Genomic DNA, 288,358 nt, shown 5'->3' with positions numbered 1-288,358 from the left:
TCGGAATCTCTAACTACTGTCACAGGATCGGTTCAAAACATAGACTGTAAGAAGAGTCAGTCTTCTTGTACTTAAGTCGGCATTGTGCCTTTTGTATTTAATTCCGATGCAATTTCTGTGTTTCATCATCAATAAGAAGGTCCAGGGGATACAGCAAACCTGAAGTGAGAATTCGGAATCGATAACTAGTGTCACAGGAATGGCTCAAAGCAAAGTCAGTAAGAAGAGTCAGTCTTCTTGTACTTAAGTCGGCATTGTGCATTTTGTATTTAATTCCGATGCAATTTCTGTGTTTTATCGTCATAAGAAGGTCAGAATGATACAGTAAACCTGAAGTGAAGCACGGAATCTATAACTAGTGTCACAGGAATGGTTCAAAACATAGTCAGTAAGAAGAGTCAGACTTCTTGTACTTAAGTCGGCATTGTGCATTTCGTATTCCATTCCGATGCAATTTCGGTGTTTCATCGGCAATAAGAAGGTCCAAGGGATACAGTAAACCTGAAATGAAGTTACAGAATCTATAACTAGTGTCACAGGAATGGTTCAAAACATAGACAGTAAAAAGAGTCAGTCTTCTTGTACTTAAGTCCGCATTGTGCCTTTTCTATTTAATTCCGATGCAATTTCCTTGTTTCATCGTCAATAAGAAGGTCAGAGGGATACAGTAAACCTGAAGTGAGGAATCGGAATCTATAACTAGTGTCACAGGAATGGTTCAAACAAAGTCAGTAAGAAGAGTCAGTCTTCTTGTACGTAAGTCGGCATTGTGCCTTTTTATATTTACTTGCGATGCAATTTCTGTGTTTCATCGTCAATAAGAAGGTCATAGGGATACAGTAAACCTGATGTGAAGCATCGGAATCTATAAGTAGTGTCACAGGAATGGTTCAAATCATAGACAGTAGGAAGAGTCAGTCTTCTTGAACTTAAGTCGGCATTGTGCCTTTCGTATTTAATTCCGATGCAATATCTGTGTTTCATCGTCAATAAGAAGGTCAGAGGGATACAGTAAACCTGAAGTGAAGCATCAGAATCTATAACTAGTGTCCCAGGAATGGTAAAAATCATAGACAGTAGGAAGAGTCTGTCTACATGTACTTAAGTCGGCATTGTGCCTTTTGTATTTAATTCCGATGCAATTTTTGTGTTTTATCGTCAATAAGAAGGTCCAAGGGATACAGTAAACCTGAAGTGAAGAATCGGAATCTATAACTAGTGTCACAGGATTGGTTCAAAACATAGTCCGTAAGAAGAGTCAGTCTTCTTGTACTTAAGTCGGCATTGTGCCTTTTCTATTTAATTCCGATGCAATTTCTGTGTTTCATCGTCAATAAGAAGGTCAGAGGGATACAGTAAACTTGAAGTGAAGCATGGGATTCTATAACTAGTGTCACAGGAATGGTTGAAAACATTGACAGTAAGAAGAGTCAGTCTACTTGTGCTTAAGTCGGCATTGTGCCTTTTCTCTTTAATTCCGATGCAATTTCTGTGTTTCATCGTCAATAAGAAGGTCCAAGGGATACAGTAAACCTGAAGTGAGGCATCGGAATCTATAACTAGTGTCACAGGATGTTTTCAAACATAGTCAGTAAGAAGAGTCAGTCTTCTTGTACTTAAGTCGGCATTGTGCCTTTTCTATTTAATTCCGAGGCCATTTATGTGTTTCATCGTCAATAAGAAGGTCCAAGGGATGCAGAACACCGTAAGTGATGCATCGGAATCTACAACTAGTGTCACAGGAATGGTTGAAAACATAGACCGTAAGAAGAGTCAGTCTTTTTGTACTTAAGTCGGCATTGTGCCTTTTCTATTTAATTCCGATGCAATTTCTGTGTTTCATCGTCAATAAGAACGTCAGATGGATACTGTAAACCTGAAGTGAAGCATCGGAATCTATAAGTGGTGTCACAGGAATGGTTCAAAACAGAGTCAGTAAGAAGGGTCAGTCTTCTTGTACTTAAGTCGGCATTGTGCCTTTCGTATTTATTACCGATGCAATTTTGGTGTTTCATCGTCAATAAGAAGGTCCAAGGGATACAGTAAACCTGAAGTGAAGCATCGAAATCTCAAACTAGTGTCACAGGATCGGTTCAAAATATAGACAGTAAGAAGAGTCAGTCCTCTTGTACTTAAGTCGGCATTGTGCCTTTTGTATTTAATTCCGATGCAATTTCTGTGTTTCATCATCAATAAGGAGGTCCAAGGGATACAGTAAACCTGAAGTGAGAATTCGGAATCGATAACTAGTGTCACAGGAATGGTTCAAAGCATAGTCAGTAAGAAGACTCAGTCTTCCTGTACTTAAGTTGGCATTGTGCCTTTTGTATTTATTTCCGATGCAATTTCTGTGTTTTATCGTCAATATGAAGTCAAAGGGATACAGTAAACCTGAAGTGAAGCACGGAATCAATAACTAGTGTCACAGGGATGGTTCAAAACATAGACAGTAGGAAGAGTCATTCTTCTTGTACTTAAGTCGGCATTGTGCCTTTTGTATTTCATTCCGAAGCAATTTATGTGTTTCATCGTCAATAAAAAGGTCCAAGGGATGCAGTACACCTGAAGTGAAGCATCGGAATCTATAACTAGTGTCACAGGAATGGTTCAATCATAGACAGTAAGAAGAGTCAGTCTTCTTGTACTTAACTCGGCATTGTGCCTTTTCTATTTAATTCCGATGCAATTTCTGTGTTTCATCGTCAATAAGAAGGTCAGAGGGATACACTAAACCTGAGGTGAAGCATCGGAATCTATAACTAGTGTCACAGGAATGGTTCAAAACATAGACAGTAGGAAGAGTCAGTCTTCTTGTACTTTAGTCGGCATTGTGCCTTTTGTATTTAATTCCGATGCAATTTCTGTGTTTCATCGTCAAAAAGAAGGTCCAAGGGATACAGTAAACCTGAAGTGAGGCATCGGAATCTATAACTAGTGTCACAGGATGCGTTCAAAACATAGTCAGTAAGAAGAGTCAGTCTTCTTGTACTTACGTCGGCATTGTGCCTTTTCTATTTAATTCCGAAGCAATTTATTTGTTTCATCGTCAATAAGAAGGTCCAAGGGATGCAGTACACCTGAAGTGCAGCATCGGAATGTATAACTAGTGTCACAGGAATGGTTCAAAACATAGACCGTAAGAAGAGTCAGTCTTCTTGTACGTAAGTCTGCATCGTGCCTTTTCTATTTAATTCCGATGCAATTTCTGTCTTTCATCGTCAATAAGAAGGTCAGAGGGATACTGTAAACCTGAAGTGAAGCATCGGAATCTATAAGTGGTGTCTCAGGAATGGTTCAAAACATAGTCAGTAAGAAGGGTCAGTCTTCTTGTACTTAAGTCGGTATTGTGCGTTTCGTATTTAATTCCGATGCAATTTCGGTGTTTCATCATCAATAAGAAGGTCCAACGGATATAGTACACCTGAAGTAAAGCATCGGAATCTATAACTAGTGTCACAGGAATGAATCAAATCATAGACAGTAAGAAGAGTCCGGCTTCTTGTACTTAAGTCAGCATTGTGCCTTTTCTCTTTAATTCTGATGCAATGTATGTGTTTCATCGTCAATAAGAAGGTCCAAGGGATGCAGTACACCTAAAGTGAAGCATCGGAATCTATAACTAGTGTCACAGGAATAGTTCAATACATAGACAGTAAGAAGAGTCAGTCTTCTTGTACTTAAGTCGGCATTGTGCCTTTTCTATTTAATTCCGATGCAAATTCTGTGTTTCATCGTCAATAAAAAGGTCAGAGGGATACACTAAACCTGAAGTGAAGCATCGGAATCTATAACTAGTGTCACAGGAATGGTTCAAAACATAGACAGTTGGAAGAGTTAGTCTTCTTGTACTTAAGTCGGCATTGTGCCTTTTGTATTTAATTCCGATGCAATTTTTGTGTTTTCATCGTCAATAAGAAAGTCCAAGGGATACAGTAAACCTGAAGTGAGGCATCGGAATCTCTAACTAGTGTCACAGGATGGGTTCAAACATAGTCAGTAAGAAGAGTCAGTCTTCTTGTACTTAAGTCGGCATTGTGCCTTTTCTATTTAATTCCGAAGCAATTTATGTGTTTCATCGTCAATAAGAAGGTCCAAGGGATGCAGTACACCTGAAGAGAAGCATCGGAATCTATAACTAGTTTCACAGGAATGGTTCAAAACATAGTCCGTAAGAAGAGTCAGTCTTCTTGTACTTAAGTCGGCATTGTGCCTTTTCTATTTAATTCCGATGCAATTTCTGTGTTTCATTGTCAATAAGAAGGTCAGAGGGATACTGTAAACCTGAAGTGAAGCATCAGAATCTATAAGTGGTGTCACAGGATTGGTTCAAAACATAGTCAGTAAGAAGGGTCAGTCTTCTTGTACTTAAGTCGGCATTGTGCCTTTCGTATTTAATTCCGATGCAATTTCGGTGTTTCATCGTCAATAAGAAGGTCCAAGGGATACAGAAAACCTGAAGTGAAGCATCGGAATCTCTAACTAGTGTCACAGGATCGGTTCAAAAACATTGACAGTAAGAAGAGTCAGTCTTCTTGTACTTAAGTCGGCATTGTGCCTTTTGTATTTAATTCCGCTGCATTTTCTGTGTTTCATCATCAATAAGAAAGTCTAAGGGATACAGTAAACCTGAAGTGAGTATTCGGAATCGATAACTAGTGTCACAGGAATGGTTCAAAGCATAGTCAGTAAGAAGAGTCAGTCTTCTTGTACTTGAGTCGGCATTGTGCCTTTTGTATTTAATTCCGATGCAATTTCTGTGTTTTATCGTCAATATGAAGGTCAGTGGGATACAGTAAACCTGAAGTGAAGCACGGAATCTATAACTAGTGTCACAAGTGTGGTTCAAAACATAGACAGTAGGAAGAGTCATTCTTCTTGTACTGAAGTCGGCATTGTGCCTTTTGTATTTAATTCCGAGGCCATTTATGTGTTTCATCGTCAATAAGAAGGTCCAAGGGATGCAGATCACCGTAAGTGAAGTATCGGAATCTATAACTAGTGTCTCAGGAATGGTTCAAAACATAGACCGTAAGAAGAGTCAGTCTTTTTGTACTTAAGTCGGCATTGCGCCTTTTCTATTTAATTCCGATGCAATTTCTGTGTTTCATCGTCAATAAGAAGGTCAGAGGGATACTGTAAACCTGAAGTGAAGCATCGGAATCTATAAGTGGTGTCACAGGAATGGTTCAAAACATAGTCAGTAAGAAGGGTCAGTCTTCTTGTACTTAAGTCGGCATTGTGCCTTTCGTATTTAATACCGATGCAATTTCGGTGTTTCATCGTCAATAAGAAGGTCCAAGGGATACAGTAAACCTGAAGTGAAGCATCGAAATCTCTAACTAGTGTCACAGGATCGGTTCAAAATATAGACAGTAAGAAGAGTCAGTCTTCTTGCACTTAAGTCGGCATTGTGCCTTTTGTATTTAATTCCGATGCAATTTCTGTGTTTCATCATCAATAAGAAGGTCCAAGGGATACAGTAAACCTGAAGTGAGAATTCGGAATCGATAACTAGTGTCACAGGAATGGTTCAAAGCATAGTCAGTAAGAAGACTCAGTCTTCTTGTACTTAAGTCGGCATTGTGCCTTTTGTATTTATTTCCGATGCAATTTCTGTGTTTTATCGTCAATATGAAGGTCAAAGGGATACAGTATACCTGAAGTGAAGCACGGAATCAATAACTAGTGTCACAGGGATGGTTCAAAACATAGACAGTAGGAAGAGTCATTCTTCTTGTACTTAAGTCGGCATTGTGCCTTTTGTATTTAATTCCGAAGCAATTTATGTGTTTCATCGTCAATAAAAAGGTCCAAGGGATGCAGTACACCTGAAGTGAAGCATCGGAATCTATAACTAGTGTCACAGGAATGGTTCAAACATAGACAGTAAGAAGAGTCAGTCTTCTTGTACTTAAGTCGGTATTGTGCCTTTTCTATTTAATTCCGATGCAATTTCTGTGCTTCATCGTCAATAATAAGGTCAGAGGGATACACTAAACCTGAGGTGAAGCAACGGAATCTATAACTAGTGTCACAGGAATGGTTCAAAACATAGACAGTAGGAAGAGTCAGTCTTCTTGTACTTTAGTCGGCATTGTGCCTTTTGTATTTAATTCCGATGCAATTTCTGTGTTTCATCGTCAATAAGAAGGTCCAAGGGATACAGTAAACCTGAAGTGAGGCATCGGAATCTATAACTAGTGTCACAGGATGCGTTCAAAACATAGCCAGTAAGAAGAGTCAGTCTTCTTGTACTTACGTCGGCATTGTGCCTTTTCTATTTAATTCCGAAGCAATTTATTTGTTTCATCGTCAATAAGAAGGTCCAAGGGATACAGTAAACCTGAAGTGAGGCATCGGAATCTCTAACTTGTGTCACAGGATGGGTTCAAACATAGTCAGTAAGAAGAGTCAGTCTTCTTGTACTTAAGTCGGCATTGTGCCTTTTCTATTTAATTCCGAAGCAATTTATGTGTTTCATCGTCAATAAGAAGGTCCAAGGGATGCAGTACACCTGAAGAGAAGCATCGGAATCTATAACTAGTTTCACAGGAATGGTTCAAAACATAGTCCCTAAGAAGAGTCAGTCTTCTTGTACTTAAGTCGGCATTGTGCCTTTTCTATTTAATTCCGATGCAATTTCTGTGTTTCATTGTCAATCAGAAGGTCAGAGGGATACTGTAAACCTGAAGTGAAGCATCAGAATCTATAAGTGGTGTCACAGGATTGGTTCAAAACATAGTCAGTAAGAAGGGTCAGTCTTCTTGTACTTAAGTCGGCATTGTGCCTTTCGTATTTAATTCCGATGCAATTTCGGTGTTTCATCGTCAATAAGAAGGTCCAAAGGATACAGAAAACCTGAAGTGAAGCATCGGAATCTCTAACTAGTGTCACAGGATCGGTTCAAAACATTGACAGTAAGAAGAGTCAGTCTTCTTGTACTTAAGTCGGCATTGTGCCTTTTGTATTTAATTCCGCTGCATTTTCTGTGTTTCATCATCAATAAGAAAGTCTAAGGGATACAGTAAACCTGAAGTGAGTATTCGGAATCGATAACTAGTGTCACAGGAATGGTTCAAAGCATAGTCAGTAAGAAGAGTCAGTCTTCTTGTACTTAAGTCGGCATTGTGCCTTTTGTATTTATTTCCGATGCAATTTCTGTGTTTTATCGTCAATATGAAGGTCAAAGGGATACAGTATACCTAAAGTGAAGCACGGAATCAATAACTAGTGTCACAGGGATGGTTCAAAACATAGACAGTAGCAAGAGTCATTCTTCTTGTACTTAAGTCGGCATTGTGCCTTTTGTATTTAATTCCGAAGCAATTTATGTGTTTCATCGTCAATAAAAAGGTCCAAGGGATGCAGTACACCTGAAGTGAAGCATCGGAATCTATAACTAGTGTCACAGGAATGGTTCAAACATAGACAGTAAGAAGAGTCAGTCTTCTTGTACTTAAGTTGGTATTGTGCCTTTTCTATTTAATTCCGATGCAATTTCTGTGCTTCATCGTCAATAATAAGGTCAGAGGGATACACTAAACCTGAGGTGAAGCATCGGAATCTATAACTAGTGTCACAGGAATGGTTCAAAACATAGACAGTAGGAAGAGTCAGTCTTCTTGTACTTTAGTCGGCATTGTGCCTTTTGTATTTAATTCCGATGCAATTTCTGTGTTTCATCGTCAATAAGAAGGTCCAAGGGATACAGTAAACCTGAAGTGAGGCATCGGAATCTATAACTAGTGTCACAGGATGCGTTCAAAACATAGCCAGTAAGAAGAGTCAGTCTTCTTGTACTTACGTCGGCATTGTGCCTTTTCTATTTAATTCCGAAGCAATTTATTTGTTTCATCGTCAATAAGAAGGTCCAAGGGATGCAGTACACCTGAAGTGCATAAATCGGAATATATAACTAGTGTCACATGAATGGTTCAACGCATAGACAGTTTAGAAGAGTCAGTTTTCTTGTACTTAAGTCAGCATTGTGCCTTTTCTCTTTATATCTGATGCAATGTATGTGTTTCATCGTCAATAAGAAGGTCCAAGGGATGCAGTACACCTAAAGTGAAGCATCGGAATCTATAACTAGTGTCACAGGAATAGTTCAAAACATAGACAGTAAGAAGAGTCAGTCTTCTTGTACTTAAGTCGGCATTGTGCCTTTTCTATTTAATTCCGATGCAAATTCTGTGTTTCATCGTCAATAAAAAGGTCACAGGGATACACTAAACCTGAAGTGAAGCATCGGAATCTATAACTAGTGTCACAGGAATGGTTCAAAACATAGACAGTTGGAAGAGTTAGTCTTCTTGTACTTAAGTCGGCATTGTGCCTTTTGTATTTAATTCCGATGCAATTTTTGTGTTTTCATCGTCAATAAGAAGGTCCAAGGGATACAGTAAACCTGAAGTGAGGCATCGGAATCTCTAACTTGTGTCACAGGATGGGTTCAAACATAGTCAGTAAGAAGAGTCAGTCTTCTTGTACTTAAGTCGGCATTGTGCCTTTTCTATTTAATTCCGAAGCAATTTATGTGTTTCATCGTCAATAAGAAGGTCCAAGGAATGCAGTACACCTGAAGAGAAGCATCGGAATCTATAACTAGTTTCACAGGAATGGTTCAAAACATAGTCCCTAAGAAGAGTCAGTCTTCTTGTACTTAAGTCGGCATTGTGCCTTTTCTATTTAACTCCGATGCAATTTCTGTGTTTCATTGTCAATAAGAAGGTCAGAGGGATACTGTAAACCTGAAGTGAAGCATCAGAATCTATAAGTGGTGTCACAGGATTGGTTCAAAACATAGTCAGTAAGAAGGGTCAGTCTTCTTGTACTTAAGTCGGCATTGTGCCTTTCGTATTTAATTCCGATGCAATTTCGGTGTTTCATCGTCAATAAGAAGGTCCAAGGGATACAGAAAACCTGAAGTGAAGCATCGGAATCTCTAACTAGTGTCACAGGATCGGTTCAAAACATTGACAGTAAGAAGAGTCAGTCTTCTTGTACTTAAGTCGGCATTGTGCCTTTTGTATTTAATTCCGCTGCATTTTCTGTGTTTCATCATCAATAAGAAAGTCTAAGGGATACAGTAAACCTGAAGTGAGTATTCGGAATCGATAACTAGTGTCACAGGAATGGTTCAAAGCATAGTCAGTAAGAAGAGTCAGTCTTCTTGTACTTAAGTCGGCATTGTGCCTTTTGTATTTAATTCCGATGCAATTTCTGTGTTTTATCGTCAATATGAAGCTCAGTGGGATACAGTAAACCTGAAGTGAAGCACGGAATCTATAACTAGTGTCACAGGGATGGTTCAAAACATAGACAGTAGGAAGAGTCATTCTTCTTGTACTGAAGTCGGCATTGTGCCTTTTGTATTTAATTCCGATGCAATATCTGTGTTTCATCGTCAATAAGAAGGTCCAAGGGATACAGCAAACCTGAAGTGAGGCATCAGAATCTATAACTAGTGTCACAGGAATGGTTCAAAACAGAGACAGTTAGAAGAGTCAGTCTCCTTGTACTTATGTCGGCATTGTGCCTTTGCTATTTAATTCCGACGCAATTTCTGTGTTTCATCGTCAATAAGAAGGTCAGAGGGATACAGTAAACCTGAAGTGAAGCATCCGAATCAATAAGTGGTGGCACAGGAATGGTTCAAAACATAGTCAGCAAGAAGACTCAGTCTTCTTGTACTTAAGTCGGCATTGTGCATTTCGTATTCAATTCCGATGCAATTTCGGTGTTCCATCGTCAATAAGAAGGTCCAAGGGATACAGTAAACCTGAAATGAAGTATCGGAATCTATAACTAGTGTCACAGGAATGGTTCAAAACATAGACAGTAAGAAGAGTCAGTCTTCTTGTACTTATGTCGGCATTGTGCCTTTTCTATTTAATTCCGATGCAATTTCTGTGTTTCATCATCAATAAGAAGGTCAGAGGGATACAGAAAACCTGAAGTGAAGCATCGGAATCAATAACTAGTGTCACAGGAATGGTTCAAATCATAGACAGTAAGAAGAGACAGGCTTCTTGTACTTAAGTCAGCATTGTGCCTTTTCTCTTTAATGCCGCTGCAATTTATGTGTTTCATCGTCAATAACAAGGTCCAAGGGATGCAGTACACCTGAAGTGAAGCATCGGAATCTATAACTAGTGTCACAGGAATGGTTCAAAACATAGACAGTAAGAAGAGTCAGTCTTCTTGTACTTAAGTCGGCATTGTGCATTTTCTATTTAATTCTGACGCAATTTCTGTGTTTCATCGTCAATAAGAACATCAGAGGGATACAGTAAACCTGAAGTGAAGCATCGGAATCTATAACTAGTGTCACATGAATGGCTCAAAGCATAGTCAGTAAGAAGAATCAGTCTTCTTGTACTTAAGTCAGCATCGTGCCTTTTCTATTTAATTCCGAAACAATTTATGTGTTTCATCGTCAATAAGAAGGTCCAACGGATGCAGTACACCTGAAGTGAAGCATCGCAATCTATAACTAGTGTCACAGGAATGGTTCAAAACATAGACAGTAAGAAGAGTCAGTCTTCTTGTACTTAAGTCGGCATATGGCTTTTCTATTTAATTCCGATGCAATTTCTGTGTTTCATCGTCAATAAGAAGGTCAGAGGGATAGTGCAAACATGAAATGAAGCATCGGAATCTATAAGTGGTGTCACAGGAATGGTTCAAATCATAGTCAGTAAGAAGGGTCAGTCTTCTTGTACTTAAGTCGGCATTGTGCCTTTCGTATTTAATTCCGATGCAATTTCGGTGTTTCATCGTCAATAAGAAGGTCCAAGGGATACAGTAAACCTTAAGTGAAGCATGGGAATCTCTAACTAGTGTCACAGGATCGGTTCAAAGCAATGACAGTAAGAAGAGTCAGTCTTCTTGTACTTATGTCGGCATTGTGCCTTTTGTATTTAATTCCGATGCAATTTCTGTATTTCATCGTCAATAAGAAGGTCCAAGGGATACAGTAAATCTGAAGTGAGAATTCGGAATAGATAACTAGTGTCACAGGAATGGTTCAAATCATAGTCAGTAAGAAGGGTCAGTCTTCTTGTACTTAAGTCGGCATTGTGCCTTTCGTATTTAATTCCGATGCAATTTCGGTGTTTCATCGTCAATAAGAAGGTCCAAGGGATACAGTAAACCTTAAGTGAAGCATGGGAATCTCTAACTAGTGTCACAGGATCGGTTCAAAACAATGACAGTAAGAAGAGTCAGTCTTCTTGTACTTAAGTCGGCATTGTGCTTTTGTATTTAATTCCGATGACATTTCTGTGTTTCATCGTCTATAAGAAGGTCAGAGGGAAACAGTCAACCTGAAGTGAAGCATCAGAATCTGTAACTAGTGTCACAGGAGTGGTTCAAAACATAGACAGTAAGAAGAGTCAGTCTACTTGTACTTAAATCGGCATTGTGCGTTTTGTATTTAATTCCGATGCAATTTCTGTGTTTCATCGTCAATAGGAAGGTCCAAGGGATACAGTACACCTGAAGTGAAGCATCGGAATCTATACCTAGTGTCACAGGAATGGTTCAAATCATAGACAGTAAAAAGGGTCTGGCTTCTTGTACTCAAGTCAGCATTGCGCCTTTTCTCTTTAATGCCGATGCAATTTATGTGTTTCATCGTCAATAAGAAGGACCAAGGGATGCAGTACACCTGAAGTGAAGCATCGGAATCTATAACTAGTGTCACAGGAATGGTTCAAAACATAGACAGTAAGAAGAGTCAGTCTTCTTGTACTTAAGTCGGCATTGTGAATTTTCTATGTAATTCCGATGCAATTTCTGTGTTTCATCGTCAATAAGAAGGTCAGAGGGATACAGTAAACCTGAAGTGAAGCATCGCAATCTATAACTAGTGTCACATGAATGGTTCAACGCATAGACAGTTTAGAAGAGTCAGTTTTCTTGTACTTAAGTCGGCATTGTGCCTTTTGTATTTAATTCCGATGCAATATCTGTGTTTCATCGTCAATAAGAAAGTCAGAGGGATACAGTAAACCTGAAGTGTATCATCGGAATCTATAACTAGTGTCACAGGTTAGATTCAAAACATAGATAGTAAGAAGAATCAGTCTTCTTGTACTTAAGTCGGCATTGTGCGTTTTGTATTTAATTCCGATGCAATTTCTGTGTTATATCGTCAATATGAAGATCAGAGGGATACAGTAAAACTGAAGTGAAGCACGGAATCTATATCTAGTGACACAGGGATGGTTCAAAACATAGACAGTAGGAAGAGTCATTCTTCTTGTACTTAATTCGGCATTGTGCATTTTGTAGTTAATTCCGATGCAATTTTTGGGTTTCATCATCAATAAGAAGGTCCAAGGGATACAGTAAACCTGAAGTGAGGCATCGGAATCTATAACTAGTGTCACAGGAATGGTTCTAAACAGAGACAGTTAGAAGAGTCAGTCTTCTTGTATTTAAGTCGGCATTGTGCTTTTCTATTTAATTCCGATGCAATTTCTGTGTTTCATCGTCAATAAGAAGGTCAGAGGGATACAGTAAACCTGAAGTGAGGCATGGTAATCTATAACTAGTGTCACAGGAATGGTTCTAAACAGAGACAGTTAGAAGGGTCAGTCTTCTGGTACTTAAGTCGGCATTGTGCCTTTCGTATTTAATTCCGATGCAATTTCGGTGTTTTATCGTCAATAAGGAGGTCCAAGGGATACAGTAAACCTGAAGTGAAGCATCGGAATCTCTAACTAGTGTCACAGGATCGGTTCAAAACAATGACAGTAAGAAGAGTCAGTCTTCTTGTACTTATGTCGGCATTGTGCCTTTTGTAGTTAATTCCGATGCAATTTTTGGGTTTCATCATCAATAAGAAGGTCCAAGGGATACAGTAAACCTGCAGTGAGGCATCGGAATCTATAACTAGTGTCACAGGTATGGTTCTAATCAGAGACAGTTAGAAGAGTCAGTCTTCTTGTACTTAAGTCGGCATTGTGACCTTTTCCATTTAATTCCGATAAATTTCTGTGTTTCATCATCAATAACAAGGTCAGAGGGATACAGTAAACCTGAAGTGAAGCATCGGAATCTATAACTAGTGACACAGGAAAGGTTCAAATCGTAGACAGTAAGAAGAGTCAGTCTTCTTGTACTTAAGTCGGCATTGTGCCTTTTGTATTTAATTTCGATGAAATTTCTGTGTTTCATCGTCAATAAGAAGGTCAGAGGGATACAGTAAACCTGAAGTGAAGCATCAGAATCTATAACTAGTGTCACAGGAATGGTTCAAAACATAGACTATAAGAAGAGTCAGTCTACCTGTACTTAAGTCGGCATTGTGCTTTTTGTATTTAATTCCGATGCAATTTCTGTGTTTCATCGTCAATAAGACGGTCCAAGGGATACAGTACACCTGAAGTGAAGCATCGGAATCTATAACTAGTGTCACAGGAATGGTTCAAATCATAGACAGTAAGAAGAGTCAGGCTTCTTGTACTTAAGTCAGCATTGTGCCTTTTCTCTTTTAATGCCGATGCAATTTATGTGTTTCATCGTCAATAATAAGGTCCAAGGGATGCAGTACACCTGAAGTGAAGCATCGGAATCTGTAACTAGTGTCACAGGAATGCTTCAAAACATAGACAGTAAGATTAGTCACTCTTCTTGTACTTCAGTTGGCATTGTGCATTTTCTATTCAATTCCGATGCAATTTCTGTGTTTCATCGTCAATAAGAAAGTCAGAGGGATACAGTAAACCTGAAGTGAAGCATCGGAATCTATAACTAGTGTCACAGGAATGGTTCAAAACATAGACAGTTGGAAGAGTCAGTCTTCTTGTACATAAGTCGGCATTGTGCCTTTTGTATTTAATTCTGACGCAATTTCTGTGTTTCATCGTCAATTAGAAGGTTTAAGGGATACAGTAAACCTGAAGTGAGGCTTCGGAATCTATAACTAGTGTCACAGGAACGGTTCATAGCATAGTCAGTAAGAGGAGTCAGTCTTCTTGTACTTAAGTCGGCATTGTGCCTTTTCTATTTAATTACGAAGCAATTTATGTGTTTCATCGTCAATAAGGAGGTCCTAGGGATGCAGTACACCTGAAGTGAAGCATCGGAATCTATAACTAGTGTCACATGAATTTTTCAAAACATACACAGTAATAAGAGTCAGACTTCTTGTACTTAAGTCGGCATTGTGCCTTTTCTATTTAATTCCGATGCAATATCTGTGTTTCATCGTTAATAAGAAGGTCAGAGGGATACAGTAAACCTGAAGTGAATCATCGGAATCTATAACTAGTGTCACAGGAATGGTTCAAAACATAGATAGAAAGAAGAATCAGTATTCATGTACTTAAGTCGGCATTGTGCTTTTCTATTTAATTCCGATGCAATTTCTGTGTTTCATCGTCAATAAGAAGGTCAGAGGGATACACTAAACCTGAAGTGAAGCATCGGAATCTACAACTAGTGTCACAGGAATGGTTCATAACATAGACAGTAGGAAGAGTCAGACTTCTTGTACTGAAGTCGGCATTGTGCCTTTTGTATTTAATTCCGATGCAATATCTGTGTTTCATCGACAATAAGAATGTCCAAGGGATACAGTAAACATATAGTGAAGCATCTGAATCAAAAACATGTGTCACAGGAAATGTTCAAAACATAGTCTTTAAGAAGAGTCAGTCTTCTTGTACTTATGTTGGCATTGTGCCTTTTCTATTTAATTCCGATGCAATTTCTGTGTTTCGTCGTCAATAGGAAGGCACAAGTAATACAGTAAACCTGAAGTGAGAATTCGGAAACGATAACTAGTGTCACAGGAATTGTTCAAAGCATAGTCAGTAAGAAGAGTCAGTCTTCTTGTACTTAAGTCGGCATTGTGCCTTTTGTATTTAATTCCGATGCAATTTCTGTGTTATATCGTCAATATGAAGGTCAGAGGGATACAGTAAACCTGAAGTGAAGCACGGAATCTCTATCCAGTGTCACAGGGATGGTTCAAAACATAGACAGTAGGAAGAGTCATTCTTCTTGTACTTAAGTCGGCATTGTGCCTTTCGTATTTTTCCGATGCAATTTCTGTGTTTCATCGTCAATAAGAAGGTCCAAGGGATACAGTAAACCTGAAGTGAGGCATGGGAATCTATAAATAGTGTCACAGGAATGGTTCTAAACAGAGACAGTTAGAAGAGTGAGTCTTCTTGTATTTAAGTCGGCATTGTGCTTTTCTATTTAATTCCGATGCAATTACTGTGTTTCATCGTCAATAAGAAGGTCAGAGGGATACTGTAAACCTGAAGTGAAGCATCGGAATCTATAAGTGGTGTCACAGGAATGGTTCAAAGCATAGTCAGTAAGAAGGGTCAGTCTTCTGGTACTTAAGTCGGCATTGTGCCTTTCGTATTTAATTCCGATGCAATTTCGGTGTTTTATCGTCAATAAGGAGGTCCAAGGGATACAGTAAACCTGAAGTGAAGCATCGGAATCTCTAACTAGTGTCACAGGATCGGTTCAAAACAATGACAGTAAGAAGAGTCAGTCTTCTTGTACTTATGTCGGCATTGTGCCTTTTGTAGTTAATTCCGATGCAATTTTTGGGTTTCATCATCAATAAGAAGGTCCAAGGGATACAGTAAACCTGAAGTGAGAATTCGGAATCCATAACTATTGTCACAGGAATGGTTCAAAGCATAGTCAGTAAGAAGAGTCAGTCTTCTTGTACTTAAGTCGGCATTGTGCCTTTTGTATTTAATTCCGATGCAATTTCTGTGTTATATCGTCAATATGAAGGTCAGAGGGATACAGTAAACCTGAAGTGAAGCATCAGAATCTATAACTAGTGTCACAGGAATGGTTCAAAACATAGACTATAAGAAGAGTCAACCTACTTGTACTTAAGTCGGCATTGTGCCTTTTGTATTTAATTCCGATGCAATTTCTGTGTTTCATCGTCAACAAGACGGTCCAAGGGATACAGTACACCTGAAGTGAAGCATCGGAATCTATAACTAGTGTCACAGGAATGGTTCAAATCATAGACAGTAAGAAGAGTCAGGCTTCTTGTACTCAAGTCAGCATTGTGCCTTTTCTCTTTTAATGCCGATGCAATTTATGTGTTTCATCGTCAATAATAAGGTCCAAGGGATGCTGTACACTGAAGTGAAGCATCGGAATCTGTAACTAGTGTCAATGGAATGTTTCAAAGCATAGTCAGTAAGAAGAGTCAGTCTTCTTGTACTTAAGTCGGCATTGTGCCTTTTGTATTTAATTCCGATACAATTTCTGTGTTCCATCGTCAATAAGAAGGTCCAAGGGATACAGTAAACCTGAAGTGCGGCATCGGAATCTATAACTAGTGTCACAGGTATGGTTCTAATCAGAGACAGTTAGAAGAGTCAGTCTTCTTGTACTTAAGTCGGCATTGTGCCTTTTCCATTTAATTCCGATGCAATTTCTGTGTTTCATCATCAATAACAAGGTCAGAGGGATACAGTAAACCTGAAGTGAAGCATCGGAATCTATAACTAGTGACACAGGAAAGTTTCAAATCGTAGACAGTAAGAAGGGTCAGTCTTCTTGTACTTAAGTCGGCATTGTGCCTTTTGTATTTAATTTCGATGAAATTTCTGTGTTTCATCGTCAATAAGAAGGTCAGAGGGATACAATAAACCTGAAGTGAAGCATCAGAATCTATAACTAGTGTCACAGGAATGGTTCAAAACATAGACTATAAGAAGAGTCAGTCTACTTGTACTTAAGTCGGCATTGTGCCTTTTGTATTTAATTCCGATGCAATTTCTGTGTTTCATCGTCAATAAGACGGTCCAAGGGATACAGTACACCTGAAGTGAAGCATCGGAATCCCTAACTAGTGTCACAGGAATGGTTCAAATCATAGACAGTAAGAAGAGTCATGCTTCTTGTACTCAAGTCAGCATTGTGCCTTTTCTCTTTTAATGCCGATGCAATTTATGTGTTTCATCGTCAATAATAAGGTCCAAGGGATGCAGTACACCTGAAGTGAAGCATCGGAATCTGTAACTAGTGTCACAGGAATGGTTCAAAACATAGACAGTAAGATTAGTCACTCTTCTTGTACTTAAGTTGGCATTGTGCATTTTCTATTCAATTCCGATGCAATTTCTGTGTTTCATCGTCAATAAGAAAGTCAGAGGGATACAGTAAACCTGAAGTGAAGCATCGGATCATATAACTAGTGTCACAGGAATGGTTCAAAACATAGATAGTAAGAAGAATCAGTTTTCATGTACTTAAGTCGGCATTGGGCCTTTTATATTTAATTCGGTTGCAATTTATGTGTTTCATCGTCAATAAGAAGGTCAGAGGGATACACTAAACCTGAAGTGAAGCATCGGAATCTATAACTAGTGTCACAGGAATGGTTCAAAACATAGACAGTTGGAAGAGTCAGTCGTCTTGTACTTAAGTCGGCATTGTGCCTTTTGTATTTAATTCCGATGCAATTTCTGTGTTTCATCGTCAATTAGAAGGTTTAAGGGATACAGTAAACCTGAAGTGAGGCTTCGGAATCTATAACTAGTGTCACAGGAACGGTTCAAAGCATAGTCAGTAAGAGGAGTCAGTCTTCTTGTACTTAAGTCGGCATTGTGCCTTTTCTATTTAATTCCGAAGCAATTTATGTGTATCATCGTCAATAAGGAGGTCCTAGGGATGCAGTACACCTGAAGTGAAGCATCGGAATCTATAACTAGTGTCACAGGAATTTTTCAAAACATAGACAGTAATAAGAGTCAGTCTTCTTGTACTTAAGTCTGGCATTGTGCCTTTTCTATTTAATTCCGATGCAATATCTGTGTTTCATCGTTAATAAGAAGGTCAGAGGGATACAGTAAACCTGAAGTGAATCATCGGAATCTATAACTAGTGTCACAGGAATGGTTCAAAACATAGATAGTAAGAAGAATCAGTATTCATGTACTTAAGTCGGCATTGTGCTTTTCTATTTAATTCCGATGCAATTTCTGTGTTTCATCGTCAATAAGAAGGTCAGAGGGATACACTAAACCTGAAGTGAAGCATCGGAATCTACAACTAGTGTCACAGGAATGGTTCAAAACATAGACAGTAGGAAGAGTCAGACTTCTTGTACTTAAGTCGGCATTGTGCCTTTTGTATTTAATTCCGATGCAATATCTGTGTCTCATCGACAATAAGAAGGTCCAAGGGATACAGTAAACATATAGTGAAGCATCTGAATCAAAAACTTGTCTCACAGGAAATGTTCAAAACATAGTCTTTAAGAAGAGTCAGTCTTCTTGTACTTAAGTTGGCATTGTGCCTTTTCTATTTAATTCCGATGCAATTTCTGTGTTTCGTCGTCAATAGGAAGGCACAAGTAATACAGTAAACCTGAAGTGAGAATTCGGAAACGATAACTAGTGTCACAGGAATTGTTCAAAGCATAGTCAGTAAGAAGAGTCAGTCTTCTTGTACTTAAGTCGGCATTGTGCCTTTTGTATTTAATTCCGATGCAATTTCTGTGTTATATCGTCAATATGAAGGTCAGAGGGATACAGTAAACCTGAAGTGAAGCACGGAATCTCTATCCAGTGTCACAGGGATGGTTCAAAACATATACAGTAGGAAGAGTCATTCTTCTTGTACTTAAGTTGGCATTGTGCCTTTTCCATTTAATTCCGATGCAATTTCTGTGTTTCATCGTCAATAAGAAGGTCAGAGGGATGCAGTAAACCTGAAGTGAAGCATCGGAATCAATAAGTGGTGGCACAGGAATGGTTCAAAACATAGACAGTAAGAAGAGTCAGTCTTCTTGTACTTAAGTCGGCATTGTGCCTTTTCTATTTAATTCCGATGCAATTTCTGTGTTTCATCATCAATAAGAAGGTCAGAGGGATACAGTAAACTTGAAGTGAAGCATCGGAATCTATCACTAGTGTCACAGGAATGGTTCAAATCATAGACAGTAAGAAGAGTCAGTCTTCCTGTACTTAAGTCGGCATTGGGCCTTTTGTATTTAATTCCGACGAAATTTCGGTGTTTCATAGTCAATAAGAAGGTCAGAGGGATACAGTAAACCTGAAGTGAAGCATCAGAATCCATAACTAGTGTCACAGGAATGATTCAAATCATAGACAGTAAGAAGAGTCAGTCTACTTGTACGTAAGTCGGCATTGTGCCTTTTGTATTTAATTCCAATGCAATTTCTGTGTTTCATCGTCAATAAGACGGTCCAAGGGATACAGTACACCTGAACTGAAGCATCGGAATCTATAACTAGTGTCACAGGAATGGTTCAAATCATAGACAGTAAGAAGAGTCAGGCTTCTTATACTCAAGTCAGCATTGTGCCTTTTCTCTTTAATGCCGATGCAATTTATGTGTTTCATCGTCAATAAGAAGGTCAAAGGGATAAAGTAAACCTGAAGTGAAGCATCGGAATCTATAACTAGTGTAACAGGAATTGTTCAAAACATAGATAGTAAGAAGGATCAGTTTACATGTACTTAAGTCGGCATTGGGCCTTTTCTATTTAATTCCGATGCAATTTCTGTGTTTCATCGTCAATAAGAAGGTCAGAGGGATACATTAAACCTGAAGTCATGCATCGGAATCTATAACTAGTGTCACAGGAATGGTTCAAAATCATAGACAGTAGGAAGAGTCAGTCTTCTTGTACTTAAGTCGGCATTGTGCCTTTTGTAATTATTTCCGATGCAATTTCTGTGTTTCATCGTCAATAAGAAGGTCCAAGGGACACAGTAAACCTGAAGTGAGGCTTCGGAATCCAATACTAGTGTCACAGGAACGGTTCAAAGCATAGTCAGTAAGAGGAGTCAGTCTTCTTGTACTTAAGTCGGCATTGTGCCTTTTCTATTTAATTCCGAAGCAATTTATGTGTTTCATCGTCAATAAGGAGGTCCAAGGGATGCAGTACACCTGAAGTGAAGCATCGGAATCTATAACTAGTGTCACAGGAATTTTTCAAAACATAGACAGTAATAAGAGTCAGTCTTCTTGTACTTAAGTCGGCATTGTGCCTTTTCTATTTAATTCCGATGCAATATCTGTGTTTCATCGTCAATAAGAAGGTCAGAGGGATACAGTAAACCTGAAGTGAATCATCGGAATCTATAACTAGTGTCACAGGAATGGTTCAAAACATAGATAGTAAGAAGAATCAGTTTTCATGTACTTAAGTCGGCATTGTGCCTTTTCTATTTAATTCCGATGCAATTTCTGTGTTTCATCGTCAATAAGAAGGTCAGAGGGATACACTAAACCTGAAGTGAAGCATCGGCATCTACAACTAGTGTCACAGGAATGATTCAAAACTTAGACAGTAGGAAGAGTCAGACTTCTTGTACTTAAGTCGGCATTGTGCCTTTTGTATTTAATTCCGATGCAATATCTGTGTTTCATCGACAATAAGAAGCTCCAAGGGATACAGTAAACATATAGTGAAGCATCGAAATCTAAAACTTGTCTCACAGGAAATGTTCAAAACATAGTCTTTAAGAAGAGTCAGTCTTCTTGTACTTAAGTTGGCATTGTGCCTTTTCTATTTAATTCCGATGCAATTTCTGTGTTTCGTCGTCAATAGGAAGGCACAAGTAATACAGTAAACCTGAAGTGAAGCATCGGAATCTAAAACCGGTGTCACAGGATAGATTCAAAACATAGAGAGTAACAAGAGCCAGTCATCTTGTATTTGAGTCGGCATAGTGCCTTTTGTATTTAATTCCGATGCAATTTATGTGTTTCATCGTCAATAAGAGGGTCAGAGGGATACTGTAAACCTGAAGTGAAGCATCGAAATCTATAAGTGGTGTCACAGGAATGGTTCAAAACATAGTCAGTAAGAAGGGTCAGTCTTCTTGTACTTAAGTCGGCATTGTGCCTTTCGTATTTAATTCCGATGCAATTTCGGTGTTTTATCGTCAATAAGGAGGTCCAAGGGATACACTAAACCTGAAGTGAAGCATTGGAATCTACAACTAGTGTCACAGGAATGGTTCAAATCATAGACAGTAGGAAGAGTCAGACTTCTTGTACTTAAGTCGGCATTGTGCCTTTTCTATTTAATTCCGATGCAATATCTGTATTTCATCGACAATAAGAAGGTCCAAGGGATACAGTAAACATACAGTGAAGCATCGAAATCTAAAACTTGTCTCACAGGAAATGATCAAAACATAGTCTTTAAGAAGAGTCAGTCTTCTTGTACTTAAGTTGGCATTGTGCCTTTTCTATTTAATTCCGATGCAATTTCTGTGTTTCGTCGTCAATAGGAAGGCACAAGTAATACAGTAAACCTGAAGTGAAGCATCGGAATCTAAAACCGGTCTCACAGGATAGGTTCAAAAATAGAGAGTAACAAGAGCCAGTCATCTTGTATTTGAGTCGGCATATTGCCGTTTGTATTTGATTCCGATGCAATTTATGTGTTTCATCGTCAATAAGAAGGTCAGAGGGATCCACTAAACCTGAAGTGAAGCATCGGAATCTATAACTAGTGTCACAGGAATGGTTCAAAACATAGACAGTTGGAAGAGTCAGTCACCTTGTACTTAAGTCGGCATTGTGCCTTTTGTATTTAATTCCGACGCAATTTCTGTGTTTCATCGTAAATAAGAAGATTTAAGGGATACAGTAAACCTGAAGTGAAGCTTCGGAATCTATAACTAGTGTCACAGGAACGGTTCAAAGCATAGTCAGTAAGAGGAGTCAGTCTTCTTGTACTTAAGTCGGCATTGTGCCTTTTCTATTTAATTCCGAAGCAATTTATGTGTTTCATTGTCAATAAGGAGGTGCTAGGGATGCAGTACACCTGAAGTGAAGCATCGGAATCTATAACTAGTGTCACAGGAATTTTTCAAAACATAGACAGTAATAAGAGTCAGTCTTCTTGTACTTAAGTCGGCATTGTGCCTTTTCTATTTAATTCCGATGCAATATCTGTGTTTCATCGTTAATAAGAAGGTCAGAGGGATACAGTAAACCTGAAGTGAATCATCGGAATCTATAACTAGTGTCACAGGAATGGTTCAAAACATAGATAGTAAGAAGAATCAGTTTTCATGTACTTAAGTCGGCATTGTGCCTTTTCTATTTAATTCCGATGCAATTTGTGTGTTTCATCGTCAATAAGAATGTCAGAGGGATACACTAAACCTGAAGTGAAGCATCGGAATCTACAACTAGTGTCACAGGAATGGTTCAAAACATAGACAGTAGGAACAATCAGACTTCTTGTACTTAAGTCGGCATTGTGCCTTTTGTATTTAATTCCGATGCAATATCTGTGTTTCATCGACAATAAGAAGGTCCAAGGGATACAGTAAACATATAGTGAAGCATCGGAATCAAAAACTTGTCTCACAGGAAATGTTCAAAACGTAGTCTTTAAGAAGAGTCAGTCTTCTTGTACTTAAGTTGGCATTGTGCCTTTTCTATTTAATTCCGATGCAATTTCTGTGTTTCGTCATCAATAGGAAGGCGCAAGTAATACAGTAAACCTGAAGTAAAGCATCGGAATCTAAAACCGGTCTCACAGGAAAGGTTCAAAACATAGAGAGTAACAAGAGCCAGTCATCTTGTATTTGAGTCGGCATAGTGCCTTTTGTATTTAATTCCGATGCAATTTATGTGTTTCATCGTCAATAAGAAGGTCAGAGGGATACTGTAAACCTGAAGTGAAGCATCGGAATCTATAAGTGGTGTCACAGGAATGGTTCAAAACATAGTCAGTAAGAAGAGTCAGTCTTCTTGTCCTTAAGTCGGCATTGTGCATTTCCTATTCAATTCCGATGCAATTTCTGTGTTGTATTGGCAATATGAAGGTCAGAGGGATACAGTAAACCTGAAGTGAAGCACGGAATCTATATCTAGTGTCACAGGGATGGTTAAAATCATAGACAGTAAGAAGAGTCAGTCTTCTTGTACTTAAGTTGGCATTGTGCTTTTTCTATTCAATTCCGATGCAATTTCTGTGCTTCATCGTCAATAAGAAGGTCAGAGGGATACAGTAAACCTGAAGTGAAGCATCGGAATCTATAACTAGTGTCACAGGAATGGTTCAAATCATAGACAGTAAGAAGAGTCAGCCTTCTTGTACTTAAGTCGGCATTGTGCCTTTTGTATTTAATTCCGATGAAATTTCTGTGTTTCATCGTCAATAAGAAGGTCAGAGGGATACAGTAAACCTGAAGTGAAGCATCAGAATCTAAAACTAGTGTCACAGGAATGGTTCAAAACATAGACAGTAAGAAGAGTCAGTCTACTTGTACTTAAGTCGGCATTGTGCCTTCTGTATTTAATTCCGATGCAATTTCTGTGTTTCATCGTCAATAAGACGGTCCAAGGGATACAGTACACCTGAAGTGAAGCATCGGAATCTATAACTAGTGTCACAGGAATGGTTCAAATCATAGACAGTAAGAAGAGTCAGTCTTCTTGTACTTAAGTTGGCATTGTGCTTTTTCTATTCAATTCCGATGCAATTTCTGTGTTTCATCGTCAATAAGAAGGTCAGAGGGATACAGTAAACCTGAAGTGAAGCAATGGAATCTCTAACTAGTGTCACAGGAATGGTTCAAAACATAGACAGTAGGAAGAGTCAGTCTTCTTGTACTTAAGTCGGCGTTGTGCCTTTTGTATTTAATTCCGATGCTATTTTTTTTTTCATCGTCTATACGAAGGTCCAAGGGATACAGTAAACCTGAAGTGAGGCATCGGAATCTATAACTAGTGTCACAGGAACGGTTCAATGCATAGTCAGTAAGAAGAGTCAGTCTTCTTGTACTTAAGTCGGCATTGTGCCTTTTCTATTTAATTCCGAAGCAATTTATGTGTTTCATCGTCAATAAGAAGGTCCTAGGGATGCAGTACACCTGAAGCGAAGCATCGGAATCTATAACTAGTGTCACAGGAATTTTTCGAAACATAGACAGTAATAAGAGTCAGTCTTCTTGTACTTAAGTCGGCATTGTGCTTTTCTATTTAATTCCGATGCAATTTCTGTGTTTCATCGTCAATAAGAAGGTCAGAGGGATACACTAAACCTAAAGTGAAGCATCGGAATCTACAACTAGTGTCACAGGAATGGTTCAAAGCATAGACAGTAGGAAGAGTCAGACTTCCTGTACTTAAGTCGGCATTGTGCCTTTTGTATTTAATTCCGATGCAATATCTGTGTTTCATCGACAATAAGATGGTCCAAGGGATACAGTAAACATATAGTGAAGCATCGGAATCTAAAACTTGTCCCACAGGAAATGTTCAAAACATAGTCTTTAAGAAGTGTCAGTCTTCTTGTACTTAAGTTGGCATTGTGCCTTTTCTATTTAATTCCGATGCAATTTCTGTGTTTCGTCGTCAATAGGAAGGCACAAGTAATACAGGAAACCTGAAGTGAAGCATCGGAATCTAAAACCGGTCTCACAGGAAAGGTTCAAAACATAGAGAGTAACAAGAGCCAGTCATCTTGTATTTGAGTCGGCATAGTGCCTTTTGTATTTAATTCCGATGCAGTTTATGTGTTTCATCGTCAAAAAGAAGGTTAGAGGGATACAGTAAACCTGAAGTGAAGCATCGGAATCAATAACTAGTGTCACAGGAATGTTTCAAATCATAGAGAGTAGGAAGAGTCTGTCTTCTTGTACTTAAGTCTGCATTGTGCCTTTTGTGTTTAATTCCGATGCATTTTCTGTGTTTCATCATCAATAAGAAGGTCAGAGGGATACAGTAAACCTGAAGTGAAGCATCGGAATCTATAACTAGTGTCACAGGAATGGTTCAAATCATAGTCAGTAAGAAGAGTCAGCCTTCTTGTACTTAATTCGGCATTGTGCCTTTTTATTTAATTCCGATGCAATTTCTGTGTTTCATCGTCCATAAGAAGGTCCAAGGGATACAGTAAACCTGAAGTAAAGCATCGGAATCTATATCTAGTGTCACAGAAATGGTTCAAAACATAGTCAGTAAGAAGAGTCAGTCTTCTCGTACTTGAGTCGGCATTGTGCATTTTCTATTTAATTCCGATGCAATTTCTGTGTTTCATCGTCAATAAGAAAGTCCAAGGGATACATTAAACCTGAAGTGAAGCATCGGAATGTATAACTAGTGTCACAGGTATGGTTCAGATCATAGACAGTAGGAAGAGTCAGTCTCCTTGTACTTGACTCGGCATTGTACCTTTTGTATTTATTTCCGATTCAATTTCTTTGTTTCATCGTCAATAAGGAGGTCAGAGGGATACAGAAAACCTGAAGTGAAGCATCGGAATCTATTACTAGTGTCACAGGAATTGTTCAAAGCATAGACATCAGGAAAAGTCATTCTTCTTGTACTAAAGTCGGCATTGTGCCTTTTCTATTTAATTCCGATGCAAATTCTGTGTTTCATCGTCAATAAGAAGATCAGAGGGATACAGTATACCTGAAGTGAAGCATCGGAATCTATAACTAGTGTCACAGGAATGGTTCAAAACATAGACAGTAAGGAGAGACAGTCTTCTTGTACTTAAGTCGGCATTGTGCCTTTCCTATTTAATTCCGATGCAATTTCTGTGTTTCATCGTCAATAAGAAAGTCCGAGGGATACAGTAAACCTGAAGTGAAGCATCGGAATCTATAACTAGTGTCACAGGAATGGTTCAAAACATAGACAATAGGAAGGGTCAGTCTTCTTGAACTTAAGTCGGCATTGTGCCTTATCTATTTAATTCCGATGCGATTTCTGTGTTTCGTCGTCAATAAGAAGGTCCAAGCGATACAGTAAACCTGAAGTGAAGCATCGGAATCTATAGCTAGTGTCACAGGAATGTTTCAAACATAGACAGCAAGAAGAGTCACTCCTCTTGTACTTAAGTCGTCATTGTGCTTTTTGTATCTAATTCCGATGCAATATCTGTGTTTCATCGTCAATACGAAGGTCAGAGGGATACAGTAAACCTGAAGTGAAGCAGCGGAATCTATAACTAGTGTAACAGGAATGGTTCAAAACATAGACAGTAGGAAGAGTCAGTCTTCTTGTACTTAAGTCGGCATTGTACCTTATCTATTTAATTCCGATGCAATTTCTATGTTTCGTCGTCAATAAGAAAGTCCAAGGGAGACAGTAAACCTGAAGTGAAGCATCGGAATCTATAACTAGTGTCACAGGAATGGTTCAAAACATAAACTGTAAGATGAGTCAGTCTTCTTGTACGTAAGTCGGCATTGTGCCTTTTGTATTTATTTCCGATGCAATTTCTGTGTTTCATCGTCAATTAGAAGGTCCAAGGGATACAGTAAACCTGAAGTGAAGCATCGGAATCTATAACTAGTGTCACAGGAATGGTTCAAAACATAGACAGTAATAAGAGTCAGTCTTCTTGTACTTAAGTCGGCATTGTGCCTTTTGTATTTAATTCCGATGCAATTTCTGTGTTTCATCGTCAATAAGAAGGTTAGGGGGATACAGTAAACCTGAAGTGATGCATCGGAATCCATAACTAGTGTCACAGGAATGGTTCAAATCATAGAGAGTAGGAAGAGTCAGTCTTCTTGTACTTAAGTCTGCATTGTGCCTTTTGTGTTTAATTCCGATGCAGTTTCTATGTTTCATCGTCAATAAGAAGGTCAGAGGGATACAGTAAACCTAAAGTGAAGCATCGGAATCTATAACTAGTGTCACAGGAATGGTTCAAAACATAGTCAGTAAGAATAGTCCGTCCTCTTGTACTTAATTCGGCATTGCGCCTTTTTATTTAATTCCCATGCAATTACTGTGTTTCATCGTCCATAAGAAGGTCCAAGGGATACAGTAAACCTGAAGTGAAGCATCGGAATCTATATCTAGTGTCACAGAAATGGTTCAAAACATAGTCAGTAAGAAGAGTCAGTCTTCTTGTACTTAAGCCCGCATTGTGCCTTTTCTATTTAATTCCGATGCAATTTCTGTGTTTCATCGTCAATAAGAAGGTCCAAGAGATACAGTAAACCTGAAGTGAAGCATCAAAATGTATAACTAGTGGCACAGGAATGGTTCAAAAGATAGACAGTAGGAAGTGTCAGTCACCTTGTACTTGAGTCGGCATTGTGCCTTTTGCATTTATTTCCGATGCAATTTCTGTGTCTCATCGTCAATAAGAAGGTCAGAGGGGCACAGTAAACCTGAAGTAAAGCGTCGGAATTTATAACTAGTGTCACAGGAATGGTTCAAAACATAGATATTAGGAAGAGTGATTCTTCTTGTACTTAAGTCGGCATTGTGCCTTTTCTATTTAATTCCGATGCAATTTCTGTGTTTCATCGTCAATAAGAAGGTCCAAGGAATACAGTACACCTGAAGTGAAGCATCGGAATCTATAACTAGTGTCACAGGAATGGTTCAAAATATAGACACTAAGAAGAGTCTTTCTTCTTGTACTTAAGTCGGCATTGTGCCTTTTGTATTTAATTCCGATGCAATATCTGTGTTTCATCGACAATAAGAAGGTCCAAGGGATATAGTAAACATATAGTGAAGCATCGGAATCAAAAACTTGTCGCACAGGAAATGTTCAAAACATAGTCTTTAAGAAGAGTCAGTCTTCTTGTACTTAAGTTGGCATTGTGCCTTTTCTATTTAATTCCGATGCAATTTCTGTGTTTCGTCGTCAATAGGAAGGCACAAGTAATACAGTAAACCTGAAGTGAAGCATCGGAATCTAAAACCGGTCTCACAGGAAAGGTTCAAAACATAGAGAGTAACAAGAGCCAGTCATCTTGTATTTGAGTCGGCATAGTGCCTTTTGTATTTAATTCCGATGCAATTTATGTGTTTCATCGTCAATAAGAAAGTCAGAGGGATACTGTAAACCTGAAGTGAAGCATCGGAATCTATAAGTGGTGTCACAGGAATGGTTCAAACATAGTCAGTAAGAAGGGTCAGTCTTCTTGTACTTTAGTCTGCATTGTGCCTTTCGTATTTAATGCCGATGCAATTTCGGTGTTTTATCGTCAATAAGGAGGTCCAAGGGATACAGTAAACCTGAAGTGAAGCATCGGAATCTCTAACTAGTGTCACAGGATCGGTACAAAACAATGACAGTAAGAAGAGTCAGCCTTCTTGTACTTATGTCGGCATTGTGCCTTTTGTATTTAATTCCGATGCAATTTCTGTGTTTCATCGTCAATAAGAAGGTCCAAGGGATACAGTAAACCTGAAGTAAAGCACGGAATCTATATCTAGTGTCACAGGGATGGTTCAAAACATAGACAGTAGGAAGAGTAATTCTTCTTGTACTTAAGTCGGCATTGTGCCTTTTGTATTTATCCGATGCAATTTCTGTGTTTCATCGTCAATAAGAAGGTCCAAGGGATACAGTAAACCTGAAGTGAGGTATCGGAATCTATAACTAGTGTCACAGGAATGGTTCTAAACAGAGACAGTTAGAAGAGTCAGTCTTCTTGTACTTAAGTCGCATTGTGCCTTTTCTATTTAATTCCGATGAAATTTCTGTGTTTCATCGTCAATATGAAGGTCAGAGGGATACAGTAAACCTGAAGTAAAGAATCGGAATCAATAAGTGGTGGCACAGGAATGGTTCAAAACATAGTCAGCAAGAAGAGTTAGTCTTCTTGTACTTAAGTCGGCATTGTGCATTTCGTATTCAATTCCGATGCAATTTCGGTGTTTCATCGTCAATAAGAAGGTCCAAGGGATATAGTAAACCTGAAATGAAGTATCGGAATCTATAACTAGTGTCACAGGAATGGTTCATAACATAGACAGTAAGAAGAGTCAGTCTTCTTGTACTTAAGTCGGCATTGTGCCTTTTCTATTTAATTCCGATGCAATTTCTGTGTTTCATCATCAATAAGAAGGTCAGAGGGACACAGTAAACCTGAAGTGAAGCATCGGAATCTATAACTAGTGTCACAGGAATGGTTCAAATCATAGACAGTGAGAAGAGTCAGTCTTCTTGTACTTAAGTCGGCATTGTGCCTTTTGTATTTAATTCCGATGAAATTTCTGTGTTTCATCGTCAATAAGAAGGTCAGAGGGATACAGTAAACCTGAAGTGAAGCATCTGAATCTAAAACTAGTGTCACAGGAATGGTTCAAAACATAGACAGTAAGAAGAGTCAGTCTACTTGTACTTAAGTCGGCGTTGTGCCTTTTCTATTTAATTCCGATGCAATTTCTGTGTTTCATCGTCAATAAGACGGTCCAAGGGATACAGTACACCTGAAGTGAAGCATCGGAATCTATAACGAGTGTCACGGGAATGGTTCAAATCATAGACAGTAAGAAGAGTCAGTCTTCTTGTACTTAAGTTGGCGTTGTGCATTTTCTATTCAATTCCGATGCAATTTCTGTGTTTCATCGTCAATAAGAAGGTCAGAGGGATACAGTAAACCTGAAGTGAAGCATCGGAATCTATAACTAGTGTCACAGGAATGGTTCAAAACATAGACAGTAGGAAGAGTCAGACTTCTTGTACTTAAGTCGGCATTGTGCCTTTTGTATTTAATTCCGATGCAATATCTGTGTTTCATCGACAATAAGATGGTCCAAGGGATACAGTAAACATATAGTGAAGCATCGGAATCTAAAACTTGTCTCACAGGAAATGTTCAAAACATAGTCTTTAAGAATAGTCAGTCTTCTTGTACTTAATTCGGCATTGTGCCTTTTTATTTAATTCCCATGCAATTACTGTGTTTCATCGTCCATAAGAAGGTCCAAGGGATACAGTAAACCTGAAGTGAAGCATCGGAATCTATATGTAGTGTCACAGAAATGGTTCAAAACGTAGTTAGTAAGAAGAGTCAGTCTTCTTGTCCTTAAGTCCGCATTGTGCCTTTTCTATTTAATTCCGATGCAATTTCTGTCTTTCATCGTCAATAAGAAGGTCCAAGGGATACAGTAAACCTGAAGTGAAGCATCGGAATGTATAACTAGTGGCACAGGAATGGTTCAAAAGATAAACAGTAGGAAGAGTCAGTCTCCTTGTACTTGAGTCGGCATTGTGTGTTTTGTATGTATTTCCGATGCATTTTCTGTGTTTCATCGTCAATAAGAAGGTCAGAGGGACACAGTAAACCTGAAGTGAAGCATCGGAATTTATAACTAGTGTCACAGGAATGGTTCAAAACATAGACATTAGGAAGAGTCATTCTTCTTGTACTTAAGTCGGCATTGTGCCTTTTCTATTTAATTCCGATGCAATTTCTGTGTTTCATCGTCAATAAGAAGGTCCAAGGGATACAGTACACCTGAAGTGAAGCATCGGAATCTATAACTAGTGTCACAGGAATGGTTCAAAACATAGACAGTAAGAAGAGTCATTCTTCTTGTACTTAAGTCGGCATTGTGCCTTTTCTATTTAATTCCGGTGCAATTTCTGTGTTTCATCGTCAATTTGAAGGTACGAGGGATACAGTGAACCTGAAGTGAAGCATCGGAATCTATAACTAGTGTCACAGGAATGGTTCAAAACATAGACAGTAAAAAGAGTCAGTCTTCTTGTACTTAAGTCGGCATTGTGCCTTTTCTATTTAATTCCGATGCAATTTCTGTGTTTCATCGTCAATAAGAACGTCAGAGGGATACAGTAAACCTGAAGTGAAGCATCGGAATCTATAACTAGTGTCACAGGAATGGTTCAAAACATAGACAATAGGAAGGGTAAGTCGTCTTGAACTTAAGTCGGCATTGTGCCTTTTATATTTAATTCCGATGCAATTTCTGTATTTCGTCATCAATAATAATGTCCAAGGGTACAGTAATCCTGAAGTGAAGCATCGGAATCTATAACTAGTGTAACAGGAATGGTTCAAAACATAGACAGTAAGATGAGTCAGTCTTCTTGTACATAAGTCGGCATTGTGCCATTTTGTATTTAATTCCGATGCAATTTCTGTGTTTCATCGTCAATAAGAAGGTCCAAGGGATACAGTAAACCTGAAGTGAAGCATCGGAATCTATAACTAGTGTCACAGGAATGGATCAAAACATAGACAGTAATAAGAGTCAGTCTTCTTGTACTTAAGTCGGCATTGTGCCTTTTGTATTTAATTCCGATGCAATTTCTGTGTTTCATCGTCAATAAGAAGGGTAGAGGGATACAGTAAACCTGAAGTGAAGCATCGGAATCTATAACTAGTGTCACAGGAATGGTTCATATCATAGAGAGAAGGAAGAGTCAGTCTTCTTGTACTTAAGTCTGCATTGTGCCTTTTGTACTTAATTCCGATGCAATTTCTGTGTTTCATCGTCAATAAGCATGTCCATGGGATACAGTAAACCTGAAGTGAAGCATCGGAATCTATAACTAGTGTCACAGGAATGGTTCAAAACATAGACAATAGGAAGGGTCAGTCTTCTTGAACTTAAGTCGACATTGTGCCCTTTCTATTTAATTCCGATGCAATATCTGTGTTTCGTCGTCAATAAGAAGGGTCTAAGCGATACAGTAAACCTGAAGTGAAGCATCGTAATCTATATCTCGTGTCACAGGTATGTTTCAAAGCATAGACAGCAAGAAGAGTCAGTCCTCTTGTACTTAAGTCGGCATTGTGCTTTTTGTATTTAATTCCGATGCAATTTCTGTCTTTCATCGTCAATAAGAAAGTCAGAGGGGTACAGTAAATCTGAAGTGAAGCAGCGGAATCTATAACTAGTGTCACAGGAATGGTTCAAAACATAGACAGTAGGAAGAGTCAGACTTCTTGTACTTAAGTAAACATTGTGCCTTTTCTATTTAATTCCGATGCAATTTCTGTGTTTCATCGTCATTAAGAAAGTCCAAGGGATACAGTAAACCTGAAGTGAAGCATCGGAATGTATAAATAGTGTCACAGGGATTTTTCAAATCATAGAGAGTAGGAAGAGTCAGTCTCCTTGTACTTGAGTCGGCATTGTGTCTTTTCTATTTATTTCTGATTCAATTTCTGTGTTTCATCGTCAATAAGAAGGTCAGAGGGATACAGAAAACCCGAAGTGAAGCATCGGAATCTATTACTAGTGTCACAGGAATGGTTCAAACCATAGACATTAGGAAGAGTCATTCTTCTTGTACTAAAGTCGGCATTGTGCCTTTTCTACCCCATTCCGATGCAATTTCTGTGTTTCCTCGTCAATAAGAAAGTCAGGGGGATACAGTAAACCTGAAATGAAGCAACGGTATCTATAACTAGTGTCACAGGAATGGTTCAAAACATAGACAATAGGAAGGGTCCGTCTTCTTGAACTTAAGTCGGCACTGTGCCATTTCTATTTAATTCCGATGCAATTTCTGTGTTTCGTCGTCAATAAGAACGTCCAAGGGATACAGTAAACCTGAAGTGAAGCATCGGAATCTATAACTAGTGTCACAGGAATGTTTCAAAACATAGACTGCAAGAAGAGTCAGTCCTCTTGTACTTAAGTCGGCATTGTGCTTTTTGTATCTAATTCCGATGCAATATCTGTGTTTCATCGTCAATAAGAAGGTCAGAGGGATACAGTAAACCTAAAGTGAAGCATCGGAATCTATAACTAGTGTCACAGGAATGGTTCAAACATAGACAGTAATAAGTGTCAGTCTTCTTGTACCTAAGTCGGCATTGTGCCTTTCCTATTTAATTTCGATGCAATTTCTGTGTTTCATCGTCAATAAGAAAGTCAGAGGGATACAGTAAACCTGAAGTGAAGCATCGGAATCTATAACTAGTGTCACAGGAATGGTTCAAAGCATAGACAATAGGAATGGTCAGTCTTCTTGAACTTAAGTCGGCATTGTGCCTTATCTATTTAATTCCGATGCGATTTCTGTGTTTCGTCGTCAATAAGAAGGTCCAAGCGATACAGTAAACCTGAAGTGAAGCATCGGAATCTATAACTAGTGTCACAGGAATGTTTCAAACATAGACAGCAAGAAGAGTCAGTCCTCTTGTACTTAAGTTGTCATTGTGCTTTTTGTATCTAATTCCGATGCAATATCTGTGTTTCATCGTCAATAAGAAGGTCAGAGGGATACAGTAAACCTAAAGTGAAGCAGCGGAATCTATAACTAGTGTAAAAGGAATGGTTCAAAACATAGACAGTAGGAAGAGTCAGTCTTCTTGTCCTTAAGTCGGCATTGTACCATTTCTATTTAATTCCGATGCAATTTCGGTGTTTCATCGTCAATAAGAAGGTCCAAGGGATATAGTAAACCTGAAATGAAGTATCGGAATCTATAACTAGTGTCACAGGAATGGTTCATAACATAGACAGTAAGAAGAGTCAGTCTTCTTGTACTTAAGTCGGCATTGTGCCTTTTCTATTTAATTCCGATGCAATTTCTGTGTTTCATCATCAATAAGAAGGTCAGAGGGACACAGTAAACCTGAAGTGAAGCATCGGAATCTATAACTAGTGACACAGGAATGGTTCAAATCATAGACAGTAGGAAGAGTCAGACTTCTTGTACTTAAGTCGGCATTGTGCCTTTTGTATTTAATTCCGATGAAATTTCTGTGTTTCATCGTCAATAAGAAGGTCAGAGGGATACAGTAAACCTGAAGTGAAGCATCAGAATCTAAAACTAGTGTCACAGGAATGGTTCAAAACATAGACAGTAAGAAGAGTCAGTCTACTTGTACTTAAGTCGGCGTTGTGCCTTTTCTATTTAATTCCGATGCAATTTCTGTGTTTCATCGTCAATAAGACGGTCTAAGGGATACAGTACACCTGAAGTGAAGCATCGGAATCTATAACGAGTGTCACGGGAATGGTTCAAATCATAGACAGTAAGAAGAGTCAGTCTTCTTGTACTTAAGTTGGCATTGTGCATTTTCTATTCAATTCCGATGCAATTTCTGTGTTTCATCGTCAATAAGAAGGTCAGAGGGATACAGTAAACCTGAAGTGAAGCATCGGAATCTATAACTAGTGTCACAGGAATGGTTCAAATCATAGACAGTAGGAAGAGTCAGACTCCTTGTACTTAAGTCGGCATTGTGACTTTTGTATTTAATTCCGATGCAATATCTGTGTTTCATCGACAATAAGATGGTCCAAGGGATACAGTAAACATATAGTGAAGCATCGGAATCTAAAACTTGTCTCACAGGAAATGTTCAAAACATAGTCTTTAAGAATAGTCAGTCTTCTTGTACTTAATTCGGCATTGTGCCTTTTTATTTAATTCCCATGCAATTACTGTGTTTCATCGTCCATAAGAAGGTCCAAGGGATACAGTAAACCTGAAGTGAAGCATCGGAATCTATATGTAGTGTCACAGAAATGGTTCAAAACGTAGTTAGTAAGAAGAGTCAGTCTTCTTGTCCTTAAGTCCGCATTGTGCCTTTTCTATTTAATTCCGATGCAATTTCTGTCTTTCATCGTCAATAAGAAGGTCCAAGGGATACAGTAAACCTGAAGTGAAGCATCGGAATGTATAACTAGTGGCACAGGAATGGTTCAAAAGATAAACAGTAGGAAGAGTCAGTCTCCTTGTACTTGAGTCGGCATTGTGTGTTTTGTATTTTTTTCCGATGCATTTTCTGTGTTTCATCGTCAATAAGAAGGTCAGAGGGACACAGTAAACCTGAAGTGAAGCATCGGAATTTATAACTAGTGTCACAGGAATGGTTCAAAACATAGACATTAGGAAGAGTCATTCTTCTTGTACTTAAGTCGGCATTGTGCCTTTTCTATTTAATTCCGATGCAATTTCTGTGTTTCATCGTCAATAAGAAGGTCCAAGGGATACAGTACACCTGAAGTGAAGCATCGGAATCTATAACTAGTGTCACAGGAATGGTTCAAAACATAGACAGTAAGAAGAGTCATTCTTCTTGTACTTAAGTCGGCATTGTGCCTTTTCTATTTAATTCCGGTGCAATTTCTGTGTTTCATCGTCAATTTGAAGGTACGAGGGATACGGTGAACCTGAAGTGAAGCATCGGAATCTATAACTAGTGTCACAGGAATGGTTCAAAACATAGACAGTAAAAAGAGTCAGTCTTCTTGTACTTAAGTCTGCATTGTGCCTTTTCTATTTAATTCCGATGCAATTTCTGTGTTTCATCGTCAATAAGAACGTCAGAGGGATACAGTAAACCTGAAGTGAAGCATCGGAATCTATAACTAGTGTCACAGGAATGGTTCAAAACATAGACAATAGGAGGGGTAAGTCTTCTTGAACTTAAGTCGGCATTGTGCCTTTTATATTTAATTCCGATGCAATTTCTGTGTTTCGTCATCAATAATAATGTCCAAGGGTACAGTAATCCTGAAGTGAAGCATCGGAATCTATAATTAGTGTCACAGGAATGTTTCAAAACATAGACAGCAAGAAGAGTCAGTCGTCTTGTACTTAAGTCGGCATTGTGCTTTTTGTATCTAATTCCGATGCAATTTGTGTGTTTCATCGTCAATAAGAAGGTCCAAGGGATACAGTAAAGCTGAAGTGAAGCATCGGAATCTATAACTAGTGTCACAGGAATGGTTCAAAACATAGACAGTAGGAAGGGTAAGTCTTCTTGAACTTAAGTCGTCATTGTGCCTTTTATATTTAATTCCGGTGCAATTTCTGTGTTTCGTCATCAATAATAAGGTCCAAGGGTACAGTAATCCTGAAGTGAAGCATCGGAATCTATAACTAGTGTCACAGGAATGGATCAAAACATAGACAGTAATAAGAGTCAGTCGTCTTGTACTTAAGTCGGCATTGTGCCTTTTGTATTTAATTCCGATGCAATTTCTGTGTTTCATCGTCAATAAGAAGGGTAGAGGGATACAGTAAACCTGAAGTGAAGCATCGGAATCTATAACTAGTGTCACAGGAATGGTTCATATCATAGACAGAAGGAAGAGTCAGTCTTCTTGTACTTAAGTCTGCATTGTGCCTTTTGTACTTAATTCCGATGCAATTTCTGTGTTTCATCGTCAATAAGAATGTCCAAGGGATACAGTAAACCTGAAGTGAAGCATCGGAATCTATAACTAGTGTCACAGGAATGGTTCAAAACATAGACAATAGGAAGGGTCAGTCTTCTTGAACTTAAGTCGACATTGTGCCCTTTCTATTTAATTCCGATGCAATATCTGTGTTTCGTCGTCAATAAGAAGGGTCTAAGCGATACAGTAAACCTGAAGTGAAGCATCGTAATCTATATCTCGTGTCACAGGTATGTTTCAAAGCATAGACAGCAAGAAGAGTCAGTCCTCTTGTACTTAAGTCGGCATTGTGCTTTTTGTATTTAATTCCGATGCAATTTCTGTCTTTCATCGTCAATAAGCAAGTCAGAGGGGTACAGTAAATCTGAAGTGAAGCAGCGGAATCTATAACTAGTGTCACAGGAATGGTTCAAAACATAGACAGTAGGAAGAGTCAGACTTCTTGTACTTAAGTAGGCATTGTGCCTTTTCTATTTAATTCCGATGCAATTTCTGTGTTTCATCGTCAATAAGAAGGTCAGAGGTATACAGTAAACCTGAAGTGAGGCATCGGAATCTATAGCTAGTGTCACAGGAATGGTTCAAAACATAGACAGTAATAAGAGTCAGTGTTCTTGTACTTAAGTCGGCATTGTGCCTTTTGTATTTAATTCCGATGCAATTTCTGTGTTTCATCGTCAATAAGAAGGTTAGAGGGATACAGTAACCCTGAAGTGAAGCATCGGAATCTATAACTAGTGTCACAGGAATGGTTCAAAACATAGTCAGTAAAAAGAGTCAGTCTTCTTGTACTTATTCGGCATTGTGCGTTTTTATTTAATTCCGATGCAATTTCTGTGTTTCATCGTCCATACGATGCTCCAAGGTATACAGTAAACCTGAAGTGAAGCATCGGAATCTATATCTAGTGTCACAGAAATGGTTCAAAACATAGTCAGTAAGAATAGTCAGTCTTCTCGTACTTAAGTCGGCATTGTGCATTTTCTATTTAATTCCGATGCAATTTCTGTGTTTCATCGTCATTAAGAAAGTCCAAGGGATACAGTAAACCTGAAGTGAAGCATCGGAATGTATAAATAGTGTCACAGGGATTTTTCAAATCATAGAGAGTAGGAAGAGTCAGTCTCCTTGTACTTGAGTCGGCATTGTGTCTTTTCTATTTATTTCTGATTCAATTTCTGTGTTTCATCGTCAATAAGAAGGTCAGAGGGATACAGAAAACCCGAAGTGAAGCATCGGAATCTATTACTAGTGTCACAGGAATGGTTCAAACCATAGACATTAGGAAGAGTCATTCTTCTTGTACTACAGTCGGCATTGTGCCTTTTCTACCTCATTCCGATGCAATTTCTGTGTTTCATCGTCAATAAGAAAGTCAGGGGGATACAGTAAACCTGAAATGAAGCAACGGTATCTATAACTAGTGTCACAGGTATGGTTCAAAACATAGACAATAGGAAGGGTCCGTCTTCTTGAACTTAAGTCGGCACTGTGCCATTTCTATTTAATTCCGATGCAATTTCTGTGTTTCGTCGTCAATAAGAACGTCCAAGGGATACAGTAAACCTGAAGTGAAGCATCGGAATCTATAACTAGTGTCACAGGAATGTTTCAAAACATAGACTGCAAGAAGAGTCAGTCCTCTTGTACTTAAGTCGGCATTGTGCTTTTTGTATCTAATTCCGATGCAATATCTGTGTTTCATCGTCAATAAGAAGGTCAGAGGGATACAGTAAACCTAAAGTGAAGCAGCGGAATCTATAACTAGTGTAAAAGGAATGGTTCAAAACATAGACAGTAGGAAGAGTCAGTCTTCTTGTCCTTAAGTCGGCATTGTACCATTTCTATTTAATTCCGATGCAATTTCTGTGATTCGTCGTCAATAAGAAAGACTAAGGGAGACAGTAAACCTGAAGTGAAGCATCGGAATCTAAAACTAGTGTCACAGGAATGGTTCAAAACATAGACTGTAAGATGAGTCAGTCTTCTTGTACATAAGTCGGCATTGTGTCTTTTGTATTTAATTCCGATGCAATTTCTGTGTTTCATCGTCAATAAGAAGGTCCAAGGGATACAGTAAACCTGAAGTGAAGCATCGGAATCTATAACTAGTGTCACAGGAATGGTTCAAAACATAGACAGTAATAAGAGTCAGTCTTCTTGTACTTAAGTCGGCATTGTGCCTTTTGTATTTAATTCCGATGCAATTTCTGTGTTTCATCGTCAATAAGAAGGTTAGGGGGATACAGTAAACCTGAAGTGATGCATCGGAATCTATAACTAGTGTCACAGGAATGGTTCAAATCATAGAGAGTGGGAAGAGTCATTCTTCTTGTACTTAAGTCTGCATTGTGCCTTTTGTGTTTAATTCCGATGCAGTTTCTGTGCTTCATCGTCAATAAGAAGGTCAGAGGGATACAGTAAACCTGAAGTGAAGCATCGGAATGTATAACTAGTGGCACAGGAATGGTTCAAAAGATAGACAGTAGGAAGAGTCAGTCTCCTCGTACTTGAGTCGGCATTGTGCCTTTTGTATTTATTTCCGATGCAATTTCTGTGTTTCGTCATCAACAATAAGGTCCAAGGGTACAGTAAACCTGAAGTGAAGCATCGGAATCTATATCTAGTGTCACAGAAATGTTTCAAAACATAGTCAGTAAGAAGAGTCAGTCTTCTTGTACTTAAGTCCGCATTGTGCCTTTTCTATTTAATTCCGATGCAATTTCTGTGTTTCATCGTCAATAAGAAGGTCCAAGGGATACAGTAAACCTGAAGTGAAGCATCGGAATGTATAACTAGTGGCACAGGAATGGTTCAAAAGATAGACAGTAGGAAGAGTCAGTCTCCTTGTACTTGAGTCGGCATTGTGCCTTTTGTATTTATTTCCGATGCAATTTCTGTGTTTCATCGTCAATAAGAAGGTCAGAGGGACACAGTAAACCTGAAGTGAAGCATCGGAATTCATAACTAGTGTCACAGGAATGGTTCAAAACATAGACATTAGGAAGAGTCATTCTTCTTGTACTTAAGTCGGCATTGTGCCTTTTCTATTTAATTCCGATGCAATTTCTGTGTTTCATCGTCAATAAGAAGGTCCAAGGGATACAGTACACCTGAAGTGAAGCATCGGAATCTATAACTAGTGTCACAGGAATGGTTCAAATCATAGACAGTAAGAAGAGTCATTCTTCTTGTACTTAAGTCGGCATTGTCCCTTTTCTATTTAATTCCGATGCAATTTCTGTGTTTCATCGTCACTATGAAGGTAAGAGGGATACAGTAAACCTGAAGTGAAGCATCGGAATCTATAACTAGTGTCACAGGAATGGTTCAAAACATAGACAGTAAGAGGAGTCAGTCTTCTTGTACTTAAGTCGGCATTGTGCCTTTTCTACTTAATTCCGATGCAATTTCTGTGTTTCATCGTCAATAAGAACGTCAGAGGGATACAGTAAACCTGAAGTGAAGCATCGGAATCTATAACTAGTGTCACAGGAATAGTTCAAATCATAGACAATAGGAAGGGTAAGTCTTCTTGAACTTAAGTCTGCATTGTGCCTTTTGTATTTAATTCCGATGCAATTTCTGTGTTTCGTCATCAATAATAAGATCCAAGGGTACAGCAAACCTGAAGTGAAGCATCGGAATCTATAATTAGTGTCACAGGAATGTTTCAAAACATAGACAGCAAGAAGAGTCAGTCCTCTTGTACTTAAGTCGGCATTGTGCTTTTTGTATCTAATTCCGATGCAATATCTGTGTATCATCGTCAATAAGAAGGGTAGAGGGATACAGTAAACCTGAAGTAAAGCATCGGAATCTATAACTAGTGTCACAGGAATGTTTCAAAGCATAGACAGCAAGAAGAGTCAGTCCTCTTGTACTTAAGTCGGCATTGTGCTTTTGTATTTAATTCCGATGCAATTTCGGTCTTTCATCGTCAATAAGAAAGTCAGAGGAATACAGTAAATCTGAAGTGAAGCAGCGGAATGTATAACTAGTGTCACAGGAATGGTTCAAAACATAGACAGTAGGAAGAGTCAGAGTTCTTGTACTTAAGTAGGCATTGTGCCTTTTCTATTTAATTCCGATGCAATTTCTGTGTTTCTTCGTCAATAAGAAGGTCAGAGGGATACAGTAAACCTGAAGTGAAGCATCGGAATCTATAACTAGTGTCACAGGAATGGTTCAAAACATAGACAGTAATAAGAGTCAGTGTTCTTGTACCTAAGTCGGCATTGTGCCTTTTGTATTTAATTCCGATGCAATTTCTGTGTTTCATCGTCAATAAGAAGGTCCAAGGCATACAGTAAACCTGAAGTGAAGCATCGGAATCTATAACTAGTGTCACAGGAATGGTTCAAATCATAGAGAGTAGAAAGAGTCTGTCTTCTTGTACTTAATTCGGCATTGTGCCTTTTTATTTAATTCCGGTGCAATTTCTGTGTTTCATCGTCCATACGAAGGTCCAAGGGATACAGTAAGACCTGAAGTGAAGCATCGGAATCTATATCTAGTGTCACAGAAATGGCTTAAAACATAGTCAGTAAGAATAGTCAGTCTTCTCATACTTAAGTCGGCATTGTGCATTTTCTATTTAATTCCGATGCCATTTCTGTGTTTCATCGTCAATAAGAGAGTCCCAGGGATACAGTAAACCTGAAGTGAAGCATCGGAATGTATAACTAGTGTCACAGGAATGGTTCAAATCATAGACAATTGGAAGGGTCAGTCTTCTTGAACTTAAGTCGGCACTGTGCCTTTTCTATTTAATTCCGATGCAATTTCAGTGTTTCGTCGTCAAAAAGAAGGTCCAAGGGATACAGTAAACCAGAAGTGAAGCATCGGAATCTATAACTAGTCTCACAGGAATGTTTCAAAACATAGACAGCAAGAAGAGTCAGTCCTCTTGTACTTAAGTCGGCATTGTGCTTTTTGTATCTAATTCCGATGCAATATCTGTGTTTCATCGTCAATAAGAAGGTCAGAGGGATACAGTAAACCTGAAGTGAAGCATCGGAATCAATACCTAGTGTCACAGGAATGGTTCAAAACATAGACAGTAATATGAGTCAGTCTTCTTGTACATAAGTCGGCATTGTGCCTTTTGTATTTAATTCCGATGCAAATTCTGTGTTTCATCGTCAATAAGAAGGTCCAAGGGATACAGTAAAGCTGACGTGAAGCATCGGAATCTATAACTAGTGTCACAGGAATGGTTCAAAACATAGACAGTAATAAGTGTCAGTCTTCTTGTACTTAAGTCGGCATTGTGCCTTTTCCATTTAATTCCGATGCAATTTCTGTGTTTCATTGTCAATAAGATGGTTAGAGGGATACAGTAAACCTCAAGTGAAGCATCGGAATCTATAACTAGTGTCACAGGAATGGTTCAAATCATAGAGAGTAGGAACAGTCAGTCTTCTTGTACTTAAGTCCGCATTGTGCCTTTTGTATATAATTCCGATGCAATTTCTCCGTTTCATCGTCAATAAGAAGGTCCAAGGGATACAGTAAAGCTGAAGTGAAGCATCGTTATCTATATCTAGTGTCACGGAAATGGTTCAAAACATAGTCAGTAAGAAGAGTCAGTCTTTTTGTACAGAAGTCGGCATTCTGCCTTTTCTATTTAATTCCGATGCAATATCTGTGTTTCATCGTCAATAAGAAGGTCCAAGGGATACAGTAAACCTGAAGTGAAGCATCGGAATGTATAACTAGTGTCACTGGAATGGTTCAAAACATAGACAGTAGGAAGAGTCAGTCTTCTTGTACTTGAATCGGCATTGTGCCTTTTGTATTTATTTCCGATGCAATTTCAGAGTTTCATCGTCAATAAGAAGGTCAGAGGGATACAGTAAACCTGAAGTGTAGCATCGGAATGTATAACTAGTGTCACAGGAATGGTTCAAAACATAGACAGTAGGAAGAATCAGTCTACATGTACTTAAGTCGGCATTGTGCCTTTTGTATTTAATTCCGATGCAATTGCTGTATTTCACCGTCATTATGAATGTCAGAGGGATACAGTACCAGAAGTGAAGCATCAGAATCTATAACTAGTGTCACAGGAATGGTTCAAAACATAGACAGTAAGAAGAGTCAGTCTACTTGTACTTAAGTTGGCATTGTGCCTTTTGTATTTAATTCCGATGCAATTTCTGTGTTTCATCGTCAATAAAAGATTCCAAGGGATACAGTACACCTGAAGTAAAGCATCGGAATGAATAACTAGTGTCACAGGAATGGTTCAAATCATAGACAGTAAGAAGAGTCAGTCTTCTTGTACTTAAGTCAGCATTGTGCCTTTTCTATTTAATTCCGATGCAATTTCTGTGTTTTATCGTCAATAAGAAGGTCAGAGGGATACAGTAAACCTGAAGTGAAGCATCGGAATCTATAACCAGTGTCACAGGACTGGTTAAAAAATGGACAGTAAGAGTAGTCAGTCTTCTTGTACTGAAGTCGGCATTGTGCCTTTTGTATTTAATTCCGATGCAATTTCTGTGTTACATCGTCAATAAGGAGGTCCAAGGGATACAGTTAACATTATAGTGAAGCATCGGAATCTAAAACTGGTCTCACATGAAATGTTCACATTATAATCGTCAATGAGGAGGTACAAGGGATACAGGTAACATATAGTGAAGCATCGGAATCTAAAACTGGCCTCACAGGAAATGTTCACAACATAGTCTGTAACAAGAGTCAGTCTTCTTGTACTTATGTCGGCATTGTGCCTTTTTCTAATTAATTCCGATGCAATTTCTGTGTATCATCCTCAATAAGAAGGTCAGACGGATATAGTAAACCAGAAGTGAAGGATCGGAATCTATAACTAGTGTCACAGGAATGGTTCAAAGCATAGACAATACGAAGTGTCAGTCCTCTTGTACTTAAGTCGGCATTGTGCCTCTTGAATTCAATTCCGATGCAATTTCTTTGTTTCGTCGTCAATAAGAAGGTCCAAGGGATACAGTAAATCTGAAGTGAAGCATCGGAATCTATAACTAGTGTCACAGGAATGGTTCAAAGCATAGACAGTAACAAGAGTCAATCTTCTTGTACTTAAGTCGGCATTATGCATTTTGTATTTAATTCCGATGCAATTTCTGTGTTTCATCGTCAATAAGAGAGTCCAAGGGATACAGTAAACCTGAAGTGAAGCATCGGAATGTATAACTAGTGTCACAGGAATGGTTCAAAACATAGACAATTGGAAGGGTCAGTCTTCTTGAACTTATGTCGGCACTGTGCCTTTTCTATTTAATTCCGATGCAATTTCTGTGTTTCGTCGTCAAAAAGAAGGTCCAAGGGATACAGTAAACCAGAAGTGAAGCATCGGAATCTATAACTAGTGTCACAGGAATGTTTCAAAACATAGACAGCAAGAAGAGTCAGTCCTCTTGTACTTAAGTCGGCATTGTGCTTTTTGTATCTAATTCCGATGCAATATCTGTGTTTCATCGTCAATAAGAAGGTCAGAGGTATACAGTAAACCTGAAGTGAAGCATCGGAATCAGTAACTAGTGTCACAGGAATGGTTCAAGACATAGACAGTAGGAAGTGTCAGTCTACTTGTACTTAAGTCGGCATTGTGCCTTTTCTATTTAATTCCGATGCAATTTTTGTGTTTCGTCGTCAATAAGAAAGTCCAAGGGATACAGTAAACCTGAAGTGAAGCATCGGAATCTATAACTAGTGTCACAGGAATGGTTCAAAACATAGACAGTAATAAGTGTCAGTCTTCTTGTACTTAAGTCGGCATTGTGCCTTTTCCATTTAATTCCGTTGCAATTTCTGTGTTTCATTGTCAATAAGATGGTTAGAGGGATACAGTAAACTTCAAGTGAAGCATCGGAATCTATAACTAGTGTCACAGGAATGGTTCATATCATAGAGAGTAGGAACAGTCAGTCTTCTTGTACTTAAGTCCGCATTGTGCCTTTTGTATATAATTCCGATGCAATTTCAGAGTTTCATCGTCAATAAGAAGGTCAGAGGGATACAGTAAACCTGAAGTGTAACATCGGAATGTATAACTAGTGTCACAGGAATGGTTCAAAACATAGACATTAGGAAGAGTCATTCTTCTTGTACTTAAGTCGGCATTGTGCCTTTTCTATTTAATTCCGATGCAATTTCTGTGTTTCATCGTCAATAAGAAGGTCAGAGGGATACAGTAAACCTGAAGTGAATCATCGGAATCTATAACTAGTTTCACAGGAATGGTTCAAAACATAGACAGTAGGAAGAGTCAGTCTACATGTACTTAAGTCGGCATTGTGCCTTTTGTATTTAATTCCGATGCAATTGCTGTATTTCACCGTCATTATGAATGTCAGAGGGATACAGTACCTGAAGTGAAGCATCAGAATCTATAACTAGTGTCACAGGAATGGTTCAAAACATAGACAGTAAGAAGAGTCAGTCTTCTTGTACTTAAGTCGGCATTGTGCCTCTTGTATTTAATTCCGATGCAATTTCTTTGTTTCGTCGTCAATAAGAAGGTCCAAGGGATACAGTAAATCTGAAGTGAAGTATCGGAATCTATAACTAGTGTCACAGGAATGGTTCAAAGCATAGACAGTAAGAAGAGTCAATCTTCTTGTACTTAAGTCGGCATTATGCATTTTGAATTTAATTCCGATGCAATTTCTGTGTTTCATCGTCGATAAGAAGGTCCAAGGGATACAGTACAACTAAAGTGAAGCATCGGAATCTGTAACTAGTGTCACAGGAATGCTTCAAAACATAGACAGTAAGAAGAGTAAGTATTCTTGTACTTATGTCGGCATTGTGCCTTTTGTATTTAATTCCGATGCAATTTCTGTGTTTCATCGTCAATAAGAAGGTCAGAGGGATACAGTAAACCTGAAGTGAAGCATCGGAATCTATAACTAGTGTCACAGGAATGGTTCAAAACATAGACAGTAAGAAGAGTCAGTCTTCTTGTACTTAAGTCGGCATTGTGCCTTTCCAATTTAATTCCGATGCAATTTCTGTGTTTCATCGTCAATAAGAAAGTCAGAGGGATACAGTAAACCTGAAGTGAAGCATCGGAATCTATAACTAGTGTCGCAGGAATGGTTCAAAACATAGACAATAGGAAGGGTCAGTCTTCTTGAACTTAAGTCGGCATTGTGCCTTTTCTATTTATTTCCGATGCAATTTCTGTGTTTCGTCGTCAATAAGAAGGTCCAAGGGATACAGTAAACCTGAAGTGAAGTATCGGAATCTGTAACTAGTGTCACAGGAATGTTTCCAAACATAGACAGCAAGAAGAGTCAGTCCTCTTGTACTTAAGTCGGCATTGTGCTTTTTGTATCTAATTCCGATGCAATATCTGTGTTTCATCGTCAATAAGAAGGTCAGAGGGATACAGTAAACCTGAAGTGAAGCATCGGAATATATAACTAGAGTCACAGGAATGGTTCAAAACACAGACAGTAGGAAGTGTCAGTCTTCTTGTACTTAAGTCGGCATTGTGCATTTTCTATTTAATTCCGATGCAATTTTTGTGTTTCGTCGTCAATAAGGAAGTCCAAGGGATTCAGTAAACCTGAAGTGAAGCATTGGAATATATAACTAGAGTCACAGGAATGGTTCAAAACATAGAGAGTAATAAGAGTCAGTCTTCTTGTACTTAAGTCGGCATTGTGCCTTTTGTTTTTAATTCCGATGCAATTTCTGTGTTTCATCGTCAAAAAGAAGGTTAGTGGGATACAGTACACCTGAAGTGAAGCATCGGAATGAATAACTAGTGTCACAGGAATGGTTCAAATCATAGAGAGTAGGAAGAGTCAGTCTTCTTGTACTTAAGTCCGCATTGTGCCTTTTGTATTTAATTCCGTTGCAATTTCTGTGTTTCATCGTCAATAAGAAGGTCCAAGGGATACAGTAAACCTGAGGTGAAGCATCGTTATCTATATCTAGTGTCACAGAAATGATTCAAAACATAGTCAGTAAGAAGAGTCAGTCTTTTTGTACGTAAGTCGGCATTCTGCCTTTTCTATTTGATTCCGATGCAATATCTGTGTTTCATCGTCAATACGAAGGTCCAAGGGATACAGTAAACCTGAAGTGAAGCATCGGAATGTATAACTAGTGTCACAGGAATAATTCAAAACATAGACATTAGAAAGAGTCATTCGTCTTGTACTTAAATCGTCATTGTGCCTTTTGTATTTAATTCCGATGGAATTTCTGTGTTTCATCGTCAATAAGAAGGTTAGAGGGATACAGTAAACCTGAAGTGAAGCATCGGAATCTATAACTAGTGTCACAGGAATGGTTCAAATCATAGATAGTAGGAAGAGTCTGTCTTCTTGTACTTAAGTCTGCATGTGCCATTTGTGTTTAATTCCGATGCAATTTCTGTGTTTCATCGTCAATAAGAAGGTCAGAGGGATACATTAATCCTGAAGTGAAGCATCGGAATCTATAGCTAGTGTCACAGGAATGGTTCAAATCATAGAGAGTAGGAAGAGTCTGTCTTCTTGTACTTAAGCCTGCATGTGCCTTTTGTGTTTAATTCCGATGCAATTTCTGTGTTTCATCGTCCATACGAAGGTCCAAGGGATACAGTAAACCTGAAGTGAAGCATTGGAATCTATATCTAGTGTCACAGATATGGTTCAAAATATAGTCAATCTTCTCGTACTTAAGTCGGCATTGTGCATTTTCTTTTTAATTCCGAAGCAACTTCTGTGTTTGATCGTCAATAAGAAAGTCCAAGGGATACAGTAAACCTGAAGTGAAGCATCGGAATGTATAACTAGTGTCACAGGAATGGTTCAAATCATAGAGAGTAGGAAGAGTCAGTCTCCTTGTACTTGAGTCGGCATTGTGCCTTTTGTATTTATTTCTGATTCAATTTCTGTGTTTCTTCGTCAATAAGAAGGTCAGAGGGATACAGAAAACCTGAAATGAAGCATCGGAATCTATTGCTAGTGTCACAGGAATGGTTCAAAACATAGACATTAGGAAGAGTCATTCTTCTTGTACTAAATTCGGCATTGTGCCTTTTCTATTTCATTCCGATGCAATTTCTGTGTTTCATCGTCAATAAGAAAGTCAGAGGGATACAGTAAACCTGAAGTGAAGCATCGGTATCTATAACTAGTGTCACAGGAATGGTTCAAATCATAGACAATAGGAAGGGTCAGTCTTCTTGAACTTAAGTCGGCACTGTGCCTTTTCTATTTAATTCCGATGCAATTTTTGTGTTTCGTCGTCAATAAGAAGGTCCAAGGGATACAGTAAACCTGAAGTGAAGCATCGGATTCTATAACTAGAGTCACAGGAATGGTTCAAAACATAGACAGTAATATGAGTCAGTCTTCTTGTACATAAGTCGGCATTGTGCCTTTTGTATTTAATTCCGATGCAAATTCTGTGTTTCATCGTCAATAAGAAGGTCCAAGGGATACAGTAAAGCTGAAGTGAAGCATCGGAATCTATAACTAGTGTCACAGGAATGGTTCAAAATATAGACAGTAATTAGAGTCAGTCTTCTTAAACTTAAGTCGGCATTGTGCCTAATCCATTTAATTCCGATGCCGTTTCTGTGTTTCATCGTCAATAAGATGGTTAGAGGGATACAGTAAACCTCAAGTGAAGCATCGGAATCTATAAGTAGTGTCACAGGAATGGTTCAAATCATAGAGAGTAGGAAGAGTCAGAATTCTTGTACTTAAGTCCGCATTGTGCCTCTTGTATTTAATTCCGATGCAATTTCTGTGTTTCATCGTCAATAAGAAGGTCCAAGGGATACAGTAAACCTGAAGTGAAGCATCGTTATCTATATCTAGTGTCACAGAAATGGTTCAAAACATAGTCAGTAAGAAGAGTCAGTCTTTTTGTACGAAAGTCGGCATTCTGCCTTTTCTATTTAATTCCGATGCAATATCTGTGTTTCATCGTCAATTAGAAGGTCCAAGGGATACAGTAAACCTGAAGTGAAGCATCGGAATGTATAACTAGTGTCACAGGAATGGTTCAAAGCATAGGCAGTAAGAAGAGTAAGTCTTCTTGTACTTAAGTCGGCAATGTGCCTTTTGTATTTCATTCCGATGCAATTATTGTGTTTCATCGTCAATAAGAAGGTCAGAGGGATACAGTAAACCTGAAGTGAAGCATCGGAATCTATAACTAGTGTCACAGGACTGGTTCAAAACATAGACAGTAAGAAGAGTCAGTCTTCTTGTACTTAAGTCGGCATTGTGCCTTTCCAATTTAATTCCGGTGCAATTTCTGTGTTTCATCGTCAATAAGAAAGTCAGAGGGATACAGTAAACCTGAAGTGAAGCATCGGAATCTATAACTAGTGTCGCAGGAATGGTTCAAAACATAGACAATAGGAAGGGTCAGTCTTCTTGAACTTAAGTCGGCATTGTGCCTTTTCTATTTAATTCCGATGCAATTTCTGTGTTTCGTCGTCAATAAGAAGGTCCAAGGGGTACAGTAAACCTGAAGTGAAGCATCGGAATCTATAACTAGTGTCACAGGAATGGTTCAAACATAGACAGTAAGATGAGTCAGTCTTCTTGTACATAAGTCGGCATTGTGCCCTTTGTATTTAATTCCGATGCAAATTCTGTGTTTCATCGTCAATAAGAAGGTCCAAGGGTTACAGTAAACCTGAAGTGAAGCATCGGAATCTATAACTAGTGTCACAGGAATGGTTCAAATCATAGATAGTAGGAAGAGTCTGTCTTCTTGTACTTAAGTCTGCATGTGCCATTTGTGTTTAATTCCGATGCAATTTCTGTGTTTCATCGTCAATAAGAAGGTCAGAGGGATACATTAATCCTGAAGTGAAGCATCGGAATCTATAGCTAGTGTCACAGGAATGGTTCAAATCATAGAGAGTAGGAAGAGTCTGTCTTCTTGTACTTAAGCCTGCATGTGCCTTTTGTGTTTAATTCCGATGCAATATCTGTGTTTCATCGTCCATACGAAGGTCCAAGGGATACAGTAAACCTGAAGTGAAGCATTGGAATCTATATCTAGTGTCACAGATATGGTTCAAAATATAGTCAATCTTCTCGTACTTAAGTCGGCATTGTGCCCTTTGTATTTAATTCCGATGCAAATTCTGTGTTTCATCGTCAATAAGAAGGTCCAAGGGTTACAGTAAAGCTGAAGTGAAGCATCCGAATCTATAACTAGTGTCACACGAATGGTTCAAATCATAGAAAGTAATAAGAGTCAGTCTTCTTGTACTTCAGTCGGCATTGTGCCTTTTCTATTTAATTCCGATGCAATTTCTGTGTTTCTTGGTCAGTAAGAAGGTTAGAGGGATATAGTGAACCTGAAGTGAAGCATCGGAATCTATAACTAGTGTCACAGGAATGGTTCCAAACATAGACAGTAAGAAAAGTCAGTATACTTGTACTTAAGTCGGCATTGTGCCTTTTGTATTTAATTCCGATGCAATTTCTGTGTTTCATCGTCAACAAAAAGGTCCAAGGGATACAGTACACCTGAAGTGAAGCATCGGAATGAATAACTAGTGTCACAGGAATGGTTCAAATCATAGTCAGTAAGAAGAGTCAGTCTTCTTGTACTTAAGTCAGCATTGTGCCTTTTCTATTTAATTCCGATGCAATTTCTGTGTTTTATCGTCAATAAGAAGGTCAGAGGGATACAGTAAACCTGAAGTGAAGCATCGGAATCTATAACTAGTGTCACAGGAATGGTTCAAATCATAGAGAGTAGGAAGTGTCAGTCTTCTTGTACTTAAGTCCGCCTTGTGCCTTTTGTATTTAATTCCGATGCAATTTCTGTGTTTCATCGTCAATAAGAAGGTCCAAGGGATACAGTAAACCTGAGGTGAAGCATCGTTATCTATATCTAGTTTCACAGAAATGGTTCAAAACATAGTCAGTAAGAAGAGTCAGTCTTTTGTACGTAAGTCGGCATTCTGCCTTTTCTATTTGATTCGGATGCAATATCTGTGTTTCATCGTCAATAAGAAGGTCCAAGGGATACAGTAAACCTGAAGTGAAGCATCGGAATGTATAACTAGTGTCACAAGAATGGTTCAAAACATAGACAGTAGGAAGGATCAGTCTTCTTGTACTTGAGTAGGCATTGTGCCTTTTGTATTTATTTCCGATGCAATTTCTGTGTTTCATCGTCAATAAGAAGGTCAGAGGGATACAGTAAACCTGAAGTGAAGCATCGGAATCTATAACTAGTGTCACAGGAATAATTCAAAACATAGACATTGGGAAGAGTCATTCGTCTTGTTCTTAAATCGGCATTGTGCCTTTTGTATTTAATTCCGATGCAATTTCTGAATTTCATCGTCAATAAGAAGGTTAGAGGGATACAGTAAACCTGAAGTGAAGCATCGGAATCTATAACTAGTGTCACAGGAATGGTTCAAATCATAGAGAGTAGGAAGAGTCTGTCTTCTTGTACTTAAGTCTGCATGTGCCTTTTGTGTTTAATTCCGATGCAATTTCTGTGTTTCATCGTCAATAAGAAGGTCAGAGGGATACAGTTAACCTGAAGTGAAGCATCGGAATCTATAACTAGTGTCACAGGAATGGTTCAAAACATAGTCAGTAAGAAGAGTCAGTCTTCTTGTACTTAATTCGGCATTGTGCATTTTTATTTAATTCCGATGTCATTTCTGTGTTTCATCTTCCATACGAAGGTCCAAGGGATACAGTAAACCTGAAGTGAAGCATCGGAATCTATATCTAGTGTCACAGAAATGCTTCAAAACATAGTCAGTAAGAATAGTCAGTCTTCTCGTACTTAAGTCGGCATTGTGCATTTTGTATTTAATTCCGATGCAATTTCTGTGTTTCATCGTCAATAAGAAAGTCCAAGGGATACAGTAAACCTGAAGTGAAGCATCGGAATGTAAAACTAGTGTCACAGGAATGGTTCAAATCATAGAGAGTAGGAAGAGTCAGTCTCCTTGTACTTGAGTCGGCATTGTGCCTTTTCTATTTATTTCTGATTCAATTTCTGTGTTTCATCATCAATAAGAAGGTCAGAGGGATACAGAAAACCTGAAGTGAAGCATCGGAATCTATTACTAGTGTCACAGGAATGGTTCAAAATATAGACATTAGGAAGAGTCATTCTTCTTGTACTAAAGTCGGCATTGTGCCTTTTCTATTTCATTCCGATGCAATTTCTGTGTTTCATCGTCAATAACAAAGTCAGAGGGATACAGTAAACCTGAAGTGAAGCATCGGTAGCTATAACTAGTGTGACAGGAATGGTTCAAAACATAGACAATAGGAAGGGTCAGTCTTCTTGATGTTAAGTCGGCACTGTGCCTTTTCTATTTAATTGCGATGCAATTTCTGTGTTTCGTCGTCAATAAGAAGGTCCAAGGGATACAGTAAACCTGAAGTGAAGCATCGGAATCTATAACTAGTGTCACAGGAATGGTTCAAAACATAGACAGTAAGATGAGTCAGTCTTCTTGTACATAAGTCGGCATTGTGCCTTTTGTATTTAATTCCGATGCAAATTCTGTGTTTCATTGTCAATAAGAAGGTCCAAGGGATACAGTAAAGCTGAAGTGAAGCATCGGAATCTATAACTAGTGTCACAGGAATGGTTCAAAACATAGAGAGTTATAAGAGTCAGTCTTCTTGTACTTAAGTCGGCATTGTGCCTTTTCCATTTAATTCCGATGCAATTTCTGTGTTTCATCGTCAATAAGATGATTAGAGGGATACAGTAAACCTCAAGTGAAGCATCGGAATCTATAACTTGTGTCACAGGAATGGTTCAAATCATAGAGAGTAGGAAGAGTCAGTCTTCTTGTACTTAAGTCCGCATTGTGCCTTTTGTATTTAATTCCGATGCAATTTCTGTGTTTCATCGTCAATAAGAAGGTCCAAGGGATACAGTAAACCTGAAGTGAAGCATCGTTATCTATATCTAGTGTCACAGAAATGGTTCAAAACATAGTCAGTAAGAAGAGTCAGTCTTTTTGTACGTAAGCCGGCATTCTGCCTTTTCTATTTAATTCCGATGGAATATCTGTGTTTCATCGTCAATAAGAAGGTCCAAGGGATACAGTAAAGCTGAAGTGAGGCATCGGAATCTATAACAAGTGTCACACGAATGGTTCAAAACATAGAAAGTAATAAGAGTCAGTCTTCTTGTACTTAAGTCGGCATTGTGCCTTTTCTATTTAATTCCGATGCAATTTCTGTGTTACATCGACAAGAAGGAGGTCCAAGGGATACAGGTAGAATATAGTGAAGCATCGGAATCTAAAACTGGTCTCACAGGAAATGTTCACATTATAATCGTCAATAAGGAGGTCCAAGGGATACAGGTAACATATAGTGAAGCATCGGAATCTAAAACTGGTCTCACAGGAAATGTTCACAACATAGTCTGTAACAAGAGTCAGTCTTCTTGTACTTAAGTCGGCATTGTGCCTTTTTCTATTTAATTCCGATGCAATTTCTGTGTTTCATCGTCAATAAAAAGGTCCAAGGGATACAGTACACCTGAAGTGAAGCATCGGAATGAATAACTAGTGTCACAGGAATGGTTCAAATCATAGTCAGTAAGAAGAGTCAGTCTTCTTGTACTTAAGTCAGCATTGTGCCTTTTCTATTTAATTCCGATGCAATTTCTGTGTTTTATCGTCAATAAGAAGGTCAGAGGGATACAGTAAACCTGAAGTGAAGCATCGGAATCTATAACTAGTGTCACAGGAATGGTTCAAATCATAGAGTGTAGGAAGTGTCAGTCTTCTTGTACTTAAGTCCGCATTGTGCCTTTTGTATTTAATTCCGATGCAATTTCTGTGTTTCATCGTCAATAAGAAGGTCCAAGGGATACAGTAAACCTGAGGTGAAGCATCGTTATCTATATCTAGTGTCACAGAAATGGTTCAAAACATAGTCAGTAAGAAGAGTCAGTCTTTTGTACGTAAGTCGGCATTCTGCCTTTTCTATTTGATTCGGATGCAATTTCTGTGTTTTATCGTCAATAAGAAGGTCGGAGGGATACAGTAAACCTGAAGTGAAGCATCGGAATCTATAACTAGTGTCACAGAAATGGTTCAAAACATAGACAGTAGGAAAAGTCAGACTACATGTACTTAAGTCGGCATTGTGCCTTTTGTATTTAATTGAGATGCAATTGCCGTATTTCACCGTCATTAGGAAGGTCAGAGGGATACAGTAAACCTGAAGTGAAGCATCAGAATCTATAACTAGTGTCACAGGAATGGTTCAAAACATAGACAGTAAGAAGAGTCAGTCTACTTGTACTTAAGTCGGCATTGTGCCTTTTGTATTTAATTCCGATGCAATTTCTGTGTTTCATCGTCAATAAAAAGGTCCAAGGGATACAGTACACCTGAAGTAAAGCATCGGAATGAATAACTAGTGTCACAGGAATGGTTCAAATCATAGACAGTAAGAAGAGTCAGTCATCTTGTACTTAAGTCGGCATTGTGCCTTTTGAATTTAATTCCGATGCAATTTCTGTGTTACATCGACAAGAAGGAGGTCCAAGGGATACAGGTAACATATAGTGAAGCATCGGAATCTAAAACTGGTCTCACAGGAAATGTTCACATTATAATCGTCAATAAGGAGGTCCAAGGGATACAGGTAACATATAGTGAAGCATCGGAATCTAAAACTGGTCTCACAGGAAATGTTCACAACATAGTCTGTAACAAGAGTCAGTCTTCTTGTACTTAAGTCGGCATTGTGCCTTTTTCTATTTAATTCCGATGCAATTTCTGTGTATCATCCTCAATAAGAAGGTCAGACGGATACAGTAAACCAGAAGTGATGGATCGGAATCTATAACTAGTGTCACTGGAATGGTTCAAAGCATAGACAATACGAAGTGTCAGTCCTCTTGTACTTAAGTCGGCATTGTGCCTCTTGTATTTAATTAGGATGCAATTTCTGTGTTTCATCGTCAATAAGTAGGTTAGGGGGATACAGTAAACCTGAGGTGAAGCATCGGAATCTATAACTAGTGTCACAGGAATGGTTCAAATCATAGAGGGTAGGAAGAGTCTGTCTTCTTGTACTTAAGTCCGCATTGTGCCTTTTTTATTTAATTCCGATGCAATTTCTGTGTTTCATCGTCAATAAGAAGGTCCAAGGGATACAGTTAACCTGAGGTGAAGCATCGTTATCTATATCTAGTGTCACAGAAATGGTTCAAAACATAGTCAGTAAGAAGAGTCAGTCTTTTTGTACGTAAGTCAGCATTCTGCCTTTTCTATTTAATTCCGAAGCAATATCTGTGTTTCATCGTCAATAAGAAGGGCCAAGGGATTCAGTAAACCTGAAGTGAAGCATCGGAATGTATAACTAGTGTCACAGGAATGGTTCAAAACATAGACAGTAAAAAGAGTCAGTCTTCAAGTACTTAAGTCGGCATTGTGCCTTTTGTATTTAATTCCGATGCAATTGCTGTATTTCATCGTCATTAGCAAGGTCAGAGGGATACAGTAAACCTGAAGTGAAGCATCAGAATCTATAACTAGCGTCACAGGAATGGTTCAAAACATAGACAGTAAGAAGGGTCAGTCTACTTGTACTTAAGTCGGGATTGTGCCTTTTGTATTTTATTCCGATGCAATTTCTGTGTTTCATCGTCAATAAAAAGGTCCAAGGGATACAGTAAACTTGAAGTGAAGCATCGGAATGAATAACTAGTGTCACAGGAATGGTTCAAATCATAGACAGTAAGAAGAATCAGTCTTCTTGTACTTAAGTCAGCATTGTGCCTTTTCTATTTAATTCCGATGCAATTTCTGTGTTTTATCGTCAATAAGAAGGTCAGAGGGATACAGTAAACCTGAAGTGAAGCATCGGAATCTATAACTAGTGGCACAGGAATGGTTCAAATCATAGAGAGTAGGAAGAGTCAGTCTTTTTGCACTTAATTCTGCATTGTGCCTTTTTATTTAATTCCGATGCAATATCTGTGTTTCATCGTCCTTAAGAAGGTCCAAGGGATACAGTAAAACTGAAGTGACGCATCGGAATTTATATCTAGTGTCATAGAAATGATTCAAATCATAGTCAGTAAGATGAGTCAGTCTTCTCGTACTTAAGTCGGCATTGTGCAATTTCTATTTAATTCCGATGCAATATCTGTGTTTCATCGTCAATAAGAAGGTCCAAGGGATACAGTAAAGCTGAAGTGAAGCATCGGAATGTATAACTAGTGTCTCAGGAATGGTTCAAAACATAGACAGTAGGAAGAGATTCTTCTTGTACTTGAGTAGGCATTGTGCCTTTTGTATTTATTTCCGATGCGATTTCTGTGTTTCATCGTCAATAAGAAGGTCACAGGGATACAGTAAACCTGAAGTGAAGCATCGGAATCTATAACTAGTGTCACAGGAATAATTCAAAACAGAGACATTAGGAAGAGTCATTCTTCTTGTACTTAAGTCGGCATTGTGCCTTTTCTATTTAATTCCGATGCAATTTCTGTGTTTCATCATCAATACGAAGGTCAGAGGGATACAGTAAACCTGAAGTGAATCATCGGAATCTATAACTAGTGTCACAGGAATGTTTCAAAACATAGACAGCAAGAAGAGTCAGTCCTCTTGTACTTAAGTCGGCAATGTGCTTTTTGTATCTAATTCCGATGCAATATCTGTGTTTCATCGTCAACAAGAAGGTCAGAGGGATACAGTAAACCTGAAGTGAAGCAGCGGAATCTATAACTAGTGTCACAGGAATGGTTCATAACATAGACAGTAGGAAAAGTCAGTCTTCTTGTACTTAAGTCGGCATTGTGCCTTCTCTATTTAATTCCGATGCAATTTCTATGTTTCGTCGTCAATAAGAAAGTCCAAGGGATTCAGATAACCTGAAGTGAAGCATCGGAATCTATAACTAGTGTCACAGGAATGGCTCAAAACATAGACAGTAAGATGGTCAGTCTTCTTGTACATAAGTCGGCATTTTGACTTTTGTATTTAATTCCGATGGAATTTCTGTGTTTCATCGTCAATAAGAAGGTCCAAGGGATACAGTAAACCTGAAGTGAAGCATCGGAATCTATAACTAGTGTCACAGGAATGGTTCAAAACATAGACAGTTATAAGAGTCAGTCGTCATGTACTTAAGTCTTCATTGTGCCATTTCTATCTAATTCCGATACAATTTCTGTGTTTCCTCGTCAATAAGAAGGTCCAAGGGATACAGTAAACCTGAAGTGAAGCATCGGAATATATAACTAGTGTCACAGGAATGTATCAAACATAGACAGCAAGAAGAGTCAGTCCTCTTGTACTTAAGTCGGCATTGTGCTTTTTGTATCTAATTCCGATGCAATTTCTGTGATTCATCGTCAATAAGAAGGTCAGAGGGATACAGTAAACCTAAAGTGAAGCATAGGAATCTATAACTAGTGTCACAGGAATGGTTCAAAACATAGACAGTAATAAGAGTCAGTCTTCTTGTACTTAAGTCGGCATTGTGCCTTTTGTATTTAATTCCGATTTAATTTCTGTGTTTCATCGTCAATAAGAAGGTTAGAGGGATACAGTAAACCTGAAGTGAAGCATCGGAATCTATAACTAGTGTCTCAGGAATATTTCAAATCATAGAGAGTAGGAAGAGTCTGTCTTCTTGTACTTAAGTCTGCATTGTGCCTTTTGTGTTTAATTCCGATGCAATTTCTGTGTTTCATCGTCAATAAGAAGGTCAGTGGGATACAGTAAACCTGAAGTGAAGCATCGGAATCTATAACTAGTGTCACAGGAATAGTTCAAAACATAGTCAGTAAGAAGAGTCAGTCTTCTTGTACTTAATTCGGCATTGTGCCTTTTTATTTAATTCCGATGCAATTTCTGTGTTTCATCGTCCGTAAGAAGGTCCAAGGGATACAGTAAACCTGAAGTGACGCATCGGAATCTATATCTAGTGTCACAGAAATGGTTCAAAACATAGTCAGTAAGAAGAGTCAGTCTTCTCGTACTTAAGTCGGCATTGTGCAATTTCTATTTAATTCCGATGCAATTTCTGTGTTTCATCGTCAACAAGAAAGTCCAAGGGATACAGTAAACCTGAAGTGAAGCATCGGAATGTATAACTAGTGTCACAGGAATGGTTCAATACATAGAAAGTAATAAAAGTCAGTCTTCTTGTACTTAAGTTGGCATTGTGCCTTTTGTATTTAATTCCGATGCAATTTCTCTGTCTCATCGTCAATATGAAGGGTAGAGGGATACAGTAAACCTTAAGTGAAGCATCGTTATCTATATCTAGTGTCACAGAAATGGTTCAAATCATAGTCAGTAAGAAGAGTCAGTCTTTTTGTACGTAAGTCGGCATTCTGTCTTTTCTATTTAATTCCGATGCAATATCTGTGTTTCATCGTCAATAAGAAGCCCCAAGGGATACAGTAAACCTGAAGTGAAGCATCGGAATCTATAACTAGTGTCACAGGAATAATTCAAAACATAGACATTAGGAAGAGTCATTCTTCTTGTACTTAAGTCGGCATTGTGCCTTTTCTATTTAATTCCGATGCAATTTCTGTGTTTCATTGTCAATACGAAGGTCAGAGAGATACAGTAAACCTGAAGAGAATCATCGGAATCTATAACTAGTGTCACAGGAATGGTTCAAAACATAGATAGTAGGAACAGTCTGTCTACATGTACTTAAGTCGGCATTGTGCCTTTTGTATTTAATTCCGATGCAATTGCTGTATTTCATCGTCATTAGGAAGGTCAGAGGGATACAGTAAACCTGAAGTGAAGCATCAGAATCTATAACTAGTGTCAGAGGAATGGTTCAAAACATAGACAGTAAGGAGAGTCAGTCTACTTGTACTTAAGTCGGCAATGTGCCTTTTGTATTTAATTCCGAAGCAATTTCTGTGTTTCATCGTCGATAAAGAGGTCCAAGGGATACAGTAAACCTGAAGTGAAGCATCGGAATCTATAACTAGTGTCACAGGAATGGTTCAAAACATAGACAGTAAGATGAGTCAGTCTTCATGTACATAAGTCGGCATTGTGCCTTTTGTATTTAATTCCGATGCAATTTCTGTGTTTCATCGTCAATAAGAAGGTCCAAGGGATACAGTAAAGCTGAAGTGAGGCATCGGAATCTATAACTAGTGTCACAGGAATGGTTCAAAACATAGACAGTAATAAGAGTCAGTGTTCTTGTACTTAAGTCGGCATTGTGCCTTTTGTATTTAATTCCGATGCAATTTCGGTGTTTCATCGTCAATAAGAAGGTTAGAGGGATACAGTAAACCTGAAGTGAAGAATCGGAATCTATAACTAGTGTCACAGGAATGGTTCAAATCATAGAGACTAGGAAGAGTCAGTCTTCTTGTACTTAATTCGGAATTGTGCCTTTTTATTTAATTCCGATGCAATTTCTGTGTTTCATCGTCCATAAGACGGTCCAAGGGATACAGTAAACCTGAAGTGACGCATCGGAATCTATATCTAGTGTCACAGGAATGGTTCAAAACATAGTCAGTAAGAAGAGTCAGTCTTTTTGTACGTAAGTCGGCATTCTGCCTTTTCTATTTACTTCCGATGCAATATCTGTGTTTCATCGTCAATAAGAAGGTCCAAGGGATACAGTAAACCTGAAGTGAAGCATCGGAATGTATAACTAGTGTCACAGGAATGGTTCAAAACATAGACAGTAAGAAGAGTCAGTCTACTTGTACTTAAGTCGGCATTGTGCCTTTTGTATTTAATTCCGATGCAATTTCTGTGTTTCATCGTCAATAAGAAGGTCAAAGGGATACAGTAAACCTGAAGTGAAGCATCGGAATCTATAACTAGTGTCACAGGAATGGTTCAAAACATAGACAGTAAGAAGAGTCAGTCTTCTTGTACTTAAGTCGGCATTGTGCCTTTCCAATTTAATTCCGATGCAATTTCTGTGTTTCATCGTCAACAAGAAAGTCAGAGGGATACAGTACACCTGAAGTAAAGCATCGGAATGAATAACTAGTGTCACAGGAATGGTTCAAATCATAGACAGTAAGAAGAGTCAGTCTTCTTGTACTTAAGTCAGCATTGTGCCTTTTCTATTTAATTCCGATGCAATTTCTATGTGTTATCGTCAATAAGAATGTCAGAGGGATACAGTAAACCTGAAGTGAAGCATCGGAATCTATAACCAGTGTCACAGGACTGGTTAAAAAATGGACAGTAACAATAGTCAGTCTTCTTGTACTGAAGTCGGCATTGTGCCTTTTGTATTTAATTCCGATGCAATTTCTGTGTTACATCGTCAATAAGGAGGTCCAAGGGATACAGGTAACATATAGTGAAGCATCGGAATCTAAAACTGGTCTCACAGGAATTGTTCACATTATAATCGTCAATAAGGAGGTACAAGGGATACAGGTAACATATAGTGAAGCATCGGAATCTAAAACTGGCCTCACAGGAAGTGTTCACAACATAGTCTGTAACAAGAGTCAGTCTTCTTGTACTTATGTCGGCATTGTGCCTTTTTCTATTTAATTCCGATGTAATTTCTGTGTATCATCCTCAATAAGAAGGTCAGACGGATATAGTAAACCAGAAGTGAAGGATCGGAATCTATAACTAGTGTCACAGGAATGGTTCAAAGCATAGACAATACGAAGGGTCAGTCCTCTTGTACTTAAGTCGGCATTGTGCCTCTTGTATTTAATTCCGATGCAATTTCTTTGTTTCGTAGTCAATAAGAAGGTCCAAGGGATACAGTAAATCTGAAGTGAAGCATCGGAATCTATAACTAGTGTCACAGGAATGGTTCAAAGCATAGACAGTAAGAAGAGTCAATCTTCTTGTACTTAAGTCGGCATTATGCATTTTGTATTTAATTCCGATGCAATTTCTGTGTTTCATCGTCGATAAGAAGGTCCAAGGGATACAGTACAACTGAAGTGAAGCATCGGAATCTATAACTAGTGTCACAGGAATGGTTCAAAACATAGACAGTAAGAAGAGTCAGTCTTCTTGTACTTATGTCGGCATTGTGCCTTTTGTATTTAATTCCGATGCAATTTCTGTGTTTCATCGTCAATAAGAAGGTCAGAGGGATACAGTAAACCTGAAGTGAAGCATCGGAATCTATAACTAGTGTCACAGGAATGGTTCAAAACATAGACAGTAAGAAGAGTCAGTCTTCTTGTACTTAAGTCGGCATTGTGCCTTTCCAATTTATTTCCGATGCAATTTCTGTGTTTCATCGTCAATAAGGAAGTCAGAGGGATACAGTAAACCTGAAGTGAAGCATCGGAATCTATAACTAGTTTCGCAGGAATGGTTCAAAACATAGACAATAGGAAGAATCAGTCTTCTTGTACTTGAGTAGGCATTGTGCCTTTTGTATTTAATTCCGATGCAATTTCTGTGTTTCATCGTCAATAAGAAGGTCCAAGGGATACAGTAAACCTGAAGTGAAGCATCGTTATCTATATCTAGAGTCACAGAAATGGTTCAAAACATAGTCAGTAAGAAGAGTCAGTCTTTTTGTACGGAAGTCGGCATTCTGCCTTTTCTATTTAATTCCGATGCAATATCTGTGTTTCATCGTCAATGAGAAGGTCCAAGGGATACAGTAAACCTGAAGTGAAGCATCGGAATGTATAACTAGTGTCACAGGAATGGTTCAAAACATAGACAGTAGGAAGAATCAGTCTTCTTGTACTTGAGTAGGCATTGTGCCTTTTGTATTTATTTCCGATGCAATTTCTGTGTTTCATCGTCAATAAGAAGGTCAGAGGGATACAGTAAAACTGAAGTGAAGCATCGGGATCTATAACTAGTGTCACAGGAATAATTCAAAACATAGACATTAGATGGAGTCATTCGTCTTGTACTTAAATCGGCATTGTGCCTTTTGTATTTAATTCCGATGGAATTTCTGTGTTTCATCGTCAATAAGAAGGTTAGAGGGATACAGTATACCTGAAGTGAAGCATCGGAATCTATAACTAGTGTCACAGGAATGGTTCAAATCATAGAGAGTAGGAAGAGTCTGTCTTCTTGTACTTAAGTCTGCATGTGCCATTTGTGTTTAATTCCGATGCAATTTCTGTGTTTCATCGTCAATAAGAAGGTCAGAGGGATACAGTAATCCTGAAGTGAAGCATCGGAATCTATAACTAGTGTCACAGGAATGGTTCAAATCATAGAGAGTAGGAAGAGTCTGTCTTCTTGTACTTAAGTCTGCATGTGCCTTTTGTGTTTAATTCCGATGCAATTTCTGTGTTTCATCGTCCATACGAAGGTCCAAGGGATACAGTAAACCTGAATTGAAGCATCGGAATCTATATCTAGTGTCACAGATATGGTTCAAAATATAGTCAATCTTCTCGTACTTAAGTCGGCATTGTGCATTTTCTTTTTAATTCCGAAGCAACTTCTGTGTTTGATCGTCAATAAGAAAGTCCAAGGGATACAGTAAACCTGAAGTGAAGCATCGGAATGTATAACTAGTGTCACAGGAATGGTTCAAAACATAGAGAGTAAGATGAGTCAGTCTTCTTGTACTTAAGTCGGCATTGTGCCTTTTGTATTTAATTCCGATGCAAATTCTGTGTTTCATCGTCAATAAGAAGGTCCAAGGGATACAGTAAAGCTGAAGTGAAGCATCGGAATCTATAACTAGTGTCACAGGAATTGTTCAAAATATAGACAGTAATAAGAGTCAGTCTTCTTAAACTTAAGTCGGCATTGTGCCTAATCCATTTAATTCCGATGCCATTTCTGTGTTTCATCGTCAATAAGATGGTTAGAGGGATACAGTAAAGCTCAAGTGAAACATCGGAATCTATAAGTAGTGTCACAGGAATGGTTCAAATCATAGAGAGTAGGAAGACTCAGTATTCTTGTACTTAAGTCCGCATTGTGCCTTTTGTATTTAATTCCGATGCAATTTCTGTGTTTCATCGTCAATAAGAAGGTCCAAGGGATACAGTAAACCTGAAGTGAAGCATCGTTATCTATATCTAGTGTCACAGAAATGGTTCAAAACATAGTCAGTAAGAAGAGTCAGTCTTTTTGTACGGAAGTCGGCATTCTGCCTTTTCTATTTAATTCCGATGCAATATCTGTGTTTCATCGTCAATAAGAAGGTCCAAGGGATACAGTAAACCTGAAGTGAAGCATCGGAATGTATAAGTAGTGTCACAGGAATGGTTTAAAACATAGACAGTAGGAAGAGTCAGTCTTCTTGTACTTGAGTCGGCATTGTGCCTTTTGTATTTATTTCCGATGCAATTTCTGTGTTTCATCGTCAATAAGAAGGTCAGAGGGATAAAGTAAACCTGAAGTGTAGCATCGGAATGTATAACTAGAATCACAGGAATGGTTCAAAACATAGACATTAGGAAGAGTCATTCTTCTTGTACTTAAGTCGGCATTGTGCCTTTTCTACTTAATTCCGATGCAATTTCTGTGTTTCATCGTCAATAAGAAGGTCAGAGGTATACAGTAAACCTGAAGTGAAATATCGGAATGTATAACTAGTGTCATAGGTATGTTTCAAAACATAGGCAGTAAGAAGAGTAAGTCTTCTTGTACTTAAGTCGGCATTGTGCCTTTTGTATTTAATTCCGATGCAATTTCTGTGTTTCATCGTCAATAAGAAGGTCAGAGGGATACAGTAAACCTGAAGTGAAGCATCGGAATCTATAACTAGTGTCACAGGAATGGTTCAAAACATAGACAGTAAGAAGAGTCAGTCTTCTTGTACTTAAGTCGGCATTGTGCCTTTCCAATTTAATTCCGATGCAATTTCTGTGTTTCATCGTCAATACGAAAGTCAGAGGGATACAGTAAACCTGAAGTGAAGCATCGGAATCTATAACTAGTGTCGCAGGAATGGTTCAAAACATAGACAATAGGAAGGGTCAGTCTTCTTGAACTTAAGTCGGCATTGTGCCTTTTCTATTTAATTCCGATGCAATTTCTGTGTTTCGTCGTCAATAAGAAGGTCCAAGGGATACAGTAAACCTGAAGTGAAGCATCGGAATCTATAACTAGTGTCACAGGAATGGTTCAAACATAGACAGTAAGATGAGTCAGTCTTCTTGTACATAAGTCGGCATTGTGCCCTTTGTATTTAATTCCGATGCAAATTCTGTGTTTCATCGTCAATAAGAAGGTCCAAGGGATACAGTAAAGCTGAAGTGAAGCATCCGAATCTATAACTAGTGTCATACGAATGGTTCAAAACATAGAAAGTAATAAGAGTCAGTCTTCTTGTACTTCAGTCGGCATTGTGCCTTTTCTATTTAATTCCGATGCAATTTCTGTGTTTCATGGTCAGTAAGAAGGTTAGAGGGATATAGTGAACCTGAAGTGAAGCATCGGAATCTATAACTAGTGTCACAGGAATGGTTCAAAACATAGACAGTAAGAAAAGTCAGTATACTTGTACTTAAGTCAGCATTGTGCCTTTTGTATTTGATTCCGATGCAATTTCTGTGTTTCATCTTCAATAAAAAGGTCCAAGGGATACAGTACACCTGAAGTGAAGCATCGGAATGAATAACTAGTGTCACAGGAATGGTTCAAATCATAGTCAGTAAGAAGAGTCAGTCTTCTTGTACTTAAGTCAGCATTGTGCCTTTTCTATTTAATTCCGATGCAATTTCTGTGTTTTATCGTCAATAAGAAGGTCAGAGGGATACAGTAAACCTGAAGTGAAGCATCGGAATCTATAACTAGTGTCACAGGAATGGTTCAAATCATAGAGAGTAGGAAGAGTCATTCGTCTTGTACTTAAATCGGCATTGTGCCTTTTGTATTTAATTCCGATGCAATTTCTGAATTTCATCGTCAATAAGAAGGTTAGAGGGATACAGTAAACCTGAAGTGAGGCATCGGATTCTATAACTAGTGTCACAGGAATGGTTCAAAACATAGTCAGTAAGAAGAGTCAGTCATCTTGTACTTAATTCGGCATTGTGCATTTTTATTTAATTCCGATGCCATTTCTGTGTTTCATCTTCCATACGAAGGTCAGAGGGATACAGTAAATCTGAAGTGAAGCATCGGAATCTATAACTAGTGTCACAGGAATGGTTCAAAACATAGTCAGTAAGAAGAGTCAGTCTTCTTGTACTTAATTCGGCATTGTGCATTTTTATTTAATTCCGATGCCATTTCTGTTTTCATCTTCCATACGAAGGTCAGAGGGATACAGTAAACCTGAAGTGAAGCATCGGAATCTATAACTAGTGTCACAGGAATGGTTCAAAACATAGTCAGTAAGAAGAGTCAGTCTTCTCGTACTTAAGTCGGCATTGTGCATTTTCTATTTAATTCCGATGCAATTTCTGTGTTTCATCGTCAATAAGAAAGTCCAAGGGATACAGTACACCTGAAGTGAAGCATCGGAATGAATAACTAGTGTCACAGGAATGGTTCAAATCATAGTCAGTAAGAAGAGTCAGTCTCCTTGTCCTTGAGTCGGCATTGTGCCTTTTCTATTTATTTCTGATTCAATTTCTGTGTTTCATCGTCAAAAAGAAGGTCAGAGGGATTCAGAAAACCTGAAGTGAAGCATCGGAATCTATTACTAGTGTCACAGGAATGGTTCAAAACATAGATATTAGGAAGAGTCATTCTTCTTGTACTAAAGTCGGCATTGTGCCTTTTCTATTTCATTCCGATGCAATTTCTGTGTTTCATCGTCAATAAGAAAGTCCAAGGGATACAGTACACCTGAAGTGAAGCATCGGAATGAATAACTAGTGTCACAGAAATGGTTCAAAACATAGTCAGTAAGAAGAGTCAGTCTTTTGTACGTAAGTCGGCATTCTGCCTTTTCTATTTGATTCGGATGCAATTTCTGTGTTTTATCGTCAATAAGAAGGTCAGAGGGATACAGTAAACCTGAAGTGAAGCATCGAAATCTATAACTAGTGTCACAGGAATGGTTCAAATCATAGACAGTAAGAAGAGTCAGTCATCTTGTACTTAAGTCGGCATTGTGCCTTTTGAATTTAATTCCGATGCAATTTCTGTGTTACATCGTCAAGAAGGAGGTCCAAGGGATACAGGTAACATATAGTGAAGCATCGGAATCTAAAACTGGTCTCACAGGAAATGTTCACATTATAATCGTCAATAAGGAGGTCCAAGGGATACAGGTAACATATAGTGACGCATCGGAATCGAAAACTGGTCTCACAGGAAATGTTCACAACATAGTCTGTAACAAGAGTCAGTCTTCTTGTACTTAAGTCGGCATTGTGCCTTTTTCTATTTAATTCCGATGCACTTTCTGTGTATCATCCTCAATAAGAAGGTCAGACGGATACAGTAAACCAGAAGTGAAGGATCGGAATCTATAACTAGTGTCACTGGAATGGTTCAAAGCATATACAATACGAAGGGTCCGTCCTCTTGTACTTAAGTCGGCATTGTGCCTCTTGTATTTAATTCCGATGCAATTTCTGTGTTTCATCGTCAATAAGAAGGTTAGAGGGATACAGTAAACCTGAAGTGAAGCATCGAAATCTATAACTAGTGTCACAGGAATGGTTCAAATCATAGAGGGTAGGAAGAGTCTGTCTTCTTGTACTTAAGTCCGCATTGTGCCTTTTGTATTTAATTCCGATGCAATTTCTGTGTTTCATCGTCAATAAGAAGGTCCAAGGGATACAGTTAACCTGAGGTGAAGCATCGTTATCTATATCTAGTGTCACAGAAATGGTTCAAAACATAGTCAGTAAGAAGAGTCAGTCTTTTTGTACGTAAGTCAGCATTCTGCCTTTTCTATTTAATTCCGAAGCAATATATGTGTTTCATCGTCAATAAGAAGGTCCAAGGGATACAGTAAACCTGAAGTGAAGCATCGGAATGTATAACTAGTGTCACAGGAATGGTTCAAATCATAGAGAGTAGGAAGAGTCAGTCTTCTTGTACTTAATTCGGCATTGTGCCTTTTTATTTAATTCCGATGCAATATCTGTGTTTCATCGTCCATAAGAAGGTCCAAGGGATACAGTAAACCTGAAGTGACGCATCGGAATCTATATCTAGTGTCATAGAAATGGTTCAAATCTTAGTCAGTAAGAAGAGTCAGTCTTCTCGTACATAAGTCGGCATTGTGCAATTTCTATTTAATTCCGATGCAATTCCTGTGTTTCATCGTCAATAAGAAAGTCCAAGGGATACAGTGAACCTGAACTGAAGCATCGGAATCTATAACTAGTGTCACAGGAATGTTTCAAAACATAGACAGCAAGAAGAGTCAGTCCTCTTGTACTTAAGTCGGCAATGTGCTTTTTGTATCTAATTCCGATGCAATATCTGTGTTGCATCGTCAATAAGAAGGTCAGAGGGATACAGTAAACCTGAAGTGAAGCAGCGGAATCTATAACTAGTGTCACAGGAATGGTTCAAAACATAGACAGTAGGAAGAGTCAGTCTTCTTGTACTTAAGTCGGCATTGTGCCTTCTCTATTTAATTCCGATGCAATTTCTATGTTTCGTCGTCAATAAGAAAGTCCAAGGGATACAGTAAACCTGAAGTGAAGCATCGGAATCTATAACTAGTGTCACAGGAATGGTTCAAAACATAGACAGTAAGATGAGTCAGTATTCTGGTACATAAGTCGGCATTGTGCCTTTTCTATTTAATTCCTATGCAATTTCTGTGTTTCATCGTCAATAAGAAGGTCCAAGGGATACAGTAAAGCTGAAGTGAAGCATCGGAATCTATTACTAGTGTCACAGGAATGGTTCAAAACATAGACAGTAATAAGAGTCAGTCTTCTTGTACTTAAGTCGGCATTGTGCCTTTTGTATTTAATTCCGATGCAATTTCGGTGTTTCATCGTCAATAAGAAGGTTAGAGGGATACAGTAAACCTGAAGTGATGCATCGGAATCTATAACTAGTGTCACAGGAATGGTTCAAATCATAGAGAGTAGGAAGAGTCAGTCTTCTTGTACTTAAGTATGCATTGTGCCTTTTGTATTTAATTCCGATGCAATTTCTGTGTTACATCAACAATAAGAAGGTCCAAGGGATACAGTAAACCTGAAGTGAAGCATCGGAATCTATAACTAGTGTCACAGGAGTGGTTCAAAACATAGACAATAGGAAGGGTCAGTCTTCTTGAACTTAAGTCGGCATTGTGCTTTTTCTATTTAATTCCGATGCAATTTCTGTGGTCGTCGTCAATAAGAAGGTCCAAGGGATACAGTAAACCTGAAGTGAAGCATCGGAATCTATAACTAGTGTCACAGGAATGTTTCCAAACATCGACAGCTAGAAGAGTCAGTCCTCTTGTACTTAAGTACGCATTGTGCTTTTTGTATCTAATTCCGATGCAATATTTGTGTTTCATCGTCAATACGAAGGTCAGAGGCATACAGTAAACCTGAAGTGAAGCATCGGAATCTATAACTAGTGTCAAAGGAATGGTTCAAAACATACACAGTAGGAAGAGTCAGTCTTCTTGTACTTAAGTCGGCATTGTGCCTTTTCTATTTAAGTCCGATGCAATTTCTGTGTGTCGTCGTCAATAAGAAAGTCCAAGGGATTCAGATAACCTGAAGTGAAGCATCGGAATCTATAACTAGTGTCACAGGAATGGCTCAAAACATAGACAGTAAGATGAGTCAGTCTTCTTGTACATAAGTCGGCATTGTGACTTTTGTATTTAATTCCGATGGAATTTCTGGGTTTCATCGTCAATAAGAAGGTCCAAGGGATACAGTAAACCTGAAGTGAAGCATCGGAATCTATAACTAGTGTCACAGGAATGGTTCAAAACATAGACAGTAATAAGAGTCAGTCTTCATGTACTTAAGTCTTCATTGTGCCTTTTCTATTTAATTCCGATACAATTTCTGTGTTTCCTCGTCAATAAGAAGGTCCAAGGGATACAGTAAACCTGAAGTGAAGCATCGGAATCTATAACTAGTGTCACAGGAATGTATCAAAACATAGACAGCAAGAAGAGTCAGTCCTCTTGTACTTAAGTCGGCATTGTGCTTTTTGTATCTAATTCCGATGCAATTACTGTGATTCATCGTCAATAAGAAGGTCAGAGGGATACAGTAAACCTAAAGTGAAGCATAGGAAACTATAACTAGTGTCACAGGAATGGTTCAAAACATAGACAGTAATAAGAGTCAGTCTTCTTGTACTTAAGTCGGCATTGTGCCTTTTGTATTTAATTCCGATGCAATTTCTGTGTTTCATCGTCAATAAGAAGGTTAGAGGGATACAGTAAACCTGAAGTGAAGCATCGGAATCTATAACTAGTGTCTCAGGAATAGTTCAAATCATAGAGAGTAGGAAGAGTCTGTCTTCTTGTACGTAAGTCTGCATTGTGCCTTTTGTGTTTAATTCCGATGCAATTTCTGTGTTTCATCGTCAATAACAAGGTCAGTGGGATACAGTAAACCTGAAGTGAAGTATCGGAATCTATAACTAGTGTCACAGGAATGGTTCAAAACATAGTCAGTAAGAAGAGTCAGTCTTCTTGTACTTAATTCGGCATTGTGCCTTTTTATTTAATTCCGATGCAATTTCTGTGTTTCATCGTCCATAAGAAGGTCCAAGGGATACAGTAAACCTGAAGTGACGCATCGGAATCTATATCTAGTGTCACAGAAATGGTTCAAAACATAGTCAGTAAGAAGAGTCAGCCTTCTCGTACTTAAGTCGGCATTGTGCAATTTCTATTTAATTCCGATGCAATTTCTGTGTTTCATCGACAACAAGAAAGTCCAAGGGATACAGTAAACCTGAAGTGAAGCATCGGAATGTATAACTAGTGTCACAGTAATGGTTCAATACATAGAAAGTAATAAAAGTCAGTCTTCTTGTACTTAAGTCGGCATTGTGTCTTTTGTATTTAATTCCGATGAAATTTCTCTGTCTCATCGTCAATAAGAAGGGTAGAGGGATACAGTAAACCTTAAGTGAAGCATCGTTATCTATATCTAGTGTCACAGAAATGGTTCAAAACATAGTCAGTAAGAAGAGTCAGTCTTTTTGTACGTAAGTCGGCATTCTGTCTTTTTTATTTAATTCCGATGCAATATCTGTGTTTCATCGTCAATAAGAAGCCCCAAGGGATACAGTAAACCTGAAGTGAAGCATCGGAATCTATAACTAGTGTCACAGGAATAATTCAAAACATAGACATTAGGAAGAGTCATTCTTCTTGTACTTAAGTCGGCATTGTGAATTTTCTATTTAATTCCGATGCAATTTCTGTGTTTCATTGTCAATACGAAGGTCAGAGGGATACAGTAAACCTGAAGTGAATCATCGGAATCTATAACTAGTGTCACAGGAATGGTTCAAAACATAGACAGTAGGAACAGTCAGTCTACATGTACTTAAGTCGGCATTGTGCCTTTTGTATTTAATTCCGATTTAATTGCTGTATTTCATCGTCATTAGGAAGGTCAGAGGGATACAGTAAACCTGAAGTGAAGAATCAGAATCTATAACTAGTGTCAGAGGAATGGTTCAAAACATAGACAGTAAGAAGAGTCAGTCTACTTGTACTTAAGTCGGCAATGTGCCTTTTGTATTTAATTCCGAAGCAATTTCTGTGTTTCATCGTTAATAAAAAGGTCCAAGGGGTACAGTAAACCTGAAGTGATGCATCGGAATCTATAACTAGTGTCACAGGAATGGTTCAAATCATAGAGAGTAGGAAGAGTCAGTCTTCTTGTACTTAAGTATGCATTGGGCCTTTTGTATTTAATTCCGATGCAATTTCTGTGTTTCATCAACAACAAGAAGGTCCAAGGGATACAGTAAACCTGAAGTGAAGCATCGGAATCTATAACTAGTGTCACAGGAGTGGTTCAAAACATAGACAATAGGAAGGGTCAGTCTTCTTGAACTTAAGTCGGCATTGTGCTTTTTCTACTTAATTCCGATGCAATTTCTGTGGTCGTCGTCAATAAGAAGGTCCTAGGGATACAGTAAACCTGAAGTGAAGCATCGGAATCTATAACTAGTGTCACAGGAATGTTTCCAAACATCGACAGCTAGAGGAGTCAGTCCTCTTGTACTTAAGTCGGCATTGTGCTTTTTGTATCTAATTCAGATGCAATATTTGTAATTCATCGTCAATACGAAGGTCAGAGGGATACAGTAAACCTGAAGTGATGCATCGGAATCTATAACTAGTGTCACAGGAATGGTTCAAAACATAGACAGTAGGAAGGGTCAGTCTTCTTGTACTTAAGTCGGCATTGTGCCTTTTCTATTTAAGTCCGATGCAATTTCTGTGTTTCGTCGTCAATAAGAAAGTCCAAGGGATTCAGATAACCTGAAGTGAAGCATCGGAATCTATAACTAGTGTCACAGGAATGGCTCAAAACATAGACAGTAAGATGAGTCAGTCTTCTTGTACATAAGTCGGCATTGTGACTTTTGTATTTAATTCCGATGGAATTTCTGTGTTTCATCGTCAATAAGAAGGTCCAAGGGATACAGTAAACCTGAAGTGAAGCATCGGAATCTATAACTAGTGTCACAGGAATGGTTCAAAACATAGACAGTAATAAGAGTCAGTCTTCATTTACTTAAGACTTCATTGTGCCTTTTCTATTTAATTCCGATACAATTTCTGTGTTTCCTCGTCAATAAGAAGGTCCAAGGGATACAGTAAACCTGAAGTGAAGCATCGGAATCTATAACTAGTGTCACAGGAATGTATCAAAACATAGACAGCAAGAAGAGTCAGTCCTCTTGTACTTAAGTCGGCATTGTGCTTTTTGTATCTAATTCCGATGCAATTTCTGTGATTCATCGTCAATAAGAAGGTCAGAGGGATACAGTAAACCTAAAGTGAAGCATAGGAATCTATAACTAGTGTCACAGGAATGGTTCAAAACATAGACAGTAATAAGAGTCAGTCTTCTTGTACTTAAGTCGGCATTGTGCCTTTTGTATTTAATTCTGATGCAATTTCTGTGTTTCATCGTCAATAAGAAGGTTAGAGGGATACAGTAAACCTGAAGTGAAGCATCGGAATCTATAACTAGTGTCTCAGGAATAGTTCAAATCATAGAGAGTAGGAAGAGTCTGTCTTCTTGTACTTAAGTCTGCATTGTGCCTTTTGTGTTTAATTCCGATGCAATTTCTGTGTTTCATCGTCAATACGAAGGTCAGTGGGATACAGTAAACCTGAAGTGAAGCATCGGAATCTATAACTAGTGTCACAGGAATGGTTCAAAACATAGTCAGTAAGAAGAGTCAGTCTTCTTGCACTTAATTCGGCATTGTGCCTTTTTATTTAATTCCGATGCAATTTCTGTGTTTCATCGTCCATAAGAAGGTCCAAGAGATACAGTAAACCTGAAGTGACGCATCGGAATCTATATCTAGTGTCAGAGAAATGGTTCAAAACATAGTCAGTAAGAAGAGTCAGCCTTCTCGTACTTAAGTCGGCATTGTGCAATTTCTATTTAATTCCGATGCAATTTCTGTGTTTCATCGTCAACAAGAAAGTCCAAGGGATACAGTAAACCTGAAGTGAAGCATCGGAATGTATAACTAGTGTCACAGGAATGGTTCAATACATAGAAAGTAATAAAAGTCAGTCTTCTTGTACTTAAGTCGGCATTGTGCCTTTTGTGTTTAATTCCGATGCAATTTCTGTGTTTCATCGTCAATACGAAGGTCAGTGGGATACAGTAAACCTGAAGTGAAGCATCGGAATCTATAACTAGTGTCACAGGAATGGTTCAAAACATAGTCAGTAAGAAGAGTCAGTCTTCTTGCACTTAATTCGGCATTGTGCCTTTTTATTTAATTCCGATGCAATTTCTGTGTTTCATCGTCCATAAGAAGGTCCAAGAGATACAGTAAACCTGAAGTGACGCATCGGAATCTATATCTAGTGTCAGAGAAATGGTTCAAAACATAGTCAGTAAGAAGAGTCAGCCTTCTCGTACTTAAGTCGGCATTGTGCAATTTCTATTTAATTCCGATGCAATTTCTGTGTTTCATCGTCAACAAGAAAGTCCAAGGGATACAGTAAACCTGAAGTGAAGCATCGGAATGTATAACTAGTGTCACAGGAATGGTTCAATACATAGAAAGTAATAAAAGTCAGTCTTCTTGTACTTAAGTCGGCATTGTGTCTTTTGTATTTAATTCCGATGCAATTTCTCTGTCTCATCGTCAATAAGAAGGGTAGAGGGATACAGTAAACCTTAAGTGAAGCATCGTTATCTATATCTAGTGTCACAGGAATGGTTCAAAACATAGACAGTAATAAGAGTCAGTCTTCTTGTACTTAAGTCGGCATTGTGCCTTTTGTATTTAATTCTGATGCAATTTCTGTGTTTCATCGTCAATAAGAAGGTTAGAGGGATACAGTAAACCTGAAGTGAAGCATCGGAATCTATAACTAGTGTCTCAGGAATAGTTCAAATCATAGAGAGTAGGAAGAGTCTGTCTTCTTGTACTTAAGTCTGCATTGTGCCTTTTGTGTTTAATTCCGATGCAATTTCTGTGTTTCATCGTCAATACGAAGGTCAGTGGGATACAGTAAACCTGAAGTGAAGCATCGGAATCTATAACTAGTGTCACAGGAATGGTTCAAAACATAGTCAGTAAGAAGAGTCAGTCTTCTTGCACTTAATTCGGCATTGTGCCTTTTTATTTAATTCCGATGCAATTTCTGTGTTTCATCGTCCATAAGAAGGTCCAAGAGATACAGTAAACCTGAAGTGACGCATCGGAATCTATATCTAGTGTCAGAGAAATGGTTCAAAACATAGTCAGTAAGAAGAGTCAGCCTTCTCGTACTTAAGTCGGCATTGTGCAATTTCTATTTAATTCCGATGCAATTTCTGTGTTTCATCGTCAACAAGAAAGTCCAAGGGATACAGTAAACCTGAAGTGAAGCATCGGAATGTATAACTAGTGTCACAGGAATGGTTCAATACATAGAAAGTAATAAAAGTCAGTCTTCTTGTACTTAAGTCGGCATTGTGTCTTTTGTATTTAATTCCGATGCAATTTCTCTGTCTCATCGTCAATAAGAAGGGTAGAGGGATACAGTAAACCTTAAGTGAAGCATCGTTATCTATATCTAGTGTCACAGAAATGGTTCAAAACATAGTCAGTAAGAAGAGTCAGTCTTTTTGTACGTAAGTCGGCATTCTGTCTTTTCTATTTAATTCCGATGCAATATCTGTGTTCCATCGTCAATAAGAAGCCCCAAGGGATACAGTAAACCTGAAGTGAAGCATCGAAATGTATAACTAGTGTCACAGGAATGGTTCAAAACATAGACAGTAGGAAGAGTCAGTCTTCTTGTACTTGAGTAGGCATTGTGCCTTTTGTATTTATTTCCGATGCAATTTCTGTATTTCATCGTCAATAAGAAGGTCACAGGGATACAGTAAACCTGATGTGAAGCATCGGAATCTATAACTAGTGTCACAGGAATAATTCAAACATAGACATTAGGAAGAGTCATTCTTCTTGTACTTAAGTCGGCATTGTGAATTTTCTATTTAATTCCGATGCAATTTCTGTGTTTCATTGTCAATACGAAGGTCAGAGGGATACAGTAAACCTGATGTGAATCATCGGAATCTATAACTAGTGTCATAGGAATGGTTCAAAACATAGACAGTAGGAACAGTCAGCCTACATGTACTTAAGTCGGCATTGTGCCTTTTGTATTTAATTCCGATGCAATTGCTGTATTTCATCGTCATTAGGAAGGTCAGAGGGATACAGTAAACCTGAAGTGAAGCATCAGAATCTATAACTAGTGTCAGAGGAATGGTTCAAAACATAGACAGTAAGAAGAGTCAGTCTACTTGTACTTAAGTTGGCAATGTGCCTTTTGTATTTCATTCCGAAGCAATTTCTGTGTTTCATCGTTAATAAAAAGGTCCAAGGGGTACAGTAAACCTGAAGTGAAGCATCGGAATCTATAACTAGTGTCACAGGAATGGTTCAAAACATAGACCGTAAGATGAGTCAGTCTTCATGTACATAAGTCGGCATTGTGCCTTTTGTATTTAATTCCGATGCAATTTCTGTGTTTCATCGTCAATAAGAAGGTCCAAGGGATACAGTAAACCTGAAGTGAGGCATCGGAATCTATAACTAGTGTCACAGGAATGGTTCAAAACATAGACAGTAATAAGAGTCAGTCTTCTTGTACTTAAGTCGGCATTGTGCCTTTTGTATTTTATTCCGATGCAATTTCTGTGTTTCATCGTCAATAAGAAGGTTACAGGGATACAGTAAACCTGAAGTGAAGCATCGGAATCTATAACTAGTGCCACAGGAATGGTTCAAATCATAGAGAGTAGGAAGAATCAGTCTTCTTGGACTTAAGTCTGCATTGTGCCTTTTGTATTTAATTCCGATGCAATTTCTGTGTTTCATCGTCAATAAGAAGGACCAGGGGATACAGTAAACCTGAAGTGAAGCATCGGAATCTATAAGTAGTGTCATAGAAATGGTTCAAAACATAGACAATAGGAAGGGTCAGTCTTCCTGAACTTAAGTCGGCATTGTGCCTTTTCTATTTAATTCCGATGCAATTTCTGTGTTTCGTCGTCAATGAGAAGGTCAGAGGGATACAGTAAACCTGAAGTGAAGCATCGGAATCTATAACTAGTGTCACAGGAATGTTTCAAGACATAGACATTAGGAAGAGTCATTCTTCTTGTACTTAAGTCGGCATTGTGCCTTTTCTATTTAATTCCGATGCAATTTCTGTGTTTCATCGTCAATAAGAAGGTCAGAGGGATACATTAAACCTGAAGTGAATCATCGGAATCTATAACTAGTGTCACAGGAATGGTTCAAAACAAAGACAGTTGGAAGAGTCAATCTACATGTACTTAAGTCGGCATTGTGCCTTTTGTGTTTAATTCCGATGCAATTGCTGTATTTCATCGTCATTAGGAAGGTCAGAGGGTTACAGTAAACCTGAAGTGAAGCATCAGTATCTATAACTAGTGTAACAGGAATGGTTCAAAACATAGACAGTAGGAAGAGTCAGTCTACTTGTACTTAAGTCGGCATTGTGCCTTTTGTATTTAATTCCGATACAATTTCTGTGTTTAATCGTCAATAAAAAGGTTTAAGGGATACAGTACATCTGAAGTGAAGCATCGGAATGAATAACTAGTGTCAGAGGAATGGTTCAAAACATAGACAGTAAGAACAGTCAGTCTTCTTGTACTTAAGTCGGCATTGTGCCTTTTGTATATAATTCCGATGCAATTTCTTTGTTTCATCGTCGATAAGAAGGTCCAAGGGATACAGTAAACCTGAAGTGAAGCACCGGAATCTATAACTAGTGTCACAGGAATAGTTCAAACATAGACAGTAAGAAGAGTCAGTCTACTTGTACTTAAGTCGGCATTGTGCCTTTTGAATTTAATTACGATGAAATTTGTCTGTTTCATCGTCAATAAGAAGGTCCAAGGGATACAGTAAATCGGAAGTGAAGCATCGGAATCTATAACTAGTGTCACAGGAATGGTTCAAAGCATAGACTGTAAGAAGAGTAAGTCTTCTTGTACTTAAGTCGGCATTGTGCCTTTTGTGTTTAATTCCGATGCAATTTCTGTGTTTCATCGTCAATAAGAAGGTCAGAGGGATACAGTAAACCTGAAGTGAAGCATCGGAATCTATAACTAGTGTCACAGGAATGGTTCAAAACTTAGACCGTAAGAAGAGTCAGTCTTCTTGTACTTAAGTCGGCATTGTGCCTTTCCTATTTAATTCCAATGCAATTTCTGTGTTTCATCGTCAATAAGAAAGTCAGAGGGATACAGTAAACCTGAAGTGAAGCATCGGAATCTATAACTAGTGTCACAGAAATGGTTCGAAACATAGACAATAGGAAGATCAGTCTTCTTGAACTTAAGTCGGCATTGTGCCTTTTCTATTTGATTCCGATGCAATTTCTGTGTTTCGTCATCAATAAGAAGGTCAGAGGGCTACAGTAAACCTGAAGTGAAGTAGCGGAATCTATAACTAGTGTCACAGGAATGGTTCAAAACATAGACAGTAGGATGAGTCAGTCTTCTTGTACTTAAGTCGGCATTGTGCCTTTTGTATTTAATTTCGATGGAATTTTTGTGTTGCATAGTCAATAGGAAGGTTAGAGGGACACAGTAAACCTGAAGTGAAGAATCGGAACCTATAACTAGTGTCACAGGAATGGTTCAAATCATAGAGAGTAGGAAGAGTCAGTCCTCTTGTACTTAAGTCTGCATTGTGCCTTTTGTATTTAATTCCGATGCAATTTCTGTCTTCATCGTTAGTAAGAAGGTCCAAGGGATACAGTAAACCTGAAGTGAAGCATCGGAATCTATAACTAGTGTCACAGGAATGGTTCAAAGCATAGTCAGAAAGAAGAGTCAGTCTTCTTGTACATAATTCGGCATTGTGCCTTTTTATTTAATTCCGATGCAATTTCTGTGTTTCATCGTCCATACGAAGGTCCATGGGATTCAGTAAACCTGAAGTGAAGCATCGTAATCTATATCTAGTGTCACAGAAATGGTTCAAAACATAGTAAGTAAGAAGAGTCAGTCTTCTTGTACGTAAGTCGCCATTCTGCCTTTTCTATTTAATTACGATGCAATTTCTGTGTTTCCTCGTCAATTAGAAGGTCCAAGGGATACAGTAAACCTGAAGTGAAGCATCGGAATCTATAACTAGTGTCACAGGAATGTTTCAAAACATAGACAGCAAGAAGAGTCAGTCCTCTTGTACTCATGTCGGCATTGTGCTTTTTGTATCTAATTCCGATGCATTTTCTGAGTTTCATTGTCAATAAGAAGGTCAGAGGGATACAGTAAACCTGAAGTGAAGCAGCGGAATCTATAACTAGTGTCACGGGAATGGTTCAAAACATAGACAGTAGTAAGAGTCAGACTTCTTGTACTTCAGTCGGCATTGTGCCTTTTCTATTTAATTCCAATGCAATTTCTCTGTTTCATCGTCAATAAGAAGGTCAGAGGGATACAGTAAACCTGAAGTGAAGCATAGGAATCTATAACTAGTGTCACAGGAATGGTTCAAACATAGACAGTAATATGAGTCAGTCTTCTTGTACTTAAGTCGGCATTGTGCCTTTTGTATTTAATTCCGATGCAATTTCTGTGTTTCATCGTCAATAAGAAGGTTAGAGGGATACAGTAAACCTCAAGTGAAGCATCGGAATCTATAACTAGTGTCGCAGGAATGGTTCAAATCATAGAGAGTAGGAAGAGTCTGTCTTCTTGTACTTAAGTATGCATTGTGCCTTTTGTGTTTAATACCGATGCAATTTCTGTGTTTCATCGTCAACAAGAAGGTCAGAGAGATACAGTAAACCTGAAGTGAAGCATCGGAATCTATAACTAGTGTCACAGGAATGGTTCAAAACATAGTCAGTAAGTAGAGTCAGTCTTCTTGTACTTAATTCGGCATTGTGCCTTTTTATTTAATTCCGAAGCAATTTCAGTGTTTCATCGTCCATAAGAAGGTCCAAGGGATACAGTGAACCTGAAGTGAAGCATCGGAATGTATAACTAGTGTCACAGGAATGGTTCAAATCATAGAGAGAAAGAAGAGTCAGTCTTCTTGTACTTAAGTCGACATTGTGCCTTTCCTATTTAATTCCGATGCAATTTCTGTGTCTCATCATCAATAAGAAGGTCAGAGGGATACAGAAAACCTGAAGTGAAGCATCGGAATCTATTACAAGTGTCACAAGAATGGTTCAAAACATACACATTAGGAAGAGTCATACTGCTTGTACTAAAGTCGGCATTGTGCATTTTCTATTCAATTCCGATGCAATTTCTGTGTTTCATCGTCAATAAGAAGGTCAGAGGGATACAGTATACCTGAAGTGAAGCAGCGGAATCTATAACTAGTGTCGCAGGAATGGTTCAAACATAGACAGTAGGAAGATTCAGTCTTCTTGTACTTGAGACGGCATTGTGCCTTTTCTATTTAATTCCGATGCAATTTCTGTGTTTCGTCGTCAATAAGAAAGTCCAAGGGATACAGTAGACCTGATGTGAAGCATCGGAATCTATAACTAGTGTCACGTGAGTGGTTCAAAACATAGACTGTAAGATGAGTCAGTCTTCTTGTACATAAGTCGGCATTGTGCCTTTTGTATTTAATTCCGATGCAATTTCTGTGTTTCCTCGTCAATAAGAAGGTCCAAGGGATACAGTAAACCTGAAGTGAAGTATCGGAATCTATAACTAGTGTCACAGAAATGGTTCAAAGCATTGTCAGTAAGAAGAGTCAGTGTTCTTGTACTTAAGTCGGCATTGTGCCTTTTGTATTTAATTCCGATGCAATTTCTTTGTTTCGTCGTCAATAAGAAGGTCCAAGGGATACAATAAACCTGAAGTGAAGCATCGGAATCTATAACTAGTGTCACAGAAATGGTTCATAACATAGACAGTAGGAAGAGTCAGTCATCTTCTACTTGAGTCGGCATTGTGCCTTTTGTACTGAATTCCGACGCAATTTCTGTGTTTCATCGGCAATAAGAAGGTTAGAGGGATACAGTAAACCGGACGTGAAGCATCGGAATCTAAAACTACTGTCACAGGAATGGTTCAAAACATAGTCAGTAAGAAGAGTCAGTCTTCTTGAACCTAAGTCGGCATTGGGTCTTTTCTATTTACTTCCGATGCAATTTCTGTGTTTCGTCGTCAATAGGAAGGTCCAAGGGATACAGTAAACTTGAACTGAAGCATCGGAATCTATACCTAGTGTCAGAGGAATGGTTCAGATCATAGACAGTAAGATGAGTCAGTCTTCTTGTACATAAGTCGGCATTGTGCGTTTTGTATTTAATTCCGATGCAATATCAGTGTTTCATCGTCAATGCGAAGGTCAAGGGATACAGTAAACCTGACGTGAAGCATCGGAATCCATAACTAGTGTCACAGGAATGGTTCAAATCATAGACAGTAATAAGAGTCAGTCTTCTTGTACTTATGTCGGCAATGAGCCTTTTGTATTTAATTCCGATGCAATTTCTGTGTTTCATCGTCAATAAGAAGGTCAGAGGGATACAGTAAACCTGAAGTGAAGCATCGGAATCTATAACTAGTGTCACAGGAATGGTTCAAAACATAGTCAGTAAGAAGAGTCAGTCTTCTTGTACCTAAGTCGGCATTGGGCCTTTTCTATTTAATTCCGATGCAATTTCTGTGTTTCATCGTCAATAAGAAGGTCAGAGGGATACGGTAAACCTGAAGTGAAGCATCGGAATGTATAACTACTGTCACAGGAATGGTTCAAAACATAGACAGTAGGAAGAGTCAGTCTTCTTGTATTTGAGTCAGCATTGTGCATTTTGTATTTATTTCCGATGCAATTTCTGTGTTTCATCGTCAATAAGAAGGTCAGAGGGATACAGTAAACCTAAGGTGAAGCATCGGAATCTATAACTAGTTTCACAGGAATGGTTCAAATCATTGACAGTAGGAAGAGTCATTCGTTTTGTACTTAAGTCGGCATTGTGCCTTTTATATTTAATTCCGATGCAATTTCTGTGTTTCATCGTCAATAAGAATTTCAGAGGGATACAGTAAACCTGAAGTGAAGCATCGGAATCTATAACTAGTGTCACAGGAATGGTTATAAAATAGACAGTAAGAAGAGTCAGTCTTCTTGTATTTAAGTCGGCATTGTGCCTTTTGTATTTTATTCCGATGCAATTTCTGTGTTTCATCTTCAATAGGAAGGTCAGAGAGATACAGTAATCCTGAAGTGAAGCATCGGAATCTATAACTAGTGTCACAGGAATGGTTCAAAACATAGACAGTAAGAAGAGTCAGTCTTCTTGTACTTAAGTCGGCATTGTGCCTTTTGTATTTAATTCCGATGCAATTTCTTTGTTTCGTTGTCAATAAGAAGATCCAAGGGATACAGTAAACATGAAGTGAAGCATCGGAATCTATAACTAGTGTCACAGAAATGGTTCAAAGCATTGTCAGTAAGAAGAGTCAGTGTTCTTGTACTTAAGTCGGCATTGTGCCTTTTGTATTTAATTCCGATGCAATTTCTTTGTTTCGTCGTCAATAAGAAGGTCCAAGGGATACAATAAACCTGAAGTGAAGCATCGGAATCTATAGCTAGTGTCACAGAAATGGTTCATAACATAGACAGTAGGAAGAGTCAGTCATCTTCTACTTGAGTCGGCATTGTGCCTTTTGTACTGAATTCCGACGCAATTTCTGTGTTTCATCGGCAATAAGAAGGTTAGAGGGATACAGTAAACCGGACGTGAAGCATCGGAATCTAAAACTACTGTCACAGGAATGGTTCAAAACATAGTCAGTAAGAAGAGTCAGTCTTCTTGAACCTAAGTCGGCATTGGGTCTTTTCTATTTACTTCCGATGCAATTTCTGTGTTTCGTCGTCAATAGGAAGGTCCAAGGGATACAGTAAACTTGAACTTAAGCATCGGAATCTATACCTAGTGTCAGAGGAATGGTTCAGATCATAGACAGTAAGATGAGTCAGTCTTCTTGTACATAAGTCGGCATTGTGCGTTTTGTATTTAATTCCGATGCAATATCAGTGTTTCATCGTCAATACGAAGGTCAAGGGATACAGTAAACCTGACGTGAAGCATCGGAATCCATAACTAGTGTCACAGGAATGGTTCAAATCATAGACAGTAATAAGAGTCAGTCTTCTTGTACTTATGTCGGCAATGAGCCTTTTGTATTTAATTCCGATGCAATTTCTGTGTTTCATCGTCAATAAGAAGGTCAGAGGGATACAGTAAACCTGAAGTGAAGCATCGGAATCTATAACTAGTGTCACAGGAATGGTTCAAAACATAGTCAGTAAGAAGAGTCAGTCTTCTTGTACCTAAGTCGGCATTGGGCCTTTTCTATTTAATTCCGATGCAATTTCTGTGTTTCATCGTCAATAAGAACGTCAGAGGGATACGGTAAACCTGAAGTGAAGCATCGGAATGTATAACTAGTGTCACAGGAATGGTTCAAAACATAGACAGTAGGAAGAGTCAGTCTTCTTGTATTTGAGTCAGCATTGTGCATTTTGTATTTATTTCCGATGCAATTTCTGTGTTTCATCGTCAATAAGAAGGTCAGAGGGATACAGTAAACCTAAGGTGAAGCATCGGAATCTATAACTAGTTTCACAGGAATGGTTCAAATCATAGACAGTAGGAAGAGTCATTCGTTTTGTACTTAAGTCGGCATTGTGCCTTTTATATTTAATTCCGATGCAATTTCTGTGTTTCATCGTCAATAAGAAGGTCAGAGGGATACAGTAAACCTGAAGTGAAGCATCGGAATCTATAACAAGTGTCACAGGAATGGTTATAAAATAGACAGTAAGAAGAGTCAGTCTTCTTGTATTTAAGTCGGCATTGTGCCTTTTGTATTTTATTCCGTTGCAATTCCTTTGTTTCGTCGTCAATAAGAAGGTCCAAGGGATGCAGTAAACCTGAAGTGAAGCATCGGAATCTATAACTAGTGTCAGAGGAATGGTTTAAAACATAGAGAGTAAGATGAGTCAGTCTTCTTGTACATAAGTCGGCATTGTGCCTTTTGTATTTAATTCCGATGCAATTTTTGTGTTTCATCGTCAATAAGAAGGTCCAAGGGATACAGTAAACCTGACGTGAAGCATCGGAATCTATATCTATTGTCACAGGAATGGTTCGAAACATAGACAGTAATTAGAGTGAGTCCTCTTGTACTTAAGTCGGCATTGTGCCTTTTCTCTTCAATTCCGATTTAATTTCTGTGTTTCATCGTCAATAAGAAGGTCAAAGGGGTACAGTAATCCTGAAGTGAAGCATCGGAATCTATAACTAGTGTCAGAGGAATGGTTCAAAACATAGACAATAAGATGAGTCAGTCTTCTTGTACTTGAGTCGGCATTGTGCTTTTGTATCTAATACCGATGCAATTTCTGTGTTTCATGATCAATTAGAAGGTCAGAGGGATACAGTAAACTTGAAGTGAAGCATCGGAATCTATAACTGGTGTCACAGGAATGGTTCAAAACATAGACAGTAGGAAGAGTCAGTCTTCTTGTACTTAAGTCGGCATTGTGCCTTCGCTATTGAGTTCCGATGCAATTTTATGTGTTTCGTCGTCAATACGAAGGTCCAAGGGATACAACAGACCTGAAGTGAAGAATCGGAATCAATAACTAGTGTCAGAGGAATCGTTCAGAACATGGACAGTAAGATGAGTCAGTCTTCTTGTACATAAGTCGGCATTGTGCGTATTGCATTTAATTCCGATGCAATTTCTGTGTTTCATCGTCAATAAGAAGGTCCAAGGGATACAGTAAACCTGAAGTGAAACATCGGAATCCATAACTAGTGTCACAGTAATGGTTCAAGACATAGTCAGTAAGAAGAGTCAGTCTTCTTGTACTTCAGTCGGCATTGTGCCTTTTCTATTTAGTTCCGATGCAATTTCTGTGTTTCATCGTCAATAAGAAGGTCAGAGGGATACGGTAAACCTGAAGTGAAGCATCGGAATGTATAACTAGTGTCACAGGAACGTTCAAAACATAGACAGTAGTAGGAGTCAGTCTTCTTCTACTTGAGTCTGCATTGTGCATTTTGTATTAATTTATGATGCAATTTCTGTGTTTCATCGTCAATACGAAGGTCAGAGGGATACAGTAACCCTGAAGTGAACATTGGAAACTATAACTAGTGTCACAGGAATGGTTCGAAACGTAGACAGTAGGAAGAGTCAGTCTTCTTGTACTTAAGTTGGCATTGTGCTTTTTGTATTTATTTCCGATGCAATTTCTGTGTTTCATCGTCAATAAGAAGGTCAGAGGGACACAGTAAACCTGAATTGAAGCATCGGAATGTATAACTAGTGTCACAGGAATGATTCAAACATAGACAGTAGGAAGAGTCAGTCTTCTTGTACTTAAGTCGGCATTGTGGCTTTTCTAATTAATTCCGATGCAATTTCTGTGTTTCATCGTCAATAAGAAGGTCAGATGGATACAGTAAACCTGGAGTGAAGAATCGGAATATATAACTAGTGTCACAGGAATGGTTCAATCATAGAGAGTAGGAAGAGTCTGTCTTCTTGGACTTAAGTCGGCATTGTGCCTTTTGTATTTAATTCCGATGCAATTTCTGTGTTTCATCGTCAATAAGAAGGTCCTAGGGATACAGTAAACCTGAAGTGAGGCATCGGAATCTATAACTAGTGTCACAGGAATGGTTCAAAACATAGTCAGTAAGAAGAGTCAGTCTTCTTGCACTTAAGTCGGCATTGTGCCTTTACTATTTAATTCCGATGCAATTTCTGTATTTCATCGTCAATAAGAAGGTCCAAGGGATGCAATACACCTGAAGTGAAGCATCGGAATCTGTAACTAGAGTCACAGAAATGGTTCAAAACATAGACAGTAAGATGAGTCAGTCTTCTTGTACTTAAGTCGGCATTGTGCCTTTTCTATTTAACTCCGATGCAATTTCTGTGTTTCATCGTCAATAAGAAGGTCAGAGGGATACAGTAAACCTGAAGTGAAGCATCGGAATCTATAAGTGGTGTCACAGGAATGGTTCCAACAAAGTCAGTAAGAAGAGTCAGTCTTCTTGTACTTAAGTCGGCATTGTGCCTTTCGTATTTAATTCCAATGCAATTTCGGTGTTTCATCGTCAATAAGAAGGTCCAAGGGATACAGTACCCCTGAAGTGAAGCATCGGAGTCTATAACTAGTGTCACAGTAATGGTTTAAATCATAGACAGTAAGAAGAGTCAGTCTTCTTGTACTTAAGTCGGCATTGTGTCTTTTCTATTTAATTCCGATGCAATTTCTGTGTTTCATCGTCAATAAGAAGGTCAGAGGGATACAGTAAACCTGAAGTGAAGCATCGGAATCTATAAGTGGTGTCACAGGAATGGTTCCAACAAAGTCAGTAAGAAGAGTCAGTCTTCCTGTACTTAAGTCGTCATTGTGCCTTTCCTATTTAATTCCGATGCAATTTCGGTGTGTCATCGTCAATAGAAACGTCCAAGGGATACAGTAAACCTGAAGTGAAGCATCGGAATCTATATCTAGTGTCACAGGAATGGTACAAAGCATAGTCAGTAAGAAGAGTCAGTCTTCTTGTACTTAAGTCGGCATTGTGCCTTTTCTATTTAATTCCGATGCAATTTCTGTGTTTCGTCGTCAATAAGAAGGTCCAAGGGATACAAAAAACCTGAAGTGAAGCATAGGAATCTATAAATAGTGTCACAGGAATGTTTCAAAACATAGACAGAAAGAAGAGTAGGTCCTCTTGTACTTAAGTCGGCATTGTGCTTTTTGTATCTTATTCCAATGCAATTTGTGAGTTTCATCGTCAATAAGATGGTCAGAGGGATACAGTAAACCTGAAGTGAAGCATCGAAATCTATAACTAGTGTCACAGGAATGGTTCAAAACATAGACAGTAGGAAGAGTCAGTCTTCTTGTACTTAAGTCGGCATTGTGCCTTTTCTATTTAATTCCGATGCAATTTCGGTGTTTCATCGTCAATAGAAAGGTCCAAGGGATACAGTAAACCTGAAGTGAAGCATCGGAATCTATAACTAGTGTCACAGGAATGGTTCAAAACATAGTGAGTAAGGAGAGTCAGTCTTCTTGTACCTAAGTCGGCATTGTGCCTTTTCTATTTAAATCCGACTAATTTCTGTGTTTCATCGTCAATAAGAAGGTCAGAGGGATACGGTAAACCTGAAGTGAAGCATCGGAATGTATAACTAGTGTCACAGGAATGGTTCAAAACATAGACAGTAGGAAGAGTCAGTCTTCTTGTATTTGAGTCAGCATTGGGCCTTTTGTATTTTTTTCCGATGCAATATCTGTGTTTCTACGTCAATAAGATGGGCAGAGGGATACAGTAAACCTAAGGTGAAGCATCGGAATCTATAACTAGTGTCACATGAATGGTTCAAATCATAGACAGTAGGAAGAGTCATTCGTTTTGTACTTAAGACGGCATTGTGCCTTTAATATTTAATTCCGATTCAATTTCTGTGCTTCATCGTCAATAAGAAGGTCAGAGGGATACAGTAAACCTGAAGTGAAGCATCGGAATCTATAACTAGTGTCACAGGAATGGATAAAATTTGACAGTAAGAAGAGACAGTCTTCTTGTATTTAAGTCGGCATTGTGCCTTTTGTATTTAATTCCGATGCAATTTCTGTGTTTCATCGTCAATAAGAAGGTCAGAGGGATTCAGTAAACCTGAAGTGAAGCATCGGAATCTATAACTAGTGTCACAGGAATGGTTCAAACATAGTAAGTAAGAAGAGTCAGTCTTCTTGATCTTAATTCGGCATTGTGCCTTTTTATTTAATTACGATGCAATTTCTGTGTTTCATCGTCAATAAGAAGGTCCAAGGCATACAGTAAACCTGAAGTGAAGCGTCGGAATCTATAACTAGTGTCACAGGAATAGTTCAAAACATAGACAGTAATAAGAGTCAGTCTTCTTGTACTTAAGTCAGCAATGTGATTTTTGTATTTAATACCGAGGCAATTTCTGTGTTTCATCGTCAATAAGAAGGTCAGAGGGATACAGTAAACCTGAAGTGAAGCATCGGAATTTATAACTAGTGTCACAGGAATGGTTCAAAACATAGACAGTAGGAAGAGTCAGTCTTCTTATAGTTAAATCGGCATTGTGCCTTTTCGATTTAATTCCGATGCAATTTCTGTGTTTCGTCAACAATAAGAAGGTCCAAGAGATACAGTAAACCTGAAGTGAAGCATCGGAATCAATAACTAGTGTCACAGGAATGGTTCAAAATTAGACAGTAAGATGAGTCAGTCTTCTTGTACATAATTCGGCATTGTGCCTTTTGTATTTAATTCCGATGCAATTTCTGTGTTTCATCGTCAATAAGAAGGTCCAAGGGATACAGTAAACCTGAAGTGAAGCGTCGGAATCTATAACTAGTGTCACAGGAATGGTTCAAAACATAGACAGCAATAAGAGTCAGTCTTCTTGTACTTAAGTCGGCATTGTGCTTTTTGTATTTAATTCCGATGCAATTTCTGTGATTCATCGTCAATAAGAAGGTCAGAGGGATACAGTAAACCTGAAGTGAAGCATCGGAATCTATAACTAGTGTCACAGGAATGGTTCAAAACATAGACAGTAGGAAGAGTCAGTCTTCTTGTACTTAAGTCGGCATTGTGCCTTTTGTATTTAATTCCGATGCAATTTCTGTGTTTCATCGTCAATAAGAAGGTCAGAGGGATTCAGTAAACCTGATGTGAAGCATCGGAATCCATAACTCGTGTCACAGGAATGGATCAAAACATAGTCAGTAAGAAGAGTCGGTCTTCTTGTACTTAAGTCGGCATTGTGACTTTTCTATTTAGTTCCGATGCAATTTCTGTGTTTCATCGTCAATAAGAAGATCAGAGGGATACGGTAAACCTGAAGTGAAGCATCGGAATGTATAACTAGTGTCACAGGAATCGTTCAAAACATAGACAGTAGGAGGAGTCAGTCTTCTTCTACTTGAGTCGGCATTGTGCATTTTGTATTAATTTCCGATGCAATTTCTGTGTTTCATCGTCAACACGAAGGTCAGATTGATACAGTAAACCTGAAGTGAAGCATTGGAAACTATAAGTAGTGTCACAGGAATGGTTCAAATCATAGTCATTAAGAAGAGTCAGTCTTCTTGCACTTAAGTCGTCTTTGTGCCTTTACTATTTAATTCCGTTGCAATTTCTGTATTTCATCGTCAATAAGAAGGTCCAAGGGATGCAGTACACCTGAAGTGAAGCATCGGAATCTATGACTAGTGTCACAGAAATGGTTCAAAACATAGACAGTAAGATGAGTCAGTCTTCTTGTACTTAAGTCGGCATTGTGCCTTTTCTATTTAACTCCGATGCAATTTCGGTGTTTCATCGTCAATACGAAGGTCAGAGGGATACAGTAAACCTGAAGTGAAGCATCGGAATCTATAAGTGGTGTCACAGGAATGGTTCAAACAAAGTCAGTAAGAAGAGCCAGTCTTCTTGTACTTAAGTCGCCATTGTGCCTTTCGTATTGAATTACGATGCAATTTCGGTGTTTCATCGTCAGTAAGAAGTTCCAAGGGATACAGTACCCCTGAAGTGAAGCATCGGAGTCTATAACTAGTGTCACAGGAATGGTTCAAATCATAGACAGTAAGAAGAGTCAGTCTTCTTGTACTTAAGTCTGCATTGGGCCTCTTGTATTTAATTCCGATGCAATTTCTGTGTTTCATCGTCAATAAGAAGGTCAGAGGGACACAGTAAACCGAAGTGAAGCATCGGAATGTATAACTAGTGTCACAGGAATGATTCAAACATAGACAGTAGGAGGAATCAGTCCTCTTGTACTTAAGTCGGCATTGTGGCTTTTCTATTTAATTCCGATGCAATTCCTGTGTTTCGTCGTTAATAAGAAGGTCCAAGAGATACAGTAAACCTGAAGTGAAGCATCGGAGTCAATAACTAGTGTCACAGGAATGGTTCAATCATAGACAGTAGGAAGAGTCAGTCTTCTTGGACTTAAGTCGGCATTGTGCCTTTTCTATTTAATTCCGATGCAATTTCTGTGTTTCGTCGTCAATAAGAAGGTCCAAGTGATACAGTAAACATGAAGTGAAGCATCGGAATCAATAACTAGTGTCACAGGAATGGTTCAAAACATAGTCAGTAAGAAGAGTCAGTCTTCTTGCACTTAAGTCGGCATTGTGCCTTTACTATTTAATTCCGATGCAATTTCTGTGTTTCATCGTCAATAAGAATGTCAGACGGATACAGTAAACCTGAAGTGAAGCATCGGAATCTATAAGTGGTGTCACAGGAATGGTTCAAACAAAGTCAGTAAGAAGAGTCAGTCTTCTTGTACTTAAGTCGTCATTGTGCCTTTCCTATTTAATTCCGATGCAATTTCGGTGTTTCATCGTCAATAGAAAGGTCCATGTGATACAGTAAACCTGAAGTGAAGCATCGGAATCTATATCTAGTGTCACAGGAATGGTTCAAAACATAGTCAGTAAGAAGGGTCAGTCTTCTTGTACTTAAGTCGGCATTGTGCCTTTTCTATTTAATTCCGATGCAATTTCTGTGTTTCGTCGTCAATAAGAAGGTCCAAGTGATACAGTAAACATGAAGTGAAGCATCGGAATCAATAACTAGTGTCACAGGAATGGTTCAAAACATAGTCAGTAAGAAGAGTCAGTCTTCTTGCACTTCAGTCGGCATTGTGCCTTTACTATTTAATTCCGATGCAATTTCTGTATTTCATCGTCAATAAGAATGTCCAAGGGATGCAGTACACCTGAAGTGAGGCATCGGAATCTATAACTAGTGTCACAGGAATGGTTCAAAACATAGACAGTAAGAGGAGTCAGTCTTCTTGTACTTAAGTCGGCATTGTGCCTTTTCTATTTAATTCCGATGCAATTTATGTGTTTCATCGTCAATTAGAAGGTCAGAGGGATACAGTAAACCTGATGTGAAGCATCGGAATCAATAAGTGGTGTCACAGGAATGGTTCAAACAAAGTCAGTAAGAGGAGTCAGTCTTCTTGTACTTAAGTCGTCATTGTGCCCTTCCTATTTAATTCCGATGCAATTTCGGTGTTTCATCGTCAATAGAAAAGTCCAAGGGATACAGTGAACCTGAAGTGAAGCATCGGAATCTATAACTAGTGTCACAGGAATGGTACATACAAAGTCAGTAAGAAGAGTCAGTCTTCTTGTACTTAAGTCAGCATTGTGCCTTTTCTATTTAATTCCGATGCAACTTCTGTGTTTCGTCGTCAATAAGAAGGTCCAAGGGATACAGTAAACCTGAAGTGAAGCATGGGAATCTATAACTAGTGTCACAGGAATGTTTCAAAACATAGACAGTAAGAAGTGTCAGTCCTCTTGTACCTTAGTCGCCATTGTGCATTTTGTATCTAATTCCGATACAATTTCTGAGTTTCATCGTCAATAAGATGGTCAGAGGGATACAGTAAACCTGAAGTGAAGCATCGGAATCTATAACTAGTGTCACAGGAATGGTTCAAACATAGCCAGTAGGAAGAATCAGTCTTCTTGTACATAATTCGGCATTGTGCCTCTTGTATTTAATTCCGATGCAATTTCTGTGTTTCATCGTCAATAAGAACGTCCAAGGGATACAGTAAACCTGAAGTGAAGCGTCGGAATGTATAACTAGTGTCACAGGCATGGTTCAAAACATAGACAGTAATAAGAGTCAGTCTTCTTGTACTTAAGTCGGCATTGTGCCTTTTGTATTTAATTCCAATGCAATTTCTGTGTTTCATCGTCAATAAGAAGGTCAGAGGGATACAGTAAACCTGAAGTGAACCATCGGAATCCATAACTAGTGTCACAGGAATGGTTCAAAACATAGAGAGTAGGAAGAGTCAGTCTTCTTGTACTTAAGTGAACCATGTGCCATTTGTATTTAATTCCGATGCAATTTCTGTGTTTCATCGTCAATAAGAAGGTCAGAGGGATTCAGTAAACCTGAAGTGAAGCATCGGAATCCATAACTAGTGTCACAGGAATGGTTCAAAACATAGTCAGTAAGAAGAGTCAGTCTTCTAGTACTTAAGTCGGCATTGAGCCTTTTCTATTTAGTTCCGATGCAATTTCTGTGTTTCATCGTCAATAAGAAGGTCAGAGGGATTCAGTAAACCTGAAGTGAAGCATCGGAATCCATAACTAGTGTCACAGGAATGGTTCAAAACATAGTCAGTAAGAAGAGTCGGTCTTCTAGTACTTAAGTCGGCATTGAGCCTTTTCTATTTAGTTCCGATGCAATTTCTGTGTTTCATCGTCAATAAGAAGGTCAGAGGGGTACGGTAAACCTGAAGTGAAGCATGGGAATGTATAACTAGTGTCACAGGAATCATTCAAAACATAGACAGTAGGAAGAGTCAGTCTTCTTCTACTTGAGTCCGCATTGTGCATTTTGTATTAATTTCCGATGTAATTTCTGTGTTTCATTGTCAATACGAATGTCAGAGGGATACAGTAAACCTGAAGTGAAGCATTGGAAACTATAACTAGCGTCACAGGAATGGTTCAAAACGTAGACAGTAGGAAGAGTCAGTCTTCTTGTACTTAAGTTGGCATTGTGCTTTTTGTATTTATTTCCGATGCAATTTCTGTGTTTCATCGTCAATATGAAGGAAAGAGGGACACAGTAAACCTGAAGTGAAGCATCGGAATGTATAACTAGTGTCACAGGAATGATTCAAACATAGACCGTAGGTAGAGTCAGTCCTCTTGTACTTAAGTCGGCATTGTGGCTTTTCTATTTAATTCCTATGCAATTTCTGTGTTTCATCGTCAATAAGAAGGTCAGATGGATACAGTAAACCTGAAGTGAAGCATCGGAATCTATAACTGGTGTCACCGGGATGGTTCAAAACGTAGACAGTAGGAAGAGTCAGTCTTCTTGTACTTAAGTTAGCATTGTGCCTTTTGTATTTATTTCCGATGCAATTTCTGTGTCTCATCGTCAATATGAAGGAAAGAGGGACACAGTAAACCTGAAGTGAAGCATCGGAATCTAGAACTAGTGTCACCGGGATGGTTCAATCATAGACAGTAGGAAGAGTCAGTCTTCTAGGACTTAAGTCGGCATTGTGCCTATGTATTTAATTCCGATGCAATTTCTGTGTTTCATCGTCAATAAGAAGGTCCAAAGGATACAGTAAACTTGAAGTGAGGCATCGGAATCTATAACTAGTGTCACAGGAATGGTTCAAACAAAGTCAGTAAGAAGAGCCAGTCTTCTTGTACTTAAGTCGCCATTGTGCCTTTCGTATTTAATTCCGATGCAATTTTGGTGATTCATCGTCAGTAAGAAGGTCCAAGGGATACTGTACCCCTGAAGTGAAGCATCGGAGTCTATAACTAGTGTCACAGGAATGGTTCAAATCATAGACAGTAAGTAGAGTCAGTCTACTTGTACTTAAGTCTGCATTGTGCCGTTTGTATTTAATTCCGATGCATTTTCTGTGTTTCATCGTCAATAAGAAGGTCAGAAAGACACAGTAAACCAGAAGTGAAGCATCGGAATGTATAACTTGTGTCACAGGAATGATTCAAACATAGAGAGTAGGAGGAGTCAGTCCTCTTGTACTTAAGTCGGCATTGTGGCTTTTCTATTTAATTCCGATGCAATTTCTGTGTTTCATCGTCAATAAGATCGTCAGATGGATACAGTAAACCCGAAGTGAAGCATCGGAATCTATAACTATTGTCACAGGAATGGTCAATCATAGGCAGTAGGAAGAGTCAGTCTTCTTTGACTTAAGTCGGCATTGTGCCTTTTGTATTTAATTCCGATGCAATTTCTGTGTTTCATCGTCAATAAGAATGTCTAAGGGATGCAGTACACCTGAAGTGAAGCATCGGAATCTATAACTAGTGTCACAGGAATGGTTCAAAACATAGACAGTAAGAAGAGTCAGTCTTCTTGTTCTTAAGTCGGCATTGTGCCTTTTCTATTTAATTCCGATGCAGTTTCTGTGTTTCATCGTCAATTAGAAGGTCAGAGGGATACAGTAAACTTGAAGTGAAGCATCGGAATCTATAAGTGGTGTCACAGGAATGGTTCATACAAAGTCAGTAAGAAGAGTCAGTCTTCTTGTACTTAAGTCGTCATTGTGCCTTTCCTAATTAATTCCGATGCAATTTGGATGTTTCATCGTCAGTAGAAAGGTCCAAGGGATACAGTAAACCTGAAGTGAGGCATCGGAATCTATAACTATTGTCACAGGAATGGTCAATCATAGACAGTAGGAAGAGTCAGTCTTCTTGGACTTAAGTCGGCATTGTGCCTTTTGTATTTAATTCCGATGCAATTTCTGTGTTTCATCGTCAATAAGAATGTCTAAGGGATGCAGTACACCTGAAGTGAAGCATCGGAATCTATAACTAGTGTCACAGGAATGGTTCAAAACATAGACAGTAAGAAGAGTCAGTCTTCTTGTACTTAAGTCGGCATTGTGCCTTTTCTATTTAATTCCGATGCAGTTTCTGTGTTTCATCGTCAATAAGATCGTCAGATGGATACAGTAAACCCGAAGTGAAGCATCGGAATCTATAACTATTGTCACAGGAATGGTCAATCATAGACAGTAGGAAGAGTCAGTCTTCTTGGACTTAAGTCGGCATTGTGCCTTTTGTATTTAATTCCGATGCAATTTCTGTGTTTCATCGTCAATAAGAATGTCTAAGGGATGCAGTACACCTGAAGTGAAGCATCGGAATCTATAACTAGTGTCACAGGAATGGTTCAAAACATAGACAGTAAGAAGAGTCAGTCTTCTTGTACTTAAGTCGGCATTGTGCCTTTTCTATTTAATTCCGATGCAGTTTCTGTGTTTCATCGTCAATAAGATCGTCAGATGGATACAGTAAACCCGAAGTGAAGCATCGGAATCTATAACTATTGTCACAGGAATGTTCAATCATAGACAGTAGGAAGAGTCAGTCTTCTTGGACTTAAGTCGGCATTGTGGCTTTTCTATTTAATTCCGATGCAATTTCTGTGTTTCGTCGTCAATAAGATCGTCAGATGGATACAGTAAACCCGAAGTGAAGCATCGGAATCTATAACTATTGTCACAGGAATGGTCAATCATAGACAGTAGGAAGAGTCAGTCTTCTTGGACTTAAGTCGGCATTGTGCCTTTTGTATTTAATTCCGATGCAATTTCTGTGTTTCATCGTCAATAAGAATGTCCAAGTGATACAGTAAACCTGAAGTGAAGCATCGGAATCTATTACTAGTGTCACAGGAATGTTTCAAAACGTAGACAGTAAGAAGAGTCAGTCCTCTTGCACTTAAGTCGGCATTATGCTTTTTGTATCTAATCCCGATGCAATTTCTGAGTTTCACCGTCAATAAGATGGTCCAAGTGATACAGTAAACCTGAAGTGAAGCGTCGGAATCTATAACTAGTGTCACAGGAATGGTACAAAATATAGACAGTAATAAGAGTCAGTCTTCTTGTACTTAAGTCGGCATTGTGCCTTTTGTATTTAATTCCGATGCAATTTCTGTGTTTCATCGTCAATAAGAAGGTCAGAGGGATACAGTAAACCTGAAGTGAGGCATCGGAATCTATAACTATTGTCACAGGAATGGTTCAAAACATAGAGAGTAGGAAGAGTCAGTCTTCTTGTACTTATGTCGGCATTGTGCCTTTTGTATTTAATTCCGTTGCAATTTCTGTGTTTCATCGTCAATAAGAAGGTCAGAGGGATTCAGTAAACCTGAAGTGAAGCATCGGAATATATAACTAGTGGCACAGGAATGGTTCAAAACATAGTCAGTAAGAAGAGTCAGTCTTCTTGCACTTAATTGGGCATTGTGCCTTTTTATTAAATTACGATGCAATTTCTGTGTTTCATCGTCAATAAGAAGGTCCAAGGGATACAGTAAACCTGAAGTGAAGCATCGGAATCTATAACTAGTGTCACAGGAATGGTTCAAAACATAGACAGTAGGAAGAGTCAGTCTTCTTGTACTTAAGTCGGCATTGTGCCTTTTGTATTTAATTCCGATGCAATTTCTGTGTTTCATCGTCTATAAGAAGGTCTGAGGGAATCCGTAAACCTGAAGTGAAGCATCGGAATCTATAACTAGTGTCAGAGGAATGGTTCAAAACATAGTCAGTAAGAAGAGTCAGTCTTCTTGCACTTAATTCGGCATTGTGCCTTTTTATGTAATTACGATGCAATTTCTGTGTTTCATCGTCAATACGAAGGTCCAAGGGATACAGTAAACCTGAAGTGAAGCATCGGAATCTATAACTAGTGTCACAGGAATGGTTCAAAACATAGTCAGTAAGAAGAGTCAATCTTCTAGTACTTAAGTCGGCATTGAGCCTTTTCTATTTAGTTCCGATGCAATTTCTGTGTTTCATCGTCAATAACAAGGTCAGAGGGGTACGGTAAACCTGAAGTGAAGCATCGGAATGTATAACTAGTGTCACAGGAATCGTTCAAAACATAGACAGTAGGAGGAGTCAGTCTTCTGCTACTTGAGTCGGCATTGTGCATTTTGTATTAATTTCCGATGCAATTTCTGTGTTTCATTGTCAATACGAAGGTCAGAGGGATACAGTAAACCTGAAGTGAAGCATTGGAATCTATAACTAGTGTCACAGGAATGGTTCAAAACGTAGACAGTAGGAAGAGTCAGTCTTCTTGTACTTAAGTTGGCATTGTGCCTTTTGTATTTATTTCCGATGCAATTTCTGTGTTTCATCGTCAATATGAAGGAAAGAGGGGCACAGTAAACCTGAAGTGAAGCATCGGAATGTATAACTAGTGTCACAGGAATGATTCAAACATAGACCGTAGGAAGAGTCAGTCCTGTTGTACTTAAGTCGGCATTGTGGCTTTTCTATTTAATTCCTATGCAATTTCTGTGTTTCATCGTCAATAAGAAGGTCAGATGGATACAGTAAACCTGAAGTGAAGCATCGGAATCTATAACTAGTGTCAGCGGGATGGTTCAAAACGTAGACAGTAGGAAGAGTCAGTCTTCTTGTACTTAAGTTGGCATTGTGCCTTTTGTATTTATTTCCGATGCATTTTCTGTGTTTCATCGTCAATATGAAGGAAAGAGGGACACAGTAAACCTGAAGTGAAGCATCGGAATCTATAACTAGTGTCACCGGGATGGTTCAATCACAGACAGTACTAAGAGTCAGTCTTCTTGGACTTAAGTCGGCATTGTGCCTATGTATTTAATTCCGATGCAATTTCTGTGTTTCATCGTCAATAAGAAGGTCCAAAGGATACAGTAACCTTGAATTGAGGCATCGGAATCTATTACTAGTGTCACAGGAATGGTTCAAACAAAGTCAGTAAGAAGAGCCACTCTTCTTGTACTTAAGTCGCCATTGTGCCTTTCGTATTTAATTCCGATGCAATTTCGGGTTTCATCGTCAGTAAGAAGGTCCAAGGGATACAGTACCCCTGAAGTGAAGCATCGGAGTCTATAACTAGTGTCACAGGAATGGTTCAAAACATAGACAGTAATAAGAGTCAGCCTTCTAGTACTTAAGTCGGCATTGTGCCTTTTGTATTTAATCCCGATGCAATTTCTGTTTTTCACCGTCAATAAGAAGGTCAGAGGGATACAGTAAACCTGAAGTGAAGCATCGGTATCTATAACTAGTGTCACAGGAATGGTTCAAAAAATAGAGAGTAGGAAGAGTCAGTCTTCTTGTACTTAAGTCGGCATTGTGCCTTTTGTATTTAATTCCGATGCAATTTCTGTGTTTCATCGTCTATAAGAAGGTCAGAGGGATTCCGTAAACCTGAAGTGAAGCATCGGAATTCATAACTAGTGTCACAGGAATGGTTCAATCATAGACAGTAGGAAGAGTCAGTCTTCTTGGACTTAAGTCGGCATGGTGCCTTTTCTATTTAATTCCGATGCAATTTCTGTGTTTCATCGTCAATAAGAATGTCCAAGGGATGCAGTACACCTCAAGTGAAGCATCGGAATCTATAACTTCTGTCACAGGAATGGTTCATAACATAGACAGTAAGAAGAGTCAGTCTTCTTGTACTTAAGTCTGCATTGTGCCTTTTCTATTTAATTCCGATGCAATTTCTATGCTTCATCGTCAATTACAAGGTCAGAGGGATACAGTAAACCTGAAGTGAAGCATCGGAATCTATAAGTGGTGTCAAAGGAATGGTTCAAACAAAGTCAGTAAGAAGAGTCAGTCTTCTTGTACTTAAGTCGTCATTGTGCCTTTCCTAATTAATTCCGATGCAATTTGCATGTTTCATCGTCAGTAGAAAGGTCCAAGGAATACAGTAAATCTGAAGTGAAGCATCGGATTCTATATCTAGTGTCACAGGAATGGTTCAAAACATAGTCAGTAAGAAGAGTCAGTCTTCTTGTACTTAAGTCGGCAATGTGCCTTTTCTATTTAATTCCGATGCAATTTCTGTGTTCGTCGTCAATAAGAAGGTCCAAGTGATACAGTAAACCTGAAGTGAAGCATCGGAATCTATAACTAGTGTCACAGGAATGTTTCAAAACGTAGACAGTAAGAAGAGTCAGTCCTCTTGTACTTAAGTCGGCATTGTGCTTTTGTATCTAATCCCGATGCAATTACTGAGATTCATCGTCAATAAGATGGTCCAAGGGATACAGTAAACCTGAAGTGAAGCGTCGGAATCTATAACTAGTGTCACAGGAATGGTTCAAAACATAGACAGTAATAAGAGTCAGTCTTCTAGTACTTAAGTCGGCATTGTGCCTTTTGTATTTAATTCCGATGCAATTTCTGTGTTTCACCGTCAATAAGAAGGTCAGAGGGATACAGTAAACCTGAAGTGAAGCATCGGTATCTATAACTAGTGTCACAGGAATGGTTCAAAACATAGAGAGGAGGAAGAGTCAGTCTTCTTGTACTGAAGTCGGCATTGTGCCTTTTGTATATAATTCCGATGCAATTTCTGTGTTTCATCGTCTATAAGAAGGTCAGAGGGATTCCGTAAACCTGAAGTGAAGCATCGGAATCTATAACTAGTGTCACAGGAATGGTTCAAAACATAGTCAGTAACAAGAGTCAGTCTTCTTGCACTTAATTCGGCAATGTGTCTTTTTATTTAATTACGATGCAATTTCTGTGTTTCATCGTCAATAAGAAGGTCCAAGGGATTCAGTAAACCTGAAATGAAGCATCGGAATCTATAACTAGTGTCAAAGAAATGGTTCAGAACATAGTCACTAAGAAGAGTCAGTCTTCTAGTACTTAAGTCGGCATTGTGCCTTTTGTATTTACTTCCGATGCAATTTCTGTGTTTCATCGTCAATAAGAAGGTCCAAGGGATACAGTAAACCTGAAGTGAAGCATCGGAATCAATAACTAGTGTCACAGGAATGGTTCAAAACATAGACACTTAGAAGAGTCAGTCCTCTTGTACTTAAGTCGCCATTGTGCTTTTTGTATGTAATTCCGATGCAATTTCTGAGTTTCATCGTCAATAAGATGGTCAGAGGGATACAGTAAACCTGAAGTGAAGCATCGGAATCTATAACTAGTGTCACAGGAATGGTTCAAAACATTGTCAGTAAGAAGAGTCAGTTTTCTTGCACATAAGTCGGCATTGTGGCTTTTCTATTTAATTCCGATGCAATTTCTGTGTTTCATCGTCAATAAGACCGTCAGATGGATACAGTAAACCTGAAGTGAAGCATCGGAATCTATAACTAGTGTCACTGGAATGGTTCAATCATAGACAGTAGGAAGAGTCAGTCTTCTTGTTCTTAAGTCTGCATTGTGCCTTTTGTATATATTTCCGATGCAATTTCTGTGTTTCATGATCAATAAGAAGGTCAGAGGGATACAGTAAACCTGAGGTGAGGCATCGGAATCTATAACTAGTGTCACAGGAATGGTTCAAAACATAGACAGCAGGAAGAGTAATTCTTCTTGTACTTAAGTCGGCATTGTGCCTTTTGTATTTCATTTCGATGAAATATCTGTGTTTCATCGTCAATAAGGAGGTCCAAGGGGTACAGTAAACCTGAAGTGAGGCATCGGAATCTATAACTAGTGTCACAGAAATGGTTCAGAACATAGTCAGTAAGAAGAGTCAGTCTTCTTGTACTTACGTCGGCATTGTGCCTTTTCTATTTAATTCCGATGCAATTTCTGTGTTCCATCGTCAATAAGAAGGTCCAAGGGATGCAGTACACCTGAAGTGAAGCATCGGAATCTATAACTAGTGTCACAGGAATGGTTCAAAACATAGACAGTAAGAGGAGTCAGTCTTCTTGTACTTAAGTCGGCATTGTGCCTTTTCTATTTAATTCCGATGCAATTTCTGTGTATCATCGTCAATAAGAAGGTCAGAGGGATACAGTAAACCTGAGCTGAAGCATCGGATCTATAAGCGGTGTCACAGGAATGGTTCAAACGAAGTCAGTAAGAAGAGTCAGTCTTCTTGTACTTATGTCGGCATTGTGCCATTCCTATTTAATTCCGATGCAATTTCGGTGTTTCATCGTCAATAGAAATGTCCAAGGGATACAGTAAACCTGAAGTGAAGCATCGGAATCTATATCTAGTGTCACAGGAATGGTACATAACATAGGCAGTAAGAAGAGTCAGTCTTCTTGTACTTAAGTCGGCATTGTGCATTTTCTATTTAATTCCGATGCTATTTCTGTGTTTCGTCGTCAATAAGAAGGTCCAAGGGATACAGTAAACCTGAAGTGAAGCATCGGAATCTATAACTAGTGTCACAGGAATGGTTCAAAACATAGAGAGTAGGAAGAGTCAGTCTTCTTGTACTTAAGTCGTCATTGCGCCTTTTGTATTTAATTCCGATGCAATTTCTGTGTTTCATCGTCTATAAGAAGGTCAGAGGGATTCAGTAAACCTGAAGTGAAGCATCGGAATCTATAACTAGTGTCACAGGAATGGTTCAAAACATAGTCAGTAAGAAGAGTCAGTCTTCTTGCACTTAATTCGGCATTGTGCCTTTTTATTTAATTGCGATGCAATTTCTGTGTTTCATCGTCAATAAGAAGGTCCAAGGGATACAGTAAACCTGATGTGAAGCATCGGAATCTATAACTAGTGTCACGGAAATGGTTCAGAACATAGTCAGTAAGAAGAGTCAGTCTTCTAGTACTTAAGTCGGCATTGTGCCTTTTGTATTTAATTCCGATGCAATTTCTGTGTTTCATCGTCAATCATAAGGTCAGAGGGATACACTAAACCTGAAGTGAAGCATCGTTATGTATAACTAGTGTTACAGGAATTGCTCAAAACATAGACAGTAGGAAGAGTCAGTCCTCTTGTACTTAAGTCAGCATTGTGATTTTTGTATTTATTTCCGATGCAATTTCTGTGTTTCATCACCAATAAGAAGGTCAGAGGGATAGATTAAACCTGAAGTGAAGTATCGGAACCTATAACTAGTGTCACAGGAATGGTTCAAAACATAGACAGCAGGAAGAGTCATTCTTCTTGTACTTAAGACGGCATTGTGCCATTTGTATTTAGTTCCGATGCAATTTCTGTGTTTCATCGTCAATAAGAAGGTCCAAGGGATACATTAAACCTGAAGTGAGGCATCGGAATCTATAACTAGTGTCACAGGAATGGTTCAAAACATAGTCAGTAAGAAGAGTCAGTCTTCTTGGACTTAAGTCGGCATTGTGCCTTTTCTATTTAATTCCGATGCAAGTTGTGTGTTTCATCGTCAATAAGAAGGTCCAAGGGATGCAGTACACCTGAAGTGAAGCATCGGATTCTATAACTAGTGTCACAGGAATGGTTCAAAACATAGACAGTAAGAAGAGTCAGTCTTCTTGTACTTAAGTCGGCACTGTGCCTTTTCTATTTAATTCCGATGCAATTTCTGTGTTTCATCGTCCATAAGAAGGTCAGAGGGATACAGTAAACCTGAGCTGAAGCATCGAATCTATAAGCGGTGTTACAGGAATGGTTCAAACGAAGTCAGTAAGAAGAGTCAGTGTTCTTGTACTTATGTCGGCATTGTGCCTTTCCTACTTAATTCCGATGCAATTTCGGTGTTTCATCGTCAATAGAAAGGTCCAAGGGATACAGTAAACCTGAAGTGAAGCATCGGAATCTATATCTGGTGTCACAGGAATAATACAAAACATAGTCAGTAAGAAGAGTCAGTCTTCTTGTACTTAAGTCGGCTTTGTGCGTTTTCTATTTAATTCCGATGCAATTTCTGTGTTTCATCGTCAATAAGAAGGTCCAAGGGATGCAGTACACCTGAAGTGAAGCATCGGAAACTATAACTAGTGTCACAGGAATGGTTCAAAACATAGACAGTAAGAAGAGTCAGTCTTCTTGTACTTAAGTCGGCATTGTGCCTTTTCTATTTAATTCCGAAGCAATTACTGTGTTTCATCATCAATAAGAAAGTCAGAGGGATAATGTAACCTGAACTGAAGCATCGAATCTATAAGTGGTGTCACAGGAATTGTTCAAACGAAGTCAGTAAGAAGAGTCAGTCTTCTTGTACTTAAGTCGGCATTGTGCCTTTCGTATTTAATTGCGATGCAACTTCTGTGTTTCATCGTCAATAAGAAGGTCCAAGGGATACAGTAAACCTGAAGTGAAGCATCGGAATCTTTAACTAGTGTCACCGGGATGGTTCAATCATAGACAGTAGGAAGAGTCAGTCTTCTTGGACTTAAGTCGGCATTGTGCCTATGTATTTAATTCCGATGCAATTTCTGTGTTTCATCGTCAATAAGAAGGTCGAAAGGATACAGTAAACTTGAAGTGAGGCATCGGAATCAATTACTAGTGTCACAGGAATGGTTCAAACAAAGTCAGTAAGAAGAGCCAGTCTTCTTGTACTTAAGTCGCCATTGTGCCTTTCGTATTTAATTCCGATGCTATTTCGGTGTTTCATCGTCAGTAAGAAGGTCCAAGGGATACAGTACCCCTGAAGTGAAGCATCGGAGTCTATAACTAGTGTCACAGGAATGGTTCAAATCATAGACAGTAAGAAGAGTCAGTCTTCTTGTACTTAAGTCTGCATTGTGCCTTTTGTATTTAATTCCGATGCTATTTCTGTGTTTCATCGTCAATAAGATCGTCAGATGGATACAGTAAACCTGAAGTGAAGCATCGGAATCTATAACTAGTGTCACAGGAATGGTTCAATCATAGACAGTAGGAAGAGTCAGTCTTCTTGGACTTAAGTTGGCATTGTGCATTTCGTATTTAATTCCGATGCTATTTCGGTGTTTCATCGTCAGTAAGAAAGTCCAAGGGATACAGTACCCCTGAAGTGAAGCATCGGAGTCTATAACTAGTGTCACAGGAATGGTTCAAACCATAGACAGTAAGAAGAGTCAGTCTTCTTGTACTTAAGTCTGCATTGTGCCTTTTGTATTTAATTCCGATGCAATTTCTGTGTTTCATCGTCAATAAGAAGGTCAGAGGGACACAGTAAACCAGAAGTGAAGCATCGGAATCTATAACTAGTGTCACAGGAATGGTTCTATCATAGACAGAAGGAAGAGTCAGTCTTCTTGGACTTAAGTCGGCATTGTGCCTTTTGTATTTAATTCCGATGCAATTTCTGTATTTCATCGTCAATAAGAAGGTCCAAGGGATGCAGTACACCTGAAGTGAAGCATCGGAATCTCTAACTAGTGTCACAGGAATGGTTCAAAACATAGACAGTAAGATGAGTCCGTCTTCTTGTACTTAAGTCGGCATTGTGCCTTTTCTATTTAACTCCGATGCAATTTCGGTGTTTCATCGTCAGTAAGAAGGTCCAAGGGATACAGTACCCCTGAAGTGAAGCATCGGAGTCTATAACTAGTGTCACAGGAATGGTTCAAATCATAGACAGTAAGAAGAGTCAGTCTTCTTTTACTTAAGTCTGCATTGTGCCTTTTGTATTTAATTCCGATGCAATTTCTGTGTTTCATCGTCAATAAGAAGGTCAGAGGGACACAGTAAACCAGAAGTGAAGCATCGGAATGTATAACTTGTGTCACAGGAATGATTCAAACATAGACAGTAGGAGGAGTCAGTCCTCTTGTACTTAAGTCGGCATTGTGGCTTTTCTATTTAATTCCGATGCAATTTCTGTGTTTCATCGTCAATAAGATCGTCAGATGGATACAGTAAACCTGAAGTGAAGCATCGGAATCTATAACTAGTGTCACAGGAATGGTTCAATCATAGACAGTAGGAAGAGTCAGTCTTCTTGGACTTAAGTCGGCATTGTGCCTTTCGTATTTAATTCCGATGCTATTTCGGTGTTTCATCGTCAGTAAGAAGGTCCAAGGGATACAGTACCCCTGAAGTGAAGCATCGGAGTCTATAACTAGTGTCACAGGAATGGTTCAAATCATAAACAGTAAGAAGAGTCAGTCTTCTTGTACTTAAGTCTGCATTGTGCCTTTTGTATTTAATTCCGATGCAATTTCTGTGTTTCATCGTCAATAAGAAGGTCAGAGGGACACAGTAAACCAGAAGTGAAGCATCGGAAACTATAACTAGTGTCACAGGAATGGTTCAATCATAGACAGTAGGAAGAGTCTGTCTTCTTGGACTTAAGTCGGCATTGTGCCTTTTGTATTTAATTCCGAGGCAATTTCTGTATTTCATCGTCAATAAGAAGGTCCAAGGGATGCAGTACACCTGAAGTGAAGCATCGGAATCTATAACTAGTGTCACAGGAATGGTTCAAAACATAGACAGTAAGATGAGTCAGTCTTCTTGTACTTAAGTCGGCACTGTGCCTTTTCCATTTAACTCCGATGCAATTTCGGTGTTTCATCGTCAATACGAAGGTCAGAGGGATACACTAAACCTGAAGTGAAGCATCGGAATGTATAACTTGTGTCACAGGAATGATTCAAACATAGACAGTAGGAGGAGTCAGTCTTCTTGGACTTAAGTCGGCATTGTGGCTTTTCTATTTAATTCCGATGCAATTTCTGTGTTTCATCGTCAATAAGAAAGTCAGATGGATACAGTAAACCTGAAGTGAAGCATTGGGAACTATAACTAGTGTCACAGGAATGGTTCAAAACGTAGACAGTAGGAAGAGTCAGTCTTCTTGTACTTAAGTTGGCATTGTGCCTTTTGTATTTATTTCCGATGCAATTTCTGTGTTTCATCGTCAATATGAAGGAAAGAGGGACACTGTAAACCTGAAGTGAAGCATTGGAATGTATAACCAGTGTCACAGGGATGATACAAACATAGACAGTAGGAAGAGTCAGTCCTCTTGTACTTAAGTCGGCATTGTGGCTTTTCTATTTAATTCCTATGCAATTTCTGTGTTTCATCGTCAATAAGAAGGTCAGATGGATACAGTAAACCTGAAGTGAAGCATGGGAATCTATAACTAGTGTCACCGGGATGGTTCAATCATAGACAGTAGGAAGAGTCAGTCTTCTTGGACTTAAGTCGGCATTGTGCCTATGTATTTAATTCCGATGCAATTTCTGTGTTTCATCGTCAATAAGAAGGTCCAAAGGATACAGTAAACTTGAAGTGAGGCATCGGAATCTATAACTAGTGTCACAGGAATGGTTCAAACGAAGTCAGTAAGAAGAGCCAGTCTTCTTGTACTTAAGTCGCCATTGTGCCTTTCGTATTTAATTCCGATGCAATTTCGGTGTTTCATCGTCAGTAAGAAGGTCCAAGGGATACAGTACCCCTGAAGTGAAGCATCGGAGTCTATAACTAGTGTCAGAGGAATGGTTCAAATCATAGACAGTAAGAAGAGTCAGTCTTCTTTTACTTAAGTCTGCATTGTGCCTTTTGTATTTAATTCCGCTGCAATTTCTGTGTTTCATCGTCAATAAGAAGGTCAGAGGGACACAGTAAACCAGAAGTGAAGCATCGGAATGTATAACTTGTGTCACAGGAATGATTCAAACATAGACAGTAGGAGGAGTCAGTCCTCTTGTACTTAAGTCGGCATTGTGGCTTTTCTATTTAATTCCGATGCAATTTCTGTGTTTCATCGTCAATAAGATCGTCAGATGGATACAGTAAACCTGAAGTGAAGCATCGGAATCTATAACTAGTGTCACAGGAATGGTTCAATCATAGACAGTAGGAAGAGTCAGTCTTCTTGTACTTAAGTCTGCATTGTGCCTTTTGTATTTAATTCCGATGCAATTTCTGTGTTTCATCGTCAATAAGAAGGTCAGAGGGACACAGTAAACCAGAAGTGAAGCTTCGGAATCTATAACTAGTGTCACAGGAATGGTTCAATCATAGACAGTAGGAAGAGTCAGTCTTCTTGGACTTAAGTCGGCATTGTGCCTTTTGTATTTAATTCCGATGCAATTTCTGTATTTCATCGTCAATAAGAAGGTCCAAGGGATGCAGTACACCTGAAGTGAAGCATCGGAATCTATAACTAGTGTCACAGGAATGGTTCAAAACATAGACAGTAAGATGAGTCAGTCTTCTTGTACTTAAGTCGGCATTGTGCCTTTTCTATTTAACTCCGATGCAATTTCGGTGTTTCATCGTCAATACGAAGGTCAGAGGGATACACTAAACCTGAAGTGAAGCATCGGAATGTATAACTTGTGTCACAGGAATGATTGAAACATAGACAGTAGGAGGTGTCAGTCTTCTTGGACTTAAGTCGGCATTGTGGCTTTTCTATTTAATTCCGATGCAATTTCTGTGTTTCATCGTCAATAAGAAAGTCAGATGGATACAGTAAACCTGAAGTGAAGCATTGGGAACTATAACTAGTGTCACAGGAATGGTTCAAAACGTAGACAGTATTAAGAGTAAGTCTTCATGTACTTAAGTTGACATTGTGCCTTTTGTATTTATTTCCGATGCAATTTCTGTGTTTCGTCGTCAATATGAAGGAAAGAGGGACACTGTAAACCTGAAGTGAAGCATCGGAATGTATAACTAGTGTCACAGGAATGATACAAACATAGACCGTAGGAAGAGTCAGTCCTCTTGTACTTAAGTCGGCATTGTGGCTTTTCTATTTAATTCCTATGCAATTTCTGTGTTTCATCGTCAATAAGAAGGTCAGATGGATACAGTAAACCTGAAGTGAACCATAGGAATCTATAACTAGTGTCACCGCGATGGTTCAATCATAGACAGTAGGAAGAGTCAGTCTTCTTGGACTTAAGTCGGCATTGTGCCTATGTATTTAATTCCGATGCAATTTCTGTGTTTCATCGTCAATAAGAAGGTCCAAAGGATACAGTAAACTTGAAGTGAGGCATCGGAATCTATAACTAGTGTCACAGGAATGGTTCAAACAAAGTCAGTAAGAAGAGCCAGTCTTCTTGTACTTAAGTCGCCATTGTGCCTTTCGTATTTAATTCCGATGCAAATTTCGGCGTTTCGTCGTCAGTATGAAGGTCCAAGGGATACAGTACCACTGAAGTGAAGCATCGGAGTCTATAACTAGTGTCACAGGAATGGTTCAAATCATAGACAGTAAGAAGAGTCAGTCTTCTTTTACTTAAGTCTGCATTGTGCCTTTTGTATTTAATTCCGATGCAATTTCTGTGTTTCATCGTCAATAAGAAGGTCAGAGGTACACAGTAAACCAGAAGTGAAGCATCGGAATGTATAACTTGTGTCACAGGAATGATTCAAACATAGACAGTAGGAGGAGTCAGTCCTCTTGTACTTAAGTCGGCATTGTGGCTTTTCTATTTAATTCCGATGCAATTTCTGTGTTTCATCGTCAATAAGATCGTCAGATGGATACAGTAAACCTGAAGTGAAGCATCGGAATCTATAACTATTGTCATAGGAATGGTTCAATCATAGACAGTAGGAAGAGTCAGTCTTCTTGGACTTAAGTCGGCATTGTGCCTTTTGTATTTAATTCCGATGCAATTTCTGTGTTTCATCGTCAATAAGAATGTCCAAGGGATGCAGTACACCTGAGTGAAGCATCGGAATCTATAACTAGTGTCACAGGAATAGTTCAAAACATAGACAGTAAGAAGAGTCTGTCTTCTCGTACTTAAGTCGGCATTGTGCCTTTTCTATTTAATTCCGATGCAATTTCTGTGTTTCATTGTCAATTAGAAGGTCAGAGGGATACAGTAAACCTGAAGTGAAGCATCGGAATCTATAAGTGGTGTCACAGGAATGGTTCAAACAAAGTCAGTAAGAAGAGTCAGTCTTCTTGTACTTAAGTCGTCATTGTGCCTTTCCTAATTAATTCCGATGCAATTTGGGTGTTTCATCGTCAATAGAAAGGTCCAAGGGATACAGTAAACCTGAAGTGAAGCATCGGAATCTATATCTAGTGTCACAGGAATGGTTCAAAACATAGTCAGTAAGAAGAGTCAGCCTTCTTGTACTTAAGTCGGCATTGTGCCTTTTCAATTTAATTCCGTTGCAATGTCTGTGTTTCGTCGTCAATAAGAAGGTCCAAGTGATACAGTAAACCTGAAGTGAAGCATCGGAATCTATAACTAGTGTCACAGGAATGTTTCAAAACGTAGACAGTAAGAAGAGTCGTTCCTCTGGCACTTAAGTCGGCATTGTGCTTTTTGTATCTAATCCCGATGCAATTTCTGAGTTTCATCGACAATAAGATGGTCCAAGGGATACAGTAAACCTGAAGTGAAGCGTCGGAATCTATAACTAGTGTCACAGGAATGGTTCAAAACATAGACAGTAATAAGAGTCAGTCTTCTTGTACTTAAGTCGGCATTGTGCCTTTTGTATTTAATTCCGATGCAATTTCTGTTTTTCATCGTCAATAAGAAGGTCAGAGGGATACAGTAAACCTGAAGTGAAGCATCGGAATCTATAACTATTGTCACAGGAATGGTTCAAAACATAGAGAGTAGGAAGAGTCAGTCTTCTTGTTCTTGAGTCGGCATTGTGCCTTTTGTATTTAATTCCGTTGCAATTTCTGTGTTTCATCGTCAATAAGAAGGTCAGAGGGATTCAGTAAACCTGAAGTGAAGCATCGGAATATACAACTAGTGGCACAGGAATGGTTCAAAACCTAGTCAGTAAGAAGAGTCAGTCTTCTTGCACTTAATAGTCATTGTGCCTTTTTATTAAATTACGATGCAATTTCTGTGTTTCATCGTCAATAAGAAGGTCCAAGGGATACAGTTAACCTGAAGTGAAGCATCGGAATCTATAACTAGTGTCACAGGAATGGTTCAAACATAGACAGTAGGAATAGTCAGTCTTCTTGTACTTAAGTCGGCATTGTGCCTTTTCTATTTAATTCCGATGCAATTTCTGTGTTTCGTCGTCAATAAGAAGGTCCAAGGGATACAGTAAACCTGAAGTGAAGCGTCGGAATCTATAACTAGTGTCACAGGAATGGTTCAATCATAGACAGTAGGAAGAGTCAGGCTTCTTGGACTTAAGTCGGCATTGTGCCTTTTGTATTTCATTCCGATGCAATTTCTGTGTTTCATCGTCAATAAGAATGTCCAAGGGATGCAATACACCTCAAGTGAAGCATCGGAATCTATAACTACTGTCACAGGAATGGTTCAAAACATAGACAGTAAGAAGAGTCAGTCTTCTTGTACTTAAGTCTGCATTGTGCCTTTTCTATTTAATTCCGACGCAATTTCTACGTTTCATCGTCAATTAGAAGGTCAGAGGGATACAGTAAACCTGAAGTGAAGCATCGGAATCTATAAGTGGTGTCACAGGAATGGTTCAAACAAAGTCAGTAAGAAGAGTCAGTCTTCTTGTACTTAAGTCGTCATTGTGCCTTTCAAATTAATTCCGATGCAATTTGGATGTTTCATCGTCAATAGAAAGGTCCAAGGAATACAGTAAATCTGAAGTGAAGCATCGGAATCTATATCTAGTGTCACAGGAATGGTTCAAAACATAGTCAGTAAGAAGAGTCAGTCTTCTTGTACTTAAGTCGGCAATGTGCCTTTTCTATTTAATTCCGATGCAATTTCTGTGTTTCGTCGTCAATAAGAAGGTCCAAGTGATACAGTAAACCTGAAGTGAAGCATCGGAATCTATAACTAGTGTCACAGGAATGTTTCAAAACGTAGACAGTAAGAAGAGTCAGTCCTCTTGTACTTAAGTCGGCATTGTGCTTTTTGTATCTAATCCCGATGCAATTACTGAGATTCATCGTCAATAAGATGGTCCAAGGGATACAGTAAACCTGAAGTGAAGCGTCGGAATCTATAACTAGTGTCACAGGAATGGTTCAAAACATAGACAGTAATAAGAGTCAGTCTTCTAGTACTTAAGTCGGCATTGTGCCTTTTATATTTAATTCCGATGCAATTTCTGTGTTTCATCGTCTATGAGAAGGTCAGAGGGATTCCGTAAACCTGAAGTGAAGCATCGGAATCTATAACTAGTGTCACAGGAATGGTTCAAAACATAGTCAGTAAGAAGAGTCAGTCTTCTTGCACTTAATTCGGCAATGTGACTTTTTATTTAATTACGATGCAATTTCTGTGTTTCATCGTCAATAAGAAGGTCCAAGGGATTCAGTAAACCTGAAGTGAAGCATCGGAATCTATAACTAGTGTCACAGAAATGGTTCAGAACATAGTCACTAAGAAGAGTCAGTCTTCTAGTACTTAAGTCGGCATTGTGCCTTTTGTATTTAATTCCGATGCAATTTCTGTGTTTCATCGTCAATAAGAAGGTCCAAGGGATACAGTAAACCTGAAGTGAAGCATCGGAATCAATAACTAGTGTCACAGGAATGGTTCAAAACATAGACACTTAGAAGAGTCAGTCCTCTTGTACTTAAGTCGCCATTGTGCTTTTTGTATCTAATTCCGATTCAATTTCTGAGTTTCATCGTCAATAAGATGGTCAGAGGGATACAGTAAACCTGAAGTGGAGCATCGGAATCTATAAGTGGTGTCACAGGAATGGTTCAAACAAAGTCAGTAAGAAGAGTCAGTCTTCCTGTACTTAAGTCGTCATTGTGCCTTTCCTATTTAATTCCGATGCAATTTCGGTGTTTCATCGTCTATAAGAAGGTCAGAGGGATTCCGTAAACCTGAAGTGAAGCATCGGAATCTATAACTAGTGTCACAGGAATGGTTCAAAACGTAGTCAGTAAGAAGAGTCAGTCTTCTTGCACTTAAGTCGGCACTGTGGCTTTTCTATTTAATTCCAATGCAATTTCTGTGTTTCATCGTCAATAAGACCGTCAGATGGATACAGTAAACCTGAAGTGAAGCATCGAAATCTATAACTAGTGTCACAGGAATGGTTCAATCATAGACAGTAGGAAGAGTCAGTCTTCTTGGACTTAAGTCGGCATTGTGCCATTTGTATTTAATTGCGATGCAATTTCTGTGTTTCATCGTCAATAAGAAGGTCAGAGGGATACAGTAATCCTGAAGTGGAGCATCGGAATCTATAAGTGGTGTCACAGGAATGGTTCAAACAAAGTCAGTAAGAAGAGTCAGTCTTCCTGTACTTAAGTCGTCATTGTGCCTTTCCTATTTAATTCCGATGTAATTTCGGTGTTTCATCGTCTATAGAAAGGTCCAAGGGATACAGTAAACCTGAAGTGAAGCATCGGAATCTATATCTAGTGTCACAGGAATGGATCAAAACATAGTCAGTAAGAAGAGTCAGTCATCTTGTACTGAAGTCGGCATTGTGCCTTTTCTATTTAATTCCGATGCATTTTCTGTGTTACGTCGTCAACATGAAGGTCCAAGGGATACAGTAAACCTGAAGTGAAGCATCGGAATCTATAACTAGTATCACAGGAATGGTTCAAAACATAGAGAGTAGGAAGAGTCAGTCTTCTTGTACTTAAGTCGGCATTGTGCCTTTTGTATTTAATTCCGATGCATTTTCTGTGTTTCATCGTCTATAAGAAGGTCAGAGGGATTCAGTAAACCTGAAGTGAAGCATCGGAATCTATAACTAGTGTCACAGGAATGGTTCAAAACATAGTCAGTAAGAAGAGTCAGTCTTCTTGCACTTAATTCGGCATTTTGCCTTTTTATTTAATTACGATGCAATTTCTGTGTTTCATCGTCAATAAGAAGGTCCAAAGGATACAGTAAACCTGAAGTGAAGCATCGGAATCCATAACTAGTGTCACAGAAATGGTTCAGAACATAGTCAGTAAGAAGAGTCAGTCTTCTAGTACTTAAGTCGGCATTGTGCCTTTTGTATTTAATTCCGATGCGATTTCTGTGTTTCATCGTCAACATGAAGGTCAGAGGGATACAGTAAACCTGAAGTGAAGCATCGGAATGTATAACTAGTGTCACAGGAATTGCTCAAAACATAGACATTAGGAAGAGTCAGTCTTGTTGTACCTAAGTCGGCATTGTGCTTTTTGTATATATTTCCGATGCAATTTCTGTGTTTCATCATCAATAAGAAGGTCAGAGGGATACAGTAAACCTGAAGTGAAGTATCGGAATCTATAACTAGGGTCACAGGAATGGTTCAAAACATAGACAGCAGGAAGAGTCATTCTTCTTGTACTTAAGACGGCATTGTGCCTTTTCTATTTAATTCCGATGCAATTTCTGTGTTTCATGGTCAATAAGATGGTCAGATGGATACAGTAAACCTGGAGTGAAGCATCGGAATCTATAACTAGTGTCACAGGAATGGTTCAATCACAGACAGTAGGAAGAGTCAGTCTTCTTGTACTTAAGTCGGCATTGTGCCTTTTGTATTTAATTCCGATGCTATTTCTGTGTTTCATCGTCAATTAGAAAGTCCAAGGGATACAGTAAACCTGAAGTGAGGCATCGGAATCTATAACTAGTGTCACAGGAATGGTTCAAAACATAGTCAGTAAGAAGAGTCAGTCTTCTTGGACTTAAGTCGGCATTGTGCCTTTTCTATTCAATTCCGATGCATTTTCTGTGTTTCATCGTCAATAAGAAAGTCCAAGGGATGCAGTACACCTGAAGTGAAGCATCGGAATCTATAACTAGTGTCACAGGAATGGTTCAAATCATAGACAGTAAGAAGAGTCAGTCTTCTTCTACTTAAGTCGGCATTGAGCCTTTTCTATTTAATTCCGATGCAATTACTGTGTTTCATCGTCAATAAGAAGGTCAGAGGGATACAGTAACCTGAACTGAAGCATCGAATCTATAAGTGGTGTCACAGGAATGGTTCAAACGAAGTCAGTAAGAAGAGTCAGTCTTCTTGTACTTAAGTCGGCATTGTGCCTTTCGTATTTAATTCCGATGCAATTTCGGTGTTTCATAGTCAATAAGAAGGTCCAAGGGATACAGTAAACCTGAACTGAAGCATCGGAATGTATAACTAGTGTCACAGGAATTGTTCAAATCATAGACATTAGGAAGAGTCAGTCTTCTTGTTCTTAAGTCTGCATTGTGCCTTTTGTATATATTTCCGATGCAATTTCTGTGTTTCATGATCAATAAGAAGGTCAGAGGGATACAGTAAACCTGAAGTGAAGCATCGGAATCTATAACTAGTGTCACAGGAATGGTTCAAAACATAGACAGCAGGAAGAGTAATTCTTCTTGTACTTAAGTAGGCATTGTGCCTTTTGTATTTCATTTCGATGCAATATCTGTGTTTCATCGTCAATAAGGAGGTCCAAGGGGTACAGTAAACCTGAAGTGAGGCATCGGAATCTATAACTAGTGTCACAGGAATGGTTCAGAACATAGTCAGTACGAAGAGTCAGTCTTCTTGTACTTACGTCGGCATTGTGCCTTTTCTATTTAATTCCGATGCAATTTCTGTGTTCCATCATCAATAAGAAGGTCCAAGGGATGCAGTACACCTGAAGTGAAGCATCTAAATCTATAACTAGTGTCACAGGAATGGTTCAAAACATAGACAGTAAGAGGAGTCAGTCTTCTTGTACTTAAGTCGGCATTGTGCCTTTTCTATTTAATTCCGATGCAATTTCTGTGTTTCATCGTCAATAAGAAGGTCAGAGGGATACAGTAAACCTGAGCTGAAGCATTGAATCTATAAGCGGTGTCATAGGAATGGTTCAAACGAAGTCAGTAAGAAGAGTCAGTCTTCTTGTACTTATGTCGGCACTGTGCCTTTCCTATTTAATTCCGATGCAATTTCGGTGTTTCATCGTCAATAGAAAGGTCCAAGGGATACAGTAAACCTGAGGTGATGCATCGGAATCTATATCTAGTGTCACAGGAATGGTACATAACATAGGCAGTAAGAAGAGTCAGTCTTCTTGTACTTAAGTCGGCAATTTGCATTTTCTATTTAATTCCGATGCAATTTCTGTGTTTCATCGTCAATAAGGAGGTCCAAGGGAGACAGTAAACCTGAAGTGAAGCATCGGAATCTGTATCTAGTGTCACAGGAATAATACAAATCATAGTCAGTAAGAAAAGTCAGTCTTCTTGCACTTAAGTCGGCTTTGTGCGTTTTCTATTTAATTCCGATGCAATTTCTGTGTTTCGTAGTCAATAAGAAGATCCAAGGGATACAGTAAACCTGAAGTGAAGCATCGGAATCTATAACTAGTGTCACAGGAATGTTTCAAAACATAGACAGTTAGAAGAGTTAGATCTCTTGTACTTAAGTAGGCATTGTGCTTTTTGTATCTAATTCCGATGCAATTTCTGAGTTTCATCGTCTATAAGAAGGTCAGAGGGATACAGTACACCTGAAGTGAACCATCGAAATCTATAACTAGTGTCACAGGAATGGTTCACAACATAGTCAGTAAGAAGAGTCAGTCTTCTTGGACTTAAGTCGGCATTGTGCCTTTTCTATTTAATTCCGATGCAATTTCTGTGTTTCATCGTCAATAAGAAGGTCCAAGGGATGCAGTACACCTGAAGTGAAGCATCGGAAACTATAACTAGTTTCAAAGGAATGGTTCAAAACATAGACAGTAAGAAGAGTCAGTCTTCTTGTACTTAAGTCGCCATTGTGCCTTTTCTATTTAATTCCGAAGCAATTACTGTGTTTCATCGTCAATAAGATGGTCAGAGGGATAATGTAACCTGAACTGAAGCATCGAATCTATAAGTGGTGTCACAGGAATTGTTCAAACGAAGTCAGTAAGAAGAGTCAGTCTTCTTGTACTTAAGTCGGCATTGTGCCTTTCGTATTTAATTCCGATGCAACTTCTGTGTTTCATCGTCAATAAGAAGGTCCAAGGGATACAGTAAACCTGAAGTGAAGCATCGGAATCTATAACTAGTGTCACAGAAATGGTTCAGAACATAGTCAGTAAGAAGAGTCAGTCTTCTAGTACTTAAGTCGGCATTGTGCCTTTTGTATTTAATTCCGATGCAATTTCTGTGTTTCATCGTCAATAAGAAGGTCAGAGGGATACAGTAAACTTGAAGTGAAGCATCGGAATGTATAACTAGTGTCACAGGAATTGTTCAAAACATAGACAGTAGGAAGAGTGAGTCTTCTTGTTCTTAAGTCGGCATTCTGCTTTTTGTATATATTTCCGATGCAGTTTCTGCGTTTCATCATCAATAAGAAGGTCAGAGGGATACAGAAAGCCTGAAGTGAAGCATCGGAATCTATAACTAGTGTAACAGGAATGGTTCAAAACATAGACAGTTAGAAGAGTCAGATCTCTTGTACTTAAGTAGGCATTGTGCTTTTTGTATCTAATTCCGATGCAATTTCTGAGTTTCATCGTCTATAAGAAGGTCAGAGGGATACAGTACACCTGAAGTGAACCATCGAAATCTATAACTAGTGTCACAGGAATGGTTCACAACATAGTCAGTAAGAAGAGTCAGTCTTCTTGGACTTAAGTCGGCATTGTGCCTTTTCTATTTAATTCCGATGCAATTTCTGTGTTTCATCGTCAATAAGAAGGTCCAAGGGATGCAGTACACCTGAAGTGAAGCATCGGAAACTATAACTAGTTTCACAGGAATGGTTCAAAACATAGACAGTAAGAAGAGTCAGTCTTCTTGCACTTAAGTCGGCATTGTGCCTTTTCTATTTAATTCCGAAGCAATTACTGTGTTTCATCGTCAATAAGAAGGTCAGAGGGATAATGTAACCTGAACTGAAGCATCGAATCTGTAAGTGGTGTCACAGGAATTGTTCAAACGAAGTCAGTAAGAAGAGTCAGTCTTCTTGTACTTAAGTCGGCATTGTGCCTTTCGTATTTAATTCCGATGCAACTTCTGTGTTTCATCGTCAATAAGAAGGTCCAAGGGATACAGTAAACCTGAAGTGAAGCATCGGAATCTATAACTAGTGTCACAGAAATGGTTCAGAACATAGTCAGTAAGAAGAGTCAGTAATCTAGTACTTAAGTCGGCATTGTGCCTTTTGTATTTAATTCCGATGCAATTTCTGTGTTTCATCGTCAATAAGAAGGTCAGAGGGATACAGTAAACCTGAAGTGAAGCATCGGAATGTATAACTAGTGTCACAGGAATTGTTCAAAACATAGACAGTAGGAAGAGTGAGTCTTCTTGTTCTTAAGTCGGCATTGTGCTTTTTGTATATATTTCCGATGCAATTTCTGTGTTTCATCATCAATAAGAAGGTCAGAGGGATACAGAAAGCCTGAAGTGAAGCGTCGGAATCTATAACTAGTGTAACAGGAATGGTTCAAAACATAGACAGCAGGAAGAGTCATTCTTCTTGTACGTAAGTCGGCATTGTGCATTTTCTATTTAATTCCGATGCAATTTCTGTGGTTCATGGTCAATAAGAAGGTCAGATGGATACAGTAAACCTGAAGTGAAGCATCGGAATCTATATCTAGTGTCACAGGAATGGTTCAATCATAGACAATAGGAATAGTCAGTCTTCTTGTACTTAAGTCGCCATTGTGCCTTTTGTATTTAATTCCGATGCAATTTCTGTGTTTCATCGTCAATAGGAAGGTCCAAGTGGTACAGTAAACCTGAAGTGAGACATCGGAATCTATAACTAGTGTCACAGGAATGGTTCAGAACATAGTCAGTAAGAAGAGGCAGTCTTCTTGTACTTACGTCGGCATTGTGCCTTTTCTATTTAATTCCGATGCAATTTCTGTGTTTCATCGTCAATAAGAAGGTCCAAGGGATGCAGTACACCTGAAGTGAAGCATCGGAATCTGTAACTAGTGTCACAGGAATGGTTCAAAACATAGACAGTAAGAAGAGTCAGTCTTCTTGTACTTAAGTCGGCATTGTGCCTTTTCTAAATATTTCCGATGCAATTTCTGTGTTTCATCGTCAATTAGAAGGTCAGAGGGATACAGTAAACCTGAAGTGAAGCATCGGAATCTATAAGTGGTGTCACAGGAATGGTTCAAACAAAGTCAGTAAGAAGAGTGAGTCTTCTTGTACTTAAGTTGTCATTGTGCCTTTCCTAATTAATTTCGATGCAATTTGGATGTTTCATCGTCAATAGAAAGGTCCAAGGAATACAGTAAATCTGGAGTGAAGCATCGGAATCTATATCTAGTGTCGCAGGAATGGTTCAAAACATAGTCAGTAAGAAGAGTCAGTCTTCTTGTACTTAAGTCGGCAATGTGCCTTTTCTATTTAATTCCGATGCAATTTCTGTGTTTCGTCGTCAATAAGAAGGTCCAAGTGATACAGTAAACCTGAAGTGAAGCATCGGAATCTATAACTAGTGTCACAGGAATGTTTCAAAACGTAGACAGTAAGAAGAGTCAGTCCTCTTGTACTTAAGTCGGCATTGTGCTTTTTGTATCTAATCCCGATGCAATTACTGAGATTCATCGTCAATAAGATGGTCCAAGGGATACAGTAAACCTGAAGTGAAGCGTCGGAATCTATAACTAGTGTCACAGGAATGGTTCAAATCATAGACAGTAATAAGAGTCAGTCTTCTAGTACTTAAGTCGGCATTGTGCCTTTTGTATTTAATTCCGATGCAATTTCTGTGTTTCATCGTCTATAAGAAGGTCAGAGGGATTCCGTAAACCTGAAGTGAAGCATCAGAATCTATAACTAGTGTCACAGGAATCGTTCAAACATAGTCAGTAAGAAGAGTCAGTCTTCTTGCACTTAATTCGGCAATGTGACTTTTTATTTAATTACGATGCAATTTCTGTGTTTCATCGTCAATAATAAGGTCCAAGGGATTCAATAAACCTGAAGTGAAGCATCGGAATCTATAACTAGTGTCACAGAAATGGTTCAGAACATAGTCACTAAGAAGAGTCAGTCTTCTAGTACTTAAGTCGGCATTGTGCCTTTTGTATTTAATTCCGATGCAATTTCTGTGTTTCATCGTCAATAAGAAGGTCCAAGGGATACAGTAAACCTGAAGTGAAGCATCGGAATCAATAACTAGTGTCACAGGAATGGTTCAAAACATAGACACTTAGAAGAGTCTGTCCTCTTGTACTTAAGTCGCCATTGTGCTTTTTGTATCTAATTCCGATTCAATTTCTGAGTTTCATCGTCAATAAGATGGTCAGAGGGATACAGTAAACCTGAAGTGAAGCATCGGAATCTATAACTAGTGTCACAGGAATGGTTCAAAACATAGTCAGTAAGAAGAGTCAGTCTTCTTGCACTTAAGTCGGCATTGTGGCTTTTCTATTTAATTCCGATGCAATTTCTGTGTTTCATCGTCAATAAGACCGTCAGATGGATACAGTAAACCTGAAGTGAAGCATCGGAATCTATAACTAGTGTCACAGGAATGGTTCAATCATAGACAGTAGGAAGAGTCAGTCTTCTTGGACTTAAGTCGGCATTGTGCCTTTTGTATTTAATTGCGATCCAATTTCTGTGTTTCATCGTCAATAAGAAGGTCAGAGGGATACAGTAAAAGTGAAGTGGAGCATCGGAATCTATAAGTGGTGTCACAGGAATGGTTCAAACAAAGTCAGTAAGAAGAGTCAGTCTTCCTGTACTTAAGTCGGCATTGTGCCTTTCCTATTTAATTCCGATGCAATTTCGGTGTTTCATCGTCTATAGAAAGGTCCAAGGGATACAGTAAACCTGAAGTGAAGCATCGGAATCTATATCTAGTGTCACAGGAATGGATCAAAACATAGTCAGTAAGAAGAGTCAGTCATCTTGTACTGAAGTCGGCATTGTGCCTTTTCTATTTAATTCCGATGCAATTTCCGTGTTACGTCGTCAACATGAAGGTCCAAGGGATACAGTAAACCTGAAGTGAAGCATCGGAATCTATAACTAGTATCACAGGAATGGTTCAAAACATAGAGAGTAGGAAGAGTCAGTCTTGTTGTACTTAAGTCGGCATTGTGCCTTTTGTATTTAATTCCGATGCATTTTCTGTGTTTCATCGTCTATAAGAAGGTCAGAGGGATTCAGTAAACCTGAAGTGAAGCATCGGAATCTATAACTAGTGTCACAGGAATGGTTCAAAACATAGTCAGTAAGAAGAGTCAGTCTTCTTGCACTTAATTCGGCATTGTGCCTTTTTATTTAATTACGATGCAATTTCTGTGTTTCATCGTCAATATGAAGGTCCCAAGGATACAGTAAACCTGAAGTGAATCATCGGAATCTATAACTAGTGTCACAGAAATGGTTCAGAACATAGTCAGTAAGAATAGTCAGTCTTCTAGTACTTAAGTCGGCATTGTGCCTTTTGTATTTAATTCCGATGCAATTTCTGTGTTTCATCGTCAACATGAAGGTGAGAGGGATACAGTAAACCTGAAGTGAAGCATCGGAATGTATAACTAGTGTCACAGGAATTGCTCAAAACATAGACAGTAGGAAGAGTCAGTCTTCTTGGACTTAAGTCGGCATTGTGCCTTTTGTATTTAATTGCGATGCAATTTCTGTGTTTCATCGTCAATAAGAAGGTCAGAGGGATACAGTAAACCTGAAGTGGAGCATCGGAATCTATAAGTGGTGTCACAGGAATGGTTCAAACAAAGTCAGTAAGAAGAGTCAGTCTTCCTGTACTTAAGTCGGCATTGTGCCTTTCCTATTTAATTAAGATGCAATTTCGGTGTTTCATCGTCTATAGAAAGGTCCAAGGGATACAGTAAACCTGAAGTGAAGCATCGGAATCTATATCTAGTGTCACAGCAATGGATCAAAACATAGTCAGTAAGAAGAGTCAGTCATCTTGTACTGAAGTCGGCATTGTGCCTTTTCTATTTAATTCCGATGCAATTTCTGTGTTACGTCGTCAACATGAAGGTCCAAGGGATACAGTAAACCTGAAGTGAAGCATCGGAATCAATAACTAGTGTCACAGGAATGGTTCAAAACATAGACACTTAGAAGAGTCTGTCCTCTTGTACTTAAGTCGCCATTGTGCTTTTTGTATCTAATTCCGATTCAATTTCTGAGTTTCATCGTCAATAAGATGGTCAGAGGGATACAGTAAACCTGAAGTGAAGCATCGGAATCTATAACTAGTGTCACAGGAATGGTTCAAAACATAGTCAGTAAGAAGAGTCAGTCTTCTTGCACTTAAGTCGGCATTGTGGCTTTTCTATTTAATTCCGATGCAATTTCTGTGTTTCATCGTCAATAAGACCGTCAGATGGATACAGTAAACCTGAAGTGAAGCATCGGAATCTATAACTAGTGTCACAGGAATGGTTCAATCATAGACAGTAGGAAGAGTCAGTCTTCTTGGACTTAAGTCGGCATTGTGCCTTTTGTATTTAATTGCGATCCAATTTCTGTGTTTCATCGTCAATAAGAAGGTCAGAGGGATACAGTAAAAGTGAAGTGGAGCATCGGAATCTATAAGTGGTGTCACAGGAATGGTTCAAACAAAGTCAGTAAGAAGAGTCAGTCTTCCTGTACTTAAGTCGGCATTGTGCCTTTCCTATTTAATTCCGATGCAATTTCGGTGTTTCATCGTCTATAGAAAGGTCCAAGGGATACAGTAAACCTGAAGTGAAGCATCGGAATCTATATCTAGTGTCACAGGAATGGATCAAAACATAGTCAGTAAGAAGAGTCAGTCATCTTGTACTGAAGTTGGCATTGTGCCTTTTCTATTTAATTCCGATGCAATTTCCGTGTTACGTCGTCAACATGAAGGTCCAAGGGATACAGTAAACCTGAAGTGAAGCATCGGAATCTATAACTAGTATCACAGGAATGGTTCAAAACATAGAGAGTAGGAAGAGTCAGTCTTGTTGTACTTAAGTCGGCATTGTGCCTTTTGTATATAATTCCGATGCATTTTCTGTGTTTCATCGTCTATAAGAAGGTCAGAGGGATTCAGTAAACCTGAAGTGAAGCATCGGAATCTATAACTAGTGTCACAGGAATGGTTCAAAACATAGTCAGTAAGAAGAGTCAGTCTTCTTGCACTTAATTCGGCATTGTGCCTTTTTATTTAATTACGATGCAATTTCTGTGTTTCATCGTCAATATGAAGGTCCCAAGGATACAGTAAACCTGAAGTGAATCATCGGAATCTATAACTAGTGTCACAGAAATGGTTCAGAACATAGTCAGTAAGAATAGTCAGTCTTCTAGTACTTAAGTCGGCATTGTGCCTTTTGTATTTAATTCCGATGCAATTTCTGTGTTTCATCGTCAACATGAAGGTGAGAGGGATACAGTAAACCTGAAGTGAAGCATCGGAATGTATAACTAGTGTCACAGGAATTGCTCAAAACATAGACAGTAGGAAGAGTCAGTCTTCTTGGACTTAAGTCGGCATTGTGCCTTTTGTATTTAATTGCGATGCAATTTCTGTGTTTCATCGTCAATAAGAAGGTCAGAGGGATACAGTAAACCTGAAGTGGAGCATCGGAATCTATAAGTGGTGTCACAGGAATGGTTCAAACAAAGTCAGTAAGAAGAGTCAGTCTTCCTGTACTTAAGTCGGCATTGTGCCTTTCCTATTTAATTAAGATGCAATTTCGGTGTTTCATCGTCTATAGAAAGGTCCAAGGGATACAGTAAACCTGAAGTGAAGCATCGGAATCTATATCTAGTGTCACAGCAATGGATCAAAACATAGTCAGTAAGAAGAGTCAGTCATCTTGTACTGAAGTCGGCATTGTGCCTTTTCTATTTAATTCCGATGCAATTTCTGTGTTACGTCGTCAACATGAAGGTCCAAGGGATACAGTAAACCTGAAGTGAAGCATCGGAATCTATAACTAGTATCACAGGAATGGTTCAAAACATAGAGAGTAGGAAGAGTCAGTCTTGTTGTACTTAAGTCGGCATTGTGCCTTTTGTATTTAATTCCGATGCATTTTCTGTGTTTCATCGTCTATAAGAAGGTCAGAGGGATTCAGTAAACCTGAAGTGAAGCATCGGAATCTATAACTAGTGTCACAGGAATGGTTCAATCATAGACAGTAGGAAGAGTCAGTCTTCTTGTACTTAAGTCGGCATTGTGCCTTTTGTATTTAATTCCGATGCTATTTCTGTGTTTCATCGTCAATTAGAAGGTCCAAGGGATACAGTAAACCTGAAGAGAGGCATCGGAATCTATAACTAGTGTCACAGGAATGGTTCAAAACATAGTCAGTAAGAAGAGTCAGTCTTCTTGGACTTAAGTCGGCATTGTGCCTTTTCTATTTAATTCCGATGCAATTTCTGTGTTTCATCGTCAATAAGAAAGTCCAAGGGATGCAGTACACCTGAAGTGAAGCATCGGAATCTATAACTAGTGTCACAGGAATGGTTCAAAACATAGACAGTAAGAAGAGTCAGTCTTCTTCTACTTAAGTCGGCATTGTGCCTTTTCTATTTAATTCCGATGCAATTACTGTGTTTCATCGTCAATAAGAAGGTCAGAGGGATACAGTAACCTGAACTGAAGCATCGAATCTATAAGTGGTGTCACAGGAATGGTTCAAACGAAGTCAGTAAGAAGAGTCAGTCTTCTTGTACTTAAGTCGGCATTGTGCCTTTCGTATTTAATTCCGATGCAATTTCGGTGTTTCATAGTCAATAAGAAGGTCCAAGGGATACAGTAAACCTGAAGTGAAGCATCGGAATCTATAACTAGTGTCACAGAAATGGTTCAGAACATAGTCAGTAAGAAGAGTCAGTCTTCTAGTACTTAAGTCGGCATTGTGCCTTTTGTATTTAATTCCGATGCAATTTCTGTGTTTCATCGTCAATATGAAGGTCAGAGGGATACAGTAAACATGAAGTGAAGCATCGAAATGTATAACTAGTGTCACAGGAATTGTTCAAATCATAGACATTAGGAAGAGTCAGTCTTCTTGTTCTTAAGTCTGCATTGTGCCTTTTGTATATATTTCCGATGCAATTTCTGTGTTTCATGATCAATAAGAAGGTCAGAGGGATACAGTAAACCTGAAGTGAAGCATCGGAATCTATAACTAGTGTCACAGGAATGGTTCGAAACATAGACAGCAGGAAGAGTAATTCTTCTTGTACTTAAGTCGGCATTGTGCCTTTTCTACTTAATTCCGATGCAATTTCTGTGTTTCATCGCCAATAAGAAGTTCAGAGGGATACAGTAAACCTGAGCTGAAGCATCGAATCTATAAGCGGTGTCACAGGAATGGTTGAAACGAAGTCAGTAGGAAGAGTCAGTCTTCTTGTACTTATGTCGCATTGTGCCTTTCCTATTTAATTCCGATGCAATTTCGGTGTTTCATCGTCAATAGAAAGGTCCAAGGGATACAGTAAACCTGAAGTGAAGCATCGGAATCTATATCTAGTGTCACAGGAATGGTACATAACATAGGCAGTAAGAAGAGTCAGTCTTCTTGTACTTAAGTCGTCATTGTGATTTTTGTATTTAATTCCGATGCAATTTCTGTGTTTCATCGTCTATAAGAAGGTCAGAGGGATTCAGTAAACCTGAAGTGAAGCATCGGAATCTATAACTAGTGTCACAGGAATGGTTCAAACATAGTCAGTAAAAAGAGTCAGTCTTCTTGCACTAATTTCGGCATTGTGCCTTTTTATTTAATTACGATGCAATTTCTGTGTTTCATCGTCAATAAGAAGGTCCAAGGGATACAGTAAACCTGAAGTGAAGCATCGGAATCTATAACTAGTGTCACAGAAATGGTTCAGAACATAGTCAGTAAGAAGAGTCAGTCTTCTAGTACTTAAGTCGGCATTGTGCCTTTTGTATTTAATTCCGATGCAATTTCTGTGTTTCATCGTCAATCATAAGGTCATAGGGATACAGTAAACCTGAAGTGAAGCATCGGAATGTATAACTAGTGTCACAGGAATTGTTCAAAACATAGTCAGTAAGAAGGGTCAGTCTTCTCGTACTTAAGTCGGCATTGTGCCTTTTCTATATAATTCCGATGCAATTTCTGTGTTTCATCGTCAATAAGAAGGTCAGAGGGATACAGTAAACCTGAGCTGAAGCATCGAATCCATGAGCGGTGTCACAGGAATGGTTCAAACGAAGTCAGTAAGAAGAGTCAGTCTTCTTGTACTTATGTCGGTATTGTGCCTTTCCTATTTAATTCCTATGCAATTTCGGTGTTTCATCGTCAATAGAAAGGTCCAAGGGATACAGTAAACCTGAAGTGAAGCATCGGAATCTATATCTAGTGTCACAGGAATAATACAAAACATGGACAGTAAGAAGAGTCAGTCTTCTTGTACTTAAGCCGGCATTGTGCCTTTTCTATTTAATTCCGATGCAATTTCTGTGTTTCGTCGTCAATAAGAAGGTCCAAGCGATACACTTAACTTGAAGTGATGCATCGGAATCTATAACTAGTGTCACAGGAATGTTTCAAAACATAGACAGTAAGAACAGTCAGTCCTCTTGTACTTAAGTCAGCATTGTGCTTTTTGTATCTAATTCCGATGCAATTTCTGAGTTTCATCGTCAATAAGATGGTCAGAGGGATACAGTAAACCTGAAGCGAAGCATCGGAATCTATAACTAGTGTCACAGGAATGGTTCAAAACATAGACAGTAGGAAGAGTTGGTCCTCTTGTACTTAAGCCAGCATTGTGCCTTTTCTATTTATTTCCGATGCAATTTCTGTGTTTCGTCTTCAATAAGAAGGTCCAAGAGATACAGTAAACCTGTAGTGAAGCATTGGAATCAATAACTAGTGTCACAGGAATGATTCAAACATAGACAGTAAGATGAGTCAGTCTTCTTGTACATAATTCGGCATTGTGCCTTTTGTAATTAATTCCGATGCAATTTCTGTGTTTCATCGTCAATAAGAAGGTCCAAGGGATACAGTAAACCTGAAGTGAAGCGTCGGAATCTATAACTAGTGTCACAGGAATGGTTCAAAACCTAGACATTAATAAGAGTCAGTCTTCATGTACTTAAGTCGGCATTGTGCCTTTTGTATTTAATTCCGATGCAATTTCTGTGTTTCATCGTCAATAAGAAGGTCAGAGGGCTACAGTAAACCTGAAGTGAAGCATCGGAATCTATAACTAGTGTCACAGGAATGGTTCAAAACATAGACAGTAAGAAGAGTCAGATCTCTTGTACTTAAGTCGGCATTGTGCTTTTTGTATCTAATTCCGATGCAATTTCTGAGTTTCATCGTCTATAAGAAGGTCAGAGGGATACAGTAAACCTGAAGTGAACCATCGGAATCTATAACTAGTGTCACAGGAATGGTTCACAACATAGTCAGTAAGAAGAGTCAGTCTTCTTGGACTTAAGTCGGCATTGTGCCTTTTCTATTTAATTCCGATGCAATGTCTGTGTTTCATCGTCAATAAGAAGGTCCAAGGGAGGCAGTACACCTGAAGTGAAGCATCGGAAACTACAACTAGTGTCACAGGAATGGTTCAAAACATAGACAGTAAGAAGAGTCAGTCTTCTTGTACTTAAGTCGGCATTGTGCCTTTTCTATTTAATTCCGCAGCAATTACTGTGTTTCATCGTCAATAAGATGGTCAGAGGGATAATGTAACCGGAACTGAAGCATCGAATCTATAAGTGGTGTCACAGGAATTGTTCAAACGAAGTAAGTAAGAAGAGTCAGTCTTCTTGTACTTAAGTCGGCATTGTGCCTTTCGTATTTAATTCCGATGCAACTTCTGTGTTTCATCGTCAATAAGAAGGTCCAAGGGATACAGTAAACCTGAAGTGAAGCATCGGAATCTATAACTAGTGTCACAGAAATGGTTCAGAACATAGTCAGTAAGAAGAGTCAGTCTTCTAGTACTTAAGTCGGCATTGTGCCTTTTGTATTTAATTCCGATGCAATTTCTGTGTTTCATCGTCAATAAGAAGGTCAGAGGGATACAGTAAACCTGAAGTGAAGCATCGGAATGTATAAGTAGTGTCACAGGAATTGTTCTGAACATAGACAGTAGGAAGAGTCAGTCTTCTTGTTCTTAAGTCGGCATTGTGCTTTTTGTATATATTTCCGACGCAATTTCTGTGTTTCATCATCAATAAGAAGGTCAGAGGGATACAGAAAGCCTGAAGTGAAGCATCGGAATCTATAACTAGTGTAACAGGAATGGTTCAAAACATAGACAGCAGGAAGCGACATTCTTCTTGTACTTAAGTCGGCATTGTGCCTTTTCTATTTAATTCCGATGCAATTTCTGTGTTTCATGGTCAATAAGAAGGTCAGATGGATACAGTAAACCTGAAGTGAAGCATCGGAATCTATAACTAGTGTCACAGGAATGGTTCAAAACATAGACAGTAAGAACAGTCAGTCCTCTTGTACTTAAGTCGGCATTGTGCTTTTTGTATCTAATTCCGATGCAATTTCTGAGTTTCATCGTCAATAAGATGGTCAGATGGATACAGTAAACCTGAAGCGAAGCATCGGAATCTATAACTAGTGTCACAGGAATGGTTCAAAACATAGACAGTAGGAAGAGTCGGTCCTCTTGTACTTAAGCCGGCATTGTGCCTTTTCTATTTATTTCCGATGCAATTTCTGTGTTTCGTCTTCAATAAGAAGGTCCAAGAGATACAGTAAACCTGAAGTGAAGCATTGGAATCAATAACTAGTGTCACAGGAATGATTCAAACATAGACAGTAAGATGAGTCAGTCTTCTTGTACATAATTCGGCATTGTGCCTTTTGTAATTAATTCCGATGCAATTTCTGTGTTTCATCGTCAATAAGAAGGTCCAAGGGATACAGTAAACCTGAAGTGAAGCGTCGGAATCTATAACTAGTGTCACAGGAATGGTTCAAAACATAGACATTAATAAGAGTCAGTCTTCTTGTACTTAAGTCGGCATTGTGCCTTTTGTATTTAATTCCGATGCAATTTCTGTGTTTCATCGTCAATAAGAAGGTCAGAGGGATACAGTAAACCTGAAGTGAAGCATCGGATTCTATAACTAGTGTCACAGGAATGGTTCAAAACATAGACAGTAAGAAGAGTCAGATCTCTTGTACTTAAGTCGGCATTGTGCTTTTTGTATCTAATTCCGATGCAATTTCTGAGTTTCATCGTCTATAAGAAGGTCAGAGGGATACAGTAAACCTGAAGTGAACCATCGGAATCTATAACTAGTGTCACAGGAATGGTTCACAACATAGTCAGTAAGAAAAGTCAGTCTTCTTGGACTTAAGTCGGCATTGTGCCTTTTCTATTTAATTCCGATGCAATTTCTGTGTTTCATCGTCAATAAGAAGGTCCAAGGGATGCAGTACACCTGAAGTGAAGCATCGGAAACTATAACTAGTGTCACAGGAATGGTTCAAATCATAGACAGTAAGAAGAGTCAGTCTTCTTGTACTTAAGTCGGCATTGTGCCTTTTCTATTTAATTCCGAAGCAATTACTGTGTTTCATCGTCAATAAGAAGGTCAGAGGGATAATGTAACCTGAACTGAAGCATCGAATCTATAAGTGGTGTCACAGGAATTGTTCAAACGAAGTCAGTAAGAAGAGTCAGTCTTCTTGTACTTAAGTCGGCATTGTGCCTTTCGTATTTAATTCCGATGCAACTTCTGTGTTTCATCGTCAATAAGAAGGTCCAAGGGATACAGTAAACCTGAAGTGAAGAATCGGAATCTATAACTAGTGTCACAGAAATGGTTCAGAACATAGTCAGTAAGAAGAGTCAGTCTTCTAGTACTTAAGTCGGCATTGTGCCTTTTGTATTTAATTCCGATGCAATTTCTGTGTTTCATCGTCAATAAGAAGGTCAGAGGGATACAGTAAACCTGAAGTGAAGCATCGGAATGTATAACTAGTGTCACAGGAATTGTTCAAAACATAGACAGTAGGAAGAGTCAGTCTTCTTGTTCTTAAGTCGGCATTGTGCTTTTTGTATATATTTCCGATGCAATTTCTGTGTTTCATCATCAATATGAAGGTCAGAGGGATACAGAAAGCCTGAAGTGAAGCATCGGAATCTATAACTAGTGTAACAGGAATGGTTCAAAACATAGACAGCAGGAAGAGTCATTCTTCTTGTACTTAAGTCGGCATTGTGCCTTTTCTATTTAATTCCGATGCAATTTCTGTGTTTCATGGTCAATAAGAAGGTCAGATGGATACAGTAAACCTGAAGTGAAGCATCGGAATCTATAACTAGTGTCACAGGAATGGTTCAATCATAGACAATAGGAATAGTCAGTCTTCTTGTACTTAAGTCGCCATTGTGCCTTTTGTATTTAATTCCGATGCAATTTCTGTGTTTCATCGTCAATAAGAAAGTCCAAGGGGTACAGTAAACCTGAAGTGAGACATCGGAATCTATAACTAGTGTCACAGTAATGGTTCAAAACATAGTCAGTAAGAAGAGTCAGTCTCCTTGTACTTATGTCGGCATTGTTCCTTTCCTATTTAATTCCTATGCAATTTCGGTGTTTCATCGTCAATAGAAAGGTCCAAGGGATACAGTAAACCTGAAGTGAAGCATCGGAATCTATAACTAGTGTCACAGGAATGTTTCAAAACATAGACAGTAAGAACAGTCAGTCCTCTTGTACTTAAGTCGGCATTGTGCTTTTTGTATCTAATTCCGATGCAATTTCTGAGTTTCATCGTCAATAAGATGGTCAGAGGGATACAGTAAACCTGAAGCGAAGCATCGGAATCTATAACTAGTGTCACAGGAATGGTTCAAAACATAGACAGTAGGAAGAGTCGGTCCTCTTGTACTTAAGCCGGCATTGTGCCTTTTCTATTTATTTCCGATGCAATTTCTGTGTTTCGTCTTCAATAAGAAGGTCCAAGAGATACAGTAAACCTGAAGTGAAGCATTGGAATCAATAACTAGTGTCACAGGAATGATTCAAACATAGACAGTAAGATGAGTCAGTCTTCTTGTACATAATTCGGCATTGTGCCTTTTGTAATTAATTCCGATGCAATTTCTGTGTTTCATCGTCAATAAGAAGGTCCAAGGGATACAGTAAGCCTGAAGTGAAGCGTCGGAATCTATAACTAGTGTCACAGGAATGGTTCAAAACCTAGACATTAATAAGAGTCAGTCTTCTTGTACTTAAGTCGGCATTGTGCCTTTTGTATTTAATTCCGATGCCATTTCTGTGTTTCATCGTCAATAAGAAGGTCAGAGGGCTACAGTAAACCTGAAGTGAAGCATCGGAATCTATAACTAGTGTCACAGGAATGGTTCAAAACATAGACAGTAAGAAGAGTCAGATCTCTTGTACTTAAGTCGGCATTGTGCTTTTTGTATCTAATTCCGATGCAATTTCTGAGTTTCATCGTCTATAAGAAGGTCAGAGGGATACAGTAAACCTGAAGTGAACCATCGGAATCTATAACTAGTGTCACAGGAATGGTTCACAACATAGTCAGTAAGAAGAGTCAGTCTTCTTGGACTTAAGTCGGCATTGTGCCTTTTCTATTTAATTCCGATGCAATATCTGTGTTTCATCGTCAATAAGAAGGTCCAAGGGAGGCAGTACACCTGAAGTGAAGCATCGGAAACTATAACTAGTGTCACAGGAATGGTTCAAAACATAGACAGTAAGAAGAGTCAGTCTTCTTGTACTTAAGTCGGCATTGTGCCTTTTCTATTTAATTCCGAAGCAATTACTGTGTTTCATCGTCAATAAGATGGTCAGAGGGATAATGTAACCGGAACTGAAGCATCGAATCTATAAGTGGTGTCACAGGAATTGTTCAAACGAAGTCAGTAAGAAGAGTCAGTCTTCTTGTACTTAAGTCGGCATTGTGCCTTTCGTATTTAATTCCGATGCAACTTCTGTGTTTCATCGTCAATAAGAAGGTCCAAGGGATACAGTAAACCTGAAGTGAAGCATCGGAATCTATAACTAGTGTCACAGAAATGGTTCAGAACATAGTCAGTAAGAAGAGTCAGTCTTCTAGTACTTAAGTCGGCATTGTGCCTTTTGTATTTAATTCCGATGCAATTTCTGTGTTTCATCGTCAATAAGAAGGTCAGAGGGATACAGTAAACCTGAAGTGAAGCATCGGAATGTATAAGTAGTGTCACAGGAATTGTTCTGAACATAGACAGTAGGAAGAGTCAGTCTTCTTGTTCTTAAGTCGGCATTGTGCTTTTTGTATATATTTCCGATGCAATTTCTGTGTTTCATCATCAATAAGAAGGTCAGAGGGATACAGAAAGCCTGAAGTGAAGCATCGGAATCTATAACTAGTGTAACAGGAATGGTTCAAAACATAGACAGCAGGAAGCGACATTCTTCTTGTACTTAAGTCGGCATTGTGCCTTTTCTATTTAATTCCGATACAATTTCTGTGTTTCATGGTCAATAAGAAGGTCAGATGGATACAGTAAACCTGAAGTGAAGCATCGGAATCTATAACTAGTGTCACAGGAATGGTTCAATCATAGACAATAGGAATAGTCAGTCTTCTTGTACTTAAGTCGCCATTGTGACTTTTGTATTTAATTCCGATGCAATTTCTGTGTTTCGTCGTCAATAAGAAGGTCCAAGGGGTACAGTAAACCTGACGCGAAGCATCGGAATCCATAACTAGTGTCACAGGAATGGTTCAAAGCATAGACAGTATGAAGAGTTGGTCCTCTTGTACTTAAGCCGGCATTGTGCCTTTTCTATTTATTTCCGATGCAATAGCTGTGTTTCGTCTTCAATAAGAAGGTCCAAGAGATACAGTAAACCTGAAGTGAAGCATTGGAATCAATAACTAGTGTCACAGGAATGATTCAAACATAGACAGTAAGATGAGTCAGTCTTCTTGTACATAATTCGGCATTGTGCCTTTTGTAATTAATTCCGATGCAATTTCTGTGTTTCATCGTCAATAAGAAGGTCCAAGGGATACAGTAAACCTGAAGTGAAGCGTCGGAATCTATAACTAGTGTCACAGGAATGGTTCAAAACATAGACATTAATAAGAGGCAGTCTTCTTGTACTTAAGACGGCATTGTGCCTTTTGTATTTAATTCCGATGCAATTTCTGTGTTTCATCGTCAATAAGAAGGTCAGAGGGATACAGTAAACCTGAAGTGAAGCATCGGATTCTATAACTAGTGTCACAGGAATGGTTCAAAACATAGACAGTAAGAAGAGTCAGATCTCTTGTACTTAAGTCGGCATTGTGCTTTTTGTATCTAATTCCGATGCAATTTCTGAGTTTCATCGTCTATAAGAAGGTCAGAGGGATACAGTAAACCTGAAGTGAACCATCGGAATCTATAACTAGTGTCACAGGAATGGATCACAACATAGTCAGTAAGAAGAGTCAGTCTTATTGGACTTAAGTCGGCATTGTGCCTTTTCTATTTAATTCCGATGCAATTTCTGTGTTTCATCGTCAATAAGAAGGTCCAAGGGATGCAGTACACCTGAAGTGAAGCATCGGAAACTATAACTAGTGTCACAGGAATGGTTCAAATCATAGACAGTAAGAAGAGTCAGTCTTCTTGTACTTAAGTCGGCATTGTGCCTTTTCTATTTAATTCCGAAGCAATTACTGTGTTTCATCGTCAATAAGAAGGTCAGAGGGATAATGTAACCTGAACTGAAGCATCGAATCTATAAGTGGTGTCACAGGAATTGTTCAAACGAAGTCAGTAAGAAGAGTCAGTCTTCTTGTACTTAAGTCGGCATTGTGCCTTTCGTATTTAATTCCGATGCAACTTCTGTGTTTCATCGTCAATAAGAAGGTCCAAGGGATACAGTAAACCTGAAGTGAAGAATCGGAATCTATAACTAGTGTCACAGAAATGGTTCAGAACATAGTCAGTAAGAAGAGTCAGTCTTCTAGTACTTAAGTCGGCATTGTGCCTTTTGTATTTCATTCCGATGCAATTTCTGTGTTTCATCGTCAATAAGAAGGTCAGAGGGATACAGTAAACCTGAAGTGAAGCATCGGAATGTATAACTAGTGTCACAGGAATTGTTCAAAACATAGACAGTAGGAAGAGTCAGTCTTCTTGTTCTTAAGTCGGCATTGTGCTTTTTGTATATATTTCCGATGCAATTTCTGTGTTTCATCATCAATATGAAGGTCAGAGGGATACAGAAAGCCTGAAGTGAAGCATCGGAATCTATAACTAGTGTAACAGGAATGGTTCAAAACATAGACAGCAGGAAGAGTCATTCTTCTTGTACTTAAGTCGGCATTGTGCCTTTTCTATTTAATTCCGATGCAATTTCTGTGTTTCATGGTCAATAAGAAGGTCAGATGGATACAGTAAACCTGAAGTGAAGCATCGGAATCTATAACTAGTGTCACAGGAATGGTTCAATCATAGACAATAGGAATAGTCAGTCTTCTTGTACTTAAGTCGCCATTGTGCCTTTTGTATTTCATTCCGATGCAATTTCTGTGTTTCATCGTCAATAAGAAGGTCCAAGGGGTACAGTAAACCTGAAGTGAGACATCGGAATCTATAACTAGTGTCACAGTAATGGTTCAAAACATAGTCAGTAAGAAGAGTCAGTCTTCTTGTACTTATGTCGGCATTGTTCCTTTCCTATTTAATTCCTATGCAATTTCGGTGTTTCATCGTCAATAGAAAGGTCCAAGGGATACAGTAAACCTGAAGTGAAGCATCGGAATCTATATCTAGTGTCACAGGAATAATACAAAACATGGACAGTAAGAAGAGTCAGTCTTCTTGTACTTAAGCCGGCATTGTGCCTTTTCTTTTTAATTCCGTTGCAATTTCTGTGTTTCGTCGTCAATAAGAAGGTCCAAGCGATACATTAAACCTGAAGTGAAGCATCGGAATCTATAACTAGTGTCACAGGAATGTTTCAAAACATAGACAGTAAGAACAGTCAGTCCTCTTGTACTTAAGTCGGCATTGTGCTATTTGTATCTAATTCCGATGCAATTTCTGAGTTTCATCGTCAAGAAGATGGTCAGAGGGATACAGTAAACCTGAAGCGAAGCATCGGAATCTATAACTAGTGTCACAGGAATGGTTCAAACATAGACAGTAGGAAGAGTCGGTCCTCTTGTACTTAAGCCGGCATTGTGCCTTTTCTATTTATTTCCGATGCAATTTCTGTGTTTCGTCTTCAATAAGAAGGTCCAAGAGATACAGTAAACCTGAAGTGAAGCATTGGAATCAATAACTAGTGTCACAGGAATGGTTCAAACATAGACAGTAAGATGAGTCAGTCTTCTTGTACATAATTCGGCATTGTGCCTTTTGTAATTAATTCCGATGCAATTACTGTGTTTCATCGTCAATAAGAAGGTCAGAGGGATACAGTAAACCTGAAGTGAAGCGTCGGAATCTATAACTAGTGTCACAGGAATGGTTCAAAACATAGACAGTAATAAGAGTCAGTCTTCTTGTACTTAAGTCGGCATTGTGCCTTTTGTATTTAATTCCGATGCAATTTCTGTGTTTCATCGTCAATAAGAAGGTCAGAGGGATACAGTAAACCAGAAAGTGAAGCATCGGAATCTATAACTAGTGTCACAGGAATGGTTCAAAACATAGAGTGTAAGAAGAGCCAGTCTTCTTGTACTTAAGTCGGCATTGTGCCTTTTGTATTTAATTCAGATGCAATTTCTGTGTTTCATCGTCAATAATAAGGTCAGAGGGATTCAGTAAATCTGAAGTGAAGCATCGGAATCCATAACTAGTGTCACTGGAATGGTTCACAACATAGTCAGTACGAAGAGTCAGTCTTCTTGTACTTAAGTCGGCATTGTGCCTTTTCTGTTTAGTTCCGATGCAATCTCTGTGTTTCATCGTCACTAAGAAGGTCAGAGGGATACGGTAAACCTGAAGTGAAGCATCGGAATGTATAACTAGTGTCACAGTAATCGTTCAAAACATAGACAGTAAGAAGAGTCAGTCTGCTTGTACTTAAGTCGGCATTGTGCCATTTCTATTTAATTCCGATGCTATTTCTGTGTTTCATCGTCAATAAGAAGGTCAGAGGGATACAGTAAACCTGAAGTGAAGCATCGGAATCTATAAGTGGTGTCACAGGAATGGTTCAAACAAAGTCAGTAAGAAGAGTCAGTCTTCTTGTTCTTAAGTCGTCATTGTGCCTTTCCTATTTAATTCCGATGCAATTTCGGTGTTTCATCGTCAATAGAAAGGTCCAAGGGATACAGTAAACCTGAAATGAAGCATCGGAATCTATTAGTAGTGTCACCGGAATGTTTCAAAACATAGACAGTAAGAAGAGTCAGTCGTCTTGTACTTAAGTCGGCATTGTGCTTTTTGTATCTAATACCGATGCAATTTCTGAGTTTCATCGTCAATAAGATGGTCAGAGGGATACAGTAAACCTGAAGTGAAGCATCGGAAACTATAACTAGTGTCACAGGAATGGTTCAAAACATAGACAGTAGGAAGAGTCAGTCTTCTTGTATTATATCGGCATTGTGCCTTTTCTATTTAATTCCGATGCAATTTCTGTGTTTCGTCGTCAATACGAAAGTCCGAGAGATACAGTAAACCTGAAGTGAAGCATCGGAATCAATAACTAGTGTCACACGAATGGTTCAAACATAGACAGTAAGATGAGTCAGCCTTCTTGTACATAATTCGGCATTGTGCCTTTTATATTTTATTCCGATGCACTTTCTGTGTTTCACCGTCAATAAGAAGGTCCAAGGGATACAGTAAACCAGAAGTGAAGCGTCGGAATCTATAACTAGTGTCACAGGAATGGTTCAAAACATAGACAGTAATAAGAGTCAGTCTTCTTGTACTTAAGTCGGCATTGTTCCTTTTGTATTTAATTCCGATGCAATTTCTGTGTTTCATCGCCAATAAGAAGGTCAGAGGGATACAGTAAACCTGAAGTGAACCATCGGAATCTATAACTAGTGTCACACGAATGGTTCAAAACATAGAGAGTAGGAAGAGTCAGTCTTCTTGTACTTAAGTTGGCATTGTGCCTTTTGTATTTAATTCCGATGCAATTTCTGTGTTTCATCGTCAATAAGAAGGTCAGAGGGATTCAGTAAACCTGAAGTAAAGCATCGGAATCCATAACTAGTGTCACAGGAATGGTTCAAAACATAGTCAGTAAGAAGAGTCAGTCTTCTTGTACTTTAGTCGGCATTGTGCCTTTTCTATTTAGTTCCGATGCAATTTCTGTGTTTCATCGTCAATAAGAAGGTCAGAGGGATACCGTAAACCTGAAGTGAAGCATCGGAATGTATAACTAGTGTCACAGGAATCGTTCAAAACATAGACAGTAGGAGGAGTCAGTCTTCTTCTACTTGAGTCGGCATTGGGCATTTTGTATTAATTTCCGATGCAATTTCTGTGGTTCATCGTCAATACGAAGGTCAGAGGGATACAGTAAACCTGTAGTGAAGCATCGGAAACTATAACTAGTGTCACAGGAATGGTTCAAAACGTAGACAGTAGGAAGAGTCAGTCTTCTTGTACTTAAGTTGGCATTATGCCTTTTGTATTTATTTCCGATGCAATTTCTGTGTTTCATCGTCAATATGAAGGTCAGAGGGACACAGTAAACCTGAAGTGAAGCATCGGAATGTATAACTAGTGTCACAGGTATGATTCAAACATAGACAGTAGGAAGAGTCAGTCCTCTTGTACTTAAGTCGGCATTGTGGCTTTTCTATTTAATTCCTATGCAATTTCTGTGTTTCATCGTCAATAAGAAAGTCAGATGGATACAGTAAACCAGAAGTGAAGCATCGGAATCTATAACTAGTGTCACCGGAATGGTTCAATCATAGACAGTAGGAAGAGTCAGTCTTCTTGGACTTAAGTCGGCATTGTGCCTATGTATTTAATTCCGATGCAATTTCGGTGTTTCATCGTCAATAAGAAGGTCAGAGCGATACAGTAAACCTGAAGTGAAGCATCGGAATCTATAAGTGGTGTCACAGGAATGGTTCAAACAAAGTCAGTAAGAAGAGCCAGTCTTCTTGTAGTTAAGTCGCCATTGTGCCTTTCGTATTTAATTCCGATGCAATTTCGGTGTTTCATCGTCAGTAAGAAGGTCCAAGGGATACAGTACCCCTGAAGTGAAGCATCGGAGTCTATAACTAGTGTCACAGGAATGATACAAATCATAGACAGTAAGAAGAGTCAGTCTTCTTGTACTTAAGTCTGCATTGTGCCTTTCGTATTTAATTCCGATGCAATTTCTGTGTTTCATCGTCAATAAGAAGGTCAGAGGGAAACAGTAAACCAGAAGTGATGCATCGGAATGTATAACTAGTGTCACAGGAATGATTCAAACATAGACAGTAGGAGGAGTCAGTCCTCTTGTACTTAAGTCGGCATTGTGGCTTTTCTATTTAATTCCGATGCAATTTCTGTGTTTCGTCGTCAATAAGAAAGTCCGAGAGATACAGTAAACCTGAAGTGAAGCATCGGAATCAATAACTAGTGTCACACGAATGGTTCAAACATAGACAGTAAGATGAGTCAGTCTCCTTGTACATAATTCGGCATTGTGCCTTTTGTATTTAATTCCGATGCACTTTCTATGTTTCACCGTCAATAAGAAGGTCCAAGGGATACAGTAAACCAGAAGTGAAGCGTCGGAATCTATAACTAGTGTCACAGGAATGGTTCAAAACATTGACAGTAATAAGAGGCAGTCTTCTTGAACTTAAGTCGGCATTGTGCCTTTTCTATTTAATTCCGATGCAATTTCTGTGTTTCGTCGTCAATAAGAAGGTCCAAGCGATACACTAAACCTGAAGTGAAGCATCGGAATCTATAACTAGTGTCACAGGAATGTTTCAAAACATAGACAGTAAGAACAGTCAGTCCTCTTGTACTTAAGTCGGCATTGTGCTTTTTGTAACTAATTCCGATGCAATTTCTGAGTTTCATCGTCAATAAGATGGTCAGAGGGATACAGTAAACCTGAAGCGAAGCATCGGAATCTATAACTAGTGTCACAGGAATGGTTCAAAACATAGACAGTAGGAAGAGTCGGTCCTCTTGTACTTAAGCCGGCATTGTGCCTTTTCTATTTATTTCCGAAGCAATTTCTGTGTTTCGTCTTCAATAAGAAGGTCCAAGAGATACAGTAAACCTGAAGTGAAGCATTGGAATCAATAACTAGTGTCACAGGAATGATTCAAACATAGACAGTAAGATGAGTCAGTCTTCTTGTACATAATTCGGCATTGTGCCTTTTGTAATTAATTCCGATGCAATTTCTGTGTTTCATCGTCAATAAGAAGGTCCAAGGGATACAGTAATCCCGAAGTGAAGTGTCGGAACCTACAACTAGTGTCACAGGAATGGTTCAAAACATAGACATTAATAAGAGTCAGTCTTCTTGTACTTAAGTCGGCATTGTGCCTTTTGTATTTAATTCCGATGCAATTTCTGTGTTTCATCGTCAATAAGAAGGTCAGAGGGCTACAGTAAACCTGAAGTGAAGCATCGGAATCTATAACTAGTGTCACAGGAATGGTTCAAAACATAGACAGTAAGAAGAGTCAGATCTCTTGTACTTAAGTCGGCATTGTGCTTTTTGTATCTAATTCCGATGCAATTTCTGAGTTTCATCGTCTATAAGAAGGTCAGAGGGATACAGTAAACCTGAAGTGAACCATCGGAATCTATAACTAGTGTCACAGGAATGGTTCACAACATAGTCAGTAAGAAGAGTCAGTCTTCTTGGACTTAAGTCGGCATTGTGCCTTTTCTATTTAATTCCGATGCAATTTCTGTGTTTCATCGTCAATAAGAAGGTCCAAGAGATGCAGTACACCTGAAGTGAAGCATCGGAAACTATAACTAGTGTCACAGGAATGTTTCAAAACATAGACAGTAAGAAGAGTCAGTCTTCTTGTACTTAAGTCGGCATTGTGCCTTTTCTATTTAATTCCGAAGCAATCACTGTGTTTCATCGTCAATAAGAAGGTCAGAGGGACAATGTAACCTGAACTGAAGCATCGAATCTATAAGTGGTGTCACAGGAATTGTTCAAACGTAGTCAGTAAGAAGAGTCAGTCTTCTTGTACTTAAGTCGGCATTGTGCCTTTCGTATTTAATTCCGATGCAACTTCTGTGTTTCATCGTCAATAAGAAGGTCCAAGGGATACAGTAAACCTGAAGTGAAGCATCGGAATCTATAACTAGTGTCACAGAAATGGTTCAGAACATAGTCAGTAAGAAGAGTCAGTCTTCTTGTTCTTAAGTCGGCATTGTGCTTTTTGTATATATTTCCGATGCAATTTCTGTGTTTCATCATCAATAAGAAGGTCAGAGGGATACAGAATGCCTGAAGTGAAGCATCGGAATCTATAACTAGTGTAACAGGAATGGTTCAAAACATAGACAGCAGGAAGCGACATTCTTCTTGTACTTAAGTCGGCATTGTGCCTTTTATATTTTATTCCGATGCATTTTCTGTGTTTCATGGTCAATAAGAAGGTCAGATGGATACAGTAAACCTGAAGTGAAGCATCGGAATCTATAACTAGTGTCACAGGAATGGTTCAATCATAGACAATAGGAATAGTCAGTCTTCTTGTACTTAAGTCGCCATTGTGCCTTTTGTATTTAATTCCGATGCAATTTCTGTGTTTCATCGTCAATAAGAAGGTCCAAGGGGTACAGTAAACCTGAAGCGAAGCATCGGAATCTATAACTAGTGTCGCAGGAATGGTTCAAAACATAGACAGTAGGAAGAGTCAGTCTTCTTGTACTTAAGTCGGCATTGTGCTTTCTGTATCTAATTCCGATGCAATTTCTGAGTTTCATCGTCTATAAGAAGGTCAGAGGGATACAGTAAACCTGAAGTGAACCATCGGAATCTATAACTAGTGTCACAGGAATGGTTCACAACATAGTCAGTAAGAAGAGTCAGTCTTCTTGGACTTAAGTCGGCATTGTGCCTTTTCTATTTAATTCCGATGCAATTTCTGTGTTTCATCGTCAATAAGAAGGTCCAAGGAATGAAGTACACCTGAAGTGAAGCATCGGAAACTATAACTAGTGTCACAGGAATGGTTCAAAACATAGACAGTAAGAAGAGTCTGTCTTCTTGTACTTAAGTCGGCATTGTGCCTTTTCTATTTAATTCCGAAGCAATTACTGTGTTTCATCGTCAATAAGAAGGTCAGAGGGATAATGTAACCTGAACTGAAGCATCGAATCTATAAGTGGTGTCACAGGAATTGTTCAAACGAAGTCAGTAAGAAGAGTCAGTCTTCTTGTACATAAGTCGGCATTGTGCCTTTCGTATTTAATTCCGATGCAACTTCTGTGCTTCATCGTCAATAAGAAGGTCCAAGGGATACAGTAAACCTGAAGTGAAGCATCGGAATCTATAACTAGTGTCACAGAAATGGTTCAGAACATAGTCAGTAAGAAGAGTCAGTCTTCTAGTACTTAAGTCGGCATTATGGCTTTTCTATTTAATTCCGATGCAATTTCTGTGTTTCATCGTCAATAAGAAGGTCAGAGGGATACAGTAAACCTGAAGTGAAGCATCGGAATGTATAACTAGTGTCACAGGAACTGTTCAAAACATAGACAGTAGGAAGAGTCAGTCTTCTTCTTCTTAAATCGGCATTGTGCTTTTTGTATATATTTCCGCTGCAATTTCTGTGTTTCATCATCAATATGAAGGTCAGAGGGATACAGAAAGCCTGAAGTGAAGCATCGGAATCTATAACTAGTGTAACAGGAATGGTTCAAAACATAGACAGCAGGAAGAGTCATTCTTCTTGTACTTAAGTCGGCATTGTGCCTTTTCTATTTAATTCCGATGCAATTTCTGTGTTTCATGGTCAATAAGAAGGTCAGATGGATACAGTAAACCTGAAGTGAAGCATCGGAATCTATAACTAGTGTCTCAGGAATGGTTCAATCATAGACAATAGGAATAGTCAGTCTTCTTGTACTTAAGTCGCCATTGTGCCTTTTGTATTTAATTCCGATGCAATTTCTGTGTTTCATCGTCAATAAGGTGGTCCAAGGGGTACAGTAAACCTGAAGTGAGACATCGGAATCTAAACTAGTGTCACAGGAATGGTTCAAAACATAGTCAGTAAGAAGAGTCAGTCTTCTTGTACTTATGTCGGCATTGTGCCTTTCCTATTTAATTCCTATGCAATTTCGGTGTTTCATCGTCAATAGAAAGGTCCAAGGGATACAGTAAACCTGAAGTGAAGCATCGGAATCTATATCTAGTGTCACAGGAATAATACAAATCATGGACAGTAAGAAGAGTCAGTCTTCTTGTACTTAAGCCGGCATTGTGCCTTTTCTATTTAATTCCGATGCAATTTCTGTGTTTCGTCGTCAATAAGAAGGTCCAAGCGATACATTAAACCTGAAGTGAAGCATCGGAATCTATAACTAGTGTCACAGGAATGTTTCAAAACATAGACAGTAAGAACAGTCAGTCCTCTTGTACTTAAGTCGGCATTGTGCTTTTTGTATCTAATTCCGATGCAATTTCTGAGTTTCATCGTCAAGAAGATTGTCAGAGGGATACAGTAAACCTGAAGCGAAGCATCGGAATCTATAACTAGTGTCACAGGAATGGTTCAAAACATAGACAGTAGGAAGAGTCGGTCCTCTTGTACTTAAGCCGGCATTGTGCCTTTTCTATTTATTTCCGATGGAATTTCTGTGTTTCGTCTTCAATAAGATGGTTCAAGAGATACAGTAAACCTGAAGTGAAGCATTGGAATCAATAACTAGTGTCACAGGAATGGTTCAAACATAGACAGTAAGATGAGTCAGTCTTCTTGTACATAATTCGGCATTGTGCCTTTTGTAATTAATTCCGATGCAATTTCTGTGTTTCATCGTCAATAAGAAGGTCCAAGGGATACAGTAAACCTGAAGTGAAGCGTCGGAATCTATAACTAGTGTCACAGGAATGGTTCGAAACATAGACAGTAATAAGAGACAGTCTTCTTGTACTGAAGTCGGCATTGTGCCATTTCTATTTAATTCCGATGCTATTTCTGTGTTTCATCGTCAATAAGAAGGTCAGAGGGATACAGTAAACCTGAAGTGAAGCATCGGAATCTATAAGTGGTGTCACAGGAATGGTTCAAACAAAGTCAGTAAGAAGAGTCAGTCTTCTTGTTCTTAAGTCGTCATTGTGCCTTTCCTATTTAATTCCGATGCAATTTCGGTGTTTCATCGTCAATAGAAAGGTCCAAGGGATACAGTAAACCTGAAATGAAGCATCGGAATCTATTAGTAGTGTCACCGGAATGTTTCAAAACATAGACATTAAGAAGAGTCAGTCGTCTTGTACTTAAGTCGGCATTGTGCTTTTTGTATCTAATACCGATGCAATTTCTGAGTTTCATCGTCAATAAGATGGTCAGAGGGATACAGTAAACCTGAAGTGAAGCATCGGAAACTATAACTAGTGTCACAGGAATGGTTCAAAACATAGACAGTAGGAAGAGTCAGTCTTCTTGTACTTAAGTCGGCATTGTATCTTTTCTATTTAATTCCGATGCAATTTCTGTGTTTCGTCGTCAATACGAAAGTCCGAGAGATACAGTAAACCTGAAGTGAAGCATCGGAATCAATAACTAGTGTCACACGAATGGTTCAAACATAGACAGTAAGATGAGTCAGCCTTCTTGTACATAATTCGGCATTGTGCCTTTTGTATTTAATTCCGATGCACTTTCTGTGTTTCACCGTCAATAAGAAGGTCCAAGGGATACAGTAAACCAGAAGTGAAGCGTCGGAATCTATAACTAGTTTCACAGGAATGGTTCAAAACATAGACAGTAATAAGAGTCAGTCTTCTTGTACTTAAGTCGGCATTGTTCCTTTTGTATTTAATTCCGATGCAATTTCTGTGTTTCATCGCCAATAAGAAGATCAGAGAGATACAGTAAACCTGAAGTGAACCATCGGAATCTATAACTAGTGTCACACGAATGGTTCAAAACATAGAGAGTAGGAAGAGTCAGTCTTCTTGTACTTAAGTTGGCATTGTGCCTTTTGTATTTAATTCCGATGCAATTTCTGTGTTTCATCGTCAATAAGGTGGTCCAAGGGGTACAGTAAACCTGAAGTGAGACATCGGAATCTAAACTAGTGTCACAGGAATGGTTCAAAACATAGTCAGTAAGAAGAGTCAGTCTTCTTGTACTTATGTCGGCATTGTGCCTTTCCTATTTAATTCCTATGCAATTTCGGTGTTTCATCGTCAATAGAAAGGTCCAAGGGATACAGTAAACCTGAAGTGAAGCATCGGAATCTATAACTAGTGTCACAGGAATGTTTCAAAACATAGACAGTAAGAACAGTCAGTCCTCTTGTACTTAAGTCGGCATTGTGCTTTTTGTATCTAATTCCGATGCAATTTCTGAGTTTCATCGTCAAGAAGATGGTCAGAGGGATACAGTAAACCTGAAGCGAAGCATCGGAATCTATAACTAGTGTCACAGGAATGGTTCAAAACATAGACAGTAGGAAGAGTCGGTCCTCTTGTACTTAAGCCGGCATTGTGCCTTTTCTATTTATTTCCGATGGAATTTCTGTGTTTCGTCTTCAATAAGAAGGTTCAAGAGATACAGTAAACCTGACGTGAAGCATTGCAATCAATAACTAGTGTCACAGGAATGGTTCAAACATAGACAGTAAGATGAGTCAGTCTTCTTGTACATAATTCGGCATTGTGCCTTTTGTAATTAATTCCGATGCAATTTCTGTGTTTCATCGTCAATAAGAAGGTCCAAGGGATACAGTAAACCTGAAGTGAAGCGTCGGAATCTATAACTAGTGTCACAGGAATGGTTCGAAACATAGACAGTAATAAGAGTCAGTCTTCTTGTACTGAAGTCGGCATTGTGCCATTTCTATTTAATTCCGATGCTATTTCTGTGTTTCATCGTCAATAAGAAGGTCAGAGGGATACAGTAAACCTGAAGTGAAGCATCGGAATCTATAAGTGGTGTCACAGGAATGGTTCAAACAAAGTCAGTAAGAAGAGTCAGTCTTCTTGTTCTTAAGTCGTCATTGTGCCTTTCCTATTTAATTCCGATGCAATTTCGGTGTTTCATCGTCAATAGAAAGGTCCAAGGGATACAGTAAACCTGAAATGAAGCATCGGAATCTATTAGTAGTGTCACCGGAATGTTTCAAAACATAGACAGTAAGAAGAGTCAGTCGTCTTGTACTTAAGTCGGCATTGTGCTTTTTGTATCTAATACCGATGCAATTTCTGAGTTTCATCGTCAATAAGATGGTCAGAGGGATACAGTAAACCTGAAGTGAAGCATCGGAGACTATAACTAGTGTCACAGGAATGGTTCAAAACATAGACAGTAGGAAGAGTCAGTCTTCTTGTACTTAAGTCGGCATTGTATCTTTTCTATTTAATTCCGATGCAATTTCTGTGTTTCGTCGTCAATACGAAAGTCCGAGAGATACAGTAAACCTGAAGTGAAGCATCGGAATCAATAACTAGTGTCACACGAATGGTTCAAACATAGACAGTAAGATGAGTCAGCCTTCTTGTACATAATTCGGCATTGTGCCTTTTGTATTTAATTCCGATGCACTTTCTGTGTTTCACCGTCAATAAGAAGGTCCAAGGGATACAGTAAACCAGAAGTGAAGCGTCGGAATCTATAACTAGTTTCACAGGAATGGTTCAAAACATAGACAGTAATAAGAGTCAGTCTTCTTGTACTTAAGTCGGCATTGTTCCTTTTGTATTTAATTCCGATGCAATTTCTGTGTTTCATCGCCAATAAGAAGATCAGAGGGATACAGTAAACCTGAAGTGAACCATCGGAATCTATAACTAGTGTCACACGAATGGTTCAAAACATAGAGAGTAGGAAGAGTCAGTCTACTTGTACTTAAGTTGGCATTGTGCCTTTTGTATTTAATTCCGATGCAATTTCTGTGTTTCATCGTCAATAAGAAGGTCAGAGGGATTCAGTAAACCTGAAGTAAAGCATCGGAATCCAGAACTAGTGTCACAGGAATGGTTCAAAACATAGTCAGTAAGAAGAGTCAGTCTTCTTGTACTTTAGTCGGCATTGTGCCTTTTCTATTTAATTCCGATGCAATTTCTGTGTTTCATCGTCAATAAGAAGGTCAGAGGGATACCGTAAACCTGAAGTGAAGCATCGGAATGTATAACTAGTGTCACAGGAATCGTTCAAAACATAGACAGTAGGAGGAGTCAGTCTTCTTCTACTTGAGTCGGCATTGGGCATTTTGTATTAATTTCCGATGCAATTTCTGTGTTTCATCGTCAATACGAAGGTCAGAGGGATACAGTAAACCTGTAGTGAAGCATCGGAAACTATAACTAGTGTCACAGGAATGGTTCAAAACGTAGACAGTAGGAAGAGTCAGTCCTCTTGTACTTAAGTCGGCATTGTGGCTTTTCTATTTAATTCCTATGCAATTTCTGTGTTTCATCGTCAATAAGAAAGTCAGATGGATACAGTAAACCAGAAGTGAAGCATCGGAATCTATAACTAGTGTCACCGGAATGGTTCAATCATAGACAGTAGGAAGAGTCAGTCTTCTTGGACTTAAGTCGGCATTGTGCCTATGTATTTAATTCCGATGCAATTTCGGTGTTTCATCGTCAATAAGAAGGTCAGAGCGATACAGTAAACCTGAAGTGAAGCATCGGAATCTATAAGTGGTGTCACAGGAATGGTTCAAACAAAGTCAGTAAGAAGAGCCAGTCCTCTTGTAGTTAAGTCGCCATTGTGCCTTTCGTATTTAATTCCGATGCAATTTCGGTGTTTCATCGTCAGTAAGAAGGTCCAAGGGATACAGTACCCCTGAAGTGAAGCATCGGAGTCTATAACTAGTGTCACAGGAATGGTACAAATCATAGACAGTAAGAAGAGTCAGTCTTCTTGTACTTAAGTCTGCATTGTGCCTTTCGTATTTAATTCCGATGCAATTTCTGTGTTTCATCGTCAATAAGAAGGTCAGAGGGAAACAGTAAACCAGAAGTGATGCATCGGAATGTATAACTATTGTCACAGGATTGATTCAAACATAGACAGTAGGAGGAGTCAGTCCTCTTGTACTTAAGTCGGCATTGTGGCTTTTCTATTTAATTCCGATGCAATTTCTGTGTTTCGTCGTCAATAAGAAAGTCCGAGAGATACAGTAAACCTGAAGTGAAGCATCGGAATCAATAACTAGTGTCACACGAATGGTTCAAACATAGACAGTAAGATGAGTCAGTCTCCTTGTACATAATTCGGCATTGTGCCTTTTGTATTTAATTCCGATGCACTTTCTATGTTTCACCGTCAATAAGAAGGTCCTAGGGATACAGTAAACCAGAAGTGAAGCGTCGGAATCTATAACTAGTGTCACAGGAATGGTTCAAAACATTGACAGTAATAAGAGGCAGTCTTCTTGTACTTAAGTCGGCATTGTGCCTTTTCTATTTAATTCCGATGCAATTTCTGTGTTTCGTCGTCAATAAGAAGGTCCAAGCGATACACTAAACCTGAAGTGAAGCATCGGAATCTATAACTAGTGTCACAGGAATGTTTCAAAACATAGACAGTAAGAACAGTCAGTCCTCTTGTACTTAAGTCGGCATTGTGCTTTTGTATCTAATTCCGATGCAATTTCTGAGTTTCATCGTCAATAAGATGGTCAGAGGGATACAGTAAACCTGAAGCGAAGCATCGGAATCTATAACTAGTGTCACAGGAATGGTTCAAAACATAGACAGTAGGAAGAGTCGGTCCTCTTGTACTTAAGCCGGCATTGTGCCTTTTCTATTTATTTCCGATGCAATTTCTGTGTTTCGTCTTCAATAAGAAGGTCCAAGAGATACAGTAAACCAGAGGTGAAGCATTGGAATCAATAACTAGTGTCACAGGAATGATTCAAACATAGACAGTAAGATGAGTCAGTCTTCTTGTACATAATTCGGCATTGTGCCTTTTGTAATTAATTCCGATGCAATTTCTGTGTTTCATCGTCAATAAGGAGGTCCAAGGGATACAGTAAACCTGAAGTGAAGTGTCGGAACCTATAACTAGTGTCACAGGAATGGTTCAAAACATAGACATTAATAAGAGTCAGTCTTCTTGTACTTAAGTCGGCATTGTGCCTTTTGTATTTAATTCCGATGCAATTTCTGTGTTTCATCGTCAATAAGAAGGTCAGAGGGCTACAGTAAACCTGAAGTGAAGCATCGGAATCTATAACTAGTGTCACAGGAATGGTTCAAAACATAGACAGTAAGAAGAGTCAGATCTCTTGTACTTAAGTCGGCATTGTGCTTTTTGTATCTAATTCCGATGCAATTTCTGAGTTTCATCGTCTATAAGAAGGTCAGAGGGATACAGTAAACCTGAAGTGAACCATCGGAATCTATAACTAGTGTCACAGGAATGGTTCACAACATAGTCAGTAAGAAGAGTCAGTCTTCTTGGACTTAAGTCGGCATTGTGCCTTTTCTATTTATTTCCGATGCAATTTCTGTGTTTCATCGTCAATAAGAAGGTCCAAGGGATGCAGTACACCTGAAGTGAAGCATCGGAAACTATAACTAGTGTCACAGGAATGTTTCAAAACATAGACAGTAAGAAGAGTCAGTCTTCTTGTACTTAAGTCGGCATTGTGCCTTTTCTATTTAATTCCGAAGCATTCACTGTGTTTCATCGTCAATAAGAAGGTCAGAGGGATAATGTAACCTGAACTGAAGCATCGAATCTATAAGTGGTGTCACAGGAATTGTTCAAACGAAGTCAGTAAGAAGAGTCAGTCTTCTTGTACTTAAGTCGGCATTGTGCCTTTCGTATTTAATTCCGATGCAACTTCTGTGTTTCATCGTCAATAAGAAGGTCCAAGGGATACAGTAAACCTGAAGTGAAGCATCGGAATCTATAACTAGTGTCACAGAAATGGTTCAGAACATAGTCAGTAAGAAGAGTCAGTCTTCTAGTACTTAAGTCGGCATTGTGCCTTTTGTATTTAATTCCGATGCAATATCTGTGTTTCATCGTCAATAAGAAGGTCAGAGGGATACAGTAAACCTGAAGTGAAGCATCGGAATGTATAACTAGTGTCACAGGAATTGTTCAAAACATAGACAGTAGGAAGAGTCAGTCTTCTTGTTCTTATGTCGGCATTGTGCTCTTTGTATATATTTCCGATGCAATTTCTGTGTTTCATCATCAATAAGAAGGTCAGAGGGATACAGAATGCCAGAAGTGAAGCATCGGAATCTATAACTAGTGTAACAGGAATGGTTCAAAACATAGACAGCAGGAAGCGACATTCTTCTTGTACTTAAGTCGGCATTGTGCCTTTTTTATTTAATTCCGATGCATTTTCTGTGTTTCTTGGTCAATAAGAAGGTCAGATGGATACAGTAAACCTGAAGTGAAGCATCGGAATCTATAACTAGTGTCACAGGAATGGTTCAATCATAGACAATAGGAATAGTCAGTCTTCTTGTACTTAAGTCGCCATTGTGCCTTTTGTATTTAATTCCGATGCAATTTCTGTGTTTCATCGTCAATAAGAAGGTCCAAGGGGTACAGTAAACCTGAAGCGAAGCATCGGAATCTATAACTAGTGTCGCAGGAATGGTTCAAAACATAGACAGTAGGAAGAGTCGGTCCTCTTGTACTTAAGCCGGCATTGTGCCTTTTCTATTTATTTCCGATGCAATTTCTGTGTTTCGTCTTCAATAAGAAGGTCCAAGAGATACAGTAAACCTGAAGTGAAGCATTGGAATCAATAACTAGTGTCACAGGAATGATTCAAACATAGACAGTAAGATGAGTCAGTCTTCTTGTACATAATTCGGCATTGTGCCTTTTGTATTTAATTCCGATGCAATTTCTGTGTTTCATCGTCAATAAGAAGGTCCAAGGGATACAGTAAACCTGAAGTGAAGCGTCGGAATCTATAACTAGTGTCACAGGAATGGTTCGAAACATAGACAGTAATAAGAGTCAGTCTTCTTGTACTTGAGTCGGCATTGTGCCTTTTGTATTTAATTCCGATGCAATTTCTGTGTTTCATCGTCAATAGGAAGGTCAGAGGGATACAGTAAACCTGAAGTGAAGCGTCGGAATCTATAACTAGTGTCACAGGAATGGTTCAACACATAGACAGTAATAAGAGTCAGTCTTCTTGTACTTAAGTCGGCATTGTGCCTTTTGTATTTAATTCCGATGCAATTTCTGTGTTTCAACGTCAATAAGAAGGTCAGAGCGATACAGTGAACCTGAAGTGAAGCATCGGAATCTATAACTAGTGTCACAGGAATGGTTCAAAACATAGAGAGTAAGAAGAGCCAGTCTTCTTGTACTTAAGTCGGCATTGTGCCTTTTGTATTTAATTCAGATGCAATTTCTGTGTTTCATCGTCAATAAGAAGGTCAGAGGGATTCAGTAAATCTGAAGTGAAGCATCGGAATCCAAAACTAGTGTCACTGGAATGGTTCAAAACATAGTCAGTACGAAGAGTCAGTCTTCTTGTACTTAAGTCGGCATTGTGCCTTTTCTGTTTAGTTCCGATGCAATTTCTGTGTTTCATCGTCACTAAGAAGGTCAGAGGGATACGGTAAACCTGAAGTGAAGCATCGGAATGTATAACTAGTGTCACAGTAATCGTTCAAAACATAGACAGTAAGAAGAGTCAGTCTTCTTGTACTTAAGTCGGCATTGTGCCATTTCTATTTAATTCCGATGCAATTTCTGTGTTTCGTCGTCATTACGAAAGTCCGAGAGGTACAGTAAACCTGAAGTGAAGCATCGGAATCAATAACTAGTGTCACACGAATGGTTCAAACATAGACAGTAAGACGAGTCAGCCTTCTTGTACATAATTCGGCATTGTGCCTTTTGTATTTAATTCCGATGCACTTTCTGTGTTTCACCGTCAATAAGAAGGTCCAAGGGATACAGTAAACCAGAAGTGAAGCGTCGGAATCTATAACTAGTGTCACAGGAATAGTTCAAAACATAGACAGTAATAAGAGTCAGTCTTCTTGTACTTAAGTCGGCATTGTTCCTTTTGTATATAATTCCGATGCAATTTCTGTGTTTCTTCGCCAATAAGAAGGTCAGAGGGATACAGTAAACCTGAAGTGAACCATCGGAAACTATAACTAGTGTCACACGAATGGTTCAAAACATAGAGAGTAGGAAGAGTCAGTCTTCTTGTACTTAAGTTGGCATTGTGCCTTTTGTATTTAATTCCGATGCAATTTCTGTGTTTCATCGTCAATAAGAAGGTCAGAGGGATACCGTAAACCTGAAGTAAAGCATCGGAATCCATAACTAGTGTCACAGGAATGGTTCAAAACATAGTCAGTAAGAAGAGTCAGTCTTCTTGTACTTTAGTCGGCATTGTGGCTTTTCTATTTAGTTCCGATGCAATTTCTGTGTTTCATCGTCAATAAGAAGGTCAGAGGGATACCGTAAACCTGAAGTGAAGCATCGGAATGTATAACTAGTGTCACAGGGATCGTTCAAAACATAGACAGTAGGAGGAGTCAGTCTTCTTCTACTTGAGTCGGCATTGGGCATTTTGTATTAATTTCCGATGCAATTTCTGTGTTTCATCGTCATTACGAAGGTCAGAGGGATACAGTAAACCTGTAGTGAAGCATCGGAAACTATAACTAGTGTCACAGGAATGGTTCAAAACGTAGACAGTAGGAAGAGTCGGTCTCTTGTACTTAAGTTGGCATTGTGCCTTTTGTATTTATTTCCGATGCAATTTCTGTGTTTCATCGTCAATATGAAGGTCAGAGGGACACAGTAAACCTGAAGTGAAGCATCGGAATGTATAACTAGTGTCACAGGAATGATTCAAACATAGACAGTAGGAAGAGTCAGTCCTCTTGTACTTAAGTCGGCATTGTGGCTTTTCTATTTAATTCCTATGCAATTTCTGTGTTTCATCGTCAATAAGAAGGTCAGATGGATACAGTAAACCAGAAGTGATGCATCGGAATCTATAACTAGTGTCACCGGAATGGTTCAATCATAGACAGTAGGAAGAGTCAGTCTTCTTGGACATAAGTCGGCATTGTGCCTATGTATTTAATTCCGATGCAATTTCGGTGTTTCATCGTCAATAAGAAGGTCAGAGCGATACAGTAAACCTGAAGTGAAGCCTCGGAATCTATAAGTGGTGTCACAGGAATGGCTCAAACAAAGTCAGTAAGAAGAGCCAGTCTCTTTGTACATAATTCGGCATTGTGCCTTTTGTATTTAATTCCGATGCACTTTCTATGTTTCACCGTCAATAAGAAGGTCCAAGGGATACAGTAAACCAGAAGTGAAGCGTCGGAATCTATAACTAGTGTCACAGGAATGGTTCAAAACATAGACAGTAATAAGAGGCAGTCTTCTTGTACTTAAGTCGGCATTGTGCCTTTTGTATTTAATTCCGATGCAATTTCTGTGTTTCATCGTCAATAAGAAGGTCAGAGGGATACAGTAAACCTAAAGTGAACCATCGGAATCTATAACTAGTGTCACAGGAATGGTTCAAAACATAGAGAGTAATAAGAGTCAGTCTTCTTGTACTTAAGTTGGCATTGTGCCTTTTGTATTTAATTCCGATGCAATTTCTGTGTTTCATCGTCAATAAGAAGGTCAGAGGGATTCAGTAAACCTGAAGTGAAGCATCGGAATCCATAACTAGTGTCAAAGGAATGGTTCAAAACATAGTCAGTAAGAAGAGTCAGTCTTCTTGTACTTAAGTCGGCATTGTGCCTTTTCTATTTAGTTCCGATGCAATTTCTGTGTTTCATCGTCAATAAGAAGGTCAGAGGGATACCGTAAACCTGAAGTGAAGCATCGGAATGTATAACTAGTGTCACAGGAATCGTACATAACATAGACATTAGGAGGAGTCAGTCTTCTTCAACTTGAGTCGGCATTGTGCATTTTGTAATAATTTCCGATGCAATTTCTATGTTTCATCGTCAATACGAAGGTCAGAGGGACACAGTACACCTGAAGTGAAGCTTCGGAATGTATAACTAGTGTCACAGGAATGATTCAAACATAGACAGTAGGAAGAGTCAGTCCTCTTGTACTTAAGTCGGAATTGTGGCTTTTCTATTTAATTCCTATGCAATTTCTGTGTTTCATCGTCAATAAGAATTTCAGATATATACAGTCAACCTGAAGTGAAGCATCGGAATCTATAACTAGTGTCACAGGAATGGTTCACAACATAGTCAGTAAGAAGAGTCAGTCTTCTTGGACTTAAGTCGGCATTGTGCCTTTTCTATTTATTTCCGATGCAATTTCTGTGTTTCATCGTCAATAAGAAGGTCCAAGGGATGCAGTACACCTGAAGTGAAGCATCGGAAACTATAACTAGTGTCACAGGAATGTTTCAAAACATAGACAGTAAGAAGAGTCAGTCTTCTTGTACTTAAGTCGGCATTGTGCCTTTTCTATTTAATTCCGAAGCATTCACTGTGTTTCATCGTCAATAAGAAGGTCAGAGGGATAATGTAACCTGAACTGAAGCATCGAATCTATAAGTGGTGTCACAGGAATTGTTCAAACGAAGTCAGTAAGAAGAGTCAGTCTTCTTGTACTTAAGTCGGCATTGTGCCTTTCGTATTTAATTCCGATGCAACTTCTGTGTTTCATCGTCAATAAGAAGGTCCAAGGGATACAGTAAACCTGAAGTGAAGCATCGGAATCTATAACTAGTGTCACAGAAATGGTTCAGAACATAGTCAGTAAGAAGAGTCAGTCTTCTAGTACTTAAGTCGGCATTGTGCCTTTTGTATTTAATTCCGATGCAATATCTGTGTTTCATCGTCAATAAGAAGGTCAGAGGGATACAGTAAACCTGAAGTGAAGCATCGGAATGTATAACTAGTGTCACAGGAATTGTTCAAAACATAGACAGTAGGAAGAGTCAGTCTTCTTGTTCTTATGTCGGCATTGTGCTCTTTGTATATATTTCCGATGCAATTTCTGTGTTTCATCATCAATAAGAAGGTCAGAGGGATACAGAATGCCAGAAGTGAAGCATCGGAATCTATAACTAGTGTAACAGGAATGGTTCAAAACATAGACAGCAGGAAGCGACATTCTTCTTGTACTTAAGTCGGCATTGTGCCTTTTTTATTTAATTCCGATGCATTTTCTGTGTTTCTTGGTCAATAAGAAGGTCAGATGGATACAGTAAACCTGAAGTGAAGCATCGGAATCTATAACTAGTGTCACAGGAATGGTTCAATCATAGACAATAGGAATAGTCAGTCTTCTTGTACTTAAGTCGCCATTGTGCCTTTTGTATTTAATTCCGATGCAATTTCTGTGTTTCATCGTCAATAAGAAGGTCCAAGGGGTACAGTAAACCTGAAGCGAAGCATCGGAATCTATAACTAGTGTCGCAGGAATGGTTCAAAACATAGACAGTAGGAAGAGTCGGTCCTCTTGTACTTAAGCCGGCATTGTGCCTTTTCTATTTATTTCCGATGCAATTTCTGTGTTTCGTCTTCAATAAGAAGGTCCAAGAGATACAGTAAACCTGAAGTGAAGCATTGGAATCAATAACTAGTGTCACAGGAATGATTCAAACATAGACAGTAAGATGAGTCAGTCTTCTTGTACATAATTCGGCATTGTGCCTTTTGTATTTAATTCCGATGCAATTTCTGTGTTTCATCGTCAATAAGAAGGTCCAAGGGATACAGTAAACCTGAAGTGAAGCGTCGGAATCTATAACTAGTGTCACAGGAATGGTTCGAAACATAGACAGTAATAAGAGTCAGTCTTCTTGTACTTGAGTCGGCATTGTGCCTTTTGTATTTAATTCCGATGCAATTTCTGTGTTTCATCGTCAATAGGAAGGTCAGAGGGATACAGTAAACCTGAAGTGAAGCGTCGGAATCTATAACTAGTGTCACAGGAATGGTTCAACACATAGACAGTAATAAGAGTCAGTCTTCTTGTACTTAAGTCGGCATTGTGCCTTTTGTATTTAATTCCGATGCAATTTCTGTGTTTCAACGTCAATAAGAAGGTCAGAGCGATACAGTGAACCTGAAGTGAAGCATCGGAATCTATAACTAGTGTCACAGGAATGGTTCAAAACATAGAGAGTAAGAAGAGCCAGTCTTCTTGTACTTAAGTCGGCATTGTGCCTTTTGTATTTAATTCAGATGCAATTTCTGTGTTTCATCGTCAATAAGAAGGTCAGAGGGATTCAGTAAATCTGAAGTGAAGCATCGGAATCCAAAACTAGTGTCACTGGAATGGTTCAAAACATAGTCAGTACGAAGAGTCAGTCTTCTTGTACTTAAGTCGGCATTGTGCCTTTTCTGTTTAGTTCCGATGCAATTTCTGTGTTTCATCGTCACTAAGAAGGTCAGAGGGATACGGTAAACCTGAAGTGAAGCATCGGAATGTATAACTAGTGTCACAGTAATCGTTCAAAACATAGACAGTAAGAAGAGTCAGTCTTCTTGTACTTAAGTCGGCATTGTGCCTTTTCTATTTAATTCCGATGCAATTTCTGTGTTTCGTCGTCATTACGAAAGTCCGAGAGGTACAGTAAACCTGAAGTGAAGCATCGGAATCAATAACTAGTGTCACACGAATGGTTCAAACATAGACAGTAAGACGAGTCAGCCTTCTTGTACATAATTCGGCATTGTGCCTTTTGTATTTAATTCCGATGCACTTTCTGTGTTTCACCGTCAATAAGAAGGTCCAAGGGATACAGTAAACCTGAAGTGAAGCGTCGGAATCTATAACTAGTGTCACAGGAATAGTTCAAAACATAGACAGTAATAAGAGTCAGTCTTCTTGTACTTAAGTCGGCATTGTTCCTTTTGTATATAATTCCGATGCAATTTCTGTGTTTCTTCGCCAATAAGAAGGTCAGAGGGATACAGTAAACCTGAAGTGAACCATCGGAAACTATAACTAGTGTCACACGAATGGTTCAAAACATAGAGAGTAGGAAGAGTCAGTCTTCTTGTACTTAAGTTGGCATTGTGCCTTTTGTATTTAATTCCGATGCAATTTCTGTGTTTCATCGTCAATAAGAAGGTCAGAGGGATACCGTAAACCTGAAGTAAAGCATCGGAATCCATAACTAGTGTCACAGGAATGGTTCAAAACATAGTCAGTAAGAAGAGTCAGTCTTCTTGTACTTTAGTCGGCATTGTGGCTTTTCTATTTAGTTCCGATGCAATTTCTGTGTTTCATCGTCAATAAGAAGGTCAGAGGGATACCGTAAACCTGAAGTGAAGCATCGGAATGTATAACTAGTGTCACAGGGATCGTTCAAAACATAGACAGTAGGAGGAGTCAGTCTTCTTCTACTTGAGTCGGCATTGGGCATTTTGTATTAATTTCCGATGCAATTTCTGTGTTTCATCGTCATTACGAAGGTCAGAGGGATACAGTAAACCTGTAGTGAAGCATCGGAAACTATAACTAGTGTCACAGGAATGGTTCAAAACGTAGACAGTAGGAAGAGTCGGTCTCTTGTACTTAAGTTGGCATTGTGCCTTTTGTATTTATTTCCGATGCAATTTCTGTGTTTCATCGTCAATATGAAGGTCAGAGGGACACAGTAAACCTGAAGTGAAGCATCGGAATGTATAACTAGTGTCACAGGAATGATTCAAACATAGACAGTAGGAAGAGTCAGTCCTCTTGTACTTAAGTCGGCATTGTGGCTTTTCTATTTAATTCCTATGCAATTTCTGTGTTTCATCGTCAATAAGAAGGTCAGATGGATACAGTAAACCAGAAGTGATGCATCGGAATCTATAACTAGTGTCACCGGAATGGTTCAATCATAGACAGTAGGAAGAGTCAGTCTTCTTGGACATAAGTCGGCATTGTGGCTATGTATTTAATTCCGATGCAATTTCGGTGTTTCATCGTCAATAAGAAGGTCAGAGCGATACAGTAAACCTGAAGTGAAGCCTCGGAATCTATAAGTGGTGTCACAGGAATGGCTCAAACAAAGTCAGTAAGAAGAGCCAGTCTCTTTGTACATAATTCGGCATTGTGCCTTTTGTATTTAATTCCGATGCACTTTCTATGTTTCACCGTCAATAAGAAGGTCCAAGGGATACAGTAAACCAGAAGTGAAGCGTCGGAATCTATAACTAGTGTCACAGGAATGGTTCAAAACATAGACAGTAATAAGAGGCAGTCTTCTTGTACTTAAGTCGGCATTGTGCCTTTTGTATTTAATTCCGATGCAATTTCTGTGTTTCATCGTCAATAAGAAGGTCAGAGGGATACAGTAAACCTAAAGTGAACCATCGGAATCTATAACTAGTGTCACAGGAATGGTTCAAAACATAGAGAGTAATAAGAGTCAGTCTTCTTGTACTTAAGTTGGCATTGTGCCTTTTGTATTTAATTCCGATGCAATTTCTGTGTTTCATCGTCAATAAGAAGGTCAGAGGGATTCAGTAAACCTGAAGTGAAGCATCGGAATCCATAACTAGTGTCAAAGGAATGGTTCAAAACATAGTCAGTAAGAAGAGTCAGTCTTCTTGTACTTAAGTCGGCATTGTGCCTTTTCTATTTAGTTCCGATGCAATTTCTGTGTTTCATCGTCAATAAGAAGGTCAGAGGGATACCGTAAACCTGAAGTGAAGCATCGGAATGTATAACTAGTGTCACAGGAATCGTACATAACATAGACATTAGGAGGAGTCAGTCTTCTTCAACTTGAGTCGGCATTGTGCATTTTGTAATAATTTCCGATGCAATTTCTATGTTTCATCGTCAATACGAAGGTCAGAGGGACACAGTACACCTGAAGTGAAGCTTCAGAATGTATAACTAGTGTCACAGGAATGATTCAAACATAGACAGTAGGAAGAGTCAGTCCTCTTGTACTTAAGTCGGAATTGTGGCTTTTCTATTTAATTCCTATGCAATTTCTGTGTTTCATCGTCAATAAGAATTTCAGATATATACAGTCAACCTGAAGTGAAGCATCGGAATCTATAAGTAGTGTCACCGGAATGGTTCAATCATAGACAGTAGGAAGAGTCAGTCTTCTTGGACTTAAGTCGGCATTGTGCCTATGTATTTAATTCCGATGCAATTTCTGTATTTCATCGTCAATAAGAAGGTCCAAAGGATACATTAAACCTGAAGTGAGGCATCGGAATCTATAACTAGTGTCACAGGAATGGTTCAAACATAGTCAGTAAGGAGAGTCAGTCTTCTTGCACTTAAGTCGGCATTGGGCCTTTACTATTTAATTCCGATGCAATTTCTGTATTTCATCGTCAATAAGAAGGTCCAAGGGATGCAGTACACCTGAAGTGAAGCATCGGAATCTATAACTAGTGTCACAGAAATGGTTCAAAACATAGACAGTAAGAGGAGTCAGTCTTCTTGTACTTAAGTCGGCATTGTGCGTTTTCTATTTAACTCCGATGCAATTTCGGTGTTTCATCGTCAATAAGAAGGTCGGAGGGATACAGTAAACCTGAAGTGAAGCATCGGAATCTATAAGTGGTGTCACAGGAATGGTTCAAACAAAGTCAGTAAGAAGAGCCAGTCTTCTTGTAGTTAAGTCGCCATTGTGCCTTTCGTATTTAATTCCGATGCAATTTCTGTGTTTCATCGTCAATAAGAAGGTCAGAGGGACACAGTAAACCAGAAGTGATGCATCGGAATGTATAACTAGTGTCACAGGAATGATTCAAACATAGACAGTAGGAGGAGTCAGTCCTGTTGTACTTAAGTTGACATTGTGGCTTTTCTATAAAATTCCGATGCAATTTCTGTGTTTCATCGTCAATAAGAAGGTCCAAGGGATACAGTAAACCTGAAGTGAAGCATCGGAATCTATAACTAGTGGCACAGGAATGCTTTAAAACATAGACAGTAGGAAGAGTCTGTCTTCTTGTACTTAAGTCGGCATTGTGCCTTTTCTACTTAATTCCGATGCAATTGCTGTGTTTCGTCGTCAATAAGAAGGTCAAAGAGATACAGTAAACCTGAAGTGAAGTATCGGAATCAGTAACTAGTGTCACAGGAATGGTTCAAACATAGACAGTAAGATGAGTCAGTCTTCTTGTACATAATTCGGCATTGTGCCTTTTGTATTTAATTCCGATGCAATTTCTGTGTTTCATCGTCAATAAGAAGGTCCCAGGGATACAGTAAACCTGAAGTGAAGCGTCGGAATCTATAACTAGTGTCACAGGAATGGTTCAAAACATAGACTGTAATAAGAGTCAGTCTTCTAGTACTTAAGTCGGCATTGTGCGTTTTGTATTTAATTCCGATGCAATTTCTGTGTTTCATCGTCAGTAAGAATGTCAGAGGGATACAGTAAACCTGAAGTGAGGCATCGGAATCTATAACTAGTGCCACAGGAATGGTTCAAAGCATAGAGAGTAGGAAGAGTCAGTCTTCTTGTACTTAAGTCGGCATTGTGCCATTTGTATTTAATTCCGATGCAATTTCTGTGTTTCATCTTCTATAAGAAGGTCAGAGGAATTCAGTAAACCTGAAGTGAAGCATCGGAATCTATAACTAGTGTCACAGGAATGGTTCAAAACATAGTCAGTAAGAAGAGTCAGTATTCTTGCACTTAATTCGGCATTGTGCCTTTTTATTTAATTACGATGCCATTTCAGTGTTTCATCGTCAATAAGAAGGTCGAAGGGATACAGTAAACCTGACGTGAAGCATCGGAATCTATAACTAGTGTCACAGAAATGGTTCAGAACATAGTCAGTAAGAAGAGTCAGTCTTCTAGTACTTAAGTCGGCATTGTGCCTCTTGTATTTAATTCCGATGCAATTTCTGTGTTTCATCGTCGATAAGAAGGTCCAAGGGATACAGTAAACCTGAAGTGAGGCATCGGAATCTATAACTAGTGTCACAGGAATGGTTCAAAACATAGTCAGTAAGAAGAATCAGTCTTCTTGGACTTAAGTCGGCATTGTGCCTTTTCTATTTAATTCCGTTGCAATTTCTGTGTTTCATCGTCAATAAGAAGGTCCAATGGATGCAGTACACCTGAAGTGAAGCATCGGAATCTATAACTAGTGACACAGGAATGGTTCAAAACGTAGACAGTAAGAAGTGTCAGTCCTCTTGTACTTAAGTCGGCATTGTGCCTTTTCTATTTATTCCGAAGCAATTACTGTGTTTCATCGTCAATAAGAAGGTTAGAGGGATACAGGAAACTGAACTGAAGCATCGAATCTATAAGTGGTGTCACAGAAATGGTTCAAACGAAGTCAGTAAGAAGAGTCAGTCTTCTTGTACTTAAGTCGGCATTGTGCCTTTCGTATTTAATTCAGATGCAATTTCGGTGTTTCATCGTCAATAAGAAGGTCCAAGGGATACAGTAAACCTGAAGTGAAGCATCGGAATATATAAGTAGTGTCACAGAAATGGTTCAGAACATAGTCAGTAACAAGAGTCAGTCTTCTAGTACTTAAGTCGGCATTGTGCATATTGTATTTAATTCCGATGCAATTTCTGTGTTTCATCGTCAATAAGAAGGTCAGAGGGATACAGTAAACCTGAAGTGAAGCATCGTAATGTATAACTAGTATCACAGGAATTGTTCAAAACATATACAGTAGGAAGGGAAAGTCTTCTCGTTCTTAAGTCGGCATTGTGCTTTTTTTATATATTTCCGATGCAATTTCTGTGTTTCATCATCAATAAGAAGATCAGAGGGATACAGTAAACCTGAAGTGAAGCATCGGATCCTATAACTAGTGTCACAGGAATGGTTCAAAACATAGACTGCAGGAAGAGTCATTATTCTTGTACTTAAGTCGGCATTGTGCCTTTTCTATTTAATTCCGATGCAATTTCTGTGTATCATGGTCAATAAGAAGGTCAGATGGATACAGTAAACCTGAAGTGAAGCATCGGAATCTATAACTAGTGTCATAGGAATGGTTCAATCATAGACAGTAGGAAGAGTCAGTCTTCTTGTACTTAAGTCGGCATTGTGCCTTTTCTATTTAATTCCGATGCAATTTCTGTGTTTCGTCGTCAATAAGAAGGTCCAAGAGATACAGTAAAACCTGAAGTGAACCATCGGAATCAATAAATAGTGTCACAGGAATGGTTCAAACATAGACAGTAAGATGAGTCAGTCTTCTTGTACATAATTCGGCATTGTGCCTTTTGTATTTAATTCCGATGCAATTTCTGTGTTTCATCGTCAATAAGAAGGTCCCAGGGATACAGTAAACCTGAAGTGAAGCGTCGAAATCTATAACTAGTGTCACAGGAATGGTTCAAAACATAGACTGTAATAAGAGTCAGTCTTCTAGTACTTAAGTCGGCATTGTGCTATTTGTATTTAATTCCGATGCAATTTCTGTGTTTCATCGTCAATAAGAAGCTCAGAGGGATACAGTAAACCTGAAGTGTGGCATCGGAATCTATAACTAGTGTCACAGGAATGGTTCAAAACATAGAGAGTAGGAAGAGTCAGTCTTCTTGTACTTAAGTCGGCATTCTGCCTTTTGTATTTAATTCCGATGCAATTTCTGTGTTTCATCGGCTATAAGAAGGTCAGAGGGATTCAGTAAACCTGAAGTGAAGCATCGGAATCTCTAACTAGTGTCACAGGAATGGTTCAAAACATAGTCAGTAAGAAGAGTCAGTATTCTTGCACTTAATTCGGCATTGTGCCTTTTTATTTAATTACGATGCAATATCTGTGTTTCATCGTCAATAAGAAGGTCCAAGGGATACAGTAAACCTGAAGTGAAGCATCGGAATCTATAACTAGTTTCACAGAAATGGTTCAGAACATAGTCAGTAAGAAGAGTCAGTCTTCTAGTACTTAAGTCGGCATTGTGCCATTTGTATTTAATTCCGATGCAATTTCTGTGTTTCATCGTCAATAAGAAGGTCCAAGGGATACAGTAAACCTGAAGTGTGGCATCGGAATCTATAACTAGTGTCACAGGAATGGTTCAAAACATAGTCAGTAAGAAGAGTCAGTCTTCTTGTACTTACGTCGGCATTGTGCCTTTTCTATTTAATTCCGAAACAATTACTGTGTTTCATCGTCAATAAGAAGGTTAGAGGGATACAGGAACCTGAACTGAAGCATCGAATCTATAAGTGGTGTCACAGGAATGGTTCAAACGAAGTCAGTAAGAAGAGTCAGTCTTCTTGTACTTAAGTCGGCATTGTGCCTATGTATTTAATTCCGATGCAGTTTCTGTGTATCATGGTCAATAAGAAGGTCAGATGGATACAGTAAACCTGAAGTGAAGCATCGGAGTCTATAACTAGTGTCACAGTAATCGTTCAATCATAGACAATAGGAAGAGTCAGCCTTCTTGTACTTAAGTTGGCATTGTGCCTTCTGTATTTAATTCCGATGCAATTTCTATGTTTCATCGTCAATAAGAAGGTCCAAGGGGTACAGTAAACCTGAAGTGAGGCATCGGAATCTATAACTAGTGTCACAGGAATGGTTCAAAACATAGTCAGTAAGAAGAGTCAGTCTTCTTGTACTTACGTCGGCATTGTGCCTTTTCTATTTAATTCCGATGCAATTTCTGAGTTTCATCGTCAATAAGAAGGTCCAAGGGATGCAGTACACCTGAAGTGAAGCATCGGAATCTATAACTAGTGCCACAGGAATGGTTTAAAACATAGACAGTAAGAAGAGTCAGTCTTCTTGTACTTACGTCGGCATTGTGCCTTTTCTGTTTAATTCCGATGAAATTTCTGTGTTTCATCGTCAATAAGTAGGTCAGAGGGATACAGTAAACCTGAGCTGAAGCATCGAATCTATAAGCGGTGTCACAGGAATGGTTCAAACGAAGTCAGTAAGAAGAGTCAGTCTTCTTGTACTTATGTCGGCATTGTGCCTTTTGTATTCAATTCCGATGCAATTTCTGTGTTTCGTCGTCAATAAGAAGGTCCAAGGGATACAGTAAACCTGAAGTGAAGCATCGGAATCTATAACTAGTGTCACAGGAATGTTTCAAAATATAGACAGTAAGAAGAGTCAGTCCTCTTGTACTTAAGTCGGCATTGTGCCTTTTCTATTTAATTCCGAAACAATTACTGTGTTTCATCGTCAATAAGAAGGTTAGAGGGATACAGGAACCTGAACTGAAGCATCGAATCTATAAGTGGTGTCACAGGAATGGTTCAAACGAAGTCAGTAAGAAGAGTCAGTCTTCTTGTACTTAAGTCGGCATTGTGCCTATGTATTTAATTCCGATGCAATTTCGGTGTTTCATCGTCAATAAGAAGGTCCAAGGGATACAGTAAACCTGAAGTGAAGCATCGGAATATATAACTAGTGTCACAGAAATGTTTCAGAACATAGTCAGTAAGAAGAGTCAGTCTTGTAGTACTTAAGTCGGCATTGTGCATTTTGTATTTAATTCCGATGCAATTTCTGTGTTTCGTCGACAATAAGAAGGTCAGAGGGATACAGTAAACCTGAAGTGAAGCATGGTAATGTATAACTAGTGTCACAGGAATTGTTCAAAACATATACAGTAGGAAGGGTCAGTCTTCTCGTTCTTAAGTCGTCATTGTGCTTTTTGTATATATTTCCGATGCAATTTCTGTGTTTCATCATCAATAAGAAGATCAGAGGGATACAGTAAACCTGAAGTGAAGCATCGGATCCTATAACTAGTGTCACAGGAATGGTTCAAAACATAGACAGCAGGAAGAGTCATTCTTCTTGTACTTAAGTCGGCATTGTGCCTTTTCTATTTAATTCCGATGCAATTTCTGTGTATCATGGTCAATAAGAACGTCAGATGGATACAGTAAACCTGAAGTGAAGCATCGGAGTCTATAACTAGTGTCACAGTAATCGTTCAATCATAGACAATAGGAAGAGTCAGTCTTCTAGTACTTAAGTCGGCATTGTGCCATTTGTATTTAATTCCGATGCAATTTCTGTGTTTCATCGTCAATAAGAAGGTCCAAGGGATACAGTAAACCTGAAGTGAGGCATCGGAATCTACAACTAGTGTCACAGGAATGGTTCAAAACATAGTCAGTAAGAAGAATGAGTCTTCTTGGACTTAAGTTGCATTGTGCCTTTTCTATTTAAATCCGATGCAATTTCTGTGTTTCATCGTCAATAAGAAGGTCCAAGGGATGCAGTACACCTGAAGTGAAACATCGGAATCTATAACTAGTGACACAGGAATGGTTCAAAACGTAGACAGTAAGAAGTGTCAGTCCTCTTGTACTTAAGTCGGCATTGTGCCTTTTCTATTTAATTCCGAAACAATTACTGTGTTTCATCGTCAATAAGAAGGTTAGAGGGATACAGGAACCTGAACTGAAGCATCGAATCTATAAGTGGTGTCACAGGAATGGTTCAAACGAAGTCAGTAAGAAGAGTCAGTCTTCTTGTACTTAAGTCGGCATTGTGCATATGTATTTAATTCCGATGCAATTTCGGTGTTTCATCGTCAATAAGAAGGTCCAAGGGATACAGTAAACCTGAAGTGAAGCATCGGAATATATAACGAGTGTCACAGAAATGTTTCAGAACATAGTCAGTAAGAAGAGTCAGTCTTGTAGTACTTAAGTCGGCATTGTGCATTTTGTATTTAATTCCGATGCAATTTCTGTGTTTCATCGACAATAAGAAGGTCAGAGGGATACAGTAAACCTGAAGTGAAGCATGGTAATGTATAACTAGTGTCACAGGAATTGTTCAAAACATATACAGTAGGAAGGGTCAGTCTTCTCGTTCTTAAGTCGTCATTGTGCATTTTGTATATATTTCCGATGCAATTTCTGTGTTTCATCATCAATAAGATCAGAGGGATACAGTAAACCTGAAGTGAAGCATCGGATCCTATAACTAGTGTCACAGGAATGGTTCAAAACATAGACAGCAGGAAGAGTCATTCTTCTTGTACTTAAGTCGGCATTGTGCCTTTTCTATTTAATTCCGATGCAATTTCTGTGTATCATGGTCAATAAGAACGTCAGATGGATACAGTAAACCTGAAGTGAAGCATCGGAGTCTATAACTAGTGTCACAGTAATCGTTCAATCATAGACAATAGGAAGAGTCAGTCTTCTTGTACTTAAGTTGGCATTGTGCCTTCTGTATTTAATTCCGATGCAATTTCTATGTTTCATCGTCAATAAGAAGGTCCAAGGGGTACAGTAAACCTGAAGTGAGGCATCGGAATCTATAACTAGTGTCACAGGAATGGTTCAAAACATAGTCAGTAAGAAGAGTCAGTCTTCTTGTACTTACGTCGGCATTGTGCCTTTTCTGTTTAATTCCGATGCAATTTCTGTGTTTCATCGTCAATAAGAAGGTCAGAGGGATACAGTAAACCTGAGCTGAAGCATCGAATCTATAAGCGGTGTCACAGGAATGGTTCAAACGAAGTCAGTAAGAAGAGTCAGTTTTCTTGTACTTATGTCGGCATTGTGCCTTTTGTATTCAATTCCGATGCAATTTCTGTGTTTCGTCGTCAATAAGAAGGTCCAAGGGATACAGTAAACCTGAAGTGAAGCATCGGAATCTATAACTAGTGTCACAGGAATGTTTCAAAATATAGACAGTAAGAAGAGTCAGTCCTCTTGTACTTAAGTCGGCATTGTGCTTTTTGTATCTAATTCCGATGCAATTTCTGAGTTTCATCGTCAATAAGATGGTCAGAGGGATACAGTAAACCTGAAGTGAAGCATCGGAATCTATAACTAGTGTCAGAGGAATGGTTCAAAACATAGACAGTAGGAAGAGTCAGACTTCTTGTACTTAAGTCGGCATTGTGCCTTTTCTATTCTATTCCGATGCAATTTCTGTGTCTCGTCGTCAATAAGAAGGTCCAAGAGATACAGTAAACCTGAAGTGAAGCATCGGAATCAATAACTAGTGTCACAGGAATGGTTCAAACATAGACAGTAAGATGAGTCAGTCTTCTTGTACATAATTCGGCATTGTGCCTTTTGTATTTAATTCCGATGCAATTTCTGTGTTTCATCGTCAATAAGAAGGTCCAAGGGATACAGTAAACCTGAAGTGAAGCGTCGGAATCTATAACTATTGTCACAGGAATGGTTCCAAACATAGACAGTAATAAGAGTCAGTCTTATTGTACTTAAGTCGGCATTGTGCCTTTTGTATTTAATTCCGATGCAATTTCTGTGTTTCATCGTCAATAAGAAGGTCCAAGGGATACAGTAAACCTGAAGTGAAGCATCGTAATCTATAACTAGTGTCACAGGAATGGTTCAAAACATAGAGAGTAGGAAGAGTCAGTCTTCTTGTACTGAAGTCGGCATTGTGCCTTTTGTATTTAATTCCGATGCAATTTCTGTGTTTCATCGTCAACAAGAAGGTCAGAGGGATTCAGTAAACCTTAATTGAAGCATCGGATTCCATAACTAGTGTCACAGGAATGGTTCATAACATAGTCAGTAAGAAGAGTCAGCCTTCTTGTACTTAAGTCGGCATTGTGCCTTTTCTATTTAGTTCCGATGCAATTTCTGTGTTTCATCGTCAATAAGAATGTCAGAGGGATACGGTAAACCTGAAGTGAAGCACCGGAATGTATAACTAGTGTCACAAGAATCGTTCAAAACATAGACAGTAGGAGGAGTCAGTCCTCTTCTACGTGAGTCGGCATTGTGCATTTTGTATTAATTTCCGATGCAATTTCTGTGTTTCATCGTCAATACGAAGGTCAGGGGATACAGTAAACCTGAAGTGAAGCATTGGAAACTATAACTAGTGTCACAGGAATCGTTCAAAGCATAGACAGTAGGAGGAGTCAGTCCTCTTCTACGTGAATCGGCATTGTGTTTTTGTATATATTTCCGATGCAATTTCTGTGTTTCATCATCAATAAGAAGGTCAGAGGGATACAGTAAACCTGAAGTGAAGCATCGGATCCTATAACTAGTGTCACAGGAATGGTTCAAAACATAGACAGCAGGAAGAGTCATTCTGCTTGTACTTAAGTCGGCATTGTGCCTTTTCTATTTAATTCCGATGCAATTTCTGTGTATCATGGTCAATAAGAAGGTCAGATGGATACAGTAAACCTGAAGTGAAGCATCGGAATCTATAACTAGTGTCACAGGAATGGTTCAAACATAGACAATAGGAAGAGTCAGTCTTCTTGTACTTAAGTCGGCATTGTGCCTTTTATATTTAATTCCGATGCAATTTCTGTGTTTCATCGTCAATAAGAAGGTCCAAGGGGTACAGTAAACCTGAAGTGAGGCATCGGAATCTATAACTAGTGTCACAGGAATGTTTCAAAACATAGTCAGTAAGAAGAGTCAGTCTTCTTGTACTTACGTCGGCATTGTGCCTTTTCTATTTAATTCCGATGCAATTTCTATGTTTCATCGTCAATAAGAAGGTCCAAGGGATGCAGTACACCTGAAGTGATGCATCGGAATCTATAACTAGTGCCACAGGAATGGTTCAAATCATAGACAGTAAGAAGAGTCAGTCTTCTTGTACTTAAGTCGGCATTGTGCCTTTTCCATTTAATTCCGATGCAATTTCTGTGTTTTATGGTCAATAAGAAGGTCAGAGGGATACAGTAAACCTGAGCTGAAGCATCGAATCTATAAGCGGTGTCACAGGAATGGTTCAAACGAAGTCAGTAAGAAGAGTCAGTCTTCTTGTACTTATGTCGGCATTGTGCCTTTTCAATTTCATTCCGATGCAATTTCTGTGTTTCGTCGTCAATAAGAAGGTCCAAGGGATACAGTAAACCTGAAGTGAAGCACCGGAATCTATAACTAGTGTCACAGGAGTGGTTCAAAACATAGAGAGTAGGAAGAGTCAGTCTTTTTGTACTTAAGACGGCATTGTGCCTTTTGTATTTAATTCCGATGCAATTTCTGTGTTTCATCGTCAACAAGAAGGTCAGAGGGATTCAGTAAACCTGAATTGAAGCATCGGAATCCATAACTAGTGCCACATGAATGGTTCAAAACATACTCAGTAGGAAGAGTCAGCCTTCTTGTACTTAAGTCGGCATTGTGCCTTTTCTGTTTAGTTCCGATGCAATTTCTGTGTTTCATCGTCAATAAGAAGGTCAGAGGGATACGGTATACCTGAAGTGAAGCATCGGAATGTATAACTAGTGTCACAGGAATCGTTCAAAACATAGACAGTAGGAGGAGTCAGTCCTCTTCTACGTGAGTCGGCATTGTGCAGTTTGTATTAATTTCCGATGCAATTTCTGTGTTTCATCGTCAATACGAAGGTCAGAGGGATACAGTAAACCTGAAGTGAAGCATTGGAAACTATAACTAGTGTCACAGGAATGGTTCAAAACGTAGACAGTAGGAAGAGGCAGTCTTCTTGTACTTAAGTTGGCATTGTGCCTTTTGTATTTATTTCCGATGCAATTTCTGTGTTTCATCGTCAATATGAAGGTCAGAGGGATACAGTAAACCTGAAGTGAAGCATCGGAATTTATAACTAGTGTCACAGGAATGATTCAAACATAGACAGTAGGAAGAGTCAGTCCTCTTGTACTTAAGTCGGCATTGTGGATTTTCTATTTAATTCCGATGCAATTTCTGTGTTTCATCGTCAATAAGATCGTCAGATGGATACAGTAAACCTGAAGTGAAGCATCGGAATCTATAACTAGTGTCACAGGAATGGTTCAATCATAGACAGTAGGAAGAGTAAGTCTTCTTGGACTTAAGTCGGCATTGTGCCTTTTGTATTTAATTCCGATGCAATGTCTGTGTTTCATCGTCAAAAAGAATGTCCAAGGGATGCAGTATACCTGAAGTGAAGCATCGGAATCTATAACTAGTGTCACAGGAATGGTTCAAAACATAGACAGTAAGAAGAGTCAGTCTTCTTGTACTTAAGTCGGCATTGTGCCTTTTCTATTTAATTCCGATGCAATTTCTGTGTTTCATCGTCAATAAGAAGGTCAGAGGGATACAGTAAACCCGAGCTGAAGCATCGAATCTATAAGCGGTGTCACAGGAATGGTTCAAACGAAGTCAGTAAGAAGAGTCAGTCTTCTTGTACTTATGTCGGCATTGTGCCTTTTGTATTCAATTCCGATGCAATTTCTGTGTTTCGTCGTCAATAAGAAGGTCCAAGGGATACAGTAAACTTGAAGTGAAGCATCGGAATCTATAACTAGTGTCACAGGAATGTTTCAAAACATAGACAGTAAGAAGAGTCAGTCCTCTTGTACTTAAGTCGGCATTGTGCTTTTTGTATCTAATTCCGATGCAATTTCTGAGTTTCATCGTCAATAAGATGGTCAGAGGGATACAGTAAACCTGAAGTGAAGCATCGGAATCTATAACTAGTGTCAGAGGAATGGTTCAAAACATAGACAGTAGGAAGAGTCAGTCTTCTTGTACGTAAGTCGGCATTGTGCCTTTTCTATTTTATTCCGATGCAATTTCTGTGTTTCGTCGTCAATAAGAAGGTCCAAGAGATACAGTAAACCTGAAGTGAAGCATCGGAATCAATAACTAGTGTCACAGGAATGGTTCAAACATAGACAGTAAGATGAGTCAGTCTTCTTGTACATAATTCGGCATTGTGCCTTTTGTATTTACTTCCGATGCAATTTCTGTGTTTCATCGTCAATACGAAGGTCCAAGGGATACAGTAAACCTGATGTGAAGCGTCGGAATCTATGACTATTGTCACAGGAATGGTTCAAAACATAGACAGTAATAAGAGTCAGTCTTATTGTACTTAAGTCGGCATTGTGCCTTTTGTATGTAATTCCGATGCAATTTCTGTGTTTCATCGTCAATAAGAAGGTCCAAGGGATACAGTAAACCTGAAGTGAAGCATCGGAATCTATAACTAGTGTCACAGGAATGGTTCAAAACATAGAGAGTAGGAAGAGTCAGTCTTCTTGTACTTAAGTCGGCATTGTGCCTTTTGTATTTAATTCCGATGCAATTTCTGTGTTTCATCGTCAACAAGAAGGTCAGAGGGATTCAGTAAACCTTAATTGAAGCATCGGATTCCATAACTAGTGTCACAGGAATGGTTCATAACATAGTCAGTAAGAAGAGTCAGCCTTCTTGTACTTAAGTCCGCATTGTGCCTTTTCTATTTAGTTCCGATGCAATTTCTGTGTTTGATCGGCAATAAGAATGTCAGGGGGATACGGTAAACCTGAAGTGAAGCATCGGAATGTATAACTAGTGTCACAGGAATCGTTCAAAGCATAGACAGTAGGAGGAGTCAGTCCTCTTCTACGTGAGTCGGCATTGTGTTTTTGTATATATTTCCGATGCAATTTCTGTGTTTCATCGTCAATACGAAGGTCAGGGGATACAGTAAACCTGAAGTGAAGCATTGGAAACTATAACTAGTGTCACAGGAATCGTTCAAAGCATAGACAGTAGGAGGAGTCAGTCCTCTTCTACGTGAATCGGCATTGTGTTTTTGTATATATTTCCGATGCAATTTCTGTGTTTCATCATCAATAAGAAGGTCAGAGGGATACAGTAAACCTGAAATGAAGCATCGGATCCTATAACTAGTGTCACAGGAATGGTTCAAAACATAGACAGCAGGAAGAGTCATTCTTCTTGTACTTAAGTCGGCATTGTGCCTTTTCTATTTAATTCCGATGCAATTTCTGTGTATCATGGTCAATAAGAAGGTCAGATGGATACAGTAAACCTGAAGTGAAGCATCGGAATCTATAACTAGTGTCACAGGAATGGTTCAAACATAGACAATAGGAAGAGTCAGTCTTCTTGTACTTAAGTCGGCATTGTGCCTTTTATATTTAATTCCGATGCAATTTCTGTGTTTCATCGTCAATAAGAAGGTCCAAGGGGTACAGTAAATCTGAAGTGAGGCATCGGAAGCTATAACTAGTGTCACAGGAATGTTTCAAAACATAGTCAGTAAGAAGAGTCAGTCTTCTTGTACTTACGTCGGCATTGTGCCTTTTCTATTTAATTCCGATGCAATTTCTATGTTCCATCGTCAATAAGAAGGTCCAAGGGATACAGTAAACCTGAAGTGAAGCACCGGAATCTATAACTAGTGTCACAGGAGTGGTTCAAAACATAGAGAGTAGGAAGAGTCAGTCTTTTTGTACTTAAGTCGGCATTGTGCCTTTTGTATTTAATTCCGATGCAATTTCTGTGTTTCATCGTCAACAAGAAGGTCAGAGGGATACAGTAAACCTGAGCTGAAGCATCGAATCTATAAGCGGTGTCACAGGAATGGTTCATACGAAGTCAGTAAGAAGAGTCAGTCTTCTTGTACTTATGTCGGCATTGTGCCTTTTCTATTTCATTCCGATGCAATTTCTGTGTTTCGTCGTCAATAAGAAGGTCCAAGGGATACAGTAAACCTGAAGTGAAGCACCGGAATCTATAACTAGTGTCACAGGAGTGGTTCAAAACATAGAGAGTAGGAAGAGTCAGTCTTTTTGTACTTAAGTCGGCATTGTGCCTTTTGTATTTAATTCCGATGCAATTTCTGTGTTTCATCGTCAACAAGAAGGTCAGAGGGATTCAGTAAACCTGAATTGAAGCATCGGAATCCATAACTAGTGCCACATGAATGGTTCAAAACATAGTCAGTAAGAAGAGTCAGACCTCTTGTACTTAAGTCGGCATTGTGCCTTTTCTATTTAGTTCCGATGCAATTTCTGTGTTTCATCGTCAATAAGAAGGTCAGAGGGATACGGTAAACCTGAAGTGAAGCATCGGAATGTATAACTAGTGTCACAGGAATCGTTCAAAACATAGACAGTAGGAGGAGTCAGTCCTCTTCTACGTGAGTCGGCATTGTGCAGTTTGTATTAATTTCCGATGCAATTTCTGTGTTTCATCGTCAATACGAAGGTCAGAGGGATACAGTAAACCTGAAGTGAAGCATTGGAAACTATAACTAGTGTCACAGGAATGGTTCAAAACGTAGACAGTAGGAAGAGACAGTCTTCTTGTACTTAAGTTGGCATTGTGCCTTTTGTATTTATTTCCGATGCAATTTCTGTGTTTCATCGTCAATATGAAGGTCAGAGGGACACAGTAAACCTGAAGTGAAGCATCGGAATTTATAACTAGTGTCACAGGAATGATTCAAACATAGACAGTAGGAAGAGTCAGTCCTCTTGTACTTAAGTCGGCATTGTGGATTTTCTATTTAATTCCGATGCAATTTCTGTGTTTAATCGTCAATAAGATCTTCAGATGGATACAGTAAACCTGAAGTGAAGCATCGGAATCTATAACTAGTGTCACAGGAATGGTTCAATCATAGACAGTAGGAAGAGTAAGTCTTCTTGGACTTAAGTCGGCATTGTGCCTTTTGTATTTAATTCCGATGCAATTTCTGTGTTTCATCGTCAAAAAGAATGTCCAAGGGATGCAGTATACCTGAAGTGAAGCATCGGAATCTATAACTAGTGTCACAGGAATGGTTCAAAACATAGACAGTAAGAAGTGTCAGTCTTCTTGTACTTAAGTCGGCATTGTGCCTTTTCTATTTCATTCCGATGCAATTTCTGTGTTTCATCGTCAATAAGAAGGTCAGAGGGATACAGTAAACCTGAGCTGAAGCATCGAATCTATAAGCGGTGTCAAAGGAATGGTTCAAACGAAGTCAGTAAGAAGAGTCAGTCTTCTTGTACTTATGTCGGCATTGTGCCTTTTCTTTTTAATTCGGATGCAATTTCTGTGTTTCGTCGTCAATAAGAAGGTCCAAGGGATACAGTAAACCTGAAGTGAAGCATCGGAATCTATAACTAGTGTCACAGGAATGATTCAAAACATAGACAGTAAGAAGAGTCAGTCCTCTTGTACTTAAGTCGGCATTGTGCTTTTTGTATCTAATTCCGATGCAATTTCTGAGCTTCATCGTCAATAAGAAGGTATAAGGGATACAGTAAACCTGAAGTGAAGCATCGCAATCTATAACTAGTGTCACAGGAATGGTTCAAAACATAGTCAGTAAGAAGAGTCAATCTTCTTGTACTTAAGTCGGCATTGTGCCTTTTCTATTTTATTCCGATGCAATTTCTGTGTTTCGTCGTCAATAAGAAGGTCCAAGAGATACAGTAAACCTGAAGTGAAGCATCGGAATCAATAACTAGTGTCACAGGAATGGATCAAACATAGACTGTAAGATGAGTCAGTCTTCTTGTACATAATTCGGCATTGTGCCTTTAGTATTTAATTCCGATGCAATTTCTGTGTTTCATCGTCTATAAGAAGGTCCAAGGGATACAGTAAACCTGAAGTGAAGCGTCGGAATCTATAACTATTGTCAGAGGAATGGTTCAAATCATAGACAGTAATAAGAGTCAGTCTTCTTGTACTTAAGTCGGCATTGTGCCTTTTGTATTTAATTCCGATGCAATTTCTGTGTTTCATCGTCAATAAGAAGGTCAGAGGGATACAGTAAACCTGAAGTGAAGAATCGGAATCTATAACTAGTGTCACAGGAATGGTTCAAAACATAGTCAGTAAGAAGAGTCAGTCTTCTTGTACTTACATCGGTATTGTGCCTTTCCTATTTAATTCCGATGCAATTTCTGTGTTTCATCGTCAATAAGAAGGTCCAAGGGATTCAGTACACCTGAAGTGAAGCATCGGAATCTATAACTAGTGCCACAGGAATGGTTCAAAACATAGACAGTAAGAAGAGTCAGTCTTCTTGTACTTAAGTCGGCATTGTGCATTTTCTATTTAATTCCGATGCAATTTCTGTGTTTCATCGTCAATAAGAAGGTCAGAGGGATACAGTAAACCTGAGCTGAAACATCGAATCTATAAGCGGTGTCACAGGAATGGTTCAAACGAAGTCAGTAAGAAGAGTCAGTCTTCTTGTACTTATGTCGGCATTGTGCCTTTTCTATTTAATTGCGATGCAATTTCTGTGTTTCGTCGTCAATAAGAAGGTCCCAAGGATACAGTAAACCTGAAGTGAAGCATCGGAATCTATAACTAGTGTCACAGGAATGATTCAAAACATAGACAGTAAGAAGAGTCAGTCCTCTTGTACTTATGTCGGCATTGTGCTTTTATTATCTAATTCCGATGCAATTTCTGTGTTTCATCGTCAATATGAAGGTCAGAATGACACAGTAAACCTGAAGTGAAGCATCGGAATTTATAACTAGTGTCACAGGAATGATTCAAACATAGACAGTAGGAAGAGTCAGTCCTCTTGTACTTAAGTCGGCATTGTGGATTTTCTATTTAATTACGATGCAATTTCTGTGTTTCATCGTCAATAAGATCGTCAGATGGATACAGTAAACCTGAAGTGAAGCATCGGAATCTATAACTAGTGTCACAGGAATGGTTCAATCATAGACAGTAGGAAGAGTAAGTCTTCTTGGACTTAAGTCGGCATTGTGCCTTTTGTATTTCTTTCCGATGCAATTTCTGTGTTTCATCGTCAAAAAGAATGTCCAAGGGATGCAGTATACCTGAAGTGAACCATCGGAATCTATAACTAGTGTCACAGGAATGGTTCAAAACATAGACAGTAAGAAGAGTCAGTCTTCTTGTACTTAAGTCGGCATTGTGCCTTTTCTATTTAATTCCGATGCAATTTCGGTGTTTCATCGTCAATAAGAAGGTCAGAGGGATACAGTAAACCTGAGCTGAAGCATCGAATCTATAAGCGGTGTCACAGGAATGGTTCAAACGAAGTCAGTAAGAAGAGTCAGTCTTCTTGTACATATGACGGCATTGTGCCTTTTCTATTTAATTCGGATGCAATTTCTGTGTTTCGTCGTCAATAAGAAGGTCCAAGGGATACAGTAAACCTGAAGTGAAGCATCGGAATCTATAACTAGTGTCACAGGAATGATTCAAAACATAGACAGTAAGAAGAGTCAGTCCTCTTGTACTTAAGTCGGCATTGTGCTTTTTGTATCTAATTCCGATGCAATTTCTGAGCTTCATCGTCAATAAGAAGGTATAAGGGATACAGTAAACCTGAAGTGAAGCATCGCAATCTATAACTAGTGTCACAGGAATGGTTCAAAACATAGTCAGTAAGAAGAGTCAATCGTCTTGCACTTAAGTCGGCATTGTGCCTTTTCTATTTTATTCCGATGCAATTTCTGTGTTTCGTCGTCAATAAGAAGGTCCAAGAGATACAGTAAACCTGAAGTGAAGCATCGGAATCAATAACTAGTGTCACAGGAATGGTTCAAACATAGACAGTAAGATGAGTCAGTAACCTGTACATAATACGGCATTGTGCCTTTTGTATTTAATTCCGATGCAATTTCTGTGTTTCATCGTCAATAAAAAGGTCCAAGGTATACAGTAAACCTGAAGTGAAGCGTCGGAATCTATAACTATTGTCACAGGAATGGTTCAAAACATAGACAGTAATAAGAGTCATTCCTCTTGTACTTAAGTCGGCATTGTGCCTTTTGTATTTAATTCCGATGCAATTTCTGTGTTTCATTGTCAATAAGAAGGTCAGAGGGATACAGTTAACCTGAAGTGAAGCATCGGAATCTATAACTAGTGTCACAGGAATGGTTCAAAACATAGAGAGTAGGAAGAGTCAGTCTTCTTGTACTTAAGTCGGCATTGTGCCTTTTGTATTTAATTCCGATGCAATTTCTGTGTCTCATCGTCAATAAGAAGGTCAGAGGGATCAGTAAACCTGAGCTGAAGCATCTGATCTATAAGCGGGGTCACAGGAATGGTTCAAACGAAGTCAGTAAGAAGAGTCAGTCTTCTTGTATTTATGTTGGCATTGTGCCTTTTCTATTTAATTCCGATTTAATTTCTGTGTTTCGTCGTCAATAAGAAGGTCCAAGAGATACAGTAAACCTGAAGTGAAGCATCGGAATCTATAACTAGTGCCACAGGAATGGTTCAAAACATAGACAGTAAGAAGAGTCAGCCTTCTTGTACTTAAGTCGGCATTGTGCCTTTTCTATTTAGTTCCGATGCAATTCCTGTGTTTCATCGTCAATAAGAATGTCAGAGGGATACGGTAAACCTGAAGTGAAGCATCGGAATGTATAACTAGTGTCACAGGAATCGTTCAAAACATAGACAGTAGGAGAAGTGAGTCCTCTTCTACGTGAGTCGGCATTGTGCATTTTGTATTAATTTCCGATGCAATTTCTGTGTTTCATCGTCAATACGAAGGTCAGAGGGATACAGTAAACCTGAAGTGAAGCATTGGAAACTATAACTAGTGCCACAGGAATGGTTCAAAACGTAGACAGTAGGAAGAGTCAGTCTTCTTGTACTTAAGTTGGCATTGTGCCTTTTGTATTTATTTCCGATGCAATTTCTGTGTTTCATCGTCAATATGAAGGTCAGAGGGACACAGTAAACCTGAAGTGAAGCTTCGGAATTTATAACTAGTGTCACAGGAATGATTCAAACATAGACAGTAGGAAGAGTCAGTCCCCTTGTACTTAAGTCGGCATTGTGGCTTTTCTATTTAATTCCAATGCAATTTCTGTGTTTCATCGTCAATAAGAAGGTCAGATTGATACTGTAAACCTGAAGTGAAGCATCGGAATCTATAACTAATGCCACCGGAATGGTTCAATTATAGACAGTAGGAAGAGTCAGTCTTCTTGGACTTAAGTCGGCATTGTGCCTTTTGTATTTAATTCCGATGCAATTTCTGTGTTTCATCGTCAATAAGAAGGTCCAAGGGATGCAGTACACCTGAAGTGAAGCATCGGAATCTATAAGTGGTGTCACAGGAATGGTTCAAACAAAGTCAGTAAGAAGAGCCAGTCTTCTTGTACTTAAGTCGCCATTGTGCCTTTCGTATTTAATTCCGATGCAATTTCGGTGTTTCATCGTCAGTAAGATGGTCCAAGGGATACAGTAACCCTGAAGTGAAGCTTCGGAGTCTATAACTAGTGTCACAGGAATGGTTCAAATCATAGACAGTAAGAAGAGTCAGTCTTCTTGTACTTAAGTCTGCATTGTGCCTTTTGTATTTAATTCCGATGCAATTTCTGTGTTTCATCGTCAATAAGAAGGTCAGCGGGACACAGTAAACTAGAACTGAAGCATCGGAATGTATAACTAGTGTCACAGGAATGATTCAAACATAGACAGTAGGAGGAGTCAGTCCTCTTGTACTTAAGTCGGCATTGTGGCTTTTCTATTTAATTCCGATGCAATTTCTGTGTTTCATCGTCAATAAGATCGTCAGATGGATACAGTAAACCTGAAGTTAAGCATCGGAATCTATAACTAGTGTCACAGGAATGGTTCAATCATAGACAGTAGGAAGAGTAAGTCTTCTTGGACTTAAGTCCGCATTGTGCCTTTTGTATTTAATTCCGATGCAATATCTGTGTTTCATCGTCAATAAGAATGTCCAAGGGATGCAGTACACCTGAAGTGAAGCATCGGAATCTGTAACTAGTGTCACAGGAATGGTTCAAAACATAGACAGTAAGAATAGTCAGTCTTCTTGTACTTAAGTCGGCATTGTGCCTTTTGTATTTAATTCCGATGCAATTTCTGTGTTTCATCGTCAATAAGAAGGTCAGAGGGATTCAGTAAACCTGAAGTGAAGCATCGGAATCTAAAACTAGTGTCACAGGAATGGTTCAAAACATAGACAGTAAAAGAGTCAGTCTTCTTGTACATAAGTCTGCATTGTGCCTTTTCTATTTAATTCCGATGCAATATCTGTGTTTTGTCGTCAATAAGAAGGTCCAAGAGATACAGTAAACCTGAAGTGAAGCATCGGAATCAATAACTAGTGTAACAGGAATGGTTCAAACATAGAGAGTAAGATGAGTCAGTCTTTTTGTGCACTATTCGGCATTGTGCCTTTTGTATTTAATTCCGATGCAATTACTGTGTTTCATCGTCAATAAGAAGGTCAGAGGGATACAGTAACCTGAACTGAAGCATCGAATCTATAAGTGGTGTCACAGGAATGGTTCAAACAAAGTCAGTAAGAAGAGTCAGTCTTCTTGTACTTAAGTCGGCATTGCGCCTTTCGTATTTAATTCCGATGCAATTTCGGTGTTTCATCGTCAATAAGAAGGTCCAAGGGATACAGTAAACCTGAAGTGAAGCATCGGAATCTATAATTAGTGTCACAGAAATGGTTCAGAACATAGTCAGTAAGAAGAGTCAGTCTTCTAGTACTTAAGTCGGCATTGTGCTTTTGTATTTAATTCCGATGCAATTTCTGTGTTTCATCGTCAATAAGAAGGTCCAAGGGATGCAGTACACCTGAAGTGAAGCATCGGAATCTATAACTAGTGTCACAGAAATGGTTCAAAACATAGACAGCAGGAAGAGTCATTCTTCTTGTAATTAAGTCTGTATTGTGCCTTTTCTATTTAATTCCGATGCAATTTCTGTGTTTCATCGTCAATAAGAAGGTCAGATGGATACAGTAAACCTGAAGTGAAGCATCCGAATCTATAACTAGTGCCACAGGAATGGTTCAATCATAGACAATTGGAAGAGTCAGTCTTCTTGTACTTAAGTCGGCATTGTGCCTTTTGTATTTAATTCAGATGCAATTTCTGTGTTTCATCGTCAATAAGAAGGTCCAAGGGGTACAGTAAACCTGAAGTGAGGCATCGGAATCTATAACTAGTGTCACAGGAATGATTCAAAACATAGTCAGTAAGAAGAGTCAGTCTTCTTGTACTTAAGTCGGCATTGTGCCTTTTCTATTTAATTCAGATGCAATTTCTGTGTTTCATCGTCAATAAGAAGGTCAGAGGGATACAGTAAACCTGAACTGAAGCATCGAATCTATAAGTGGTGTCACAGGAATGGATCAAACGAAGTCAGTAAGAAGAGTCAGTCTTCTTGTACTTAAGTCGGCATTGTGAATTTCGTATTTCATTCCGATGCAATTTTGGTGTTTCATCGTCAATAAGATGGTCAGAGGAATACAGCAAACCTGAAGTGAAGCATCGGAATCTATAACTAGTGTCACAGGAATGGTTCAAAACATAGAGAGTAGGAAGAGTCAGTCTTCTTGTACTTAAGTCGGCATTGTGCCTTTTGTATTTATTTCCGACGCAATTTCTGTGTTTCATCCTCAATAAGAAGGTGAGAGGGATACAGTAAACCTGAAGTGAAGCATCGGAATCTATAACTAGTGTCACAGGAATGGTTCAAAACATAGTCAGTAAGAAGTGTCAGTCTTCTTGTACTTAAGTCGGCATTGTGTCTTTTCTATTTAATTCCGATGCAATTTCTGTGTTTTGTCGTCAATAAGAAGGTCCAAGGGATATAGTAAACCTGAAGTGAAGCATCGGAATCTATAACTAGTGTCACAGGAATGTTTCTAAACATAGACAGTAAGAAGAGTTAGTCCTCTTGTACTTAAGTCGGAATTGTGCTTTTTGTATCTAATTCCGATGCAATTTCTTAAATTCATCGTCAATAAGATGGTCAGAGGGATACAGTAAACCAGAAGTGAAGCATTGGAATCTATAACTAGTGTCACAGGAATTTTTCAAAAGATAGACAGTAGGAAGAGTCAGTCTTCTTGTACTTAAGTCGACATTGTGCCTTTTCTATTAATTTCCGATGCAATTTCTGTGTTTCGTCGTCAATAAGAAGGTCCAAGGGATACAGAAAACCTGAAGTGAAGCATCGGAATCAATAACGAGTGTCACAGGAATGGTTCAAAGCATAGACCGTAGGATGAGGCAGTCTTCTTGTACTTAAGTCTGCATTGTGTCTTTTCTATTTAATTCCGATGCTATTTCTGTGTTTCGTCGTCAATACGAAGGACCAAGGGATACAGTAAACCTGAAGTGAAGCATCGGAATCTATAACTAGTGTCATAGGAATGTTTCTAAACATAGACAGTAAGAAGAGTCAGTCCTCTTGTACTTAAGTCGGAATTGTGCGTTTTGTATCTAATTCCGATGCAATTTCTGAAATTCATCGTCAATAAGATGGTCAGAGGAATACAGTAAACCAGAAGTGATGCATTGGAATCTATAACTAGTGTCACAGGAATTTTTCAAAACATAGACAGTAGGAAGAGTCAGTCTTCTTGTACTTTAGTCGACATTGTGCCTTTTCTACTTAATTCCGATGCAATTTCTGTGTTTCGTCGTCAATAAGAAGGTCCAAGGGATACAGTAAACCTGAAGTGAAGCATCGGAATCAATAACTAGTGTCACAGGAATGGTTCAAAACATAGACAGTAAGAAGAGTCAGTCTTCTAGTACTTAAATCGGCATTGTGCCTTTTGTATTTAATTCCGATGCAATTTCTGTGTTTCATCGTCAATATGAACGTCAGAGGGATACAGTAAACCTGAAGTGAAGCATCGGAATGTATAACTAGTGTCACAGGAATTGTTCAAAACATAGACAGTAGGAAGAGTCAGTCTCCTTGTACTTAAGTCGACATTGTGCTTTTTGTATTTATTTCCGATGTAATTTCTGTGTTTCATCATCAATAAGAAGGTCAGAGGGATACAGTAAACCTGAAATGAAGCATCGGAGTCTGTAACTAGTGTCACAGAAATGGTTCAAAACATAGACAGAAGGAAGAGTCATTATTCTTGTACTTAAGTCGGCATTGTGCCTTTTCTATTTAATTCCGATGCAATTTCTGTGTTTCATGGTCAATAAGAAGGTCAGATGGATACAGTAAACCTGAAGTGAAGCATCGGAATCTATAACTAGTGTCACAGGAATGGTTCAATCATAGACAGTAGGAAGAGTCAGTCTTCTTGTACTTAAGTTGGCATTGTGCATTTTGTATTTAATTCCGATGCAATTACTATGTTTCATCGTCAATAAGAAGGTCCAAGGGATACAGTAAACCTGAAGTGAGGCATCATAATCCATAACTAGTGTCACAGGAATGGTTCAAAACATAGTCAGTAAGAAGAGTCAGTCTTCTTGCACTTAAGTCGGCATTGTGCCTTTTCTATTTAATTCAGATGCATTTTCTGTGTTTTATCGTCAATAAGAAGGTCAGAGGGATACAGTAAACCTGAACTGAAGCATCGAATCTATAAGTGGTGTCACAGGAATGGTTCAAACGAAGTCAGTAAGAAGAGTCAGTCTTCTTGTACTTAAGTCGGCATTGTGCATTTCGTATTTAATTCCGATGCAATTTTAGTGTTTCATCGTCAATAAGATGGTCAGAGGAATACAGTAAACCAGACGTGAAGCATTGGAATCTATAACTAGTGTCACAGGAATAGTTAAAAACATAGACAGTAGGAAGAGTCAGTCTTCTTCTACTTGAGTCGGCATTGTGTTTTTTGTAATTATTTCCGTTACAATTTCTGTGTTTCATCTTCAATACGAAGGTCAGAGGGATACAGTAAACCTGAAGTGAAGCATCGGAATCTATAACTAGTGTCACAGGAATGGTTCAAAACATAGACGGTAGGAAGAGTCAGTCTTCTTGTACTTAAGTCGGCATTGTGCCTTTTCTATTTAATTCCGATGCAATTTCTGTGTTTCATCGTCAATAAGAACGTCAGAGGGATACAGTAAACCTGAAGTGAAGCATCGGAATGTATAACTAGTGTCACAGGAATTGTTCAAAACATAGACAGTAGGAAGAGTCAGTCTCCTTGTACTTAAGTCGGCATTGTGCTTTTTGTATCTATTTCCAATGTAATTTCTGTGTTTCGTCATCAATAAGAAGGTCAGAGGGATACAGTAAACCTGAAATGAAGCATCGGAATCTACAACTAGAGTCCCAGGAATGGTTCAAAACATAGACAGCAGGAAGAGTCATTATTCTTGTACTTAAGTCGACATTGTGCTTTTTGTATTTATTTCCGATGTAATTTCTGTGTTTCATCATCAATAAGAAGGTCAGAGGGATACAGTAAACCTGAAGTGAAGCATCGGAATCTGTAACTAGTGTCACAGGAATGGTTCAAAACATAGACAGCAGGAAGAGTCATTATTCTTGTACTTAAGTCGGCATTGTGCCTTTTCTATTTAATTCCGATGCAATTTCTGTGTTTCATGGTCAATAAGAAGGTCAGATGGATACAGTAAACCTGAAGTGAAGCATCGGAATCTATAACTAGTGTCACAGGAATGGTTCAATCATAGACAGTAGGAAGCGTCAGTCTTCTTGTACTTAAGTCGGCATTGTGCCTTTTGTATTTAATTCCGATGCAATTTCTGTGTTTCATCGTCAATAAGAAGGTCCAAGGGATACAGTAAACCTGAAGTGAGGCATCGGAATCTATAACTAGTGTCACAGGATTGGTTCAAAACTTAGTCTGTAAGATGAGTCAGTCTTCCTGTAGTTAAGTCGGCATTGTGCCTTTTCTATTTAATTCCGATGCAATTTCTGTGTTTCATCGTCAATAAGAAGGTCAGAGGGATACAGTAAACCTGAACTGAAGCATCGAATCTATAAGTGGTGTCACAGGAATGGTTCAAACGAAGTCAGTAAGAAGAGTCAGTCTTCTTGCACTTAAGTCGGCATTGTGACTTTCGTATTTATTTCCGATGCAATTTCGGTGATTCATCGTCAATAAGAAGGTCCAAGGGATACAGTAAACCTGAAGTGAGGCATCGGAATCTATAACTAGTGTCACAGGAATGGTTCAAAACATAGACAGTAATAAGAGTCAGTCTTCTTGTTCTTAAGTCGACATTGTGCCTCTTCTATTTAATTCCGATGCAGTTTCTGCTATTCGTCGTCAATAAGAAGGTCCAAGGGGATACAGTAAACCTGAAGTGAAGCATCGGAATCGATAACTAGTGTCACAGGAATGGTTCAAAAAATAGACAGTAAGATGAGTCAGTCTTCTTGTGCATAAGTCGGCATTTTGCCTTCTGTATTTAATTCCGATGCAATTTCTGTGTTTCATCGTCAATAAGAAGGTCCAAGGGATACAGTAAACCTTAAGTGAAGCGTCGGAATCTATAACTAGTGTCACAGGAATGGTTCAAAACATAGACAGTAATAAGAGTCAGTCTTCTTTTACTTAAGTCGGCATTGTGCCTTTTGTATTTAATTCCGATGCAATTTCTGTGTTTCATCGTCAATAAGAAGGTCAGAGGGATACAGTAAACCTGAAGTGAAGCATCGGAATCTAAAACTAGTGTCACAGGAATGGTTCAAAACATAGACAGTAAAAGAGTCAGTCTTCTTGTACATAAGTCTGCATTGTGCCTTTTCTATTTAATTCCGATGCAATATCTGTGTTTTGTCGTCAATAAGAAGGTCCAAGAGATACAGTAAACCTGAAGTGAAGCATCGGAATCAATAACTAGTGTAACAGGAATGGTTCAAACATAGAGAGTAAGATGAGTCAGTCTTTTTGTGCACTATTCGGCATTGTGTCTTTTGTATTTAATTCCGATGCAATTACTGTGTTTCATCGTCAATAAGAAGGTCAGAGGGATACAGTAACCTGAACTGAAGCATCGAATCTATAAGTGGTGTCACAGGAATGGTTCAAACAAAGTCAGTAAGAAGAGTCAGTCTTCTTGTACTTAAGTCGGCATTGCGCCTTTCGTATTTAATTCCGATGCAATTTCGGTGTTTCATCGTCAATAAGAAGGTCCAAGGGATACAGTAAACCTGAAGTGAAGCATCGGAATCTATAATTAGTGTCACAGAAATGGTTCAGAACATAGTCAGTAAGAAGAGTCAGTCTTCTAGTACTTAAGTCGGCATTGTGCTTTTGTATTTAATTCCGATGCAATTTCTGTGTTTCATCGTCAATAAGAAGGTCCAAGGGATGCAGTACACCTGAAGTGAAGCATCGGAATCTATAACTAGTGTCACAGAAATGGTTTAAAACATAGACAGCAGGAAGAGTCATTCTTCTTGTAATTAAGTCTGTATTGTGCCTTTTCTATTTAATTCCGATGCAATTTCTGTGTTTCATCGTCAATAAGAAGGTCAGATGGATACAGTAAACCTGAAGTGAAGCATCCGAATCTATAACTAGTGCCACAGGAATGGTTCAATCATAGACAATTGGAAGAGTCAGTCTTCTTGTACTTAAGTCGGCATTGTGCCTTTTGTATTTAATTCAGATGCAATTTCTGTGTTTCATCGTCAATAAGAAGGTCCAAGGGGTACAGTAAACCTGAAGTGAGGCATCGGAATCTATAACTAGTGTCACAGGAATGATTCAAAACATAGTCAGTAAGAAGAGTCAGTCTTCTTGTACTTAAGTCGGCATTGTGCCTTTTCTATTTAATTCAGATGCAATTTCTGTGTTTCATCGTCAATAAGAAGGTCAGAGGGATACAGTAAACCTGAACTGAAGCATCGAATCTATAAGTGGTGTCACAGGAATGGATCAAACGAAGTCAGTAAGAAGAGTCAGTCTTCTTGTACTTAAGTCGGCATTGTGAATTTCGTATTTAATTCCGATGCAATTTTGGTGTTTCATCGTCAATAAGATGGTCAGGGGAATACAGTAAACCTGAAGTGAAGCATCGGAATCTATAACTAGTGTCACAGGAATGGTTCAAAACATAGAGAGTAGGAAGAGTCAGTCTTCTTGTACTTAAGTCGGCATTGTGCCTTTTGTATTTATTTCCGACGCAATTTCTGTGTTTCATCGTCAATAAGAAGGTGAGAGGGATACAGTAAACCTGAAGTGAAGCATCGGAATCTATAACTAGTGTCACAGGAATGGTTCAAAACATAGTCAGTAAGAAGTGTCAGTCTTCTTGTACTTAAGTCGGCATTGTGTCTTTTCTATTTAATTCCGATGCAATTTCTGTGTTTCGTCGTCAATAAGAAGGTCCAAGGGATATAGTAAACCTGAAGTGAAGCATCGGAATCTATAACTAGTGTCACAGGAATGTTTCTAAACATAGACAGTAAGAAGAGTTAGTCCTCTTGTACTTAAGTCGGAATTGTGCTTTTTGTATCTAATTCCGATGCAATTTCTTAAATTCATCGTCAATAAGATGGTCAGAGGGATACAGTAAACCAGAAGTGAAGCATTGGAATCTATAACTAGTGTCACAGGAATTTTTCAAAAGATAGACAGTAGGAAGAGTCAGTCTTCTTGTACTTAAGTCGACATTGTGCCTTTTCTATTAATTTCCGATGCAATTTCTGTGTTTCGTCGTCAATAAGAAGGTCCAAGGGATACAGAAAACCTGAAGTGAAGCATCGGAATCAATAACGAGTGTCACAGGAATGGTTCAAAGCATAGACCGTAGGATGAGGCAGTCTTCTTGTACTTAAGTCTGCATTGTGTCTTTTCTATTTAATTCCGATGCTATTTCTGTGTTTCGTCGTCAATACGAAGGACCAAGGGATACAGTAAACCTGAAGTGAAGCATCGGAATCTATAACTAGTGTCATAGGAATGTTTCTAAACATAGACAGTAAGAAGAGTCAGTCCTCTTGTACTTAAGTCGGAATTGTGCGTTTTGTATCTAATTCCGATGCAATTTCTGAAATTCATCGTCAATAAGATGGTCAGAGGAATACAGTAAACCAGAAGTGATGCATTGGAATCTATAACTAGTGTCACAGGAATTTTTCAAAACATAGACAGTAGGAAGAGTCAGTCTTCTTGTACTTTAGTCGACATTGTGCCTTTTCTACTTAATTCCGATGCAATTTCTGTGTTTCGTCGTCAATAAGAAGGTCCAAGGGATACAGTAAACCTGAAGTGAAGCATCGGAATCAATAACTAGTGTCACAGGAATGGTTCAAAACATAGACAGTAAGAAGAGTCAGTCTTCTAGTACTTAAATCGGCATTGTGCCTTTTGTATTTAATTCCGATGCAATTTCTGTGTTTCATCGTCAATATGAACGACAGAGGGATACAGTAAACCTGAAGTGAAGCATCGGAATGTATAACTAGTGTCACAGGAATTGTTCAAAACATAGACAGTAGGAAGAGTCAGTCTCCTTGTACTTAAGTCGACATTGTGCTTTTTGTATTTATTTCCGATGTAATTTCTGTGTTTCATCATCAATAAGAAGGTCAGAGGGATACAGTAAACCTGAAATGAAGCATCGGAGTCTGTAACTAGTGTCACAGAAATGGTTCAAAACATAGACAGAAGGAAGAGTCATTATTCTTGTACTTAAGTCGGCATTGTGCCTTTTCTATTTAATTCCGATGCAATTTCTGTGTTACATGGTCAATAAGAAGGTCAGATGGATACAGTAAACCTGAAGTGAAGCATCGGAATCTATAACTAGTGTCACAGGAATGGTTCAATCATAGACAGTAGGAAGAGTCAGTCTTCTTGTACTTAAGTTGGCATTGTGCATTTTGTATTTAATTCCGATGCAATTACTATGTTTCATCGTCAATAAGAAGGTCCAAGGGATACAGTAAACCTGAAGTGAGGCATCATAATCTATAACTAGTGTCACAGGAATGGTTCAAAACATAGTCAGTAAGAAGAGTCAGTCTTCTTGCACTTAAGTCGGCATTGTGCCTTTTCTATTTAATTCAGATGCATTTTCTGTGTTTTATCGTCAATAAGAAGGTCAGAGGGATACAGTAAACCTGAACTGAAGCATCGAATCTATAAGTGGTGTCACAGGAATGGTTCAAACGAAGTCAGTAAGAAGAGTCAGTCTTCTTGTACTTAAGTCGGCATTGTGCATTTCGTATTTAATTCCGATGCAATTTTAGTGTTTCATCGTCAATAAGATGGTCAGGGGAATACAGTAAACCAGACGTGAAGCATTGGAATCTATAACTAGTGTCACAGGAATAGTTAAAAACATAGACAGTAGGAAGAGTCAGTCTTCTTCTACTTGAGTCGGCATTGTGTTTTTTGTAATTATTTCCGTTACAATTTCTGTGTTTCATCTTCAATACGAAGGTCAGAGGGATACAGTAAACCTGAAGTGAAGCATCGGAATCTATAACTAGTGTCACAGGAATGGTTCAAAACATAGACGGTAGGAAGAGTCAGTCTTCTTGTACTTAAGTCGGCATTGTGCCTTTTCTATTTAATTCCGATGCAATTTCTGTGTTTCATCGTCAATAAGAACGTCAGAGGGATACAGTAAACCTGAAGTGAAGCATCGGAATGTATAACTAGTGTCACAGGAATTGTTCAAAACATAGACAGTAGGAAGAGTCAGTCTCCTTGTACTTAAGTCGGCATTGTGCTTTTTGTATCTATTTCCAATGTAATTTCTGTGTTTCGTCATCAATAAGAAGGTCAGAGGGATACAGTAAACCTGAAATGAAGCATCGGAATCTATAACTAGAGTCCCAGGAATGGTTCAAAACATAGACAGCAGGAAGAGTCATTATTCTTGTACTTAAGTCGACATTGTGCTTTTTGTATTTATTTCCGATGTAATTTCTGTGTTTCATCATCAATAAGAAGGTCAGAGGGATACAGTAAACCTGAAGTGAAGCATCGGAATCTGTAACTAGTGTCACAGGAATGGTTCAAAACATAGACAGCAGGAAGAGTGATTATTCTTGTACTTAAGTCGGCATTGTGCCTTTTCTATTTAATTCCGATGCAATTTCTGTGTTTCATGGTCAATAAGAAGGTCAGATGGATACAGTAAACCTGAAGTGAAGCATCGGAATCTATAACTAGTGTCACAGGAATGGTTCAATCATGGACAGTAGGAAGCGTCAGTCTTCTTGTACTTAAGTCGGCATTGTGCCTTTTGTATTTAATTCCGATGCAATTTCTGTGTTTCATCGTCAATAAGAAGGTCCAAGGGATACAGTAAACCTGAAGTGAGGCATCGGAATCTATAACTAGTGTCACAGGATTGGTTCAAAACTTAGTCAGTAAGATGAGTCAGTCTTCCTGTAGTTAAGTCGGCATTGTGCCTTTTCTATTTAATTCCGATGCAATTTCTGTGTTTCATCGTCAATAAGAAGGTCAGAGGGATACAGTAAAAGTGAACTGAAGCATCGAATCTATAAGTGGTGTCACAGGAATGGTTCAAACGAAGTCAGTAAGAAGAGTCAGTCTTCTTGCACTTAAGTCGGCATTGTGCCTTTCGTATTTATTTCCGATGCAATTTCGGTGATTCATCGTCAATAAGAAGGTCCAAGGGATACAGTAAACCTGAAGTGAGGCATCGGAATCTATAACTAGTGTCACAGGAATGGTTCAAAACATAGACAGTAATAAGAGTCAGTCTTCTTGTTCTTAAGTCGACATTGTGCCTTTTCTATTTAATTCCGATGCAGTTTCTGCTATTCGTCGTCAATAAGAAGGTCCAAGGGGATACAGTAAACCTGAAGTGAAGCATCGGAATCGATAACTAGTGTCACAGGGATGGTTCAAAAAATAGACAGTAAGATGAGTCAGTCTTCTTGTGCATAAGTCGGCATTTTGCCTTCTGTATTTAATTCCGATGCAATTTCTGTGTTTCATCGTCAATAAGAAGGTCCAAGGGATACAGTAAACCTTAAGTGAAGCGTCGGAATCTATAACTAGTGTCACAGGAATGGTTCAAAACATAGACAGTAATAAGAGTCAGTCTTCTTTTACTTAAGTCGGCATTGTGCCTTTTGTATTTAATTCCAACGCAAATTCTGTGTTTCATCGTCAATAAGAAGGTCAGAGGGATACAGTATATCTGAAGTGAAGCATCGGAATGTATAACTAGTGTCACAGGAATCGTTCAAAACATAGACAGTAGGAAGAGTCAGTCTTCTTCTACTTGAGTCGGCATTGTTTTTTTTGTATTTATTTCCGATGCAATTTCTGTGTTTCATCTTCAATACGAAGGTCAGAGGGATACAGTAAACCCGAAGTGAAGCATCGGAATCTATAACTAGTGTCACAGGAATGGTTCAATCATAGACAGTGGGAAGAGTCAGTCTTCTTGTACTTAAGTCGGCATTGTGCCTTTTGTATTTAATTCCGATGCAATTTCTGTGTTTCATCGTCAATAAGAAGGTCCAAGGGATACAGTAAACCTGAAGTGAGGCATCGGAATCTGTAACTAGTGTCACAGGAATGGTTCAAAACATAGTCAGTAAGAAGAGTCAGTCTTCTTGTACTTAAGTCGGCATTGTGCCTTTTCTATTTAATTCCGATGCAATTTCTGTGTTTCATCGTCAATAAGAAGGTCAGAGGGATACAGTAAACCTGAACTGAAGCATCGAATCTATAAGTGGTGTCACAGGAATGGTTCAAACGAAGTCAGTAAGAAGAGTCTGTCATCTTGTACTTAAGTCGGCATTGTGCCTTTCGTATTTAATTCCGATGCAATTTCGGTGTTTCATCGTCAATAAGATGGTCAGAGGAATACAGTAAACCAGACGTGAAGCATTGGAATCTATACCTAGTGACACAGGAATGGATCAAAACATAGACAGTAGGAAGAGTCAGTCTTCTTGTACTTAAGTCGACGTTGTGCCTTTTCTATTTAATTCCGATGCAATTTCTGTGTTTCGTCGTCAATAAGAAGGTCCAAGGGATACAGTAAACCTGAAATGAAGCATCGGAATCGATAACTAGTGTCACAGGAATGGTTAAAAAAATAGACAGTAAGACGAGTCAGTCTTCTTGTGCATAAGTCGGAATTGTGCCTTTTGTATTTAATTCCGATGCAATTTCTGTGTTTCATCGTCAATAAGAAGGTCAGAGGGATACAGAAAACCTGAAGTCAAGCATCGGAATCTATAACTAGTGTCACAGGAATGGTTCAAAACATAGAGAGTAGGAAGAGTCAGTCCTCTCGTACTTAAGTCGGCATTGTGCCTTTTGTATTTAATTCCGACGCAATTTCTGTGTTTCCTCGTCAATAAGAAGGTCAGAGGGATACAGTAAACCTGAAGTGAAGCATCGGAATCTATAACTAGTGTCACAGGAATAGTAAGAAGAGTCAGTCTTCTTGTACTTAAGTCGGCATTGTGTCTTTTCTATTTAATTCCGATGCAATTTCTGTGTTTCGTCGTCAATAAGAAGGTCCAAGGGATACAGTAAACCTGAAGTGAAGCATCGGAATCTATAACTAGTGTCACAGGAATGTTTCTCAACATAGACAGTAAGAAGAGTCAATCCTCTTGTACTTAAGTCTGAATTGTGCTTTTTGTATCTAATTCCGATGCAATTTCTGAAATTCATCGTCAATAAGATGGTCAGAGGAATACAGTAAACCAGAAGTGAAGCATTGGAATCTATATCTAGTGTCACAAGAATTTTTCAAAAGATAGACAGAAGGAAGAGTCAGTCTTCTTGTACTTAAGTCGACATTGTGCCTTTTCTATTAATTTCCGATGCAATTTCTGTGTTTCGTCGTCAATAAGAAGGTCCAAGGGATACAGAAAACCTGAAGTGAAGCATCGGAATCAATAACTAGTGTCACAGGAATGGTTCAAAACATAGACAGTAGGATGAGTCAGTCTTTTTGTGCATAAGTCGGCATTGTGCCTTTTGTATTTAATTCCGATGCAATTTCTGTGTTTCATTGTCAATAAGAATTTCCAAGGGATACAGTAAACCTGAAGTGAAGCGTCAGAATCTATAACTAGTGTCACAGGAATGGTTCAAAACATAGACGGTAGGAAGAGTCAGTCTTCTTGTACTTAAGTCGGCATTGTGCCTTTTCTATTTAATTCCGATGCAATTTCTGTGTTTCATCGTCAATAAGAACGTCAGAGGGATACAGTAAACCTGAAGTGAAGCATCGGAATGTATAACTAGTGTCACAGGAATTGTTCAAAACATAGACAGTAGGAAAAGTCAGTCTTCTTGTACTTAAGTCGGCATTGTGCTTTTTGTATTTATTACCGATGTAATTTCTGTGTTTCATCATCAATAAGAAGTTCAGAGGGATAGAGTAAACCTGAAATGAAGCATCGGAATCTATAACTAGTGTCACAGGAATGGTTCAAAACATAGACAGCAGGAAGAGTCATTATTCTTGTACTTATGTCGGCATTGTGCGTTTTCTATTTAATTACGATGCAATTTCTGTGTTTCATGGTCAATAAGAAGGTCTGATGGATACAGTAAACCTGAAGTGAAGCATCGGAATCTATAACTAGTGTCACAGGAATGGTTCAATCATAGACATTAGGAAGAGTCAGTCTTCTTGTACGTAAGTCGGCATTGTGCCTTTTGTATTTAATTCCGATGCAATTTCTGTGTTTCATCGTCAATAAGAAGGTCCAAGGGATACAGTAAACCTGAAGTGAGGCATCGGAATCTATAACTAGTGTCAAAGGAATGGTTCAAATCTTAGTCAGTAAGAAGAGTCAGTCTTCTTGTAGTTAAGTCGCCATTGTGCATTTTCTATTTAATTCCGATGCAATTTCTGTGTTTCATCGTCAATAAGAAGGTCCAAGGGATGCAGTACACCTGAAGTGAAGCAACAGAAACTCAAACTAGTGTCACAGGAATGGTTCAAAACATAGACTTTAAGAAGAGTCAGTCTTCTTGTACTTAAGTCGCCACTGTGCCTTTTCTATTTAATTCCGATGCAATATCTGTGTTTCATCGTCAATAAGAAGGTCAGAGGGATACAGTAAACCTGAACTGAAGCATCGAATCTATAAGTGGTGTCACAGGAATGTTTCAAACGAAGTCAGTAAGAAGAGTCAGTCTTCCTGTTCTTAAGTCGGCATTGTGCCTTTCGTATTTAATTCCGATGCAATTTCGGTTTTTCATCGTCAATAAGATGGTCAGAGGAATAATGTAAACCAGAAGTGAAGCATTGGAATCTATAACTAGTGTCACAGGAATGGTTCAAAACATAGACAGTGGGAAGAGTCAGTCTTCTTGTCCTTAAGTCGACATTGTGCCTTTTCTATTTAATTCCGATGCAGTTTCTGTGTTTCGTCGTCAATAAGAAGGTCCAAGGGATACAGTAAACCTGAAGTGAAGCATCGGAATCGATAACTAGTGTCACAGGAATGGTTCAAAAAATAGACAGTAAGATGAGTCAGTCTTGTTGTGCATAAGTCGGTATTGTGCCTTCTGTATTTAATTCCGATTCAATTTCTGTGTTCCATCGTCAATAAGAAGGTCCAAGGGATACAGTAAACCTGAAGTGAAGCGTCGGAATCTATAACTAGTGTCATAGGAACGGTTCAAAACATAGACAGTAATAAGAGTCAGTCTTCTTGTACTTAAGTCGGCATTGTGCCTTTTGTATTTAATTCCGATGCAATTTCTGTGTTTCATCATCAATAAGAAGGTCAGAGTGATACAGTAAACCTGAAGTGAAGCATCTTAATCTATAACTAGTGTCACAGGAATGGTTCAAAACATAGACAGTAGGAAGAGTCAGTCTTCTTGTACTTAAGTCGGCATTGTGCCTTTTGTATTTAATTCCGACGCAATTTCTGTGTTTCATCGTCAATAAGAAGGTCAGAGGGATACAGTAAACCTGAAGTGAAGCATCGGAATGTATAACTAGTGTCACAGGACTCGTTCAAAACACAGACAGTAAGAAGAGTCAGTCTTCTTGTACTTAAGTCGGCATTGTGCCTTTTCTATTTAATTCCGATGCAATTTCTGTGTTTCATCGTCAATAAGAAGGTCAGAGGGATACAGTAAACCTGAACTGAAGCATCGAATCTATAAGTGGTGTCACAGAAATGGTTCAAACGAAGTCAGTAAGAAGAGTCAGTCTTCTTGTACTTAAGTCGGCATTGTGCCTTTCGTATTTAATTCCGATGCAATTTCGGTGTTTCATCGTTAATAAGATGGTCAGAGGAATACAGTAAACCAGACGTGAAGCATTGGAATCTATAACTAGTGTCACAGGAATGGTTCAAAACATAGAGAGTAGGAAGAGTCAGTCTTCTTGTACTTAAGTCGGCATTGTGCCTTTTCTATTTAATTCCGATGCAATATCTGTGTTTCATCGTCAATAAGAAGGTCAGAGGGTTACAGTAAACCTGAACTGAAGCATCGAATCTATAAGTGGTGTCACAGAAATGGTTCAAACGAAATCAGTAAGAAGAGTCAGTCTTCTTGTACTTAAGTCGGCATTGTGCCTTTCGTATTTAATTCCGATGCAATTTCGGTGTTTCATCGTCAATAAGATGGTCAGAGGAATACAGTAAACCAGACGTGAAGCATTGGAATCTATAACTAGTGTCACAGGAATGGTTCAATCATAGACAGTAGGAAGAGTCAGTCTTCTTGTACTTAAGTCGGCATTGTGCCTTTTGTATTTAATTCCGTTGCAATTTCTGTGTTTTATCGTCAATAAGAAGGTCCAAGAGATACAGTAAACCTGAAGTGAGGCATCGGAATCTATAACTAGTGTCACAGGAATGGTTCAATCATAGACAGTAGGAAGAGTCAGTCTTCTTGTACTTAAGTCGGCATTGTGCCTTTTGTATTTAATTCCGTTGCAATTTCTGTGTTTTATCGTCAATAAGAAGGTCCAAGAGATACAGTAAACCTGAAGTGAGGCATCGGAATCTATAACTAGTGTCACAGGAATGGTTCAAAACATAGTCAGTAAGAAGAGTCAGTCTTCTTGTACTTAAGTCGGCATTGTGCCTTTTCTATTTAATTCCGATGCAATTTCTGTGTTTCATCGTCAATAAGAAGGTCAGAGGGACACAGTAAACCTGAACTGAAGTATCGAATCTATAAGTGGTGTCACAGAAATGGTTCAAACGAAGTCAGTAAGAAGAGTCAGTCTTCTTGTACTTAAGTCGGCATTGTGCCTTTCGTATTTAATTCCGATGCAATTTCGGTGTTTCATCGTCAATAAGATGGTCAGAGGAATACAGTAAACCAGACGTGAAGCATTGGAATCTATAACTAGTGTCACAGGAATGGTTCAAAACATAGAGAGTAGGAAGAGTCAGTCTTCTTGTACTTAAGTCGGCATTGTGCCTTTTGTGTTTAATTCCGACGCAATTTCTGTGTTTCATCGTCAATAAGAAGGTCAGAGGGATACAGTAAACCTGAAGTGAAGCATCGGAATCTATAACTAGTGTCACAGGAATGGTTCAAAACATAGTCAGTAAGAAGAGTCAGTCTTCTTGTACTTAAGTCGGCATTGTGTCTTTTCTATTTAATTCCGATGCAATTTCTGTGTTTCATCGTCAATAAGAAGGACCAAGGGATACAGTAAACCTGAAGTGAAGCATCAGAATCTATAACTAGTGTCACATGAATGTTTCTAAACATAGACAGTAAGAAGAGTCAGTCCTCTTGTACTTAAGTCGGAATTGTGCTTTTTGTATCTAATTCCGATGCAATTTCTGAAATTCATCATCAATAAGATGGTCAGAGGAATACAGTAAACCAGAAGTGAAGCATTGGAATCTATAACTAGTGTCACAGGAATTTTTCAAAAGATAGACAGTAGGAAGAGTCAGTCTTCTTGTACTTAAGTCGACATTGAGCCTTTTCTAATTATTTCCGATGCAATTTCTGTGTTTCGTCGTCAATAAGAAGGTCCAAGGGATACAGAAAACCTGAAGTGAAGCATCGGAATCAATAACTAGTGTCACAGGAATGGTTCAAAACATAGACAGTAGGATGAGTCAGTCTTCTTGTGCATAAGTCGGCATTGTGCCTTTTGTATTTAATTCCGATGCAATTTCTGTCTTTGTCAATAAGAATTTCCAAGGGATACAGTAAACCTGAAGTGAAGCGTCGGAATCTATAACTAGTGTCACAGGAACGGTTCAAATCATAGACAGTAATAAGAGTCAGTCTTCTTGTACTTAAGTCGGCATTGTGCCCTTTGTATTTAATTCCGACGCAATTTCTGTGTTTCTTCGTCAATAAGAAGGTCAGAGGGATACAGAAAACCTGAAGTCAAGCATCGGAATCTATAACTAGTGTCACAGGAATAGTAAGAAGAGTCAGTCTTCTTGTACTTAAGTCGGCATTGTGTCTTTTCTATTTAATTCCGATGCAATTTCTGTGTTTCGTCGTCAATAAGAAGGTCCAAGGGATACAGTAAACCTGAAGTGAAGCATCGGAATCTATAACTAGTGTCACAGGAATAGTAAGAAGAGTCAGTCTTCTTGTACTTAAGTCGACATTGTGCCTTTTCTATTAATTTCCGATGCAATTTCTGTGTTTCGTCGTCAATAAGAAGGTCCAAGGGATACAGAAAACCTGAAGTGAAGCATCGGAATCAATAACTAGTGTCACAGGAATGGTTCAAAACATAGACAGTAGGATGAGTCAGTCTTCTTGTGCATAAGTCGGCATTGTGCCTGTTGTATTTAATTCCGATGCAATTTCTGTGTTTCATTGTCAATAAGAATTTCCAAGGGATACAGTAAACCTGAAGTGAAGCGTCAGAATCTATAACTAGTGTCACAGGAATGGTTCAAAACATAGACGGTAGGAAGAGTCAGTCTTCTTGTATTAAGTCGGCATTGTGCATTTTCAATTTAATTCCGATGCAAGTTCTGTGTTTCATCGTCAATAAGAACGTCAGAGGGATACAGTAAACCTGAAGTGAAGCATCGGAATGTATAACTAGTGTCACAGGAATTGTTCAAAACATAGACAGTAGGAAGAGTCAGTCTTCTTGTACTTAAGTCGGCATTGTGCTTTTTGTATTTATTACCGATGTAATTTCTGTGTTTCATCATCAATAAGAAGGTCAGAGGGATACAGTAAACCTGAAATGAAGCATCGGAATCTATAACTAGTGTCACAGGAATGGTTCAAACATAGACAGCAGGAAGAGTCATTATTCTTGTACTTATGTCGGCATTGTGCGGTTTCTATTTAATTACGATGCAATTTCTGTGTTTCATGGTCAATAAGAAGGTCAGATGGATACAGTAAACCTGAAGTGAAGCATCGGAATCTATAACTAGTGTCACAGGAATGGTTCAATCATAGACATTAGGAAGAGTCAGTCTTCTTGTACGTAAGTCGGCATTGTGCATTTTGTATTTAATTCCGATGCAATTTCTGTGTTTCATCGTCAATAAGAAGGTCCAAGGGATACAGTAAACCTGAAGTGAGGCATCGGAATCTATAACTAGTGTCAAAGGAATCATTCAAAACTTAGTTAGTAAGAAGAGTCAGTCTTCTTGTAGTTAAGTCGCCATTGTGCCTTTTCTATTTAATTCCGATGCAATTTCTGTGTTTCATCGTCAATAAGAAGGTCCAAGGGATGCAGTACACCTGAAGTGAAGCATCAGAAACTCTAACTAGTGTCACAGGAATGGTTCAAATCATAGTCAGTAAGAAGGGTCAGTCTTCATGTACTTAAGTCGGCATTGTGCCTTTTCTATTTAATTCCGATGCAGTTTCTGTGTTTCGTCGTCAATAAGAAGGTCCAAGGGATACAGTAAACCTGAAGTGAAGCATCGGAATCGATAACTAGTGTCACAGGAATGGTTCAAAAAATAGACAGTAAGATGAGTCAGTCTTGTTGTGCATAAGTCGGCATTGTGCCTTCTGTATTTAATTCCGATTCAATTTCTGTGTTTCATCGTCAATAAGAAGGTCCAAGGGATACAGTAAACCTGAAGTGAAGCGTCGGAATCTATAACTAGTGTCACAGGAATGGTTCAAAACATAGACAGTAATAAGAGTCAGTCTTCTTGTACTTAAGTCGGCATTGTGCCTTTTGTATTTAATTCCGATGCAATTTCTGTGTTTCATCATCAATAAGAAGGTCAGAGTGATACAGTAAACCTGAAGTGAAGCATCGGAATCTATAACTAGTGTCACAGGAATGGTTCAAAACATAGAGAGTAGGAAGAGTCAGTCTTCTTGTACTTAAGTCGGCAATGTGCCTTTTGTATTTAATTCCGACGCAATTTCTGTGTTTCATCGTCAATAAGAAGGTCAGAGGGATACAGTAAACCTGAAGTGAAGCATCGGAATGTATAACTAGTGTCACAGGACTCGTTCAAAACATAGACAGTAGGAAGAGTCAGTCTTCTTCTACTTGGGTCGGCATTGTGTTTTTTGTATTTATTTCCGATGCAATTTCTGTGTTTTATCTTCAATACGAAGGTCGGAGGGATACAGTAAACCTGAAGTGAAGCATCGGAATCTATAACTAGTGTCACAGGAATGGTTCAATCATAGACAGTAGGAAGAGTCAGTCTTCTTGTACTTAAGTCGGCATTGTGCCTTTTGTATTTAATTCCGATGCAATTTCTGTGTTTCATCGTCAATAAGAAGGTCCAAGGGATACAGTAAACCTGAAGTGAGGCATCGGAATCTATAACTAGTGTCACAGGAATGGTTCAAAACATAGTCAGTAAGAAGAGTCAGTCTTCTTGTACTTAAGTCGGCATTGTGCCTTTTCTATTTAATTCCGATGCAATTTCTGTGTTTCATCGTCAATAAGAATTTCAGAGGGATACAGTAAACCTGAACTGAAGCATCGAATCTATAAGTGGTGTCGCAGAAATGGTTCAAACGAAGTCAGTAAGAAGAGTCAGTCTTCTTGTACTGAAGTCGGCATTGTGCTTTTCGTATTTAATTCCGATGCAATTTCGGTGTTTCATCGACAATAAGATGGTCAGAGGAATACAGTAAACCAGACGTGAAGCATTGGAATCTATAACTAGTGTCACAGGAATGGTTCAAAACATAGACAGTAGGAAGAGTCAGTCTTCTTGTACTTAAGTCGACATTGTGCCTTTTCTATTTAATTCCGTTGCAATTTCTGTGTTTCGTCGCCAATAAGAAGGTCCAAGGGATACAGTAAACCTGAAATGAAGCATCGGAATCGATAACTAGTGTCACAGGAATGGTTAAAAAAATAGACAGTAAGATGAGTCAGTCTTCTTGTGCATAAGTCGGCATTGTGCCTTTTGTATTTATTCCGATGCAATTTCTGTGTTTCATCGTCAATAAGAAGGTCAGAGGGATACAGTAAACCTGAAGTGAAGCATCGGAATATATAACTAGTGTCACAGGAATGGTTCAAAACATAGAGAGTAGGAAGAGTCAGTCTTCTTGTACTTAAGTCGGCATTGTGCCTTTTGTGTTTAATTCCGACGCAATTTCTGTGTTTCATCGTCAATAAGAAGGTCAGAGGGATACAGTAAACCTGAAGTGAAGCATCGGAATCTATAACTAGTGTCACAGGAATGGTTCAAAACATAGTCAGTAAGAAGAGTCAGTCTTCTTGTACTTAAGTCGGCATTGTGTCTTTTCTATTTAATTCCGATGCAATTTCTGTGTTTCGTCGTCAATAAGAAGGTCCAAGGGATACAGTAAACCTGAAGTGAAGCATCAGAATCTATAACTAGTGTCACATGAAAGTTTCTAAACATAGACAGTAAGAAGAGTCAGTCCTCTTGTACTTAAGTCGGAATTGTGCTTTTTGTATCTAATTCCGATGCAATTTCTGAAATTCATCATCAATAAGATGGTCAGAGGAATACAGTAAACCAGAAGTGAAGCATTGGAATCTATTACTAGTGTCACAGGAATTTTTCAAAAGATAGACAGTAGGAAGATTCACTCTTCTTGTACTTAAGTCGACATTGAGCCTTTTCTAATTATTTCCGATGCAATTTCTGTGTTTCGTCGTCAATAAGAAGGTCCAAGGGATACAGAAAACCTGAAGTGAAGTATCGGAATCAATAACTAGTGTCACAGGAATGGTTCAAAACATAGACAGTAGGATGAGTCAGTCTTCTTGTGCATAAGTCGGCATTGTGCCTTTTGTATTTAATTCCGATGCAATTTCTGTCTTTGTCAATAAGAATTTCCAAGGGATACAGTAAACCTGAAGTGAAGCGTCGGAATCTATAACTAGTGTCACAGGAACGGTTCAAATCATAGACAGTAATAAGAGTCAGTCTTCTTGTACTTAAGTCGGCATTGTGCCCTTTGTATTTAATTCCGACGCAATTTCTGTGTTTCTTCGTCAATAAGAAGGTCAGAGGGATACAGTAAACCTGAAGTGAAGCATCGGAATGTATAACTAGTGTCACAGGAATCGTTCAAAACATAGACGATAGGAAGAGTCAGTCTTCTTCTACTTGAGTCGGCATTGTGTTTTTTGTATTTATTTCCGATGCAATTTCTGTGTTTCATCTTCAATACGAAGGTCAGAGGGATACAGTAAATCTGAAGTGAAGCATCGGAATCTATAACTAGTGTCACAGGAATGGTTCAAACCATAGACGGTAGGAAGAGTCAGTTTTCTTGTACGTAAGTCGGCACTGTGCCTTTTCTATTTAATTCCGATGCAATTTCTGTGTTTCATCGTCAATAAGAACGTCAGAGGGATACAGTAAACCTGAAGTGAAGCATCTGAATGTATAACTAGTGTCACAGGAATTGTTCAAAACATAGACAGTAGGAAGAGTCAGTCTTCTTGTACTTAAGTCGGCATTGTGCTTTTTGTATTTATTTCCGATGCAATTTCTGTGTTTCGTCGTCAATAAGAAGGTCCAAGGGATACAGAAAACCTGAAGTGAAGCATCGGAATCAATAACTAGTGTCACAGGAATGGTTGAAAACATAGACAGTAGGATGAGTCAGTCTTCTTGTGCATAAGTCGGCATTGTGCCTTTTGTATTTAATTCCGATGCAATTTCTGTGTTTCATTGTAAATAAGAATTTCCAAGGGATACAGTAAACCTGAAGTGAAGCGCCGGAATCTATAACTAGTGTCACAGGAATGGTTCAAAACATAGACAGTAATAAGAGTCAGTCTTCTTGTACTTAAGTCGGCATTGTGCCCTTTGTATTTAATTCCTACGCAATTTCTGTGTTTCTTCGTCAATAAGAAGGTCAGTGGGATACAGTAAACCTGAAGTGAAGCATCGGAATGTATAACTAGTGTCACAGGAATCGTTCAAAACATAGACAGTAGGAAGAGTCAGTCTTCTTCTACTTGAGTCGGCATTGTGTTTTTTGTATTTATTTCCGATGCAATTTCTGTGTTTCATCTTCAATACGAAGGTCAGAGGGATACAGTAAAACTGAAGTGAAGCATCGGAATCTATAACTAGTGTCACAGGAATGGTTCAAAACATAGACGGTAGGAAGAGTCTGTCTTCTTGTACGTAAGTCGGCGTTGTGCCTTTTCTATTTAATTCCGATGCAATTTCTGTGTTTCATCGTCAATAAGAACGTCAGAGGGATACAGTAAACCTGAAGTGAAGCATCGGAATGTATAACTAGTGTCACAGGAATTGTTCAAAACATAGACAGTAGGAAGAGTCAGTCTTCTTGTACTTAAGTCGGCATTGTGCTTTTTGTATTTATTTCCGATGTAATTTCTGTGTTTCATCATCAATAAGAAGGTCAGAGGGATACAGTAAACCTGAAATGAAGCATCGGAATCTATAGCTAGTGTCACAGGAATGGTTCAAAACATAGACAGCAGGAAGAGTCATTATTCTTGTACTTATGTCGGCATTGTGCGTTTTCTATTTAATTACGATGCAATTTCTGTGTTTCATGGTCAATAAGAAGGTCAGATGGATACAGTAAACCTGAAGTGAAGCATCGGAATCTATAACTAGTGTCACAGGAATGGTTCAATCATAGACAGTAGGATGAAACAGTCTTCTTGTACTTAAGTCGGCATTGTGCCTTTTGTATTTAATTCCGATGCAATTTCTGTGTTTCATCGTCAATAAGAAGGTCCAAGGGATACAGTAAACCTGAAGTGAGGCATCGGAATCTATAACTAGTGTCACAGGAACGGTTCAAAACATAGTCAGTAAGAAGAGTCAGTCTTCTTGTAGTTAAGTCGGCATTGTGCCTTTTCCATTTAATTCCGATGCAATTTCTGTGTTTCATCGTCAATAAGAAGGTCCAAGGGATGCAGCACACCTGAAGTAAAGCATCAGAAACTCTAACTAGTGTCACAGGAATGGTTCAAAACATAGACAGTAAGAAGAGTCAGTCTTCTTGTACTTAAGTCGGCACTGTGCCTTTTCTATTTAATTCCGATGTAATTTCTGTGTTTCATCGTCAATAAGAAGGTCAGAGGGATACAGTAAACCTGAAGTGAAGCATCGAATCTATAAGTGGTGTCACAGGAATGGTTCAAACGATGTCAGTAAGAAGAGTCAGTCTTCTTGTACTTAAGTCGGCATTGTGCCTTTCGTATTTAATTCCGATGCAATTTCGGTGTTTCATCGTCAATAAGATCGTCAGAGGAATACAGTAAACCAGAAGTGAAGCATTGGAATCTATAACTAGTGTCACAGGAATGGTTCAAAACATAGACAGTAGGAAGAGTCAGACTTCTTGTTCTTAAGTCGACATTGTGCCTTTTCAATTTAATTCCGATGCAGTTTCTGTGTTTCGTCGTCAATAAGAAGGTCCAAGGGATACAGTAAACCTGAAGTGAAGCATCGGAATCGATAACTAGTGTCACAGGAATGGTTCAAAAAATAGACAGTAAGATGAGTCAGTCTTCTTGTACATAAGTCGGAATTGTGCCTTTTGTATTTAATTCCGATGCAATTTCTGTGTTTCATCGTCAATAAGAAGGTCCAAGGGATACAGTAAACCTGAAGTGAAGCGTCGGAAACTATAACTAGTGTCACAGGAATGGTTCAAAACATAGACAGTAATGATAGTCAGTCTTCTTGTACTTAAGTCGGCATTGTGCCTTTTGTATTTAATTCCGATGCAATTTCTGTGTTTCATCGTCAAAAAGAGGGTCAGAGGGATACAGTAAACCTGAAGTGAAGCATCGGAATCTATAACTAATGTCACAGGAATGGTTCAAAACATAGAGAGTAGGAAGAGTCAGTCTTCTTGTACTTAAGTCGGCATTGTGCGTTTTGTATTTAATTCCGACGCAATTTCTGTGTTTCATCGTCAATAAGAAGGTCAAAGGGATACAGTAAACCTGAAGTGAAGCATCGGAATGTGTAACTAGTATCACAGGAATCGTTCAAAACATAGACAGTAGGAAGAGTCAGTCTTCTTCTACTTGAGTCGGCATTGTGTTTTTTGTATTTATTTCCGATGCAATTTCTGTGTTTCATCTTCAATACGAAGGTCAGAGGGATACAGTAAACCTGAAGTGGAGCATCGGAATCTATAACTAGTGTCACAGGAATGGTTCAATCATAGACAGTAGGAAGAGTCAGTCTTCCTGTACTTAAGTCGGCATTGTGCCTTTTGTATTTAATTCCGATGCAATTTCTCTGTTTCATCGTCAATAAGAAGGTCCAAGGGATACAGTAAACCTGAAGTGAGGCATCGGAATCTATAACTAGTGTCACAGGAATGGTTCAAAACATAGACAGTAGGAAGAGTCAGTCTTCTTGTACTTAAGTCGACATTGTGCATTTTCTATTTAATTCCGATGCAATTTCTGTGTTTCGTCGTCAATAAGAAGGTCCAAGGGATACAGTAAACCTGAAATGAAGCATCGGAATCGATAACTAGTGTCACAGGAATGGTTAAAAAAATAGACAGTAAGATGAGTCAGTTTCTTGTGCATAAGTCGGCATTGTGCCTTTTGTATTTAATTCCGATGCAATTTCTGTGTTTCATCGTCAATAAGAAGGTCAGAGGGATACAGTAAACCTGAAGTGAAGCATCGGAATATATAACTAGTGTCACAGGAATGGTTCAAAACATAGAGAGTAGGAAGAGTCAGTCTTCTTGTACTTAAGTCGGCATTGTGCCTTTTGTATTTAATTCCGCCGCAATTTCTGTGTTTCATCGTCAATAAGAAGGTCAGAGGGATACAGTAAACCTGAAGTGAAGCATCGGAATCTATAACTAGTGTCACAGGAATGGTTAAAAACAGAGTCAGTAAGAAGAGTCAGTCTTCTTGTACTTAAGTCGGCATTGTGTCTTTTCTATTTAATTCCGATGCAATTTCTGTGTTTCGTCGTCAATAAGAAGGTCCAAGGGATACAGTAAACCTGAAGTGAAGCATCAGAATCTATATCTAGTGTCACAGGAATGTTTCTAAACTTAGACAGTAAGAAGAGTCAGTCCTCTTGTACTTAAGTCGGAATTGTGCTTTTTGTATCTAATTCCGATGCAATTTCTGAAATTCATCATCAATAAGATGGTCAGAGGAATACAGTAAACCAGAAGTGAAGCATTGGAATCTATAACTAGTGTCACAGGAATTTTTCAAAAGATAGACAGTAGGAAGAGTCAGTCTTCTTGTACTTAAGTCGACATTGAGCCTTTTCTATTAATTTCTGATGCAATTTCTGTGTTTCGTCGTCAATAAGGAGGTCCAAGGGATACAGAAAACCTGAAGTGAAGCATCGGAATCAATAACTAGTGTCATAGGAATGGTTCAAAACATAGAGGGTAGGAAGAGTCAGTTTTCTTGTACTTATGTCGGCATTGTGCCTTTTCTATTTAATTCCGATGCAATTTCTGTGTTTCATGGTCAATAAGAAGGTCAGATGGATACAGTAAACCTGAAGTGAAGCATCGGAATCTATAACTAGTGTCACAGGAATGGTTCAATCATAGACAGTAGGATGAAACAGTCTTCTTGTACTTAAGTCGGCATTGTGCTTTTTGTATTTATTTCCGATGCAATTTCTGTGTTTCGTCGTCAATAAGAAGGTCCAAGGGATACAGTAAACCTGAATTGAAGCATCGGAATGAATAACTAGTGTCACAGGACTTTTTCAAAACATAGACAGTAGGAAGAGTCAGTCTTCTTGTACTTAAGTCGGCATTGTGTCTTTTCTATTTAATTCCGATGCAATTTCTGTGATTCGTCGTCAATAAGAAGGTCCAAGGGATACAGTAAACCTGAAGTGAAGCATCAGAATCTATATCTAGTGTCACAGGAATGTTTCTAAACATAGACAGTAAGAAGAGTCAGTCCTCTTGTACTTAAGTCGGAATTGTGCTTTTTGTATCTAATTCCGATGCAATTTCTGAAATTCATCATCAATAAGATGGTCAGAGGAATACAGTAAACCAGAAGTGAAGCATTGGAATCTATAACTAGTGTCTCAGGAATTTTTCAAAAGATAGACAGTAGGAAGAGTCAGTCTTCTTGTACTTAAGTCGACATTGAGCCTTTTCTATTAATTTCCGATGCAATTTCTGTGTTTCGTCGTCAATAAGGAGGTCCAAGGGATACAGAAATCCTGAAGTGAAGCATCGGAATCAATAACTAGTGTCATAGGAATGGTTCAAAACATAGAGGGTAGGAAGAGTCAGTTTTCTTGTACGTAAGTCGGCATTGTGCCTTTTCTATTTAATTCCGATGCAATTTCTGTGTTTCATCGTCAATAAGAACGTCAGAGGGATACAGTAAACCTGAATTGAAACATCGGAATGAATAACTAGTGTCACAGGAATTGTTCAAAACATAGACAGTAGGATGAGTCAGTCTTCTTGTGCATAAGTCGGCATTGTGCCTTTTGTATTTAATTCCGATGCAATTTCTGTGTTTCATTGTCAATAAGAATTTCCAAGGGATACTGTAAACCTGAAGTGTAGCGCCGGAATCTATAACTAGTGTCACAGGAATGGTTCAAAACATAGACAGTAATAAGAGTCAGTCTTCTTGTACTTAAGTCGGCATTGTGCCCTTTGTATTTAATTCCGACGCAATTTCTGTGTTTCTTCGTCAATAAGAAGGTCAGAGGGATACAGTAAACCTGAAGTGAAGCATCGGAATGTATAACTAGTGTCACAGGAATCGTTCAAAACATAGACAGTAGGAAGAGTCAGTCTTCTTCTACTTGAGTCGGCATTGTGTTTTTTGTATTTATTTCCGAAGCAATTTCTGTGTTTCATCTTCAATACGAAGGTCAGAGGGATACAGTAAACCTGAAGTGAAGCATCGGAATCTATAACTAGTGTCACAGGAATGGTTCAAAACATAGACGGTAGGAAGAGTCAGTCTTCTTGTATGTAAGTCGGCATTGTGCCTTATCTATTTAATTCCGATGCAATTTCTGTGTTTCATCGTCAATAAGAACGTCAGAGGGATACAGTAAAGCTGAAGTGAAGCATCGGAATGTATAACTAGTGTCACAGGAATTGTTCAAAACATAGTCAGTAGGAAGAGTCAGTCTTCTTGTACTTAAGTCGGCATTGTGCTTTTTGTATTTATTTCCGATGTAATATCTGTGTTTCATCATCAATACGAAGGTCAGAGGGATACAGTAAACCTGAAATGAAGCATCGGAATCTATAGCTAGTGTCACAGGAATGGTTCAAAAATAGACAGCAGGAAGAGTCATTATTCTTGTACTTATGTCGGCATTGTGCGTTTTCTATTTAATTACGATGCAATTTCTGTGTTTCATGGTCAATAAGAAGGTCAGATGGATACAGTAAACCTGAAGTGAAGCATCGGAATCTATAACTAGTGTCACAGGAATGCTTCAATCATAGACAGTAGGAAGAGTCAGTCTTCTTGTACTTAAGTCGGCATTGTGCCTTTTGTATTTAATTCCGATGCAATTTCTGTGTTTCATCGTCAATAAGAAGGTCCAAGGGATACAGTATACCTGAAGTGGGGCATCGGAATCTATAACTAGTGTCACAGGAATGGTTCAAAACTTAGTCAGTAAGAAGAGTCAGTCTTCTTGTAGTTAAGTCGGCATTGTGCATTTTCCATTTAATTCCGATGCAATTTCTGTGTTTCATCGTCAATAAGAAGGTCCAAGGGATGCAGTACACCTGAAGTGAAGCATCAGAAACTCTAACTAGTGTCACAGGAATGGTTCAAAACATAGACAGTAAGAAGAGTCAGTCTTCTTGTACTTAAGATGGCACTGTGCCTTTTCTATTAAATTCCGATGCAATTTCTGTGTTTCATCGTCAATAAGAAGGTCAGATGGATACAGTAAACCTGAACTGAAGCATCGAATCTATAAGTGGTGTCACAGGAATGGTTCAAACAAAGTCAGCAAGAAGAGTCAGTCTTCTTGTACTTAAGTCGGCATTGTGCCTTTCGTATTTAATTCCGATGCAATTTCGGTGTTTCATCGTCAATAAGATTGTCAGAGGAATACAGTAAACCAGACGTGAAGCATTGGAATCTATAACTAGTGTCACAGGAATGGTTCAAAACATAGACAGTAGGAAGAGTCAGTCTTCTTGTACTTAAGTCGACATTGTGCCTTTTCTATTTAATTCCGATGCAATTTCTGTGTTTCGTCGTCAATAAGAAGGTCCAAGGGATACAGTAAACCAGAAATGAAGCATCGGAATCGATAACTAGTGTCACAGGAATGGTTAAAAAAATAGACAGTAAGATGAGTCAGTCTCTTGTGCATAAGTCGGCATTGTGCCTTTTGTATTTAATTCCGATGCAATTTCTGTGTTTCATCGTCAATAAGAAGGTCAGAGGGATACAGTAAACCTGAAGTGAAGCATCGGAATATATAACTAGTGTCACAGGAATGGTTCAAAACATAGAGAGTAGGAAGAGTCAGTCTTCTTGTACTAAAGTCGGCATTGTGCCTTTTGTATTTAATTCCGACGCAATTTCTGTGTTTCATCGTCAATAAGAAGGTCAGAGGGATACAGTAAACCTGAAGTGAAGCATCGGAATCTATAACCAGTGTCACAGGAATGGTTCAAAACAGAGTCAGTAAGAAGAGTCAGTATTCTTGTACTTAAGTCGGCATTGTGTCTTTTCTATTTAATTCCGATGCAATTTCTGTGTTTCGTCGTCAATAAGAAGGTCCAAGGGATACAGTAAACCTGAAGTGAAGCATCAGAATCTATATCTAGTGTCACAGGAATGTTTCTAAACATAGACAGTAAGAAGAGTCAGTCCTCTTGTACTTAAGTCGGAATTGTGCTTTTTGTATCTAATTCCGATGCAATTTCTGAAATTCATCATCAATAAGATGGTCAGAGGGATACAGTAAACCTGAAGTGAAGCATCGGAATGTATAACTAGTGTCACAGGAATTGTTCAAAACATAGACAGTAGGAAGAGTCAGTCTTCTTGTACTGAAGTCGGCATTGTGCTTTTTGTATTTATTTCCGATGTAATTTCTGTGTTTCATCATCAATAAGAAGGTCAGAGGGATACAGTAAACCTGAAATGAAGCATCGGAATCTATAGCTAGTGTCACAGGAATGGTTCAAAACTAGACAGCAGGAAGAGTCAATATTCTTGTACTTATGTCGGCATTGTGCGTTTTCTATTTAATTACGATGCAATTTCTGTGTTTCATGGTCGATAAGAAGGTCAGAGGGATACAGTAAACCTGAAGTCAAGCATCGGAATCTATAACTAGTGTCACAGGAATGGTTCAAAACATAGACATTAGGAAGAGTCAGTCTTCTTGTACTTAAGTCGGCATTGTGCCTCATTTATTTAATTCCGATGCAATTTCTGTGTTTCATCGTCAATAAGAAGGTCAGAGGGATACAGTAAACTTGAAGTGAAGCATCAGACTCTATAACTAGTGTCACAGGAATGGTTCAAAACATAGACAGTAAGAAGAGTCAGTCTTCCTGTACTTAAGTCGGCATTGTGCCTCATTTATTTAATTCCGATGCAATTTCTGTGTTTCATCGTCAATAAGAAGGTCAGAGGGATACAGTAAACTTGAAGTGAAGCATCAGACTCTATAACTAGTGTCACAGGAATGGATCAAACCATAAACAGTAAGAAGAGTCAGTCTACTTGTACTTAAGTCGGCATTGTGCCTTTTGTATTTCATTCCAATGCAATTTTTGTGTTTCATCGTCAACAAGAAGGTCCAAGGAATACAGTACCCCTGAAGTGAAGCATCGGAATCTATAATTAGTGTCACAGGAATGGTTCAAATCATAGACAGTATGAAGAGTCAGTCCTCTTGTGCTTAAGTCGGCATTGTGCCTTTTGTATTTAACTCCGATGCAATTTCTGTGTTTCATCGTCAATAAGAAGGTCAGAGGGATACAGTAATCCTGAAGTGATGCATCGGAATGTATAACTTGTGTCACAGGATTGATTCGAAACATAGACAGTAGAAAGAGTCAGTCTTCTTGTACTTAAGCCGGCATTGTGCCTTTTCTGTTTAATTCCGATGCAATTTCTGTATTTCATCGTCAATAAGAAGGGCCAAGGGTACAGTAAACCTGAAGTGAAGCATCGGAATCTATAACTAGTCTCACAGGAATTGTTCAAACATAGTCAGTAAGAAGAGTCAGTCTTCTTGTACTTAAGTCGGCATTGTGCCTTTTCTAATTAATTCCGATGCAATTTCTGTGTTTCGTCGTCAATAAGAAGGTCCAAGGGATATAGTAAACCTGAAGTGAAGGATCGGAATCAATAACTAGTATCACAGGAATGGTTCAAACATGGAGAGTAGGAAGAGTCAGTCTTCTTCTACTTAAGTCGGCATTGTGCCTGTTGTATTTAATTCCGACGCAATTTCTGTGTTCGTCGTCAATAAGAAGGTCAGAGGGATACAGTAAACCTGAAGTGAAGCATCGGAATCTATAACTAGTGTCACAGGAATGGTTCAAAACATAGACAGCAGGAAGAGTCGTTCTTCTTGTACTTAAGTCGGCATTGTGCCTTTTCTATTTAATTCCGATGCAATTTCTGTGTTTCATCGTCAATACGAAGGTCATAGGGATACAGTACACCTGAAGTGAATCATCGGAATCTATAACTAGTGTCACAGGAATGGTTCAAAACATAGACAGTAGGAAGAGTCAGTCTTCATGTACTTAAGTCCGCATTGTGCCTTTTCTATTTGATTCCGATGCAATTTTTGTGTTTCATCGTCTATAAGAAGGTCCAAGGGATACAGTAAACCTGAAGTGAAGAATCGGAATCAATAACTAGTGTCACAAAAATGGTTCAATACGTAGTCAGTAAGAAGAGTCAGTCTTCTTGTACTTAAGTCGGCATTGTGCCTTTTGTATTTAACTCCGATGCAATTTCTGTGTTTCATCGTCAATAAGAAGGTCAGAGGGATACAGTAATCCTGAAGTGAAGCATCGGAATGTATAACTTGTGTCACAGGATTGATTCGAAACATAGACAGTAGGAAGAGTCAGTCTTCTTGTACTTAAGCCGGCATTGTGCCTTTTCTGTTTAATTCCGATGCTATTTCTGTATTTCAACGTCAATAAGAAGGGCCAAGGGTACAGTAAACCTGAAGTGAAGCATCGGAATCTATAACTAGTCTCACAGGAATTGTTCAAACATAGTCAGTAAGAAGAGCCAGTCTTCTTGTACTTAAGTCGGTATTGTGCCTTTTCTAATTAATTCCGATGCAATTTCTGTGTTTCATCGTCAATAAGAAGGTCCAAGGGATGCAGTACACCTGAAGTGAAGCATCGGAATCTATAACTAGTGTCACAGGAATGGTTCAAAACATAGACAGTAAGATCAGTCAGTCTTCCTGTACATAAAACGGCATGGTGCCTTTTGTATTTAATTCCGAGGCAATTTCTGTGTTTCATCGTCAATAAGAAGGTCCAAGGGATACAGTAAACCTGAAGTGAAGCATTGAAATCTATTACTATTGTCACAGGAATGGTTCGAAACATATTCAGTAATTACAGTCAGTCTTCTTGTACTTAAGTCGACATTGTGCATTTTCTATTTAATTCCAATGCAATTTCTGTGTTTCATCGTCAATAAGAAGGTCAGAGGGATACAGTAAACCTGAAGTGAAGAATCGGAATGTATAACTAGTGTCACAGGAATGGTTCAAATCATAGACAGTAAGAAGAGTCAGTCTTCTTGTACTTAAGTCGGCATTGTGCATTTTGTATTTAATTCCGTTGCAATTTCTGTGTTTCATCGTCAATAAGAAGGTCAGATGGATACAGTAAACCTGAAGTGAAGCAACGGAATGTATAACTAGTGTCACAGGAATGGTTCAAAGCATAGACAGTAGGAAGAGTCAGTCTTCTTGTACTTAAGTCGACATTGTGCCTTTTCTATTTAATTCCGATGCAATTTCTGTGTTTCATGGTCAATAAGAAGGTCAGATGGATACAGTGAAACTGTAGTGAAGCATCGGAATCTATAACTAGTGTCACAGGAAGGGTTCAAACATAGACAGTAGGAAGAGTCAGTCTTCTTGTACTTAAGTCGGCATTGTGCCTTTTGTATTTTATTCCGATACAATTTCTGTGTTTCATCGTCAATAAGAAGGTCAGAGGGATACAGTAAACCTGAAGTGAAGCATCGGAATATATAACTAGTGTCACAGGAATGGTCCAAACATAGTCAGTAAGAAGAGTCGGTCTTCTTCTACTTGAGTCGGCATTGTGCATTTTGTATTTATTTCCGATGCAATTTCTGTGTTTCATCGTCAATACGAAGGTCAGAGGGATTCAGTAAACCTGAAGTGAAGCATCGGAATATATAACTAGTGTCACAGGAATGGTTCAAAACATAGTCAGTAAGAAGAGTCGGTCTTCTTCTACTTGAGTCGGCATTGTGCATTTTGTATATATTTTCGATGCAATTTCTGTGTTTCATCGTCAATAATAAGGTCCAAGGGAAACAGTAAACCTGAAGTGAAGCATCGGAATCTATAAATAGTGTCACTGGAATGGTTCAAAACATAGTCAGTATGAAGAGTCAGTCTTCTTGTATTTAAGTCGGCATTTTGCCTTTTCTATTTAATTCCGATGCAATTTCTTTGTTTCGTCGTCAATAAGAAGGTCCAAGGGATACAGTAAACCTGAAGTGAAGCATCGGAATCTATAACTAGTGTCACAGGAATGGTTCAAAACATAGACAGTAAGAAGAGTCAGTCTTCTTGTACTTAAGTCGGCATTGTGCCTTTTGTATTTAATTCCGATACAATTACAGTGTATCACCGTCAATAAGAAGGTCAGAGGGATACAGTTAATTTGAAGTGAATCATCGGAATTTATAACTAGTGTCACAGGAATGGTTCAAAACATAGTCAGTAAGAAGAGTCAGTCTTCTTGCACTTAATTCGGCATTGTGCCATTTTATTTCATTGCGATGCAATTTCTGTGTTTCATCGTCGATAAGAAGGTCCAAGGGATACAGTAAACCTGAAGTGAAGCATCGGAATCTATAACTAGTGTCACAGAAATGGTTCAGAACATAGTCAGTGAGAAGAGTCAGTCTTCTAGTACTTATGTCGGCATTGTGCCTTTTGAATTTAATCCCGATGCAATTTCTGTGTTTCATCGTCAATAAGAAGGTCAGAGGGATACAGTAAACCTGAAGTGAAGCATCGGAATGTATAACTAGTGTCACAGGAATTGCTCAAAACATAGACAGTAGGAAGAGTCAGTCTTCTTGTACCTAAGTCAGCATTGTGCTTTTTGTATTTGTTTCCGTTGCAATTTCTGTGTTTCATCATCAATAAGAATGTCAGAGATATACAGTAAACCTGAAGTGAAGTATCGGAATCTATAACTAGTGTCACAGGAATGGTTCAAAACATAGACAGCAGGAAGAGTCATTCTCCTTGTACGTAAGTCGGCATTGTGCCTTTTCTATTTAATTCCGATGCAATTTCTGTGTGTCATGGTCAAAAAGAAGGTCAGATGGATACAGTAAACCTGGAGTGAAACATCGGAATCTATAACTAGTGTCACAGGAGTGGTTCAATCATAGACAGTAGGAAGAGTCAGTCTTCTTGTACTTAAGTCGGCATTGTGCCTTTTGTATTTAATTCCGATGCAATTTTAGTGTTTCATCGTCAATAAGAAGGTCAGAGGGATACAGTAAACCTGAGCTGAAGCATCGAATCTATAAGCGGTGTCAAAGGAATGGTTCAAACGAAGTCAGTAAGAAGAGTCAGTCTTCTTGTACTTATGTCGGCATTGTGCCTTTCGTATTTATTTCCGATGCAATTTCGGTGTTCCATCGTCAATAAGAAGGTCCAAGGGATACAGTATACCTGAAGTGAAGAATCAGAATCTATAACTAGTGTCACAGGAATGGTTCAAAACATAGAGAGTAGGAAGAGTCAGTCTTCTTGTACTTAAGTCGGCATTGTGCCTTTTGTATTTAATTCCGATGCAATTTCTGTGTTTCATCGTCAATAAGAAGGTCAGAAAGATTCAGTAAACCTCAAGTGAAGCATCGGAATCTATAACTAGCGTCACAGGAATGGTTCAAAACATAGTCAGTAAGAAGAGTCAGTCTTCTTGCACTGAATTCGGCATTGTGCCTTTTTATTTAATTACGATGCAATTTCTGTGTTTCATCGTCAATAAGAAGGTCCAAGGGATACAGTAAACCTGAAGTGAAGCAGCGGAATCTATAACTAGTGTCACAGAAATGGTTCAGAACATAGTCAGTAAGAAGAGTCAGTCTTCTAGTACTTAAGTCGGCATTGTGCCTTTTGTATTTAATTCCGATGCAATTTCTGTGCTTCATCGTCAATAAGAAGGTCAGAGGGATACAGAAAACCTGAAGTGAATCATCGGAATGTATAACTAGTGTCACAGGAATTGTTCAAAACATAGACAGTGAGAGGAGTCAGTCTTCTTGTACTTAAGTCGGCATTGTGCTTTTTGTATTTATTTCCGATGTAATTTCTGTGTTTAATCATCAATAAGAAGGTCAGAGGGATACAGTAAACCTGAAGTGAAGCATCGGAATCTATAACTAGTGTCACAGGAATGGTTCAAACATAGACAGCAGGAAGAGTCATTATTCTTGTACTTAACTAGGCTTTGTGCCTTTTCTATTTAATTCCGATGATATTTCTGTGTTTCATGGTCAATAAGAAGGTCAGATGGATACAGTAAACCTGAAGTGAAGCATCGGAATCTATAACTAGTGTCACAGGAATGGTTCAATCATAGACAGTAGGAAGAGTCAGTCTTCTTGTACTTAAGTCGGCATTGTGCCTTTTGTATTTAATTCCGATGCAATTTCTGTGTTTCATCGTCAATAAGAAGGTCCAAGGGATACAGTAAACCTGAAGTGAGGCATCGGAATCTATAACTAGTGTCACAGGAATGGTTCAAAACATAGTCAGTAAGAAGAGTCAGTCTTCTTGTACTTAAGTCGGCATTGTGCCTTATCTATTTAATTCCGATGCAATTTCTGTGTTTCATCGTCAATAAGAAGGTCCAAGGGATACAGTAAACCTGAAGTGAAGCATCGGAATCTATAACTAGTGTCACAGGAATGGTTCAAAACATAGAGAGTAGGATGAGTCAGTCTTCTTGTACTTAAGTCGGCATTGTGCCATTTGTATTTAATTCCGATGCAATTTCTGTGTTTCATCGTCAATAAGAAGGTCAGATGGATTCAGTAAACCTGAAGTGAAGCATCGGAATCTATAACTAGCGTCACAGGAATGGTTCAAAACATAGTCAGTAAGAAGAGTCAGTCTTCTTGCACTTAATTCGGCACTGTGCCTTTTTATTTAATTACGATGCAATTTCTGTGTTTCATCGTCAATAAGAAGGTCCAAGGGATACAGTAAACCTGAAGTGAAGCATCGGAATCTATAACTAGTGTCACAGAAATGGATCAGAACATAGTCAGTAAGAAGAGTCAGTCTTCTAGTACTTAAGTCGGCATTGTGCCTTTTGTATTTAATTCCGATGCAATTTCTGTGCTTCATCGTCAATAAGAAGGTCAGAGGGATACAGTAAACCTGAAGTGAATCATCGGAATGTATAACTAGTGCCACAGTAATTGTTCAAAACATAGACAGTAGGAAGAGTCTGTCTTCTTGTACTTAAGTCGGCATTGTGCTTTTTGTATTTATTTCCGATGTAATTTCTGTGTTTAATCATCAATAAGAAGGTCAGAGGGATACAGTAAACCTGAAGTGAAGCATCGGAATCTATAACTAGTGTCACAGGAATGGTTCAAAACATAGTCAGCAGGAAGAGTCATTATTCTTGTACTTAAGTAGGCATTGTGCCTTTTCTATTTAACTCCGATGCAATTTCTGTGTTTCATGGTCAATAAGAAGGTCAGATGGATACAGTAAACCTGAACTGAAGCATCGATTCTATAAGTGGTGTCACAGGAATGGTTCAAACGAAGTCAGTAAGAAGAGTCAGTCTTCTTGTACTTAAGTCGGCATTGTGCCTTTCGTATTTAATTCCAATGCAATTTCGGTGTTTCATCGTCAATAAGATGGTCAGAGGAATACAGTAAACCAGACGTGAAGCATTGGAATCTATAACTAGTGTCACAGGAATGGTTCAAATCATAGACAGTAGGAAGAGTCAGTCTTCTTGAACTTAAGTCGACATTGTGTCTTTTCTATTTAATTCCGATGCAATTTCTGTGTTTCGTCGTCAATAAGAAGGTCCAAGGGATACAGTAAATCTGATATGAAGCATCGGAATCGATAACTAGTGTCACAGGAATGGTTAAAATAATAGACAGTAAGATGAGTCAGTGTTCATGTGCATAAGTCGGCATTGTGCCTTTTGTATTTAATTCCGATGCAATTTCTGTGTTTCATCGTCAATAACAAGGTCCAAGGGATACAGTAAACCTGAAATAAAGCGTCGGAATCTATAACTAGTGTCACAGGAATGGTTCAAAAGATAGACAGTAATAAGAGTCAGTCTTCTTGTACTTAAGTCGGCATTGTGCCTTTTGCATTTAATTCCGATTCAATTTCTGTGTTTCATCGTCAATAAGAAGGTCAGAGGGATACAGTAAACCTGAAGTGAAGCATCGGAATCTATAACTAGTGTCACAGGAATGGTTCAAAACATAGAGAGTAGGAAGAGTCAGTCTTCTTGTACTTAAGTCGGCATTGTGTCTTTTGTATTTAATTCCGACGCAATTTCTGTGTTTCATCGTCAATAAGAAGGTCAGAGGGATACAGTAAACCTGAAGTGAAGCATCGGAATCTATAACTAGTATCACAGGAATGTTTCTAAACATAGTCAGTAAGAAGTGTCAGTCTTCTTGTACTTAAGTCGGCATTGTGTCTTTTCTATTTAATTCCGATGGAATTTCTGTGTTTCGTCGTCAATAAGAAGGTCCAAGGGATACAGTAAACCTGAAGTGAAGCATCAAAATCTTTAACTAGTGTCACAGGAATATTTCTAAACATAGACAGTAAGAAGAGTCAGTCCTCTTGTACATAAGTCGGAATTGTGCTTTTTGTATCTAATTCCGATGCAATTTCTGAAATTCGTCGTCAATAAGATGGTCAGAGGAATACAGTAAACCAGAAGTGAAGCATTGGAATCTATAACTAGTGTCACAGGAATTTTTCAAAAGATAGACAGTAGGAAGAGTCAGTCTTCTTGTACTTAAGTCGACATTGTGCCTTTTCTATTAATTTCCGATGAAATTTCTGTGTTTCGTCGTCAATAAGATGGTCCAAGGGATACAGAAAACCTGAAGTGAAGCATCGGAATCAATAACTAGTGTCACAGGAATGGTTCAAAACATAGACAGTAGGATGAGTCAGTCTTCTTGTACTTAAGTCGGCATTGTGCCTTTTGTATTTAATTCCGATGCAATTTCTGTGTTTCATCGTCAATAAGAACGTCAGAGGGATACAGTAAACCTGAAGTGAAGCATCGGAATGTATAACTAGTGTCACAGGAATGGTTCAAAACATAGACGGTAGGAAGAGTCAGTCTTCTTGTACTTAAGTCGGCATTGTGCCTTTTCTATTTCATTCCGATGCAATTTCTGTGTTTCATCGTCAATAAGAACGTCAGAGGGATACAGTAAACCTGAAGTGAAGCATCGGAATGTATAACTAGTGTCACAGGAATTGTTCAAAACATAGACAGTAGGAAGAGTCAGTCTTCTTGTACTTAAGTCGGCATTGTGCTTTTTGTATTTATTTCCGATGTAATTTCTGTGTTTCATCATCAATAAGAATGTCAGAGGGATACAGTAAACCTGAAATGAAGCATCGGAATCGATAACTAGTGTCACAGGAATGGTTCAAAACATAGACAGCAGAAAGAGTCATTATTCTTGTACTTATGTCGGCATTGTGCGTTTTCTATTTAATTACGATGCAATTTCTGTGTTTCATGGTCAATAAGAAGGTCCGATGGATACAGTAAACCTGAAGTGAAGCATCGGAATCTATAACTAGTGTCACAGGAATGGTTCAATCATAGACAGTAGGAAGAGTCAGTCTTCTTGTACTTATGTCGGCATTGTGCCTTTTGTATTTAATTCCGATGCAATTTCTGTGTTTCATCGTCAATAAGAAGGTCCAAGGGATACAGTAAACCTGAAGTGAGGCATCGGAATCTATAACTAGTGTCACAGGAATGATTCAAAACTTAGTCAGTAAGAAGAGTCAGTCTTCTTGTAGTTAAGTCGGCATTGTGCCTTTTCAATTTAATTCCGATGCAATTTCTGTGTTTCATCGTCAATAAAAAGGTCCAAGGGATGCAGTAAACCAGAAGTGAAGCATTGGAATCTATGTGTCACAGGAATGGTTCAAATCATAGACAGTAGGAAGAGTCAGTCTTCTTGTACTTAAGTCGGCATTGTGCCTTTTGTATTTAATTCCGATGCAATTTCTGTGTTTCATCGTCAATAAGAAGGTCAGAGGGATACTGTAAACCTGAACTGAAGCATCGGAATCTATAACTAGTGTCACAAGAATTGTTCAGAACATAGAGTGTAGGAAGAGTCAGTCTTCTTGTACTTAAGTTGGCATTGTGCCTTTTGTATTTAATTCCGACGCAATTTCTCTGTTTCATCGTCAATAAGAAGGTCAGAGGGATACAGTAAACCTGAAGTGAAGCATCGGAATGTATAACTAGTGTCACAGGAATCGTTCAAAACGTAGACAGTAGGAAGAGTCAGTCTTCTTCTGCTTGAGTCGGCATTGTGTATTTTGTATTTATTTCCGATGCAATTTCTCTGTTTCATCATCAATACGAAGGTCAGAGGGATACAGTAAACCTGAAGTGAAGCATCGGAATCTATAACTAGTGTCACAGGAATGGTTCAAAACATAGACGGTAGGAAGAGTCAGTCATCTTGTACTTAAGTCGGCATTGTGCCTTTTCTATTTAATTCCGATGCAATTTCTGTGTTTCATCGCCAATAAGAAGATCAGAGGGATACAGTAAACCTGAAGTGAAGCATCAGACTCTATAACTAGTGTCACAGGAATGGTTCAAAACATAGACAGCAGGATGAGTCAGTCTACTTGTACTTTAGTCGGCATTGTGCCTTCTGTATTTAATTCCGATGCAATTTCTGTGTTTCATCGTCAATAAGAAGGTCAGAAAGATTCAGTAAACCTGAAGTGAAGCATCGGAATCTATAACTAGCGTCACAGGAATGGTTCAAAACATAGTCAGTAAGAAGAGTCAGTCTTCTTGCACTTAATTCGGCACTGTGCCTTTTTATTTAATTACGATGCAATTTCTGTGTTTCATCGTCAATAAGAAGGTCCAAGGGATACAGTAAACCTGAAGTGAATCATCGGAATGTATAACTAGTGTCACAGTAATTGTTCAAAACATAGACAGTAGGAAGAGTCAGTCTTCTTGTACTTAAGTCGGCATTGTGCTTTTTGTATTTATTTCCGATGTAATTTCTGTGTTTAATCATCAATAAGAAGGTCAGAGGGATACAGTAAACCTGAAGTGAAGCATCGGAATCTATAACTAGTGTCACAGAAATGGATCAGAACATAGTCAGTAAGAAGAGTCAGTCTTCTAGTACTTAAGTCGGCATTGTGCCTTTTGTATTTAATTCCGATGCAATTTCTGTGCTTCATCGTCAATAAGAAGGTCAGAGGGATACAGTAAACCTGAAGTGAATCATCGGAATGTATAACTAGTGTCACAGTAATTGTTCAAAACATAGACAGTAGGAAGAGTCAGTCTTCTTGTACTTAAGTCGGCATTGTGCTTTTTGTATTTATTTCCGATGTAATTTCTGTGTTTAATCATCAATAAGAAGGTCAGAGGGATACAGTAAACCTGAAGTGAAGCATCGGAATCTATAACTAGTGTCACAGGAATGGTTCAAAACATAGTCAGCAGGAAGAGTCATTATTCTTGTACTTAAGTAGGCATTGTGCCTTTTCTATTTAACTCCGATGCAATTTCTGTGTTTCATGGTCAATAAGAAGGTCAGATGGATACAGTAAACCTGAACTGAAGCATCGATTCTATAAGTGGTGTCACAGGAATGGTTCAAACGAAGTCAGTAAGAAGAGTCAGTCTTCTTGTACTTAAGTCGGCATTGTGCCTTTCGTATTTAATTCCAATGCAATTTCGGTGTTTCATCGTCAATAAGATGGTCAGAGGAATACAGTAAACCAGACGTGAAGCATTGGAATCTATAACTAGTGTCACAGGAATGGTTCAAATCATAGACAGTAGGAAGAGTCAGTCTTCTTGAACTTAAGTCGACATTGTGTCTTTTCTATTTAATTCCGATGCAATTTCTGTGTTTCGTCGTCAATAAGAAGGTCCAAGGGATACAGTAAATCTGATATGAAGCATCGGAATCGATAACTAGTGTCACAGGAATGGTTAAAATAATAGACAGTAAGATGAGTCAGTGTTCATGTGCATAAGTCGGCATTGTGCCTTTTGTATTTAATTCCGATGCAATTTCTGTGTTTCATCGTCAATAACAAGGTCCAAGGGATACAGTAAACCTGAAGTAAAGCGTCGGAATCTATAACTAGTGTCACAGGAATGGTTCAATAGATAGACAGTAATAAGAGTCAGTCTTCTTGTACTTAAGTCGGCATTGTGCCTTTTGCATTTAATTCCGATTCAATTTCTGTGTTTCATCGTCAATAAGAAGGTCAGAGGGATACAGTAAACCTGAAGTGAAGCATCGGAATCTATAACTAGTGTCACAGGAATGGTTCAAAACATAGAGAGTAGGAAGAGTCAGTCTTCTTGTACTTAAGTCGGCATTGTGTCTTTTGTATTTAATTCCGACGCAATTTCTGTGTTTCATCGTCAATAAGAAGGTCAGAGGGATACAGTAAACCTGAAGTGAAGCATCGGAATCTATAACTAGTATCACAGGAATGTTTCTAAACATAGTCAGTAAGAAGAGTCAGTCTTCTTGTACTTAAGTCGGCATTGTGTCTTTTCTATTTAATTCCGATGGAATTTCTGTGTTTCGTCGTCAATAAGAAGGTCCAAGGGATACAGTAAACCTGAAGTGAAGCATCAAAATCTTTAACTAGTGTCACAGGAATATTTCTAAACATAGACAGTAAGAAGAGTCAGTCCTCTTGTACATAAGTCGGAATTGTGCTTTTTGTATCTAATTCCGATGCAATTTCTGAAATTCGTCGTCAATAAGATGGTCAGAGGAATACAGTAAACCAGAAGTGAAGCATTGGAATCTATAACTAGTGTCACAGGAATTTTTCAAAAGATAGACAGTAGGAAGAGTCAGTCTTCTTGTACTTAAGTCGACATTGTGCCTTTTCTATTAATTTCCGATGAAATTTCTGTGTTTCGTCGTCAATAAGATGGTCCAAGGGATACAGAAAACCTGAAGTGAAGCATCGGAATCAATAACTAGTGTCACAGGAATGGTTCAAAACATAGACAGTAGGATGAGTTAGTCTTCTTGTACTTAAGTCGGCATTGTGCCTTTTGTATTTAATTCCGATGCAATTTCTGTGTTTCATCGTCAATAAGAACGTCAGAGGGATACAGTAAACCTGAAGTGAAGCATCGGAATGTATAACTAGTGTCACAGGAATGGTTCAAAACATAGACGGTAGGAAGAGTCAGTCTTCTTGTACTTAAGTCGGCATTGTGCCTTTTCTATTTCATTCCGATGCAATTTCTGTGTTTCATCGTCAATAAGAACGTCAGAGGGATACAGTAAACCTGAAGTGAAGCATCGGAATGTATAACTAGTGTCACAGGAATTGTTCAAAACATAGACAGTAGGAAGAGTCAGTCTTCTTGTACTTAAGTCGGCATTGTGCTTTTTGTATTTATTTCCGATGTAATTTCTGTGTTTCATCATCAATAAGAAGGTCAGAGGGATACAGTAAACCTGAAATGAAGCATCGGAATCGATAACTAGTGTCACAGGAATGGTTCAAAACATAGACAGCAGGAAGAGTCATTATTCTTGTACTTATGACGGCATTGTGCGTTTTCTATTTAATTACGATGCAATTTCTGTGTTTCATGGTCAATAAGAAGGTCCGATGGATACAGTAAACCTGAAGTGAAGCATCGGAATCTATAACTAGTGTCACAGGAATGGTTCAATCATAGACAGTAGGAAGAGTCAGTCTTCTTGTACTTATGTCGGCATTGTGCCTTTTGTATTTAATTCCGATGCAATTTCTGTGTTTCATCGTCAATAAGAAGGTCCAAGGGATACAGTAAACCTGAAGTGAGGCATCGGAATCTATAACTAGTGTCACAGGAATGATTCAAAACTTAGTCAGTAAGAAGAGTCAGTCTTCTTGTAGTTAAGTCGGCATTGTGCCTTTTCAATTTAATTCCGATGCAATTTCTGTGTTTCATCGTCAATAAAAAGGTCCAAGGGATGCAGTACACCTGAAGTGAAGCATCAGAAACTCTAACTAGTGTCTTAGGAATGGTTCAAAGCATAGACAGTAAGAAGAGTCAGTCTTCTTGTACTTAAGTCGGCACTGTGCCTTTTCTATTTAATTCCGATGCAATTTCTGTGTTTCATCGTCAATAAGAAGGTCAGAGGGATACAGTAAACCTGAACTGAAGCATCGGATCTATAAGTGGTGTCACAGGAATGGTTCAAACGAAGTCAGTAAGAAGAGTCAGTCTTCTTGTACTTAAGTCGGCATTGTGCCTTTCGTATTTAATTCCGATGCAATTTCGGTGTTTCATCGTCAATAAGATAGGCAGAGGAATACAGTAAACCAGAAGTGAAGCATTGGAATCTACGTGTCACAGGAATGGTTCAAATCATAGACAGTAGGAAGAGTCAGTCTTCTTGTACTTAAGTCGGCATTGTGCCTTTTGTATTTAATTCCGATGCAATTTCTGTGTTTCATCGTCAATAAGAAGGTCAGAGGGATACTGTAAACCTGAACTGAAGCATCGGAATCTATAACTAGTGTCACAAGAATTGTTCAAAACATAGTGTGTAGGAAGAGTCAGTCTTCTTGTACTTAAGTTGGCATTGTGCCTTTTGTATTTAATTCCGACGCAATTTCTCTGTTTCATCGTCAATAAGAAGGTCAGAGGGATACAGTAAACCTGAAGTGAAGCATCGGAATGTATAACTAGTGTCACAGGAATCGTTCAAAACGTAGACAGTAGGAAGAGTCAGTCTTCTTCTGCTTGAGTCGGCATTGTGTTTTTTGTATTTATTTCCGATGCAATTTCTGTGTTTCATCATCAATACGAAGGTCAGAGGGATACAGTAAACCTGAAGTGAAGCATCGGAATCTATAACTAGTGTCACAGGAATGGTTCAAAACATAGACGGTAGGAAGAGTCAGTCATCTTGTACTTAAGTCGGCATTGTGCCTTTTCTATTTAATTCCGATGCAATTTCTGTGTTTCATCGCCAATAAGAAGATCAGAGGGATACAGTAAACCTGAAGTGAAGCATCAGACTCTATAACTAGTGTCACAGGAATGGTTCAAAACATAGACAGCAGGATGAGTCAGTCTACTTGTACTTTAGTCGGCATTGTGCCTTCTGTATTTAATTCCGATGCAATTTCTGTGTTTCATCGTCAATAAGAAGGTCCAAGAGAAACAGTAAACCTGAAGTGAGGCATCGGAATCTATAACTAGTGTCACAGGAATGGTTCAAAACATAGCCAGTAAGAAGAGTCAGTCTTCTTGTACTTAAGTCGGCATTGTGCCTTTTCTATTTAATTCCGATGCAATTTCTGTGTTTCATCGTTAATAAGAAGGTCCAAGGGATGCAGTACACCTGAAGTGAAGCATCGGAATCTATAACTAGTGTCACAGGAATGGTTCAAAACATAGACAGTAAGAAGAGTCAGTCTTCTTGTACTTAAGACGGCATTGTGCCTTTTCTATTTAATTCCGAAGCAATTTCTGTGTTTCAACGTCAATAAGAAGGTCAGAGGGATACAGTAAACCTGAAGTGAACCATAGGAATCTATAAGTGGTGTCACAGGAATGGTTCAAACAAAGTCAGTAAGAAGAGTAAGTCTTCTTGAACTTAAAACGGCATTGTGCCTTTCGTATTTAATTCCGATGCAATTTCGGTGTTTCATCGTCAATAAGAAGGTCCAAGGGATACAGTGAACCTGAAGTGAAGCATCGGAATCTATAACTAGTGTCACAGGAATGGTTCAAAACATAGTCAGTAAGAAGAGTCAGTCTTCTTGTACTTAAGTCGGCATTGTGCCATTTCTATTTAATTCCGATGCAATTTCTGTGTTTCGTCGTCAATAAGAATGTCCAAGGGATACAGTAAACCTGAAGTGAAGCATCGGAATCAATAACCAGTGTCACAGGAATTGTTCAGAACATAGACAGTAAGAAGAGTCTGTCTTCTTGTACTTAAGTCGGCATTGTGCCTTTTGTATTTAATTCCGATGCAATTACTGTGTTTCATCATCAATAAGAAGGTCAGAGGGATACAGTAAATTTGAAGTGAATCATCGGAATCTATAACTAGTGTCACAGGAAAAGTTCAAAACATAGAGAGTAGGAAGAGTCAGTCTCCTTGTACTTAAGTCGGCATTGTGCCTTTTGTATTTAATTCCGATGCAATTTCTGTGTTTCATCGTCAATAAAAAGGTCAGAGGGATACAGTAAACCTGAAGTGAAGCATCGGAATCTATAACTAGTGTCACAGGAATGGTTCACAACATAGTCAGTAAGAAGAGTCGGTCTTCTTGTACTTAATTCGGCATTGTGCCTTTTCTATTTAATTCCGATGCAATTTCTTTGTTTCATCGTCAATAAGAAGGTCAGAGGGATACAGTAAACCTGAAGTGAAGCATCGGAATGTATAACTAGTGTCACAGGAATCGTTCAGAACATAGACAGTAGGAAGAGTCAGTCTTCTTCTACTTGAGTCGGCATTGTGCATTTTGTATTTACTTCCGATGCAATTTCTGTGTTTCATCGTCAATACGAAGCTCAGAGAGATACAGTAAACCTGAAGTCAAGCATCGGAATCTATAACTAGTGTCACAGGAATGGTTCAAAACATAGACATTAGGAAGAGTCAGTCTTCTTGTACTTAAGTCGGCATTGTGTCTCATTTATTTAATTCCGATGCAATTTCTGTGCTTCATCGTCAATAAGAAGGTCAGAGGGATACAGTAAACTAGAAGTGAAGCATCAGACTCTATAACTAGTGTCACAGGAATGGTTCAAAACATAGACAGTAAGAAGAGTCAGTCTACTTGTACTTAAGTCGGCATTGTGCCTTTTGTATTTCTTTCCAATGCAATTTCTGTGTTTCATCGTCAACAAGAAGGTCCAAGGGATACAGTACCCCTGAAGTGAAGCATCGGAATCTATAATTAGTGTCACAGGAATGGTTCAAATCATAGACAGTAAGAAGAGTCAGTCTTCTTGTACTTAAGTCGGCATTGTGCCTTTTGTACTTAACTCCGATGCAATTTCTGTGTTCCATCGTCAATAAGATAGTCAGAGGAATACAGTAAACCAGAAGTGAAGCATTGCAATCTATAACTAGTGTCACAGGAAAGGTTCAAAACATAGACAGTCGGAAGAGTCAGTCTTCTTGTACTTAAGTCGACATTGTGCCTTTTCTATTTAATTCCGAAGCAGTTTCTGTGTTTCGTCGTCAATAAGAAGGTCCAAGGGATACAGTAAACCTGAAGTGAAGCATCGGAATCGATAACTAGTGTCACAGGAATGGTTCAAAAAATAGACAGTAAGATGAGTCAGTCTTCTTGTGCATAAGTCGGCATTGTGCCTTTAGTATTTAATTCCGATGCAATTTCTGTGTTTCATCGTCAATAAAAAGGTCCAAGGGATACAGTAAACCTGAAGTGAAGCGTCGGGATCTATAACTAGTGTCACAGGAATGGTTCAAAACATAGAGAGTAGGAAGAGTCAGTCTTCTTGTACTTAAGTCGGCATTGTGCCTTTTGTATTTAATTCCGATGCAATTTCTGTGTTTCATCGTCAATAAGAAGGTCAGAGGGATACAGTAAACCTGAAGTGAAGCATCGGAATCTATAACTAGTGTCACAGGAATGGTTCAAAACATAGAGAGTAGGAAGAGTCAGTCTTCTTGTACTTAAGTCGGCATTGTGCCTTTTGTATTTAATTCCGACGCAATTTCTGTGTTTCATCGTCAATATGAAGGTCAGAGGGATACAGTAAACCTGAAGTGAAGCATCGGAATGTATAACTAGTGTCACAGGAATCGTTCAAATCATAGACAGTAGGAAGAGTCAGTCTTCTTCTACTTGAGTCGGCATTGAGTTTTTTGTATTTATTTCCGATGCAATTTCTGTGTTTCATCTTCAATACGAAGGTCAGAGGGATACAGTAAACCTGAAGTGAAGCATCGGAATCTATAACTAGTGTCACAGGAATGGTTCAAAACATAGCCAGTAAGAAGAGTCAGTCTTCTTGTACTTAAGTCGGCATTGTGCATTTTCTATTTAATTCCGATGCAATTTCTGTGTTTCATCGCCAATAAGAAGGTCAGAGGGATACAGTAAACCTGAAGTGAAGCATCAGACTCTATAACTAGTGTCACAGGAATGGTTCATAACATAGACAGCAGGATGAGTCAGTCTACTTGTACTTAAGTCGGCATTGTGCCTTCTGTATTTAATTCCGATGCAATTTCTGTGTTTCATCGTCAATAAGAAGGTCCAAGAGAAACAGTAAACCTGAAGTGAGGCATCGGAATCTATAACTAGTGTCACAGGAATGGTTCAAAACATAGCCAGTAAGAAGAGTCAGTCTTCTTGTACTTAAGTCGGCATTGTGCCTTTTCTATTTAATTCCGATGCAATTTCTGTGTTTCATCGTCAATAAGAAGGTCCAAGGGATGCAGTACACCTGAAGTGAAGCATCGGAATCTATAACTAGTGTCACAGGAATGGTTCAAACCATAGACAGTAAGAAGAGTCAGTCTTCTTGTACTTAAGACGGCATTGTGCCTTTTCTATTTTATTCCGAAGCAATTTCTGTGTTACAACGTCAATAAGAAGGTCAGAGGGATACAGTAAACCTGAAGTGAACCATCGGAATCTATAAGTGGTGTCACAGGAATGGTTCAAACAAAGTCAGTAAGAAGAGTAAGTCTTCTTGTAATTAAGTCGGCATTGTGCTTTTCGTATTTAATTCCGATGCAATTTCGGAGTTTCATCGTCAATAAGAAGGTCCAAGGGATACAGTAAACCTGAAGTGAAGCATCGGAATCTATAACTAGTGTCACAGGAATGGTTCAAAACATAGTCAGTAAGAAGAGTCAGTCTTCTTGTACTTAAGTCGGCATTGTGCCATTTCTATTTAATTCCGATGCAATTTCTGTGTTTCGTCGTCAATAAGAATGTCCAAGGGATACAGTAAACCTGAAGTGAAGCATCGGAATCTATAACCAGTGTCACAGGAATTGTTCAGAACATAGACAGTAAGAAGAGTCTGTCTTCTTGTACTTAAGTCGGCATTGTGCCTTTTGTATTTAATTCCGATGCAATTACTGTGTTTCATCATCAATAAGAAGGTCAGAGGGATACAGTAAATTTTAAGTGAATCATCGGAATCTATAACTAGTGTCACAGGAATAGTTCAAAACATAGAGAGTAGGAAGAGTCAGTCTCCTTGTACTTAAGTCGGCATTGTGCCTTTTGTATTTAATTCCGATGCAATTTCTGTGATTCATCGTCAATAAAAAGGTCAGAGGGGTACAGTAATCCTGAAGTGAAGCATCGGAATCTATAACTAGTGTCACAGGAATGGTTCAAAACATAGTCAGTAAGAAGAGTCGGTCTTCTTGTACTTAATTCGGCATTGTGCCATTTCTATTTAATTCCGATGCAATTTCTGTGTTTCATCGTCAATAAGAAGGTCAGAGGGATACAGTAAACCTGAAGTGAAGCATAGGAATGTATGACTAGTGTCACAGGAATCGTTCAGAACATAGACAGTAGGAAGAGTCAGTCTTCTTCTACTTGAGTCGGCATTGTGCATTTTGTATTTACTTCCGATGCAATTTCTGTGTTTCATCGTCAATACGAAGCTCAGAGGGATACAGTAAACCTGAAGTCAAGCATCGGAATCTATAACTAGTGTCACAGGAATGGTTCAAAACATAGACATTAGGAAGAGTCAGTCTTCTTGTACTTAAGTCGGCATTGTGCCTTTTGTATTTCATTCCAATGCAATTTCTGTGTTTCATCGTCAACAAGAAGGTCCAAGGGATGCAGTACCCTTGAAGTGAAGCATCGGAATCTATAATTAGTGTCACAGGAATGGTTCAAATCATAGACAGTAAGAAGAGTCAGTCTTCTTGTACTTATGTCGGCATTGTGCCTTTTGTATTTAACTCCGATGCAATTTCTGTGTTCCATCGTCAATAAGAAGGTCAGAGGGATACAGTAATCCTGAAGTGTAGCATCGGAATGTATAACTTGTGTCACAGGATTGATTCGAAACATAGACAGTAGGAAGAGTCAGCCTTCTTGTACTTAAGACGGCATTGTGCCTTTTCTGCTTAATTCCGATGCTATTTCTGTATTGCATCGTCAATAAGAAGGGCCAAGGGTTCAGTAAACCTGAATGGAAGCATCGGAATTTATAACTAGCCTCACAGGAATTGTTCAAACATAGTCAGTAAGAAGAGTCAGTCTTCTTGTACGTAAGTCGGCATTGTGCCTTTTCTAATTAATTCCGATGCAATTTCTGTGTTTCATCGTCAATAAGAAGGTCCAAGGGATATAGTAAACCTGAAGTGAAGGATCGGAATCAATAACTAGTGTCACAGGAATGGTTCAAATCATAGAGAGTAGGAAGAGTCAGTCTTCTTGTACTTAAGTCGGCATTGTGCCTTTTGTATTTAATTCCGACGCAATTTCTGTGTTCTTCGTCAATAAGATGGTCAGAGGGATACAGTAAACCTGAAGTGAAGCATCGGAATCTATAACTAGTGTCACAGGAATGGTTCAAAACATAGACAGCAGGAAGAGTCATTCATCTTGTACTTAAGTCGGCATTGTGCCTTTTCTATTTAATTCCAATGCAATTTCTGTGTTTTATCGTCAATAAGAAGGTCAGATGGAAACAGTAAACCTGAAGTGAAGCAACGGAATGTATCACTAGTGTCACAGGAATGGTTCAAAGCATAGACAGTAGAAAGAGTCAGTCTTCTTGTACTTAAGTCGACATTGTGCCTTTTCTATTTAATTCCGATGCAATTTCTGTGTTTCATGGTCAATAAGAAGGTCAGATGGATACAGTAAACCTGAAGTGAAGCATCGGAATCTATAACTAGTGTCACAGGAATGGTACAAAACATAGACAGTAGGAAGGGTCAGTCTTCTTGTACTTAAGTCGGCATTGTGCCTTTTGTATTTAATTCCGATGCAATTTCTGTGTTTCATCGCCAATAAGAAGGTCCAAGGTATACAGTAAACCTGAAGTGAGGCATCGGAATCTATAACTAGTGTCACAGGATAGGTTCAAAACATAGCCAGTAAGAAGAGTCAGTCTTCTTGTACTTAAGTCGGCATTGTGCCTTTTCTATTTAATTCCGATGCAGTTTCTGTGTTTCATCGTCAATAAGAAGGTCCAAGGGATGCAGTACACCTGAAGTGAAGCATCTGAATCTATAACTAGTGTCACAGGAATAGTTCAAACATAGACAGTAAGAAGAGTCCGTCTTCTTGTACTTAAGTCGGCATTGTGCCTTTTCTATTTCATTCCGATGCAATTTCTGTGTTTCATCCTCAATAAGAAGGTCAGAGGGATACAGTAAACCTGAAGTGAAGCATCGGAATCTATAAGTGGTGTCACAGGAATGGTTCAAACAAAGTCAGTAAGAAGAGTCAGTCTTCTTGTACTTGAGTCGGCATTGTGCCTTTCGTATTTAATTCCGATGCAATTTCGGTGTTTCATCGTCAATAAGAAGGTCCAAGGGAAACAGTAAAACTTAAGTGAAGCATCGGAATCTATAACTAGTGTCACAGGAATGGTTCAAAACATAGTCAGTAAGAAGAGTCAGTCTTCTTGTATTTAAGTCGGCATTTTGCATTTTCTATCTAATTCCGATGCAATTTCTGTGTTTCGTCGTCAATAAGAAGGTCCAAGGGAAACAGTAAACCTGAAGTGAAGCATCGGAATCTATAACTAGTGTCACAGGAATGGTTCAAAGCATAGACAGTAAGAAGAGTCAGTCTTCTTGTACTTAGGTCGGCATTGTGCCTTTTCTATTTAATTCCGATGCAATTTCTGTGTTTCATCGTCAATAAGAAGGCCCAAGGGAAACAGTAAACCTGAAGTGAGGCATCGGAATATATAACTAGTGTCACAGGAAAGGTTCAAAACATAGACAGTAAGAAGAGTCAGTCTTCTTGTACTTAAGACGGCATTGTGCCTTTTCTATTTCATTCCGATGCAATTTCTGTGTTTCATCCTCAATAAGAAGGTCAGAGGGATACAGTAAACCTGAAGTGAAGCATCGGAATCGATAAGTGGTGTCACAGGAATGGTTCAAACAAAGTCAGTAAGAAGAGTCAGTCTTCTTGTACTTAAGTCGGCATTGTGCCTTTCGTATTTAATTCCGATGCAATTTCGGTGTTTCATCGTCTATAAGAAGGTCCAAGGGAAACAGTAAACCTGAAGTGAAGCATCGGAATCTATAACTAGTGTCACAGGAATGGTTCAAACAAAGTCAGTAAGAAGAGTCAGTCTTCTTGTACTTGAGTCGGCATTGTGCCTTTCGTATTTAATTCCGATGCAATTTCGGTGTTTCATCGTCAATAAGAAGGTCCAAGGGAAACAGTAAACCTGAAGTGAAGCATCGGAATCTATAACTAGTGTCACAGGAATGGTTCAAAACATAGTCAGTAAGAAGAGTCAGTCTTCTTGTATTTAAGTCGGCATTTTGCATTTTCTATCTAATTCCGATGCAATTTCTGTGTTTCGTCGTCAATAAGAAGGTCCAAGGGAAACAGTAAACCTGAAGTGAAGCATCGGGATCTATAACTAGTGTCACAGGAATGGTTCAAAGCATAGACAGTAAGAAGAGTCAGTCTTCTTGTACTTAGGTCGGCATTGTGCCTTTTCTATTTAATTCCGATGCAATTTCTGTGTTTCATCGTCAATAAGAAGGTCAGATGGATACAGTAAACCTGAAGTGAAGCATCGGAATCTATAACTAGTGTCACAGGAATGGTTCAAAACATAGACAGTAGGAAGAGTCAGTCTTCTAGTACTTAAGTAGACATTGTGCCTCTTGTATTCAATTCCGATGCAATTTCTTTGTTTCATCGTCAATAAGAAGGTCCAAGGGATGCAGTACACCTGAAGCGAAGCATCGGAATCTATAACTAGTGTCACAGGAATGGTTCAAAACATAGACAGTAAGAAGAGTCACTCTTCTTGCACTTAAATCAGCATTGTGCCTTTTCTATTTCATTCCGATGCAATTTCTGTGTTTCATCGTCAATACGAAGGTCTGAGGAATACAGTAAACCTGAAGTGAAGCATCGGAATCTATAACTTGTGTCACAAGAATGGTTCAAACATAGTCAGTAAGAAGAGTCAGTTTTCTTGTACTTAAGTCGGCATTGTGCCTTTTCTATTTAATTCCGATGCAATATCTGTGTTTCGGCGTCAATAAGAAGGTCCAAGGGATATAGTAAACCTGAAATGAAGGATCGGAATCTATAACTAGTGCCACAGGACTGTTTCAAACATACACAGTAAGAAGATTCAGTCCTCTTGTACTTAAGTCGGCATTGTGCTATTTGTATCTAATTCCGATGCAATTTCTGTGTTTCATCGTCAATAAGAAGGTCAGAGGGATACAGTAAACCTGAAGTGAAGCATCGGAAACTATAACTAGTGTCACAGGAATGGTTCAAAACATAGACAGTAGGAAGAGTCAGTCTTCTTGTACTTAAGTCGGCATTGTGCATTTTCTATTTAATTCCGATGCAATTTCTGTGTTTCGTCGTCAATAAGAAGGTCCAACGGATACAGTAAACCTGAAGTGAAGCATCGGAATCAATAACTAGTGCCACAGGAATGGTTCAAAACATAGTCAGTAAGAAGAGTCAGTCTTCTTGTACTTAATTCGGCATTGTGCCTTTTTACTTAATTACGATGCAATTTCTGTCTTTCATCGTCAATAAGAGGGTGCAAAGGGATACAGTAAACCTGAAGTGAAGCATCGGAATCTATGACTAGTGTCACAGGATTGGTTCAAAACATAGAGAGTAGGAAGAGTCAGTCTTCTTGTACTTAAGTCGGCAATGTGCCTTTTGTATTTAATTCTGATGCAATTTCTGTGTTTAATCGTCAATAAGGAGGTCAGAGGGATACAGTAAACCTGAAAAGAAGCATCGGAATGTATAACTAGTGTCACAGGAATTGATCAAATCATAGACAGTAGGAAGAGTCAGTCTTCTTGTACTTAAGTCGGCATTGTGCCTTTTGTATTTATTTCCGATGCAATTTCCGTGTTTCATCATCAATAAGAAGGTCAGAGGGATACAGTAAACCTGAAGTGAAGCATCGGAATCTATAACTAGTGTCACCGGAATGGTTCAAATCATAGTCAGTAAGAAGAGTCAGTCTTCATGAACTTAAGTCGGCATTGTGATTTTTCTATTTAATTCCGATGCAATTTCTGTGTTTCATTGTCGATAAGAAGGTCAGAGGGACACAGTACACCTGAAGTGAAGCATCGGAATCTATAACTAGTGTCACAGGAATGGTTCAAAACATAGTCAGTAGGAAGAGTCAGTCTTCTTGTACTTAAGTGTCCATTGTGCTTTTTGTATTTAATTCCGATGCAATTTCTGTGTTTCATTGTCAATAAGAAAGCAATAGGGATACAGTAAAACTGAAGTGAAGCATCAGAATCCATAACTAGTGTCACAGGATTGGTTCAAATCATAGACAGTAAGAGGAGTCAGTCTACTTGTAGTTAATCGGCATTGTGCATTTTTTATTTAATTCCGACGTAATTTCTGTGTTTCATCGTCAATAAGAAGGTCCAAGGGATGCAGTACACCTGAAGTGAAGCATCGGAATCTATAACTAGTGTCAAAGGAATGTTTCAAACATAGACAGTAAGAAGATTCAGTCCTCTTGTACTTAAGTCGGCATTGTGCTTTTTGTATCTAATTCCGCTGCAATGTCTGTGTTTCATCGACAATAAGAAGGTCAGAGGGATACAGTAAACCTGAAGTGAAGCATCGGAATCTATAACTACTGTCACAGGAATGGTTTAAAGCATAGACAGTAGGAAGAGTCAGTCTTCTTGTACTTAAGTCGGCATTCTGCCTTTTCTATTTAATTCCGATGCAATTTCTGTGTTTCGTCGTCAATAAGAAGGTCCAAGGGATACAGTAAACCTGAAGTGAAGCATCGGAATCAATAACAAGTGTCACAGGATTGGTTCAAACCATAGACACTAAGACGAGTCAGTCTTCTTGTACATAAGTCAGCATTGTGCCTTTTGTATTTAATTCCGATGCAATTTCTGTTTTTCATCGTCAATAAGAAGGTCCTAGGGATACAGTAAACCTGAAGTGAAGCGTCGGAATCTATAACTAGTGTCACAGGAATGGTTCAAAACATCGACAGTAATAAGAGTCAGTCTTCTTGTACTTAAGTCGGCATTGTGCCTTTTGTATTTCATTCCGATGCAATTTCTGTGTTTCATCGTCAATAAGAAGGTCAGAGGGATACAGTAAACCTGAAGTGAAGCATCGGTATCTATAACTAGTGTCACTGGAATGGTTCAAACATAGAGAGTAAGAAGAGTCAGTCTTCTTGTACTTAAGTCGGCATTGTGCCTTTTGTATTTAATTCCGATGCAATTTCTGTGTTTCATCGTCAATAAGAAGGTCAGAGGGATACAGTAAACCTGAAGTGAAGCATCGGAATCTATAACTAGTGTAACGGGAATGGTTCAAAACATAGTCAGTAAGAAGAGTCAGTCTTCTTGTACTTAATTCGGCATTGTGCCTTTTTACTTAATTACGATGCAATTTCTGTGTTTCATCGTCAATAAGAGGGTCCAAGGGATACAGTAAAACTGAAGTGAAGCATCGGAATCCATAACCAGTGTCACAGAAATGGTTCAAAACATAGTCAGTAAGAAGAGTTAGTCTTCTCGTACTTAAGTCGGCATTGTGCCTTTTGTATTCAATTCCGAAGCATTTTCTGTATTTCATCGTCAATAAGAATGTCAGAGGGATACAGTAAACCTGAAGTGAAGCATCGGAATGTATAACTAGTGTCACAGGAATTGATCAAATCATAGACAGAAGGAAGAGTCAGTCTTCTTGTACTTAAGTCAGCATTGTGCCTTTTGTATTTATTTCCGATGCAATTTCTGTTTTTCATCATCAATAATAAGGTCAGAGGGATACAGTAAACCTGAAGTGAAGCGTCGGAATTTATAACTAGTGTCCCCGGAATGGTTCCATACATAGACAGCAGGAAAAGTCATTCTTCTTGTACTTAAGTCGGCATTGTGCCTTTTCTATTTAATTCCGATGCAATTTGTGTGTTTCATCGTCAATACTAAGGTCAGAGGGATGCAGTACACCTGAAGTGAAGCTACGGAATCTATAACTAGTGTCACAGGAATGGTTCAAAAGCATAGACATTAAGAAGAGTCAGTCTTCATGCACTTAAGTCGGCATTGTGCCTTTTCTATTTAATTGCGATGCAATTTCTGTGTTTCATCGTCAATATGAAGGTCAGAGGGATGCAGTAAACCTGAAGTGAATCATCGGAATCTATAAGTGGTGACACAGGATCGGTTCAAAACATAGAAAGTAAGAAGAGTCAGTCCTCTTGTACTTAAGCCGGCATTGTGCCTTTTCTATTTAATTCCGATGCAATTTCTGTGTTTCATCATCTATAAGATGGTCAGAGGGATACAGTAAACCTGAAGTGAAGCTTCTGAGTGTATAACTAGTGTCACAGGAATCGTTCAAACCATAGACAGTAGGAAGAGTCAGTCTTCTTCTACTTGAGTCGGCATTGTGCATTTTGTATTTATTTCCGATGCAATTTCTGTGTTTCATCTTCAATACGAAGGTCAGAGGGATAGAGTAAACCTGAAGTGAAGCATCGGAATCTATAACTAGTGTCACAGGAATGGTTCAAAACATAGACAGTAGGAAGAGTCAGTCTCCTTGTACTTAAGTCGGCATTGTGTCTTTTGTATTAAATTCCGATGCAATTTCTGTGTTTCATGGTCAATAAGAAGGTCAGATGTATACAGTAAACCTGAAGTGAAGCATCGGAATCTATAACTAGTGTCACAGGAATGGTTCAAAACATAGACAGTAAGAAGAGTCAGTCTTCTTGTACTTAAGTCGGCATTGTGCCTTTTCTATTTAATTCCGATGCAATTTCTGTGTTTCGTCGTCAATAAGAAGGTCCAAGGGATACAGTAAACCTGAAGTGAAGCATCGGAATCTATAACTAGTGTCACAGGAATGGTTCAAAACATAGACAGTAAGAAGAGTCAGTCTTCTTGTACTTAAGTCGGCATTGTGCCTTTTGTATTTAATTCCGATGCAATTACTGTGTTTCATCGTCAATAAGACGGTCAGAGGGATACAGTAAAGCTGACGAGAGGCATCGGAATCCTTAACTAGTGTCACAGGAATGGTTCAAAACATAGCCAGTAAGAAAAGTCAGTCTTCTTGTACTTAAGTCGGCATTATGCTTTTCTATTTAATTCCGATGCAATTTCTGTGTTTCATCGTCAATATGAGGGTCAGAGGGATACAGTAAACCTGAAGTGAAACATCGGAATCTTTAAGTGGTGTCACAGGAATGGTTCAAACAAAGTCAGTAAGAAGAGTCAGTCTTCTTGTACTTAAGTCGGCATTGTGCCTTTCGTATTTAATTCCGTTGCAATTTCGGTGTTTCATCGTCAATAAGAAGGTCCAAGGGATACAGTAAACCTGAAGTGAAGCATCGGAATCTATAACTAGTGTCACAGGAATGGTTCAAAACATAGTCAGGAAGAAGAGTCAGTCTTCTTGTAGTTAAGTCGGCATTGTGCCTTTTCTATTTAAATCCGATGCAATTTCTGTGTTTCGTCGTCAATAAGAAGGTCCAAGGGATACAGTAAACCTGAACTGAAGCATCGGAATCTATAACTAGTGTCACAGGAATGGTTCAAAACATAGACAGTAAGAAGAGTCAGTCTTCTTGTACTTAAGTCGGCATTGTGCCTTTTGTATTTAATTCCGATGCAATTACTGTGTTTCATCGTCAATAAGAAGGTCAGAGGGATACAGTAAATTTGAAGTGAATCATCGGAATATATAACTAGTGTCACAGCAATGATTCAAAACATAGAGAGTAGGAAGAGTCAGTCTCCTTGTACTTCAGTCGGCATTGTGCCTTTTATATTTCATTCCAATGCAATTTCTGTGTTTCATCGTCAATCAGAAGGTCATAGGGATACAGTAAACCTGAAGTGAAGCATCGGAATCTATAACTAGTGTCACAGGAATGGTTAAAAACATAGTCAGTAAGAAGAGTCGGTCTTCTTGTTCTCAATTCGGCATTGTGCCTTTTCTATTTAATTCCGATGCAATTTCTGTGTTTCATCATCAATAAGAAGGTCAGAGGGATACAGTAAACCTGAAGTGAAGCATCGGAATGTATACCTAGTGTCACAGGAATCGTTCAAATCATAGACAGTAGGAAGAGTCAGTCTTCTTCTACTTGAGTCGGCATTGTGCATTTTGTATTGATTTCCGATGCAATTTCTGTGTTTCATCGTCAATACGAAGGTCAGAGGGATACAGTAAACCTGAAGTCAAGCATCGGAATCTATAACTAGTGTCACAGGAATGGTTCAAAACATAGACAGTAGGAAGAGTCAGTCTTCTTGTACTTATGTCGGCATTGTGCGTCATTTATTTAATTCCGATGCAATTTCTGTGTTTCATCGTCAATAAGAAGGTCTGAGGGATACAGTAAACCTGAAGTCAAGCATCGAAATCTATAACTAGTGTCACAGGAATGGTTCAAAACATAGACAGTAGGAAGCGTCCGTCTTCATGTACTAATGTCGGCATTGTGCCTCATCGATTTAATTCCGATGCAATTTCTGTGTTTCATCGTCAATAAGAAGGTCAGAGTGATACAGTAAACCTGAAGCGAAGCATCGGAATCTATAACTAGTGTCACAGGAATGGTTCAAAACATACACAGTAAGAAGAGTCAGTCTTCTTGTACTTAAATCGGCATTGTGCCTTTCGTATTTAATTCCGATGCAATTTCAGTGTTTCATCGTCAATAAGAAGGTCAGAGGGATACAATAAACCTGAAGTGAAGGATCGGAATCTATAACTAGTGTCACAGGAATGGTTCAAACATTGTCAGTAAGAAGAGTCAGTCTTCTTGTACTTAAGTCGGCATTGTGCCTTTTCTATTTAATTCCGATGCAATTTCTGTGTTTCGTCGTCAATAAAAACGTCCAAGGGATATAGTAAACCTGAAGTGAAGGATCGGAATCTAGAACTAGTGTCACAGGAATGTTTCAAGCATAGACAGTAGGAAGATTCAGTCCTCTTGTACTTAAGTCGGCATTGTGTTTTTGTATCTAATTCCGCTGCAATTTCTGTGTTTCATCGACAATAAGAAGGTCAGAGGGATACAGTAAACCTGAAGTGAAGCATCGGAATCTTTAAGTGGTGTCACAGGAATGGTTCAAACAAAGTCAGTAAGAAGAGTCAGTCTTCTTGTACTTAAGTCGGCATTGTGCCTTTCGTATTTAATTCCGTTGCAATTTCGGTGTTTCATCGTCAATAAGAAGGTCCAAGGGATACAGTAAACCTGAAGTGAAGCATCGGAATCTATAACTAGTGTCACAGGAATGGTTCAAAACATAGTCAGGAAGAAGAGTCAGTCTTCTTGTAGTTAAGTCGGCATTGTGCCTTGCGTATTTAATTCCTATGCAATTTCTGTGTTTCATCGTCAATAAGAAGGTCCAAGGGATAGAGTAAACCTGAAGTGAAGCGTCGGAATCTATAACTAGTGTCACAGGAATTGTTCAAAACATAGGCAGAAATAAGAGTCAGTCTTCTTGTACTTAAGTCGGCATTTTGCCTTTTGTATTTAATTCCGATACAATTTCTGTGTTTCATCGTCAATAAGAAAGCCATAGGGATACAGTAAACCTGAAGTGAAGCATCAGAATCCATAACTAGTGTCACAGGATTGGTTCAAATCATAGACAGTAAGAAGAGTCAGTCTACTTGTAGTTAATCGGAATTGTGCCATTTGTATTTAATTCCGACGTAATTTCTGTGTTTCATCGTCAATAAGAAGGTCCAAGGGATGCAGTACACCTGAAGTGAAACATCGGAATCTATAACTAGTGTCAAAGGAATGTTTCAAACATAGACAGTAAGAAGATTCAGTCCTCTTGTACTTAAGTCGGCATTGTGTTTTTGTATCTAATTCCGCTGCAATTTCTGTGTTTCATCGACAATAAGAAGGTCAGAGGGATACAGTAAACCTGAAGTGAAGCATCGGAATCTATAACTAGTGTCACAGGAATGGTTTAAAGCATAGACAGTAGGAGGAGTCAGTCTTCTTGTACTTAAGTCGGCATTCTGCCTTTTCTATTTAATTCCGATGCAATATCAGTGTTTCGTCGTCAATAAGAAGGTCCAAGGGATACAGTAAACCTGAAGTGAAGCATCGGAATCAATAACAAGTGTCACAGGATTGGTTCAAACCATAGACAGTAAGATGAGTCAGTCTTCCTGTACATAAGTCAGCATTATGCCTTTTGTATTTAATTCCGATGCAATTTCTGTGTTTCATCGTCAATAAGAAGGTCCAAGGGATACAGTAAACCTGAAGTGAAGCGTCAAAATCTATAACTAGTGTCACAGGAATGGTTCAAAACATAGACAGTAATAAGAGTCAGTCTTCTTGTACTTAAGTCGGCATTGTGCCTTTTGTATTTCATTCCGATGCAATTTCTGTGTTTCATCGTCAAGAAGAAGGTCAGAGGGATACAGTAAACCTGAAGTGAAGCAACGATATCTGTAACTAGTGTCACAGGAATGGTTCAAAACATAGAGAGTAGGAAGAGTCAGTCTTCTTGTTCTTAAGTCGGCATTGTGCCTTTTGTATTTAATTCCGATGCAATTTCTGTGTTTCATCGTCAATAAGAAGGTCAGAGGGATACAGTAAACCTGAAGTGAAGCATCGGAATCTATAACTAGTGTAACAGGAATGGTTCAAAACATAGTCAGTAAGAAGAGTCAGTCTTCTTGTACTTAATTCGGCATTGTGCATTTTTACTTAATTACGATGCAATTTCTGTGTTTCATCGTCAATAAGAGGGTCCAAGGGATACAGTAAACCTGAAGTGAAGCATCGGAATCCATAACCAGTGTCACAGAATTGGTTCAAAACATAGTCAGTAAGAAGAGTTAGTCTTCTTGTACTTAAGTCGGCATTGTGCCTTTTGTATTTAATTCCGAAGCAATTTCTGTATTTCATCGTCAATAAGAAGGTCAGAGGGATACAGTAAACCTGAAGTGAAGCATCGGAATGTATAACTAGTGTCACAGGAATTGATCAAATCATAGACAGGAGGAAGAGTCAGTCTTCTTGTACTTAAGTCAGCATTGTGCCTTTTGTATTTATTTCCGATGCGATTTCTGTTTTTCATCATCAATAAGAAGGTCAGAGGGATACAGTAAACCTGAAGTAAAGCGTCGGAATCTATAACTAGTGTCCCCGGAATGGTTCAATACATAGACAGCAGGAAAAGTCATTCTTCTTGTACTTAAGTCGGCATTGTGCTTTTTCTATTTAATTCCGATGCAATTTCTGTGTTTCATCGTCAATACGAAGGTCAGAGGGATGCAGTACACCTGAAGTGAAGCTACGGAATCTATAACTAGTGTCACAGGAATGGTTCAAAAGCATAGACATTAAGAAGAGTCAGTCTTCATGCACTTAAGTCGGCATTGTGCCTTTTCTATTTACTTCTGATGCAAAATCTGTGTTTCATCGTAAATAAGAAGGTCAGAGGGATACAGTAACTCTGAAGTGAAGCATCGGAATCTATAACTAGGGTCACAGGAATGGTTCAAAACATAGACAGTAGGAAGAGTCAGTCTTTTTGTACTTAAGTCGGCATTGTGCCTTTTGTATTAAATTCCGATGCAATTTCTGTGTTTCATCGTCAATAAGAAAGCCATAGGGATGCAGTAAACCTGAAGTGAAGCATCAGAATCCATAACTAGTGTCACAGGATTGGTTCAAATCATAGACAATAAGAAGAGTCAGTCTACTTGTAGTTAATCGGAATTGTGCCTTTTGTATTTAATTCCGACGTAATTTCTGTGTTTCATCGTCAATAAGAAGGTCCAAGGGATGCAGTACACCTGAAGTGAAGCATCGGAATCTATAACTAGTGTCACAGGAATGGTTCAAATCATAAACAGTAAGAAGAGTCAGTCTTCTTGTACTTAAGTCAGCATTGTGCACATTCTATTTAATTCCGATGCAATTTCTGTGTTTCATCGTCAATAAGACGGTCAAAGGGATACAGTAAACCTGAAGTGAAGCATCGGAATGTATAACTAGTGTCACAGGAATCATTCAAAACATAGACAGTAGGAAGAGTCAGTCTTCTTCTACTTGAGTCGGCATTGTGAATTTTGTATTTATTTCCGATGCAATTTCTGTGTTTCATCGTCAATAAGAAGGTAAGAGGGATACAGTAAACCTGAAGTGAAGCATCGGAATCTTTAAGTGGAGTCACAGGATTGGTTCAAACAAAGTCAGTAAGAAGAGTCAGTCTTCTTGTACTTAAGTCGGCATTGTGTCTTTGGTATTTGATTCCGATGCAATTTCGGTGTTTCATCGTCAATTATAAGGTCCAATTGATACAGTAAACCTGAAGTGAAGCCTCTGAATCTATAACTAGTGTCACAGGAATGGTTCAAAACATAGTCAGGAAGAAGAGTCAGTCTTCTTGTACTTAAGTGGGCATTGTGCCTTTTCTATTTAAATCCGATGCAATTTCTGTGTTTCGTCGTCAATAAGAAGGTCCAAGGGATACAGTAAACCTGAAATGAAGCATCGGAATCTATAACTACTGTCACAGGAATGGTTCAAAACATAGACAGTAAGAAGAGTCAGTCTTCTTGTACTTAAGTCGGCATTGTGCCTTTTGTATTTAATTCCGATGCAATTACTGTGTTTCATCGTCAATATGAAGGTCAGAGGGATACAGTAAATTTGAAGTGAATCATCGGAATCTATAACTAGTGTCACAGGAATAATTCAAAACATAGAGAGTAGGAAGAGTCAGTCTCCTTGTAATTAAGTCGGCATTGTGCCTTTTATATTTCATTCCAATGCAATTTCTGTGTTTCATCGTCAATGAGAAGGTCATAGGGCTACAGTAAACCTGAAGTGAAGCATCGGAATCTATAACTAGTTTCACAGGAATGGTTCAAAACGTAGTCAGTAAGAAGAGTCGGTCTTCTTGTACTTAATTCGGCATTGTGCCTTTTCTATTTAATTCCGATGCAATTTCTGTGTTTCATCATCAATAAGAAGGTCAGAGGGATACAGTAAACCTGAAGTGAAGCATCGGAATGTATAACTAGTGTCACAGGAATCGTTCAAATCATAGACAGTAAGAAGAGTCAGTCTTCTTCTACTTGAGTCGGCATTGTGCATTTTGTATTGATTTCCGATGCAATTTCTGTGTTTCATCGTCAATACGAAGGTCAGAGGGATACAGTAAACCTGAAGTCAAGCATCGGAATCTATAACTAGTGTCACAGGAATGGTTCAAAACATAGACAGTAGGAAGAGTCAGTCTTCTGGTACTTATGTCGGCATTGTGCGTCATTTATTTAATTCCGATGCAATTTCTGTGTTTCATCGTCAATAAGAAGGTCAGAGGGATACAGTAAACCTGAAGTCAAGCATCGGAATCTATAACTAGTGTCACAGGAGTGGTTCCAAACATAGACAGTAGGAAGCGTCAGTCTTCATGTACTTATGTCGGCATTGTGCCTCATTTATTTAATTCCGATGCAATTTCTGTGTTTCATCGTCAATAAGAAGGTCAGACGGATACAGTAAACCTGAAGCGAAGCATCGGAATCTATAACTAGTGTCACAGGAATGGTTCAAAACATAGACAGTAAGAAGAGTCAGTCTTCTTGTACTTAAATCGGCATTGTGCCTTTTCGATTTAATTCCAATGCCATTTCTGTGTTTCATCGTCAATAAGAAGGTCAGAGGGATACAGTAAACCTGAAGGGAAGCATCAGAATCTATAAGTGGTGTCACAGGAATGGTTTAATCAAAGTCAGTAAGAAGAGTCAGTCTTCTTGTACTTAAGTCGGCATTGTGCCTTTCGTATTTAATTCCAATGCAATTTCGGTGTTTCATCGTCAATAAGAAGGGCCAAGAGATACAATAAACCTGAAGTGAAGCATCGGAATCTATAACTAGTGTCACAGGAATGGTTCAAACATAGTCTGTAAGAAGAGTCAGTCTTCTTGTACTTAACTCGGCATTGTGCCTTTTCTATTTAATACCGATGCAATTTCTGAGTTTCGTCGTCAATAAAAAGGTCCAAGGGATATAGTAAACCTGAAGTGAAGGATCGGAATCTATAACTAGTGTCACAGGAATGTTTCAAGCATAGACAGTAAGAAGATTCAGTCCTCTTGTACTTAAGTCGGCATTGTGCTATTGTATCTAATTCCGATGCAATTTCTGTGTTTCATCGACAAAAAGAAGGTCAGAGGGATTCAGCAAACCTGAAGTGAAGCATCGGAATTTATAACTATTGTCACAGGAATGGTTCAAGACATAGACAGTAGGAAGAGTCAGTCCTCTTGTACTTAAGTCGGCATTGTGCCTTTTCTATTTAATTCCGATGCAATTTCTGTGTTTCGGCGTCAATAAGAAGGTCCAAGGGATACAGTGAACCTGAAGTGAAGCATCGAAATCAATAACTAGTGTCACAGGAATGGTTCAAAGCATAGACAGTAGGATGAATCAGTCTTCTTGTACATAAGTCGGCATTGTGCCTTTTGTATTTAATTCCTATGCAATTTCTGTGTTTCATCGTCAATAAGAAGGTCCAAGGGATAGAGTAAACCTGAAGTGAAGCGTCGGAATCTATAACTAGTGTCACAGGAATGGTTCAAAACATAGGCAGTAATAAGAGTCAGTCTTCTTGTACTTAAGTCGGCATTGTGCCTTTTCTATTTACTTCTGATGCAAAATCTGTGTTTCATCGTCAATAAGAAGGTCAGAGGGATACAGTAAATCTGAAGTGAAGCATCGGAATCTATAACTAGGGTCACAGGAATGGTTCAAAACATAGACAGTAGGAAGAGTCAGTCTTCTTGTACTTAAGTCGGCATTGTGCCTTTTGTATTTAATTCCGATGCAATTTCTGTGTTTCATCGTCAATAAGAAAGCCATAGGGATACAGTAAACCTGAAGTGAAGCATCAGAATCCATAACTGGTGTCACAGGATTGGTTCAAATCATAGAGAGTAAGAAGAGTCAGTCTACTTGTAGTTAATCGGAATTGTGCCTTTTGTACTTACTTCCGACGTAATTTCTGTGTTCCATCGTCAATAAGAAGGTCCAAGGGATGCAGTACACCTGAAGTGAAGCATCGGAATCTATAACTTGTGTCACAGGAATGGTTCAAATCATAAACAGTAAGAAGAGTCAGTCTTCTTGTACTTAAGTCAGCATTGTGCACATTCTATTTAATTCCGATGCAATTTCTGTGTTTCATCGTCAGTACGAAGGTCAGAGGGATACAGTAAACCTGAAGTGAAGCTTCGGAGTGTATAACTAGTGTCACAGGAATCGTTCAAAACATAGACAGTAGGAAGAGTCAGTCTTCTTCTACTTGAGTCGGCATTGTGCATTTTGTATTTATTTCCGATGCAATTTCTGTGTTTCATCTTCAATACGAAGGTCAGAGGGAGAGAGTAAACCTGAAGTGAAGCATCGGAATCTATAACTAGTGTCACAGGAATGGTTCAAAACATAGACAGTAGGAAGAGTCAGTCTCCTTGTACTTAAGTCGGCATTGTGCCTTTTGTATTAAATTCCGATGCAATTTCTGTGTTTCATGGTCAATAAGAAGGTCAGATGGATACAGTAAACCTGCAGTGGAGCATCGGAATCTATAACTAGTGTCACAGGAATGGTTCAAAACATAGACAGTAAGAAGAGTCAGTCTTCTTGTACTTAAGTAGGCATTGTGCCTTTTCTATTTAATTCCGATGCAATTTCTGTGTTTCATGGTCAATAAGAAGGGCAGAGGGATACAGTAAACCTGAAGTGAAGCATCGGAATCTGTAAGTGGTGTCACAGGAATGGTTCAAACAAAGTCAGTAAGAAGAGTCAGTCTTCTTGTACTTAAGTCGGCATTGTGCCTTTTGTATTTAATTCCGATGCAATTTCTGTGTTTCATCGTCAATAAGAAGGTCCAAGGGATACAGTAAACCTGAAGTGAGGCATCGGAATCTGTAACTAGAGTCACAGGAATGGTTCAAAACATAGCCAGTAAGAAAAGTCAGTCTTCTTGTACTTAAGTCGGCATTATGCCTTTTCTATTTAATTCCGATGCAATTTCTGTGTTTCATCGTCAATAAGAAGGTCAGAGGCACACAGTAAACCTGAAGTGAAGCATCGGAATCTTTAAGTGGTGTCACAGGAATGGTTCAAACAAAGTCAGTAAGAAGAGTCAGTCTTCTTGTACTTAAGTCGGCATTTTGCCTTTCGTATTTAATTCCGATGCAATTTCGGTGTTTCATCGTCAATAAGAAGGTCCAAGGGATACAGTAAACCTGAAGTGAAGCATCGGAATCTATAACTAGTGTCACAGGAATGGTTCAAAACATAGAGAGTAGGAAGAGTCATTCTCCTTGTACTTAAGTCGGCATTGTGCCTTTTATATTTCATTCCAATGCAATTTCTGTGTTTCATCGTCAATCAGAAGGTCAGAGGGATACAGTAAACCTGAAGTGAAGCATCGGAATCTATAACTAGTGTCACAGGAATGGTACAAAATATAGTCAGTAAGAAGAGTCGGTCTTCTTGTACTTAATTCGGAATTGTGCCTTTTCTATTTAATTCCGATGCAATTTCTGTGTTTCAACGTCAATAAGTAGGTCAGAGGGATACAGTAAACCTGAAGTGAAGCATCGGAATGTATAACTAGTGTCACAGGAATCGTTCAAATCATAGACAGTAGGAAGAGTCAGTCTTCTTCTACTTGAGTCGGCATTGTGCATTTTGTATTGATTTCCGATGCAATTTCTGTGTTTCATCGTCAATACGAAGGACAGAGGGATACAGTAAACCTGAAGTCAAGCATCGGAATCTATAACTAGTGTCACAGGAATGGTTCAAAACATAGACAGTAGGAAGAGTCAGTCTTCTTGTACTTATGTCGGCATTGTGCGTCATTTATTTAATTCCGATGCAATTTCTGTGTTTCATCGTCAATAAGAAGGTCAGAGGGATACAGTAAACCTGAAGTCAAGCATTGGAATCTAAACTAGTGTCACAGGAATGGTTCAAAACATAGACAGTAAGAAGAGTCAGTCTTCTTATACTTAAATCGGCATTGTGCCTTTTCTATTTAATTCCGATGCAATTTCTGTTTCATCGTCAATAAGAAGGTCAGAGGGATACAGTAAACCTGAAGGGAAGCATCGGAATCTATAAGTGGTGTCACAGGAATGGTTCAAACTAAGTCAGTAAGAAGAGTCAGTCTTCTTGTACCTAAGTCGGCATTGTGCCTTTCGTATTTAATTCCGATGCAATTTCGGTGTTTCATCGTCAATAAGAAGGGCCAAGGGATACAATAAACCTGAAGTGAAGAATCGGAATCTATAACTAGTGTCACAGGAATGGTTCAAACATAGTCGGTAAGAAGAGTCAGTCTTCTTGTACTTAAGTCGGCATTGTGCCTTTTCTATTTAATTCCGATGCAATTTCTGTGTTTCATCGTCAATAAGAAGGGCAGAGGGATACAGTAAACCTGAAGTGAAGCATCGGAATCTATAAGTGGTGTCACAGGAGTGGTTCAAACAAAGTCAGTAAGAAGAGTCAGTCTTCTTGTACTTAAGTCGGCATTGTGCCTTTTGTATTTAATTCCGATGCAATTTCTGTGTTTCATCGTCAATAAGAAGGTCCAAGGGATACAGTAAACCCGAAGTGAGGCATCGGAATCTATAACTAGTGTCACAGGAATGGTTCAAAACATAGCCAGTAAGAAAAGTCAGTCTTCTTGTACTTAAGTCGGCATTATGCCTTTTCTATTTAATTCCGATGCAATTTCTGCTGTTTCATCGTCAATAAGAAGGTCAGAGGGATACAGTAAACCTGAAGTGAAGCATCGGAATCATTAAGTGGTGTCACAGGAATGGTTCAAACAAAGTCAGTAAGAAGAGTCAGTCTTCTTGTACTTAAGTCGGCATTGTGCCTTTCGTATTTAATTCCGATGCAATTTCGGTGTTTCATCGTCAATAAGAAGGTCCAAGGGATACAGTAGACCTGAAGTGAAGCATCGGAATCTATAACTAGTGTCACAGGAATGGTTCAAAACATAGTCAGTAAGAAGAGTCAGTCTTCTTGTACTTAAGTCGGCATTGTGCCTTTTCTATTTAAATCCGATGCTATTTCTGTGTTTCGTCGTCAATAAGAAGGTCCAAGGGATACAGTAAACCTGAAGTGAAGCATCGGAATCTATAACTAGTGTCACAGGAATGGTTCAAAACATAGACAGTAGGAAGAGTCAGTCTTCTTGTACTTAAGTCGGCATTGTGCCTTTTCTATTTAATTCCGATGCAATTTCTGTGTTTCGGCGTCAATAAGAAGGTCCAAGGGATACAGTAAACCTGAAGTGAAGCATCGGAATCTATAACTAGTGTCACAGGAATGGTTCAAAACATAGACAGTAAGAAGAGTCAGCCTTCTTGTACTTAAGTCGGCATTGTGCCTTTTCTATTTAATTCCGATGCAATTACTGTGTTTCATCGTCAATAAGAAGGTCAGAGGGATACAGTAAATTTGAAGTGAATCATCGGAATCTATAACTAGAGTCACAGGAATGGTTCAAAACATAGAGAGTAAGAAGAGTCAGTCTCCTTGTACTTAAGTCGGCATTGTGCCTTTTATATTTCATTCCAATGCAATTTCTGTGTTTCATCGGCAATCAGAAGGTCAGAGGGATACAGTAAACCTGACGTGAAGCATCGGAATCTATAACTAGTGTCACAGGAATGGTACAAAACATAGTCAGTAAGAAGAGTCGGTCTTCTTGTACTTAATTCGGCATTGTGCCTTTTCTATTTAATTCCGATGCAAATTTCTGTGTTTCATCGTCAATAAGTAGGTCAGAGGGATACAGTAAACCTGAAGTGAAGCATCGGAATGTATAACTAGTGTCACAGGAATGGTTCAAAACATAGTCAGTAAGAAGAGTTGGTCTTCTTGTACGTAATTCGGCATTGTGCATTTTGTATTGATTTCCGATGCAATTTCTGTGTTTCATCGTCAATACGAAGGTCAGAGGGATACAGTAAACCTGAAGTCAAGCATCGGAATCTATAACTAGTGTCACAGGAATGGTTCAAAACATAGACAGTAGGAAGAGTCAGTCTTCTTGTACTTATGTCGGCATTGTGCGTCATTTATTTAATTCCGATGCAATTTCTGTGTTTCATCGTCAATAAGAAGGTCAGAGGGATACAGTAAACCTGAAGTCAAGCATCGGAATCTATAACTAGTGTCACAGGAATGGTTCAAAACATAGACAGTAGGAAGCGTCAGTCTTCATGTACTTATGTCGGCATTGTGCCTCATTTATTTAATTCCGATGCAATTTCTGTGTTTCATCGTCAATAAGAAGGTCAGACGGATACAGTAAACCTGAAGCGAAGCATCGGAATCTATAACTAGTGTAACAGGAATGGTTCAAATCATAGACAGTAAGAAGAGTTAGTCTTCTTGTACTTAAATCGGCATTGTGCCTTTTCGATTTAATTCCGATGCCATTTCTGTGTTTCATCGTCAATAAGATGGTCAGAGGGATACAGTAAACCTGAAGGGAAGCATCAGAATCTATAAGTGGTGTCACAGGAATGGTTTAAACAAAGTCAGTAAGAAGAGTCAGTCTTCTTGGACTTAAGTCGGCATTGTGCCTTTCGTATTTAATTCCGATGCAATTTCGGTGTTTCATCGTCAATAAGAAGGGCCAAGAGATACAATAAACCTGAAGTGAAGCATCGGAATCTATAACTAGTGTCACAGGAATGGTTCAAACATAGTCGGTAAGAAGAGTCAGTCTTCTTGTACTTAACTCGGCATTGTGCCTTTTCTATTTAATACCGATGCAATTTCTGAGTTTCGTCGTCAATAAAAAGGTCCAAGGGATATAGTAAACCTGAAGTGAAGGATCGGAATCTATAACTAGTGTCACAGGAATGTTTCAAGCATAGACAGTAAGAAGATTCAGTCCTCTTGTACTTAAGTCGGCATTGTGCTATTGTATCTAATTCCGATGCAATTTCTGTGTTTCATCGACAAAAAGAAGGTCAGAGGGATTCAGCAAACCTGAAGTGAAGCATCGGAATCTATAACTAGCGTCACAGGAATGGTTCAAAACATAGACAGTAGGAAGAGTCAGTCCTCTTGTACTTAAGTCGGCATTGTGCCTTTTCTATTTTATTCCGATGCAATTTCTGTGTTTCGGCGTCAATAAGAAGGTCCAAGGGATACAGTGAACCTGAAGTGAAGCATCGGAATCAATAACTAGTGTCACAGGAATGGTTCAAAGCATAGACGGTAGGATGAATCAGTCTTCTTGTACATAAGTCGGCATTGTGCCTTTTGTATTTAATTCCTATGCAATTTCTGTGTTTCATCGTCAATAAGAAGGTCCAAGGGATAGAGTAAACCTGAAGTGAAGCGTCGGAATCTATAACTAGTGTCACAGGAATGGTTCAAAACATAGGCAGTAATAAGAGTCAGTCTTCTTGTACTTAAGTCGGCATTGTGCCTTTTCTATTTACTTCTGATGCAAAATCTGTGTTTCATCGTCAATAAGAAGGTCAGAGGGATACAGTAAATCTGAAGTGAAGCATCGGAATCTATAACTAGGGTCACAGGAATGGTTCAAAACATAGACAGTAGGAAGAGTCAGTCTTCTTGTACTTAAGTCGGCATTGTGCCTTTTGTATTTAATTCCGATGCAATTTCTGTGTTTCATCGTCAATAAGAAAGCCATAGGGGTACAGTAAACCTGAAGTGAAGCATCAGAATCCATAACTGGTGTCACAGGATTGGTTCAAATCATACAGAGTAAGAAGAGTCAGTCTACTTGTAGTTAATCGGAATTGTGCCTTTTGTACTTACTTCCGACGTAATTTCTGTGTTCCATCGTCAATAAGAAGGTCCAAGGGATGCAGTACACCTGAAGTGAAGCATCGGAATCTATAACTTGTGTCACAGGAATGGTTCAAATCATAAACAGTAAGAAGAGTCAGTCTTCTTGTACTTAAGTCAGCATTGTGCACATTCTATTTAATTCCGATGCAATTTCTGTGTTTCATCGTCAATACGAAGGTCAGAGGGATACAGTAAACCTGAAGTGAAGCTTCGGAGTGTATAACTAGTGTCACAGGAATCGTTCAAAACATAGACAGTAGGAAGAGTCAGTCTTCTTCTACTTGAGTCGGCATTGTGCATTTTGTATTTATTTCCGATGCAATTTCTGTGTTTCATCTTCAATACGAAGGTCAGAGGGAGAGAGTAAACCTGAAGTGAAGCATCGGAATCTATAACTAGTGTCACAGGAATGGTTCAAAACATAGACAGTAGGAAGAGTCAGTCTCCTTGTACTTAAGTCGGCATTGTGCCTTTTGTATTAAATTCCGATGCAATTTCTGTGTTTCATGGTCAATAAGAATTCAGATGGATACAGTAAACCTGCAGTGGAGCATTGGAATCTATAACTAGTGTCACAGGAATGGTTCAAAACATAGACAGTAGGAAGAGTCAGTCTTCTTGTACTTATGTCGGCATTGTGCGTCATTTATTTAATTCCGATGCAATTTCTGTGTTTCATCGTCAATAAGAAGGTCAGAGGGATACAGTAAACCTGAAGGGAAGCATCGGAATCTATAAGTGGTGTCACAGGAATGGTTCAAACTAAGTCAGTAAGAAGAGTCAGTCTTCTTGTACCTACGTCGGCATTGTGCCTTTCGTATTTAATTCCGATGCAATTTCGGTGTTTCATCGTCAATAAGAAGGGCCAAGGGATACAATAAACCTGAAGTGAAGAATCGGAATCTATAACTAGTGTCACAGGAATGGTTCAAACATAGTCGGTAAGAAGAGTCAGTCTTCTTGTACTTAAGTCGGCATTGTGCCTTTTCTATTTAATTCCGATGCAATTTCTGTGTTTCATCGTCAATAAGAAGGGCAGAGGGTTACAGTAAACCTGAAGTGAAGCATCGGAATCTATAAGTGGTGTCACAGGAGTGGTTCAAACAAAGTCAGTAAGAAGAGTCAGTCTTCTTGTACTTAAGTCGGCATTGTGCCTTTTGTATTTAATTCCGATGCAATTTCTGTGTTTCATCGTCAATATGAAGGTCCAAGGGATACAGTAAACCTGAAGTGAGGCATCGGAATCTATAACTAGTGTCACAGGAATGGTTCAAAACATAGCCAGTAAGAAAAGTCAGTCTTCTTGTACTTAAGTCGGCATTATGCCTTTTCTATTTAATTCCGATGCAATTTCTGCTGTTTCATCGTCAATAAGAAGGTCAGAGGGATACAGTAAACCTGAAGTGAAGCATCGGAATCATTAAGTGGTGTCACAGGAATGGTTCAAACAAAGTCAGTAAGAAGAGTCAGTCTTCTTGTACTTAAGTCGGCATTGTGCCTTTCGTATTTAATTCCGATGCAATTTCGGTGTTTCATCGTCAATAAGAAGGTCCAAGGGATACAGTAAACCTGAAGTGAAGCATCGGAATCTATAACTAGTGTCACAGGAATGGTTCAAAACATAGTCAGTAAGAAGAGTCAGTCTTCTTGTACTTAAGTCGGCATTGTGCCTTTTCTATTTAAATCCGATGCTATTTCTGTGTTTCGTCGTCAATAAGAAGGTCCAAGGGATACAGTAAACCTGAAGTGAAGCATCGGAATCTATAACTAGTGTCACAGGAATGGTTCAAATCATAGACAGTAGGAAGAGTCAGTCTTCTTGTACTTAAGTCGGCATTGTGCCTTTTCTATTTAATTCCGATGCAATTTCTGTGTTTCGGCGTCAATAAGAAGGTCCAAGGGATACAGTAAACCTGAAGTGAAGCATCGGAATCTATAACTAGTGTCACAGGAATGGTTCAAAACATAAACAGTAGGAAGAGTCAGTCTTCTTGTACTTAAGTCGGCATTGTGCCTTTTGTATTTAATTCCGATGCAATTTCTGTGTTTCATCGTCAATAAGAAAGCCATAGGGATACAGTAAACCTGAAGTGAAGCATCAGAATCCATAACTAGTGTCACAGGATTGGTTCAAATCATAGACAGTAAGAAGAGTCAGTCTACTTGTAGTTAATCGGAATTGTGCCTTTTGTATTTAATTCCGACGTAATTTCTGTGTTTCATCGTCAATAAGAAGGTCCAAGGGATGCAGTACACCTGAAGTGAAGCATCGGAATCTATAACTAGTGTCACAGGAATGGTTCAAATCATAAACAGTAAGAAGAGTCAGTCTTCTTGTACTTAAGTCAGCATTGTGCACATTCTATTTAATTCCGATGCAATTTCTGTGTTTCATCGTCAATAAGAAGGTCAGAGGGATACAGTAAACCTGAAGTGAAGCATCGGAATGTATAACTAGTGTCACAGGAATCATTCAAATCATAGACAGTAGGAAGAGTCAGTCTTCTTCTACTTGAGTCGGCATTGTGCATTTTGTATTTATTTCCGATGCAATTTCTGTGTTTCATCGTCAATAAGAAGGTCAGAGGGATACAGTAAACCTGAAGTGAAGCATCGGAATCTTTAAGTGGAGTCACAGGATTGGTTCAAACAAAGTCGGTAAGAAAAGTCAGTCTTCTTGTACTTAAGTCGGCATTGTGTCTTTCGTATTTAATTCCGATGCAATTTCGGTGTTTCATCGTCAATTATAAGGTCCAATTGATACAGTAAACCTGAAGTGAAGCATCGGAATCTATAACTAGTGTCACAGGAATGGTTCAAAACATAGTCAGGAAGAAGAGTCAGTCTTCTTGTACTTAAGTGGGCATTGTGCCTTTTCTATTTAAATCCGATGCAATTTCTGTGTTTCGTCGTCAATAAGAAGGTCCAAGGGATACAGTAAACCTGAAGTGAAGCATCGGAATCTATAACTAGTGTCACAGGAATGGTTCAAAACATAGACAGTAAGAAGAGTCAGTCTTCTTGTACTTAAGTCGGCATTGTGCCTTTTGTATTTAATTCCGATGCAATTACTGTGTTTCATCGTCAATATGAAGGTCAGAGGGATACAGTAAATTTGAAGTGAATCATCGGAATCTATAACAGATGTCACAGGAATAATTCAAAACATAGAGAGTAGGAAGAGTCAGTCTCCTTGTACTTAAGTCGGCATTGTGCCTTTTATATTTCATTCCAATGCAATTTCTGTGTTTCATCGTCAATCAGAAGCTCATAGGGCTACAGTAAACCTGAAGTGAAGCATCGGAATCTATAACTAGTGTCACAGGAATGGTTCTAAACATAGTCAGTAAGCAGAGTCGGTCTTCTTGTACTTAATTCGGCATTGTGCCTTTTCTATTTAATTCCGATGCAATTTCTATGTTTCATCGTCAATAAGAAGGTCAGAGGGATACAGTAAACCTGAAGTCAAGCATCGGAATCTATAACTAGTGTCACAGGAATGGTTCAAAACATAGACAGTAGGAAGCGTCAGTCTTCATGTACTTATGTCGGCATTGTGCCTCATTTATTTAATTCCGATGCCATTTCTGTGTTTCATCGTCAATAAGAAGGGCAGAGTGATACAGTAAACCTGAAGTGAAGCATCGGAATCTATAAGTGGTGTCACAGGAGTGTCACACAAAGTCAGTAAGAAGAGTCAGTCTTCTTGTACTTAAGTCGGCATTGTGCCTTTTGTATTTAATTCCGATGCAATTTCTGTGTTTCATCGTCAATAAGAAGGTCCAAGGGATACAGTAAACCCGAAGTGAGGCATCGGAATCTATAACTAGTGTCAAAGGAATGGTTCAAATCATAGCCTGTAAGAAAAGTCAGTCTTCTTGTACTTAAGTCGGCATTATGCCTTTTCTATTTAATTCCGATGCAATTTCTGCTGTTTCATCGTCAATAAGAAGGTCAGAGGGATACAGTAAACCTGAAGTGAAGCATCGGAATCATTAAGTGGTGTCACAGGAATGGTTCAAAGAAAGTCAGTAAGAAGAGTCAGTCTTCTTGTACTTAAGTCGGCATTGTGCCTTTCGTATTTAATTCCGATGCAATTTCGGTGTTTCATCGTCAATAAGAAGGTCCAAGGGATACAGTAAACCTGAAGTGAAGCATCGGAATCTATAACTAGTGTCACAGGAATGGTTCAAAACATAGTCAGTAAGAAGAGTCAGTCTTCTTGTACTTAAGTCGGCATTGTGCCTTTTCTATTTAAATCCGATGCTATTTCTGTGTTTCGCCGTCAATAAGAAGGTCCAAGGGATACAATAAACCTGAAGTGAAGCATCGGAATCTATAACTAGTGTCACAGGAATGGTTCAAAACATAGACAGTAGGAAGAGTCAGTCTTCTTGTACTTAAGTCGGCATTGTGCCTTTTCTATTTAATTCCGATGCAATTTCTGTGTTTCTGCGTCAATAAGAAGGTCCAAGGGATACAGTAAACCTGAAGTTAAGCATCGGAATCTATAACTAGTGTCACAGGAATGGTTCAAAACATAGACAGTAAGAAGAGTCAGTCTTCTTGTACTTAAGTCGGCATTGTGCCTTTTGTATTTAATTCCGATGCAATTACTGTGTTTCATCGTCAATAAGAAGGTCAGAGGGATACAGTAAATTTGAAGTGAATCATCGGAATCTATAACTAGAGTCACAGGAATGGTTCAAAACATAGAGAGTAGGAAGAGTCAGTCTAGTTGTACTTAAGTCGGCATTGTGCCTTTTATATTTCATTCCAATGCAATTTCTGTGTTTCATCGTCAATCAGAAGGTCAGAGGGATACAGTAAACCTGACGTGAAGCATCGGAATCTATAACTAGTGTCACAGGAATGGTACAAAACATAGTCAGTAAGAAGAGTCGGTCTTCTTGTACTTAATTCGGCATTGTGCCTTTTCTATTTAATTCCGATGCAATTTCTGTGTTTCATCGTCAATAAGTAGGTCAGAGGGATACAGTAAACCTGAAGTGAAGCATCGGAATGTATAACTAGTGTCACAGGAATCGTTCAAATCATAGACAGTAGGAAGAGTCAGTCTTCTTCTACTTGAGTCGGCATTGTGCATTTTGTATTGATTTCCGATGCAATTTCTGTGTTTCATCGTCAATACGAAGGTCAGAGGGATACAGTAAACCTGAAGTGAAGTATCGGAATCTATAACTAGTGTCACAGGAATGGTTCAAAACATAGACAGTAGGAAGAGTCAGTCTTCTTGTACTTATGTCGGCATTGTGCGTCATTAATTTAATTCCGACGCAATTTATGTGTTTCATCGTCAATAAGAAGGTCCAAGGGATGCAGTACACCTGAAGTGAAGCATCGGAATCTATAACTAGTGTAACAGGAATGGTTCAAAACATAGTCAGTAAGAAGAGTCAATCTTCTTGTACTTAAGTCGGCATTGTGCCTTTTCTATTTACTTCTGGTGCAAAATCTGTGTTTCATCGTAAATAAGAAGGTCAGAGGGATACACTAACTCTGAAGTGAAGCATCGGAATCTATAACTAGGGTCACAGGAATGGTTCAAAACATAGACAGTAGGAAGAGTCAGTCTTCTTGTACTTAAGTCGGCATTGTGCCTTTTGTATTTAATTCCGATGCAATTTCTGTGTTTCATCGTCAATAAGAAAGCCATAGGGATACAGTAAACCTGAAGTGAAGCATCAGAATCCATAACTAGTGTCACAGGATTGGTTCATATCATAGACAGTAAGAAGAGTCAGTCTACTTGTAGTTAATCGGAATTGTGCCTTTTGTATTCAATTCCGACGTAATTTCTGTGTTTCATCGTCAATAAGAAGGTCCAAGGGATGCAGTACACCTGAAGTGAAGCATCGGAATCTATAACTAGTGTCACAGGAATGGTTCAAATCATAAACAGTAAGAAGAGTCAGTCTTCTTGTACTTAAGTCAGCATTGTGCACATTCTATTTAATTCCGATGCAATTTCTGTGTTTCATCGTCAATAAGAAGGTCAGAGGGATACAGTAAACCTGAAGTGAAGCATCGGAATGTATAACTAGTGTCACAGGAATCATTCAAAACATAGACAGTAGGAAGAGTCAGTCTTCTTCTACTTGAGTCGGCATTGTGCATTTTGTATTTATTTCCGATGCAATTTCTGTGTTTCATCGTCAATAAGAAGGTCAGAGGGATACAGTAAACCTGAAGTGAAGCTTCGGAATCTTTAAGTGGAGTCACAGGATTGGTTCAAACAAAGTCAGTAAGAAGAGTCAGTCTTCTTGTACTTAAGTCGGCATTGTGTCTTTCGTATTTACTTTCGATGCAATTTCGGTGTTTCATCGTCAATTATAAGGTCCAATTGATACAGTAAACCTGAAGTGAAGCATCGGAATCTATAACTAGTGTCACAGGAATGGTTCAAAACATAGTCAGGAAGAAGAGTCAGTCTTCTTGTACTTAAGTGGGCATTGTGCCTTTTCTATTTAAATCCGATGCAATTTCTGTGTTTCGTCGTCAATAAGAAGGTCCAAGGGATACAGTAAACCTGAAGTGAAGCATCGGAATCTATAACTAGTGTCACAGGAATGGTTCAAAACATAGACAGTAGGAAGCGACAGTCTTCATGTACTTATGTCGGCATTGTGCCTTTTGTATTTAATTCCGATGCAATTACTGTGTTTCATCGTCAATATGAAGGTCAGAGGGATACAGTAAATTTGAAGTGAATCATCGGAATCTATAACTAGTGTCACAGGAATAATTCAAAACATAGAGAGTAGGAAGAGTCAGTCTCCTTGTACTTAAGTCGGCATTGTGCCTTTTATATTTCATTCCAATGCAATTTCTGTGTTTCATCGTCAATCAGAAGGTCATAGGGCTACAGTATACCTGAAGTGAAGCATCGGAATCTATAACTAGTGTCACAGGAATGGTTCAAAACATAGTCAGTAAGCAGAGTCGGTCTTCTTGTACTTAATTCGGCATTGTGCATTTTCTATTTAATTCCGATGCAATTTCTGTGTTTCATCATCAATAAGAAGGTTAGAGGGATACAGTAAACCTGAAGTGAAGCATCGGAATGTATAACTAGTGTCACAGGAATCGTTCAAATCATAGACAGTAAGAAGAGACAGTCTTCTTCTACTTGAGTCGGCATTGTGCATTTTGTATTGATTTCCGATGCAATTTCTGTGTTTCATCGTCAATACGAAGGTCAGAGGGATACAGTAAACCTGAAGTCAGGCATCGGAATCTATTAGTGTCACAGGAATGGTTCAAAACATAGACAGTAGGAAGAGTCAGTCTTCTTGTACTTATGTCGGCATTGTGCGTCATTTATTTAATTCCGATGCAATTTCTATGTTTCATCGTCAATAAGAAGGTCAGAGGGATACAGTAAACCTGAAGTCAAGCATCGGAAACTATAACTAGTGTCACAGGAATGGTTCAAAACATAGACAGTAGGAAGCGTCAGTCTTCATGTACTTATGTCGGCATTGTGCCTTATTTATTTAATTCCGATGCAATTTCTGTGTTTCATCGTCAATAAGAAGGGCAGAGGGATACAGTAAACCTGAAGTGAAGCATCGGAATCTATAAGTGGTGTCACAGGAGTGGTTCAAACAAAGTCAGTAAGAAGAGTCAGTCTTCTTGTACTTAAGTCGGCATTGTGCCTTTTGTATTTAATTCCGATGCAATTTCTGTGTTTCATCGTCAATGAGAAGGTCCAAGGGATACAGTAAACCCGAAGTGAGGCATCGGAATCTATAACTAGTGTCACAGGAATGGTTCAAAACATAGCCTGTAAGAAAAGTCAGTCTTCTTGTACTTAAGTCGGCATTATGCCTTTTCTATTTAATTCCGATGCAATTTCTGCTGTTTCATCGTCAATTAGAAGGTCAGAGGGAAACAGTAAACCTGAAGTGAAGCATCGGAATCATTAAGTGGTGTCACAGGAATGGTTCAAACAAAGTCAGTAAGAAGAGACAGTCTTCTTGTACTTAAGTCGGCATTGTGTCTTTCGTATTTAATTCCGATGCAATTTCGGTGTTTCATCGTCAATTATAAGGTCCAATTGATACAGTAAACCTGAAGTGAAGCATCGGAATCTATAACTAGTGTCACAGGAATGGTTCAAAACATAGTCAGGAAGAAGAGTCAGTCTTCTTGTACTTAAGTGGGCATTGTGCCTTTTCTATTTAAATCCGATGCAATTTCTGTGTTTCGTCGTCAATAAGAAGGTCCAAGGGATACAGTAAACCTGAAGTGAAGCATCGGAATCTATAACTAGTGTCACAGGAATGGTTCAAAACATAGTCAGTAAGAAGAGTCAATCTTCTTGTACTTAAGTCGGCATTGTGCCTTTTCTATTTACTTCTGATGCAAAATCTGTGTTTCATCGTAAATAAGAAGGTCAGAGGGATACAGTAACTCAGAAGTGAAGCATCGGAATCTATAACTAGGGTCACAGGAATGGTTCAAAACATAGACAGTAGGAAGAGTCAGTCTTCTTGTACTTAAGTCGGCATTGTGCCTTTTGTATTTAATTCCGATGCAATTTCTGTGTTTCATCGTCAATAAGAAAGCCATAGGGATACAGTAAACCTGAAGTGAAGCATCAGAATCCATAACTAGTGTCACAGGATTGGTTCAAATCATAGACAGTAAGAAGAGTCAGTCTACTTGTAGTTAATCGGAATTGTGCCTTTTGTATTTAATTCCGACGTAATTTCTGTGTTTCATCGTCAATAAGAAGGTCCAAGGGATGCAGTACACCTGAAGTGAAGCATCGGAATCTATAACTAGTGTCACAGGAATGGTTCAAATCATAAACAGTAAGAAGAGTCAGTCTTCTTGTACTTAAGTCAGCATTGTGCACATTCTATTTAATTCCGATGCAATTTCTGTGTTTCATCGTCAATAAGAAGGTCAGAGGGATACAGTAAACCTGAAGTGAAGCATCGGAATGTATAACTAGTGTCACAGGAATCATTCAAAACATAGACAGTAGGAAGAGTCAGTCTTCTTCTACTTGAGTCGGCATTGTGCATTTTGTATTTATTTCCGATGCAATTTCTGTGTTTCATCGTCAATAAGAAGGTCAGAGGGATACAGTAAACCTGAAGTGAAGCATCGGAATCTTTAAGTGGAGTCACAGGATTGGTTCAAACAAAGTCAGTAAGAAGAGTCAGTCTTCTTGTACTTAAGTCGGCATTGTGTCTTTCGTATTTAATTCCGATGCAATTTCGGTGTTTCATCGTCAATTATAAGGTCCAATTGATACAGTAAACCTGAAGTGAAGCATCGGAATCTATAACTAGTGTCACAGGAATGGTTCAAAACATAGTCAGGAAGAAGAGTCAGTCTTCTTGTACTTAAGTGGGCATTGTGCCTTTTCTATTTAAATCCGATGCAATTTCTGTGTTTCGTCGTCAATAAGAAGGTCCAAGGGATACAGTAAACCTGAAGTGAAGCATCGGAATCTATAACTAGTGTCACAGGAATGGTTCAAACATAGACAGTAAGAAGAGTCAGTCTTCTTGTACTTAAGTCGGCATTGTGCCTTTTGTATTTAATTCCGATGCAATTACTGTGTTTCATCGTCAATATGAAGGTCAGAGGGATACAGTAAATTTGAAGTGAATCATCGGAATCTATAACTAGTGTCACAGGAATAATTCAAAACATACACAGTAGGAAGCGTCAGTCTTCATGTACTTATGTCGGCATTGTGCCTCATTTATTTAATTCCGATGCAATTTCTGTGTTTCATCGTCAATAAGAAGGGCAGAGGGATACAGTAAACCTGAAGTGAAGCATCGGAATCTATAAGTGGTGTCACAGGAATGGTTCAAAACATAGTCAGGAAGAAGAGTCAGTCTTCTTGTACTTAAGTGGGCATTGTGCCTTTTCTATTTAAATCCGATGCAATTTCTGTGTTTCGTCGTCAATAAGAAGGTCCAAGGGATACAGTAAACCTGAAGTGAAGCATCGGAATCTATAACTAGTGTCACAGGAATGGTTCAAACATAGACAGTAAGAAGAGTCAGTCTTCTTGTACTTAAGTCGGCATTGTGCCTTTTGTATTTAATTCCGATGCAATTTCTATGTTTCATCGTCAATAAGAAGGTCAGAGGGATACAGTAAACCTGAAGTCAAGCATCGGAATCTATAACTAGTGTCACAGGAATGGTTCAAAACATAGACAGTAGGAAGCGTCAGTCTTCATGTACTTATGTCGGCATTGTGCCTCATTTATTTAATTCCGATGCAATTTCTGTGTTTCATCGTCAATAAGAAGGGCAGAGGGATACAGTAAACCTGAACTGACGCATCGGAATCTATAAGTGGTGTCACAGGAGTGGTTCAAACAAAGTCAGTAAGAAGAGTCAGTCTTCTTGTACTTAAGTCGGCATTGTGCCTTTTGTATTTAATTCCGATGCAATTTCTGTGTTTCATCGTCAATGAGAAGGTCCAAGGGATACAGTAAACCCGAAGTGAGGCATCGGAATCTATAACTAGTGTCACAGGAATGGTTCAAAACATAGCCTGTAAGAAAAGTCAGTCTTCTTGTACTTAAGTCGGCATTATGCCTTTTCTATTTAATTCCGATGCAATTTCTGCTGTTTCATCGTCAATAAGAAGGTCAGAGGGATACAGTAAACCTGAAGTGAAGCATCGGAATCATTAAGTGGTGTCACAGGAATGGTTCAAACAAAGTCAGTAAGAAGAGTCAGTCTTCTTGTACTTAAGTCGGCATTGTGCCTTTCGTATTTAATTCCGATGCAATTTCGGTGTTTCATCGTCAATAAGAAGGTCCAAGGGATACAGTAAACCTGAAGTGAAGCATCGGAATCTATAACTAGTTTCACAGGAATGGTTCAAAACATAGTCAGTAAGAAGAGTCAGTCTTCTTGTACTTAAGTCGGCATTGTGCCTTTTCTATTTAAATCCGATGCTATTTCTGTGTTTCGTCGTCAATAAGAAGGTCCAAGGGATACAGTAAACCTGAAGTGAAGCATCGGAATCTATAACTAGTGTCACAGGAATGGTTCAAAACATAGACAGTAGGAAGAGTCAGTCTTCTTGTACTTAAGTCGGCATTGTGCCTTTTCTATTTAATTCCGATGCAATTTCTGTGTTTCGGCGTCAATAAGAAGGTCCAAGGGATACAGTAAACCTGAAGTTAAGCATCGGAATCTATAACTAGTGTCACAGGAATGGTTCAAAACATAGACAGTAAGAAGAGTCAGTCTTCTTGTACTTAAGTCGGCATTGTGCCTTTTGTATTTAATTCCGATGCAATTACTGTGTTTCATCGTCAATAAGAAGGTCAGAGGGATACAGTAAATTTGAAGTGAATCATCGGAATCTATAACTAGAGTCACAGGAATGGTTCAAAACATAGAGAGTAGGAAGAGTCAGTCTTCTTGTACTTATGTCGGCATTGTGCGTCATTTATTTAATTCCGATGCAATTTCTGTGTTTCATCGTCAATCAGAAGGTCAGAGGGATACAGTAAACCTGACGTGAAGCATCGGAATCTATAACTAGTGTCACAGGAATGGTACAAAACATAGTCAGTAAGAAGAGTCGGTCTTCTTGTACTTAATTCGGCATTGTGCCTTTTCTATTTAATTCCGATGCAATTTCTGTGTTTCATCGTCAATAAGTAGGTCAGAGGGATACAGTAAACCTGAAGTGAAGCATCGGAATGTATAACTAGTGTCACAGGAATCGTTCAAATCATAGACAGTAGGAAGAGTCAGTCTTCTTCTACTTGAGTCGGCATTGTGCATTTTGTATTGATTTCCGATGCAATTTCTGTGTTTCATCGTCAATACGAAGGTCAGAGGGATACAGTAAACCTGAAGTGAAGTATCGGAATCTATAACTAGTGTCACAGGAATGGTTCAAAACATAGACAGTAGGAAGAGTCAGTCTTCTTGTACTTATGTCGGCATTGTGCGTCATTTATTTAATTCCGATGCAATTTATGTGTTTCATCGTCAATAAGAAGGTCCAAGGGATGCAGTACACCTGAAGTGAAGCATCGGAATCTATAACTAGTGTCACAGGAATGGTTCAAAACATAGTCAGTAAGAAGAGTCAATCTTCTTGTACTTAAGTCGGCATTGTGCCTTTTCTATTTACTTCTGATGCAAAATCTGTGTTTCATCGTAAATAAGAAGGTCAGAGGGATACAGTAACTCAGAAGTGAAGCATCGGAATCAATAACTAGGGTCACAGGAATGGTTCAAAACATAGACAGTAGGAAGAGTCAGTCTTCTTGTACTTAAGTCGGCATTGTGCCTTTTGTATTTAATTCCGATGCAATTTCTGTGTTTCATCGTCAATAAGAAAGCCATAGGGATACAGTAAACCTGAAGTGAAGCATCAGAATCCATAACTAGTGTCACAGGATTGGTTCAAATCATAGACAGTAAGAAGAGTCAGTCTACTTGTAGTTAATCGGAATTGTGCCTTTTGTATTTAATTCCGACGTAATTTCTGTGTTTCATCGTCAATAAGAAGGTCCAAGGGATGCAGTACACCTGAAGTGAAGCATCGGAATCTATAACTAGTGTCACAGGAATGGTTCAAATCATAAACAGTAAGAAGAGTCAGTCTTCTTGTACTTAAGTCAGCATTGTGCACATTCTATTTAATTCCGATGCAATTTCTGTGTTTCATCGTCAATAAGAAGGTCAGAGGGATACAGTAAACCTGAAGTGAAGCATCGGAATGTATAACTAGTGTCACAGGAATCATTCAAAACATAGACAGTAGGAAGAGTCAGTCTTCTTCTACTTGAGTCGGCATTGTGCATTTTGTATTTATTTCCGATGCAATTTCTGTGTTTCATCGTCAATAAGAAGGTCAGAGGGATACAGTAAACCTGAAGTGAAGCATCGGAATCTTTAAGTGGAGTCACAGGATTGGTTCAAACAAAGTCAGTAAGAAGTGTCAGTCTTCTTGTACTTAAGTCCTCATTGTGTCTTTCGTATTTAATTCCGATGCAATTTCGGTGTTTCATCGTCAATTATAAGGTCCAATTGATACAGTAAACCTGAAGTGAAGCATCGGAATCTATAACTAGTGTCACAGGAATGGTTCAAAACATAGTCAGGAAGAAGAGTCAGTCTTCTTGTACTTAAGTGGGCATTGTGCCTTTTCTATTTAAATCCGATGCAATTTCTGTGTTTCGTCGTCAATAAGAAGGTCCAAGGGATACAGTAAACCTGAAGTGAAGCATCGGAATCTATAACTAGTGTCACAGGAATGGTTCAAACATAGACAGTAAGAAGAGTCAGTCTTCTTGTACTTAAGTCGGCATTGTGCCTTTTGTATTTAATTCCGATGCAATTACTGTGTTTCATCGTCAATATGAAGGTCAGAGGGATACAGTAAATTTGAAGTGAATCATCGGAATCTATAACTAGTGTCACAGGAATAATTCAAAACATAGAGAGTAGGAAGAGTCAGTCTCCTTGTACTTAAGTCGGCATTGTGCCTTTTATATTTCATTCCAATGCAATTTCTGTGTTTCATCGTCAATCAGAAGGTCATAGGGCTACAGTAAACCTGAAGTGAAGCATCGGAATCTATAACTAGTGTCACAGGAATGGTTCAAAACATAGTCAGTAAGAAGAGTCGGTCTTCTTGTACTTAATTCGGCATTGTGCATTTTGTATTGATTTCCGACGCAATTTCTGTGTTTCATCGTCAATACGAAGGTCAGAGGGATACAGTAAACCTGAAGTCAAGCATCGGAATCTATAACTAGTGTCACAGGAATGGTTCAAACCATAGACAGTAGGAAGAGTCAGTCTTCTTGTACTTATGTCGTCATTGTGCGTCATTTATTTAATTCCGATGCAATTTCTGTGTTTCATCGTCAATAAGAAGGTCAGAGGGATACAGTAAACCTGAAGTCAAGCATCGGAATCTATAACTAGTGTCACAGGAATGGTTCAAAACATAGACAGAAGGAAGCGTCAGTCTTCATGTACTTATGTCGGCATTGTGCCTCATTTATTTAATTCCGATGCAATTTCTGTGTTTCATCGTCAATAAGAAGGTCAGACGGATACAGTTAACCTGAAGCGAAGCATCGGAATCTATAACTAGTGTCACAGGAATGGTTCAAAACATAGACAGTAAGAAGAGTCAGTCTTCTTGTACTTAAATCGGCATTGTGCCTTTTCTATTTAATTCCGATGCCATTTCTGTGTTTCATCGTCAATAAGAAGGTCAGAGGGATACAGTAAACCTGAAGGGAAGCATCAGAATCTATAAGTGGTGTCACAGGAATGGTTCAAACAAAGTCAGTAAGAAGAGTCAGTCTTCTTGTACTTAAGTCGGCATTGTGCCTTTCGTATTTAATTCCGATGCAATTTCGGTGTTTCATCGTCAATAAGAAGGGCCAAGAGATACAATAAACCTGAAGTGAAGCATCGGAATCTATAACTAGTGTCACAGGAATGGTTCAAACATAGTCGGTAAGAAGAGTCAGTCTTCTTGTACTTAACTCGGCATTGTGCCTTTTCTATTTAATTCCGATGCAATTTCTGAGTTTCGTCGTCAATAAAAAGGTCCAAGGGATATAGTAAACCTGAAGTAAGGATCGGAATCTATAACTAGTGTCACAGGAATGTTTCAAGAATAGACAGTAAGAAGAGTCAGTCTACTTGTAGTTAATCGGAATTGTGCCTTTTGTACTTACTTCCGACGTAATTTCTGTGTTCCATCGTCAATAAGAAGGTCCAAGGGATGCAGTACACCTGAAGTGAAGCATCCGAATCTATAACTTGTGTCACAGGAATGGTTCAAATCATAAACAGTAAGAAGTGTCAGTCTTCTTGTACTTAAGTCAGCATTGTGCATATTCTATTTAATTCCGATGCAATTTCTGTGTTTCATCGTCAATACGAAGGTCAGAGGGATACAGTAAACCTGAAGTGAAGCTTCGGAGTGTATAACTAGTGTCACAGGAATCGTTCAAAACATAGACAGTAGGAAGAGTCAGTCTTCTTCTACTTGAGTCGGCATTGTGCATTTTGTATTTATTTCCGATGCAATTTCTGTGTTTCATCTTCAATACGAAGGTCAGAGGGAGAGAGTAAACCTGAAGTGAAGCATCGGAATCTATAACTAGTGTCACAGGAATGGTTCAAAACATAGACAGTAGGAAGAGTCAGTCTTCTTGTACTTAAGTCGGCATTGTGCCTTTTGTATTAAATTCCGATGCAATTTCTGTGTTTCATGGTCAATAAGAAGGTCAGATGGATACAGTAAACCTGCAGTGGAGCATCGGAATCTATAACTAGTGTCACAGGAATGGTTCAAAACATAGACAGTAAGAAGAGTCAGTCTTCTTGTACTTAAGTCGGCATTGTGCCTTTTCTATTTAATTCCGATGCAATTTCTGTGTTTCATGGTCAATAAGAAGGGCAGAGGGATACAGTAAACCTGAAGTGAAGCATCGGAATCTATAAGTGGTGTCACAGGAATGGTTCAAACAAAGTCAGTAAGAAGAGTCAGTCTTCTTGTACTTAAGTCGGCATTGTGCCTTTTGTATTTAATTCCGATGCAATTTCTGTGTTTCATCGTCAATAAGAAGGTCCAAGGGATACAGTAAACCTGAAGTGAGGCATCGGAATCTGTAACTAGAGTCACAGGAATGGTTCAAAACATAGCCAGTAAGAAAAGTCAGTCTTCTTGTACTTAAGTCGGCATTATGCCTTTTCTATTTAATTCCGATGCAATTTCTGTGTTTCATCGTCAATAAGAAGGTCAGAGGCACACAGTAAACCTGAAGTGAAGCATCGGAGTCTTTAAGTGGTGTCACAGGAATGGTTCAAACAAAGTCAGTAAGAAGAGTCAGTCTTCTTGTACTTAAGTCGGCATTGTGCCTTTCGTATTTAATTCCGATGCAATTTCGGTGTTTCATCGTCAATAGGAAGGTCCAAGGGATACAGTAAACCTGAAGTGAAGCATCGGAATCTATAACTAGTGTCACAGGAATGGTTCAAAACATAGAGAGTAGGAAGAGTCATTCTCCTTGTACTTAAGTCGGCATTGTGCCTTTTATATTTCATTTTAATGCAATATCTGTGTTTCATCGTCAATCAGAAGGTCAGAGGGATACAGTAAACCTGAAGTGAAGCATCGGAATCTATAACTAGTGTCACAAGAATGGTACAAAACATAGTCAGAAAGAAGAGTCGGTCTCCTTGTACCTAATTCGGCATTGTGCCTTTTCTATTTAATTCCGATGCAATTTCTGTGTTTCAACGTCAATAAGTAGGTCAGAGGGATACAGTAAACCTGAAGTGAAGCATCGGAATGTATAACAAGTGTCACAGGAATCGTTCAAATCATAGACAGTAGGAAGAGTCAGTCTTCTTCTACTTGAGTCGGCATTGTGCATTTTGTATTGATTTCCGATGCAATTTCTGTGTTTCATTGTCAATACGAAGGTCAGAGGGATACGGTAAACCTGAAGTCAAGCATCGGAATCTATAACTAGTGTCACAGGAATGGTCCAAAACATAGACAGAGGGAAGAGTCAGTCTTCTTGTACTTATGTCGGCATTGTGCGTCATTTATTTAATTCCGATGCAATTTCTGTGTTTCATCGTCAATAAGAAGGTCAGAGGGATACAGTAAACCTGAAGTCAAGCATTGGAATCTATAACTAGTGTCACAGGAATGGTTCAAAACATAGACAGTAAGAAGAGTCAGTCTTCTTGTACTTAAATCGGCATTGTGCCTTTTCTATTTAATTCCGATGCAATTTCTGTTTCATCGTCAATAAGAAGGTCAGAGGGATACAGTAAACCTGAAGGGAAGCATCGGAATCTATAAGTGGTGTCACAGGAATGGTTCAAACTAAGTCAGTAAGAAGAGTCAGTCTTCTTGTACCTAAGTCGGCATTGTGCCTTTCGTATTTAATTCCGATGCAATTTCGGTGTTTCATCGTCAATAAGAAGGGCCAAGGGATACAATAAACCTGAAGTGAAGAATCGGAATCTATAACTAGTGTCACAGGAATGGTTCAAACATAGTCGGTAAGAAGAGTCAGTCTTCTTGTACTTAAGTCGGCATTGTGCCTTTTCTATTTAATTCCGATGCAATTTCTGTGTTTCATCGTCAATAAGAAGGGCAGAGGAATACAGTAAACCTGAAGTGAAGCATCGGAATCTATAAGTGGTGTCACAGGAGTGGTTCAAACAAAGTCAGTAAGAAGAGTCAGTCTTCTTGTACTTAAGTCGGCATTGTGCATTTTGTATTTAATTCCGATGCTATTTCTATGTTTCGTCGTCAATAAGAAGGTCCAAGGGATACAGTAAACCTGAAGTGAGGCATCGGAATCTATAACTAGTGTCACAGGAATGGTTCAAAACATAGCCAGTAAGAAAAGTCAGTCTTCTTGTACTTAAGTCGGCATTATGCCTTTTCTATTTAATTCCGATGCAATTTCTGTGTTTCATCGTCAATAAGAAGGTCAGAGGGATACAGTAAACCTGAAGTGAAGCATCGGAATCATTAAGTGGTGTCACAGGAATGGTTCAAACAAAGTCAGTAAGAAGAGTCAGTCTTCTTGTACTTAAGTCGGCATTGTGCCTTTCGTATTTAATTCCGATGCAATTTCGGTGTTTCATCGTCAATAAGAAGGTCCAAGGGATACAGTAAACCTGAAGTGAAGCATCGGAATCTATAACTAGTGTCACAGGAATGGTTCAAAACATAGTCAGTAAGAAGAGTCAGTCTTCTTGTACTTAAGTCGGCATTGTGCGTTTTCTATTTAAATCCGATGCTATTTCTGTGTTTCGTCGTCAATAAGAAGGTCCAAGGGATACAGTAAACCTGAAGTGAAGCATCGGAATCTATAACTAGTGTCACAGGAATGGTTCAAAACATAGACAGTAGGAAGAGTCAGTCTTCTTGTACTTAAGTCGGCATTGTGCCTTTTCTATTTAATTCCGATGCAATTTCTGTGTTTCGGCGTCAATACTAAGGTCCAAGGGATACAGTAAACCTGAAGTGAAGCTTCGGAATCTATAACTAGTGTCACAGGAATAGTTCAAAACATAGACAGTAAGAAGAGTCAGTCTTCTTGAACTTAAGTCGGCATTGTGCCTTTTGTATTTAATTCCGATGCAATTACTGTGTTTCATCGTCAATAAGAAGGTCGGAGGGATACAGTAAATTTGAAGTGAATCATCGGAATCTATAACTAGAGTCACAGGAATGGTTCAAAACATAGAGAGTAGGAAGAGTCAATCTCCTTGTACTTAAGTCGTCATTGTGCCTTTTATATTGCATTCCAAAGCAATTTCTGTGTTTCATCGTCAATCAGAAGGTCAGAGGGATACAGTAAACCTGACGTGAAGTATCGGAATCTATAACTAGTGTCACAGGAATGGTTCAAAACATAGACAGTACGAAGAGTCAGTCTTCTTGTACTTATGTCGGCATTGTGCGTCATTTATTTAATTCCGATGCAATTTCTGTGTTTCATCGTCAATAAGAAGGTCAGAGGGATACAGTAAACCTGAAGTCAAGCATCGGAATCTATAACTAGTGTCACAGGAATGGTTCAAAACATAGACAGTAAGAAGAGTCAGTCTTCTTGTACTTAAACCAGCATTGTGCCTTTTCTATTTAATTCCGATGCAATTTCTATTTCATCGTCAATAAGAAGGTTAGAGGGATACAGTAAACCTGAAGGGAAGCATCGGAATCTATAAGTGGTGTCACAGGAATGGTTCAAACAAAGTCAGTAAGAAGAGTCAGTCTTCTTGTACTTAAGTCGGCATTGTGCCTTTTGTATTTAATTCCGATGCAATTTCTGTGTTTCATCGTCAATAAGAAGGTCCAAGGGATACAGTAAACCTGAAGTGAGGCATCGGAATCTATAACTAGTGTCACAGGAATGGTTCAAAACATAGTAAGTAAGAAGAGTCAGTCTTCTTGTACTTAAGTCAGCATTGTGCCTTTTCCATTTAATTCCGATGCAATTTCTTTGTTTCATCGTCAATAAGAAGGTCCAAGGGATGCAGTACACCTGAAGCGAAGCAGCGGAATCTATAACTAGTGTCACAGGAATGGTTCAAAACATAGACAGTAGGAAGAGTCAGTCTTCTTGTACTTAAGTCGGCATTGTGCCTTTTGTATTAAATTCCGATGCAATTTCTGTGTTTCATGGTCAATAAGAAGGTCAGATGGATACAGTAAACCTGCAGTGGAGCATCGGAATCTATAACTAGTGTCACAGGAATGGTTCAAAACATAGACAGTAAGAAGAGTCAGTCTTCTTGTACTTAAGTCGGCATTGTGCCTTTTCTATTTAATTCCGATGCAATTTCTGTGTTTCATGGTCAATAAGAAGGGCAGAGGGATACAGTAAACCTGAAGTGAAGCATCGGAATCTATAAGTGGTGTCACAGGAATGGTTCAAACAAAGTCAGTAAGAAGAGTCAGTCTTCTTGTACTTAAGTCGGCATTGTGCCTTTTGTATTTAATTCCGATGCAATTTCTGTGTTTCATCGTCAATAAGAAGGTCCAAGGGATACAGTAAACCTGAAGTGAGGCATCGGAATCTGTAACTAGAGTCACAGGAATGGTTCAAAACATAGCCAGTAAGAAAAGTCAGTCTTCTTGTACTTAAGTCGGCATTATGCCTTTTCTATTTAATTCCGATGCAATTTCTGTGTTTCATCGTCAATAAGAAGGTCAGAGGCACACAGTAAACCTGAAGTGAAGCATCGGAGTCTTTAAGTGGTGTCACAGGAATGGTTCAAACAAAGTCAGTAAGAAGAGTCAGTCTTCTTGTACTTAAGTCGGCATTGTGCCTTTCGTATTTAATTCCGATGCAATTTCGGTGTTTCATCGTCAATAGGAAGGTCCAAGGGATACAGTAAACCTGAAGTGAAGCATCGGAATCTATAACTAGTGTCACAGGAATGGTTCAAAACATAGAGAGTAGGAAGAGTCATTCTCCTTGTACTTAAGTCGGCATTGTGCCTTTTATATTTCATTTTAATGCAATATCTGTGTTTCATCGTCAATCAGAAGGTTAGAGGGATACAGTAAACCTGAAGTGAAGCATCGGAATCTATAACTAGTGTCACAAGAATGGTACAAAACATAGTCAGAAAGAAGAGTCGGTCTCCTTGTACCTAATTCGGCATTGTGCCTTTTCTATTTAATTCCGATGCAATTTCTGTGTTTCAACGTCAATAAGTAGGTCAGAGGGATACAGTAAACCTGAAGTGAAGCATCGGAATGTATAACAAGTGTCACAGGAATCGTTCAAATCATAGACAGTAGGAAGAGTCAGTCTTCTTCTACTTGAGTCGGCATTGTGCATTTTGTATTGATTTCCGATGCAATTTCTGTGTTTCATTGTCAATACGAAGGTCAGAGGGATACGGTAAACCTGAAGTCAAGCATCGGAATCTATAACTAGTGTCACAGGAATGGTTCAAAACATAGACAGTAGGAAGAGTCAGTCTTCTTGTACTTATGTCGGCATTGTGCGTCATTTATTTAATTCCGATGCAATTTCTGTGTTTCATCGTCAATAAGAAGGTCAGAGGGATACAGTAAACCTGAAGTCAAGCATTGGAATCTATAACTAGTGTCACAGGAATGGTTCAAAACATAGACAGTAAGAAGAGTCAGTCTTCTTGTACTTAAATCGGCATTGTGCCTTTTCTATTTAATTCCGATGCAATTTCTGTTTCATCGTCAATAAGAAGGTCAGAGGGATACAGTAAACCTGAAGGGAAGCATTGGAATCTATAAGTGGTGTCACAGGAATGGTTCAAACTAAGTCAGTAAGAAGAGTCAGTCTTCTTGTACCTAAGTCGGCATTGTGCCTTTCGTATTTAATTCCGATGCAATTTCGGTGTTTCATCGTCAATAAGAAGGGCCAAGGGATACAATAAACCTGAAGTGAAGAATCGGAATCTATAACTAGTGTCACAGGAATGGTTCAAACATAGTCGGTAAGAAGAGTCAGTCTTCTTGTACTTAAGTCGGCATTGTGCCTTTTCTATTTAATTCCGATGCAATTTCTGTGTTTCATCGTCAATAAGAAGGGCAGAGGAATACAGTAAACCTGAAGTGAAGCATCGGAATCTATAAGTGGTGTCACAGGAGTGGTTCAAACAAAGTCAGTAAGAAGAGTCAGTCTTCTTGTACTTAAGTCGGCATTGTGCCTTTTGTATTTAATTCCGATGCAATTTCTATGTTTCGTCGTCAATAAGAAGGTCCAAGGGATACAGTAAACCTGAAGTGAGGCATCGGAATCTATAACTAGTGTCACAGGAATGGTTCAAAACATAGCCAGTAAGAAAAGTCAGTCTTCTTGTACTTAAGTCGGCATTATGCCTTTTCTATTTAATTCCGATGCAATTTCTGTGTTTCATCGTCAATAAGAAGGTCAGAGGGATACAGTAAACCTGAAGTGAAGCATCGGAATCATTAAGTGGTGTCACAGGAATGGTTCAAACAAAGTCAGTAAGAAGAGTCAGTCTTCTTGTACTTAAGTCGGCATTGTGCCTTTCGTATTTAATTCCGATGCAATTTCGGTGTTTCATCGTCAATAAGAAGGTCCAAGGGATACAGTAAACCTGAAGTGAAGCATCGGAATCTATAACTAGTGTCACAGGAATGGTTCAAAACATAGTCAGTAAGAAGAGTCAGTCTTCTTGTACTTAAGTCGGCATTGTGCGTTTTCTATTTAAATCCGATGCTATTTCTGTGTTTCGTCGTCAATAAGAAGGTCCAAGGGATACAGTAAACCTGAAGTGAAGCATCGGAATCTATAACTAGTGTCACAGGAATGGTTCAAAACATAGACAGTAGGAAGAGTCAGTCTTCTTGTACTTAAGTCGGCATTGTGCCTTTTGTATTAAATTCCGATGCAATTTCTGTGTTTCATGGTCAATAAGAAGGTCAGATGGATACAGTAAACCTGCAGTGGAGCATCGGAATCTATAACTAGTGTCACAGGAATGGTTCAAAACATAGACAGTAAGAAGAGTCAGTCTTCTTGTACTTAAGTCGGCATTGTGCCTTTTCTATTTAATTCCGATGCAATTTCTGTGTTTCATGGTCAATAAGAAGGGCAGAGGGATACAGTAAACCTGAAGTGAAGCATCGGAATCTATAAGTGGTGTCACAGGAATGGTTCAAACAAAGTCAGTAAGAAGAGTCAGTCTTCTTGTACTTAAGTCGGCATTGTGCCTTTTGTATTTAATTCCGATGCAATTTCTGTGTTTCATCGTCAATAAGAAGGTCTAAGGGATACAGTAAACCTGAAGTGAGGCATCGGAATCTGTAACTAGAGTCACAGGAATGGTTCAAAACATAGCCAGTAAGAAAAGTCAGTCTTCTTGTACTTAAGTCGGCATTATGCCTTTTCTATTTAATTCCGATGCAATTTCTGTGTTTCATCGTCAATAAGAAGGTCAGAGGCACACAGTAAACCTGAAGTGAAGCATCGGAGTCTTTAAGTGGTGTCACAGGAATGGTTCAAACAAAGTCAGTAAGAAGAGTCAGTCTTCTTGTACTTAAGTCGGCATTGTGCCTTTCGTATTTAATTCCGATGCAATTTCGGTGTTTCATCGTCAATAGGAAGGTCCAAGGGATACAGTAAACCTGAAGTGAAGCATCGGAATCTATAACTAGTGTCACAGGAATGGTTCAAAACATAGAGAGTAGGAAGAGTCATTCTCCTTGTACTTAAGTCGGCATTGTGCCTTTTATATTTCATTTTAATGCAATATCTGTGTTTCATCGTCAATCAGAAGGTCAGAGGGATACAGTAAACCTGAAGTGAAGCATCGGAATCTATAACTAGTGTCACAAGAATGGTACAAAACATAGTCAGAAAGAAGAGTCGGTCTCCTTGTACCTAATTCGGCATTGTGCCTTTTCTATTTAATTCCGATGCAATTTCTGTGTTTCAACGTCAATAAGTAGGTCAGAGGGATACAGTAAACCTGAAGTGAAGCATCGGAATGTATAACAAGTGTCACAGGAATCGTTCAAATCATAGACAGTAGGAAGAGTCAGTCTTCTTCTACTTGAGTCGGCATTGTGCATTTTGTATTGATTTCCGATGCAATTTCTGTGTTTCATTGTCAATACGAAGGTCAGAGGGATACGGTAAACCTGAAGTCAAGCATCGGAATCTATAACTAGTGTCACAGGAATGGTTCAAAACATAGACAGAGGGAAGAGTCAGTCTTCTTGTACTTATGTCGGCATTGTGCGTCATTTATTTAATTCCGATGCAATTTCTGTGTTTCATCGTCAATAAGAAGGTCAGAGGGATACAGTAAACCTGAAGTCAAGCATTGGAATCTATAACTAGTGTCACAGGAATGGTTCAAAACATAGACAGTAAGAAGAGTCAGTCTTCTTGTACTTAAATCGGCATTGTGCCTTTTCTATTTAATTCCGATGCAATTTCTGTTTCATCGTCAATAAGAAGGTCAGAGGGATACAGTAAACCTGAAGGGAAGCATCGGAATCTATAAGTGGTGTCACAGGAATGGTTCAAACTAAGTCAGTAAGAAGAGTCAGTCTTCTTGTACCTAAGTCGGCATTGTGCCTTTCGTATTTAATTCCGATGCAATTTCGGTGTTTCATCGTCAATAAGAAGGGCCAAGGGATACAATAAACCTGAAGTGAAGAATCGGAATCTATAACTAGTGTCACAGGAATGGTTCAAACATAGTCGGTAAGAAGAGTCAGTCTTCTTGTACTTAAGTCGGCATTGTGCCTTTTCTATTTAATTCCGATGCAATTTCTGTGTTTCATCGTCAATAAGAAGGGCAGAGGAATACAGTAAACCTGAAGTGAAGCATCGGAATCTATAAGTGGTGTCACAGGAGTGGTTCAAACAAAGTCAGTAAGAAGAGTCAGTCTTCTTGTACTTAAGTCGGCATTGTGCCTTTTGTATTTAATTCCGATGCAATTTCTATGTTTCGTCGTCAATAAGAAGGTCCAAGGGATACAGTAAACCTGAAGTGAGGCATCGGAATCTATAACTAGTGTCACAGGAATGGTTCAAAACATAGCCAGTAAGAAAAGTCAGTCTTCTTGTACTTAAGTCGGCATTATGCCTTTTCTATTTAATTCCGATGCAATTTCTGTGTTTCATCGTCAATAAGAAGGTCAGAGGGATACAGTAAACCTGAAGTGAAGCATCGGAATCATTAAGTGGTGTCACAGGAATGGTTCAAACAAAGTCAGTAAGAAGAGTCAGTCTTCTTGTACTTAAGTCGGCATTGTGCCTTTCGTATTTAATTCCGATGCAATTTCGGTGTTTCATCGTCAATAAGAAGGTCCAAGGGATACAGTAAACCTGAAGTGAAGCATCGGAATCTATAACTAGTGTCACAGGAATGGTTCAAAACATAGTCAGTAAGAAGAGTCAGTCTTCTTGTACTTAAGTCGGCATTGTGCGTTTTCTATTTAAATCCGATGCTATTTCTGTGTTTCGTCGTCAATAAGAAGGTCCAAGGGATACAGTAAACCTGAAGTGAAGCATCGGAATCTATAACTAGTGTCACAGGAATGGTTCAAAACATAGACAGTAGGAAGAGTCAGTCTTCTTGTACTTAAGTCGGCATTGTGCCTTTTCTATTTAATTCCGATGCAATTTCTGTGTTTCGGCGTCAATACTAAGGTCCAAGGGATACAGTAAACCTGAAGTGAAGCTTCGGAATCTATAACTAGTGTCACAGGAATAGTTCAAAACATAGACAGTAAGAAGAGTCAGTCTTCTTGTACTTAAGTCGGCATTGTGCCTTTTGTATTTAATTCCGATGCAATTACTGTGTTTCATCGTCAATAAGAAGGTCAGAGGGATACAGTAAATTTGAAGTGAATCATCGGAATCTATAACTAGAGTCACAGGAATGGTTCAAAACATAGAGAGTAGGAAGAGTCAGTCTCCTTGTACTTAAGTCGTCATTGTGCCTTTTATATTGCATTCCAAAGCAATTTCTGTGTTTCATCGTCAATCAGAAGGTCAGAGGGATACAGTAAACCTGACGTGAAGTATCGGAATCTATAACTAGTGTCACAGGAATGGTTCAAAACATAGACAGTACGAAGAGTCAGTCTTCTTGTACTTATGTCGGCATTGTGCGTCATTTATTTAATTCCGATGCAATTTCTGTGTTTCATCGTCAATAAGAAGGTCAGAGGGATACAGTAAACCTGAAGTCAAGCATCGGAATCTATAACTAGTGTCACAGGAATGGTTCAAAACATAGACAGTAAGAAGAGTCAGTCTTCTTGTACTTAAACCAGCATTGTGCCTTTTCTATTTAATTCCGATGCAATTTCTATTTCATCGTCAATAAGAAGGTTAGAGGGATACAGTAAACCTAAAGGGCAGCATCGGAATCTATAAGTGGTGTCACAGGAATGGTTCAAACAAAGTCAGTAAGAAGAGTCAGTCTTCTTGTACCTAAGTCGGCATTGTGCCTTTCGTATTTAATTCCGATGCAATTTCGGTGTTTCATCGTCAATAAGAAGGGCCAAGGGATACAATAAACCTGAAGTGAAGCATCGGCATCTATAACTAGTGTCACAGGAATGGTTCAAACATAGTCGGTAAGAAGCGTCAGTCTTCCTGTAGTTAAGTCGGCATTGTGCCTTTTCTATTTAATTCCGATGCAATTTCTATGTTTCATCGTCAATAAGAAGGGCAGAGGGATACAGTAAACCTGAAGTGAAGCATCGGAATCTATAAGTGGTGTCACAGGAATGGTTCAAACAAAGTCAGTAAGAAGAGTCAGTCTTCTTGTACTTAAGTCGGCATTGTGCCTTTTGTATTTAATTCCGATGCAATTCCTGTGTTTCATCGTCAATAAGAAGGTCCAAGGGATACAGTAAACCTGAAGTGAGGCATCGGAATCTATAACTAGTGTCACAGGAATGGTTCAAAACATAGCCAGTAAGAAAAGTCAGTATTCTTGTACTTAAGTCGGCATTATGCCTTTTCTATTTAATTCCGATGCAATCTCTGTGTTTCATCGTCAATAAGAAGGTCAGAGGGATACAGTAAACCTGAAGTGAAGCATCGGAATCTTAAAGTGGTGTCACAGGAATGGTTCAAACAAAGTCAGTTAGAAGAGTCAATCTTCTTGTACTTAAGTCGGCATTGTGCCTTTCGTATTTAATTCCGATGCAATTTCGGAGTTTCATCGTCAATAAGAAGGTCCAAGGGATACAGTAAACCTGAAGTGAAGCATCGGAATCTATAACTAGTGTCACAGGAATGGTTCAAAACATAGTCAGTAAGAAGAGTCAGTCTTCTTGTACTTAAGTCGGCATTGTGCCTTTTCTATTTAAATCCGATGCAATTTCTGTGTTTCGTCGTCAATAAGAAGGTCCAAGGGATACAGTAAACCTGAAGTGAAGCATCGGAATCTCTAACTAGTGTCACAGGAATGGTTCAAAACATAGACAGTAGGAAGAGTCAGTCTTCTTGTACTTAAGTCGGCATTGTGCCTTTTCTATTTAATTCCGATGCAATTTCTGTGTTTCGGCGTCAATAAGAAGGTCCAAGGGATACAGTAAACCTGAAGTGAAGCATCGGAATCAATAACTAGTGTCACAGGAATGGTTCAAAGCATAGACAGTAGGATGAATCACTCTTCTTGTACATAAGTCGGCATTGTGCATTTTGTATTTAATTCCTATGCAATTTCTGTGTTTCATCGTCAATAAGAAGGTCCAAGGGATAGAGTAAACCTGAAGTGAAGCGTCGGAATCTATAACAAGTGTCACAGGAATGGTTCAAAACATAGGCAGTAATAAGAGTCAGTCTTCTTGTACTTAAGTCGGCATTGTGCCTTTTGTATTTCTTTCCGATGCAATTTCTGTGTTTCATCGTCAATAAGAAGGTCAGAGGGATACAGTAAACCTGAAGTGAAGCATCGGTATCTATAACTAGTGTCACAGGAATGTTTCAAAACATAGAGAGTCGGAAGAATCAGTCTTCTTGTACTTATGTCGGAATTGTGCCTTTTGTATTTAATTCCGATGTAATTTCTGTGTTTCATCGTCAATAAGTAGGTCAGAGGGATACAGTAAACCTGAAGTCAAGCACCAGAATCTATAACTAGTGTGACAGGAATGGTTCAAAACATAGTCAGTAAGAGGAGTCAGTCTTCTTGTACTTTTTCGGCATTGTGCCTTTTTACTTAATTACGATGCAATTTCTGTGTTTCATTGTCAATAAGAGGGTCCAAGGGATACAGTAAACCTGAAATGAAGCATCGGAATCCATGACTAGTGTCACAGGAATGGTTCAAATCATAGTCAGTAAGAAGAGTCAGTCTTCTTGTACATAAGACGGCATTGTGATTTTTCTATTTAATTCCGATGCAATTTCTGTGTTTCATTGTCGATAAGAAGGTCAGAGGGATACAGTAAACCTGAAGTGAAGCATCGGAATCTATAACTAGAGTAACAGGAATGGTTCAAAACATAGTCAGTAAGAAGAGTCAATCTTCTTGTACTTAAGTCGGCATTGTGCCTTTTCTATTTACTTCCGATGCAAATTCTGTGTTTTATCGTCAATAAGAAGGTCACAGGGATACAGTAAATCTGAAGTGAAGCATCGGAATCTATAACTAGTGTCACAGGAATGGTTCAAAACATAGTCAGTAAGAAGAGTCAGTCTTCTTGTACTTAAGTCGGCATTGTGCCTTTTCTATTTAAATCCGATGCAATTTCTGTGTTTCGTCGTCAATAAGAAGGTCCAAGGGATACAGTAAACCTGAAGTGAAGCATCGGAATCTATAACTAGTGTCACAGGAATGGTTCAAAACATAGACAGTAGGAAGAGTCAGTCTTCTTGTACTTAAGTCGGCATTGTGCCTTTTCTATTTAATTCCGATGCAATTTCTGTGTTTCGGCGTCAATAAGAAGGTCCAAGGGATACAGTAAACCTGAAGTGAAGCATCGGAATCAATAACTAGTGTCACAGGAATGGTTCAAAGCATAGACAGTAGGATGAATCACTCTTCTTGTACATAAGTCGGCACTGTGCATTTTGTATTTAATTCCTATGCTATTTCTGTGTTTCATCGTCAATAAGAAGGTCCAAGGGATAGAGTAAACCTGAAGTGAAGCGTCGGAATCTATAACAAGTGTCACAGGAATGGTTCAAAACATAGGCAGTAATAAGAGTCAGTCTTCTTGTACTTAAGTCGGCATTGTGCCTTTTGTATTTCTTTCCGATGCAATTTCTGTGTTTCATCGTCAATAAGAAGGTCAGAGGGATACAGTAAACCTGAAGTGAAGCATCGGTATCTATAACTAGTGTCACAGGAATGTTTCAAAACATAGAGAGTCGGAAGAATCAGTCTTCTTGTACTTATGTCGGAATTGTGCCTTTTGTATTTAATTCCGATGTAATTTCTGTGTTTCATCGTCAATAAGTAGGTCAGAGGGATACAGTAAACCTGAAGTCAAGCACCAGAATCTATAACTAGTGTGACAGGAATGGTTCAAAACATAGTCAGTAAGAGGAGTCAGTCTTCTTGTACTTTTTCGGCATTGTGCCTTTTTACTTAATTACGATGCAATTTCTGTGTTTCATTGTCAATAAGAGGGTCCAAGGGATACAGTAAACCTGAAATGAAGCATCGGAATCCATGACTAGTGTCACAGGAATGGTTCAAATCATAGTCAGTAAGAAGAGTCAGTCTTCTTGTACATAAGACGGCATTGTGATTTTTCTATTTAATTCCGATGCAATTTCTGTGTTTCATTGTCGATAAGAAGGTCAGAGGGATACAGTAAACCTGAAGTGAAGCATCGGAATCTATAACTAGAGTAACAGGAATGGTTCAAAACATAGTCAGTAAGAAGAGTCAATCTTCTTGTACTTAAGTCGGCATTGTGCCTTTTCTATTTACTTCCGATGCAAATTCTGTGTTTTATCGTCAATAAGAAGGTCACAGGGATACAGTAAATCTGAAGTGAAGCATCGGAATCTATAACTAGGGTCACAGGAATGGTTCAAAACATAGACAATAGGAAGAGTCAGTCTTCTTGTACTTAAGTCGGCATTGTGCCTTTTGTATTTAATTCCGATGCAATTTCTGTGTTTCATCGTCAATAAGAAAGCCATAGGGATACAGTAAACCTGAAGTGAAGCATCAGAATCCATAACTAGTGTCACAGGATTGGTTCAAATCATAGACAGTAAGAATAGTCAGTCTACTTGTAGTTAATCGGCATTGTGCCTTTTGTATTTAATTCCGACGTAATTTCTGTGTTTCATCGTCAATAAGAAGGTCCAAGGGATGCAGTACACCTGAAGTGAAGAATCGGTATCTATAACTAGTGTCACAGGAATGTTTCAAACATAGACAGTAAGAAGATTCAGTACTTTTGTACTTAAGTCGGCATTGTGATTTTGTATCTAATTCCGATGCAATTTCTGTGTTTCATCGACAATAAGAAGGTCAGAGGGATACAGTAAACCTGAAGTGAAGCATCGGAATCTATAACTAGTGTCACAGGAATGGTTCAAAACATAGACAGTAGGAAGAGTCACTCTTCTTGTACTTAAGTCGGCATTGTGCCTTTTCTATTTAATTCCGATGCAATTTCTGTGTTTCGTCGTCAATAAGAAGGTCCAAGGGATACAGTAAACCTGAAGTGAAGCATCGGAATCAATAACTAGTGTCACAGGAATGGTTCAAAACATAGACAGTAATATGAGTCAGTCTTCTTGTACATAAGTCGGCATTGTGCCTTTTGTATTTAATTCCGATGCAATTTCTGTGTTTCATCGTCAATAAGAAGGGCAGAGGGATACAGTAAACCTGAAGTGAAGCATCGGAACCTATCGCTAGTGTAACAGGAATGGTTCAAAACATAGTCAGTAATAAGAGTCAGTCTTCTAGTACTTACGTCGGCATTGTGCCTTTTTACTTAATTACGATGCAATTTCTGTGTTTTATCGCCAATAAGAGGGTCCAAGGGATACGGTAAACCTGATGTGAGGCATCGGAATCCATAACTAGTGTCACAGATATGGTTCAAAACATAGTCAGTAAGAAGACTCAGTCTTCTTGTACATAAGTCGGCATTGTGCCTTTTGTATTTAATTCCGAACCAATTTCTGTGTTTCATCGTCAATAAGAAGGTCAGAGGGATACAGTAAACCTGAAGTGAAGCATCGGAGTCTATAACTAGTGTCACAGGAATGGTTCAAATCATAGTCAGTAAGAAGAGTCAGTCTTCTTGTACTTAAGTCGGCATTGTGATTTTTCTATTTAATTCCGATGCAATTTCTGTGTTTCATTGTCGATAAGAAGGTCAGAGGGATACAGTAAACCTGAAGTGAAGCATCGGAGTCTATAACTAGTGGCACAGGAATGGTTGAAATCATAGTCAGTAAGAAGAGTCAGTCTTCTTGTACTTAAGTCGGCATTGTAATTTTTCTATTTAATTCCGATGCAATTTCTGTGTTTCATCGTCAATAAGAAGGTCAGAGGGATACAGTAAACCTGAAGTCAAGCATCGGAATCTATAACTAGTGTCACAGGAATGGTTCAAAACATAGTCAGTAAGAAGAGTCAGTCTTCTTGTACTTAAGTCGGCATTGTGCTCTTTTCATTTAATTCCGATGCAATCTCTTTGTTTCATCGTCAACACGAAGGCCAGAGGGATACAGTAAACCTGAAGGGAAGCATCGGAATCCATACGTGGTGTCACAGGAATGGTTCAAACTAAGTCAGTAAGAAGAGTCAGTCTTCTTGTACTTAAGTCGGCATTGTGCCTTTCCTATTTAATTCCGATGCAATTTCGGTGTTTCATCGTCAATAAGAGGGCCAAGGGATACAGTAAACCTGAAGTGAAGCATCGGAATCTATAACTAGTGTCACCGGAATGGTTCAAAACATAGACAGTAGCAAGAGTCAGTCTTCTTGTACTTAAGTCGGCATTGTGCCTTTTCTATTTAATTCCGATTCAATTTCTGTGTTTCGTCGTCAATAAGAAGGTCCAAGGGATACAGTAAACATGAAGTGAAGCATCGCAATCAATAACTAGTGTCACAGGAATGGTTCAAAACATAGACAGTAAGATGAGTCAGTCTTTTTGTACATAAGTCGGCATTGGGCCTTTTGTATTTAATTCCGATGCAATTTCTGTGTTTCATCGTCAATAAGAATGTCCAAGGGATACAGTACACCTGAAGTGAAGCGTCGGAATCTATAACTAGTGTCACAGGAATGGTTCAAAACATAGACAGTAATAAGAGTCAGTCTTCTTGTACTTCAGTCGGCATTGTGCCTTTTGTATTTCATTCCGATGCAATTTCTGTGATTCATCGTCAATAAGAAGGTCAGAGGATACAGTAAACCTGAAGTGAAGCATCGGTATCTATAACTAGTGTCACAGGAATGGTTCAAAACATAGAGAGTAGGAAGGGTCAGTCTTCTTGTACTTAAGTCGGCATTGTGCCTTTTGTATTTAATTCCGATGCAATTTCTGTGTTTCATCGTCAATAAGAAGGTCAGTGGGATACAGTAAACCTGAAGTGAAGCACCGGAATGTGTAACTAGTGTCACAGGAATTGATCAAATCATAGACAGTAGGAAGAGTAAGTCTTCTTGTACTTAAGTCAGCATTGTGACTTTTGTATTTATTTCCGATGCAATTTCTGTGTTTCATCATCAATAAGAAGGTCAGAGGGATACAGTAAACCTGAAGTGAAGCATCGGAATCTCTAACTAGTGTCACCGGAATGGTTCAAAGCATAGACAGCAGGAAAAGTCATTCTTCTTGTAAATAAGTCGGCATTGTGCCTTTTCTATTTAATTCCGATGCAATTTCAATGTTTCATCGTCAATAAGAATGTCAGAGGGATGCAGTACACCTTAAGAGAAGCTTCGGAATGTATAACTAGTGTCACAGGAATTGATCAAATCATAGACAGTAAGAAGAGTCAGTCATCTTGCACTTAAGTCGGCATTGTGCCTTTTCTATTAAATTCCGATGCAATTTCTGTGTTTCATCGTCAATAAGAAGGTCAGAGGGATACAGTAAACGTGAAGTGAAGCATCGGAATCTATAAGTGGTGTCACAGGATCGGTTCAAAACATAGAAAATAAGAAGAGTCAGTCCTGTTGTACTTAAGCCGGCATTGTGCCTTTTCTATTTAATTCCGATGCAATTTCTGTGTTATATCATCAATAAGAAGGTCAGAGGGATACAGTAAACCTGAAGTGAAGCATCGGAATCTATAACTGGTGTCACAGGAATGGTTCAAAACATAGTCAGTAAGAAGAGTCAATCTTCTTGTACTTAAGTCGGGTATTGTGCCTCTTCTATTTATTTCCGATGCAAATTCCGTGTTTCATCGTCAATAAGAAGGTCAGAGGGATACAGTAAATCTGAAGTGAAGCATCGGAATCTATAACTAGGGTCACAGGAATGGTCCAAAACATAGACAGTAGGAAGAGTCAGTCATCTTCTACTTGTGTCAGTATTGTGCATTTTGTATTTATTTCCGATGCAATTTCTGTGGTTCATCGTCAATATGAAGGTCAGAGGGTTACAGTAAACCTGAAGTCAAGCATCGGAATCTATAACTTGTGTCACAGGAATGGTTCAAAACATAGACAAAAGGAAGAGTCAGTCTTCTTGTACTTAAGTCGGCATTGTGCCTCATTTACTTAACTCCGATGCAATTTCTGTGTTTCATCGTCGATAAGAAGGTCAGAGGGATACAGTAAACCTGAAGTGAAGCATCAGACTCTATAACTAGTGTCACAGGAATGGTTCAAGACATAGGCAGTAAGAAGAGTCAGTCTACTTGTACTTAAGTCGGCATTGTGTCTTTTGTATTTCATTCCAATGCAATTTCTGTGTTTCATCGTCAAGAAAATGGTCCAAGGGATACAGTACACCTGAAGTGAAGCATCGGAATCAATAACTAGTGTCACAGGAATTGTTCAAATCATAGACAGTAAGTACAGTCAGTCTTCTTGTACTTCAGTCGGCATTGTGCCCTTTCTATTTAATTCCGATGTAATTTCTATGTTTCATCGTCAATAAGAAGGTCAGAGGGATACAGTAAACCTGAAGTGAAGCATCGGAATGAATAACTAGTGTCACAGGAATCGTTCAAAGCATAGACAGTAGAAAGAGTCAGTTTTCTTCTACTTGAGTTGGCATTGTGCATTTTGTATTTATTTCCGATGCAATTTCTGTGTTTCATCGTCTATACGTAGGTCAGAGGGATACAGTAAACCTGAAGTCAAGCATCGGAATCTATAACTAGTGTCACAGGAATGGTTCAAAACATAGACAGCAGGAAGAGTCATTCTTCTTGTACTTAAGTCGGCATTGTGCCTTTTCTATTTAATTCCCATGCAATTTCTGTATTTCATCGTCAATAAGAAGGTCAGAGGGATATAGTAAACCTGAAGTGAAGCATCGGAGTCTACAACTAGTGTCACAGGAATGGTTCAAATCATAGTCAGTAAGAAGAGTCAGTCTTCTTGTACTTAAGTCGGCATTGTGATTTTTCTATTTAATTCCGATGCAATCTCTGTGTTTCATTGTCAATAAGAAGGTCAGAGGGATACAGTAAACCTGAAGTGAAGCATCGGAATCTGTAACTAGTGTCACAGGAATGGTTCAAAACATAGTCAGTAAGAAGAGTCAATCTTCTTGTACTTAGGTCGGCATTGTGCCTTTTCTATTTACTTCCGATACAAATTCTGTGTTTCATCGTCAATAAGAAGGTCAGAGGGATACAGTAAATCTGAAGTGAAGCATCGGAATCTATAAATAGGGTCACAGGAATGGTTCAAAACATAGACAGTAGGAAGAGTCAGTCTTCTTGTACTTAAGTCGGCATTGTGCCTTTTGTATTTAATTCCCATGCAATTTCTGTGTTTCATCGTCAATAAGAAAGCCATAGGGATACAGTAAACCTGAAGTGAAGCATCAGAATCCATAACTAGTGTCACAGGATTGGTTCAAATCATAGACAGTAAGAAGAGTCAGTCTACTTGTAGTTAATAGGCATTGTGCCTTTTGTATTTAATTCCGACGTAATTTCTGTGTTTCATCGTCAATAAGAAGGTCCAAGGGATGCAGTACACCTGAAGTGGGGCATCGGAATCTATAACTAGTGTCACAGGAATGGTTCAAATCATAAACAGTAAGAAGAGTCAGTCTTCTTGTACTTAAGTCAGCATTGTGCACATTCTATATAATTCCGATGCAATTTCTGTGTTTCATCATCAATAAGAAGGTCAGAGGGATACAGTAAACCTGAAGTGAAGCATCGGAGTCTATAACTAGTGTCACAGGAATGGTTCAAATCATAGTCAGTAAGAAGAGTCAGTCTTCTTGTACTTAAGTCGGCATTGTAATTTTTCTATTTAATTCCGATGCAATTTCTGTGTTTCATCGTCAATAAGAAGGTCAGAGGGAATCAGTAAACCTGAAGTGAAGCATCGGAATGTATAACTAGTGTCACAGGAATCGTTCAAAGCATAGACAGTAGAAAGAGTCAGTCTTCTTCTACTTGAGTTGGCATTGTGCATTTTGTATTTATTTCCGATGCAATTTCTGTGTTTCATCGTCTATACGTAGGTCAGAGGGATACAGTAAACCTGAAGTCAAGCATCGGAATCTATAACTAGTGTCACAGGAATGGTTCAAAACATAGACAGTAGGAAGAGTCAGTCTTCTTGTACTTAAGTCGGCATTGTGCCTCATTTATTTAATTCCGATGCTATTTCTGTGTATCATCGTCAATAAGAAGGTCAGAGGGATACAGTAAACCTGAAGTGAAGCATCAGACTCTATACCTAGTGTCACAGGAATGGTTCAAGACATAGACAGTAAGAAGAGTCGGTCTACTTGTACTTAAGTCGGCATTGTGCCTTTTCTATTTAATTCCGATGCAATTTCTGTGTTTCGTCGTCAATAAGAAGGTCCAAGGGATACAGTAAACCTGAAGTGAGGCATCGGAATCTATAACTAGTGTCACAGGAATGGTTCAAAACATAGTCAGTAAGTAGAGTCAGTCTTCTTGTACTTAAGTCGGCACTGTGCCTTTTTCATTTAATTCCGATGCAATTTCTTTGTTTCATCGTCAATACGAAGGTCAGAGGGATACAGTAAACCTGAAGGGACGTATCGAAATCCATACGTGGTGTCACAGGAATGGTTCAAACTAAGTCAGTAAGAAGAGTCAGTCTTCTTGTACTTAAGTCGGCATTGTGCCTTTCGTATTTAATTCCGATGCAAATTCGGTGTTTCGTCGTCAATAAGAAGGGAAAAGGGATACAGTAAACCTGAAGTGAAGCATCGGAATCTATAACTAGTGTCACAGGAATGGTTCAAAACATAGACAATAGGAAGAGTCAGTCTTCTTGTACTTAAGTCGGCATTGTGCCTTTTCTATTTAATTCCGATGCAATTTCTGTGTTTCGTCGTCAATAAGAAGGTCCAAGGGATATAGTAAACCTGAAGTTAAGCATCGCAATCAATAACTAGAGTCACAGGAATGGTTCAAAACATAGACAGTAAGTAGAGTCAGTCTTCTTGTACTTAAGAAGGTCCAAGGGATACAGTAAACCTGAAGTGAAGCGTCGGAATCTATAACTAGTGTCACAGGAATGGTTCAAATAATAGGCAGTAATAAGAGTCAGTCTTCTTGTACTTCAGTCGGCATTGTGCCTTTTGTATTTCATTCCGATGCAATTTCTGTGTTTCATCGTCAATAAGAAGGTCAGAGGGATACAGTAAACCTGAAGTGAAGCATCGGTATCTATAATTAGTGTCACAGGAATGGTTCAAAACATAGAGAGTAGGAAGAGTCAGTCTTCTTGTACTTAAGTCGGCATTGTGCCTTTTGTATTTAATTCCGATGCAATTTCTGTATTTCATCGTCAATAAGGAGGTCAGAGGGATACAGTAAACCTGAAGTGAAGCATCGGAATCTATAACTAGTGTAACAGGAATGGTTCAAAACATAGTCAGTAAGAAGAGTCAGACTTCTTGTTCTTAAGTCGGCATTGTGCCTTTTGTAGTTAATTCCGAAGCAATTTCTGTATTTCATCGTCAATAAGAAGGTCAGAGGAATACAGTAAACCTGAAGTCAAGCATTGGAATCTATAACTAGTGTCACAGGAATGGTTCAAAACATAGACAAAAGGAAGAGGCAGTCTTCTTGTACTTAAGTCGGCATTGTGCCTCATTTATTTAATTCCGATGCAATTACTGTGTTTCATCGTCGATTAGAAGGTCAGAGGGATACAGTAAACCTGAAGTGAAGCATCAGACTCTATAACTAGTGCACAGGAATGGTTCAAGACATAGGCAGTAAGAAGAGTCAGTCTACTTGTACTTAAGTCGGCATTGTGTCTTTTGTATTTCATTCCAATGCAATTTCTGTGTTTCATCGTCAATAAGAAGTTCCAAGGGATACAGTACACCTGAAGTGAAGCATCGGAATCTATAACTAGTGTCACAGGAATGGTTCAAAACATAGACAGTAGGAAGAGTCAGTCTTCTTGTACTTAAGTCGGCATTGTGCCTTTTGTATTTAATTACGATGCAATTTCTGTGTTTCATCGTCAATAAGAAGGTCCAAGGGATACAGTAAACCTGAAGTGAGGCATCGGAATCTATAACTAGTGTCACAGGAATGGTTCAAAACATAGTAAGTAAGAAGAGTCAGTCTTCTTGTACTTAAGTCAGCATTGTGCCTTTTCCATTTAATTCCGATGCAATTTCTTTGTTTCATCGTCAATAAGAAGGTCCAAGGGATGCAGTACACCTGAAGCGAAGCAGCGGAATCTATAACTAGTGTCACAGGAATGGTTCAAAATATAGACAGTAAGAAGAGTCAGTCTTCTTGTACTTAAATCGGCATTGTTCCTTTTCTATTTAATTCCGATGAAATTACTGTATTTCATCGTCAATACGAAGGTCAGAGGGATACAGTAAACCTGAAGGGAAGCATCGGAAACTATAAGTGGTGTCACAGGAATGGTTCAAACAAAGTCAGTAAGAAGAGTCAGTCTTCTTGTACTTAAGTCGGCATTGTGATTTTCGTATTTAATTCCGATGCCATTTCGTTGATTCATCGTCAATAAGAAGGGCCAAGGGATACAGTAAACCTGAAGTGAAGCATCGGAATCTGTAACTAGTGTCACAGGAATGGTTCAAACGTAGTCAGTAAGAAGAGTCAGTCTTCTTGTACTTAAGTCGGCATTGTGCCTTTTCTATTTAATTCCGATTCAATTTCTGTGTTTCGTCGTCAATACGAAGGTCCAAGGGATATAGTAAACCTGAAGGGAAGGATCGGAATCTATAACTAGTGTCACAGGAATGTTTCAAACATAGACAGTAAGAAGATTCAGTCCTCTTGTACTTAAGTCGGCATTGTGCTTTTTGTATCTAATTCCGATGCAATTTCTGTGTTTCATCGACAATAAGAAGGTCAGAGGGATACAGTAAACCTGAAGTGAAGCATCGGAATCTATAACTAGTGTCACAGGAATGGTTCAAAACATAGACAGTAGGAAGAGTCAGTCTTCTTGTACTTAAGTCGGCATTGTGCCTCATTTATTTAATTCCGATGCTATTTCTGTGTATCATCGTCAATAAGAAGGTCAGAGGGATACAGTAAACCTGAAGTGAAGCATCAGACTCTATACCTAGTGTCACAGGAATGGTTCAAGACATAGACAGTAAGAAGAGTCGGTCTACTTGTACTTAAGTCGGCATTGTGCCTTTTCTATTTAATTCCGATGCAATTTCTGTGTTTCGTCGTCAATAAGAAGGTCCAAGGGATACAGTAAACCTGAAGTGAGGCATCGGAATCTATAACTAGTGTCACAGGAATGGTTCAAAACATAGTCAGTAAGTAGAGTCAGTCTTCTTGTACTTAAGTCGGCATTGTGCCTTTTTCATTTAATTCCGATGCAATTTCTTTGTTTCATCGTCAATACGAAGGTCAGAGGGATACAGTAAACCTGAAGGGACGTATCGAAATCCATACGTGGTGTCACAGGAATGGTTCAAACTAAGTCAGTAAGAAGAGTCAGTCTTCTTGTACTTAAGTCGGCATTGTGCCTTTCGTATTTAATTCCGATGCAAATTCGGTGTTTCGTCGTCAATAAGAAGGGAAAAGGGATACAGTAAACCTGAAGTGAAGCATCGGAATCTATAACTAGTGTCACAGGAATGGTTCAAAACATAGACAATAGGAAGAGTCAGTCTTCTTGTACTTAAGTCGGCATTGTGCCTTTTCTATTTAATTCCGATGCAATTTCTGTGTTTCGTCGTCAATAAGAAGGTCCAAGGGATATAGTAAACCTGAAGTTAAGCATCGCAATCAATAACTAGAGTCACAGGAATGGTTCAAAACATAGACAGTAAGTAGAGTCAGTCTTCTTGTACTTAAGAAGGTCCAAGGGATACAGTAAACCTGAAGTGAAGCGTCGGAATCTATAACTAGTGTCACAGGAATGGTTCAAATAATAGGCAGTAATAAGAGTCAGTCTTCTTGTACTTCAGTCGGCATTGTGCCTTTTGTATTTCATTCCGATGCAATTTCTGTGTTTCATCGTCAATAAGAAGGTCAGAGGGATACAGTAAACCTGAAGTGAAGCATCGGTATCTATAATTAGTGTCACAGGAATGGTTCAAAACATAGAGAGTAGGAACAGTCAGTCTTCTTGTACTTAAGTCGGCATTGTGCCTTTTGTATTTAATTCCGATGCAATTTCTGTATTTCATCGTCAATAAGGAGGTCAGAGGGATACAGTAAACCTGAAGTGAAGCATCGGAATCTATAACTAGTGTAACAGGAATGGTTCAAAACATAGTCAGTAAGAAGAGTCAGACTTCTTGTTCTTAAGTCGGCATTGTGCCTTTTGTAGTTAATTCCGAAGCAATTTCTGTATTTCATCGTCAATAAGAAGGTCAGAGGAATACAGTAAACCTGAAGTCAAGCATTGGAATCTATAACTAGTGTCACAGGAATGGTTCAAAACATAGACAAAAGGAAGAGGCAGTCTTCTTGTACTTAAGTCGGCATTGTGCCTCATTTATTTAATTCCGATGCAATTACTGTGTTTCATCGTCGATTAGAAGGTCAGAGGGATACAGTAAACCTGAAGTGAAGCATCAGACTCTATAACTAGTGCACAGGAATGGTTCAAGACATAGGCAGTAAGAAGAGTCAGTCTACTTGTACTTAAGTCGGCATTGTGTCTTTTGTATTTCATTCCAATGCAATTTCTGTGTTTCATCGTCAATAAGAAGTTCCAAGGGATACAGTACACCTGAAGTGAAGCATCGGAATCTATAACTAGTGTCACAGGAATGGTTCAAAACATAGACAGTAGGAAGAGTCAGTCTTCTTGTACTTAAGTCGGCATTGTGCCTTTTGTATTTAATTACGATGCAATTTCTGTGTTTCATCGTCAATAAGAAGGTCCAAGGGATACAGTAAACCTGAAGTGAGGCATCGGAATCTATAACTAGTGTCACAGGAATGGTTCAAAACATAGTAAGTAAGAAGAGTCAGTCTTCTTGTACTTAAGTCAGCATTGTGCCTTTTCCATTTAATTCCGATGCAATTTCTTTGTTTCATCGTCAATAAGAAGGTCCAAGGGATGCAGTACACCTGAAGCGAAGCAGCGGAATCTATAACTAGTGTCACAGGAATGGTTCAAAATATAGACAGTAAGAAGAGTCAGTCTTCTTGTACTTAAATCGGCATTGTTCCTTTTCTATTTAATTCCGATGAAATTACTGTATTTCATCGTCAATACGAAGGTCAGAGGGATACAGTAAACCTGAAGGGAAGCATCGGAAACTATAAGTGGTGTCACAGGAATGGTTCAAACAAAGTCAGTAAGAAGAGTCAGTCTTCTTGTACTTAAGTCGGCATTGTGATTTTCGTATTTAATTCCGATGCCATTTCGTTGATTCATCGTCAATAAGAAGGGCCAAGGGATACAGTAAACCTGAAGTGAAGCATCGGAATCTGTAACTAGTGTCACAGGAATGGTTCAAACGTAGTCAGTAGGAAGAGTCAGTCTTCTTGTACTTAAGTCGGCATTGTGCCTTTTCTATTTAATTCCGATTCAATTTCTGTGTTTCGTCGTCAATACGAAGGTCCAAGGGATATAGTAAACCTGAAGGGAAGGATCGGAATCTATAACTAGTGTCACAGGAATGTTTCAAACATAGACAGTAAGAAGATTCAGTCCTCTTGTACTTAAGTCGGCATTGTGCTTTTTGTATCTAATTCCGATGCAATTTCTGTGTTTCATCGACAATAAGAAGGTCAGAGGGATACAGTAAACCTGAAGTGAAGCATCGGAATCTATAACTAGTGTCACAGGAATGGTTCAAAACATAGACAGTAGGAAGAGTCAGTCTTCTTGTACTTAAGTCGGCATTGTGCCTTTTCTATTTAATTCCGATGCAATTTCTGTGTTTCATCGTCAATAAGAAGGTCCAAGGGATACAGTAAAACTGAAGTGAAGCATCGGAATCTATAACTAGTGTCACAGGAATGGTTCAAACATAGTCAGTAAGAAGAGTCAGTCTCCTTGTACTTAAGTCGGCATTCTGCATTTTCTATTTAATTCCGATGCAATTTCTTTGTTTCGTCGTCAATAACAAGGTCCAAGGGATAGAGTAAACCTGAAGTGAAGCATCAGAATCTATAACTAGTGTTACAGGAATGTTTCAAACATAGACAGTAAGAAGATTCAGTCCTCTTGTACTTAAGTCGGCATTGTGCTTTTGTATGTAATTCCGATGGAATATCTGTGTTTCATCGACAATAAGAAGGTCAGAGGGATACAGTAAACCTGAAGTGAAGCATCGGAATCTATAACTAGTGTCACAGGAATGGTTCAAAACATAGACAGTAGGAAGAGTCAGTCTTCTTGTACTTAAGTCGGCATTGTGCCTTTTCTATTTAATTCAGTAGCAATTTCTGTGTTTCGTCGTCAATAAGAAGGTCCAAGGGATACAGTAAACCTGGAGTGAAGCAACGCAATCAATAACTAGTGTCAGAGGAATGGTTCAAAACATAGACAGTAAGATGAGTCAGTCTTCTTGTACATAAGTCGGCATTGTGCCTTCTGTATTTAATTCCGATGTAATTTCTGTGTTTCATCGTCAATAAGAAGGTCCAAGGGATACAGTAAACCTGAAGTGAAGCGTCGGAATCTATAACAAGTGTCACAGGAATGGTTCAAAACATAGACAGTAATAAGAGTCAGTCTTCTTGTACTTAAGTCGGCAATGTGCCTTTTGTATTTCATTCCGATGCAATTTCTGTGTTTCATCGTCAATAAGGAGGTCAGAGGGATACAGTAAACCTGAAGTGAAGCATCGGAATCTATAACTAGTGTAACAGGAATGGTTCAAAACATAGTCAGTAAGAAGAGTCAGTCTTCTTGTACTTAATTCGGCTTTGTGCCTTTTTACTTAATTACGATGCAATTTCTGTGTTTCATCGTCAATAAAAGGGTCCAAGGGATACAGTAAAACTGAAGTGAAGCACCGGAATCCATAACTAGTGTCACAGAAATGGTTCAAAACATAGTCAGTATGAAGAGTCAGTCTTCTTGTACTTAAGTCGGCATTGTGCCTTTTCTGTTTAATTCCAATGCTATTTCTGTGTTTCATCGTCAATAAGAAGGTCCAAGGGATGCATTACACCTGAAGCGAAGCAGCGGAATCTATAACCAGTGTCACAGGAATGGTTCAAAATATAGACAGTAAGAAGAGTCAGTCTTCTTGTACTTAAATCGGCATTGTGCCTTTTCTATTTAATTCCGATGCAATTAATGTGTTTCATCGTCAATACGAAGGTCAGAGGGATACAGTAAACCTGAAGGGAAGCATCGGAAACTATAAATGGTGTCACAGGAATGGTTCAAACAAAGTCAGTAAGAAGAGTCAGTCTTCTTGTACTTAATTCGGCATTGTGCCTTTCGTATTTAATTCCGATGCCATTTCGTTGATTCATCGTCAATAAGAAGGGCCAAGGGATACAGTAAACCTGAAGTGAAGCATCGGAATCTGTAACTAGTGTCACAGGAATGGTTCAAACATAGTCAGTAAGAAGAGTCAGTCTTCTTGTACTTAAGTCGGCATTGTGCCTTTTCTATTTAATTCCGATTCAATTTCTGTGTTTCGTCGTCAATACGAAGGTCCAAGGGATATAGTAAACCTGAAGTGAAGGATCGGAATCTATAACTAGTGTCACAGGAATGTTTCAAACATAGACAGTAAGAAGATTCAGTCCGCTTGTACTGAAGTCGGCATTGTGTATTTTGTATCTAATTCTGATGCTATTTCTGTGTTTCATCGACAATAAGAAGGTCAGAGGGATACAGTAAACCTGAAGTGAAGCATCGGCATCTATAACTAGTGTCACAGGAATGGTTCAAATCATAGACAGTAGGAAGAGTCAGTCTTCTTGTACTTAAGTCGGCATTTTGCCTTTTCTATTTAATTCCGATGCAATTTCTGTGTTTCATCGTCAATAAGAAGGTCCAAGGGATACAGCAAACCTGATGTGAAGCATCGGAATCCATAACTAGTGTCACAGGAATGGTTCAAACATAGTCAGTAAGAAGAGTCAGTCTCCTTGTACTTAAGTCGGCATTCTGCCTTTTCTATTTAATTCCGATGCAATTTCTTTGTTTCGTCGTCAATAAGAAGGTCCAAGGGATACAGTAAACCTGAAGTGAAGCATCAGAATCTATAACTAGTGTTACAGGAATGTTTCGAACATAGACAGTAAGAAGATTCAGTCCTCTTGTACTTAAGTCGGCATTGTGCTTTTGTATGTGATTCCGATGCAATTTCTGTGTTACATCGACAATAAGAAGGTCAGAGGGATACAGTAAACCTGAAGGGAAGCATCGGAATCTATAAGTGGTGTCACAGGAATGGTTCGAACAAAGTCAGTAAGAAGAGTCAGTCTTCTTGTACTTAAGTCGGCATTGTGCCTTTCGTATTTAATTCCGATGCAATTTCGGTGTTTCATCGTCAATAAGAAGGGCCAAGGGATACAGTAAACGTGAAGTGAAGCATCGGAATCAATAACTAGTGTCACAGGAATGGTTCAAACATAGTCAGTAAGAAGAGTCAGTCTTCTTGTACTTAAGTCGGCATTGTGCCTTTCCTATTTAATTCCGATGCAATTTCTGTGTTTCGTCGTCAGTACGAAGGTCCAAGGGATATAGTAAACCTGAAGTGAAGGATCGGAATCTATAACTAGTGTCACAGGAATGTTTCAAACATAGACAGTAAGAAGATTCAGTCCTCTTGTTCTTAAGTCGGCATTGTGCTTTTTGTATCTAATTCCGATGCAATTTCTGTGTTTCATCGACAATAAGAAGGTCAGAGGGATACAGTAAACCTGAAGTGAAGCATCGGAATCTATAACTAGTGTCACAGGAATGGTTCAAAACATAGACAGTAGGAAGAGTCAGTATTCTTGTACTTAAGTCGGCATTGTGCCTTTTCTATTTAATTCCGATGCAATTTCTGTGTTTCATCGTCAATAAGAAGGTCCAAGGGATACGGTAAACCAGAAGTGAAGCATCGGAATCAATAACTAGTGTCACAGGAATGGTTCAAAAGATAGACAGTAATAAGAGTCAGTCTACTTGTACTTAAGTCGGCTTTGTGCCTTTTGTATTTCATTCCGATGCAATTTCTGTGATTCATCGTCAATAAGAAGGTCAGAGGGATACAGTAAACCTGAAGTGAAGCATCGGTATCTATAACTAGTGTCACAGGAATGGTTCAAAACATAGAGAGTAGGAAGAGTCAGTATTCTTGTACTTAAGTCGGCATTGTGCCTTTTGTATTTCATTCCGATGCAATTTCTGTGTTTCATCGTCAATAAGAAGGTCAGAGGGATACAGTAAACCTGAAGTTAAGCATCGGAATCTATAACTAGTGTAACACGAATAGTTCAAAACATAGTCAGTAAGAAGATTCAGTCCTCTTGTACTTAAGTAAGCATTGTGCTTTTTGTATCTAATTCCGATGCAATTTCTGTGTTTCATCGACAATAAGAAGGTCAGAGGGATACAGTAAACCTTAAGTGAAGCATCGGAATCTATAACTAGTGTTACAGGAATGGTTCAAAACAAAGACAGTAGGAAGAGTCAGTCTTCTTGTACTTAATTCGGCATTGTGCCTTTTCTATTTAATTCCGATGCAATTTCTGTGTTTCGTCGTCAATAAGAAGGTCCAAGGTATACAGTAAAACTGAAGTGAAGCATCGGAATCAATAACTAGTGTCACAGGAATGGTTCAAAACATAGACAGTAAGATGAGTCAGTCTTCTTGTACATAAGTCGGCATTGTGCCTTTTGTATTTAATTCCGATGCAATTTCTGTGTTTCATCGGCAATAAGAAGGTCCAAGGGATACAGTAAACCTGAAGTGAAGCGTCGGAATCTATATCTAGTGTCACAAGAATGGTTCAAAACATAGACAGTAATAAGAGTCAGTCTTCTTGTACTTAAGTCAGCATTGTGCCTTTTGTATTTCATTCCGATGCAATTTCTGTGTTTCATCGTCAATAAGAAGGTCAGAGGGATATAGTAAACCTGACGTGAAGCATCGGTATCTATTACTAGTGTCACAGGAATGGTTCAAAACATAGAGAGTAGGAAGAGTCAGTCTTCTAGTACTTAAGTCGGCATTGTGCCTTTTGTATTTAATTCCGATGCAATTTCTGTGTTTCATCGTCAATAAGAATGTCAGAGGGATACAGTAAACATGAAGTGAAGCCTCGGAATCTATAACTAGTGTAACAGGAATGGTTCAAAACATAGTCAGTAAGAAGAGTCAGTCTTCTTGTACTTAATTCGGCATTGTGCCTTTTTACTTAATTACGATGCAATTTCTGTGTTTCATCGTCAATAAGAGGGTCCAAGGGATCCAGTAAACCTGAAGTGAAGCATCGGAATCCATAACTAGTGTCACAGAAATGGTTCAAAACATAGTCAGTAAGAAGAGTCAGTCTTCTTGTACTTAAGTCGGCATTGTGCCTTTTCTATTTAATTCTGATTCAATTTCTGTGTTTCGTCGTCAATACGAAGGTCCAAGGGATATAGTAACCTGAAGTGAAGGATCGGAATCTATAACTAGTGTCACAGGAATGTTTCAAACATAGACAGTAAGAAGATTCAGTCCGCTTGTACTTAAGTCGGCATTGTGCCTTTTGTATCTAATTCCGATGCAATTTCTGTGTTTCATCGACAATAAGAAGGTCAGAGGGATACAGTAAACCTGAAGTGAAGCATCGGAATCTATAACTAGTGTCACAGGAATGGTTCAAATCATAGACAGTAGGAAGAGTCAGTCTTCTTGTACTTAAGTCGGCATTGTGCCTTTTCTATTTA

Source organism: Schistocerca serialis, unplaced genomic scaffold, assembly GCF_023864345.2.
Source record: "Schistocerca serialis cubense isolate TAMUIC-IGC-003099 unplaced genomic scaffold, iqSchSeri2.2 HiC_scaffold_1417, whole genome shotgun sequence".
Lineage (NCBI taxonomy): Eukaryota > Metazoa > Arthropoda > Insecta > Orthoptera > Acrididae > Schistocerca > Schistocerca serialis.
Note: the sequence above shows the minus strand (reverse complement) of the source record.